General features: G+C 66.1%; 18 protein-coding genes across 21 annotated transcripts; 8 read left to right on the forward strand and 10 right to left on the reverse strand.

Moving 5' to 3' along the window:
- Window positions 1–21,447: 21,447 nt before the first annotated feature.
- On the forward strand, window positions 21,448–52,184 carry ZFPM1 (zinc finger protein, FOG family member 1). The gene is made up of 10 exons (XM_056136252.1): window positions 21,448–21,569; window positions 33,502–33,636; window positions 34,428–34,532; window positions 43,582–43,715; window positions 47,233–47,335; window positions 47,642–47,812; window positions 49,031–49,264; window positions 50,135–50,230; window positions 50,313–50,453; window positions 50,562–52,184. The coding sequence occupies exons 1-10, from the start codon at window positions 21,530–21,532 to the stop codon at window positions 52,124–52,126; spliced, it is 2,724 nt and encodes a 907-aa protein (XP_055992227.1). The 5' UTR covers window positions 21,448–21,529; the 3' UTR covers window positions 52,127–52,184.
- A 2,707-nt stretch (window positions 52,185–54,891) lies between these two features.
- ZC3H18 (zinc finger CCCH-type containing 18) lies at window positions 54,892–67,103 on the forward strand. Of its 2 annotated transcripts, XM_056135743.1 has the most exons (19): window positions 54,892–55,111; window positions 56,247–56,764; window positions 58,029–58,113; window positions 58,465–58,536; window positions 61,606–61,754; window positions 61,900–61,992; window positions 62,182–62,339; window positions 62,608–62,725; window positions 62,913–63,175; window positions 63,564–63,755; window positions 63,840–63,959; window positions 64,230–64,331; window positions 64,757–64,900; window positions 65,107–65,160; window positions 65,516–65,676; window positions 65,754–65,953; window positions 66,084–66,177; window positions 66,258–66,354; window positions 66,486–67,103. In XM_056135743.1, exons 2-19 carry the CDS (start codon window positions 56,261–56,263, stop codon window positions 66,688–66,690), a joined length of 2,811 nt encoding a protein of 936 aa, XP_055991718.1. In that variant the 5' UTR covers window positions 54,892–55,111; window positions 56,247–56,260; the 3' UTR covers window positions 66,691–67,103. The 2 variants fall into 2 exon arrangements, with proteins under 2 accessions (XP_055991718.1, XP_055991717.1); XM_056135742.1 differs by lacking the exon at window positions 58,465–58,536 and having other exon boundaries at window positions 54,893–55,111; window positions 66,486–67,102.
- A 937-nt stretch (window positions 67,104–68,040) lies between these two features.
- On the forward strand, window positions 68,041–69,258 carry IL17C (interleukin 17C). Its single transcript, XM_056136153.1, has 4 exons — window positions 68,041–68,152; window positions 68,358–68,455; window positions 68,654–68,913; window positions 68,997–69,258. The coding sequence occupies exons 1-4, from the start codon at window positions 68,041–68,043 to the stop codon at window positions 69,256–69,258; spliced, it is 732 nt and encodes a 243-aa protein (XP_055992128.1).
- A 994-nt stretch (window positions 69,259–70,252) lies between these two features.
- Window positions 70,253–73,081, reverse strand: LOC130044186 (cytochrome b-245 light chain). Its single transcript, XM_056136816.1, has 6 exons — window positions 72,978–73,081; window positions 71,585–71,654; window positions 71,408–71,482; window positions 71,248–71,331; window positions 71,065–71,146; window positions 70,253–70,478 (listed from the first exon to the last, which is right to left on the reverse strand). The coding sequence occupies exons 1-6, from the start codon at window positions 73,033–73,035 to the stop codon at window positions 70,254–70,256; spliced, it is 594 nt and encodes a 197-aa protein (XP_055992791.1). The 5' UTR covers window positions 73,036–73,081; the 3' UTR covers window position 70,253.
- A 993-nt stretch (window positions 73,082–74,074) lies between these two features.
- MVD (mevalonate diphosphate decarboxylase) lies at window positions 74,075–78,411 on the reverse strand. Its single transcript, XM_056136445.1, has 10 exons — window positions 78,320–78,411; window positions 76,458–76,528; window positions 75,993–76,107; window positions 75,779–75,919; window positions 75,361–75,560; window positions 75,117–75,191; window positions 74,828–75,046; window positions 74,498–74,613; window positions 74,305–74,413; window positions 74,075–74,203 (listed from the first exon to the last, which is right to left on the reverse strand). The coding sequence occupies exons 1-10, from the start codon at window positions 78,384–78,386 to the stop codon at window positions 74,132–74,134; spliced, it is 1,185 nt and encodes a 394-aa protein (XP_055992420.1). The 5' UTR covers window positions 78,387–78,411; the 3' UTR covers window positions 74,075–74,131.
- A 7,033-nt stretch (window positions 78,412–85,444) lies between these two features.
- RNF166 (ring finger protein 166) lies at window positions 85,445–126,322 on the reverse strand. Of its 2 annotated transcripts, XM_056135589.1 has the most exons (7): window positions 126,315–126,322; window positions 87,326–87,485; window positions 86,904–87,060; window positions 86,493–86,605; window positions 86,295–86,409; window positions 86,106–86,213; window positions 85,445–86,004 (listed from the first exon to the last, which is right to left on the reverse strand). In XM_056135589.1, exons 2-7 carry the CDS (start codon window positions 87,478–87,480, stop codon window positions 85,939–85,941), a joined length of 714 nt encoding a protein of 237 aa, XP_055991564.1. In that variant the 5' UTR covers window positions 87,481–87,485; window positions 126,315–126,322; the 3' UTR covers window positions 85,445–85,938. The 2 variants fall into 2 exon arrangements, with proteins under 2 accessions (XP_055991564.1, XP_055991565.1); XM_056135590.1 differs by lacking the exons at window positions 86,904–87,060; window positions 126,315–126,322 and having other exon boundaries at window positions 87,326–87,456.
- Window positions 87,631–90,358, forward strand: CTU2 (cytosolic thiouridylase subunit 2). The gene is made up of 14 exons (XM_056135586.1): window positions 87,631–87,732; window positions 87,820–87,894; window positions 87,978–88,056; window positions 88,144–88,203; window positions 88,299–88,359; window positions 88,512–88,621; window positions 88,693–88,952; window positions 89,020–89,155; window positions 89,225–89,356; window positions 89,439–89,530; window positions 89,604–89,695; window positions 89,769–89,895; window positions 89,981–90,047; window positions 90,115–90,358. The coding sequence occupies exons 1-14, from the start codon at window positions 87,668–87,670 to the stop codon at window positions 90,298–90,300; spliced, it is 1,542 nt and encodes a 513-aa protein (XP_055991561.1). The 5' UTR covers window positions 87,631–87,667; the 3' UTR covers window positions 90,301–90,358.
- Window positions 90,213–118,292, reverse strand: PIEZO1 (piezo type mechanosensitive ion channel component 1). Its single transcript, XM_056136154.1, has 52 exons — window positions 118,239–118,292; window positions 116,227–116,467; window positions 115,966–116,064; window positions 105,830–105,925; window positions 105,623–105,745; window positions 105,358–105,400; window positions 105,113–105,251; window positions 104,423–104,588; window positions 104,140–104,353; window positions 103,899–104,064; window positions 103,710–103,817; window positions 103,572–103,638; window positions 103,312–103,412; window positions 101,742–102,002; window positions 101,529–101,640; window positions 101,283–101,461; window positions 101,061–101,209; window positions 100,804–100,989; window positions 100,566–100,708; window positions 100,310–100,464; window positions 100,049–100,225; window positions 99,832–99,957; window positions 99,552–99,752; window positions 99,251–99,455; window positions 98,577–98,681; window positions 98,339–98,492; window positions 98,011–98,254; window positions 97,381–97,477; window positions 97,116–97,287; window positions 96,958–97,047; window positions 96,826–96,884; window positions 96,651–96,722; window positions 96,328–96,428; window positions 95,751–95,835; window positions 95,620–95,685; window positions 95,038–95,210; window positions 94,853–94,959; window positions 94,633–94,782; window positions 94,264–94,522; window positions 94,001–94,189; window positions 93,676–93,934; window positions 93,408–93,546; window positions 93,159–93,306; window positions 92,867–93,081; window positions 92,632–92,790; window positions 92,416–92,563; window positions 91,713–91,901; window positions 91,511–91,603; window positions 91,133–91,428; window positions 90,980–91,059; window positions 90,717–90,906; window positions 90,213–90,639 (listed from the first exon to the last, which is right to left on the reverse strand). The coding sequence occupies exons 1-52, from the start codon at window positions 118,290–118,292 to the stop codon at window positions 90,390–90,392; spliced, it is 7,800 nt and encodes a 2,599-aa protein (XP_055992129.1). The 3' UTR covers window positions 90,213–90,389.
- On the forward strand, window positions 125,992–128,463 carry CDT1 (chromatin licensing and DNA replication factor 1). Its single transcript, XM_056135587.1, has 9 exons — window positions 125,992–126,213; window positions 126,447–126,580; window positions 126,839–127,039; window positions 127,142–127,287; window positions 127,361–127,461; window positions 127,548–127,736; window positions 127,823–127,960; window positions 128,026–128,227; window positions 128,300–128,463. Exons 1-9 carry the CDS (start codon window positions 125,992–125,994, stop codon window positions 128,461–128,463), a joined length of 1,497 nt encoding a protein of 498 aa, XP_055991562.1.
- Window positions 128,464–128,901: 438 nt separating this feature from the next.
- APRT (adenine phosphoribosyltransferase) lies at window positions 128,902–130,139 on the reverse strand. The gene is made up of 5 exons (XM_056135592.1): window positions 130,006–130,139; window positions 129,823–129,926; window positions 129,285–129,418; window positions 129,126–129,204; window positions 128,902–129,044 (listed from the first exon to the last, which is right to left on the reverse strand). The coding sequence occupies exons 1-5, from the start codon at window positions 130,083–130,085 to the stop codon at window positions 128,902–128,904; spliced, it is 540 nt and encodes a 179-aa protein (XP_055991567.1). The 5' UTR covers window positions 130,086–130,139.
- Window positions 130,140–131,393: 1,254 nt separating this feature from the next.
- GALNS (galactosamine (N-acetyl)-6-sulfatase) lies at window positions 131,394–138,583 on the reverse strand. Its single transcript, XM_056135585.1, has 14 exons — window positions 138,430–138,583; window positions 136,907–137,030; window positions 136,746–136,820; window positions 136,528–136,630; window positions 135,089–135,232; window positions 134,358–134,424; window positions 134,157–134,284; window positions 133,939–134,078; window positions 133,720–133,823; window positions 133,048–133,184; window positions 132,819–132,921; window positions 132,456–132,577; window positions 132,175–132,292; window positions 131,394–131,866 (listed from the first exon to the last, which is right to left on the reverse strand). Exons 1-14 carry the CDS (start codon window positions 138,547–138,549, stop codon window positions 131,780–131,782), a joined length of 1,572 nt encoding a protein of 523 aa, XP_055991560.1. The 5' UTR covers window positions 138,550–138,583; the 3' UTR covers window positions 131,394–131,779.
- A 376-nt stretch (window positions 138,584–138,959) lies between these two features.
- TRAPPC2L (trafficking protein particle complex subunit 2L) lies at window positions 138,960–140,965 on the forward strand. The gene is made up of 5 exons (XM_056135593.1): window positions 138,960–139,058; window positions 139,450–139,622; window positions 140,065–140,152; window positions 140,441–140,520; window positions 140,800–140,965. Exons 1-5 carry the CDS (start codon window positions 139,026–139,028, stop codon window positions 140,843–140,845), a joined length of 420 nt encoding a protein of 139 aa, XP_055991568.1. The 5' UTR covers window positions 138,960–139,025; the 3' UTR covers window positions 140,846–140,965.
- A 999-nt stretch (window positions 140,966–141,964) lies between these two features.
- PABPN1L (PABPN1 like, cytoplasmic) lies at window positions 141,965–143,210 on the reverse strand. The gene is made up of 5 exons (XM_056136155.1): window positions 143,007–143,210; window positions 142,692–142,922; window positions 142,497–142,603; window positions 142,348–142,435; window positions 141,965–142,087 (listed from the first exon to the last, which is right to left on the reverse strand). Exons 1-5 carry the CDS (start codon window positions 143,208–143,210, stop codon window positions 141,965–141,967), a joined length of 753 nt encoding a protein of 250 aa, XP_055992130.1.
- Window positions 143,211–147,273: 4,063 nt separating this feature from the next.
- Window positions 147,274–163,091, reverse strand: CBFA2T3 (CBFA2/RUNX1 partner transcriptional co-repressor 3). The gene is made up of 12 exons (XM_056135584.1): window positions 163,028–163,091; window positions 155,266–155,385; window positions 154,734–154,811; window positions 152,448–152,686; window positions 152,280–152,369; window positions 151,186–151,367; window positions 150,096–150,316; window positions 148,725–148,810; window positions 148,290–148,485; window positions 148,124–148,192; window positions 147,848–148,038; window positions 147,274–147,631 (listed from the first exon to the last, which is right to left on the reverse strand). The coding sequence occupies exons 2-12, from the start codon at window positions 155,360–155,362 to the stop codon at window positions 147,365–147,367; spliced, it is 1,716 nt and encodes a 571-aa protein (XP_055991559.1). The 5' UTR covers window positions 155,363–155,385; window positions 163,028–163,091; the 3' UTR covers window positions 147,274–147,364.
- Window positions 163,092–187,535: 24,444 nt separating this feature from the next.
- ACSF3 (acyl-CoA synthetase family member 3) lies at window positions 187,536–197,992 on the forward strand. Its single transcript, XM_056135588.1, has 9 exons — window positions 187,536–188,201; window positions 188,351–188,506; window positions 189,030–189,184; window positions 189,394–189,539; window positions 191,481–191,593; window positions 192,807–192,933; window positions 195,230–195,364; window positions 195,611–195,722; window positions 197,217–197,992. The coding sequence occupies exons 1-9, from the start codon at window positions 187,539–187,541 to the stop codon at window positions 197,350–197,352; spliced, it is 1,743 nt and encodes a 580-aa protein (XP_055991563.1). The 5' UTR covers window positions 187,536–187,538; the 3' UTR covers window positions 197,353–197,992.
- Window positions 197,993–203,357: 5,365 nt separating this feature from the next.
- On the forward strand, window positions 203,358–211,135 carry CDH15 (cadherin 15). Its single transcript, XM_056136156.1, has 14 exons — window positions 203,358–203,399; window positions 206,271–206,429; window positions 206,508–206,663; window positions 207,050–207,194; window positions 208,175–208,335; window positions 208,411–208,539; window positions 208,678–208,863; window positions 209,067–209,320; window positions 209,469–209,611; window positions 209,685–209,921; window positions 210,054–210,293; window positions 210,389–210,525; window positions 210,670–210,837; window positions 210,934–211,135. Exons 1-14 carry the CDS (start codon window positions 203,358–203,360, stop codon window positions 211,132–211,134), a joined length of 2,358 nt encoding a protein of 785 aa, XP_055992131.1. The 3' UTR covers window position 211,135.
- Window positions 211,136–211,272: 137 nt separating this feature from the next.
- Window positions 211,273–214,325, reverse strand: SLC22A31 (solute carrier family 22 member 31). The gene is made up of 9 exons (XM_056136157.1): window positions 213,972–214,325; window positions 213,192–213,295; window positions 212,957–213,111; window positions 212,703–212,871; window positions 212,464–212,615; window positions 212,273–212,375; window positions 211,964–212,178; window positions 211,613–211,724; window positions 211,273–211,540 (listed from the first exon to the last, which is right to left on the reverse strand). The coding sequence occupies exons 1-9, from the start codon at window positions 214,323–214,325 to the stop codon at window positions 211,273–211,275; spliced, it is 1,632 nt and encodes a 543-aa protein (XP_055992132.1).
- Window positions 214,326–219,852: 5,527 nt separating this feature from the next.
- ANKRD11 (ankyrin repeat domain containing 11) lies at window positions 219,853–254,685 on the reverse strand. 2 transcript variants are annotated; one of them, XM_056135582.1, is made up of 13 exons: window positions 254,602–254,685; window positions 235,916–236,058; window positions 234,994–235,132; window positions 231,708–231,878; window positions 231,404–231,607; window positions 230,767–230,909; window positions 230,025–230,172; window positions 223,512–229,939; window positions 222,932–223,030; window positions 222,700–222,843; window positions 221,563–221,655; window positions 221,385–221,458; window positions 220,521–220,695 (listed from the first exon to the last, which is right to left on the reverse strand). In XM_056135582.1, the coding sequence occupies exons 2-13, from the start codon at window positions 236,000–236,002 to the stop codon at window positions 220,653–220,655; spliced, it is 7,773 nt and encodes a 2,590-aa protein (XP_055991557.1). In that variant the 5' UTR covers window positions 236,003–236,058; window positions 254,602–254,685; the 3' UTR covers window positions 220,521–220,652. The 2 variants fall into 2 exon arrangements, with proteins under 2 accessions (XP_055991556.1, XP_055991557.1); XM_056135581.1 differs by lacking the exon at window positions 221,385–221,458 and having other exon boundaries at window positions 219,853–220,695.
- Window positions 254,686–265,959: the final 11,274 nt, after the last annotated feature.

Genomic DNA, 265,959 nt, shown 5'->3' on the forward strand with positions numbered 1-265,959 from the left:
CCGTCCCTGCTGCCAGCTGAGGGGACGGGCGTGCCTGCAGCACTCACCCTGCACACTCACTCTCACGCTCACACCTGCCACGATTCCCCACACTCCACTCACCCTGTGCATACTCACACCTGCGCACACACATCTTGCATTCACACCCTGCAACTCACACACCCTGCACACACACACCCTGATCCTGAACACTCACCCTGCATACTCACATGCCCTGCACACACTCACACACACCCTGACCCTGCATACTCACACTCCCTGTGCACACACCCCCACACACGCACACACACCCTGACTCTGCACACACACCCTGTGCACACACATACCCTGCAACTCCACACCCTTCACACTCACCCTGCATGCACACACCCTGCACACACACCCTGCACACACACCCTGACCCTGAACACTCACACACCCTGCACACACACACTCTGCATGCACACCCATTTCCTTTCACGCTGGACACACTCAGACAAATTCACGCCTCACCGATATACCCATAATACTCAGACACACACTCCACACATTCACACTAACACGTGTCTGCACTCACACACCTGGACACAGGAGAGTGTGTCCTCACACACATGCTAACCCATGTGCAGCCTCACTTCAGCGCTCTGGCTCTGCTGGACACATTTATGCATGACCTCCCACTCACACGTGTGCCCTGTGGCCCGGGTTGGCAGCCTGTTGGCGTGCAGTCAGGGGCCCTTCTGTCCCCAGGAGCCCCACTGCAGCCAGGGGGACCTGGGTCCAGGTGTCCACAGCGTTGGTCCAGGCCTGACCCGGGGCTCAGGCTGAGTTTGGGGTCGGTCAGTGCCGCAGCCCCCAGCCCCCAGCCCCGCTAGCTCCCTGGGCGTCAGAGCCGGGGTCCCACCCCCACACCCCGCAACAACCCCCCCGCCCCCGCCAGCACCTCGCCCCAGAAGGGGCCCCCAGGCGCCCCTGCCCTGTGGCCCCTCCCCGCGTCCCCGCCGCGCGTCCCCTCCGCGCGTCCCACTTGCTCCGATGACCCGCGCACGGGCAGGCAGGGCAGGGTCCGAGGGCGCGGGCGGGGCGCGGGCGGGGCCTGGAGCGACCTGGGCGCGGGCGGGGGGCGGCCCGGGCCCTGCTGCCCGCCCAGGGCCGGCGGGCGGGGCGGGTGCGCGCCGGGCGGGCCGGGCCGGATCGCCAGCGCGGCGCGGAGGCGGAGGTGAGTCGGGACCGCCGGCCCATTCATCGCGCGGCCACGGCCGAGCGGGCCGGGACCGGGCACGGGCGGGCCGGGCCGGGCCGGGCCGGGCCGGGCCGGGCCGGGCCGGGGCGCGCGGAAGGGCCGGGGCTGCCCGCGGACCCGCCGCCTCCTGCGCGCCGGCCGCGCCTCCGAGCTGCCACGTGTCGGGCCGCGCCGGCTGCGGGAAGGGGCGTCCAGGGGCCGCTGCGGCTGATGAGAGGGCGGGACCCCTGGGCCCAGTGCCCACGCCCTGCCGGACCCCGCCCGGACCCGTGCTGGCCGCCCCGTGCCGGACCCCGTGCCCGACCCCTGAGCCGCCCGCTGCCGCTGCCGCTGCCGGGGAGGAATCCGCTCCCAGCCCCGTGCGCTGCCCCTGGGATGCCGCCGGGCAGGGCGGGAGGCCAGGGCGAGGTGAGTGACCAGAGGCTGGTGGCCGGCAGCCCCCTGCGCCCTGCGCCTGGGGGGAGGGCCTGCCGCGCGTGTCAGCTAGAGGGGGCGTTGCCCTCACCAGAACCTTCCTCCAGGGACCCCCTCACCCTCTCCCTTGAGGGTCTGGGCTTCTCCCAGGCCAAGTGGGGGCTGACAGGGGCCGCTGCAGTCGGCCTGGGGGGTCCCGCCTGCGGGGCCGGGGCAGGGCCGGATGGGGGCAGGACCCCACCCTGCAGAGGGCAGGACCCCGGCACCCCAAGGCGGCACTGCTGGCCAGTGAGCCCTGCAGGCCCCTCGTCCCCCCACCACCACCGAAGCATCGGCCACACCCTCACGCGCCCATCCCTCCCCTCCCCTGCCCCTCCCCGGGGTCCCGCTGGCCCTTGGCACCCTCCTTCCCACTGGCTCTGGGGGCTTCTGTCCCTTCACTCCCTGCACCTCTGCCGGGGGCTGGGAGAAGCCCAGGCAGCAGGGGTCACCGACAAGCCACACACCCTGCAGCCGAGCCCCGGGGCTGTGCTCCCTGCAGGCGCCACCGTGTGTGCCCGTGCCCGTGTGCCCATGTGCCCGTATGGATGCTGTGCCATGTGTCCGTGTGCCCGTGTGCCTGGGTGCCGTGTACCGTGTGGACACGGTGCCATGTGCCTGTGGGTGCTGTGCCGTGTGCCGTGTGGTGCAAGGGCGTGGTTGGGGGCAGTCAGGAGTGGATGGGGTGGGCCCACGGGGGCCCCTTTCGCGCTGGACGGCAGAGCTGGGCGGAGGCTGGGACAGCCCAGCGGCCCCTTGCCTGACCTGCCGCCCAGGACACTCCGGGTCAGAGGCTGACACTGCCCCCACCCTGCGGTCACCTCAGTCCTACCCTGGTGCTGGCTCTGGCCGCGGTGTCACCAGCCCCGGGAGCCCCTCTGGGGGGGATGGTGACCAGGAAGACCGCAGGGGCCGGGCTGTTGGGGGATGAGGCCACTGCTCAGACCCGGGTGGGTGGGCCAGCTCTGACTCCTGCTACCACATGCTGGAAGCCCATGTGGGAGCTTTGAACCCCACGCTGGGCCGTGCGCTGGACATGTGGCTTGGACAGTCGGGGTGTGACCGAGCGGGACGTCCACGGCAGCCTGATGCAGGGCAATTGGCCTGGCCGCTGCCGTTCGCTGCAGTTCGGCACGGGGGTGCTAGGTCACTGAGTCACTCGATCACCACTTGGTAGATCACCAGTTACTGGGTTGCTAGGCTAGTGGATCATTCACTGGATTACTAGATCGTGGCCTATGGGGTTGGTGGACCACGAGGTGGCCAGACTACTGGGTTGTTGGGTTGCCGTGCTGGCGGTTAAGGGGTTTCCAGACAACTGGGGTATTGGGTTGGTAGGCGCTAGGCCGGTGGGTCAGTAGGTTGATCTGATAACCTGGGCTATTGGGTTACATACAGGTTTGCTTGTTTTGTTGGGGGCCACACCTGGCAGTGCTCAGGGCTGACTCCTGGCTCTGTGCTCGGGTCACTCCTGGCATTGAACCCCGCGCCCTCCCCGCTCTCCTGTGGCTCCAGCGCGATTCCTGGGTCTCTGGCGTCTGTGATGAAGGCAGCAGAGACGATTGTGTTGGAGCCCCAGGTGGCCTCAAGGTCACAAACCCCAGCAGGCTGTGCCCTGTGGCCCGGGTGTCACTGACCCACAGCCCTGGAGAGAGCCTCAGCGTGTGGTTTCCACACGCGAGGGACCCTCCCCGCTGTAGATCTGCCTCTCCCTCCAGGAAGCCTTGCTGGCCGCCTGCCTTCCATGGGTCATCGTCTCTCACAGCCTGATCTGCTCCCTGGGCGGGTCAAACCCACTCTCCCCCTCACCCGGGCCCACCCGCGCACGGCCCTCCTGAGAGGCTGCAGGCGTCCTCAGCGTGAGCCTGGTTTCCTGTGTCCTGCGCACGCTTCAGAACCCTTCCGCCACGGTGCCCAGGTCTTCCTCCGGGACGCGTGGGCCCCTGACCTCCAAGGTTCTTGGTTCCATCTGCCTTTGCCCCTGTACCCGCGTGCCCTCATCCGCCCTGGCCCCTGGCATGCCGGGCGTGGGTGGACAGCCTCTGCAATCTCAGTAAACATCTGGCCTTGGGGCCTGGCAGGAGCTGACCTGAGGGTGCCACCCGGCTGCCAGCGCAGCCGTGGATAAATACAGCCTAGCGCTGAGCAGCACCCCCGGCGGGCTCCCAGCGGAAGGCCGGCCGCCGGCCGCTCCGCAGGGTCACCTCAGGGCCCCGGGCCGTGTCATCTGAGCTCGCGGGAACGTGTGCTGCATTTAGCTCAGGAAGCGCCAGCCCTGCTTTTCTTGGCCCCTGCACTGTCGGTGAGGGCTCAGGGACGGTCGGGGCCGGGGTCCCTCCCGTGGGGAGCCGGTCTCCAGGTCAAGTGACAGTTCAGCCCCGTCAGCCCTGTCTCTCGGTGGTCGTGGGTTTCTGGGCTGCGTGCTGCTAGAAGACACAACTGGGCCTCACGAGGGCTCTCGTCTACACCCGCCCGGAAGGAAGCAGGTGGGGCCAAAGGGGTCTGTCTACACCCGCCCTGGGAGCGACATGCTTTGCTGCCCTGAGCCCTTCAGGAAGCAGTCCTGGGCTCGGTCACCGGCGATGCCGACGGGTGTCCCTCCAGGGCCACGCGCTCCCCTTCTGAGTCACCGTGAGGCCTGCTCTGGGCTCCATCCCCTGCCCTGGACCCCAGTCCCAGCCCTTGCTGCCCCCAAGCACACGGCCTCACTGCATCTGACACGTGGCTCAGGGCAGGAGTCCAGGCGTGGGGGTCGGAGTGGGGAGGGACGGTGGGTGGAGGGTGGACAGACAGACGGACAGTGGACAGGTGGTGGGTGGATCTGGGGCCAGCAGTGCCTCAGTTTCCCCTCTATGGTGGGACCTTCTTTGCCCTCCGCTGGAGTGGCCAGTACCATTCACACGTGCTCAGATACGCAGGGCCACGTATGTGCTGCGCGCACACACATACCACTCTGCTCTCGTGCATGTGCTTGCTTCTGCTGTGCCCCTCCACATCTACACACACAACTACACAAACTCATCCGCACATCCGCAGCCACACACACGTCACACAACCACACGCATACGCAGTCAGAAGCACACAGTCACACACGCTCACTTGCGAAATACAATCACACACATATCAATCTCACACACACACGCACACGCACACACGCACGCACGCACGCACCAGCGTGTTTGGCCCTGCCGAGCACAGACGTGGCTGAGTTCTTGGGGACTGTGAGAAGCTAATTCAAAGCAGCTGGCCGGAGGCTGGCGGGGGCGGGGCGAGGCCAGCCTTCCGGGAGGAGGCCGGAGTGGGGGCAGCGGGCAGGGGTGCCAGTGCCACTCACCTGGGGCCTGGCCCAGTGCAGCGCCCCTCCCCGGCCTCCTGCAGAGACCCCGCTGGGAGCCCTCAGTCTGGGCTCTGAAGGAAAGGGGCCGGCCAGGGGCCACTGCTTCCAGAACCTTCTGGGCTGTGCTGAGATGCTTCTGGGGGCTTTTCCGAGCAAGGGAGCACACAGCCAAGGTCAGCCTGAGGCAGCGCAGGTGGTGTCCCCGTGGGCACGGGCTCTGCCACTGGACAGGTTCTTCGTCCCTGCTTCCTGCAGCTTTTTGTCACTTAAAATCAGTGTGAACACTTTGTCCTGGACGAGGCCACTGTCCTCCCCACAGGGGCCCACAGAGGTTCCGTCGTCCCCACAGGCCCATGCTGTGGGCAGGGCTGCCAGGTGGCCTCTGAGCCAGGTGTCCTGCTCGCACTGGTGACCGGCCTCTGCCTCCGTCCAGCACCGGGTCCCCGTGTGTGTCTCCTGTTTCTGGCCACTGACCCCTGAGGCCGTGGGCAGTGAGCCTGTCCCCAGGGAGGGCCCGTCCACCCCACCTGTCTTGGCCCTGGCCGTCCCCTGGGCGTTCACCCACCTCTTGTTTCAGCTCTCCTGCAGCTCTCTGCAGGCCACTGCAGACTCCCTCGTGCATTGGGAAACTGAGGCACACAGCGCTTGAATCTTCCCACACAGCTTGCGCCCGATACCCTACAGTCTCTTGAAAAAGTTGGCCGGGCCCCCTCAGCCCACCTCTGTCACAAGGACCCAACCCTCCTAGGCCACTTCCTGCGTGTTAGAAGAAAACACGAACACATGGACCCAGGGACCCAGCGCAGGGCAAAGTCACCGGAAGCCCGGCACGGAGAGGCCCCCGAAGCCCACCCGGTCATTCAGGAGCACAAAGCCAGATGTAGCTCCTGAGCACTGTGGTGGGGAGGGCTCAACACGCGTGTGCTGTGGGGAGGGCTCCCACACGCATTGTGCTATGTGGGGAGAGCTTCGACACGCATGTGCTAAGGGACACACGTGTGCTATGTGGGGAGGGCTCCGACACGCATGTGCTATGTGGGGAGAGCTTCGACACGCGTGTGCTATGCGACACGCGTGTGCTATATGGGGAGGGCTCTGATGTGACACATCCCAATGGTACCTCAGTCCGGGTCCCCGGGACAGGCAGCTCCTAGGCTGCCACCTCCTTGTACTCCCAATTTGGACCCTAGCGGGGGGTCCCCACGGTGGAGCCCGTGGGTGGGGTCCCACCTGCTTGGCCCCAGCAGCCGTGGGAGGCGGCGGTCGCTCTGGCAGGGGCGTGGCGTGGGGGGCCCGACTGGCCTCACCTGCCCGCTGCGCGGCTCTGCCCTCAGCAGGCCTCAATGGCAGCCTCTGGGCCAGAGACAGGCGGGCGCCCGGGGCTCTGCCCTGCCCCGAGCCTCCCTGCAGGTGGCAAGGACAGGCTGTCTCCCCGGCCAGGTGAGGCTGCTGTGTCCTCACCGTGGGCTGCAACACTGGGCCCGGGCTCTCCCGAGGACACCCAGTGGCCCCTGCACAGCACAGGGCCACGGGGCCGCTCGGCCCCTGCAGAGTACCCCTCCTGTTGTCCACCCAGCTAGCCAGGATCATGAGCTGGGCCGGTCCCACACAGAGCCGCCTGTCTGCCCGCTGCCCGCCCTAGCCAACCTCCCTGGTCACAGCAGGGAGCAGTCAGCAGCGGTGAGGCTTCAGAGCTCGGCGAGGGGGGGCGGTGGGCGGGAGTCAGAGTGGGAGCGGGAGCGGGTGGGTGGGTGTGAGTGAATGAGTGGGAGTGAGTGTGAGCGGGCGGGTGTGTGAGTGGGCGGGTGGGTGTGCAAGTGGGAGTGAGTGTGAGCGGGCGGGTGTGTGTGTGAGTGGGCGGGCGGGTGTGCGAGTGGGAGTGAGTGTGAGCGGGCGGGTGTGAGTGTGAGTGGGCGGGTGGGTGTGCGAGTGGGAGTGAGTGTGAGCGGGCGGGTGTGAGTGTGAGTGGGCGGGTGGGTGTGCGAGTGGGAGTGAGTGGGAGTGACTGTGAGCGGGCGGGTGTGCGTGTATGAATGACTGTAAGTGGGTGTATGAGAGTCGGGGGGTGAGTGGGAGTTGATGAGTGTGAGTGTGAATGAGTGAAAGGGTGAGTGTGAGTGTGAGAGGGACTGAGAGCCCAGGAGTGACAGATGTAGGAACAGGACGGACCAGGCGGCGGACGGGCGGGCCAGGCCCCAGGTGTGGACGCCGAGGGCCCAGACTGCAGACGCCTCTGGAGCTGCCCCTGGCCCAGGCAGCTGTGGCAGGACCCGCCAGGCCAGGCATCTGCCCCTGGAAGCCCCGGTGCTGCCCGGGCATCTGAATGGGCTTCTGCAGAGCAGGTGTGGCCGGCCTGGACCCTCCTGCATTTACCTCTGAGTCTCAGTCCTCCGTCCTGCGAAACGTCCCCGGCCCAGGGCTGCCCGCTGAGAACAGGGCCCGCAGCCGGACTGGGGGGTGGCCCACGGGGCTGTGGAGGTGCCGGCGCCTGGCACCCTGAGAAGGGACAGGCCCCCAGCCGGAGCCCTGCGCCGGCCCCGCCCGCCCGCCTTCCTGTCACTGCCGAAGACGTCTTTCCTCTGTGCGTGCGGGCGGGCGGCTTATCTCCCCCGTGGAAGGATCTCAAATATGCGCCCGATAAGGCAGACAGACACGGCTCCGGCCCCTTCCAACGCCCGCCTCCACTTTCCCCAAAGTAATTAAGATAAATGCAGCTGATAATTTTCAGCGTATTCTTAGACGCACCCTCTGGGCCGTTTCTCAGATATAATTTTACCTGCGATGGTTTATCTGGACTCAGGTAACTGATAGTTTTTAAGCAAAGCGGCAGTGTTTGAAGCCAAAGGAAAAGGGAATATTTGTGAAAGAATGTCCGAAGGGCCGGGCCGCTGCTGGAGAGGGTGTCACCTGGGCTGGACGCCCGAGGCTCGGGGCCGGCCGCACCTCTGAAGGCTGTGGCCAGCAGCCAGTGTGCCCGGCTGCCCCGAAGAGAGGCTGAACAGCTGCTTCCTGCTGGGAGAGGCCTGATGCCCTGCACTGCCCTGGCCGGCTCGCCGCCCCCAGCCCAGCACCCCCCCCCCCCGTGCCCACCGCCCTCCTGCCTGCACTAAGAGACGGCTATGCGGGCAGGGCCGGGCCAGCCTTGCGGGGCCCTGGGGAAGGGGGTGGCTGGCAGGGCAGGGCCTCCAGCGCAGGGCAGGGAGTGGCATGAGTGGCCTCCCTCCTTGTCCCCTCCGTGTCTCTGAAGTCGGGGCTTGGGGGGTGGCAGGTGACTGAGGCCCGGGTGGCAACGCCACAGCCCCAGACTGGACTGACAAAGGAGCAGGTGCCTGGTGCGGGTGACCCGAGCAGTGGCCAGGCAAGCTTCCGAGGGCCGCCGTGTTCCTGGGGTCCCCCACTTCAAAGGCCTGACTCTGAAATCTGCCCCCTGTGTGGAGCTCGGAGGCCCATGGTCTGAGAGCCAAGGGTGTGTCCCGGGCAGAGCCAGGACAGCACGGCCCAGCAGGGCAGAAGGCTCTGGCCGGGCTCCAGCCAAAGGCCCAGCACCGGGCAGGACCGACGGCCGCCAGGACACTCGCCGCCGCTTCACTGCTGTGGGCTTGGGCCGGCGGGCACCTCTCGGGGCCCAGGTTCCCGTCTGTGTCACCGCTGGACTTGCTTTGTTTTCGAATAAGTCACATGACCCATCGCTGTGGATTAGTCACTTACCAGTGCGTGCCCAGTCTCACCGTGTCAGGAGCACAAGTGCGCATCTGCGACGGGCGGGTGTGGGTGGAAAAATGAGTTCGGCGGCGGGCGGGTTCTGTGGCTGGTGGGTTGGTGGGTTCCGTGGCGGGTGGGCGTGGACAGACGGACAGCGCGTGGAAGATGCTCTGCTGAGTTTCCAGGTCCTCCTTCCAGGTCCCGTCTGTCCTCCTGGCTTTGGCCACACTGTGTGCTTGAGGGACCCGTGAAGTCTGGGGCGGCCCCTTGTCAGACCTGCTTCGGGACAGCCCGCCAGGGGCCACAGGTGAGCTCTGGGCCGTGACGGTGGCAGGGGCCAGGCCGGGCTTCTGGCCAGGAGAGGCCAGTCCAGCTTGGTGAGGGCTCTGAGGCGCCCACTTGGCGCCCCGGCACCCCCGAGACGGCTCTCGAAGGCCCCTCTGCCACCTACTGGGGTGTCGCCCCCAGCCTGAGTGGGACGCTGGGACAGAGGTGACGGGGCCTGTGGGCGCCCTGCAAGGCCTGTCCCTGGGGATGGGGCTGCAGCAGGGCCCCCAGGGCCAGGGGGTAGGCAACGTGAATGGACTGCCCCCACGGAGGGGCCACCAGGGGTCACGACAGGCCGGCAGGGGCCCCTGACGATGGTCACCTGAGTTCAGAGCCTGCGCGGCTCCCCACGCGGGCAGCCGAGCCCAGACTGACTTGACAGAACGTCCATTTTCTCTGCAGCCAGGAAACCCCTCAGGAAGCAAACGGAGCTGCCGGAGCCGTGCCCAGGTACGCGGCCGGACAGACAGCTGTCACTGTGGTGGCCGCCCACACCCACCGCGGGGGCCGTCACCGGGCAGCTCGGCCACGTGGTTCCAGCACAGGCTGCGGGGACAGGCGGGAACTCGGCCCTGCTCCCGGCCCCCTGCCGCCCCCACAGCCCCCCACTGCCCCGGCCAGCCCGCGGGCTGGATCCCAGCGGACCTGGCCCGAGCTGGGCCCTGCTGGCCACACCCACAGCAGCCTCTGAGGCCTCACTGCTGATCGTGCCTTGGGGCCAAGCGCAAGCCAAGGCCAGCTGGATGAGGGCACAGAGGAGCCCTGGGCACCGTGCTCGGGGCTGACCCACTGCCCAGCCCCTTGGGAAACTGTGGGGGCTGGATTCGGGGTCACGGCGCCCTCTGCTGGCCGGTTCTGGGACCACACCTGGCTGGGAGCTCTTCGGTCTGGGGGTTCCAGGGGGCCCCAGAGCAGAAGGGGTCTGTGCCGTGCCTGGAAGAGGCTCGGCTGCGGGAGCTCCAGGACCTTGTCCCCTGTGGCACCCCAACCCCTGCTTCTGCTCCGTGGCTCCTGGGGTTTCCTGAAGCCCCACGGTCCACCCCGTGGTCTGGACAAGCCACAGTGACCCTGGCCCAGAAGCCCCGTCCCCGGGGGGCGGGGTGGGGGGCTTCCCGGAAGGGGCTCCAGAGGGAGGCTGGGGTCACCTGAGGGGCGGAGGCGCGGCGGGGGTCAGGCTCCGGCCCTCACGCCCTGTCTGGCCCGTCCTCCCCGCCCTGCTGGGTCTCGCCTGGCCGGGACCCCTGAGCCCCTCTGCGACCACCCGCGGGCCCGGCTCAGCCCCGTGCTCACCCTGGCCCTCCTTGCAGGCTCCCCTCGGGACATGAGTGCCGGCTTCTCCGGGGCCCCTCGAAGGGCCGGCCCGCTGCCCGCTGCCCACCGCCCCCGCCGGGCCCCCGCCTCCTAGCACCCGACGGAGGGGCCATGCCTGGGGAGCAGCGCTGCTGGGGCCCCGCGTCCCCCCAGCCCCCCACCAAGAACCTCGGCCCGGCCTGCCGGACCCCTGAGGCCCGGTCAGCAGACCCGGACTGGCCCCTGCACCTGCAAGGAGCCGACCCCAGGGCCGGACCCCCACTGGGTGGGACCCCCAGGGCAGACGCCCCCCCAGCCCCTGCCGATCCCAGCTTTCAGAAGGGCTTCCCAGACCCCCCGGGCGGCTTTGCGGCCAGCGACTACGGCTCGCCGCGCTCCCCGCCCCCAAGGGCGCCCCCCAGCGGTGGCCACGGCCCCTGCACCCCCAGCTCCCGTCCAGCCCAGGCCTGGCCCCACGCGGCCACCGCCTTCCGGGTGTCCCCAGAGCCGGAGCCCTTCTCGTACCCGTTCGCGGCACCCCACGGAGCCAGCCCGAAGCCCTTCTCGGAGGGCGTGGCCGGCCGGCCGTATGCTCCAGGGGCCCCCCTGTTCGCCTCCCCTGGGACCCCCGGGGAGTGGCGGAACGAGGGGCCGGGCACGGACCCTGCCTACCCTGTGCCCGCGCCCCCACTCTGCTACCCCAGCCTCAGCAGCCCCCAGGACCTCGGCGGGGCGGACCCCGGGACTGAGGCACCTGCAGCCCCCAGCCCCTTCTCCGGGAGCAGAACCTTCCTGGAGGGGCTCCTGGGGGCCCCTCGCGGGGGGCCCGGGGAGCCCCCCAGCCCCCTGCCCCAGGGCCCGTTTCCAGGTCCCGGCTCTCTGGACTTGCCTCTGGTGTCTCCAGGGCCAGACCCCGCCAGGCTGTCCCAGCTCTGGGCGCCTGCTGCCTCCCTGTACCCCCCGGGGCCTCCCCTGGGCCCCCCCGCTGCTGCCGGGGTGGTGTTCCTGGAAGAGCAGCCCAGCCTCCCCCAGGGCCCCCCGCTGCCCTGGGCCCAGGTGCTCCCGCCCACCGGCCCTGGTACCCCGCAGGTGGGGGTGCTGAGCCCACCGCCTTTCCCCCCAGGGACCCTGGAGTGGCCAGTGGGCAGCCAGGGAGCCCTGGGCGAGAGCGGGCCTGGGGGGCAGCTGGGGGCCCTGGGAACCAGCCCCGGGCAGCCCAGCAGCTCTCCCCAGCTCAGCCCCTACTGCGGGCTGAAGGGCCTGCTCCTCGGGGCGGGGCAGCCCCAGGCGTCCCCACCAGGCCCCCCGCTGCCCCCGGAGGTGGCAGCCTCCCCCGGCAAGTCCCCCCTGCCCTCCCCAGCCGCCCCCACGGCCGGCAGCTCCTGCCCCCTGTCGCCGCCCTCGGGCAGCCCGGCCGACCCCCAATCCGAGGACAGCCAGCTCCCAGAGCGGCCGCAGGTCCCCACCTCCTTCACGCACCCCACGCACCCCCGGGGGGCTGCCCCCCAGCTCCCCGACCCCTACCAGCCCGTCCCGGCCTTCCCCGGCGCCGCGGGGGGCACCCAGGGGGCCTTCGGGGGCCTGCAGACGTGCCCCGGGGAGGCACCCTGCTCCGAGCAGCACTTCCTTGACCAGCTGGGCGTGCTGCTGACCTGCCGCCAGTGTGACCGCAACTACGGCAGTGTCGCCGCCTTCCTGGGGCACCGGCCCTTCTGCAGCCCCCCCCCAGCCCGGCCCCAGGACGCCCCCCCGCAGCTCCCGGGCTCCCCCACGCCCCCCGCCACTCCGAAAGCGCCCTCCGATGGCGTCCCCGGCCCATTCCCCCTCCCTGGGACAGGCCCGGCCCTGCTGGCCGAGGGCAAAGAGGAGACCCTGGGAGCCCCCCTCCCACCCCCCGCCGCCTTGGACTTGGACCTGGAGGACGCGGCCAAGCTGGACAGTCTCATCACGGAGGCGCTGCGTGGGCTGGAGTGCCAGGCCCACAGCCCCGAGATCGACGGCAGCTTCATCGACGTGTTCACGGACGAGGAGAGCACGGGGGCTGGCCCCCGGGAGTCCCAGGCCCCTCAGCCCACTGTGGGGAGCCCCCCCGCCGGGGGCCGGCCCCAGACCCGCTCCCGGGGGCTGGTGCCGGCAGAGGGGGGTAGGCACGGCCCCGCCGGCCAGCAGAGGCGGGGCAAGCGATTCAAGCTGCCCGTGCAGGAGCGAGGCCTGGGCGCGAGAGCGGGCCGAGGCTCCCGGGGGCCCCGCCTGAGACCCCGGGGGAAGAGCCAGGGTGAGCAGGCCCCGGGGGGTCGGGCAGGGCCCCGGAAGGTGCGGAGGAGGGCGCGGCGCCGCACCTGGGCCAAGGACTTGACCCACAAGACCGTGGGGCGGCAGCGGACCCCCGGCCGACTCTCGCCGCCGCCTGCGGCCCACCACCCAGACTCCGGGGCTGCCTCTGACGCTGACAAGCACAATGAAGGCCCATGCCCTCACCACAGCTGCCCACGGGGGCCCTGTGGCGGGGAGAGGAAGAGGCTGGACTCGAGCCCCGGGCCACAGGCAGGAGGGACGAAGCAGAGAGCCCCGGAGGAGGGGCGGCCGGAGGCCAGAGGGGGCGCCCCGGGGACAGCTGCCCCCCTGCCCCTGCTCGCCAGGGGCCCTGCAGCGTCCCCCGGGCAGCCCTGGCCTGGGCCACCCTGCACATCGGCCCCGGGGGACCCTGCCCAGAAGCCCCCAAGCCCTGAAATCGCAGGGGAGATTTCCCAGATGGGATTTCCCACCACGACAGCACCCAGAGAGACGTCGAGTACTGCAGGGCCACTCGGGAGCTCGGGATGCCCTCCTGGGCCCTGCACCGTGGCCTCTGGTCTGGGCGGTGGCCCTACTCTGGGACAGGCCTGCAACCCCTCATCGGGTCGCCCCCACCAAGGCCCGTCCAGCGACTGGACGCCCACACAGGCCAGGCACGGGCACCTGGATGGGAGTGGGGGCGCGGCTGGGGCGCCCCACATGGTGGGCACTGGCCCCGGCCTAGCGGGGTCAGCCCTGGCCCTGGGGCCTCCCTCCAGCAGCCTCCCCGGGGCCAGGCCCCCTCCTGGGTCTCCGCCCTCCCCTCCTCTGTTGGACTCGGGCTGTGCCCCAGGCCCAGGTGTCCAGAGTGAGCCCCAGCTGGACATCAGGGGGCCGGCGGCCAAGCGGGAGGGTCAACTGGAGACCAGCCCGGGGTCGCCCGGGGCCCCAGGACAGCCCAGTGAAGCTGCCTGGGCCGCCCCAGCCCCTCAGGGTTCCTCCCCCGAGGCCGGCCTCCCCTGTCCTGGGCCAGAAGCTGCCACCGCCTCCTTCATGCAAGTGACCCGGGAGAGTGTCCGAGGGAAGGGGGAGGGGACAGTGCCCCCAGGGGAGCTCCCTGCCCCGGGCCAGGCCCGAGGGCGTCGGGGCACTGGCCCCAGAAAGCCTTGCAGGCAGAGAGCAGGGCGCGTCCCCCGGGCACACAAGCCCGACACCCATCTGGCCCCTGATGTGACCTTTGGGGGTGTCAGGGCTCTGCCTCAGGGCAGGACGCCGCCAAGGACCAGCCCCCAGGACAGGCAGGCCTCCTTCTGCCCTCTCCTCCACCTCCCTGCTGTGGGCGGGGAGAGCACCCCCAGCTCTGGGGGTCCCCCACTTTCTGCCAACGCCCACAGGCTTTCAGATCTGCAGGGGAACTGTGCGGCTGGGGGCCAGGGGGGCTTCGAGGCGCAGACAGACCCCCCGGGCACAGCCTTTGCCCCTGTTCACTCTGCACAGTCGAGCCCTGCTGAGCCGATGGCCGGGGCCAGCCCCACCCAGGAAGAGCCGCCCACAGCTCCGTCAGGGGGGCCCCGGTACCTGCGTGGGGTCCAGCGTCCCCCAGCCCCCCGACAGAGGGCCCCGTGCACCCCAGAACCTCCGCAAGGCCCTCTGCTGGACAGCCCCTCCGAGAGCGAGGCCTGGGCCCGGCCAGAAGACAGGACAGCCGCCCCCACGGGGCCCCAGGAGGACAGGGGCGACCCCCCTTCTAGGGCGGTCTCCCCAGGAGTGGCCCCCGCTGTCCCCAGGAGGCTGGACACAGTCAGAGCTGCCCGCCTTGGGCCCGGGGCAGGCCAGGGCACCGCCTCAGCATCCTCGGACACGTCAGGGGCCACGCATGATGTCCCTGTCCCCGTGGCCACACTGCCCCGTGGCCCCCCAGCTCCCCAGCCCCGTGAGGACGGGGCTGCCTTCCCGTGTGAGGTCTGCTCGGCCGCCTTCCGCTCCCGGCCCGGGCTGAACCGCCACAGAGCCTGGAGACATGGGCTGTGCCGAGCACACCCCCCCCAGCTGCACGACACCCCCAGGAGGAAAAGCCACGTGCCGTCACGGAAGGAGAAACCGAGGCTGGATGCGCTGAATGCTCCAGGCCTCGCCAAGCCTGGGCGCCCAAGCAAGGGGGGCGCTGGGGCGAGACCCAGGCCCTCGGGCACACAGGCAGAGCTGGGGGCGCGGCCGGGCGGGAGGGCGCAGAGGCCCAGCGGGGAGCCCCCCGGCCTCCCTCCCGCCTCCGACACCAGCTCCTCAGGTCCACCGGCGGGGTCAGCGTGCTCGCCAGGCTGCCCCGTCCTGCCGGGGCCAGAGCCCGGAGTGCAGAGCTCACAGCCGCCAAGCAGAAGGGCCCCAGACCCGGCTGCCGAGGGGCCGGAGCCAGGGCCGGGGGTGGCCAGGCCGGGCAGCGTGGAAAGGCCTCAGGCCAAGAGGCGCAGGGGCCGGAGAGAGCCGGTGCCCAGCTATTGCAGAGACCTCTCCAGGGTACCCCAGGGACCGTCCCAGGCCCCCGGGAGCCCCCCAGAATCTCTCGGGACGTGTGGCTCTGAAGACGGGGTGCAGGAGCGTGAGGGCAGCCCTCCTGCCATCTCCAGCCCAGGCCCCAGGGCACCCGCGGGTGACGACTTGCTCCCCCTGCCCTTCCCTCCGGGCACCCTCCTGACTCGGAAGAACGCCGAAGCCTGTGGGAAGCCACAGGCCAGAATGAAGTCCTCACCCCCGCCGGAGCCCCACCCCGAGCGGGCAGGGGCCTGGGACCCAGCGACCCCCGGGAACCTGCCCACGGACCTCAGCGGCTCGGGTCCGCTCTGCCTGGATGGGCCCTTCCTGCTGGATGGCGGTGGGCCCTGGGACCCCCACCCTGGCCTGTGGGCCCAGGACCAGCCAGAGAACATCCCGGAGCTGCACCGGGTGCCGGCAGCCTGGGGAGGCCCTCTGGGGGAGACGCCCCCTTCTCCGGGCGGGGGGAGCCCCGAGCCCCCGAGCCTGGACCCGGAGCCCTTCCCCAGCCTGGTCCCCGCGGGCACCCCGGGCCTGCAGCTGCTCGGCGTCCAGCTGGGGGTGCAGGACTTGCACTTCCTGGGGTCCTGGGAGGGTGCCGCTGGCCCCCCGGTGCCCCGAGCCCAGAAGGGGGCCCACGCGCGCTCAGTCTGCCTCCCGCGCTTCCGTGGGCTGAGCTGCCCGCCCGCGCCACCGCCCACCTGCTACATGTGTGTGGAGCGCAGGTTCGGCTCGGGCGAGCTGCTGCGGGAGCACCTGCAGGAGAGGCACTCGCAGAGCCGGCCGGGGCCCTGGGCCTGTGGCATGTGCCTGCGGGAGGTGGCGGACGTCTGGGCGTACAACGCACACCTGCAGGCCCACGCCGAGAGCTTCGCCCACCTAGGACCGGCGCCGAGGGCCCCGGGCTGGGACGGCCACGGCCCTCGCTGCCTGGACGGCTGTGGGGGCCAGGCCGACGGGACCCCCGACGGGGCCTCGGGGCCGGAGCTGCCCGGCAGTGGGGGCTCCGGAGCCCTGGCCGTGGCCGCACCCGGGGGCTGCAGGGACGCCACGAGGGACTGCCACCACTGCGCCAAGCGCTTCCCCAAGCCCTTCAAGCTGCAGCGGCACCTGGCCGTGCACAGCCCCCTGCGCGTCTTCCTGTGTCCCCGCTGCCCCCGCGCCTACCTGCAGCCTGGCGTGCTGCGGGCCCACCTGGGTGCCACGCACGGGGCCTGGGCTGAGCAGGATGTGCCGCCCACAGTGCTGTTCAGCTGCGAGCTCTGCGCCGACGTGGCCTGCTCCAGCCGGCGGCCCCTGGCCTGCAGCGCCTGCAACCTCACTTTCGCCAAGAAGGACCAGCTCCGCCGGCACCTGGACAAGCACCGCCGGAGGGCGCGGCTGCCCGCCCCCCTCCGCCGCGGACGGAGGCCCGGGGCCGCCCAGCAGGACCCCCCAGGCTGCGAGGGCTCCTGGCCCGGCAAGCGGCGCAGGGTGGCCCTGCCCAGTGGGCCCCCACCACCCAGCCCGCCCCGGCCCCTGTCGCCAGGGGACGGCCGCTCCACGCCCAGAGGAGACACGTGCCCGGACCCGCCTCCAGCCTGCCTGGACGTGGCCACTCACCCCGCTGAGGAGCCCCGGAGGGCCCCCTCCGAGTCTCTGTCCACTGCCCCTGACCATGACAAAGGCAGCCGCAAGCAGTCAGGGTCCCCCCGGAGCCCCCGGGCGGAGGTGCCCCCCTGCGGCTCCTGCCCTTCTGCCCAGCAGGCAGCCCCACTCCGGCCAGGACCCAGGCGCCAGCAGACCGAGGAGAAGAGTGGGGTCAGGCCCGTGCCAGGGACAGACAGGCCGCCCGCTGCCCCCCGCCCAGGGGCTCCCTCCGCACCCCGGAAGCCAGACCCCAAGTGCCCTTCAGCTGCAAGGGGGAGCTCCGGGGGTCCGTGCCTCAAGCCTGGGGGCTGCCTGGGTGGGACCACCGCCGGCAAAGGCCCCCAGTTCCCAGCACAGCACAGGAAGGCCACAGGCAGCACCCCGCCCACAGGACTGGGTCCCCGGCACAGCAGAGACGCAGGCGGCAGCTGGCCCCAGCCGGCCAGCGGGCAGCTCCAAAGCGAGGCGGCCAGCACCCCCACCAGGGCCGACCCTGCCGGCCAGAGCCCTGCCCCAGACAGGCCCCCCGCCGAGGGCCACTCCAGGAGCCCCCCGGGGTCCGGGGAGGCTGGGAAGCGCAAGGAGAGGAGGAAGGCCCGGGGGGTCCCCTCTGTGCCCGACAAGCCCCCCCGCGCTCCCCGGAAGCAGGCCACCCCCTGCCGGGTGCTCCCTGCCAAGTCCCGGTCCGGGGCCCAGGGCGGCAGGGCCATACGGCAGGCCCCCGGGGAACCCAGGCAGCAGGCGCTGGCCAGGACCTCCCCCCACGCGGGCCCCCTGCACCGACGGCTCGAGAAAAGCTGTGGCAACTCGGTCATGGCAGCTGACAGCCCCCGCGCCTGCCGCACAGCCGAGTCCCAGAGCCGGTTGCTCAGCCAGCTCTTCGGGCCGCGGCTGAGCCGCTTCAAGATCCCTCTGAAGAAGGGGCCGTCGGCGTGAGGGGCCCACGCCCACCCCTGCCCGCCCCGTCCCCGACACAGGCGCTGGGCAGCGCTGCCGGAGCTCCCGGTGCTGTTTCATGTCGAATGTGAGCGAGGCCTGACCCGGTCCTGGTTCTGACGCCCTGCACTGAGCTGCTCCGCATGCCTCCCCACGGTGCGCCGCCAGGTTCTGCGTCCTGGGCGCGGTGGCTCTCAGGGCCGGCCACAGGCCGCCCCGGGTCTCTGGCACCAAATACATTCCCTGTTTGTGCAGAAACCTCCGTGTGGTGTCTGTGCTGCTGTGTCCACTCTGGCAGCCCTGGTCCATCTGGGACCAGCCTGGCGCTGCGGGACTCCGAGGATGGGCCTCGCCTGGCCACCAGGTGGCAGTGTCCTCCCAGTGTCCGAACCCTCGCCCGTGTGCAGACACCTCAACAACGGGGACACGCCACCTGCGTGACGCAGGCGTGTGCAACGGGAACCAGTCCCCAGAGGTCCCCGGCTGCTGAGGGCGACTCAGACGGCCCAGTGGGAGGACCTGGCCCCTCTCCCTGGGACCAGGGCGTTCACCACCGAGGGCAGAGCCCACGTGTCCATGTGGGAATGGAGGCCTCGGTGCCCACCTGTCCCTGATGGGGACCTGGGGTGGTCGGGGAGGGCAGGGGAGGCTCCCAGCCCTCTGGAAGGCTCCCGGCCCTAGTTCTGGGTGCCTGTGGCCGGGAGCGAGCCTGCACGGGGACGCCTCCCCAGCCCCTGCCCTGGCGCCCAAGGCCAGAGCCTCTGCTGCGCTTGTGGCCCCAACAGCTGTGCCCAAGGCTGCCTCCACCCCAGAGGGGCTGGCCGGCAGCCCGGGCTCAGCACGGCTCCCAAGGCCGGCGGTGTCCCGGGGGAACTTCAGGGGCCACTGCCCTCTGCCCGGGGCGTCTGTGGGGCCTCGTCGGACAGGGCCAGCTGAGCCCCCCACTGCAACAGGCTCCGAGGCTCCTCCCTCCCCCGCGCCCCCCCCCCAGCAGCCTGATTCCTCCCTCCTTTACTTTGACACCTCGATGCCGATGCGTGACCCTGCTCCACTCAGAACTCATTATCCCACTGAAACAGGAAGTTAATTACAGCCTTCAGAGCAGCGGTCAGGAGGGCCGCAGCTGCCTCCAGACCCCCGTCCTCGCCCGCCCATCCTCGGCACCACCCCCTCCCGGGAACGCCCGCTTCTCAGTGTCCTCTTTGTCCTTCAAAGTCAGATGTAAGTTTCTAGAACATTCCGTGGCTCCATGGGTCATGGCCTCACGGCCTCTATGGGGCTTTCCCCCTGGAGCAGTGCCGGGTGGCTAGGGAAGGGATGGGGGGGAGGGCGGTGAGCCTCAGAAGCTCCTGGGTCCCACTCACAGGTGGGGGTGCCTTGCTCTGATGGAGCCCGGGAAGCCCCCGGCAGCTGGGCAGGTGACGCCAAGCACATCTGCCCAGCGCAGGGGTCTCCCTGGCACTTCCAGTGCTGCCCGCTCTGCCTGCCGACCACAGGAAGTCAGGGAGGGGCAGGAGTCACCCACAGGGACAGGCCGGAACTGCCCAGGGGACAGCACTGCCTGGGCCCTGTCACCTCAGGCTGACTCCCGGAGACCCGCTCAGCGCTCGTGACCAGCAGCCCACGGGGAGAGAAGTGACCAGGCGTGCTCTGCCTGGGCATCGGCTAGTACCCTCACCCCCTCCATCAGGGAGGGCCTCCTGCAAATCCCACCTACATGCCACTTCCTCCAGGCAGTCTCCTAGTTTCTCTAGGCAGATTACAGAACCTGTCCTGAAGTCCTTACTTTGAGTGAGGGACCCCACACTATACCCCCATTATCCTGTTGCTGGTCCTGGTCAGCAAATGGGGGACCCACCTCCACCTGCCCGGCTTACGGGCATTTCGCTTTACACTCGGCTCGGCTGCCCCTGCCCAGCCGTGAAGAGCCCCCAGGAAGCCGCGTGAGCTGTGTCAGCCAGCAAACGTGGGCGACCCAAGTGACCTCCCAGACCTGGGCCCGGGCACCTGGAAGGCTGCAGCTCGCAAGGCACCCGCCAGCCCACCCACCCGCCCAGCTGGGCCAGCAGGGAGGTGTCCCTGGGCTTCCTGCTGGGGTGCCCCCTGCCCCAAGCTCTGCTCTCGGGCGATCCCCAGCAACCAGTAGCCCCCGATGTGGGGAAGGAGCAAGTCAGGAACTGCAGGACTGGGGCTGAAGCGATGGCATGTGGGCAGGGCACTGGTCTTGTGAGAGTCAATCCCCACCACCCCACCGAGGGTGACCCCTGAGCACAGAGCCAGGAGTATGTCCTGAGCATGTGGCCCCCAAAACAAAACTAACCAAAAAACCCTCAACAACAGCAACACAGATCAAATTTCTTCCAGAAACCCACTGCTGGGCCCCTGGGCTTCCCTGGGAAAGCCCTGGTGGGCCTGAAGCGTGGTCCAGTGGGCTGGACACTGGCCCACTTCTGAGGGGTCACTCGGCACGAGCGGCCAGTTACCCCCTCCTGCAGAAACGCCCCATGGGGGGAACCACGAGCCGGGGCTGATAGAGGGGAGGGGATGGGCATGCCCGCGGCCACCAGAAGCCTGGGAGATGCACTCCCGGCCAGTGGCCCTCCAGGAGGCCCAGGTCCATCAGAGGCGGCAGGGAGGACAGAGACAGGGCCCGGGCAGCAACAGGCTGTTGGGGGGGGCCCGGGAGCAGGGCCAGGGCGGGTTGGGGGTCGGGAGTAGGCCCCTCCCCCTAGCCCCCCCCCCCCAACTGAGGGCCTGGCTTGGGCATCTGGGAGGCCAGCCGGGTCCAGTGAGGCCTGCCTGGGGGCGGGGCCCAGGGGTGGGTCCAGAGGGACTCGGGTCAGGTGAGAGGCAATGCCGGGTGCGGACAGGACTGAGGCAGGGACCAGGTCGCCAGGCCTGGGGACGCAGCTGCAGGGCCCAAAGACTGGAGTGGAGGCCAGAGGTCCACAGAGGGCCGGCCCAAGAAATGAAGCCCAGTGGGCGGAGCTGCAGGGAGGGCGGGGCCAAAAGAAGGGCGGGGCCAGCTCAGAAGGAAGCGCAGCCCGGGGCGGGGCCAACGGGCGGGCGGGGCTACACGGAGAGGCGGGGCCTGAAAACCGGAAGTAAGCGCGGTCGGGGCGGGGCCAGAAGGGAGGGGCGGGGCCTGTGCCGCGGGCAGTGAGGAGCGAGCCGGGCGGGTCCGCGGTGGGCAGCGGGCCCGGCGCGGAGCAGACCCGCGGCGCGGCGAGGTACTGAGTTCGCGGCCGACGGGCCGGCGCTGGGGCCGGCGGCGCCGGCGCAGGGCGGGGCCGGGACCGACCGGCGCGGGGGCGGGGCTGTGCGCGGGGCGGGGCGGGGCCGGCACGGGCCGGCGCGCAGGGGGCGGGGCTGCGAGCGCGGGGCGGGGCTGCGAGCGCGGGGCGGGGCCTGCGCGGGGGCGGGGCCGGGGCGGGGCCGGGAGGCGCCGTGACGCGCAGGCCCCGCCCGCCCGCGCGCCCGCCGCCGCCGCCGCCGCCGCCGCCGCGAGCGCCCTCGCCGTGGCCCTCGGTGTCCGCTCCTGCTGGCCGCGCGTCCACTGGGAAACGAGCGGCGGCGGCGGCGGCGGCGGCGGCGGCGTCCGCGCGCAGCCGAGCCGGGCAGCCGGCAGCGCCCGCCCCCGCCGTCCCGCGCCCCGGGCGCCCGGCCGGGCCTCGGCCTCGGCGGCGGCGGCGGCGGCGCGCGGGCGGGCGGGCGGGGGGCGCGGGCCGGGGCGGCGGCGGACGGGGTCGGGGGCATGCGCCGCCCCGCGGCCCCGCCGCGCCCCCGCCGCCCGCCGCCGCCCGCCAGGGGCTAGAGGCGCCGCCGGAGACATGTCCAGGAGGAAGCAGAGCAACCCCCGGCAGATCAAGCGTGAGTCAAACTTTGCCCGCGCGCCCCCCGGCCGCGACCTTCGCGCCGCGCCCCCCGCGCCGCGCCCCCGCCGGCGCCCGCTCTCGGCCGGCGCGGGGGTCCCGCGGCGGGCCGGGGGCGCGGCCGCGCGGCGCCGCCCCGCCCGCCCGCCGCGCGCCCCCAGATGCTGGCGATAAGGCGGCCGATCCGGGCGCAGATAAAGTTTAAAATATTCCATTCTGCAAGTCCCGTCCTGATAAGATCGCGCTGTCGGGACGGGCTGAAATTGTGATCTTATCCGCCGGGTCGGCGCTCCCGGCCGCGGTCGCAGGGGAAGGAGGCGCGGGGAGCCGGGGCCGCCGGCCGGGCCGGGCCGCGCCGGGCCGGGCCGGGCCGGGCGCGCGCCGGGACCTGTTCGCAAACTTGGCCCGCCGCGCGCCCCCGCGCCCGCGCCACGGGGCGCAGGCGCGCGCGGAGCCGGCGGCCGGGAGCGGAGCGACCGACCCCCGCGCGGCCGGGCGACCCTGGCGCGCGGGGCCCCGGGGCGCGGCGGGCACGTGGGCGCGGCGGCGGTGCCCACCGCGGGGCCCGGCCGGGGGCGGGGCCGGCGGCGTCACCTGCCGGCGGGCGGGTGGGGGTGGCACGGGCCGGGGGTCCCCTGCGGCGGGGGCGCGGGCCGGGGGTCCCTTGCAGTGAGGGCGCGGGCCGGGGGGTCTCTCGCGGCTGGGGCGCGGGCCGGGGGTGTCCTGCGCGGGGGGCGCGGGCCGGGGTGTCCTGCGCGGGGGGCGCGGGCCGGGGTGTCCTGCGCGGGGGGCGCGGGCCGGGGGTGTCCTGCGCGGGGGGCGCGGGCCGGGGTGTCCTGCGCCGGGGGCGCGGGCCGAGGGTCCCCTGCCGCGGGGGCGCGGGCGGGCCGGGGCCTCCTGCGCGGGGCGCGGGCCCGAGGGCGGGGCGGGGGGCGCGGGCCGGGGTCCCCTGCCGCGGCCGGGGTGGGCGCGCCGCTGCCCGCGCCCGCGAGCGCCTTTTGTTCGCCCGGATCGATGTGGCGCGCGATAGCGCGGGCGATGGGCCGATAGGCGCTTCCATTTATTAACTTCAAACGCGCGAGCGGGGGCGGCCGGGCGCTCGCGCGGGGGGCGGGGGGCGCGGGGGACCCCGGCCCGCGGAGCCAGGGTCGATGCGAGCCCGATAAGGGCGCGCCGGGGCGGCCGGATGGCGATGCCGCCGCGATAAGGGGCCTTATCTCCGGCCACCAGGCCCGGCCGGTGCAGGCGACAACGGCGCGGGTCCTGGCGGGCCGTGGGCAAGTTTCATCCCGACACGCCTGGTGGCGGGGCGGGACGGTCCGGGGCTGGACCCAGCCCGGCGCCGGGGGTCGTGGCGGGGCCGCCCCCTCCCGATCGCCCCCTTTGCGAGAGTGGCCAGGGGACGGTGGGCTCTGGGCCGCGGATGGAGCGCCGGCCGAGCAGAAGGGCGGGGCTGTGCCTCAGTTTCCCGCTCTAAAGCTGGGGCGGGCGGGGGCAGGTAGAATCAGCAGCAGGGGGTCCCCTGCACACAGGGCCCACCCCCCTCACACCCCGTTTTCTCAGGCCCGGGCGCAGGCTCAGAGGTGGGCGTTTCCACACGTTCCCAGAGTTCGATTAAACAAATTTTTGGAGGTCACAGGATGACTAATTCCTGCCGAGCTTCAAAGCCACCAGCACCCGGACGCCCACCAGGGCGGCTTCCGGAGCGCAGGGCCAGGCCGGGGGGACCGGGCTCCCCTCCCCATGACGGGCCCAGCGAGCATGTCGCAGAGGGGACTCTGCCGCCTGCAGCCTCAGTTTCCCCTGGGAGAGCATGACAGCAAGGGCTGGAGCCTTGTGGCCGAGAGTTCGGCAGTGACCCTGATGCCTTGGTCCCTCCCAGCAGGGTATGCGAGAGGCTTTTCCACGTCCAGGGAGACGGGCCGGGAACCGCCTTCCCGCGCAGACCGAGCGCTCGGACTGTGCCTCACGGCCCTCCGCCAGCTTCCACTAGTGAGGCCTCAGTCGTCACGCCCAGGAAATGGGCCCCCACAGCCAGAGCCCCTTCCCGGGACACAGCTGTCTGCAGCGGCCGGGGCCCTGGGCCAGCCTGGCCGCCCCTCGTGCTCCCCGCGCCCGGGGTCAGAGGGAGCCAGTGTGGCACCAGCGCCAGGGATTTAAATGGGTCAGTTGGGGAAGAAAGGAGGGAACGTGATGCCATTAATTGTGTCCTTATCTGCTGTTTCTATGCCAACCAGACGTCCCCGGGCCTGACGGCCGTGAATAACACTGGGCCTCTCTGCCGTGGACAGGCCTCCGGGAGACCACTGCTGCTGGGGATCTCTGTCGCCCGCTGCCCCGGCCCCATTTCACAGCAGGGGAAACTGAGGCCACACTCAGGCCTGCACGCCAGGCCCAAGGTCTGGAGGGGCAGTGCCTCGGCTTCCGGCAGGGATGTCCCCCTGGGATCACTCTCTGGCCCAGACTTGGAGCCCTCTCTGTCACTTTCACCCTGGCCTCTCGGTCTAGGGTCACCTCTGCCTCCGTAGCGACCAGTCCCTCTCTTCTTGCCCCTGCAGAGTGGGCCTTCTGGAACCTTCCATCAGATTCACAAGCTCACAGTAGATGGACGTGGGCTCCGGTGGCCATTGTAAAGGCTCCAGCCTGGACCTGAGCAAGCCTCAGTTTACCCATCTGTAAAATGGGCCCCTCAGGGCCTTCCCTCTCCTTGTTCAGCTTGGTGCTTGGCGCTTCTTATCCAGGCAGAGTCCTTCCCACCTGTGGCCCTCAGCGGACCCTGTCTGAAGGCCCTGCAGGTGCCCACTCCTGGGGCCTGTGGGCGGAGCCTTCCTGGTCAGTCCCACCCAGTGACCCCGCCCCATCCCCTGGCTTCTCGATCTGCCTGGGACCCCGGGTGTGGAGCGTAGGGTCTCCCAGGTGCACTTTGCAGGTGAGGAGCTGAGGGGGACAGGAGGGGCAGCAAGGAGTCCAGCAGGCACAGGCATGGGGGGGTCCCGCAGGAGTGTGGCCACGTCACGGTGGTGCCCGTGCGTGCCCTGGGACCTCAGCCTGGCACTGCACTTTCACACGAGATCATGTCTAGCCTGGGCCCAGCGGGCCAGCCTGGACAGCCGAACGTCCTGCCAGGGACTCCCAGTGACCCCAGAGTTGTCTGTGGGGCAGAGATGCAGCTGCGTAGCCCTGACGCTCGGGCCATCTCCGAAGGCGCGTCCTTTCTGCCGCACCAGCGTTGGTGCCCGGCATTGGTGGCCAGCACTCCTGACGGCCCCTGGGCTGTCAGTGCCCCCAGGAGCAGCCTCAGGACCCCAGAAGAGGGAGAGGGCCCCCACTCCCCATCTGGGAACAGGGCAGGAAGGTGGTGTGTCCTGGAGTCAGGCCGCTAAGCCTCTGTCCCTGCGCCTGTCCTCCTTGCCCCTACGCCAGCCCCAGGCACTTGGTGGCCAGCTGGCACAGAGGGCCCCAGACCCCTGTCCATCCGCCCATCTCCCCTCCCGCAGTGCACCCACATCCAGCACCCAAGACATGCAGGGCCTGGGAGGGTGGGCGCTGCTCAGGAGCCTGGTGGACACGGGCACTTGGGCAAGCCCAGCGCAGCTCCTGTGTGGGCAGCCGTGGCCCTGGCAGGTGCGCTGCCCCAGGAAAGGGCCCCACCCATCCCACTGGCTTCCCCGGTGCCCACGACCCAGGCCAGGCTGCTCTTTGTGGGTGCAGAGTTGCCCTGCCTTGTGGAGCCTCAGTTTCCCCAAAATGGAACAGTGGTACCCTGGACAAGGAGTCCAGCCTCCAGCTTGCTGCCTGGGATGGGGGTGCCGGCGTCTGCCAAGGCACCAACCCCGTCACAGCCTGTAGCCTCAGTTTCCCTTTTCTCCATGACCCCTCTCTTGGGGTCCAGCTCAGGTACAGCAGGACAGGAAGGGGCCGGGCCGGGCCGGGCCGGGCCGGGGTGGTGTGTGCCCTGCCCCGCTATGGGCTCCACAGCTGACTGGGGGCGCCTGGCGGGCCGGGACCCTCCCGTCTGCCCTCTGCACCCCTGCTGCTGGGCCGAGAGGCCCCCTGGCTCCGTTTCCTCGGCTGTGTCCTCCTGTGCAAGTCCAGATCTGCCCATCCCGGGGCCTCTCCGGCAGGGGCCCAGGAGGTGGGTGGCCCCCGGGGCCCCACCAGGCTGCCCGGCTCCGCTGCCCGAAGCACCCCGGCCGCCTCCCGCGGGCCGGGGCGGGCGCAGGTTTCAGCCGCTGTGATAACTCGGAAAGTTGAACCGGCCCCATTACCGCGCCGAGATGGTTGGCGAGATCCGGGCCTGATAGTGGGCAGATAGGGCGTCTCCCGGAGTGGCCGGCCTCCTCGCCATTAACATTCCCCACCGCGAGCCCTCTGCCTATCTCCCTGCTCCACTCCTCCCGCAGATAAGAATGGAAATTCTGACTTCATTGCTCACTGATTAAAGTGTCTGGATTTCTCGATAATACACAGATAAATTATGTTTTTGAAAAAGAAGGTGGGGAGGGTGGGGGCCCCGGGGGCGCCTTTGGACGCCTCTGCTGGCCCTGCTGGCCCCGGCCGCTGGCCGTGAACCCAGGCCGCGGCACAGGCAGTGTCGGCCGGCCCGAGTTAGGCTGGAGGGAGGAGCCCGGCCCGCCTGGGTGGGGGTGGGGGCTCTGCCCCCCGCCGCTCCGAGCCGCTGTAGTCTGACCAGCGCCTCATCTCTGGGCCTCGGTTTCTCCGTCTGCCAAGGCCTGGGGGGAGAATGCAGCCCCCCCCCGACTGCCTAGAAGACAGAGCCCGTCAGTGGAAGGGGGCGGGGGCCGACCTGCCCACCCTCGCCCCCAGCCCCACCCACCTCCCCCGTCCCCACGCCCTGGCGCGACCCGCGTGACAGCGAGGCTGGCAGCGTCGGTCTGGATAGAGCTGCTCCTTCAGCTGCTCCGAGATCTGCGCCGATGGGGCGATTAGGGCGATTAGGGCCGCGTGCGGCTAATCCTGCAGCTGAGGGACAGGCGCCGTGGGGGAGGGGGCCGGGAGAGAGCCCTGGGCGCCTCTGACAGGGCCACATGGACAGACACATCCCTGGGCCCGGTACACCCCACGGACACGGCCCGGACAGCGCGTGGATGGAGCCCGTGTGGCTGGCGTGTGCTGGAGCGTGGTTGGTCCATGTGTGGCTGGAGCCCGTGTGGCTGGCGTGTGGATGAGTGTGGCTGGCGTGTATATGGAACCCGTGTGGATGGAGCCCGTTTCACTGGCGCGTGGATGGTGTGTGAATGGAGCCCGTGTGTCTGGCATGCGCTGGAGCGTGGTTGGTCCACGTGTGACTGGATCCCATGTGGCTGACATGCGGATGCGTGTGGATGGCGTGTATATGGAACCCGTGTTGATGGAGCCCATGTGGATGGCACGTGGCTGGTGTGTGAATGGAGCCCGTGTGACTGGCGTGTGCGGAGCATGGTTAGTCCATGTGTGGCTGGAGCTCGTGTGGCTGGCGTGTGGATGAGTGTGGCTGGCATGTATATGGAACCCGTGTGGATGGAGCCCGTGTGGATGGCACGTGGATGGAGCCCCTGTGGATGGTGTGTGAATGAATGGAGCCCGTGTGGCTGGCATGTGCTGGAGCATGGTTCGTCTATGTGTGGCTGGAGCCCATGTGGCTGGCATGTGGATGCGTGTGGATGGCATGTATATGGACACGTGTGGATGGAGCCCGTGTGGCTGGTATGCGGTAGAGTGTGGTTGGTCCATGTGTGGACGAAGCCCATGTGGCTGGCGTGTGGATGCATGTGGATGGAGTGTATATGGAAACTCTGGCTGGATGGCGTGTGGATGGAGCCCGTGTGGCTGGTATGTGGATGGCATGTATATGAAACCCGTGTGGATGGAGCCCATGTGACTGGTGTGTGGTAGAGCGTGGTTGGTCCATGTGTGGATGGAGCCCATGTGACTGGCGTGTGGATGGAGCCCATGTGGCTGGCGTGTGGATGCGTGTGGATGGCACGTATATGAAACCCATGTGGATGGAGCCCGTGTGACTGGTGTGTGGTAGAGCGTGGTTGGTGTGGATGAAGCCTGTGTGGATGGGGCCCATGTGGCTGGCGTGTGGATGCATGTGGATGGCGTGTATATGGAACCCATGTGGCTGGAGCCTGTGTGGCTGGCGTGTGGTGGAGCATGGTTGGTCCGTGTGTGGCTGGAGCCCGTGTGGAGGAGCAGCACCGACATGCAGGGCCCGTGGAGCTGTGGGAGAGGCAGCCTGACCCCAGTGGCTCTGGGTGGCCGGCCACTTGCCCAAGGCCACACAGCAGGGAGGAGCCCCCGACTGTTCCTCAGAGGCTCCTCCAGGGAGCAGCCTGGGTCTGTGGCACCCCCGGGTGCAGCCTTCTTGCCTGGTTACCTGGGGGTGCCCAGGCTCTGTTGCGGGGGGCTCCTGCCTCTTCTGCCTCGGCTGTGACCCTGGGTGACAGCAGGTGCCTTTGCCTTTGGCATTCGCTGTGGACTAAAGGGGAGTTTCCCCAGTGAGATGGGCAGGGTCCTGGGCTGGATCTACCTTGCAGACTCTTTCTGAGGCCAGCCTTGGGTGACCCCCATTTTCACCAGAGTTTGAGGGGTCCCGGGGGCAAACTCTGCTCTCCCAAACTGCAGTTTCGCATTTGTGCCTGGGACTGAGGGGTCCGAACCTCTGGGTCAGTCCCACCCTGTCCCCACCCGTCCTCCCCCAAGCCCAGCTGGGGACAGAAGCAGGGGCAGAAGTAGGTTCCAAGCTGGCTGGGACCATCCACATTGTTTCCCTGCTTTGTCTCTGACCACCCTGCTATCCAGTCTCAGAACTGACAAGGGGACCCCACCCCTGCAAGGTGGGACTCCTGGCCAGCAGCAAGTGTGGGCACAGTGAGAGAGCGTTCCCAAGCCTGTCACTCGGTGTGGGGCGTGTCCCCCCAAACCAAGCTCAACAGACACAAAGAGAGCAGCGGCCAAGGGCTGGTGGGTGGCTGCTGGCTCCCGGTCTCCTGCTCGCTCCAGCCCCTGGTGTCCTCACCTCACCACACCAGGATGCCAGGGACGAGCATGTGTGCACACACCCTAATGCACGTGGGCACGCGCTGAGCCCATGCACTGCTGCACACGCACAGGCTGATGCACAGGGCACACACCAGAACATAAAAACACACTAAAACATAGGCACATGCTAATGCACACACACCGATGCACATAGGCACGCGCTGGTCCCATGCACTGCCACACACGCACATGCTAGTGCGTGCGCGCGCACACACACACACACACACACACACACACACCCCAATGCCCAGGGCGCAAACCAACGCACACACTGATGCTCATGCAGACTCCTGCGCACACACACTCATGCACACGCACATGCACACGCTCATGCGCACATGCATGCTAATGTGACCTGCATGCTATTGCACGCGCTAAGCGCACCCCCCCACTGACGCGCACAGGTGATGCCCCTAGGTCTGAGGCAAAGCCGGGGGTGGGGGCCCCTGACGTCTGCATGGCCTCGCTCTTTCGCGGGAGCCCCAGAAGTGGCCCCGGCCCCAGGCCCTAAACCCGCCTGGGAGCGGGCTTCCCGGAGTGCCGCTGTGCGGACGCGGCTTTCCCTCGCACCACCTGCGGGCTCGGGGGAGGAGGACCGGAAAGCGCCCCCAGCCCGGCACCCCGGCACCCTCCACCGCCCCGCCCGCGCCCGGCCAGAGCCGCCCCGCCCCGCCCCGCCCCGGCCCCGCCCCGGCCCGCCAGCCAATGGGGCGCGGCATGCAAATGAGCGGCTCTGGGGGCCCGGGATTGGCCGAGCTGCGCGCGGGGCGGGGCCGGGCCTGCCGCCCGCCTGACCTCGTGCTGACCCGCGCTGGCCGCGTCCGGAGGGGGAGGTGTGTCCAGCGGACCGGCCTGGGCCTCGGCGTCCCCGGCTGTCCGAGGGGACTCCCTGGCCGCCGGCCCCGCTCTGCTCGTTCTTCTCGACCAATCCCCCCCCCCCCGCCCAAGGGTGGACACAGCCCAGCCGCTGGTCAGGGGCCGCCGAGGGAGCCTGGGCCCCAGGCTGCAAGGTGACCAAGGTGGCTGTCCACTCTCGGGCGCCCCAGACCTCGAGCTTGTGGGGGCGGGGGCTCATGTGTCTCATGCACGCGCGCTCGCACACACACAGACACACCTCGTACACACACACACCACACACACACACACACACACACACCCCTCGTCCAGGGACAGGGAGAGCCAGCCTACCCTCCCCAGAGCGCTCCTCGCACCCCTCAGCTCCTGAGCTCCCCCACCTCCCGCCATCTCCAAGCCCCTGTCCACTCTGAGGGCCCAGGGCCCACCTGGGCTCGGTCCTGCCGCCAGCCCTTTCCCCAGCCCCTTCCTGCTCGCACCCGCCCGGGCCTGTCTGTGGGCCTGGCTGCAGGTGGCCGGGCGAAGGCTGCCCGCAGCGGGCGCCTCCTCCCGCCGTGCCTGGCCGCCCGCCCCAGAGGGAGCTCCCACGCCGGGCCCTCGCCATCTGCGGCCAGCCCGGCCTTGACCCTCTGCCTGCCCCAGACGCCCGGCTGGCAATCTCCGGGGATCTGTGGGAGGCTGGAGGCCCAGAGGTGGCGCCGACTCTGAGCCGCGGAGCGGGCGAGTGGTGAGCGCGGGTGTGTGTGGCTGAAACCCTCCTCGTCCCGCTGCTTCTCCAGTCGCTTGGGCAACCGCTGAGAAGAGGCTGGGGGCTGCCTGGAGGCGGTGGACCCCCACTCTTCCTGCGCTTCCCACTCTGTGTTCCAGAACAGACCGGCACTGCCCTGATGCTCTGGGCCCCGGCCTCCCCATCCACCCTCTCTGCTGCCCACCAGACACTGTCCTGTCTTAGGGATGGACGTGGCCCTGCCAGCTCCCACCACACCCACCCCGGCTGCTGCCTCTTGGAAGCACTCCCTGACTGCCCCACCCCGAAAACCCTGGCCCAGCCTCCAGTGGTGCCTGGGGTGTTCACCCACCCCCGGACCTGCTGCCCAAGGCTGGCCTGGGCCCTCTCCACGCTGCCCGTCCTTCCACCCGTCTGTCCCCTCTCACCACGCACAGGGGACTGGACCGGACCAGACTGTTCCCGGCCTTGACTTTCGCTGAGGGGGGCCTAGTAGGCAGCCCTCAGGCACCCTCGGGTGAGCCGCCTTGTCAGCGTGTGGGCCCAGGCTGCACGGGACGCAGCCGCTGAGCCCTGGACGCGCTTGCTGGCCCCCTGTCCTCCGGGACAGTGCCCCCTGAACACTAGACGCAGAGGAACCCCGTGGGGGGGAATGTTTGGGGACCCCCCCCACGATGGTGGGTGTGGAGGAAAGTGGGCACTTTGGGGCTGATGGGCCCTTGGGGAGGTTCTGGGAGAATAGGGGTGGCGGGGACCCCCCCCCAGGGCCCTCCCACGGCAACCCAGTTTGCGGGGTGAGACGGGCCTGTCAGTGAGGGGCTCGCAGCTGTGCCCGCGCCCCCTCGGTGGATAGCAGGTGGAGCTGGACGTGGGGTCCCCCCTTGGGCAGGTCTGATAGAGCTGCTGCACCCTGGGCAGTTGCCATTCCGCCCCTTGGTCCTTTCCCCAGGCCCCCAGCTCCGAGGACGCCTGGGGTTCAGGACAGGTGGGCACCCGGGAAGCCACGCGCTGACCCTTGGCCAGAGCGGGCGCCCCTGGGGCCGGTGTCCCTGTGTGGCCAGCCCCAATGGGAAAGTCAGAATCTGTTGCTATTTTCTCTGCTATCGGGCCTTATCTGCCCACTCAGAGGCCAGCGCCCTGCCCTGATGCCCGCGGCTGCGCGGACAGCACGAGGGGACGCCAGACCCCTGCCCTGTGCTGCCAGCCACGGCTGGTCCTAGAGAGAAAGCTCCAGCCCCTCCCCTCCCCCACGCCTGCCTCAGCCGGGAGCCTGCCCTGAGGCTCGGGTGCCCCTGCACCCACGAGCGGGGTCGCCCAGGCGCCCGTCAGGTCCTGCTGCTGCCCTGGTCAGCAGCCCTCTGGGCCCTGAGAAGAACCCCAGCCCCCGTTGGGAGGGATGGAGACGGTGGTCTCCCGACCAGCGGCCCTGAGGGTGAGCCTCGGCCTGTAGTTCCGTTTGAAGCGCGCATGAAGCTGATGAAATTCTGCTATCAGCTCGGAGCCAATATGCAAACTATCTCGCCCAATCAAATAGCTATTATGTTCCATTTCCATCTGCACGTCCGGCTTAATGAGCTGAGACGTCCCTGCGCAGGCGGGCGGGTGGGCGGGCGGCCCCTCCGCTGGGGCTGTGGGCACCCTGGCCAGCGGCTCCCCTCCGGACCGGGGCTGCCACACCTGTGGGCTGGACCTGGGGTGCGGGAGCCTTGGGGGTCTCGGAAGGTCGGGAGCTGGGTGGAGCCCCCCGGAGTGGGCAGCCCTTCTCCTTGGGCCGGAGCGGAATTAGCAGCCTCAGAATAAATGAGAAGTCGCCTTTCTTCCGCTTATCGAAGTCCTCGCAGGGCTCTGCTGCTTTGTTCAGCACCCAGGGACCCGTGGGTGCTGACCTCGCTGGGTGGCCCCGCCAGAAGCCTCAGGCGGGGTGGGGGGCCCAGCAGAGTCTCTGCCCGCGGGCCTCAGCCCCCAGCCCTGAGCTGCCCCTGCCACCCCCGTGCCAGCGGCGCTGGCCCAGGGCCCAGGGCCCAGCTGCCACCTCTCAGGTCACCGCAGGTCAGGCCCCCACCTGTCCCCGGGGCACGAGTCTGACCGGTCTGGGGCGTGCCCAGCCCGCCCGAGCCCTGCGCGCGTGTGGGCGCAGAGGTTAGTGGGGAGCTGAGCTGGCCCGCGGGCGAGTGTGTGTGGTCTGGGGGTGCCCGCCCTGTAATTACCACTGAGCTGGCACAGGGGAATCCAGAGTGCAGCCTGGGAAGCCACCCGGCCTTGTGCCCGCGCCCCCCCACGCGTGCACACACCCCTACATGCTCGCACACACACGCTCACATGCCGCACACACGCACATCTACGTACTCGTGAGCACATGCATGCTCATACACACACACGTCTGTACATACACGCTCACACCCTCATACGCATGCACAGATACACACCCACGTGCTCACACATATATATACTCACGCACATACAGTCACGCACCTACATGTTCACGAAACACTTGCTCAAACATGCACGCCTGCATGCTCACACGTGTGCTCACCACATACGTGCTTCCAAACATGCATATGCCACATACACATGGATACCTACATGTTCATACACAGACCCACACATACACTCTCACGTACATGTGCACAGTTGCGCGATTGTGCACATCAGATGTAGACAGAGACACGTCCATACGCGTGTACACTCATACATACTGCATATGCACGCACATACACACATTCTCACGTATAATCACACGTACACATGCATACACACATATACGTGCTCACACACAAGAACCTTCATATACACAGATACATGTGTGATGCTTGCATAAGACACAGCTACACATCTGTGTCCACATATGTATATACATACACACATACATGCCACACATACACATGTGCAGACAACACTGCACAGATATGTACTGACTCGTGTGCATACACACCCGTATACCCGCATGCACACACACACACACGCTCCCCATGGTGGGCTGCACTCTGTCCACTTCAGCCCATCCCCCTTCCGCTACCTCCCACTGCCTGTTGGGTACTGACTCGGCACCGCTAAATGTCCTGCAGGATGGGCGGGGGTGGGTGGCACCTGTGTCCCTGATGGGGCAGGTATGGCACCTGTGTGCCTGCAGCGTGGCTTGCCTGGGCGCAGAGGGACCGTTGTCTGGGCACCGAGGCTGGGCTGGGCTGAGGCTGCCGGAAGCTGCCGGGTGCTGGGTTGGCAAGGGAGGGGCCCCACTCCCGAGCCGGGTCCCCGGGTGCCCACAGCAGGTTCGCCCCTCACGAGCACGGCTGGTCCGCAGGGTCCCCTGGAGGCACGGAGGTGGGAGAGGAGACCATGGCTGCAGACACCCCCCGGCCCGAGGGGCAGCCACCGAGCCCGAGCCCGGAGGACCCCGAGCCAGACGCCGCAGGGGAGACGGACGCTCAGGGCCCGGGTGAGTGACGGGCACCTGGGGTAGATCCCCTGATTCCTGGAGAGTGAGGCTCACAGCCCCCCGTCCCTGGAAATGGGGTGCCCTCCGTCCCCACGTCCAGCTGCGTGGAACCAGGAGGCCCCAGGGAGACCCCGGAGCCGGCTCCAGGAGGACCTCCCTGGGTGGACGCCGGGGAGCCCCCGCCCTGTCCTGCTGCAGCCCCTGGGGGTGGTGTGGCGGGTGGGGGCCGGGGGCCGAGCTGCCAGAGGGCAGCAGCCCGTCGGGGACTTTGACCCCCGCTTTCCCGCGGAGCCAGGCAGCACCTGCGGCGGGCGGGGCGATGGCGCGATAAGGCCGTATCAGCTGCGTGGTGGCTGCGCCCGCATGCCAGCCCTGCTGATTTATGGCCAAAAATAATAGGACTTTTATACCGTGTGATTGATTTATTTGATGTTAATCACGGCCCTTATCGCGAGTATTAATAATTGCGACAGTGACGTCACGGCCCTTTATGGGGGCACATCGATCTGCTCGTTATCGGCGGCCAAAGACAAACATGCCCTTTGGGCCGCGTGGGGTGCGGGGCGCCGGGGCCCCCAGCTGCCGCGCAGGAGCGGGGAGTGGACGCACGTGTCCGGGGGCCCGGCCCGCGCTGTAATCATTAACGGCGGCAGGAACGTAATGCCCACCACCGCTGAGGACGCGGGACACGGGTGTGAAAGGCCGCTGGGGCGTGGGGAGCCCCGGTCACACCAGCCGGGTGGGATGTCCGCGGCCGGAGAACTGGCCCTCACCAGTTTCCCTCCGCGCAGGTGCCGAGCCCCAGACCCCGCCCCCGGGGAGCCCTGGAGGTGCCGAGCCGGAGTCCCTGGAGCCTCGTGAGGAGCAAGAGGGCGCCCCCAGCTGGAGCGGCCCAGGTACTGCCGGCCTGCGGGGCACGGGGACTCCAGGGAGGGGTTGGCTCTGGGACCTGAGCGGAGCCAAAGAAGCAGTCCTGGTGGGCATCCCAGAGGAGGTGGGCCTCTAGGCCCGAGCTGGAGTGCACGTGGGGAGGGACCCAGGGAGAGTCTGCGGGTGCTCCTGGCTCCTCGCCACCCAGTCCCCGGCGAGGTCTTCGTGGGACATTGTCCCCCCTGCTGCTCATCCCTTCTCCTCAGCAACTTGGGGCCTGGGCCAGTGTGGTGGCTGTGGTCGTGGCCACACGGGGCCGGGAGCTCAGGACGGGGCCCGCGGCACCCCTGTGGGCCCGGCCCTGTCTCCAGGGCTCCCTGCGCAGGGGGAGGCACCCGCGGGCACGGGCGGCTCCTGCTCCGCTTGTCGGTCTCCCATCACGTGGCCTCGGCCACGCCGCGGTGCCCAGGGCTCCTGGCGGCCACGTGCACGGCCAGCACCGCCCTGCGGGTGCCATGCCTGGTGACCTCACGCGGACGCCACGCCGGCACCGTCCGCCCCGCAGCTGCCTGGGGTCACCTCTGCCTCCCTCACGGTGGACTCGGCACTTGTCCCTCCGAGTGCCCGGGTGGCAGGGCACTGCCCGGGGGGTGCCGGTATCCACAGGTGCCCCCAGGGATGTGATCAGAGCCAGGACCCTGGTGGGTGCTGGGCAGTGGGGTGTGGCCCCAGCTGGAGCGAGCACTGAACGAGAGTGCCAGCTTGTGCGACGTGCCCGTGCGGCTGGGTGACCCCGTGGAGACCTGGGCCCAGGCTGCGGGGCCACGAGTGTGGAGTCCAGCACCCTGCACTGCCCACTCCTTTCCCCGTCTCACAGACAGGTCCGGCCCCGGCACAGGGGCCCCTGCGGCCACCCGCACTGTGGTTTGGGGCTGGGGGGACCAGGGCCCCGTCAGCGCCCACAGATACCAGCTCCTGTCGGTGGGCAGCGAGGCCATCGGCCAACCGCCGCGGGCCGCCATATCAGCCCCCAGCAGGCCGCCCACTATCAGCCCGGGAAGCGGAGGCCGCCGCGGGCCCTTATCTCACCGCACGGCTGCCGTGCCCACGCTGCCCACTGACCCACAGGCAGCGGCCCTCTGCTCCGCCCCAGCCCCGCTGGTCTCAGGGGCTGTGCCTCAGTTTCCTGCAGAGTCCCCCTTAGGTGTGGTGGGCACAGTGGGGACCCCACCGGGCACTGCAAACGCCCCCTGCCCCATCCTGCATGAAGGGCAGCCCCAGGTCAGCCTGCTGTCCCCCTACTGGCCGTGGCCTCCCGGAGAGGGAACTCAGGGCGCGGACACGGGCCTGGTGGGGCGGGGCGTGGGGCGCGGCCAGTGCTGTCCAGTTTTCAGGAGCTTTGAGCTCAGCTGCGGTGGCTGCTGGGCTGGCCGGCGATCACTGCCCCCCGGTGGGTGGGCTCTGCACTGAGTCTCCAGCCCATCCCCCTCCATCCCCATCCTGCCTCCAGCCCCTGGCACTGCCCGAGCCGGGCGCCCTCCTGGACGAATGGCGAGGGCCTGAGGTCCGTGGGCAGGGAGGGGCTGACCTGGGGCCTCAGCGAGTGGGCAGTGGGCCATGGGCAGTCCTGCCAGCGTGGTGTCTCTCAGTGGCCCTGAGTGACTGCCCCAGACCCCTGGCAGGGCAGGGCGGCAGTGCCGAGGGGCAGGCAGGATCAGCAGTCTGGCTTAGAGGGGCCTTGGGGCCGGCAGGACGCTGCTCGCAGGGCAGGGACCACCGAGCCCTGAGCACTCAAGTGCGCTGGCTGGTGTCCAGGCATCTCTGTCTGCAGTGAGTGACTGGGGCCAGGCAGGTCAGCAGGAGGGCAGGTGGTCAGGGCCATGACAGCCCCTCAGGCTCCCGGGTTCTGGACCCACACGGCTGGGAGGCCGTGTGCGTGCGTGACAGACTGGGGCGGGAAGGGGGGGACCCCCTGGGGTGGCCGTGGTGGGTGGGCAGGACCTTGGCTGCCCTTGGCTGCTCCAGCCACCTGCTCGCCTCCGGGAGGGGCCAGAGAGGGCAGTCTGAGGTCATCTCGGGGGCCAGACACGGGCCCCTGTTCCTGACACCTCCGAGACCCCCAGCCCAGTCCTCGTGCCGCCGGGCCCCATGTTCCCTCCAGGCAGAGCACGGGAGCCACCCGGTCAGTCAGTCGGGGCTGAGCACGCAGAGGCCCGAGGCGTGGGCTGCGGTGGGCCTCATGGAGCTAGCCGTGGGGGGCTGGAAAGAAGTCAGGGTGCCCCGCTGCTGGCCGGGCGTGGGCCGGACCCAGGACGTGACCCGAGGCAGCTAGAAGCAGAGCTCAGAGGAGGCTGCGGCCTTGTCTTGGGGCTGACCCAGGCTCGGGGCTACTGACACCTGCCCAGCACTGCCCGCGGGCTCTGGCCAGGCCCCTCCCGGGTATCTGGCTGGGGAAGCTGAGCTGGGGGCCCGTCCTGCCTCTGACCCCCACCCTCTGACCACGCCACACCCCTCAGCATCCCACATCCACAGACGCCAGGCGGAGGACGGCCCCAGGATGCCCCTGAAGGCCGGGGCTGGAGTGTGACCACCTAGTGAGGCACGTGGGCGGCCGTGACAGAGTCCAGGTGCGGCCACGCGCCACACAAGGTCCGCGGCAGCCAGGACCGCGCCTGGCCCGGGTCCCAGCCGTCCCGGTGGCAGGAGGAGATCCAGCCTGGCCGCCTGCCCCGCAGCTGCTGACCTCAGCACCTTCCGGGCGCGGCCGTGTGGCCGGGGCGCTATCTCGGCGGCCTGCTCCACGCTTCCTCCCCGCCCTCCGCCGCTTCCTGCCCGCCTGGTCTGCGCCCACGAGCCAGCCTGCCGCGCCCACCCATCACTCACATGGCCACTCGCGTCGCTGTCCCCGGTCCCACCGCTGCTTCCCTCCCTGCCTGCCGCCGACGCAGGCGCTGGTGTTGCTGCTACGGGCTGTCCCAACGCGGGATCGTGGTGGTGCTGGGCCTGGCCACGCGCTGAGGGCTGTCCCACCCCCGCGGGGCCTCTGCCGCCCGCCGTCCTCCCTGGCCTGCTCCGGCCAATTCAGCCCATGCTGCCCTCCTGCCTGACCCCCAGGCCGGGTGGTGGCCGCCTCCGGCCCCTGCAGGGCCCCTGCCCTCCCACCCGCCCGCAGCCCCCACCTACGCGCCAGGCCCGTTTATTCCTCGTTCCTCTATCTTTGTTCGTGACTTTTGATTTCCTCACTGCGTTTTTCCATTACTGTGTTGTGGCAGTGGACACCGCTGATAAGATCGCCCCGGAGATGGGACAAAGGGGCTGCGTGGCTCGAGGGCTGGTCATATCCTGCCCACCGGGGGCTGCCTGAGGGGCGGCCCGAGGCAGGACCCTGGGGGCTCCTGTGGGAGGGGTCTCCTGGGCCCCTGCGCCTGCGGCCTGGCTGCTGTCCCGGGCTGTGGTCCGTGAGAAGCCCACGGACGCTGGTCAGTCTGTGGGTGGTTCTGCCAAGCCTCGTGCCCTGAACTCGCCACCCCAGGGCTGGCTCTTGGAACCCCAAGGCGGGAGAAACGGCTGAAGCCCAGAGTTTGGGGGGGAGCTTGGGGGTGGTGGGGCCTGGCACCGCCTCGGCTGTAGGAGCGAGCAGAGTCGTCGGGCCAAGCCCCCTCACCCGTCCTGCCTCCAGCCCCGCCATCTTCCCACGCCACCCCCGGGTGGGGACGGCTGAGCCAGCTGGGACCCACGTCAGGCTCCCTCCTCACCCCGTCCCCTGCGGGAGCCTCGGGTTGTTGGTCTGTGATGGGCCACAGCGGGAGGGGAGGGGCGGGGAAGGGGTCGAGTGTCTTTCTGGAAGGGTCTGGGTCAGCCTGGCTTGCTCAGGGCACCCCCGCCACCTGGTCCCGTCCCGGCTCCCTCCAGGCAGAGGGAACTGCGCTCGGGAAGGCAGTCCCTTGGGGGGCGCCTTGGTCCCTGCACTGGGTCTTCTGGGACCAAGGTGCCCCCCAGGCCTGCAGGTGCCCCCACACCCCCATCGGGGTGGCGTTGGGGCCCCGCCCTGCGGCTCCACCATTAGCTGGGGCCAGGGTTCAGCTGATAAAGACGGGCTGTTCTGTGTTAAAAAATCAATACTCCCGCGATGCTCCCGCGATAGGGCCGCGCGCGCAGGCACCAGCTGGCGGGTGGGGCAGCGCCTGGGGGCTGGCCTGGAGGGTCCCCCTCTGAGGGTCCCCCTGGGAGGGTGGGCGCCGCGCAGAACCAGCTGCCCCAGTTCTCAGGCTGCGGGGACGCCGGCCCCAGGAGCAGAGGCAGAAAGTCTTTAGGGGCAAATCAGGAGGCGACCCCTGAGGCCGTGGCCCTGCCCACCAGCCGGAGAGAGACGGGGAGCACGTGGCGGGGGGCACCCTGCACCCTCCTCATCCCACCCCTTGGTGACATCCCAGCCTGTGTCCTGGGCGCCAGAGCATGAAATGATGACCACAAGGTGGGCCCTCACCTCCGGTGCCGTCTGAGTCCCTACTCCCCGTGCTGTTGGGCTGTTAGGCATTCCCTGTGGGTGTTGTGCCCTGCGTCAGACACTCCGTGAGTGTTGTAGCCTGTGTCAGGCGTTCCCCGTGGGTGTTGTGCCTTGTGTCAGGCAGTCCTTGTAGGTGTTGTGCCCTGTGTCAGGCATTCCCCGTGGGTGTTGTGCGTGTGTCAGGACCTCCCTGTGGGCGTTGTGCCTGTTTCGGGCAGTCCCCGTAGACGCTATACCCTATCAGTCGCTCTGCATGGTTGCTTTGCCCTGTCAATCACACCCCCTGGGTAGCTGTGCCCTGCATCAGACATTCCTTGTGGGTGTTGTGCTCTGCGTCAGGTGTCCCCATGGGTGTTTGCCCTGTGTTAGGTGTTCTTGCGGGTGTTGTGCCCTGTCAGGCACTTCCTGTGGGCATCTGCCCTGCATCAGGCGTTTTCGTGGGTGCTTGCCCCGTGTCAGGCGTTCCTCGTGCGTGTGGTGCCCTGCGTCAGGTGTCCCCGTGGGTGTTGTGCCCTGTCAGGCACTTCCTGTGGGCGTCTGCCCTGCATCAGGGGTTTTCGTGGGTGCTTGCCCCGTGTCAGGCGTTCCTCGTGCGTGGTTCCCTGCGTCAGGTGGTCCCGTGGGTGTTGTGCCAGTGCAGGGTGCGGTCCAGCTCCCTGTATGAAGGTCCTGGCCCAGCCAGGGTGACAGCTTTGCCTCCAGCGGCCCAGCTGGCAGCGAGACACCCTGAGCCTCGCCCTCCCCGGGCAGAGCAGGGAGAATGAGCCCCCGCCCTGCCAGCTCCCCATCAGCCACAGCCCCTTGACTCTGGCCCTAGAGTCCCCTGCCCCAGGCCCTCTGGTGGGGAAGGTTCTGGCCCCTGGTCCCAGCCAGGCTGCACCAGGCACGGCCCCTTGTTTCCAGATGCGGCTTCTTCGACCCAGGGACACCGCAGTGAGCAGTGTTCCACCACTCTGGGCCTCCTGCACTGAGACCCAAGTCGCACGGACATGCCCTGAGGCATTGGGCATCTTGAAGGGTGCTGGCCGGCCTGGATGGCAGCTGGTAGCTGGGGCACACGGGCACCAGAGCCGCAGCTGGGGGCAGGGACAGCCGCTCCCGAGGTGTGTGACTGGGCGGGGAAGGGGGGCTGGTCTGTGCCAGAAGGTGGCGGAGGCCACAGGGCCCCTGGGTCTGACCTCCAGCACCACACAGTCCACGCGGTGGCGTCCCATGGCCTCCGGGTGGCAGGTGCCCCTCTGCCCACCTGCTCCACGGGGGGAGCCGAGGCCTGCCAAGGAGGGCCAGTCGGCCTCGGGATGGCCAGGCGTGAGAGGAAGGGGGAGGCAGCTGACCCTTTTGGGCGCCCAGGGAGACTTCTAGAAGCCTGCAGGGTGGGGCCCACACTGGCCCGGCTCCTCCTCCCTCCTCCTCTCCCTGTGGCTCTATCAAAGGCAAACAGCCCGATCCCGAGATAAGGCCCCGACAAAGCCACAAAGCCCAGCAGCTGGTCCTAGGAGCCGCGGGTGGGGCCGCTCAGATAAGTGGGGTGCAGTGCCGGTGGGCGCCCACAGCCAGGGGGCCACTGGCCACTCCAGATGGCCTGTTAGCAAGATGTAGGAGGGACCCCAAGTTCATGTGGGCCTGGAGACATGCCCTGTGGGCAGCGGCTGGAGGACATTGCTGGGGGCTGGGGGGAAGAGCAGCCCCCTTTATCGTGGTTGTGAAGGCGCCCTGGGCAGCCAGGAGGGTCCAGGCATCCAGGCTCTGCAAGGCAGCTACAAGGGACCAGATCACAGTGGCCCAGCAGTTCAGCCGGGAAACTGAGGCCCAGGGCAGCTGGACTCTGTCCCCTGGGTGCTGCCCACGGAGGGCCTGAGATGCGCCCTTTCCGCCCTAGAAGTGTGCAGAGGCTGAATTTCTCTGGTCCTTCCCATGTTCTTGGGGGCAAAATTGAACCCGGCGTTCATGTTTGTTCTGGAAGTAACGCGTGTGGGTTGTTTGCCAGCACAGCGCGGCCTGTCTCGGTTGGGTCTCGGCCAGGCTGAGGGCAGCCGGGGGCAGTCTCCCCTGCCCGCCGCCTTCTCCCTGACATGCGGAGCGCCCACAGGGCTGGCGGTGCCGTGGGGCGAGCACAGACACCAGCTGGGACCAGGGGCTCTGGGCTGGGTGGCATTGGCCCTTTTCCGAGCTGGACAGATGACCTGGCCAGGGTGCTGTGGCCCCGCTGCTGGGTGGGTGGGTGTGGGAGGACTGGCCTGGGGCCGCCAGGAAGGAGCACCCCCTCTTGGAAGCTCCTGACTGGCCCTCCCCAGGCCTCCAATTCTGAGCGGGAGCTGGTTGGCAGCTCTGCGTGCGGCCGTGGGCCCCAGCCGTGTGGCAGAGAGCTGACCGTTCCACAGGCCTCCGGTTCTAGAGGCTGTTTAAAATAACCGTCTCTTCCTGCGTGCCCCCCTGCTGCCAGCCCGCGCCCCTCGCTAAGCACCCCTTCTGGCATGGAGCCCACAGGCACCCCCATGGGACTCTTCTGGTTGGCCCAGGGCCTCAGTCAGTACTTGGCAGACACCCCTGTCAGGGGCTGGCGGGAACTGGGGGGACTGCATGTGGCTTCTGCGCCCACGTGGGACCCTGACAGCCACACAGACCCCGCACACATGGGGGCTCCCTGCCTGAGCACGCCGTTTTCGGGAGCCAGACTTTGGCAGTGCGTGATACCCCAAGACGTTGTTGCTGCTGGAAACGCCAGCCGCGCCCCCAGCTGGAGGTGTTACTGCCTTCCCGGACCCACGGGTGACACAAAGCAGCGGGTTGGGTGACCTCCTGAGCCAAGTGCCAGGTCCCTCCTGCCTGCAGGCCCAAGCAGCCAGCTGTGCTCAGGCCCTTCCCGGCATCTAGGGACGCCTGTGACCAGGCTTCTCTGAGGCCCCGTCCAGCGCAGGGTCCAGCACAGGGTCCCGAGGCCGGGCGCCGCCTCTCGACTCCCCTTTCCTCTTGGGACCTTGGACAGCTGCATTCCCTGCCCAGCAGGTGGGGGTGCGGTGGGCCCGCCCTCCCGGCCAGTCTGCGAGCTGCTGGCAGAGACACCGTAGAGGCAGGTCACCACGCCACGGAGCCCGCCTCTGCCCCTCTCCGCGGGCTGATAAAGGGGCGCCGGCCTCCCAGCCTGTCCTGGTCCGCTGCCACCTTATCTACCCGGGAAGACAAGGGCCCAGTGAGAACGTTCTAGCCCGGCCTCCGGGGCGTATTTACACCTTATCTCCACCATTAGCCAGGCAGTTATCTGATAATCGGCCCATTAAGGCCACAGCCTGCCCATCGGGGCTCCAGGAAGTGGGGCTTTGCATTGCTCACCGGGACCAGGCCAGGCCACGTGAGGTCTCCAAGGTCCCGGGTGCCAGGGGTGCCAGGTGACACGGCTGCTGGGAGGGCCGCCCCCCATCCTAGGCCTGGCAAAAGGTGTGGCCCGGGAGGCCCCGCCCACCTCGGCAGGGGTGTGGCCTGGGAGCCCCGCCCACATCGGCATGGGTGTGGCCTGGGAGCCCCGCCCACTGCAACAGGGGTGTGGCCCGGGAGGCCCCGCCCACCCGCCGCAAAGGGGTGTGGCCCGGGAGGCCCCGCCTCTCTTCCCGTCAGGAGGCTGGGAGGCAGGGACCGGGTGAGACTGGCCAGCAGGCCAGTGCTTCCTTGAGGCCTTCAAAAGCAAACGGGGCCCCGAGGTGGCTCTAGCAAAGCTGCCAGGTGTGAGGGGCCGGAGAGATAGTATAGCAGGTGGAACATCTTGTCTTGCACGTGGCCGACCTGGATTCCATCCTTGGCATCCCGTATGGTCCCTGAGCACCACCAGGAGTGATCCCTGAGCACAGAGCCAAGAGCAACACCCAAGCACTGTCGGGTGTGGCCCCAGGATGAACACAGCTGCTGTGTGTGAGGCCCTGGTTCCAGGCATGATGTCCCCTGAGCACTGCCAAGTGGGCCCCCCAAGAAAAACAAGACGGTCGGGAATAGCCCCACTCCGTAAGGAGCTGGCCTGCGTGCTGGGCTTTAGACCCTGCCTGGCATCAAGGCTCAGCACCCGCCCACAGCACAGCGGGCCCCCATCCCCCTGCTCCTGCGGGAGCCCCAGACATGGTGCCCTTGCGGACCGGGCTGCTTGGCTGGGCTCCGTCTCTCTGCAGACGCTTCCTGCAGAGCTGGGTCTGAGGGGCTGTTCTCGACCCCCACTGCGCCTCAGGGCACTGTGCACCCATGGGGCCCAGGGGGCTGCTCACTCCACCGAGTCAGTGACACGTGGTCCTATGGCTGCCCCCCAGTGGCCATGCCGACCTGTGGCGCCCCATGTACCCAGAAGCTTTGGCCATGTGGCCGCCAGGTCCTGACCTAAGCACAGACCCTCCCGCCTCTCCCCTGCAGCCCTCCTCCCTCCTTCTGCTCCCCCGGGACCCTCCCCTTCCCTGCCGCCTGTCTGCCCCTCGGCTCTCCCCTCCTCTCCCCTGCCACCCTCCCTGCCCACACCTTGGTTCCTCCACCCTGCCCTGCCCTGCAGCCCTGCCTGCTCTGGGACCCTCCTCACGCCTCACCTCTCCCTGCAGATGAGCTGGAGCTGGTCCTGCGGGATGGGCAGAAGTGTGTCCGGGCACGAAGCAGCCTGGCTGAGGGCCTGGCCTGGGGTCCTTTCTGCGGCAGCATTCAGAGCAAAGCCTCATCCCCTGGGCTGTCAGAACCGGTAAGGCGCGCGTGGCTTGACCCCACTTGTCCACTCACCAGCTGCTGGGCATCATTTGGCCCCCTAGCTGGGACCAGGTCTAGCCTCAGCTGCTGCAGCTTGGCGCTCGCCATCTCGGAGCTGCTGGGAGACGGGCTCCTGGGTGCGGGAACACCTGACGGCTTCCTGGAGGAGGTGGTGTGGGCCTAGGGGACACAGGAGTAAGCGGTGAGAATGAGGTGGTTTTCCACCCTGAGCACAGCTGCAGCCGAACCTCAGCTTCCTTCTGGTCCCACCCCTGTGGGCTCTGAGTGTGGGGAGTGGAGGGATCTGTCGGGGGGCACCTCTGAGCCCCTGCAGGGTGGTGGTCCCCATGGGCACACAAAGGCCCTTTCTCAGCCACAAGCCAGCGCCCGGTGAGGTGGCAAGCACCGGTGGCCCCGATCCCTGCTCCCTGCCGCAGTGCTCTTGTGCAGAGTGGAGCCGGGGCCACGCTTCTGCCACCGTGTGCAGGAACCAGTGCCCTGAGTCGGGCTCTAGTTGGATAGGACCCAAGGGTGCTGGGTGCCAGGTGCGCCCCTTACTCCGAGGGCTGGGCCGCCCCCGGCTGCTCTGAGCTTTCCCGGAGCCTCCGAGGGGGCAGGAGGGCAGATGTGGTGGGTAAACCTGGCACCGAGGGCCCTGAACCCCCCCAGGTCTTATCTCCCGCAGAGTGAAATCCTGATTAACCCTTATCTCCCCGGCAGGCGCTATCTCGCCTTGGCGCCAGTGTCCAGACACACGGCCCAGATGATTGATCCCCTGAGATACGGCCTTTCCGATACTCCGTTTATTGTCTAAATATTTCTGCTAACGTTTCAGGGCCTTATCGCTCCCCCCACACCACAAGCCCCAGATGTTCCTATCAGCAGCCCAGCTTGTCCTCCCCGCCTAGTGGAGAGCTGAGTCGGGGGCCCTGCCCTGCAGCGGGGGTGGCCACGCAGAGGGACGCCCATGACTGACGCGTGGACGGATGAGGCTGTGCAGATGGGAGACGCTTTAGACAGACGGAGTCCGAGGCCCGCGTGGTGGGCTGGTCCCGGGGTAGCTGCGGGCCCAGCCGCATGTGGGCGCTGGCCGCAGGGTTGGTCTGCAGGACTCTGGTCACCACCCCCTCTGCACTGAGGACCCCGGGCTGGAGTGTTCTCGTGGTGGGACTCATCCCCTGCACAGGCCCCTCGTTGCCCGGAGGTGCACCTTTGGCGGCCCCCCGGCATCCCCACGCTGCAGGTCAGCCTGCCTGGGGGATGGGGCAGCCCTGAGCATCAGCCCCGTGTAGGCCCCACCTCTCTGCCTCAGTTTCCCTGTCTGCAGTGCAGGACTGGGAATGCCCCCAGGGCCTGAGGCCACTCTCTGCCCTGTCTACACTCCCCAGTGCTCCAGAGACCACGAGGGGCCGGGGGAGGTGCCCTGCCCTTAGCTCCCCAGACTCCCTGGGTCCCACCCGCCCCCCTCCTCCAGGCTCCTCTCATTGCCTCCAGCCTCCAGCTCCAGTGCTCACTCCAAAGCTCAGAGACGCCGTGTTCCCGGGGCCCCGCAGGGACAGTCACCGAGAGGGGCAGAGGTGCAGGCCCAAACCCTGCTCGGCTAGCCGGGGCCCGTCCCCACCCCGGAATAGGCTCACGGAGTCAGGCTCGCAGTAGGGGTTGCAGCGGGTTCTGGAGGCCCCAGGAGCCTTCCCTGGGGAAGCAGGTGTGAGGCCCACCCAGAAGCCCGGGGCTGGCCTAGCAGTGGCCAGAGCCGTGCTGTGCTGGGGGCAGCTCACCAGGAGGCGCATGTCGGATGCTCCTGATGCCCCCCCCCCCCGTGGGAGACGCCTTTGCCCGGGGGAAGAAGGGAGAGGGGAGACGCCGGCAAGGCCTGCTGGGAGGGCCCCGGCCCAGGCCAGGGCCCAGCACCTCCCGGGAGAGAGGAGCGGCCCCCAGACGGAGCTGGGTGGACGGCGGGGACCCAACGGTTCTGCCGCGTCAGCAGAGCGGCCCGTTTTATCGCACGGAGAACACGCGGGCCGCAGAGTGATAAGCATTAAACCAGCCGGGAGGCTGTCAGTCTCGGCGTGCGGGCTTAGAAATATTGGGAGCAATAATTAGATTTCATATCGTCACGGCAGCACCACCAGGGGCCTGGCACAGCCGTCCCTCCACTCTGCTCATTAATATTCATCAGTGCTCGCCAGGCTGCCCGCTGCCAAGCTGCCGACTGCCAGCCACCAGGGCAGGGAGCACCATGGTCCTCGGCCCTCAGGCTGTGGACCCCTGTGCCCCCTGCTCCCCAAGGGAACCAGCCCCCCTGTGCTCCCCAAGGGGCCCTGTTCCCTGCTGTGCTCCCCAAGGGACCCTGTCCCCCACTGTGCTCCCCAAGGAACCCAGCCCCCCGGTGCTCCCCAAGGGACCCTGTCCCTTGCTGTGCTCCCAAAGAGACCTTGCCCCACTGTGCTCCCAAGGGACCCGGCCCACCGTGCTCCCCAAGGGACTCTGTCCCCTGCTGTGCTCCCCAAGGGACAAGGGACCCCCGCTGTGCTCCCCAAGGGACCCTGCCCCCTGCTGTGCTCCTCAAGGGACCAACCCCCCATGCTCCCCAAGGGACCCCCTGCTGTCCTCCCCAAGGGACCCAGCCCCCCAGTGCTTCCCAAGGGACCCCCCGCTGTGCTCCCCAAGGGACCCTGTCCCCTGCTGTGCTCCCCAAGGGACCCTGTCCCCTGCTGTGTTCCCCAAGGGACCCCCGCTGTGCTCCCTAAGGGACCCGGCCCCCCGTGCTCCCCAAGGGACTCTGTCCCCTGCTGTGCTCCCCAAGGACCCCCTGCTGTGCTCCCCAAGGACCCTCTGCTGTGCTCCCCAAGGGACCCAGCCCCCCATGCTCCCCAAGGGACCCCCGCTGTGCTCCCTAAGGGACCCGGCCCCCCATGCTCCCCAAGGGACTCTGTCCCCTGCTGTGCTCCCCAAGGGACCCTATCCCCTGCTGTGCTCCCCAAGGACCCCCTGCTGTGCTCCCCAAGGCCCCTCTGCTGTGCTCCCCAAGGGACCCCCCCCCCCGCTGTCTTCTTCAAAGGGACCTGGTTCACCCACTGTATTCCCCCAGGGACCCCCACCTACCCACTGGCTCCCCCTGGGAGTCAGGTCTGGAGAGAGCTGGGACTCTACCCTGCCAGGCCAGTGCAGGAGAGACATTGGCAGGAGTTGGTATGGGGGTCCCCAGCCTGCACACCTAAGTCTGTGTGTCCCCTCAGCTGCCAGAGGATAGGGACAGAGGAGGGGTCATGTCCATGCCAGACCCCAAAACCTAGGTGAAGGCGAGCAGGGGCGGAGCCACTGGGCAGCGAGTCCAGGTCTCTGCAGCTGAAAGGCTGCCCTGCAGGAGGTGGGGGACCCTCCATCCCGCCCCCCAGCAGGGTCAGGCAAAGCCACACGCTCCTGGGGGTGGGCTGTGCTGCACAGGGCCCCCTGCACCTCGTCACGGGAAGCCCCAGGCCTGCACCCGCGGACCGACCCCCTCTCTGCAGGGCCTGGTGCTGACCCAGCTGCAGGAGGACCAGGCCAGCTGGCTGCAGATGCTGCCGCGGGCGCCCAGCACCGCTGAAGCCAACGTGGAAATCCACAGGAAGGGTTGGTCCCTGCGGGCCCCAGCCCCAGCTCTGCGTGGAGAGGGTGGGGAACTGGGGTCCGCAGCCCAGAGACGCCCTGCCCGGACCCCGGGTGAATGCAGCCTGGCCCTTCTAGAGGGGGAGTCTGGGGGAGGGCGCCGGAGAGGGCAGGCGGCAGTTGCTGGCCAGTCTTGCTGGCCGAGGCTGCCCCCTGCAGGCCGCCACGGGAACAGCTGCCCCTCAGAAGCTGTTTTCAGTCCCTGGCTTGGAGGGAGGGTCCTGAGTGACTGGGAGTGGGCGGCGCCCTCACGACTCTCCTTACCCGCAGATGGGGCTCTGTGGTGCAGGCTGACCAGGCCGGTGCCGGCAGGCGGCCTGCTGCAAGTGTGCCTGGTGGCCGAGCCCAGCCCCCCCGTGAAGGCGCCCGCACACCCCGACATCCAGCTCCTGCCCCAGCAGGCTGGCATGGCCTCCATCCTCGCCACGGCAGTGGTCAACAGTGAGTGACCCCCGGGGACAAACGAGGCGGTCCCATGGCTGGAAGTGGGATCCCGGGGCAGGGCAGGGCCCCGAGCTGGCGTGCCCGGCCGCCCTGTGCCCCGTCTCCCGGCTGTGCCAACACAAGGGCCTGGCACACGGGCAGCCCTGGAGCCGTGACCCCCTTCACAGAAGCTGCCCATGTCAGGCCAAGCACTCAGCCTGGGCACAGGGCGGGCGAGACCGGGGCCAGTTAGGAAGTGGGGGAGGCCAGGTGGGGTCCCCAGGGGCTTCATGGCTCAGCGCTGAGGCCGAGGGCAGAGTCCCTCATTTGGGGTTTTTGTTTCTGAGCCACACCCAGTGTCTCTGCCCGGTGGGGCTCAGGGACCATGTGTGCTACCGTGGATTGGACTCGGGTCAGCCACGTGCACGGCGAGTGCCCTTCCCCTCTGTTGCTCTAGCTTCTGGTCACCCCAGCTCCTCATGGGGGTCAGCAGAGTCCAGAAGGGCCTGAGACCCCGCACTCCAGACCTGCTGCACACATCTGATTCTTGATTCCCGGGGCGGCTCACATGCTCACACTGCGCCTGGCTGTACCCTTGGGGTTTCTTTGTGCTGGTGACACTGTGGTGGGACAGGTCAGTGGGTCGACCTCGTTGTCACAGAGCCTCGGAACTGTGGGACCCCCAGCTCTGAACTGATCTTGAAGGTCAGAAACAAGACCACTGGCTGCCCACTGGCCAGGCACACGCAGGGAACAGGAGGCCCTGAGAGAGGAGGCTGCAGCACAGAGGTGGTCAGTGTCCAGGGAGGGAGGCCGCAGGGCCTGGAGCAGAGTCTGCAGGTTCCCGTGTGGTGGCCGGGGCCCAGGTGGAGATGCGGCCCAGTGGCCAGCACTGAGGAGGCCCTGCTGGGCACCATTTCAAAGTCCTGTGGGACTACAGGGACCAGCCCAGGATGAGCACCCCTGTCCAGTCCTCAGCCCAGGGCAGCTCCGTGGGCAGGGGCAGAGGTCCCAGGACAGCTGCTGGAAGCCGAGCCAAGAACCCAGGCGTCCCTGCAGCCTCCGTGCTCGCCGTTGGGCTCCCGGGCCTGGTCACTGCCACCCGCCTGACCCCCTCCTCCCTCCCTGCGCCCCGTCGCAGGAGAGGCCGTCCGCGGACTGAGACCCTCCCCCGGGTGCCCCGCTGCCCCTCTGCTGACGGGGGCGCCCTCAGGCTGTGCCGCTCCCCTTCCCCAGAGGACGTCTTCCCCTGCAAGGACTGCGGCATCTGGTACCGGAGCGAGCGGAACCTGCAGGCCCACCTCCTCTACTACTGCGCCAGCCGCCAGGGCGCCGGGACCCCCGCCGCAGCCGCCGCCGACGAGAAGCCCAAGGAGGCGTACCCCAACGAGCGCGTGTGCCCCTTCCCCCAGTGCCGCAAGAGCTGCCCGAGCGCCAGCTCCCTGGAGATCCACATGCGCAGCCACAGCGGTGAGGCCCCGCCCCCGGCCGCGCTGGCCCCGCCCGCCCCTGCCCGCGGTCCCGCCCATCCTGTCCTGGGAGCTCGGCCCCGCCCGCCCCGTCTTGGACTCGTGGCCCCGCCCTCGGCCCCGCCCAGCCCTGGGAGCTCGGCCCCGCCCACCCCCGCCCGCGGTCCCGCCCATCCTGTCCTGGGAGCTCGGCCCCGCCCACCCCCGCCCGCGGTCCCGCCCATCCTGTCCTGGGAGCTCGGCCCCGCCCGCCCCGTCTTGGGCTCGCGGCCCCGCCCATCCTGTCCTGGGAACTCGGCCCCGCCCACCCCGTCTTGGGCTCTCGGTCCCGCCCATCCTGTCCTGGGAGCTCGGCCCCGCCCGCCCCGTCTTGGGCTCTCGGCCCCGCCCACCCCGTCTTGGGCTCGCGGCCCCGCCCATCCTGTCCTGGGAGCTCGGCCCCGCCCGCCCCGTCTTGGGCTCTCGGCCCCGCCCACCCCGTCTTGGGCTCGCGGCCCCGCCCATCCTGTCCTGGGAACTCGGCCCCGCCCACCCCGTCTTGGGCTCTCGGCCCCGCCCATCCTGTCCTGGGAGCTCGGCCCCGCCCACCCGTGTCCGTGGTCCCGCCCATCCTGTCCTGGGAGCTCGGCCCCGCCCACCCCGTCTTGGGCTCGCGGCCCCGCCCTCAGCCCCGCCCAGCCCTGTCCTGGGAGCTCGGCCCCGCCCCGGGCCCCGCCCACCCCGCGTCCGCGGCCCCGCCCTCCCGGCCCGCCCAGTCCGGCCCGGGTGTGAGCGGCGGGTGGGGGCAGAGGCGTGGCCGCAGGGGCGGGGCGGGGCGGGGCAGGCCGCCGCCAGGGTCGCGGCCCCCCGCCTCACACGCCCCGCGTTGCAGGGGAGCGGCCCTTCGCCTGTCTCATCTGCCTGTCTGCCTTCACCACCAAGGCCAACTGCGAGCGGCACCTGCGGGTGCACACGGACACGCTGAGCGGTAGGCGGGCCGGGAGGGAGGGGCGGGCGGTGCTGCCGGGCGCGCCCTCCGGCCCGCGCAGTAACGCCGCGGCCGCCCGCAGGTGTGTGCCACAGCTGCGGCTTCATCTCCACCACGAGGGACATCCTCTACAGCCACCTGGTCACCAGCCACATGGTGTGCCAGCCGGGCGCCAAGGCCGACGCCTTCTCGCCGGGGCCCGCCGCGGCCACGCTGCCCCTCGGTGAGCCTGCGGGCGGGGGCGCGGGCTTGGTGCGGGCGGGGCGGCGCGCCCCGGGCCCCCGGCCCCCGGCCCCGCCGCCGCGGCCTGAGCGCCCCCACTCTCCTGCAGACGCACCGGCCACCTTCGCGCAGCACGCCGCCCTGCAGCACGGCGCCCGGGCCGCGGCCGACCGGGGCCTGGCGCCCACCCCGCCCCCGGGACCGGACGGGCAGGCGCGGGCGGAGGCCACCAACGGCGAGGCCCCCCAGAACGGGGGCGGCAGCGAGCCCCCCGTGGCTCCCCGGGCCATCAAGGTGGAAGCCGAGGAGCCGACGGCCGAGCCGGGGTCCCCGGCGCCTTCGCGGACCCCGTCCCCGCGCAGCCCGGGCGCCGCCCGGGTGAAGGCCGAGCTGCCCAGCCCCACGCCCGGCTCGAGCCCCGGGCCCGGCGAGCTGGGCCTGGCGGCCGGGACGCTCTTCCTGCCGCAGTTCGTGGTGGACGCGGGCGCGGCGCCCCCCGCCTCGGAGATCCTGGCCAAGATGTCCGAGCTGGTGCACAGCCGCCTGCAGGGCGCCGCGGGCGCGCCGGGCCTCTTCGCGGGGGCCCCCAAGGGCGCCACGTGCTTCGAGTGCGACATCACCTTCAACAACGTCAACAACTTCTACGTGCACAAGCGCCTGTACTGCTCGGGCCGCCGCGCGCCCGACGACGCGGCCCCGGCCCGCCGCGCGCGCGCGCCCCCCGCGCCCCCCGCGCCGCCGCCCGCCTCGCCGCCCGGGCCCGGCGCGCGCGACGACGACCCGGGCCGCGCGGCCACGCCCGAGCCCGACGCGGCGGCGCGGGGCAGCGAGGGCAGCCCGAGCCCGGGCAGCGGGGCGGACGAGGCGGACGCCGACCCCCGCCGGACGCTGTGCGAGGCCTGCAACATCCGCTTCAGCCGCCACGAGACCTACACGGTGCACAAGCGCTACTACTGCGCCTCGCGCCACGACCCGCCGCCGCGCCGGCCCGCGCCCCCCGGCGCCCCCGGCGCGCCCGCGCCCGCCGCGCCGCCGCTGCGCACGCGCCGCCGCCGCCGGCCCGGCGACCCGCCGGCGGCAGGCCCCGCCCCCGAGCCGCCCGCCTCGCCCCCGCCGCCCGCCGCCGACGGCCCCATCGACCTGAGCAAGCGGCCGCGGCGCCCGGCGCCCGAGCCGCTGCCCGCGCTGGCCGACTACCACGAGTGCACGGCCTGCCGCGTGAGCTTCCACAGCCTCGACGCCTACCTGGCGCACAAGAAGTTCGCCTGCCGCGCCGCGCCCGCGCGCCTGCGCGCCGGCGCCGAGGACGCGCCCGTCGCCTGCCCCTACTGCCCCCCGAACGGGCTGGTGCGCGGGGACCTGGTGGAGCACTTGCGCGCGGCGCACGGGCTGCGCGTGGCCGACGCCCGGGCCCCGTCGCCCGCCGCCGCCGCGCCCCGGGACAGCCCGCAGGCGGGGGCCGCCGAGCGCCGCGAGCCCGCGGCCCCGGACAGCAGCCCCCGGCCCGGCCCGCCCGCGTCCCCCGCGCACTCGGACAAGGGCGTGCAGACCCCCGTGCCCAACGGCGGCCACCGGTTCTGCCGCCTGTGCAACATCCGGTTCAGCAGCCTGTCCACCTTCATCGCGCACAAGAAGTACTACTGCTCGTCCCACGCGGCCGAGCACGTGAAGTGACCGCCGCGCGGCCCCGCGCCCAGCCTTGGCACTTAATAAAGGAGTTCCGTTTGCGGACGGCGGCCGCGCGGCTGCTTCTCGGGCCCCCGGCGTCCAGCGGCGCTGGGGCCGGGGCCGGGGGGGGGGGCACACGCGCGGCGTGTCCGCGCGTCTCGCGCCTGCAGGGCGGCTCCGGACCTTGCCTCTGCCTCCTCGAGCGAGACCCCTTCCCGCCCGGCCCCTGGGGGACGCCCTTGGGGCAGAGCCGTACAGCCAGGCCCCCGCCCCTGGGTGGTGCTGGACGCTGCCCCTCGCGGCTTCCTGCCCGCCGGTCTTCGCAGGGTGGATGAGCAGGAGGGCCCGCCTGACCTGTCCCGCACTCCGTCACTGCCTGAGGGTCCTGTCGAAGTGGCCGGGCACCAAGCTCCCATGCTCTCGAATAAAGTGCTGAAAAGTCCCGGGGTCAGGGCCCCGCGTGGCCAACCTGGCTTCAATCCCCAGGACCACTTAGGGCCCCCAAACTCTGCCAAAGGTGACCCTGAGCACCGGAGTAAGCCCTGACCACGGCCAGGCATGACCTAACCCCTCCCCCCCAAAAAAGGGAGCAGTCAGTGGCATGGAGCAAGCTCACCCCGCTCCGTGTGCAGCACTGCCAATGTCCCCAACAGTGCTCCTGAGCACAGAGCCAGGGGCACTGTGGGAAGGGCCATCGAGCCTCATGCCCGCCCCCACCCTGGACCCCTGGGACCTCGCTCCAGCTGCGGGCCCACAGCCTCTCCTGCCAGACAGCACTGGGGCAGCCTGTCCCCAGCAAGGACGCTGCAAGGGTCCTGAGCAGCCCCGGTCCTGCTCCTGGGCCCCAGCCCCAGCGCTGCAGAAGCGGTCTGCCCACCTCCTGCCTGTCCCTGGCCCCGTCACTACCTCCTTCTGCCCTGCGCCCTCCCCAAGTCGCCTTTGTGGCTGGGCTCCCCACCCCTCCCCGGCTCTGACCCAGGACACACAGGCTACTGCCCTCGGGGGAAGGAGGCCCCAGGTTCAGGACAGACACTTGGTGGGTGTGGGGGGGGCTGTGCCTGTCCCCCTCCGACGCTGGGCTCAGCTGCCCGGCACAGGACAGGAAGAGAGCTTGGCCTGGCAGGGCTTAGGACCACCTCGACAGAGGGGCAGGAGCAGAGGGGCCCCAGGGAAATTGCCCCTCCACAGCCCTCCCCTCTACACCAGCTCAGACAACCGCGGGAGCAGGGGCGTGGGGGGAGAGCAGTGTGGCTGCCAGGTCCACCGGTAGCTCAGAGCCCCCACGACGCGAGGGGGAACTCTGCCAGCTGTGCCCCCGCGATGCCCCGCCAGCCTGCAGCCCCCAGCATAGGACGGGGCGCATGGGGCTTCCCGCGGGACCCCACGCTGGGCCCTTCTCCAGGAACCACAGGGGCCTGCCTGGTCCCACTCTGCCCGATCGCTTACTGGGTCTGTCCAGCGCCCGGGGTCCTGCCCATAGCCACGTCATCTGCTTCCGGAGGTGGAGGCTTCACTTCGGGGAGCAGGGGGACCCCGACGTTAGAGGGTGCCCTGCAACTCTACGAGCAGGAGCCCCAGTGCGCTCAGCACTGCTGACCCCCCAGTAAAGCAGGGGCCCCTTGCAGACGGCCGGCCCTTCGTGGGGCTGGGCTGTGGGGGGGCGCTCAGCCTTAGTTTCCCCTGCCGGTGCCCATGAAGGGGGGGCGGGCGGGAGGTCAGAGGAAGTCGGGCAGCGGGAGTGGTAGGGGCTTGCACGTGCATGGGCCCGCGAGCCCGAGGGACGCGTCCGAGCCCACTGTGCCCCTGGCCCGCCCGGCGGTCCGGTGGGCCCCGGACCTGCGCGGGCCTGGCAGGCGCAGCTGCGGGCGGAGGAGCAGGTACTGCCCTCGGCCTCCGGAGCGCGGGGCTGCCGCGCCCCCCTGGTGGTGGCCGCAGGGACGGCACCCGCCCAGCCCGCCCGCCGCCCTGCGCTCCCACTGAAGCCGGCCGGGAGGGTGCCGGCCTCGAGGGCCAGTGATGGTGAGTGACCCGCGCCCCCGGCGGCATCGTCCGCCCGTGCTCGGGTGACAGCGGAGAGCACAGCCCCGCGGTGCTGGCAGACCCCGCGCGGGCTGCTGGACTCAGGAGGCCACAGCTGGTGGCGGTCAGGGACCACTCCTGAGCGCGAGATGGGGTGCCGGGGTGCCGGGAGCGACCCGGCCGCAGAGCCGCTGCCCCTGGACCCAGCGCCCGGAGGGAGCGGGGGTGGGGCGGCCTGACAGCTCTGGGCCCAACGCCTGGCAAGAGGGGGACCCCCAAGTAACAGCTCTGCGGGGGGTGGGCCCGAGGCTGGTGCCTGCGGGTGGCAGGGCCGGGTGCCCGTCCTCCTCCTGCCTGGGGACACGCCCTGTGGCCGGCCCACGGGCCCGCTCACTGGGCGTCACCGCCTCCTCGGTGGGTGCCGCGGCTCCGCGCCGTCCTGGCCTCGGGGCCCAAACCCGGGTTCCGCACGGGGCTTCGGGGGCCGACTCCGCCGCGCCGGGAGGGGGCCCGGCGGGCGCGCGCCGCGAGGCCTCGTCCACCTGCCGCCACGGGCGCGCGCGGGGCGCGGTCCCTCGCGCGGGGCCAGCGAGCGCCCCGGCCGCTCCCGCCCGGCGCGGCGCCGGCCACGTGACCGCGGCGCGCAGGCGCCCGGCGCGGCGGGCCGCAGCGCGGGCTCGGGGCTCCGCCCCGGGGCGGGGCCCGGCGGCGCCTGCGCAGAGGCGGCGCCGCGCGGAGGCCGGAAGGAGGCGGCGGGGGGCGGGGCGAGCGAGGGAAGCCCGCCGGCGCGGGCCGGCGGTCGCGGCCTGATGACGTCGCACAATGGCCGGCCCCCGCGGGTAGTGGAGCCCGTTTGTTCCGCCCGCGTCGCGCCCCTGGCCGGAGCCTGCGAGGAGCGGAAGGGCCGCGGCGCGTCTTCTCGGCGTCCCCCGAGCCCCGGAGCCGCGGCCTCGTCCCCGCCCTCGCGCTGAGGTAGGCGGCGCGGCCGGGCGGGAGCGCGAGCGTGGCGGGCGGCGGGCGGCGCTTCCCGCGGCGAGGCCGGCGCTCCCCTTCCGGCGCCGGCCGGGCCCGCGCCCCGCGCCCCGCGCCCCGCGCCCCGGGCCCGAGCGCCCGACGGCGGGGGGGCGCCCGGCAGCGGTTGGCGGGGCGCGGTGGGCCGGCCGGCGCGCCGCGGGGGCCTCGCCGGGGAGGGGCCGCACGGCCGCCCCGCTTCCGGGGTCTGGGCTCCTCGGGGTCCCGGCGCGGAGGCGGGGCCGGGGCGCCCCGGAGCCGCGCGTCCCGCCGGGCAGCAGGCGCGGGCCGCGCCCCTCCGCGGAGCCTCCCGGGCCCCGCCCGGCTCCCGCACCTGCAGCCGCGTGCGCCGGGAGGCGGGTCGGGGGCGCGGGCCCGAGCGACCTGTGGCGCCCGCCTGTCCGGAGGAGCCCGCGGGCTCGGGGCGGACGGGCACCCTGAGCTCGGCCCCCGCTCCGCCCCGGGGCCCCCGCCTGCCGGGCCGCGTGTGGTCGCCGTCCTCGCCCGGGGCCTGCCGTGCGGGCGGCCTGCTCGGTCCGTGCCCGCTGCTTGCGGAGCGCGCCTGCTCGCGGGTGCTGGGCACTGTGGGCGCCCGCCGGCAGCGACGCGGGTCCGAGGCTGTTCGGGCTCCGCCTGGCGCCGACTGGCGTCTTCGCCGTCGGCCTTTCTTGTCCGAGAGTGAGTTGAAAGATTCCGTCTCCAGCCTCGGCCCTGAGCACCAGACCCGCGGGACTGCGCGTCTGCCGCTCTCGCTAGTCCCGTGGGTCCGGGACCGGCCAGTGGGCGGCACAGCCTGGCCTCCGGGGGTCCTGGGTCTGCGCCCAGCGGCCCGCTGAAGACGACGGGGAGCTCAGGGCAGCGACGTGGATGCAGGGAGGCCCAGCCGCTTCATGGTAGCGCCCGGCGGCCAGCGCGTGGGAGAAGGTCTCGGCCCCACTGTGGCCGGGCTGTGGGGCTCAGGGTTCCTCGGAACTGCCCCCCAAACTCTGAAGCACGCTCAGGGGCCCCTGGAGGCCGGAGGGGCTTCTGCTCGCAGCCCTTGAGGGGGCAGGTGTCGCGGTCGGGGGCTGAGCGCTGGGCATCTTCTCTCTTTCAGAACGGTGGGCACCGATGGACGTGGCCGAGAGCCCCGACCGGGACCCGCGCTCACCAGAGGACGAGGAGGAGCAGCCGGCTCTGTCGGATGATGACATTCTGCGGGAGAGCGGGTCGGAGCAGGACGCGGATGGAGCCGGAGGGCGGGCTTCGGAGCTGGAGGAGGAGGAGGAGAGCCGCTCCGAGGAGGAGGAGCAGGAGCAGAGCGGGGGCCCCGGGAGCCCCCCGCGCGCGCAGGAGGGGGACCCCGGGGAGGAGGACCGCGCCAGCGACCTGAGGGACGAGGCCTCCTCGGTCACACGGGAGCTAGACGAGCACGAGCTGGACTATGACGAGGAGGTCCCCGAGGAGCCGGCGCCCGTGGTGCAGGAGGAGGAGGCCGAGGACAAGGGGGACAGTGCTCCCGGGGAGCAGGGCCCGGCCGCAGCCCCGGACACCGCTGAGCAGGAGCCTGCAGAGGCGGGGAAGGAGAAGAAGAAGGAGGACGACGATGGCGAGATCGACGATGGCGAGATTGACGTGAGTGTGGGGGCGGCCGCCCCAAGGGCTTGGGCACAGCTGGCTCCCAGCCAGACACCCCGCGCCATCCAGCAAGGGAAAGGAGTTGGGGGCCACCGCGTCGGGCCCATTGTCGGAGCGTGGAGGCCCCTAGGGGAGCGGCCCTCGCCTGCTTCCTCCAGACCCACGTGGGACTGCGAGCGTTCAGGTGTCGGTCCCTGAGCCCCGGCGCCCGTCGGCAGGGCCTTCTGCGGTGGGCAGCGGCTGAGGCGCCGCCGTGCTCCCCTCTGTGTGCTCTGGTCGCGGCCCCAGGGGCTGCCTTCCCAGGCACTGCTGTGCGTCCCGGTGGGCGGGGCGGATGCACGGACCGAGTTGGGTGTGCTGCCCGCTGTGGGCGCCAGGCCCCCGCGTGCTGCCCAGCTGCCCCAGAGCCCTCGGGCCCTCCTGCCACTTCAGGGCCCGTAGGGGGCTGCTCTGCCCTTTGAAGAGCTTTCCAGGACACTGACCCGGGTCTGGCCGTGTGGGGGGCACGGTGTAAGGGCAACAGCGAGGGGAGTGCTCAGGGCTCGGGGGTCCCGACCAGCCCGTGCCTGGGAGCTGCCACCCAGGTCGCCTGTGTCCTGCAGCGCTGGCCCCCGGAGACTCGGAGAGTTGCCTCCGCGCGGGCGCTTCCACGCTCCTCGTTCTGGAAGTGCTCGAGCCCTTGCTCCCTCTCTCCAAACGCGTGACTCTGGCGTGCGCCCAGTCACAGACGCACCCTGGGGGCGGGACTCGGTCCTCACTGAAATGGCACCAGTGTCTTGCCTTTCGTGTCCCCGCTCCCTCTGGGGGCTCTCAGCGGTGCCCAGGGAAGGCTGGGGGTCTGACCACCCCTGGAGGCTCTAGTCATTCAGGCCCTCCTGCCCGAGGAGTCCCTCCCGGGGACCCCTCCCGGCTCCTTGTCTGTGGCCCAGGCAGGAGGCCAGCGCTGAGCATGACTGGACAGTGACTTGAGTGTTCTCCGTCCCTGACCCCCCCTCGGCTTTAAATGCTGAGTCAGTGTGGCATCCTGAGGTGGCAGAGGGGGCCAGGCAAATAGTGCGGGGGGTGGGGGTCACCCAGCGCACCCTCGGCTCCAGGAACACTGAAGACCAGGAAGGAGAGGAGATCGGGTCGGGGGAGGAGACGGGGCGGGGGGAGAGGAGATGGCAGGAGAGCGTCAAGATTCTTGTCTCGGGGTCCTCCGGCCGTCCTGCTGAGCCGGGCACGGCCCCCTCGCCCCCTCTCAGCCCGTCCTCTGTTTCAGGATGACGACCTGGAGGAGGGGGAGGTGAAGGACCCCAGCGACAGGAAGGTGAGGCCTCGCCCCACCTGCCGCTTCTTCATGAAAGGTAACTGCAGGGGACCGGCTCCAGGCACAAGCGTCCCTCCTCCGGCCAGCCTCGGTCAGGCTGTGGTGCCGGCAGGAGCACGGACTCTGGCTTCTCTCTCTTCGATGACGAGCTCGGGGGGCCGCGAGCCCCCGGGAACGGGGCTGCCTGGGCAGTGCCAGGGCCACACTCTGCCTTGGAGATTCGTCCCCGGTGGCTGAGTCGCTGGGCAGAGGGGACAGGGGACAGTGTGAGGCTGTGTGCCCCGGCCCACAGGGGACAGCTGCGTGGGTGAGCCTGGGCCCCGGAGGTGGCAGGAAGCGGCTCTCCGGGCCAGCAGGTTCACGAGCGCTCCCTGTACTTCTCTTCCAGATGTTGGGCCACCGTTGTCCACTCTCCTCCCACCAATACCAAATTCCATCCCACTCAGAGGCCAGGTGACAGGTACCAGCACGCGCCCGCCGCTCTAGTGCCTCCAGGCCCTCCCCGGGACCTGGCACCTGGCTCCAGGCCGCAGGAAAGGGGGCTTGGAGGGCAGGGCGGGCTGGCCGAGGAAGGGGTGCTTGGGGGCTGGGGTGTGCTGGCGAGGGTCCGGCTGCTGTGGCTGCTGCCCAGCCCGGAGCCCGGATGGGGAGCGTGTGCGGTCACGCAGACCCCCAGCACACAGCCTGCCCGCGGCCGGGTCCCCCAGCAGAAACAACAGCCCCAGCTGGGCAGCCCCCGGAGGACGGGGAAGGTCTCAGGAGAGCTGGGACAGGCCCGGGGCGGGGGGTGCCAGGGTGGAAGCCCTGGAAGCCGGGGGCTTCTTGTCTGGGCAGCTTGGGCCCAGCTGCAGGACCCACTGGCTTAGGTGGAACACTTGGTGCGTCTTGCTGAGGCACCCTGGGGTGCTGCTCTCGGGGTCTTCGACTCCCCGCGGTCTGGGTGGCCTGTGGCCACAGGGTGGTACTTCGTGTCGTCACTGGTGGGCCGCGCTCTGTCCTGTGGCATCGAGCCAGCTGACTGGCCACTCTTCCCTGTGGGAAGCGCAAGTGCTTGGCAGAGCCTCAGGCCTGAACAGTATTATTTTGGGATCGGTCACGTGGGCTATACCTGACAGTGCTCCGGAGCGACCCTAGTGATGGCTCGGTTTTGGACCAGAAAAGAGAAGTCTGGGGCTGGAGACTAGAGCAACAGGCGGGACACCTTCCTTGCCCCGGGCTGACCCAGCGTTAATCCCCGACATCTCCTGTGGTCCCCCAAACAACCACCAGGAGTGGGCCCTGAGTTTAGAGCCAGGAGAAACCCCTGAGTATCGCTGGATGCAGCCACCCCACACCTCACACCCCCAGGGAAAGTTTTTCAGCTATTTCCTGCAGATACAAGTTAACCGTTGACTTTAACATCAAAGGATCAGGATACAAATGGACACAGTAGCAGGGGGGGAAGCCACCCCCAGTTACTTTGTTCCTCTGCCCCTCAGTCTCTCCTGCCTCTCTTCGACTGAGCATCCAGACCCCAGCTTGGCCAAACAGCCTGTTCTTTCCTCTAGCCTCCCGCTGTTCCTCTCTCCGCTCCTCGCCTCTCTCTCCTCCGCTCCTTACACACGCACACGTGCACACACACATGCACGCAGCTGTGTACACAGTCGGCATAAATGTGATGTGTCACACCTGGCTCAGGGCCAGCTGGTCCAAAGGCCTGGCCCGGTGTCATGCCGTGGGGTCCCGCTGCAGCCCCTGCCCTGTGGATGCGGCCCAAACACGAAGAGGTGTGTCTCAGCACGCACACGGGGCCAGCCTGCAGCCAGCCACCTCCCAAGCTCAGGGTCTGTCTCCCCCCAGTGTGTGTGCACGCCCCTGAAGGCGGCCGTGCTGTGGAAACCGGCTTCCACCTGTAGAGAGTGGGTGCCGGCGTCTTCCCCACCCCCTGCTGCAACTGTGGGGTGAGCCCAGAAGTGGGGTTACTGGGTCTGGGCTGTTCTGAGTCCCGGCCTGTGGTGCTGGCCTGGACACAGCTTCCTCCCCTCTGGCGCTCCCTGTCTTCACTGACTGGCGGTGACCAGGCCTTGCCGCTGTCATCTCCTTCACGGCAGTTTGGAAGCCCTGTCAGGGTCCCTTGGGCCGTATCTGTCTACTGACCCGGGCTCAGCTGGGCCTGCAGAGTGTCCAGGGCTGGCCACAGACCCTCTGGTAGTGCCCAGAGCAGCCAGCTGGCACTCAGCAGCACAGGACTTAGCTCCACGTGGCCACTGCCAGGCCGGTGGGTACGGGACCTGCGGGTACCATGTGGGCGAGGCGGCAGGATGCTCTCCAAGAGGGCCAGCAGCCATTCTGCTCTGTCACCCCCAGAGCATCGAGAGAGACTGGGACAGCAGGTGGCCAGGGACCAGGCAGTGCTCAGGGCTCTGTGTGACACGCTGTGTCCGTGAGTGAGAGCCTCGGCAGAGGCCTGGAGCCTGCAAGAGGAACGCGCTTCTGACCCCGTTGAAACGGTGGTGCCCGCGTGTGCCGTGGTGCTGGGGGCCTTGTCCCGGGGGCCGGCCAGGGGCCAGTGCTGCCTGCTTCTGGGGAGGGTCTCTGAACGTCGTGCGCCACCTCACAGCCGCTCGTGTGAGTGTGAGGCTCTCTGTCCCCACCTCCGGGCGCTGCCACACACACGTTCCTCAGCAGGGGCTTACCTGCGTGCCCGCCACTGCCCTGCACACAGCTGATCTGAGAGTCTGCTCTCAGCCCCACCGGGTGGGACCTACATGCCCGAGTCCTTGTTCCCTTATTGAGGGCATTCTTTTCTTTTCTTTTTTCTTTTCTTTCTTTCTGCGTCACACCCAGCAATGCTCAGGACTTACTCCTGGCGGTGCTCGAGGGACCGTATGGGATCCTGGGATTGGACCTGGGTTGGCTGTGTGCAAGGCAATCGCCGTTCCCGCTGGATTATTGCTCCGGACTGGGGGCATTCTTGTCACTCCAGCTGAGTCTTGGGGCACGTGGGGTCTGTGTGTCGTCCCCCCTTCCCCACAGTGACAGTTGCCCCGTCTCCCTGCACTCTGCCCTGGGTGTTGGGTTCTCGGCTCCCTCTGGGGTGCCGCAGCACTGGCTTCTGGTGCACGAGCATCTCATGGCTCTTCAAGCAGTGCTCGGTGCCGGCTGCCCAACCCCCACAGAGCAGGGGCTACCACGTAGGCTGTATCTGCTGGTTTGTCTCATACCCAGATACTCAGCGCCGCACTTGGTGGCATCCCTCATGGACACAGCAGCCCAGGGACAGTCTCCTTGACTTTCTCGTTGGTCTGGGGGCTGGGACATCAGGGGCTGTGTCTGAGTCGGGGGCCGTCCTGTGGTGGGTGCTGCCTCCTCGCAGACTCCTGCCCGGAAGCTGCCTCAGGTGGGTGGGGGAAGGAGGCCAGGGTCCCCCAGGGGGCAGCCATGACCGCCCGTCCCCCTTGCGCCTCTCAGAGCCTCAGGAAGGGGGCAGTTCTGGTGCTGCTGCCAACTGACCTCCTGCCTGCCCTGACCTCTGACCTTTACCCCCTAGGGAACTGCACCTGGGGCATGAACTGCCGGTTCATCCACCCCGGCGTCAACGACAAAGGCAACTATTCCCTCATCAGCAAGGCCGAGCCCTTCCCACCGAACGGCGCCCCGCCTCTGGGACCTCACCCGCTGATGCCCACCAACCCCTGGGTGCGTGGCCGCGGAGCCCTGGGCACGGGCGGGCCTGCCTCGGTCTCCCGCCGCGCTCTGGGTCTCACCCGCGAGCCTGTCCTGCGCCGCTTCCGTGGGACCCGCGCGCTCGCCGCTCTCTCAACTCTCCCTTCTCTTCCAATAGGGTGGGCCAGTGGTTGATGAGATTTTGCCTCCGCCCCCTCCAGAACCTCCGACAGAGAGTGCCTGGGAGCGAGGACTCCGGCATGCAAAGGAGGTAACGGCGGGGACCGCCGGGAGCCTCCGGGGAGAAATGGCGTGGACACGGCTCAGGGCTGAGTAGGGCGCGGGGGTCCCGCAGGGGGCTGCCCGCCCAGTCTGGAGCTGCAGACCGAGCCCCGCATTGGCTGCCCGCTCTGCGGGTCCCCGCCGGCCTCAGCGCTGCGTCCCCTCCTGCCCTTGGCAGGTCTTGAAAAAAGCCACAATCCGGAAGGAGCAGGAGCCGGATTTTGAGGAGAAGAGGCTCACGGTGACCATCGGGGAGGACGACCGAGGCTTCGACAAGGAGAACGAGGCTGTCCGCGACTGGGCCTGCCGGCTCTCGAGGGACACCCGCGACCCCGTGTGAGGCTCTCGGGCTTCCCTGAGGGGCCGGCCTCCCGCCCCCAAGCCCCCCACCCCCGGGTCCCCCCCCCTCCCAGCTCCGCGGGCCAGGCCGTGCCTCCCTGTGCTGCCTGCGCCCCTTGGGTCTGGCTGTGCTGGATCAGTGCGTCCCGTCTGGTCATCAGAGACGCCCGGTCCCCTCCGGGTCCCGTGTGCTCCTCCCACTCTGGCCAGGGCACGTGCTCCCACGGGCTTCGCTCGTCTGACCCGCCTTTTCCGGCTCTTGCAGGCTCGAGCCATACGCGGATCCCTATTACGACTACGAGGTGGAGCGGTTCTGGCGTGGCGGCCAGTACGAGAACTTCAGGGTGCAGTACACGGAGGCAGAGCCCTACCACACCTACCGGGTGAGCCGCGGGAGGGCCCAGGAGCGGTCGTGCCGGAACAGCCGTGTGTGCGTCCTGCCTGTCCCATCGCGAGGACCGGGGCCGTGGGCCCCGCCTCCCCCACCTCTGCGCCCCACCCCCCCATGCCTCCCTCCTGTGTTCTGTCGACCCCGCGGCCCGGACCCGACCCTCCCGCTTCTCTCTGAAGGAACGAGAGCGGGAACGCGAGCGAGACACCCGCCAGCGGGAGCGCGAGCGGGAACGGGAGCGCGAGCGGGAGCGGGAGCGGCGCCAGCGGGAGCGCGAGCGCGAGCGGGAGCGTGACCAGGAGCGGCAGCGGAGGAAGGAGGAGTGGGAGCGGGAGCGCGCCAAGCGGGACGGGAAGGACCGGCAGCACCGCGACCGCGACCGCGACAAGGAGCGGGAGAAGGAGAAGGAGAAGCCCAAGCCCCGCTCCCCACAGCCCCCCAGGTAGGCGCGGCCCCCCACGCCTCAGGAAGCCCACGTGCGCTCTGGGTGTGGCGGGGACCCTCCCCTCACACCTCCTGAGGCCCCCGCGCCGGGCCCCGGCCTGCTCAGTCCTTGCAGCCGCGTGCACTTCCGCTGTCACCGCGTGTATGTCGCTGAGCACGCAGGAACCCTGCTTTGGTCCTTAGATGAAGAAGGCCCGCAGGGACTCCTCCGTGGCAGCCAGCAGGCAGTGTCCACTCGGGGCAGGAGACTCCGTTCCACCCCGGACTTCATTCCCCCGCGGTGTCCAGAAGGGTCCCTTTGTCCAGGGCAGGGCCTGAGCTTGCTGGTGTGGCACAGAGCAGACCCCGAGCCCCGGCCCCACCGCCCGCCCCTGCTCTGCTTGCAGCCGCCAAGCAGAGCCACCAAAGAAGGAAGCCACATCCACGGGGCCACAGGTGAAGCGGGCGGACGAGTGGAAGGACCCCTGGCGCCGGTCCAAGTCTCCCAAGAAGAAGCTCGGGGTGTCGGTCTCCCCGAGCCGGGCACGGAGGCGTCGGAAAACCTCAGCCTCGTCGGCCTCCGCCTCCAACTCCTCCAGGTGAGGCCAAGCAAGGCCAGCCCGGGCTGGGGACGCCCTCGCGGGGCAGAGGCGGACACGGTCCCTGTCCCGGCCCTGCTGCAGGTCTTCGTCGAGGTCCTCATCCTACTCGGGCTCCGGCTCGTCCCGCTCCCGCTCCTCGTCCTACAGCTCCTACTCCAGCCGCTCCTCCCGCCGCAGCTCCTTCTCGGGCAGCCGCTCCAGGTGCGTGTCGGCCCGGGGCCTCTCCTGGCCGAGCCCTCCCGGCCGCTGTCCCCTCCGCGTGCTGTGGTCAGGGTGGCGTGTGTGGTGTGTGGACACAGCCTGGCTTCAGTCTCCCACGTGCGTGCTCAGCCCCCAGGCTCAGTGCGGGCGGGTTTGAGCAAAGTGATCTTTGGAAGTCGTTGTCCCTCAGACACCAGTGAAATTGGCCTGGTGGGGACTGAGGCCCGAGAGGGCCCCAAGTCACCACCCTTCCTGCCTCTTCACCTCTAGGTCCCGGTCCTTCTCCTCGTCCCCATCCCCGTCCCCAACGCCTTCCCCACACCGACCTGTCAGAACCAAGGGAGACCTGGCGCCCCCTCCCGGGAAAGCAGGGTAAGTGCCAGCCTGCAGGCCCAGGGTGCAGTGACCCCTCTCAGGGCCTGGGATGTGGGACCCACAGCCTTGCTGGCGAGTTTGGTTCCTTCCGGGAGAAATTGCCTGGGGTGCTGGAAATGGGGCTCTGTGGGCCCTGGCGTGCTGGGTTTTAGGGCTCCTGTGGGCCCTGGGGTGCTGGATTCTGAAGCTGGGTTTTGGGGTTCCCGTGGGAGTCGTAGTCCCAGCTCTGCCTCTTCTGAGGGCCCGAACCTGCATCCAGGCAAGGACGTGGCATCCTGGGGCGGACCGTGTGCTTGAGCACGTCTGCGCGTGTGGGCCCTGGGACCGCCACAAGAATGTGTGTGTGTGAGTGTCTGCATGAGTGTGTGCGTCCCCGGGGCTGGACACTGCTCTGAGGTCAGCATCTCTTCCGCCCCCTGCAGAGATAAGTCCGTGAAGAAACCAGCCCCGCCTCCAGCACCGCCGCAGGCCCCCAAAACCACCGCTCCTGCCCCAGAGCCCACCAAGCCCGGGGACCCTCGGGCAGCCCGGAGAAAGGAGCGGCAGGCCCGGAGCCCCCCGCGGAGGTGAGCACCAGAGCAGGGCGGCCACCCCTGGGCCAGGCATCACTAGCATAGTGTTGGGAGAGGCCGTGGACCCCGGAACATTCCGGGGGGGTGGGGGCAGTGGTGGGAGCCGAAGTGGGCGAGGCCGGAGCCTGGGCTGGCTAGCCGTGGCCGGGGCAGACCCACGGCCGGACGTGACGGGGCGAGCCTGTGCTGCTGTGTTGCAGGCGGACCATCAGCGGCAGCGGCAGTAGCTACAGCGGCTCCAGTTCCCGATCCAGGTCATTGTTCGTCCCTCCCTGCCCACAGCTCGCGGTGCTGGGGGGCTTCCGAACGGCAGCGCCCGCACTGCCAGGGGCTGGCTCTGGTCCCTGGCTGTCCCACCTGCATGTCCGGTGCCAGCTTGGACCCTCAGCACTGCCAGCGTCTCCGGGACCGCCAGCGGGACGCCATGTCCTCCCGGGGCTCCACAGTGGGCTCAGGGCACTGCCTGCCCTCCCACGTCCCGTCCGGGGGCCCCTTCCAGCCTGACTTCCTTCCCAGATCCTCTGGGGCCCTCACGCTCGCCTGAGGCCCAGGGGTGAGCTGGTCAGGGCCAGCCAGCGGCCCGGCAGCAACTGGAGCCGCTGTCTGCAGGTCCCTGAGTGTCAGCAGTGTGTCCTCGGCGTCCAGCGGCACGTCCAGCAGCAGCTCAGCGCATAGCGTGGACTCTGACGACATGTACGCAGACCTGGCCAGCCCCGTGTCCTCGGCCAGCTCGCGCTCCGCCACCGCAGCCCAGCCCAGGAAGGACAAAGGTACGGACGGGCCCTGCCAGGCTCTGAGCGGCCCTGCCACGGGGGGGCCTGCACCCACCCTGCACGTCTGTTGGCAGGGAAGTCTAAGAAGGAAGACGGGGCGAAGGAGGACAAGCGGAAACGGGACCCGTCCTCACAGGCGTCCAAGTCCTCGCGGCCAGGGGCCAGCAGCCGGCCCTCCCAGCAGCCCGCTGCCCCCCAGCACACACCCCCTGGGCAGCCCCAGCAAAGCGCCTTCGTGGCACACAAGGAGATCAAGTTGACGCTTCTGAATAAGGTGGGCCCGGAGCCCAGCCCGAGGGTGCTCCTGCCGAGACTGAGGCCCCGGGGACCCCTAGAAGGTGCCCAGCGCCATGGGCAGGGTGGGCCCATGGTGCTGCCCGGCTTCACGGCCCGCCCTGTTGCAGGCCACTGAGAAGGGGAGCAGGAAGCGCTACGAGACTTCGGACAAAGACAGGCAGAGCCCTCCTGCCAAGCGGGCCAACGTCTCCCCGGAGCGAGGTGAGCCGCGTCCCTGCAGGGGCCTCCCCCGTGTGTGACTGTGTCCCCCGGTCACCGGCACCCTTGCTCCCCTCACGCAGGCTCTCGGGACCGGAAGTCCAGCGGGAGACCCGGCTCCCCGAAGCCAGAGCGGCAGAGGGGCCAGAACTCCAAGGCCGCCCCGGCCCCGGCTGACAGGTGAGCGCGACTGGCGGGGGCAGGGCGGCGTGCCTCCAGGTCTCTGCGGGCTGGGCCCTGCCCTGCCAGCCGTGGGCACCCCCACCCTGGCCTAGACTGAGGGCTTCACCTGATGATGCCTTTGCCCCCAGGAAGCGTCAGCTGTCGCCTCAATCCAAGAGTTCCAGCAAAGTCACCAGCGTGCCCGGCAAAGCCTCGGAGGGCGGCACTGCGGCCGGCGGCCCCAAGGGTGGCAAGGCCAGCACGCTGTCGCGGCGCGAGGAGCTGCTGAAACAGCTCAAGGCCGTCGAGGACGCCATCGCGCGCAAGCGGGCCAAGATCCCCGGGAAGGTGTAGCCCCGCGCGGCTCGGAGCGGGTGAGCGCAGCCATCGGGATTTGCGATTAATGTCGTATTTGGCTGTGATTCTTTTTAAAAATTAAAAAAGACAAAAAAGTTTCTCAGCTGGAAAAGAAGCCCCAGGTGACGATGGTGCCGTGGCCGGCGGCCTGCAGCCCCCTCCGCTGCCGGACCCCGGGGCCTGCCCTGCTCGTGGCCTTGTCTGAGCCCCCAAGCGCTTCCCGAGCTCCTGGCAGCTCCTTTCCTCGCCGACCCAGGATCAAACGGATGTATATTCTTGACTCAAGTCTGATTGGGACACACTTCTTGTCTTTTACTTTAAGCATCAAATTGTTTTAGTTGATCTAAACAGGAAAAAATTGCAGGGGGGATCAAAGGCGGGGGACGCTGTGGGCGCCACGCCTCGTCTTTCCCTGAGGGTCTCCTAAATAAACTATTTTGATAAGCAGCTGCCTCTCTCGAGGGTGACGTGGGGGTGTGGGCGGAGGAAGGGCAGCGTCCGGACACCCACAGCTGTGGGACCCCGATGGGGATCCGCCGCCTCCCCGGCCTGCCCCGTGCACCTCCCAGCTGGGATCTGCACCCCCCGTGGGCAGGCACCACACCTCTGGCCTCCCCCAGCTCTGCTGCCGCTCACCTGCGCTCAGACACCCTGTGCCCAGCCCCTCTCTGGCCCTCCCTGAGGGAGGCGCAGACCCAGGGGCCCGGGCTGGGGGCCTTGCGCAGCCCTGGGAGGATCAGCCTGCTGCCCCTGCTCCTGCCACTCTCCCTGGGGGGCGGGTGTGTCTGAAGGGGCGGCCGCGTGTTTGCTTGGTGAGTGCTCCCTCTGCGATGGCCTCCCCGCCCCCACCTTTCCACTCTTGCTCAACCCAGGACATCTGCCCACAAGAATGAGACGCTGCCCTGTGGGGACCCCAACTCCAGCAGTTTCCCTGAGGATGGGCCATGCTGGGCCTGGGACAGCTGGGGACAGGGAGGGCCAGCACCGGGTCCCAGGGACCTCCATGGTGTGGCCCAGCCTGCCGGGCACCTGCTGAGCCACACCCACTGGTGGCCTCTGCCCTTTGCTCTTGGTGCTGAGGCGGTGGGTCCCAGCCTCCAGCGGGCCAGTGCTTGCTCTGGCCGAGGCCGGACCCCGCTGGGAGTGCGGGGAATAACCGCACATAGCCATGGGACTGGGGGCCTCCAGGGAGCCCCAATCTCAGGATCGGGGAGCGCCCAGCACTAGCACGGGCAGAGCAACCCACCTCCCCCCCGGTGCCACCAGACTCCCTCACGTCCCTCGCTCCGTCTTGAGTGACCAAACAGAACCCCCGTCTGCTGGAAACCCACCTGAGAGGGCGGCGGAATGGCGTCCAGAGAACGGAACCTCTGTCCACTGGGACGCCCCAGCCAGTGCCAGGGCTGCCCCCTAAGGAATCCAGCTGGCCTCAGTGGCTTGCACCCTAGGGAGGGCTCAGGTCAGAGGTCAGGCAGCCCTGCAGCTCTCTGGGCGCCGAGGAAGGGTCCCCGGGCTGGGGTGACTGACATTCCAATTCTGTGGCGGGCAAGAGAGGAAGTTGTGAGTGGACAGAGCTGACCGGGCCAGAGAAGGGACAAGCTGGGGACAGGAGGAGGAAGCCGCAGCGGGCAAGTCCCCACGACGAGGCCCCGGATTTTCCCCAGGTGTGGCCCAAGGTATAAAGGGCGCCTCCCTCCCGGGCCGGCAGGTGCGCCTGGACTCCTGCGGCCACCCCAGCTCGTGCGCTGCTGCCCCCACCATGGTGAGCCCACTCCTCGCGCCCAGGCCCAGTGGGTGTGGAGGGGCTGTCGGCTTCTGCATCCCCGCTGGACACGAGCTGACCCTGCGTCCCCGGGGCAGGACAGCCCAGCCTCCTTCACGGCCGCGCCCTGGTCCCCGCCTGTCCCTCCGGCTCGCCTGCCTCTGGCTGCTGCCCTGGCTGCCCGTCTGTCTGGCTCAGCACGGCAGCCCCCCGCTCCGGGGGACCCCGCGCTGCTACACGGCTGAGGAGCTGCCGCTTGGCCACGTGCCCCCCCACCTGCTGGCTCGAGCAGCCAGGTGGGAGCAGGCCCTGCCGGTGGCCCTGGTGTCCAGTCTGGAGGCGGTGGCCCGCCAGAAGCGGCACGAGGCAGCGGCCAGGCCCCAGTGCCCTGTGCTGCACACAGAGGGCGGCCTGGGGGACGGCGTCCACCAACGCTCCATCTCACCCTGGAGATACCGGTGAGGCTCGGGCTGGGCTCAGGGTGGGGTGCTGCCTGTGCCCGGGCTGGCCCGGGCTGACCCCGTCCCATCCGTCCCCACAGCGTGGACTCGGACGAGAGCCGACACCCGCGGAAGCTGGCCTGGGCCGAGTGTCTGTGCCGGGGCTGCCTGAGCACGCGGTCGGGCCGCGAGACGCCGGCCCTGAACTCGGTCCCGCTGCTGCAGACCCTGCCGGTGCTGCGCCGCCGGCCCTGTGCCCCGCACGCTGCGGCCGCGCCCCTGCCCGGAGCTGTGGCCTTCCACACGGAGTTCATCCAGGTGCCGGTCGGCTGCACCTGCGTGGTGCCCCGCTCGGCACCTTGAGCCAAGCTGCCCATCCGTGTGTATTTATGGCCGGGTCTGTCGTCACGGAGCTCGACGTCCCAGCGCCAGGATTTCCCTCCACAGAACAGCTGGGCTGCAAGGAAGCCTCTTCTTCCAGAACCTTCTGCTCAGGAGCCCTGCCCCTTTGTTCCCCAGAGGCCTCAGGCTGGTCCAGAGCGCCCCCAGCCCCTTCCCATCTCTGCCTGAAACAAGCTTTGGTGTTTCTGAAAGTCACCTGTGGTGCCGTGAATGTGCGCAGCTCACCACCCCCCGGAATGTGGTCCTGGAAGGGTGTACTCCCCCCACCCTCACCTGACAACCTCTGACCCCAGCCAGTCCCTGGGACAACCTGGGCCGGTCCTACTGTGCCCTTCCAGAAACATCTGCACACACACCTGTAGGTTTGCACCTGCAACCCCAGGAAGGTGCTGCCCAGGGTCAGGTCCCGCAGCTCATGGCCAGGACAGGGCAAGTGAATGACCGGCCGGCCCCAGCCCAGGAGAGATGGGGCGGGCAAGGGGCCCAGTCCCTGGGGCTCTGTGGGGCTCCTGCCCAGGGCCCGGGAGGATGTCCCATTCGCTGGGCATGCGGTGACCCTGAGGTGCCAGACCATGTGGGTGCCGCCCCGGTGCCCTGTCGCAGACCCAGCAGCCAAGCAAGATGTGGCTGAAGACAGGAAACTGGCCGAGGGGCGAGCGCAGTGGGGAGGGCACGTGTCCGCTCACACACAGGGACCTGGGGTCGCTTCCCGGCACAAATGTCCCCCAGGCCCTGCAGGAGTCACTCCTGAGTGCAGTCAGGAGTAGCCCCTGAGCACTGCTAGGTGTGGGCCAAAAGTGGCTGAGGGAGGAGCAGGCAGGCCGACCCCCCCCCCGCACCCTCCCCACCCCCAGCCCCCCCCACCCCCACCCCCACTGCGCCCCGAACCTCCGCACCCGGCCCCACTGCACCCCAGAGCAAGGGCCGCTTCTGCGCTGTTTATTGTCAGGCTCTGTTCACACCACCTCGTCGGTCACAGGCTGAGGGTTGGCCTGGGGGCCACCAGCTGCAGGGTCCTCGTGCCCCGCCTGCCCCTCTGGCTCCCCAGCTGGCTTCCTGCGGGCCTCGGCAGGGGGGCGGGGAGGGGGGTTGCTGGGCGGATGCTTGATGGTGGTCCCAGCCTGTGGCCGCGGCTTGGGCTTGGGCTCGATGGGGGTCCACTGCTCCCCGCGGGTGGCAGCCTGGGGGTGCAGAGTGGCCGGGTCACCAGGAAGCCAAGCCCCCTCCCAGGGGCCCAGTGTGGGTCACTGAGAGGTGAGGGGGTTGGCGTGGGGCCAGCGGGTGCCCAGAACTGTTGGGGACTCCGGGGTCACTCCCTGGAGTCAATTCTGAGCCCAGAAGGTGGGGGCAGTGTCCACAGGTGGGGACAGCGGAGTGCCCGAGGCCTGCAGGAGCCCAGAAGATGATTCTCACTGCCGTGGCCTACTGGGAGTGGGTGATGGGCAGGACTCGGGGAAGACCACATGGTCCAGTCCCGACATGCACTGACCCCAGGCCTGAGGCCGAGCAGAGCCAGAACAGGCCCCCAGCACCGCTGGGGACCCTTCCCCCAAACAGGACCCAAACCCCAGGAACTCAGACTGGCTATAAAGTGGGGTGGCAAGTGGCCCATGGCCAGCCGCAGGGGCAGGGCTGGGCCCAGCCCGGCCCCACATTCTCGAAGGTGCCCGGCAGCGCCCCACCCAAGCCCCTTCAGTCTGCTGGGTGAGGGCAGGGTGTGTGGCGGGCCCACCCCCCGTGGTTTCCGGAGGTGCTGGGCGCACTCACCAGCAGGTAGATGGTGCTTGCGATGAGCAGGCAGGCCGTCCCCAGGATGGTGGCCAGCAGGAAGCCCGCGGGCACCGCCAGCCTGCAGCAGAGGGAAGTGCTGGGACCAGAGGGCCCAGCCCTGGGGAGCCCCAGGCTGGCCACTCGGATCCTCAAGACTGGGCCCTGAAGGCGCCGACTCACCCCAGGTGCAGGAAGGCGCGGATGTAGTAGTTCCTGGCCAGGGGCCCCAGCAGCCTCACCAGCCTGGTGACATACTTCTGTCCACTGCGAGGGAGCAACACAGGCATGTGTGTCCCCATCCCGCGCCCGACCCCCCCACCCCACAGCCCCGGGGACTCACCACCGCTCCATGGTGGAGCCGTGCTCACGCTGCCCGCGGGGGTACTCCAGCACACACACGAGGGCACCCGCCCCACCGAGCCCGTTAAGGAAGAGCGACTCTGGCTGGGACCAACGCGCGGGGCCCGCTCCCCCCCTCCACGGCAGCGCCCCCCCCCAGCCCACGGCAGGAGGATACATGGAATACGCTCCGAAGTACCACTGTGTGAACTGCCCGACAGTGGCCACGATGCCGCCGACGATGAGGACTGTGGGCAGAGGGTCAGCAGGCACCCGGTCAGGGCAGGCCAGCCCTCGCACCCAGCCGCACGTGCCCACCTCCCCTCCCCAGCTGACTCCCTGGCTCAAGCCAGGTGTGGACCCAAGACATAGAGCCCAAAGTGAAAAAACAAAGACAGTCCGGGGCTGGAGCCAAGGTCAGGTGGCCTGAGCCCCGCCAGCGAGCCCCGAGGTCTGCCCGTGAGGCTGCAGAACCAACCAAGCAAAGAGGACGAAGTCCTGAGAGGTGAGCTTCAGATAGACTCCAACCTCACCCCCGAGGGACGGTCCAGCACCCACGGCCAGTCTGGGCTGAGAAGGCCTGGGACTGCCCGTCCCTGCTCCTCCTCCTCCCCCCCCTCCTCCCCCCCCTCCTCTGTTGCTCTTCCTCCTCCTGCTCTGCCTCCCCTGAGCTGCCCGATCCCTCCTCCCCGTGGGCTTTGCATGGGTGGGGGTCCAGGCAGTACATTCCTTTCCTCCTGGAGGGGAGGGACCCTGGAAACTTTCTAGGATCTTCCTAGAGTCAGCCAGAGGTGGTCGCCCACGGTGGCCTGGCCGCTGTGCCCAGGGGGTGTCCGCAGAATGCGCCCAAGTCACCCGCAGGAGGGGCTGCGCCGTGCCCACTAGTTCCCCTTTTCCTGAGCTCGCAGCCCCAGGGCGGGCTTCACCCCACCCCCACTCGCATCTGGGGCTCCTCTGACTTCCTGTTCTGTTCTTGCTTTCTGGGGACCTGGGGCGCAGGGCGGCTCCGAGCTGCAGATCGGGGACACACAGGGGCTCTGGGCCACCAAGAGTGGGGAGATGGATGCCCCGAGCACTTCACCCCTTCTTATCTGTTGGGCTCCGGGTCTTCGGGTCACACCTAGCGGTTCTCGGGCTGAGTCCCGTCTCTGGCCCGGGAACTTCCTGGACGTAGGTGTGGCCCTACTGGTGGCCCCACGCGGGGCAAACGGCCCCCTGTGCCCTCGGGCGCTCCCGCGGGCCCGGCCTGGCCTACGGCGGCAGGGACGGCGCCAGGCTGCCTGCCGAGGGGGTGGACAGAGGTGGGCCCCGGCGGACGGGGCGGGGGTCTGGGCCTGCGGGGTCTCTGGGCAGTTCCTGGGCTGGCAGCGCGCGCCGAGAGTGCAGGGGGATTCGGGACCCCTCCCCGGCACGCTCAGCCCCGCCGGGCCCGGCTGGACGCAGCGGACGGCGCGGGGGGCTGGCCTGCACCCCGGGCGCCGGGGCAGCGCCCGCCCCGCGCAGGGACCGCTCCGGGGACACCCGGAGATCCCCGCGAGCCGCGCCCGCCCCGCCCGCCGCTGCCCACTCACTCAGGCCGGACGCCAGCGCCTGCTCGTTGGCCCACATGGCCCACTCGATGTGCCCCATGGCGATGCGAAGGCGGCCGGAGCGATGCTGCCCGCGGGTCGCCCAGTTCCGGCGCCGCCCGGCCGCCCGCCCCGCCCCCAGACCAGGCCCCGCCCCCATCCAGACAGGCCCCGCCCACCCGTCCAGGACAGGCCCCGCCCCCTCGGCCAGGACAGGCCCCGCCCACCCGTCCAGGACAGGTCCCGCCCCCTCGGCCAGGACAGGCCCCGCCCCGCCCACCAGCCCAGGGCCCAGCCCCACCGTTCTGGTCCCGCCAATGCCACCCGTGCCCCGCCCCATCCCATCCAGTCCCGCGCGCCCTCCTCTGCTGGCCACGCCCTGACGCCCCGGGCCCCCTTTCAGGCCGCAGGACTGACAGAGGACCTCAGTGCCAGGGTGCCCGATTCCCAGAACTCCCTACCCCCACCCGGTGGCTCCCGGGACCACCCAGGGTCTGGGGTCGAGCCTGCCCAGGGGGTGGGGCCTGTCCATTTCCTCCTGCCTCTGGGCTGGGCATCCATGGAACTGAGTCCCGGTGTGGGCAGCAGGGGTGGCCTGCTCCCAGGCCCATCAGGCCAGGAGGAGTCCAGCTAGGGGTGGGGGATGCCTCCTCTTCCAGGGCCAGGAGGAGTCCAGCTAGGGGTGGACTAGAGGACCGGCCAAGAGCCCTCCTCACCGGCTCCCCAGAGGGCCTCACCCTCAGCCCCGAGTGGACAGGAGTGGCCTCCCTCGCCCAAGTGGCCCCCCTCGCCCTGTGGAGCCAGACCCCAGGAATGGGCACTGAGACAAGAACCAAAGAAGCAACCAGGGCAGCTCAGTCGTGTTTATTGCCAGTGGGAATAAACTCCCCCACAGCCCCCCCACAGCTGGTCTTCCTCCGCCCAAGGTCCTGCCAGACAGTGGTGGCCATCATGCCTCAAGCCGGGCACCCTGCAGCATGACAGAGGCTCCAAGCCTGCCTCCCCCAGGGGTCTCTGTCCCTGCAGCCACACAGAGGATCCTCACGCCACCCTTGGCCAGGCAGCCAACTTGGCCCCAGCAAGCCGGATGGGCGCCGGCCAGTCCCTGAGAAGCTCTACACATGTCAGTGGCAGCTCTGTGGCCCTCCCAGGATGGGCTACTTCGGCAGGCCGTCGGGGCCCAGGAGGTGTTCCTGGGGGTTGTCCAGCGTCTGAGGCCCGGGCCCAGCCTGTGGATAGACAGTGTGGGGCTGGGGTGCTGGGAGCCACACCGGAGCCCCAAGTCCTGTCCCCACCGGGCCATGGGGTCACCCAGCAGGTGCGGGCCTACCTGGGTGGCAATGACGTATTTGATGGCCCCAGGGCTGGGCTCCATGGCCAGCGCGGCCTTCAGGGCATCGGAGAGTGGGGCGGGAGTGACCGGCAGCCCCTTCAGAAACCTGGCAGGCAGGACCCACGTCAGGGGCGAGGCCAGAGCCGGACGGGGCCCTGCCTACCCACTCCCAGGAGGCCCCACCACGCACGGGTCCCCATTCGCCTCAGGGGGGAAACTGTGCTTCACGGCGGCCAGGAACTCCGGGACGGTGTGGTCCAGAGTGAAGATCACGGCATTGGGGCCCGCGTCGAACGAGTACGCCACCTGCAGCAGAGCCGTGAGTGCCCCGCCCCGTCCCCCGCCCGCTCCCGGCCGGGGCCACCGGCAGCACAGCTGTGAGCAACCGCCCAGCCCGGCCTCGCCCAGCCGGCACAGGTGTGAACAAGGGCTCCCGGCCTGCTCCCCCGAGGGCCGAGCCTGAGCCGAGCAAGGGGGCAGGGGGCCTGCCGGTGGCTGGTCAGACGGGGTGGGGCCGTGCCTTGGTCTGCCCGTGGTGACTGTTGAAACGGTGGACGAGCTGCATGACGCGCCTGGATGTGTCGTTGAGGTAGGAGATGGGCGGGAAGGTGTCCAGGCAGGTGGCGTGAAACTGGTTGCTGTCCTTCATGGTCAGCTGGCCGAAAGCCGGGAAGTCGCGCTCCTTCACACAGCGCACCATCTCGGCCATGCGTGCCGGCACCACCTTCTCCGCACGGAACTGCAGGCAGCAGAGGTGAGGCCCGGCTGGGGCCCGGCCGGCAGCCCCCGCCCCGCCCGGCACCACCTACCCGCAGCAGCGCGCTCGTGTCCACGCTGGTCTGCATGCCCACCGTGCTGCCCGTCTGCTTCTTCTCGGCGCTCACCTGCACACAGGGACACGCTCTGGCCACGCCAACCCTGCCACGCCACCCAGTCCCGGGCAGCTGTCAGGGAGCCGACGCTGGCGGTGTTTCTAGGAGAGTCCTCAGAGCCGGGCTGGCATCACCGCCCTCCTCCAGTCCCCACGGTCGTGCCCGTGCCCGGCGCTCTCACCACCAGGATGAGGACACGCAGTTCCGGCCAGTGGGACTCGGGGGCGACCTGCCGGGCGACGCTGTCCTTGCCATCTGCTTGCTGGCCCATCTGCCACTCCACGAAGCCGCCGTACAGGCTGCGGCAGGCGCTGCCCGAGCCACGGCGAGCCACCTCCGAGAGGTCGTCGTCCACGCCGTAGACGCGGGCCAGGGCGTACGCTGCGGGCACGGGAAGGGCCTCAGCGCCACGAAGAGCCCACGGGCTCCCCGCGACACTCCGTCTGGAGGCGTCTGGCAGGACTCCTGGCGCCGGTGTGGGGAGCGGGGCCGGCCTCCGGCTGGCCGGACATCCTGCCCGTCCCGGGGGGCACTCAGACGGCTGCACCCCGCACTCACACGGGAGCTAAGAGGCTCTGGGCAGGGTCCCGGGCACCTACCCAGGCAGGCGTAGCCGGCTGCCGAGGAGGCCAGGCCGGCCGCTGTGGGGAAGTTGTTGACGGACGCCACGTGGACCTTGTAGCTGGGAGTCAGCGGGTCCTCCCCACCGGCGCTCTTCTGCTTCTTGGCCAGGCGGCGGACTGCGGGACGAGGCCACTGGTCACGGGGGCGGAGCCTGCGGCGGGACGCGCGGCCCTCCCGAGAGACACTCACTCTCCCTGAGGCAGGCCTGCAGGCGCGGCTGGGTCACGTCCTCCTCACGGCCGTTCAGCCAGATCCGGTCCTCGGTGAAGGCCTTGCTGATGGCGGCTGTGGTGGTGGTCTTCAGCTGCAGGGCGACAGAGGCACTGAGGCGGGCCCACGTCCACAGGCCGGCCCTGCTCTCCCCGCCAGGGAGCTCGTGGCCGGTCACCACTGCCCATCCCAGAGCCCAGCCTGCGGGAGTGTGCACGTGCGACCTGGGCGTGTGTGAGTCCGGGTATAAGGACATGGGACCCAGTGCACAGGCGTGTGCACACGTGTCTGCATTCCTGTGTACGTGTGACCCAGGGTGCACATGCGTGTGGCCAGGGTGCAGGTGTCTGCCCTGGTGTTGCCGTGCAGTTACTGCGTCACGAACGGTTTCGACTGTGACCCAGCAGCCCTGGCCAGCAGCCAGCCCCCTCCCCGCCCGCTGACCTGGTCCTGGTGCAGGGTGACGCTCAGGGAGGAGTTGATGGGCAGGATCAGCTCCTCGTCACGCTTGCCCCCTGCCAGACAGAGGCACAGTGAGACCCCAGAGGGCACTGGCGCTGCGCTTCAGGGGTCTTTTTAAAACACATTTTAAACTTCATCTTCATTAAAAACTCCACGGTTCATGAAGGTGTTCGCTATCGGTCGCCTTAGGCAGCCAGTGTTCCAACACACCAGCGTGACCTCCCTCCAGCAAAGTCCCCATTCTCCTCCCTTCCCCAACCTGCCCCCTGAGGCTCACAACAAATGCAGATGTTCCACATATAACCTGTTCCGACAAAACGTTAAGGATGGCAAACAGAATGATCAGAAAACAAATCAGTGGGGCAGGAGCGACAGCACAGCGGGGAGGGCGTCTGCCTTGCACGGGGCCGACCCGGGTTCAATTCCTAGCATTCCATATGGTCCCCCGAGTACCGCCAGGAGTGATTCCTGAGTGCGTGAGCCAGGAGGAACCCCTGAGCATCACCAAATGTGACCCAAAATGTAAAAAAAAAAAGAAATCAGTAAGAGCCAATCTGTGATTGCTATGTGATTTTAACCTATGTAAATAAGGAAAATAAAACCCTTTAATACAATACAGCAAAATGATTATTCTCACATAAGGGAGTTTTTAACTCTGGAATCTAAAACATACTGCATTAAATTTTATTTTCTAATTCGATCTCATGGTAATAATCATGTCTTACCTGTCATTAAAATAAAACTTTTAAAAGAAAGTCTGTGCTGACATATTTTGGAGTTTACATGAAATAGGTAATTCACTTAGGTGGATTTTTTTCCCTCTCCACTTTCCATCAGCACTGTGGTTCACACGCAGTTCATGACTCGTTCCAGGCACCCAAAATTCCAGCACCGACGGCACCACTACGGTCACCTTTCCTCCACCGCTGCCTCCGATTTTCCCAAGCACCCCTCAAGCCTGCCCCCACATCAGGTGCTCCGGCATCTTTTTAAATGGCTCTTGAGCCAACCTGGTGGTGCTCAGGGCGTGCCCCTGGCTCTGAGCTCAGGGATCACTCTTGGTGGGCTCAGGGGAACATACGGGATCACCTGGCACCTGGCACCTGGACTGAGCCCTAGTCCCTGCACGCAAGGCAGAGCAGCCTCTGTTAGGGGCCACACCGCTGGCACTCGGGGGTCAAGGGAACATACATGGTGTCGGGGACCACACTGGGGTTGGCAGCAGGCACGCAAGCACCTTGCCCTGGGCCGTCCCTCCAGCCCCAAGGCCGTGCTCCTGCTCCGGCCCTGGCACCGTGGATGTGTTTCGGGAGCACACCCTTCCCTCCCCGACTTGTTCTCAAAAGCGAGCTGCCGGAACCACAGAAGGGCGGCGGGGAGGGCCTACGGCCAACCCGAATCGGACCCCCGGAAGCCCATGTGGTCCCGGATGCCTGCCCAGAGCGAGCCCGGAGCACTGCTGGGCGAGTCCCAACAAGGGCCTCATGACAGCACTGAGAAAGAAAAGGAAACGGAAGAGCTACCCAACGCCTGTTGTTCTGTTGGGGGTCCCAGCCAGGGCTGCTCAGGCCGACCGCGGGCTGGGAACGGGGGACCCGCCTGGTGCCACCACCACCGCCCACTCGGTCCGAGCGCCCCGCGCCGTCCGGGCCGCCCGGGGACCAGCCTGTCCCCAGCCGCGATGCGGGGAGCGGGGTGCGGGGTGCGAGAGAGGGGTGCGGGTGCGGGGTGCGGGGTGCGGGAGAGGGGTGCGGGGTGCGGCAGGCCGGGTGCGGGGTGCGGGGCGCGGGGTGCGGGTGCGGGAGCCGGGCCCGCCGGGCCGCGCGTGGCCCCGCGACACTCACAGTACTTGATGACGGCGATGTTGACGGGCGCCGTGCAGGTCACCGCGCGCAGCTGGGCCGAGGCCATGGTCGCGCCGCACTGCCCGGCCGCCCCGCGCGGCCGCCCTTGGAGGTGCGGGGCCCCGCCCCTCCGCGCCATTGGCCCGCGCGACGCGCGCCGGCCAATCAGGTTGCGCGGGCCCCGCCCACGCTCCAGCTCTCAGCCAATGAGGGGGATCGGACGATCCGGGCGGCCGACCCAGCGCCCCGCCCCGCGGCCCCGCCCCGGGCCTGGCAGTGCGCAGGCGCGGGCGGCCTGGCGGGGGCGCGCGGACGCGAGGGGGCACCGGGTGCAGCCCGGGCCCCTCCTGCCCCGCGCACCCTGCCCTGCCCCTGCCCCCAGGACGGAGTTGCGGTGAGGGGCGCGGCCCGGCCTGGGGGTCCTCCCGGACGGCCGGCACCGCCAGGCCTCGGCCCTGCAGGCATGAAGACCCAGGGTCCAGCGTTTCCCGCCCGGCGCCCACCCAGCCTCAGTCCACCTAGGGTCCCCTGGGCCCGTTGGGAGTCAGCCCTGAGGGTCGCTGGGCATGGCCCAGAAGCCGACCCAAGAGGTACATGAAAAGTTTATTTATTTATTTATTTATTTGGTTAGAATCAGGGACGCTGTCTCGTTTGCCAAGGCGTCAAAAATCAGATGGGCTGGACAGTAATGAGATTTGGAGATGACCGCTGGACCAGAGCCGGATTACCGACTGGATTCCATGGGACGGCAAAAGACCGCGCGGACACCCACCTGTGAGATGGTCAGACTTCTTCGTCAAGACCCTGAACGATGGGTTTGAGGCTCTTCGTGTTCCTAGAATGAGCAGACTCCACTGGGCTACACTAGCACGCGACAGGGATGAATGGAGACGTTACTGGTGCCCGTTCGAGCAAATCGATGAATAACAGGCTGTCAAGTGATTTTTTTGGTCACACCTGGTGATGCACAGGGGTTACTCCTGGCTTTGCACTCAGGAATCACCCCTGGCAGTGCTCAGGGGACCATATGGGATGCTGGGAATCGAACCTGGGTTGGCCGCATGCAAGGCAAACACTCTACCTGCTGTGCTATAGCTCCAGCCCCTGGTACATGAAAATTTTAAATAAATAACATTTACTTAGTTCCCCGTCTCTGTGCAAGTGTGAGGATTTTTTTTTTTTTGCTTTTTTGGGTCACACCCGGCGATGCTCAGGGGTCAAGGGTTACTCCTGGCTCTTGCACTCAGGAATTGCTCCTGGCAGTGCTCGGGGCACCATATGGGATGCTGGGAATCGAAGCTGTGTCGACCATGTTGGCTGCGTGCAAGGCAAATGCCCTACCCGCTGTGCTATCGCTCCAGCCCCCAAGTGTGAGGATTCTTACACAAGAAAGTCGCAGAGGCACCAGAACGATGGAACGGCAGGGAGGGCACTTGCCTGGCACAGGGGCAGGCCGGATTAGACCCTCGGCATCCCATAGGGTCCCCAGAGCACCGCCAGGAGCAGTCCCTGAGCACAGAGCCAGGAGTAACTCTGGAGCATTACCGGTGTGACCGGAAAAGCAAAGACACTAAAAGGTTGCAGATGGGACAAGTCGCCTCTGGGTGGAATGGAGGTCTGAGGGTGCAGATGCGGGAGGAAGCTGTTGTCCTAGTTCGGCCAGGTGCATGGTGTCCCTAGGTAATGTGTCAGGCCTCTGGGTGCTGTGGGTCGCCTGGGTTCTCTCCCCTTTGGGGAGCAGCTGGGCTGGTGTCTGCCCATGCCCTCCCCACCCCTGCCTCTGCCCCTGCCTCTCGGGGTTTATTTCCTCTTTGGGCGTCAGTCAGTTACTTCTGGGGCCGCCCCAGGTCATGCTCAGGGGCGACCTCAGGTGGGGATGTGTCCTGTCCAGGTCACTGGGGCACTGGGATCCCCCCCCAGCTGTGCGAGCCTAGGACAGCCTGCACAGGTCGGCACCAGCCCGCGGCCCCACGTCAGCGTGTGCTCAATGCCCGGGAGCTGCTGGCCACAGCTGTGTCCGTCTGCCTTGCTTGAATCCCTGCCACCTTGGGTCAGGCTGCACCCCCGCCTGGGCGCCCCCCTCCCCTGTGCTGGAGGACAAGCTCCCGAGGCTCCTGTGGGGGACGACGCCCAGGTCCTATGGCCCGGCCCCGTCTCAGGGTTCCCACTCAGGCAGGGTCATCTCTGGCACAGGACCCCGCCCCTCTGTATCCCCGTCCGGTCCCCGTGGTGCATTGCGGAATTGTCCTCTCTGGAAGGGGCCGTGGCAGCTCCTCCCTCCCCAGGTGTCGGTAGGAAGCGCTTCTGAGCCAGACTCGGGGTGGTGGAGGGACACGTCGTGCCGGGGCTTCCCGCCTCAGAACGAAGGTGCCTGCTGGGGAGAACTGCATCCCCCAAGCACACACCTGTAGCCCAGAGGGTCCCAGGGGCTGCCCCTCTCATGGGGAGGACCCCCAAGGCTGCAGGGCCCACACTGCCCATCTCTGCAGCCCCTGCCTCCAACCTGTGTCTGTGGCTGGTTCAGACTGAAGAAGAGCCTCCGTGAAAGAAGCCCTTCACCTGCACCCCAGTGCCCGCTCCTGCTCACCCTCACCCCTGCAGTGGACCCTCGCCTCCTCACCCTCACCCCTGCACCTGCGCCCTCACCTCACCTTCACCCCTACAAATGCAACTTCCACCCTCACCCCTGCACCTGCGCCCTCACCTCCTCACCCTCATCCCTGCAAATGCACCCTCCACCCTCACCCCTGCATATGTGCCCTCGCCTCCTCACCCTCACCCCTGTACCTGCACCCTCACCTCCTCACCCTCACCTGCACCTGCACCCTCACCTCCCCACCCTCACCCCTGCAAATGCACCCTCCACCCTCACCCCAGCATGTGTCGTTACCTCCTCACCCTCACCTACTCACCTTCACCCCTGCAAATGCTACCTCCACCCTCACCCCTGCATATGTGCCCTCATCCTCACCCCTGTACCTGCACCCTCACCTCCTCACCCTCACCCCTGCAAATGCACCCTCCACCCTCACCCCAGCATATGTGTCGTTACCTCCTCACCCTCGCCTACTCACCTTCACCCCTGCAAATGCTACCTCCACCCTCACCCCTGCAATATGTGCCCTCATCCTCACCCCTGTACCTGCACCCTCACCTCCTCACCCTCCTACGTCCTAACCATTTCATCCTCATGCCTACACATACACCCTCAACCCTTCAGCCTCACCCCTTCACATGCACTTTCATTCCTGCACCCTCACCTACACCCCTACTCTCCACCTTCACCCCTACCCGCCACCCTCACAACTGCATGCTCGCCCTGCTATCACCCTCTCTCTGAGCCTGTCGTCAGCCACCCTGCACAGTGTCCTGACAGAAGGGGGCAGTATTGTGGCCCTGGCCAGGCCTCTGGGTTGGCAGTACGGGCACTCAGCCGGCGGGGCCCCAGCAGGTGTGTCCTTGGGACGGTGGCACTGCCCAGGGGGCCGAGATCTGCCAGCACTAATCTTAGCGGCGCACTGGGCTCTCCGCCACAAACAAGAACAACGGGGCAGGGGCTCTTCGCAGACCCCAAGAACCCCAGAGTGGCCCGGGCAGCAGCTTCCCAGAGTCTAGCTGTGTCCTGCAAAGAGGCCCCAAGGCCACACCACACCAGGGCTCGCCAGACTGGTCTTCTCTGACCCATGACCCTGGGCCCAAAGCAGCACTGACTCCGTGCTGGGGCACAACCACTGGGCCCGGGGGGCCTGGCCCTGCTCCCCTGCCGGGAGCTGCCTGCGCTGTGCCCAGCTGAGCCCTTTCTCCCGCCCCTGCCAGCCTCCTGCCCCCAGATATAAATAAGAGCATTTTCCATGGGCTGGAGCCGAGAGACTAACACGCGGCTTTATTTTGGGGCCTGTGAGATTCCCTGCTTGAGGCGACAGGTGCTGGCCTCATTTAGCTGGCCGCACCCAGAAAGAGAGCCCACTTAGGCAGGCTTCCTGGGGCAGCTGTGGCCAGGCCGGGGGCATAGTGGGGCCCCTCCAGGTCTGGGATGGAGAGACAGTGGTGGCTAGCGCTGGGCAGCCCACCTCAGAGGCTCAGCACCCTGCAGCTTCTCTGCAGACACAGGCGAAGCCAAGGCCACCAGCGGCTGCTGGCCATGAGGCCCATGTCCTGTGAGAAAGGTGGACAGGGGCCACTGCCACAGAGGTGGGGTCCACAGTCAACGTACTGCAAAGCGGTCAGTACCCCAAGGGGCCGAGAGCCTAGAGGCCTTGGGAGGAGGCGACACCCCTGCCACGCCCCGTCCTGCCCTGGTGCCCCATGATCTGCTCATGTGTGTGACCTGCCGTGAGTGTGCATGCGCGTGGCCTGCTGCGTGCTTGTGTGACCCACCTGTGTGCGTGCGGAGGTGTCCCTGTGGCAGCCAGGGCCTGGAGAAGGCCTTGTCGCACAGGGGCACCTGCAGGGCGGTGCGTGGGGGCAGATGTGCACTCTGAGGGCACCCAGGCCGCTGTGCTCCTTGTCACAGCGTCTGCAGAGGAAGCGACGTGGGCCGTGGACTGCCAAGCCCACCAGCCAGGGGCTGGAGGGGCCCTTTTGAGCCCCGGCAGTCTGTCCATCTGAGCCCAGGGTCAGCGGCCACCTTGCGGGCGGTGGGGGTTGGCTGTCCTTGAGGTGCAGGCTGGGGATCCAGCCGGCCAGGGGGTCCGCCTGGGGCACTTCCAGGATGTCTGGCCCAGAGGGGCCCTGAGCACCATTGCTCCGGGAGACTCGGGTGATTGAGGAAGGCGACACCATCCCACACTGGGTCGCTGGGCACAGAGGAGGCCCCCTTGTCCAGGAGGAAGTGCGGCCAGCCTCCAGCAGGTGACACAGCACTCCGGGCCGTCTGGGGGGCGGGAGAGACGGTTGCTGAAGCCCCTGCCCAAGCCTGCAGACGTGGGCTCTCCCTGATGTGCCACTGGGAGGCCCCAGAGACCGGCACACCCCGTCTGGCAGCTGAGAGAGGCCCACTCCGAGGGTCCCCGTCCCATCCCTCCACGCCATCTCTGCCCCGCACGGCTGCGAGCAAACGGCAGCCGTCCTGCAGCAGGGCGACAGGCTGTGCTGGCTGGACGTGTCGCGGCGGCCAGCCCAGAACAGAGCACGACTCTTGCAAGTGGACAACCAAAGCGATAGAAGACATGTGGGGCCGGAGTGCTAGCACAGCAGGGAGGGTGTTTGCCTTCATGTGGCCGACCCAGGTTTGATCCCCGGCACCCCACACGGTCCCTGAGCACCAGCAGGAGTGATTCCTGCATGCAGAGCCAGGAACAACCCCTGAATATTGCTGAGCGTGACCCAAAATGCCAAAAAAATGCTTAAAAGTACACAGAGGACCATGACAGACACCCCCAAAGTAGACGTGTGAATGTCAATTATCACAGGACAAGAGATGCCACCAGGACGTGGAAAGGCAGGTCATAGCCCTCTGAGGCCCTCATGTCACAGACACCAGAATGATTTGAATTAAAGCAAGAAATGGCACGGTCCGGGGGCCTGCCCAGAGGCAGGGCATAGGCCCCGCACAGACCATCCTCCCCTGTGCATGCCGGCTGAGGCCTAAAGCAGTAGACAGCAAAGATGATTCCATTAGTGTGGAGAAACTCCCAGGAGGCGGACACGCGGCCGCCCCTGCTCCCTCAGCCCCCCACGGTCACCCCCACCTCCCAACAGCAGCCTGGGTGAGCTGGTGCCCTGCCGACATACAGCAGCTCAGAGCGGGCACCGGGGCGGCTCGGTGCTTCTGTGTAATACCTGCGCCACCCTGCCGTGTTGGCCTGAAGCCGGCCTCCCAGGCCAGTCCGCGCCCACCTGATCCTGAGTGCACACCAAGCCCCCTGGGTGACTCAGGGGCTCCTCTCACACCTGGAGTTGAAGGGCAGGCCCGGAGTTCCCGGGTGGCCACCTCCAGGCCCAGCGGAGGGCTGTGCCCCATCACCCCGTCCTGGCAGTCAGGTGGCGTCTGAGCAGACCAGGAGGCCCAGGCAGCTCTGCGTGCTCACATGGGACTCAAGCGTCCCTGCCCAGCGAGGATGGCAGGAGTGGGCAGTCGTCTCCTCCTGAGCTGCCCCTCCGCCAGCTGTCCTGAGGCCACCCTTCGCAGGGCAGGACAGGGCAGGGCAGGGCAGCTGCCTGGGCCCCCAGCCTCCTGCACAAGCCGAACGAGGGGTGGCCAGAAAGAGCAGTCCAGGGAATGGACGGGGCCCCCGCGAGCTGGCCGGACAGCACCTGGGGCTGGTGTCCCCTCGCCCTACCTCTCCGCGTGTCCAGCCGGGGGCTGGGGGCGCGGGGCCTGGAGTGCGTCTTCACCAGGAAGGGGCGGGGCTCGGCTCCCAGTGCTCCCCGCATCCTCCAGGTGGCCCGCGCCCTCGCCGGCAGGTGCGGCTGGGTCAGGCTCATTAGCATAGCGAGCCGGCTTGGCCAATCGGCGCCCGGCGTGGGCGGGGCGCGCCGCCGGCCACGCCCCACAGGTGCAGGCCGCCGCAGGGGTCCCCCTGGGGCCTGGGAGGGCACTGCAGGCTGTGTGGGAGCCCTCCCCAGGGCCACACTAGGGGTGCTCGGGGTCACTCCTGGCTGTGCTAGGGGAACCCCAGCCCGGTCAGCTGTGAGCTGGGCACCTGCCCACCCGCTGTCTTCTTTGGCCCAGACAGGCAGGACAGGGGGAGGGTGCTTGCCTTGCATGTGGCCAACCCAGGTTCGACCCCTAGCACCCCAGATGGCCCCCCAAAAGGAACAGATAAGAAAGGAGCCTTCTATTTAAACTCCCAGATACTAGGGCAAACTCCCAGGCTCAGCGGTGCTGGGCTCCAGGACCAGGTGCCGAACAGGCCCAGGGCCCTGGGGGGGGGGGGGGGGGGGGGGGGCGCGTTCCCTGGGAGAGCTGCGTCTGGGGCACACGGCATTCGAGGGAGGGCCCCAGAGGTGGGTTCGAGGGTCTTAAAAGCCTCAGCGATCTGGGGAGCAAGTGGGCCTGGCTCCCAAACGTGCCAAGGAGTCTCGCGGGCCTCAGGGGCGGTGGGAAGCGTGTGGTCCGGCTGTCCCCAGACCTGCCACCCAGTGCCTGCACCAGCAGGCACCACACAGAGCGGACCAGGCACAGCTGCTCAGAAACGCTTTATTTTGTTTTTTTAAAGAAGCGATACTGGATGCTGTGACCCATATGAGCTCGGAGTGGCTTTCGGGCCCCTGCCCCCGCCTGCGCCCCCGTTCGCCCGAGGGGTGGCGGCGGGGTGGGGGGCAGCCTCCTGGGCTCGGCTCAGCCACAGCGACTCAGTGGATCCTTCTTTTTAAAAATATAATTTTGTAAATGTTCCATAAAAATACTCTAAGTTCTAATCAAACACGGACAGCCGTCTCCGCCCGGAACCGGGAGACCAGGGCGCTGGCTGGCGGGAAAGTGCGAAGTGGCGAGGCCACAGGAGCCTCACGCGGGCACGGAGGACAGGCGTGAGCTGGCCCGCATCTCTGGCTGTCCCTGCGGGAGATCCCCACACCAAGCACCGAGGAGACTCAGCCCGGCGGGCGCCTCTCTCCTGCCAGGGGCTCGGACCCCTGGCTGCGCCCAACCGAGGGGCGAAGGTGGCGGTGGTCCTTCAGTTCTCCGAGAGGGACAAGGCCAGGGCGGCCTGGAAGGCGGCCTCCTCGTCGATGCTGTAGTCCTGGGGACGGGAGCGGGCGCGTCACCCCCGAGCAGCCCCGGCCAGACCCCCGGCGTGGGCCAGCCTGCGCGACCGCCCGGCAGACCGCGGGGACCACCCACCACGAAGGTGTCGTAGGAGAACTTGTGCCGGTGGAGCAGGTGCTGCAGGAAGTTGGCGCTCTTGTAGCTGGGGTCCCCCCAGGGCATGGCCGAGCAGACGGGGCACACCTGCACAGAGGGCGCAGGCTGGGACCGGGCCTGGGCTGCGGGCGCCCCGGGCAGCCGGCCTGACGCCTCCCGCCCGCTCACCACGCGGTTGGGGTCGCTGCGGTGATTGTCCACGCAGTGGCGCAGCAGCGCCTGCTGGTCCAGGTTGCGGGCGCCGCAGTAGGGGCAGGTGAAGGTGGACCTGTTGGGGACGGCGCTGGGGCGGGTGGGGGGTGAGCAGGGCCGCCGGGGCCCGCCCGCCCTGCCGGGGAAGGGCCCCGCGTCCCAGAGGGTGCCTACCTGGGGATGGGCTGGGACGTGGGCACCACGGGGGCGAACTTGGGGCAGCTGGCCATCTGCTCCTGGGTCTTGGCGCAGGAGGCTGCGTGCACCCTCATCTTGGCCAGCGCCACCTGGGAAGGGGGGCGGGCTGCAGGAGGCAGGCGGGGCAGGGGCCCGGGGCGAGCGGGCGGGCGGGCGGGCGGGGAGGGGCCGGGAGAGCAGGGGCGCGGACGGCGAGGGACGTTCTGGGAGGGTCTGCGGGGCCCCGAGCCAGCAGGGGACAGCGCGGCGGCCGACTTCTCGTCCCCGGGGCCCGGGGGGCAGCGGCGCACTAGGCCCGTCCCGTGCGCCGCGACCGACCCCAGAGCGGCGGGGAGGTGGGGGGCGCTGGCGGGGCAGGGAGGTGCCGCCCCTGTCCCCTGGGGGCACCTTTTTGTTGCAGCCCCGGCAGGGCGCCTTGTAGGCCGAGAGCTGCTTCTCCACGTGGGCAGCCTTGTCCACCTTCTTGGGGTCGAAGGGCAGGCGGCAGAGTGGGCACAGAGGGGACGTCACCTGCAGGCACGGCTGGAGGCACTCCCCGCAGAACCTGGGGGCGGGGGCACTGAGCCGCCGAGGGCCTCCGGGCCGCCCCCGGCGGGTCCACCCGAGCCCGGCTTTCCTCCGCTCGGCAGGGCCGAGGTGGGCGCCGCGACCCCCGGCTGCCCCGCCCGCGGGCGCCCGCCTCTGCCCCCAGGGGCGCCGCTGCCGCGGGGGGCGGGCCGCAGCTGCCCCGCGCCCCGCGGCGGCTCCCGGGCCGGGGGGCGGGCGGGGGGCCGTGTCCGGAGCGCCCGCCGGGGGGGGCGGCCACTCACGTGTGTCCGCAGCCGCCGATGGCCACGGGCCGGTGGTAGACCTCCAGGCAGATGGGGCAGCTGAACTGCGCCTCCAGTCCGCCGTCGCCGCCCGCGGGCCCGCCCGGCGGCGCGCGCTGCTGCGCCGAGGCCACCAGGCTGCGGAACATCGCCATCCCGGGCGCCGCCGCCGCCGCCCCGGCCCGTCCAGTCCCGGCCCGGCCCGGCCCGGCCCGGCCCGCGCGTCACGGCCGCGACGGCGCCGCGCCGACGTCACGCGCGCGCCGGCGCCGCGGTGACGTGGGGCGCGCCGGTGACGTCACGCGCGCCGCCGCCGCCGCCGCCGCCTGGGCCGCCCGCGCCATGTGCCAGGCGGGCGAGGACTACGCGGAGCCGGTGGGCGAGGGCGCGGCGCCCGCGCGGCCCGGGTAAGCGCGGGGTCCGGGCGGGGCCCGGCGGGGGCCCGGGGGCGGGCGCGGCGGGCGCGGCGAGCGCGGCTCCTGCTGTCTCGGCAGCCGCGCGCGGAGCTGCGCCAGGTGCGAGGCCGGCCGGCCGGTGGTGGCCCTGCGCGCGGGCGGCGCCTTCTGCAGGTGAGCGGGGGTCCCGGGCGGGCGGGCGGGGCCGAGGCCGCCCCACCTCCAGCCCGGCCCGGCTCACGGCGCGCCCCCCGCAGGGCCTGCTTCCGCGCCCACTACACCCACAAGTTCCGAGCTGTGCTGGGCAAGAACCGCCTCGTCTTCCCGGGAGAGAAGGTCGGCGACCCCCGCCCCGCCCGGGCGGTGTGGGGGCTCCCCGGGGCGCGCCCCGAGCGCCGCCTCCCTCCTCCTCCTCCTCCGCAGGTGCTGCTGGCGTGGTCCGGCGGGGCTTCCTCCAGCTCCCTGGTGTGGCAGGTGCTCGAGGTGCGTCCGCCGCCCGTCCCGGCGGGGCGGGCGCTCGGGGCCGGCGGGACCCTCTCCGGGCACCGACCCCGCCTCGCCCCCCGCTCTCCCCGCAGGGCCTGAGTCGGGAGTCCGCGAAGAGGCTGCGCTTCGTGCCGGGGGTGGTGTTCGTGGACGGTACGAACGAACGTGGGGTGGGTGGCTCCCGTGGGTGCTCGGCGCGGGCCGACTGCACGAGTGCGTGAAGGGTCGGACCCCCGCCCCAGGAGCGCCTGTCAACCCTCTGTGGGGGTCTCCATGGGCTCACCCCGTTTCCTGCCCGCCCACAGAGGCCGCAGCCTGTGGCCAGAGCCCGGAGGCGCGCGTGCAGACGCTAGCCCAGGTGAAGCGCTTCCTGGACGGCATCCCCTGGCCCAGCCACACCGTGGCCTTGGAAGAGGTGCGTGGCCTGTGGCTGGGCTGCCTGGGAGGTCCTGTGGCCTGTGCCTCCAGCCCTGCCTCTGCCCCCAGGTCTTCCGCCTGCCGCCGTCCGTGCTGCGACACGCGGACCAGGAGCCGCCGGGGCCACGGGAGGCGTACAAGGCGGCTGTGGACAGTTTCCTCCAGCGGCAGTGGGCTGGGGGGACTGAGGCAGGCCCCGGTGCAGCCCCCAGGGAGGAGCCCCCCGACCAGGCCAGGCTGCCCCCGGCCGCCCAGACGGAGGCCCTGTGCAGGCTGTTTGACTCGGTGGCAACGCTGACGGCCAAGGAGGAGCTTCTGCAGACGCTGCGGTGAGTCCCCAGCGTCCCCCTCCTCCCGCCCCGGGGCCTCCGCCAAGCCTGCCTGCTATCCCCACAGGACCCACCTGATCCTGCACGTGGCCCGGACCCACGGCTACTCCAAGGTGATGATGGGGGACAGCTGCACGCGCCTGGCCATACGCCTCATGACCGGCCTGGCGCTCGGCAGAGGGGCCTTCCTCGCCTGGGACACGGTAGGCGGCGGGGGCAGGCCCCCACCCCAGGCGGGCTGCGGGGCTGGGTCCTGAGTGTCCTGTCCGCAGGCCTTCTCCGACGAGCGCTATGGGGACGTGGTGGTGGTGCGGCCCCTGCGGGAGCACACGCTCAAGGAGGTGGCCTTCTACAACCGTCTCTTCGCCGTGCCCACCGTGTTCACCCCCGCCATCAGCACCAAGGTGCGTGCAGCCCCGTGTGTGTCCTGCGCTGGGTGCGGCGTGGGCCGGGCCCTCCGTAATCCCGTTTGACCCTTGGCCTCAGGCCCTGGAGAAGGGCAGCGTCCACCGGCTGGTGGAGAACTTCTTGCTGGAGCTGCAAGCGTGGTTCCCCTCCACGGTCAGCACCGTGTACCGGTGAGCGCCGGGCACTGCGGGGGAAGGGGGTCGTGCCCAGAGCCGTGATCTGTGACGCAGCCCGGGCCCCCAGGACCAGCGAGAAGCTGCTCAAGGCCCCAAAGGACGAAAGTGCTGCCCCACGCTGCCTGCTCTGCCTGTGCGCGCTGGATGTGGACCCAGCAGGTGGGCCTGGCTGGCCAGCCGGGAGGGACGGGTGGTCCTGCCCTGCCCCCGCTCATATGTCCCGCCCTTGCAGACAGTGCCACGGCCTTCGGGGCGCAGACCTTGCGTCTTTCCCAGCCACTTCCCCTCGGACCGGCCAGCTGCTCGCCGGGGATGGGCAGTGCCCAGGGCTGCTGCTGGGAGTCTGGGCCCTGTGAGAGGTGAGTGCTGCTGGGCAGGGACAGGGACCCTGCGGCCCCGCGCCGGGTGGAGGGCTCACGCCAGCCCGTCCCGTCCACTCCACAGAAGCCATGCCGGGGCCCAGCTCCTGGAGCAGCTGTGTTACAGCTGTCGGGTGACTATGAAGGACCTGGTGAGTGACCCAGAGTGAGGAGGGGTGCTGTAGGTGGTCCTCCTCTCACCTTCGCCCTCGCCCCCAGCCTTCCCTGGACCCGCTGCCGCCCTACATCCTGGCCGAGGCCCAGCTCCGGAGTCAGAAGTGTCAGTGCTCAGGGAGTCCTGTGGGGGGCCCAGCGCCTGGCCCCACCGGGCAACCCCCCTGCGGGGCCGGAGCCGCCCAGGAGACTCAGGCGCCTGTGCCGGAGCCCGCCGCAGGGGACAGCTAAAACCCACCAGGGCCGGGCCTGGGCGAGAGTGTTTATAAATAAAGTTTTTAATTAGAAAACGTTACAGTACGTGTGGGCAGGCCGGCGCCCTAGTCCCTCTCGCGCGTCCACTTGATCATGGTCTCGGGCGAGCGGTACAGGAAGATGAGCTTGGCGTAGAGCTCCTCCTCCAGCTGCAGCTCCCGCGTCTCCCGCACCAGGAAGATGTCCTGGCACAGCTTGAGGATGCGGTCCACGCAGGGCAGCTCCTCGAACATGATGGAGTGCGAGATCTCGCTGAAGAAGCCGCGCACGAACTTGCCGATCACCAGTACGATGGACACGTAGAGCCCCATGATCCTGCAGGAGCGGGCGGTGGGTGCTGGGCCCTGCCCTGCCCACGCCCCGCCTGCCTGCCCACCTGTGCCCGCACTCACCCGTAGCCCGCCAGGAAGCCGAGGCTGGGCGGGCTGACCTTGTCGCTGAAGATGACCATGGGCAGCAGGTTGCAGTGGGCCTGGCAGTCCTGCAGCTCGATGAGCCACCACTCCAGGAAGCCGGCCGCGCCCGTGCCCACGCGCTCCCTGCGCAGCTGGATGCGCACGCCCAGGTAGTCGGCCTCCTCGTCTGCGGGCACAGGAGCTTGCCTCAGCTGCGCCCCCGCCCAGCCCGCGGCCGGCCCCCTCCCCGCACAACTCACTGGGCTGCAGCTGCTTCACGGGGTTGGCTTCGGGCCCGTTGGGGGCGCGGATGTACTTGGGGAAGAGGTTGGGGATGACCCTGCGGGAGGTCGGCCACTCAGACCCAGCCCGGCCCCTCCCGGCCCTCCCGCCAGGCCACCCGCACCACTCACACAGACTGGTCCGAGGTGCCCTCGAGCAGACTGGCCAGCTGCCGCCGCGCAGTGCTGTTGGGCGCCAGCCCCAGGGTGTGCTTCTCATTGGTGTACTCCACTGAGCCCCCCTTGGCCAGGTCCCGCTGGAAGTTCCAGGTGAAGCGCAGGGTGATGTCGGCCGTCCCGTTGTCCAGCTCCCGCTTCATCTGGGCCCGGCTCGGGGGGCTGATGCGCCAGAGCGCCCCGGAGCTGCCTTCGATGTACGCGGTCACGATGTCCTCCGGGCTGTACTGGCTGATGAACTGCATGGCCAGCTGTGGGTGCGGGCGGCGGGCGGGCCTCAGTGGACGGGCCCACCCGGCGTCCCCTCCACCTGCAGCTCGGGGGTCTGCTCACCGGGTGAGGGTCGAACTGGCGGGACAGCTCGTCGTAGTCGTGCTGGGTGAAGGGCGTGATGGACGGCTGCTGGGCGCTCATGGTGAACAGGGGCTGCGGGGCGGCCACAGCGCTGGGGGCTGGCCGGGAGCTGGGGGGCCCAGCCCACCTCGCAGCCCGCCTCGCGCTCTCCCCGCCCACCTCCGGCCCCGCCCCCGCGCACCTCGTAGCCCCCCAGCTTGAGGGTGACGGTGACGTCGATGGGCTGGTTGACCACGCCCACGACGGAGCGCACCAGGGACATGAAGAGCAGCGGGAACCAGATGATGCCCACCAGGAAGACGATGATGAGGCCGCCCATGCCGTACTTGACGATCTTCTTCTTTTTCTGCCCTTTGGGCTGCGGGTATTTCTGCAGGGCACACGGGGTCAACCCTGCCCGGCTGCTCCCCGAGGTCTGAGCTCAGCGCTCGGCCCCTTAAGCGGGGCTAGACCGCGCTGCCCATCACCGTCAGGGCATCCGTGTGTGGCTCCGCTGCCCAGCACACGGGACAGCACTGAGCTCCGGCAGGCGTGGAGAAAGCTCGATTATATGCCAGTGGTCGTGTTCAGGGAGGTTACTGGCGCACAGCCCACCTGGCTCACACCCCGCTGAAGACCACACAGGGCCCCCGAGCCCACCAGCAGTGGTCCCTGAGCAGGGCAGGGAGTGGCCCCCCAACAAAGCTCAAAGCCCCAACTCGTGAGAGGCACGAGCAATGCTTGCCACCCCAGGCCACGCGCAACATGCAGAAATGAGCCCGAGACAGGGGCCAGCGTCCAGTGTGTTGAGAACGCGACCCTGAAAGACTGGCCAGGTGACGAGCCGATGCCACGGTGGCGGCAGCGTGTCCTGTGCTAGCCGTGCGGTTGGCACTGATGCCCACCTTCTCGGTCTCCCGGCTGCACTTGATGATGAAGATGTTGGCGTAGATGTCCTCCACACACATCCAGTTGGGCAGGGACAGGGTGGTGTCCGTCCACACCCAGTCCATGACAGCCCGCAGTTCCACCAGGAAGGGCACCAGCCGGAACCTGTGGGCCGGCACCATCAGGGCCCCAAGCTCCACTGGCCAGCTCCGCGCCCAGGGGGCCCCACTCACCCCTGAAAGAGGAAGAGGTTCAGGTGGTTGTACTTCTTGGTGAGGAAGTTGCCGAGGATGCGGGTGGGGTACCCGCAGCGGATCTGGTAGGCCGACAGGGCAAAGTAGATGCACTTGACGAAGTACCAGAGCTGGGCGACCGCGTTCTGGCTGAACATCCTGCGGGCGGAGGCAGAGGGCCGGTCAGGGTGGCTGGGCGGCTGGTGCCCTGCCCCCCGGCGCCTGCGCAGCCCACCTCTCGGTGACGGCGGGCAGGATGAAGAACATCCACAGGTGGATGGCCAGCACCAGGACCACCTGGAAGGCCAGCTTGCCCAGCACCGTCTTGCGCAGGTACAGGGCCCGGTCCACCACCATCGTCCCGAACTGGATGAGCAGCATGACCAGGAAGGCCTCGGGCACCTGGTCGTCCGACAGTGACGAGGTGATGTCTGTGGCCGCCGAGTGTTTCTGCGGGCGAGAGCAGGCTCAGGGGGCTGCCGGGCACCAGGCGCCGGGCCCGGCCCTCCCACCCCCACTCCACTCACCCCGAAGGCCCAGAAGCCAAAGATGATGATGATGAAGTCCACCACGTCAGCCAGGAACATGAGCGCGTACACGTCTGTGGCAGCGCGGTACTTGGTGTGCAGGACGTCCTGGAAGAACCGCCGCAGAGGCAGGTAGATGCCCTGAGCCCTGTGGGGGCGGCAGGTCAGTCGGGCGTCAGCAGGCGGCTGGTCAGCACGGGCATCCCACTGCCCTCCCGGCCCCTCGCGGCGGGACCTGGTGGGACTCACAGGGACAGGCAGCAGTGCTTCAGCCAGACCCCGGCTGCCCGCACTCGGTCCTGGGGGCGCCGTCTCTTCCCTGTCTCCGCAACCTCAGCTTCCTCCTCCTCCTCCTCCTCCTCCTCCTCCTCCTCCTCGCCCTCCATACCTGGGAGAGAGTGTCCACTGGGACTCCAGCAGGCGGGAGCCCACCGGTCCCCACCCACTCCGGGCCCTGCCCTGGACATCTAGCAAGGCCAGCAGCCCCCGGGACTCAGTGGCTGAGGAGTCTCTGTACCAGTGACAGCAGGCATCGGGGACTTTGGGCCCCCCGCCTGCTTCCTGAAGCGCAGGTGCTTCGCGTCCTGGCCGGGGGGCTCGCCCGCGGGTCCGTCCCAGGCCGCTTCCTCGGTGCTGCCCTCGATGCGGCCCTCGGCATCTTCGGGCTCCTGCTGGGACCCCAGCAGGGCCCCCAACTCAGGCTGAGCCTCCTTCCGTCCGCTGCCCCCGTCTCCTTCCTTGGCAAGTGGATCCTCGTAGTCCCAGAGCCCGTAGCACTGCGAGGACAGGGCAGTGAGGGGGGGCCTGGTGCCGGGGGGCCCGCCCGGCAGCCCGCGCCTCACCAGCAGTTGGGAGCGGTGGAAGAACAGCGCCATGAGCTGCACCAGGTCGTACTTGATGTAGCTGTCCGTCTTCTCCAGCCCCAGGATGCGAGGCGGGAAATACGGCTTGTTCTCGTACCGCCGCAGCACCGTGTGGCTGTTCCAGGGGAAGAAGCCGAACTGGAACAGGTACTTGGTGACCACAGTGACCTGCGGGGACAGCGGTCAACCTGACCCAGCTGCAGTGGCAGGGCCCCAGCCCCCGGGGGCACCCGCCAGCCCACCTCGGTGAAGACAATGGCCGTCATCCAGAAGCGCTTGCTGGGCCGCGGGATGGACAGCATGGCCCACAGGAAGATGAGCACGGGCAGGAGCAGGGACACAGCCGAGGCAGTGACCATGTGGTTGAGGATGATGATGAAGTAGCAGAGCAGCTCCGAGTGGGCGGCCACACACTGGTAGAGGGCACTCAGCAGCCGCAGCGCCCGGCCCTGCCCCTCTGAGAACCGCTCGGCCTCGTCCAGCTCGGGGAAGTGCAGGCGCCTGCAGGGGCAGTCACAGAGCGGGCTGCCCCGGGCTGCCCTGCCCACCCTGCCCGCCCCCGCCCCTCAGGGCCCCAGGCTGCTCCCCCTGCAGTGGCCATCTCCGCAAACCTGTCCAGGAGCAGCTCGCTGGCCGTGCGTGTGCGGGCCCGGGGGCCGGGCACCACCTCTTCGCTGCTGCTGCGGGTGTTGGCGCTGGAGCTCAGGGGGCTGCCCGTGACGTCAGTCAGGCTGCTCAGCGGCTCCTCGGCCCCCAGCCCACTGCGGAGAGGACGGTCACGGTGCTGCCCGGCGCCGCCACCGGCCGAAGGGCCAAGGGCGGCACACTCACCTGGACGTGGTGCTGGGCGCCTCGGGGGCTTCGGAGCGCCCGGGCGGTGGAGTGTCGGCCGCGCTCCCATACAGCCCGTCCAGCACGTCCCAGTGCACGTCCTCGCCCTGCAGGCACGCGGGGTGCTGAGGGCAGTCCCGCCCCGCTGTGACCGCCCCCACCCAGCAGCCGGCCCGCGCGCTCACCTGCTGCAGCCGCTGGGCCAGCGCGTAGCGCTCCGCGCGCAGCACGTCGCTCATGGCGCGGTGGTGGCGGGTGAAGGCCAGCAGCCAGCGCGTGAGCCCGTCCAGCAGCGCCTGGCCCAGCACCCAAAGGAACTGCACGGTGCTCAGAACCCGCTGCACCACGTGGCTGCGTCCTAGGGGCAAGCAGGCTGCAGGAGCCCCTCACCTGCGCGGCCCCGCCCAGCCGAGGCCCCGCCCCTGGCGCAGACCGCCCCGCCCACCAGACAGACCACGCCCCTGATGCGAGCGGCCCCGCCCACCGGAGACCGCCCCTGGCACGGACCGCCCCGCCCACCGGAGGCCACGCCCCTGGCACGGATCTCCCCGCCCACCAAAGGCTGACCACGCCCCTGATGCGAGCGGCCCCGCCCACCGGAGACTGCCCCTGGCACGGACCGCCCCGCCCACCAGAGGCCACGCCCCTGGCACGGATCTCCCCGCCCACCAAAGGCTGACCACGCCCCTGATACGAGCCGCCCCGCCCACTGGAGACCACGCCCCCGACGCAAGCTGTCCCGCCCACCAAAGGCCCCGCCCACGCACCTGCCACCGGCTCCTCCTCCTCCTCCTCCTCCTCCTCCTCGGGCTCCAGCTCCTGGCCAGGGAGGCCTGTAGGCACAGCTGCGCTCAGCCCCAGCCCTGCAGACCCCGCCGGGCCCCCACCGCCCACTCACCTGTGGGCAGCTGCTCAGCCTGCTCCTGCCGCCGCCGCTGCCGCAGCACGGTCTGGGCGTTGGTCATCCACGCCTGGTAGGCCATCTGCGGGGAGAGCCCGGTGAGCCGCGCCCGGTCAGCGGCGGAGGCCCCTCCAGCGCCTGTCCCCCTCCCCGTGTCCTGAGCCCCGTGGGGCAGGCGCCCCCGCAGAGCTCCCTGCCTAGTCCAGCCACACTGGACGTCAGTGCCGGGAGCCCCTCACAGCCCCGGCTGTTTCACTGCGTGTTGGGCCCCCCACACCCCCACCCTGCCGGCTGGCTCCGGGCCTGCACGTGGTGCGGGGTTGTCATACACCAACCGTGCAATGAACGAGCATCAGCTGCATACAGGCCAGTGCCTCAGCCCGTCCCCAGCAACACTGAGCACCCCAGCCAAGAGTCACCCTGAGCGTCACCCCAAGTGATGGCCCCAACCATCATCCCTGAGCGTCATCCCTGACCAACTGCCACCCACGACCACAGGCGAGGGCTGCGGCTGTGTCAGGGTCAAGGGCAGGGGTGTCCTGGCCAGCACCCAGCGCAGCCCCCCGCCGCACACCTGAAAGGCACTCTGCGTGGCCGGCCTGGCGTCCTCTGCTGGGGCCTCCTCCTCCTCCTCGCTGTCGGACTCGAACAGGAAGTAGTCCCCAGAGTGGATGACTGTGGACAGGGGTGCTCAGCACCAGCCGCCCACCCAGGAGCTCCTCAGAGGCACCCCCCCCCCCAGCAGCGCAGGGGCTGGGCGGGGCTGGCAGCACAGACGAGACCGAGCAGAGCAGCAGGAGACAGGACGGACGACGGAGGGACAGTGCCGTGTGGCCCCACCCTCCATCGCGCGGGGCTGGGGGTGGCCCCGGGGAGGAGGGCCCAGGCCTGAGGTACCTGTGGCGTGGTCCAGCCAGGGCCGCCACCACTGACCCTGTGGCGGGGAGGTGCCCCCTGGACTGTCGAGGCCTGCGGAGGGGCAGGGAGCCGTGAGGGGCGGGGAGGCACGCCACGGCGGCGACACGGCTGGCGGTGGCGGCAGCAGCGAGCTCCCCCGCTCCCCCTCGCTCACCAGGCGCCTGGCGGGGGCCCTGCCTGTGCTTCTCCTGCTTGGCTCGGATCCGCTCCATCCTGCGGAGGCATGGGGGTTGCTGAGGGCCGGGCGGCGGGCGGGGACCCCGGGTGTCCGCCGGGAGGCACCTACTGTCTCTTCAGCTGGGCCAGGGACTTCTCCTCGGCCTTGCGGTGCTGGTCGATGCTTTTGAGGTTGGCAGCGTTGTAGAGGGCGAAGCCCCTGCGGGGAGGGGACCGTGAGGCTGCGCCCGCTGCCACCGCCCGCCCCGCACACCGCCGGCGGCTCACCTGGAGGCCAGGCGGGCGCTGGCCCGGAGCTCGGCCCGGACGTGCAGGAAGTAGCGGCTGAGGAAGACGCGGCGCTGCAGCAGCAGAGACAGGAAGCACACGCTGTCCCACAGCACGCCCGCCTCCTCCACGGGCAGCACGCAGTCCTGGTCGCGGGCCCGCATGGCCTGGGCTGCGGGCAGACGGACGCGCAACCTGGGGGTCAGGGTGCAGGCGGGGGCGCAGGAGCCCTGGGCCACGCCCGCCCACTGGCCGGCCGACTCACGGTCGTAGTAGCCCTTGACCGTGCACACCAGGCTGAAGAGCTGGATGACCCAGCAGAAGCTGCTCTGCATCTGCTCCACGAACACGCAGGCCAGGAGCTGCGGGGGGGGGGGGGGGGGGGGGGGGAGGGCTCAGCAGGCCTCGGCAGGGCGGGGGCCGCGGTGGGGGCCCAGCAGGGCCTCGGGCAGGGCGGGGGCCGCGTGTGGGGGCCCAGCAGGGCCTCGGGCAGGGCGGGGGCCGCGTGTGGGGGCCCAGCGGGGCCTCGGGCAGGGCGGGGGCCGCGTGTGGGGGCCCAGCGGGGCCTCGGGCAGGGCGGGGGCCGCGTGTGGGGGCCCAGCGGGGCCTCGGGCAGGGCGGGGGGCCTTGTGTGGGGGCCCAGCGGGGCCTCGGGCAGGGCGGGGGCCGCGGTGGGGGCCCAGCAGGGCCTCGGGCAGGGCGGGGGCCGCGGTGGGGGCCCAGCGGGGCCTCGGGCAGGGCGGGGGCCGCGTGTGGGGGCCCAGCAGGGCCTCGGGCAGGGCGGGGGCCGCGGTGGGGGCTCAGCGGGGCCTTGTGCAGGGCGGGGGCCATGTGTGAGGACCCAGCAGGGCCTCGGGCAGGGCGGGGCCGCGTGTCGGGGGCCGCCGTAGCTCACCGACAGCATGTTCTTGGAGATGATGACGGTGACGTTGTACAGGATGAGGCAGTCCCACAGCACCAGGCGTGCCTGCGTCTCCTTCTGCAGCAGGGAGGTGCCGAAGAGCAGCAGGTAGAAGCACGCCAGCAGGTAGCCCAGCCCGAAGACGCTGATGCGGGTGGCGCCCGTGACGAACACCACCACCAGCACCAGCCAGAAGAGGTAGCGGAACACGGCCACCTTCAGCATGTCCAGGTAGGACCTGCCACGGCCAGGGGGCAGCGTGAGGCTGGGTGGGAGCGGCCCCTGCCCCCCCCAGCCCTGCCCTCCCGTGGCGGCCCAGCACCTGCAGTGGATGAAGTTGGGGACGGGGTTGGGCTCCCGCGGCAGAGACTCCAGGTGGTCCGTGTTGGGGCCGGCCACCCGCTGCCACTCCTCGGTGTGCTCGGCCAGGAACACCTGGCGCTGCTGGCAGGCGCAGAGCAGCAGGAGGAAGTCACCTGCAGACAGGCCACGGCACTGCGCCCGGGTCCTCGCCACGCTGGGCGCCCCCCGCCCGCCGCCACCCGAGCCGGGGGACTCACTGATGAGGTTGGTGGAGTTGGGGGCCCGGAAGAAGTCGGGCAGGTACAGCCACTTGATGAGGGCCGAGTTCATGGGGATGGCTCGGCTCCAGCGCCAGGGGTAGTCTGCAGGGGCGACACCAGCGCCCGACTGGATCTCACCCCGCCCCTGCCCCAGCCCCCGAGAACACAGCCCCACCCCCCAATGCTCGCAGCAGTGCTCACAGCCACAGCTCACACCCACGCTCAGGAGCGAACTGCCCCAGGCAGGCCTCGAGTTCATCAGAATTTTTTCTTTCTTAGCTTTTTGGGCCCCTGGTGCTGCTCAGAGACCACCCATCGCCCTGTTCTTGGCGCCCCAGTGCTACCGGGGGCATATGCAATTCGAGGGGTCAGACCTGGGGGGGCGGACCCCACACGGCCTCACTGGCCCCTCAAACTTCAGTCTTGAGCATACACTGCCCAGCCCCAGGGGCCGCATGGTGGCCAGGAAAACGTGGCAGGCACAGACAGTGCCCACACGCCATGCCCCGTGCCCCCCCACAGAGCCCGGACACCCCGCTGGGGAGAGCCGGGAGAGCGTCGGGGAGGCCCCGCCTGACCCTCAATGCGGGTGGAGGTGTCGGTAGGTGCCCCTGGCTCCAGGCACACCCAGGGCACTGCCCAGCTCTGCCAGGTGACCGCCACCCACTTACCAATGCACAGGGCGGGGGGGATGCCCAGGCACAGCAGGTATTGGTACAGCAGGAAGAGTGTCAGGAAGAGGCAGTAGCTGGGCCACAGGCGGGCGATGGCACTGCGGCACCGGCGGGTGAGGATGGCCACCAGCCAGCAGCCGTGCAGGATGACCATGAAGTTCATGCGCTGCCCGATCACGTTCACAGCCATCAGGAAGCAGATCTGGGGGCAGGGGAGGGGGCTGGTGAGACTCCTCCGCCAGGACGCGTGGACACCCCCGGCCCCTGCGGGGGCCCGCCCAGGGCTGACCCCCCTCACCTCCAGACCAAACTTGTAGAAGAAGAAGTTGACGAAGTACTTGAGGCAGCTGAGCAGATCGCGGTCCAGGTACTGGTGGGTGCCGTCCACGCACACGGCCTGGGCGGGCAGCGGGCTCTGCTGGTGCTGCCTGCGGTGGTGCTCCTGGCGCCGGTACACGATGGCCTCGAACACCAACAGCATCAGGATCTGGAGGTGGTTCTGGAGAGCGCACCGGGCTCAGCGGCCCCCACACATGACCCTGCCCGCCCGCCGGCCCGGCCCAGCTGCGCCCGCTCACCTGGATGTAGCCCAAGTTGGGGAAGCCCTTCCGCACCCCAAACCAGTTGGCGGGGTCCACGGGCGCCCGGTACAGCAGGGACTGGCCGATCTCTGCCTCCTGCAGGTTGGTGCTGTTGGCGAAGGGCTGTGGGCGGCCGGGCATCAGTGCCAGCAGGGAGGGCCAGCCAGGGCACTGTCCCCCCCCCCCCCCCGCCCTGGCCCGCAGCGCCCGGCACCTGGGTGCAGTTGCTGGAGTACTCGTGGGGGTTGACCACCCGGAGCTGGTACAGCATCTTGCAGACGATGACGATGCAGGTCCAGACGGTGGCCAGGCAGGAGGCCATGGGCCGGAAGCGGGGGTAGGGCAGCGCAAAGGCCCAGAGCAGCACCAGCAGCAGGTTCATCACCGACACCTGCGTGGGCGAGTGGGGGCTGTGGCGGGCGCGGCCTCGGCGGTCCCCGTGGCACTGGGTGGCGGCGGCAGCCGCGGCACTCACCTCCTTCAGGGCCACCCACACGGTGTACAGAGCCACCAGCTTAAAGACGTGCAGCTCCAGCAACCTCCACAGGAAACCCTGGACCCGCTGGTGCACATCCGAGAAGCGGTCAGCCAGGTCCAGCAGGCGCTCGGCCACCAGGCCCCACTTGTTGGCTGGGGCAGGGGTGGGGGTGGGTGAGCAAGAGAGACCGCCCAGGTGGGGCCTCTGCAGCCCAGGCAGCACCCACAGGCCACGTCCCCTGGGGCTGGCTCACCTTCTGCCGCCTGCGGGGGCCCCTCCGCGCTCAGGCCCTCGTCCCTGGCGGCCTGCGGGGGCCCCTCCGCGCTCAGGCCCTCGTCCCCGGCGGCCTCCTCCTCCTCCTGCAGCAGCAGTGGCGTCCTGCTCACCCCGTCCTGCCTGAGACAGGCCCCCCAAGCGTCACTTGCCACCTGCACTCCGCAGCCGGCCCGGGCACTGCTCAGGACGCTCGGCCACTGCCCCCGAGGGCGCACCTGTGAGCCCAGCGCGGCAGGTGGGCACGAGTGGGTGAGGGCGCTCGCTGCAGGTCGGTCAGCTGCATGAAGGGCCGGTGGAAGTAGTGCAGCTGCAGGATGCAGGCCAGCAGGAAGAAGCCGGGGATGAGGATGCTCGAGAAGAGCTCGGACACGCTGAACTGCTCCAGGCCCAGGTCCCCCAGCCTGCAGTGGGCAGGGCAGCGGTCAGCGAGGCCGGCCCCCCGCCCCCTCCTCGCCCCCCGCCGCGCACTCACTGCTCGTCCGTGAAGCCCGTGAGGTTGCGCCAGTAGGCGGGGAAGTCCTGGAACTGGAAGGTGTAGACGGCCGTGAGCACCAGCATGGTGTAGGCCACCACCAGCCACCAGAAGGCCTGCAGCAGCCGGCGCCACAGGCTGTAGTAGACCTGCGAGGCGGAGGGTCAGCGCGGGCGGGCGGGCGGCAGGGCCCCCCCGCCTGCCCGCCCGCCGCGCCCCCACCTGGAAGAGGGTGAGGCAGAGCAGGAAGAGGAACATGTAGACGATCTTGTAGACCACCAGGCGGCCGGCGAAGCTGACCACCACGAACATGCCGGCGCACACGTAGATCCAGTAGCGCGCGTAGAGGCCCGAGACCAGGGCGCCCAGGCTGTGGAGCAGCGTGCGGGTGTGCGGGGGCTCTGCGGGCGAGGCGGGTCAGAGCATGGGGCTTCCCACCGCGCCCCCCCCCGGCCGGCCCGCACTCACCTGGCTCGGCCACGGTCACCTCGCTGAGTGCGGCGGGCGGCCCCGCCCTCCGCAGCAGCTTCTCGGTCACGAACTGGCGCAGCAGCAGCCAGAAGGTCAGCAGGTACAGCAGCTGGGGGCAGGGGTCGCGAGGGGTCGCGAGGGGTCGCGAGGGGTCGCGAGGGCGCCGGGCCGCCCGCAGCCCCCGGGACGCACGCACGGGCCCGGACTCACCATGGCGCCCAGGTCCAGGCAGGGGTAGCGCGTGTGCTCCAGGCCCAGCTGGCGCAGGCTGACGGGGCCCAGCTGGGCGGGCAGCTCCGGCCGCAGGTCCAGGGCCCACACGTAGCGCAGCCCGCAGAGCGCCAGCCCGTAGAGCACGATGAAGGGCGAGCACAGCATGGCCAGCTGGTGGCGGCTGCGCACCGTCCAGATGGCGCAGGCCCAGAGCAGCAGCACGAAGGTCAGCCAGCTGTGGTAGGTGATGCTCCACACCTGCGGCGGCACGCCACCCGTCACACGCCGCACGCGGCGCGCCCGACCGCACGGCCCCACGGCTCACGCGGCTGCAGACGCCCGTGCAGGCGCGGCACACGCCCAGCCACGTGTCGTGCACACACACACACACACACGTGCACATCCAGGCTCACACGCACACTCACGCACACACGCCGACATGCATGCACACGTTCACATGCACACGTTCACATACACACATGCACACACATGTTCACACACGCTCAGTTCACATGCACACATGTACACACGCTCACATGCACGCACATACACATGTGTGCACACACGCTCACATGCACACACAAACACATGCGTACATGCACGCTCACATGCATACAAGTACACACATGCGCACACACACTCACATGCACACAGACATGCGCACACACGTTCACATGCACACGTTCACATACCCACACATGCTCACACACGCACGCTCGTGTACACACACATGTTCACACACTGCTCACATGTACACACTCACATGCACGCACATACATATGCGCGCACACACATGCACACACATAAACACATGCACACATGCACGCTCACATGCACACAAGTACACACATGCTCACACACGCTCACATGCACACACACTGACATGCGCACACACATGCACATGCTCACACACATACACGCTCACATGCACACACGTGCTCACTCAGCTCACATGCAGACGCACATGCACACATGCACACTCACATGCACACATACACACATGTGCACACACACAGCTCACATGCACACAAATGCGCACATGCACACACATACACATGCGCACACACGCTCACATGCACACTCACGTACACACATGTACACATACGTGCACACACGCTCAGCTCATATGCACACATGTACACACGCTCACATGCACACACATACTCACACATACGCACGCACATGCACACACATAAACACACGCACATGCACACATGCATACATACACGCACGCTCACATGCACACACGCACACTTGCATGCTCATATGCACATACATGTGCACACATGCTCAGCTCACATGCACACACGTAAACACGCACACGCGCGCACATGCACACATACACATGTGCACATATGCTCACACGCTCAGCTCACATGTACAAACGCTCACACATACGCTCACACATGCACACACAAACGCGCACACATACACGCTCACATGCACACACGTAGACACATGCTCACGCATACGCTCAAATGCGCAACTATCTTCACACGCACACACCCGCACGCACACCTCACATGCACGCAGGCTCCTGCCGGCTGACAGCTGGCAGGAGACGCACCATCATGGCGATGAGGGCGCTCACGTAGCTCTGGTCCATGATGAAGTGGCCCAAACCGTGCAGAGGGGAGGATTCTCGTGGCTCGGCCTGACTGCGGCGCCCTGAGGGGGTGGACAGCCAGCAGTCAGTCCAGGCCCGAGCTCCTGAAGGTTCGGGGCGTGGGGGGAAGCACCAGGGACCACCGCTGGGGACCGTGGCGGGGACAGCGCTGGGGCGGGAGGCCCCGCGTCCAGCAGGGGGCAGCAGAGCCCCACACTCACAGGGGCTGGGCCGCGCGGGGCTGCGGCCAGTCAGGTCGTGCACGGTGCAGTGGTCAGCTTCGGCGGCCTGCAGGCAAGAGGGGCTGAGCCGCCGGCGAGCAGGGGCGCCCAGCCCCCACTCGGGACAGGCCCACCTACCTCGGCACTGTGCTCCTTGCCCCGGGCGGCGTCGGGCTGGCCCCGGAGCCCCTGGTCCAGCTCGGTCAGCTCCACCTCCCGCGGGCGCCCACTTCTCCCGCCCTTGCCCTGCGGGACAGAGAGGGGCTGGCAGCGCTCGGGGGCGCCCTCGGGGCTTTCGCGGGAGCGCGGGGGGCCGTGGGCGCGCACCTGGCGGGGCGGAGGGCGCAGCCTGGGCAGGGTGGCCAGGGCATAGCCGAGCAGCAGCAGCACCCCGGGGCTCACGTAGACTGGCCAGTCGTGGTGGGTGTTGAGGAGCAGGGCGTGGGGGCCGGAGCAGTTGGGGGGCGCCACGATGTCCTTCAGCCCGAGCACCCTGCGGGGGAGGGGCGCGTGTGGGCGGGGCGGGGGTCTGCGGGTGGGCGGGGTCTGCGGGGTCTGTGGGTCTCACCTGGCCCAGAGGCTGGCGGGGGGCAGCAGCTGCTGGGCGAAGGCCGTCTGGTAGAGGTAGAGGCAGATGAGGTGGCCGGCGCTGAAGCAGCCCAGCGTGACGGCCAGCACGCTGAAGGCCAGCGCCCCGAGCGGGAGGTGGCAGGCCCACCAGGAGCACAGGCCCAGGAAGGCAAGGAAGTAGACGCCAGAGAGCGCTGAAGGATGCACGATGCCTGCGGGCAGGGGCGGTCAGCCAGGCGCTTGCCCGCGGGCACCTGGGGCGCCCGTCCCTGCCCGCGTACCTGCCAGTGCCAGCAGCAAGATGGCCAGGGCCCGGCCGGCGGCCACCAGCAGCCAGTGGGCTGTGACCCGGAACCGGGCGGCCAGGCGGGATTTCCGCTTGGGGGCCGGCGTGGACGCTCCTGGCGGCCCGGCTGTGCAGTGGGCATCTGCCTCCCTCTCATCCTGCTGAGAGGACGCAGGGACGGTCAGACGCCCGCCTCGCCCACCACGTGGGTCTGCTGGGCGGAGGGAGAGTCCACAGAGCCCCGCCTGGACCCCAGCGTGAACCAGAACAGAGGCTGAGTGGCCCGAGGGAGCCCCGGTCACTGCTGGCCTCTCCGTGTCCCTCTGGCCGCCCTAGCTGTCAGGCTGGTACGGCCCCCGAAGGGCCTGAGCACACTTCGGCCCATGCACACGTGTGTACACACATGTGACACGCATACACGTGTGTGCACCCCAACACCCATGGACACCCTCAGTTTGCGGCTGAAGCCTGTGTTGGCCAGTGCCTGTCCAATCGCGGTGGGTCCCCCCCGTCGTCTGCTCTGGGTTGAGCGATCAGACCCAGCCCCTCCAGGCCCCGCAGAAATGTCCCTGGACACCCAGAGGGGTTGGTCGGGACACGCCATGAACTCCTTGAGGGTGCCCATGCCCACGCTGGCCCCAGGCACCCGTCTGCATGCCCGCGCCCTCCTTCCCCAGCTCCTCACCGGCTCCCGAGGGCGCGGGCCCCGCCGGGCTGCCCGCGAGAGGCGTGCGCAAAGGCCCAGGCATACAGCCGCCACCACCAGGACGCCCAGGTCGGGACCCACCAGCCGGACAGCGTTGGGGATGTCCTTCAGGTCCAGCCTGGGGAAGGGGCTGGTGCTCGCAGAGGCCCCGGGCAGGCACCCCCACCCACCATGCGGGCCTTTGGGGGCCTCCCCGGGGCCTGCCTCTGGCTGGGCGCTCTTACCTCGTGACCCCCACGTGCCGGGAGAGACTCTCCCAGGGGCCGCCTGTGGAGAGAGGTATGAGGAGCTGGGCGTGCACACCCACGGCCCTACCTGACCGCGGGGGTGGCCACAGCCCTCCTGGACTCGGGGGCCTGAGCGTGCGGGGCCCACCCTGGGGTGACCGAGAAGGGCCGGGGCACCGCCACTGATGTGGGCCCCAGCGGCCGGCCGGGGGGGTCTCCCTGGCTCTGGGGCCCCACGCGCTGCTCCCAGCCCCCAACTCACAGCTGGGACCCAGCAGCTGGTCCAGGTGCGGCAGGACATGCAGGCAGATCTGGAAGGCCACGTGGGCTGCCAGGAAGAGGCAGCTGAAGGCCAGCAGGGCCCGGAGGAAGCGGCTGGTGTGACCTGCGGGCACAGCGGGGTGAGGCCAGCAGGCCTGTGGCCATCCCGTCCCCTTGAGGACCCCATGCGGGGCAGGCGGGGACTCACCTCGCAGGCCACGCCGCGACGGGCCGGGCACCCAGGGCAGCAGCAGCAGGAAGAGCAGGTACACCAGCGACAGTGCGTTGAAGCGGGCCAGGCAGGCTGCAGGCACGGCACAGGGTGCTGAGCTGGCCGCCCTCGCGCGCGTCCCACCCCCGCCTCACCCGACTCTTGCCCCTGCGTGTCCTGTGGCCCAGACCGGAAGCTCAGGACACGTGGACGGTGCAGGACAGGGCAGAACTGCCTCCCTGCCGCTGTGGCAGCCCACCGCCCTGTGGAAGGAGGCCCACCGAGGGGCTGGAGCCGCCGCGGAGAGGGAGGGCATGTGCCTGGCACACGGCCAGCCCAGCTCGCTCCCCGGCATCCCACTTGCTCCCCTGAGGACCATCGGAAGTGATTCCTGAGCACAGGCCCAGAAACCACCTGAGCATAGCCAGGTGCAGCCCAGGGCAAAACAAGAAAAAGGAAGAGAAGGAAGGATGAGGCCCAGTGTGTGCAGAGGAACCCAGAGGCCGGCGCAGGGCCAGTGCTGACGTCCAGGCTGCAGGCTGCCAGCGACCTCGGTGACACACTTCCTCTGACACACTGGATCCAGCTCAAGAGGCAGAAGGCATCGCGTCCCGTTTCCCAGAATTGCGCCCGGGCCTGCTCGCTCCGTGCCCTCCCCCAGCAGCCTGCCCAGTTCCCAGAGAGGACACGTCCTCCCTATGGCCACCGATGGGGCCCCCCATCACCACCCCCCGCCCCCACCCCCATCCATCCGTCCGTCTCCTGCGCACTCACCCCTCCCGATCGTCTCTCCACCCACCCATGCGCCCCTTCCTGGGCCCGGCTGTTCCCCTGCCGAGGCCCGTGTCCTGATCTGTTTGAGAAATGGGCCACGTGCACATCTGGTTCGGCCCGGAAGCCCACACTCCGCTCTGCTGTGGCCGTGTCTGGGGGCTCTAAGCTCGAGGAAGAGATATCTAGGGGGTCTGCTCCGGGCGGGGCTGGGACGGGCACATGCCTGGAAAGGCACTTCGTCTCCTGACTGGGCAGGGGAGAGGGTTTGGACCGCCAAGGACGCGTATCAGAGCAGACAAGGGGCTGGGAGACGTGTGAGCTCTCACACTGCACTGCACACCCGAGCTCGGGCCCAATCCTGGCTCCCGATGGTTCCCTAAGCGGATCCAGGCAGGTCCAGGAACCAGAACCGCAGCACAGGGCCACTCGGAGCTAAGAACCTTCCCACTATCCCTCCCTATCTGCCCCCACAAGGAGGGCAGGGGGCAGAGGCCACGGCCTGCTCACGCTGACCCCACCAGCACAGCCGGGTTTGGGGAGCAGCAGGAATTCCGAGATGGACTGAGCGGCCAGGAAGCAGCTCCAGGCTAACACCGGCCCAGGGCTGGGGAAAGGCCACCACCAGAAGGGGCCCAACTGTCCTGGGCCCCCTGCGGCCTCCCTGAGGGGCAGAGAGCAGCCTGACGGTGGCCAGTCCATCGCCATAGCAGGAAGAAGCAAGGAGGTCCACAGACACCCCCCGAGACAGGCAGGGAACAACATGCCAGCCCTTGCCCAGTGAGCACATGATCCTTCCCAGCCCCTGACCACTGGTGCGAGGCAGGGAGTGACCGCTCGGGGGCCAGCACCCCATCTGGCCACAGCACTCCTGCACTGCCTGCCAGGACAGAGGAGCCCGGGAGGGTGGGCCCGGCCTGTTCCCGCAGGACACCCCAGAGACCCCTCAGCGCCCTCCACCAAGGACCCCCACCTAGAGCTGATGGAGGAGTGGAGATGCGGCCTGTCCTTTCTGGAGGGGTGACACCCCCCCAGGGGAGAGCCCAGGAGCCTCCCAGGAAGGGTCCAGGCTCTGTGCCAGCCAACATGCTAACGTTTGCTGCCACCTGGGGCCCAGCCAGCTTGTCGGAGGGGCGGCGGCCAGCTGGGGGAGGGGGAAGGACGCCACAGAGGAAAGGGCCACCGAGTCACAGGGCCACAGGCATCAGGGCAGGGTCACACACGCACTGGGCACTGCCCCCAGCAGCCGGACAACAGCCTCTCGGCCACCAGACACAGGCCTGGCCAAGGCACGGGCCGGGGGAGCTGCCGGCAGCAGGGAGCCGGTTGTGTCCAGAGCACGGTCCCTCCCCGCCGCGAGGCCCAGCCACGCCGGGAACCCCCTTCCAGCCAGCACCCCTGGTCCTCCCACCTGCTTCCTGCCCGTGGGGTCCTGGGGTGTAGCCCGGCCACCACATTCCAGCCTCCAGCAGCCGCGGCCACATTCCTCAGGGAGGGGCGTGCTGGTCTGTGCGCAGACACAGGGACACTCCCAGAGGGACATGGGTGGGCACGGGGCAGGGCGGCCTGTCTGGGGGTCTGTGGGGTGAGCTGGTGAGCGACCCTGTGAGGAGCCGCCCCAGGCCGGCCCAGGTCTGCGGGGCCGGAGAAGCCACGTCCAGGGGCTCAGCGAGGCGTGCGTCACCTCCCAACCACGCTCCTGACTCACGCGCCTGCCCAGACCCGCCCCCAGGGTCTCCCCGAGTCTCCCCCACACGGGGGCCCCACTCCAGGCCAACGCCACGAGGCTGCGGTGCTGGCTCCAAGCCCCACCCCGTGACTCAGGCCGCCCGAGCGCCCAGGCTCTTCGTCCGTCCCGTCAGGCAGGTGAGTGCGGCCACGGCCAGGTCACAGCAGGAACGTGGCCCGGCCGCCTACTGAGGGCGGGCACCGGGTGCAAGGTCAGGCCACCGCCACCTCCGCATAGGTGAGTGGCTGGTAGGGCCCGCACGCCCACAGCCCCCGCCTGGGCACAGGCCCTGGTGAGGCGCGCAGGCCGGTGGCCCTAAAGAAGCAGAGGAGAGACGGGAAGGTGGGGGGTGGCAGGAGGAGGGGGCAAGAGCGGGCAGGGCGGGCACAGCGGCTCCAGCGGCTCTGGGGCCGGCGTGAGCAGACGCCCTGCAGGTGCACCTGCCTCAGTGTGCCCAACTGGGAAGGCCCTGGCTGGCCTTCACGTGTCCCCCTCCTTTTCTTTTTAATTTTTATTTGAGAGACATCATGAGGTATAGTTGTAGACTTACAAATTTTGTGCTTGGGTTTCAATTATACAATGATCAAACACCCATCCCTCCACCAGTGCCCATTTCGCACCACCACGGATCCCAGTATCCCTCCCACCCCCATCCCCCGTGTGCCCCTTTTTAAGCACCGGTAACTCCCCCTCCGATGACACTCAGCACACTTCCTGCCCAGCCCCCTGTACTGAGAAGACCCCACCAGCCCTGCCCAGGCAGCGATGAGGAGGGCCAAGCCGTCACACCAGCTGGACTCAGCCCCGACACGGTGGGGCCCAGGACCCCTCCTGCCTACAGCAGCCGCCCCCACCCACTCAGAGCCTCAGCAAGGGCCACGGCCAGGGCGTGGGGGGGCCAGGGGACCCTGGTCCAGTCCTGGCAAAAGGGACAAAGACCCACACGGCACCTCGCCACATCCTGTTTTGATGGAAAATGAATCTGGTTCCCAGCAGCAAAGCAAAGAGCGATTTAGGGCCAGGGCGCCACCGGGCTCAGCGCTCCAGGCAGTGATTCCTCGGACCCTCGCTTCCCCACCACAGGGCACCAGCCCAAGCCCCCAGAGCAGCAGCTCCAGGCCGGCAGCTCCCCTCCCTGCAGTCCTGGCCAGGCCCTGGGTCCTACACCTGTTTCCACACAGGGAAGATGCCCAGGGCCAGTGGCCCCTGGACCCCTTCACAACAGCCCTGCAGGGGCTGAGTGGTAGAAACCAGGTGAGGCCACATGCAGTCACACGCAGTTACACAGCCCATGTGTAGTCCCGTGCAGCATGGATGCAGCCACAGCCCCAGTCGCAGGCAGCTACATGTCACACACAGCTAGTCACATGCAGCGACAGTCGCACACAGCTACACAGTCACACACAGCTGCATAGTCACACTCAGCTACAGTCACACACAGCTAGTTGCATGCAGCTAGAGTCACATGCAGCGACAGTCACAGCTACAATCACATGCAGCTACACACAGTCCCACGCAGCTACACAGTCCCACACAGCTACAGTCCCATGCAGCGACAGTCACACAGCTACAGTCACACACAGCTACATATTCAAAGTGACAGTCACGCAGCCACAGTCACATGCAGGTAGTCACACACAGCTACAGTAGCACAAAGCTATACAGTCGCACGCAGCTACAGAGTCACACACAGCGAGTTGCACGCAGTTAGAGTCCCATGCAGCGACAGCCACACACAGCTACAACCACACGTAGCTACAGTCACACATAGTTACAGTCACACGCAGCTACAGATTATAGTCAGACGCAGCTAGAGTCACACGGCTATAGTCATAGCACCTACAGCCACACATAGCTACAGTCTTATCAGTTACACAGTCACATGCAGCTACAGTCGCACATGGCTACAGTCCCACATAGCTACAGTTACATGCAGCTACACACAGTCTCACGCAGCCACAGTCACAGGCCGCCTGACCCGAGACAGGTGGGTCCAGCCTGCAAAGCTGATGCCTAGCAGCCAGGTGTCCACAGGCAGGGCGGGGTAGGCTCAGCCCCTACTAACTGCCCGAGAGGACACTGGGACACACTGGTGTCCACACCTGTGTGCAGGGACGTGGGGCTGGCGTGGTATAGACTGTGAGCAGGAAACGAGTCCTCTGTCACACTGGGGGAGGCCACCAGTGTCAGCCACCTGGCTCTTCCCACCGCCCCGTGCCACGGCCTCCTGATGGCAGCTGGCCAGCACCTCAGCAGCCCCCCACAAGGGCATTTGAAGAACACACTGAGGGGCTCAGAGGGGTCCGAGAGGAGCAGGGCCAGAGGCAGACATTGTCCCCGCCCAGGCCTGTGTCCCCACCCCGCAGACACCAGCCCCCCAGTAGGCTCTGAGCGCCCGGGGCAGGGTTTATGCAGACGCCCAGATGTCCCCAACCTTCCATCACGCCGAACCCCACCCCACACACACATGCACATGTACTCCACACATACCCACGCACACGCACGCGCACACACACACACACACACACACACACACACACACACACACCCTGATAGCTGCTCTCTGAGCTCTGTGCTGGACCTGACTTCCTCTCGTGGTCTCTGTCCATTGGTCAGGACAGCAGGACAGCACAGGGCAACCAGTGGAGGGGCCACAAACCCCCAACTGCCCTGGGGGTCCCAAGGGCCTCAAGCCTCATCCCTGGGTCACCCAGAGCTGCTCCTGGGCTGTGGAGATTAAGGCCCAGCCCTCTGCTACCCCCACAGGACGTGTCTGCAGCCACTGATAAGGTCCTGGGCCTTGGGTGGGTGTGACCCCCGGAACGAGGAGCTGCGTGGTCTGAGACTCTCATGCCCAGCACACACACACACTCACACATGCACATGCCTCATACACAGAGTGCACACACAGGCATACACACACACTCATATCCCCCCACGCCCACATACACCTTGCAGACACAGGCTTTCACAGTCACACCTACACATGCACACATATGCACTGGCCACGCATGCTCACGTGCACTTAGACACACTACGCACACATGTCACATGCACTCATACCACACATGTGTATTTCTACACACACAGTGCACACACATGCACACAGATCATGATGCACAGTGCATGTGCTCAGACACATAGACGTATGCTCACACAGCGCATGGGTGTGCACATGAGTGTGTTTCTTATTATATAAGAAAGAAACAGAAGACCTTAGAAAATGGAAAAATACCCTGTGTTCTTGGATGGGCGGCGTGTCAACCTGAACCACCTAGAGACCCAACACGATCCCCTGCCAAACCCCAACGGTCAGTGACAGGGTTGGCGCGGAATCACAGCCCTGAAGGGCCAGAGCACACTGAGAACGGAGCCATAGGGCAGCAGCGACCACCACACCACGGCACGGGTACGGGGAAGACTCAAGAAGGGGAGAGCTGAGAGCACAGGGAAAACCCTCAGATCTACGGCCGACTGATTCTCAAGCAAGTCCCTAAAGAGCCTCTTAGGGCGGGAGCGACAGTGCGGGAGGGCGTTTGCCTTGCAAGCGGCCAACACGGGTTCAATTCCCAGCATCCCATATGGTCCCCAAGCACAGCCAGGAGTGACCCCTGAGCATTGCAGGGTGTGACCCAAAAGTCTAAAAGAAAAAAAGCCTCTTTCAACAAATGGTGTTGAGAAAGCTGGAGAACCACAGGCAAGAAAATGAAACTGAATCCGTGTCTGGCTCGATCCAAAAGTCAGTTCACAGTGGATCAATGATCTTGCATCAGGCCAGACCCACAAAGCACATCAAGAAAAACGTCGGTACAACGCTCCAAGATTTCAACCTCAAAGGTGTCTTACGGTTCTACTGGCAAAGGCAACGGGATAAAGAAACCGGACTCCATCAATTAAAAAGGTTTCTGCAGGGGCTGGAGCGATAGCACCAGCGGGTAGAGCATTTGCCTTGCACGCGGCCGACCCGGGTTCGATTCCCAGCATCCCATATGGTCCCCCGAGCACCACCAGGAGTAATTCCTGAGTGCAGAGCCAGGAGGAACCCCTATGCATTGCTGGGTGTGACCCCCCCATAAAAAATATTTAAAAAAATAAAAATGTTTCTGCATGGTGAAAGACATGTGAGCCAGAACCCCCCAGCTGAAGGGCAGAGACCACCCTCACATCAGATGAAAGATCAGTATCCAAGACACAGAAAACTCTCACAAAGTACATACATGCAGGGGCTGGAGCCATAGCACAGCAGGGAGGGCACTGGCCTAGCAAGTAGCTGACCTGGGTTCGATCCCCGGCATCCCATATGGTCCCCGGGCAGAGCCAGGAGTGACCCCTGAGCATTGCAGGGTGTGACTCAAAAGGCAAAAAAGCAAAACCAAAACAAAGCACACCCAAACCGAACCTTGGGCTGGCGTCTCCCTGCCCAGCCAGAGGAGAACCAGGTGCGAATGCGCCGGACCGAGCTCTGAGGCCACATACAAGGTGTCCGGGATCACACCTTCGGCACCAGGCGAGGGTCGAGCCCTCGAGGCCAGTCTGAGGGGCTGAGTGGGCTGTGGGACAGCCAGAGAGAGCAGGCTGTGGGGCCGAGAGCCAGGGGTCCCCCCGCCACCCCCCTCCCCACGCACGGGCCCCAGGCAGGCTTCTGCTTCAGCAGCCCTTAACCGAGCACAGGCCGAGCGAGCGGCTGCTGTGACCCCTGCCCCTCCACCCCAGTGACCCCTCCCTCCTGCTCCCCGGCTGCCCCGCCCAGTGCTGGCTCGGAGACCCCACAGGCTCCGTGCCCCTCTCTGCCTGAGCCAGGCGGGTGCGTCTCGAGAGAAGCCAGGGCACCAGGGACCAGCACTGTCGGAGGGTCTGAGATGGCCCCATGATGGACATCAGTGACCCACCGGGCCTCTCTCCACACAGGTCTTGTCCTCCGCAGTTCCCAGTCTGGGCCCTCCCATGCTGGGGTCTCCCAGGAAAGCTGGGCTGGGGCTGAGCCCTCACAACTGGGGCTGCTCCTCTGTCAGCACCAAGACTGAGGCCCGCTGGGGCCGTATGCTGGTCCCTGGGGTGCTGGACCAGCCTGGAGCAGTGCAGGGAGCTGGGCAGCCCTTCCCCTGCCACTGACCCCCCGCCAGGGCCCTGGACTGTGCAGTTTGGGACCATCCCTTCAGCAGTGTGGGGGGCCGAAGACCCCCTCCTGCAGTTTCGGGGCTCCACGGCTCCCTGCAGACCCAGGCATGCTTGGGGACCCCCAAAGGGAGAAAGCCCTGAGAGCCTCAGGCCTGAGCCGGGGTGGCTCCAAACAGATCTGGTCAGGCGGCAGGGGGCTCCCTGGGGACCCCCAGGGGCTGCTGGCTGGCAAGCACGCCTGCACAAATGACCAAGCTCGCAGGGCTCTGGACCTGCCGGGGCCAGGCCCCCCCAGAGGGCAGCAGCTGGACACAGCCCCCAAGCCCTAGCACCTCAGGCACTTCCTGTGCCAGAGCAGGGCACAGGGGGAGGGGGCGCCCCTAACAGCGGCAGACACACGTCCCCCGGTCTGTGCCTGGCAGGGTCGCACCCTCCCGGGGAGCACTGGCTGCCCGAAGCTGTCACTTCCTTGGGGACACCCCTCACCAGACTTGGAGAACGGCATGCCCTACAGAACCCCGACACACGGTGGCCACCCCGGAGCGCCCTCTGCTGCCACCCACCACCGAGGGTGGGTCTCCTTTCCAGAAATGCCACCAAAGCAGGAAGTGGTCCCTGCTGAGCCCAGTCACTTGTCCACGGCGCCTGTGCCCCCACACAGCCTCCGTGTACAGTCTGGGTCAGAGGTCAGGGGGCATGGTCTGTGAGACCGCCCGGCTCTAACCCCTTCTGGGAGATGGTGGGCAGACACAGATGGTCCCCTGAGCACCATCCAGGGAGCCCCCAGGTGAGATGTAGGAGGGGCACCCTGTGGGAAAGGGCTTTGCCATGACGGAACAGGACGGAGACAGGCTCTGGGACATTCCACGGGACAAGGCATGGCTCCCGGGCTGCCGCAGACCCTCCCCTGTCCATGACCAGCCAGCCTGGCACCGTCCAACAACGCCCCTGTATCCCCACCACAGCTGCCAGCCCCCAGCAGTCCCCACAGCTAGGCTGTAGTCTCCGGTGTCACTGCACTGCCCCTGGCAGCTGTCAGTGCCCTCCCTGGGGTTAGGGGCCACTCCCAGGACAGGGGCCCAGACGTGGCCGCCGAGGGGCGTCCAGGAGAGTGTACACAGAATCTGTTATTCCTCTCAAGCTCCGAGCTGGTGCCAGAGCGACAGCACAGAGGGGAGGGCGTTTGCCTTGCACGTGGCCAACCGGAGCTCGAACCCTGGTCCCGCAGTTGGTCCTCTGAGCACCATCAGGAGCGATCCCTAAGCAGAGCCAGAAGTCAGCCCCAAACATTGCAAGGTGTGGCTCAAAAAAAAAAAACAATCAATCCACCAAAAATAAGAAAAAGAGGAGCCCGGGACTCAGGGTTCAGGCCAGGGAGGTGCTCACTGTACATGAGGCTGACCTGTGTCCATCTCTAGGGCCCCCAGCACTTTGCTGTGGCCACAAGCCCCTCCCCCCAACAAGGGAAGCTCCTTCCCAGCCGGTGGAGGACACGTCTGTGCAGTCTGACCCCCGAAGCCCTCCCGGAGTCCTCCCCGTGCTGGGTCTCCTTCCTGTCCGGGTGCCTCTAGGGTTTGCCCCGCCCTCACCCGACAGGGACCCCAGGTGACGTGGGGAGGGGCAGGTGAGGCCGGTCTGGGCTGTGCCTGCCCTCGGCTGTCTCCTGGGCTCTGGCCACAGGCTGACTCAGGCCCTCACGCCTCAATGGTCTCATTGATTCTTGCCCGAAACCATCCCTGTGCGCCACCTTCTCCTACCAAGCAGCCAGTGTGGGGCCAAGGGCCGCTGCTGGCCCGTGTCCCTTGGAGGGCCCGTCCTGTGGGACTGGCGCTGCCCACAGCTGGCGCAGGGCAGCCCGGATGGTTCCAGGGCTCTGCAGAAGCTCCTGACAAAAACACCCCTGCACCGGGCAGAGTCTGCCATGTTCCGTGATGCGCTCCGGGGGCGGCCTGAGCTCATGGCACGGTGGGGCCCGTGGCACAGGTCCAGGGTGCGTCCTGGCCAGCAGTGGGGGCTGAGCTCCGCCGCTCAGGCCGAGGCCTGGGGGTGCCCTCCCGGCCGGGCAGAAGCTGGTGGCCCCCAGCAGACGCGCAGGACCTGGCGCTCCCGCGGTCCCGGGACCCAGCAGGAAGCCAGCGCAGGGGCAGGGCAGGGAGGAACCAAATTATTTTTTCCAGCGCGCTGGCCGGAGTCGGCCTGGGGTGCGGACGGGAGGGGACGGGAAGGGGAAGAGGGGCCGGGAGGGCCCGGCGCGAGCGAGCAGGCTCCAGATTAAACGGCGGGGCAGGAAGCCGGCCTGCGCCGCCAGATTGGCCAGGAAGTTATGGTGCAAGTTTGCGCTTCTTTCTCCTCGCTCGCGGGGCGGCCCCGGAGGGACGGGGCGAGCGGCCCCTCGGCGGCGCCGCCTTCCCGAGCCCGCGGCCCCGCGCCGCGCCCCCGCCGGCCCGCCCGCCCCCGGCGCCCGCCCCGCGCTCCGCGCTCCGGAATGCGGGCCCGGGGCGCGCGCCCCACTCACCGGCCAGGAGCGCCGAGGGCAGCAGTGACCAGTACAGGCCGGCGGCCAGCACGTGCGGCTCCATGCCCGGCGCGGGCGCCGCGGGCCGGGGGCGGCCGGCTAGGGGGCGGCGCGGGCGGCGCGGGGCGGGCGCGCCATGGCGCACCGGGCGGTCTCGGCACGTGCGCGCGGGCCGGGCGCTCGGCGGCTGGGACGGACGCGGCCGCCTCCCGCCGCGCCCGCCGCCTTTATAGGCCGCGCCCCGCCCGCCTCCCGGCCCGCCTCCGCGCTTCCCCCGACGGCCCGGCGCGCCCCGCGCGGCCGCCCCGCGCGCGCCCCGCGCCCCCGCCGCCCCCGCGCGCCGCGCGCCGCGCGAGCGACCCCCGGGCGCCCGCGCCCCGCTCGCCGCGGCCCCTCGGGACCGGCCCCCGCGCCGCAGCCCGGCCCCGGCCCCGGCCCGCGTGGGCGGCTCCAGCCACGCGGCCGCGCCAACCCTGCCCTGGCCACTCCGCCCGCGCGGGACCTGAGTCACCAGGCCGAGGAGGAGGTGGGCTCCGGAGGAGAGGGCCAGCGTGGGCGCCGAGCACCGGAGTAGGGGCGCCGTGGGCACCGCCCTCACGCCTGGGCCAGAAGCCCCCGCGCGCACTTTCGTGGACATCTGGGCCTGCCTGGGCCTCTCGCCCCTCCGCTGCTGGCTCCATCCGTTGGCCCTGGACTTTCTCTAGCCCTCCCTCCTGAGGGTCCCGCCCAAGGCCAGCACCTGGGGCTCAGGGGGCCGGTGGTAACCCAACCTCTGGAGTTGCAGGGCCTGGGGAGCTTCCATGGGGGACCCAGGCGGAGGTGGGCTGTGAGGTGACCCCAGACCCGGGACCCGCTGTTCCCTCGGCCAGCTTTCTGTTGCAGTGCTCATGGGGACAGCTGGGAGCCCCTAGCACAGGCGGGCCCAGCCCGGACCGTCCCCTGCGAGGATCTGAGGCAGGAGGAAACCGAGAAGCACCCTGTTTGGGGGAAAGGTGTGCCCGGTAGGACTGTGGGTGGGCCTGGGCTAACTAGGCGGGAAGTGATACAGAGTAACCTGCTGGCCTCCCGCTGGCTTGGAGATACAAGATTTCCAGGGAAAGTGACACACCCCCACACCGGAAGTTCTCACTGGGAGTGCAACAGAGAACCCCCAGATGCTTTTTCATGCTGCCGAGATGCTCACGCCGCCCTTTGATTTTGCTCGGCACAAGCATGTGTCACCTATTCACAAAACAAATGAAAGGGAGCCCTCAGGGGTACTCCGATGACTTCCCACCCGGCCTGCGAGCTGCTCACCCCCTTCCCAGCAGTCCCAGCCCCCCCCCCCCGCACCTGTCCCAAGTCCAGTCATTGTGGCCACCGCCTCTGTTCCCCAACTATTGGAGTGGAATGGGGAGCAGCAGCCGCCAGCCCTTTGGGGGCAGGAGGGGGCAGAGTGAGCTTGGAGGGGCTGTCTCTGTCTCTACAGAGAAAACTTGGTGCTGGGGGCAGAGGCTTAGCGGGGCAGCACCTGCCCGCCAGGTGTGACTCCAGTGCTGCAGTGCTGCCCCTGCACTGCAAATGCACCAACCAAGCCTACAGGGCGATGAGATGAATCCCAGGTGGGCAAACTGCTCAGGCATGCCAGGATGCAGCCAGAGGGCACCTTGCACGTGAGCCAGTGGGCACAGGGGGAGACGCAGTGGGCCCCTGCAAGATCCCCCCCACCAGAACCTGGGGAGAGGCAAAGTCAGCACAGAAGCCATCACGCTCCCTGGGGTGCGGGAGGGAGCGGGGAGTTGTTACTTAATGGGTGTAGGGTTTCTGTTGGGATGATGAAAAAGTTCTGGAAATAGACAGTGGGCTGGTTACACAACAGCGTGAAAGTACTTAGCGCCACCGAGTCGTGCACTTAACACAGTTACGACTGTAATGGTGGCTGTGGCACTGCGGCCCCCCAGGACTGACTGGGCTCAGTGCCCACGGTCGGGCAGGCACAGGGTGCCGTCCTGCCACCCCATCCACCGTCCATTCCCGTCCATCTGTCCATCTGCCCACCACCATCCAGCTGTCCATCTCTGTCCATCTGTCCACCCTCCACCCAGGGCCTCTTGCCCTCAAGCTGGTCTTATTTCCCCTGACATGCCCTCAGGTGCCAACCCTCCTGGCGTGAAGCCGACGCAGTGAGGAAGCCCCGTCCCTGTCCCTGCGTCTCTGTCGTAGCACCAGGGTTCCCGGAAGGCGCCGTTTCTCCTCCTTTCCTCCTGGCTACCAGGAAGGTGGGTGCTCCTCACCTTCTGTCCTGAGGCCTCCGTGTCCGGCTGGCCGGCCAGTGAGTCCTGTGCCATGTTCCCTTGTATGATTTTCTCACGTGGCCCCATTGGAACATCCTGGAGGCGATGGGGCCTACCCCCAACATTGAGAACCACCGCCCCGCCCCTCCCATGCGCGCAAGCCCCGCCCACAGCCATGACCCCGCCCACAGGTGCGGCCCCGCCCACCTGCTCCCCGTCCCTGCCACAGCCCAAGCCACCCCGCAGGTGTCCAGCCCCCTGCCCCCCCCAGGAGCCCCTACAGCTTGAGGGGGCCGATGCCTCTAAGCAGGCACCGCCCCGTCCCTGCTGGGCTCCCACCTCCCTAGGCAAACGCGTGCCTCGGCCCACACCCTGATTTCGGATCCTGACCGGTCCCTCGCCTTCCTCTCACGCAAGGGGCAGTCCTGGTGGCCGCCGCCACTTCCGGGCGGGGCCGTGATTCCATGTGGGCAGGCGCCCGGGCGTGAGCACCTCCGAGTGACCCCCGGCCACAGGGCCGGACCAGCACCGGCACGCTAGTGCGGCCCAAACCCAAATCAGCAGAAGGAGCAGCAGCGATAGGACAGTGGGAAGGAAGGACCCGCTGAGTGGACGCTGGCACCACCCCGCCTGCAGTGGCCATGCCCGAGCCTATCCCCAGCAAGGCCAGGCATGGGCCCGGCTGGGTGGCCACAGGCAGGATTCTCCTGGGGTGGCTGTGGGCTGGGCTGTCCTGGGGTGGCTGTGGGCTGGGCTGTCCTAGGGTGGCCGTGAGCTGGGCTGTCCTGGGCTGTCCGTGGGCTGGGCTGTCCATGGGCTAGGCTGTCCTGGGGTGGCCGTGAGCTGGGCTGTCCTGGGGTGGCCGTGGGCTGGGCTGTCCTGGGGTGTCCGTGGGCTGGGCTGTCCTGGGGTGTCCGTGGGTTGGGCTATCCTGGGGTGTCCGTGGGCTGGGCTGTCCTGGGTGTCCGTGGGCTGGGCTGTCTGTGGGCTGGGCTGTCCTGGGGTGTCCGTGGGGTGTCCATGGGCTGGGCTGGCCGTGGGCTGGACTGTCCTGGGGTGGCCATGGTCTGGGCTGTCCATGGGATGGGCTGTCCTAGGCTGAGCTGTCCGTGGGGTGTCCATGGGCTGGGCTGTCCTGGGGTGGCCGTGGGCTGGGCTGTACTGGGCTGTCCGTGGACTGGGCTGTCCTGGGTGGCCGTGGGCTGGGCTGTCCATGGGATGGGCTGTCCTAGGCTGAACTGTCCGTGGGGTGTCCATGGGCTGGGCTGTCCTGGGGTGGCCGTGGGCTGGGCTGTACCGGGCTGTCCGTGGACTGGGCTGTCCTGGGTGGCCGTGGGCTGGGCTGTCCGTGGGCTAGGCTGTCCTGGGGTGTCTGTGGGCTGGGCTGTCTGTGGGCTGGGCTGTCCTGGGGTGTCCGTGGGCTGGGCTGGCCGTGGGCTGGGCTGTCCTGGGGTGGCCATGGTCTGGGCTGTCCATGGGATGGGCTGTCCTAGGCTGAGCTGACCATGGGGTGTCCGTGGGCTGGGCTGTCCTGGGGTGTCCGTGGGCTGGGCTGTCCTGGGGTGTCCGTGGGCTGGGCTGTCCTGGGGTGGCCATGGTCTGGGCTGTGCATGGGATGGGTTGTCCTAGGCTGAGCTGACCATGGGGTGTCCGTGGACTGGGCTATCCTGGGGTGGCCTTGCTGGGCTGTCCTGGGGTTTCTGTGGGCTGGGCTGTCCGTGGGCTGGGCTGTCCAGGGGTGTCCGTGGGCTGCGTTTTCTATGGGCTGGGCTGTCCTGGGCTGTTTGTGGGTTGGGCTGTCCTCGGGTGGCCATGGGCTGGACTGTCCGTGGGCTTGGCTGTCCTGGGGTGTCCTAGGTTGGGCTTTCCTGGGGTTGCCGTGCCCTCACTGCGCAGGGGCGTCCAACTGCAGGCCACCTGGAGCCCGGGTGAGGCCTGGAGGCACCTCTAATGCCTCGGAGAGAGGGGACAGTGACTGGGTGTCGCAGGGACAAGGGTAGGTGGCTAGCGCTTCAGGTGTGTGGGCTCCGGCCACGCCCTTCGGCCCCCCAGCCCCGCCCTGCAGTGGGGCGCCGGGCCAGGCCACGTGACTGCCGGTCGGCTCTACAGCCCGCCTCTGTGATTGACAGCTGTGTGGGCGTGACCTACCGTACCGCGCTGGTGGATCCTCCTTCCTGTCTTCCTGTTTCTGAGCACCTAGTGGGGCGCGGCTTGCGGGCACGACCCCACCCTCAGTCCTGCACCGCGGGCCTAAGCGCTGGCACAACCCGTATGCCTGGCCCTGCCCTGTCCCTCCCTGCCCTGCCCTGCTCTGCCCTGTCCCTCCCTGTCCATCCCTGCCCTATTCCTTCCTGCCCAGCCCTGCCCAGTCCCTCCCTGCCCTGCCCTGCCCTGTCCCTCCCTGCCCAGCCCTGCCCTGTCCCTCCCTGTCCTGCCCTGCCCAGCCCTGCCCTGTCCCTCCCTGCCCAGCCCTGCCCTGTCCCTTCCTGCCCAGCCCTGTCCCTCCCTGCCCTGCCCTGTCCCTCCCTGCCCTGCCCTGTCCCTCCCTGCTCTGCCCTGCCCAGCCCTGCCCTTCCCTCCCTGCCCTGTCCCTCCCTGCCTTGCTCTGTCCCCCCTGCCCTGCCCTGTCCTTTCCTTCTCCTGCCTGCCCATAGCCTGGGTCCAGTCAGTGAAGGGAACTGGACTCACCCTCATATTTAGTTAATCTTAAACTTTGTTCTGTTACAGGAAAACTCCCAAGTATACTCAGTGCACTGTTATATGGACGCACAGGTTCTCAGCTGTGAATTTCATGAATTCTGATTCATCTCCATTTGCACAAAACGCCATGCTCAAAATTGCGCACTGTTCTTCCAAACCGAGGTAAAAACATACCACAGAGCAGTGCCACCAGGGCCACTCCTGGCTCTGCACTTGTGACCTGGGGGTCACTCCTGGCAGTGCTTGGGGACCGTGCGTATCGGGGTCAGAACCTGAGCCGTCTGTGACGCCCCCCAGAGCAAAGGACTGGGGGAGGGTGGGCGTCAGGTAGCTCAGGGAGTTCACGCTGAGCACTGGACAACATTACGTATGTACGTTCATACACTTCAACAGGTAGAAGGCGTGTATTTGGGGGGTACTCCTGGCTCTGTGCTCAGAAGTGCCCCCTGGTGATGCCTTAGGACCACGTGTAGACCAGAGGTGAGCCCTGGGTGGGCAACGAAGGGCATTGACCCCTGTGCCTTAACAAGGTCGGAAGAGTGAGCACTGGGCGCAGGGGATGCCCGGAGCTGCCACAGTGGTCCCCCTGAGCACAGCGCACAGGCCCCAGGGGTCCACGTGAGGTTCAGTACGGACACCCCAGAGCCCTCTGCCCAGTGCTGCTGTCCTGTCACCCGGTGGCTTTCCAGCCTGCACGGCCCTGGCGGTTTCATGCTAGACCCCAGGTGTCGATGGGATGGGCGCAGAGAAGATGCCTTGCCCTCTTGCAGCGCCTCCCACCGGCCTCCATGCCTGGGGAAACTGAGTCCAAGGAAGAGACGCCCAGGCCCGCGTACAGTGATAGATCACGAGGCTGTCAGGCAGGAGACAGGAGTGGGGTGGGGTGGGCTGGGCTGAGGCCTAGCTCCTTCTGTGAAGGCTTTGGGCAGACCCGGCACAGGCCCGGCAGACCTGGCAGACCCGGCAGAGACCCAGCGTAGGCCTGTACAGGCCCAGCACCCATCATCCACCCCCTGAAAAGCTCCCTCCCAGCAGCAGCACCCAAGGGGACGCAGAGGCTGCTTCACTGTCAATCCCTGGCACCCGGCAGCTCTTAAGGACAAACAGAGGAGGCACAGTGAGGTGGGGGGGGTGCAGAGCCGGCTGTGTGTGTGGACATGGGGTGCTGAGTGTGGGCCACCTGGAGGGAAGCACACCCTGAGGCCCACACCCAGCCCACCTGCTGCAAGGTGACTGTGCTCACTCTGACCGCAGATAGCACCAGGACAGAGGGAGCCTCTCCTGGGCACAGGCACAGACTGACAGAGGTGAGACCGAAGGGAGGAGACCCAACACAACTGGAGCCCAAACTCTTCGTTTGTTCAGTGTGTGTGGTCAGTGACAGTGATGGTGATGATGATGGTGGGAGTGATGGTGACGCCCACTGTGCTGACGTTGGTGCTGATGGTGATGACGCTGGTGCAGACGGTGGTGCTGATGGTGACGTTGGTGCTGATGCTGACTTTGGTGATGTTGGTGCTGATGCTGGTGCTAAGGTGCTGATGAAGTTGGTGCTGATGCTGGTACTGCTGCTGGTGGTGGTGGTGATGGGGATTGCCTTACCTCACAGAGAGTATTTTTCTGTGTGATGAGAATATTTAGCCTCTAGGATATAGTAGGTGATCTCTTAGCAGCTTTTATGAAGGTGTCCTTGTATCTGGACAGCAGGTGAGTGCATATAGATGTGACTGTCCTCACACAGACAGTGTAGACACACAGGTGCCCTCACGTTCACCAGTGACGTGGCTCATACGGGCAGTGTAGACCCAGCTGCTGTCACGTTCACCAGTGGCACGGCAAATGTGCGTGGTGTAGACACAGATGCCCTCACCTCCTTCAGTTCTGCAGGCTCTGACGCAGCATACACAGGCAGTGTGGACACAGCCGTCCTCACGTACAGCTGAGATCAGATCTCCAGCGCCTTCTCATCTTCCGCTGGCGTGCGGCGGTCCAGGCACCTGGCCGTGGCCTAGAGCCACTGCCTGTTTTGGTCTGTGTCCAGACCCGTAAGAAGTGCAGAGGCCCCAAGGGCTTTTGCTGATGGGGGTTTGCATCTGTTGATATTTACCATGTTAGGAATTAAAACTCAGCCTGGAAAACCCTCCCGCGCTGTGTCATTGCTTCTGTTTAGGCCCACGGCTGCCCCAGGCTCCGGGCTCAGTCCCGGTCATGCTGGGGACCGTATAGGCACTGGGATCCGAGCGGGTGGGCTGCCTGAGGGCCAGTGCTTCCCCCTCCCCCTCCCCGCTCCCCCCTGCCCCCGGGCTGTCCTTACCAGCTCCCTGAATGGGCAGTGGCACCTATTCCTTCGGCCCGCCCATCCACACGATGCTGGACCTAGGAAGTAATAAAATAAAAATAAAAGGCCCTCCCGTTGATCGTCGATTTGCTCGAGCGGGCCCAGTAACGTCTCCATTGGAGACTTTGTTGTTACTGTGTCTGGCATATCGAATACTCTCGGTAGCTTGCCGGGCTCTCCGAGAGGGGCGGAGGAATCGAACTCGGGTCGGCCATGTTGGCCGCTTGTAAGGCGACCGCCTTACCCGCTGTGCTATCGCTCCAGCCCTAGGAAGTAAAAATCTAATTTTGGGGGGTGGCTGGGCTGGAACTCGAGGCCCTCCTGGCTCTGTGCTCAGGAGAGACTCCTAGTGGGGCTCTGAGGACCAGATGGCCCTGGGCATTGAGCCGGGGCTGGGCAGACACAAGGCCAGTGCCTTACCCTGAATGCCTCCACAGACCAAGATCTAATTTCGTTGTGAACCTAAAACTCACTGCCTGCTTCCCCCCACATTAATTATTTCCATGAATACCACATGGCTTAATTCATTTATTTTTATTTAAACAACTTCTATTTTTGGCTTTTGGCACCACACCCAGATGTGCTCTGGACTACTCCTGGCTGTGCTTGGGGATCCCGCCTGATGGTGCTCCGGGGACCATATAGGGTGCTGGAGGTTGAACCCAGCGCTGCCATGCTCAAGACAAATGCCCTACACTCTGTACTATCGCTCCAGCCCCAACCCATTCGTTTAACATTTCTTTTATTTTATTTTGGGGGCCCTACCCAGCAACGCCCAGGGGCTCCTCCCGGGTTTGCCCTTAAGAACTACTCCTAGCGGTGCCTGGGGGGTGGAATGCCGGGATCCAACCTGGGTGGGCTGCCTGCAAGGCAGAGAGAACAGCAGCTAGGGTGCTTACCTTGCAAGGCTGGATCCCTGGCATCCATAGGACCCCCCAAGCACTGCAGGAGTAATTCCTGCCAGGAGTGATTCCTGAGTGCAGAGCCGGGAATAAGCCCTGAGCACTGCCAGGTGTGGCCCCAAACCCAAAACAAACAAACAAAACTTGTGAGGTAAAAACCAGAGAAATGAGTTTGAGTTAAAATTCAGGAAATGAAATTACAGCTTTTATCAGATGTTGAGAAATATGGAAATGAAGCAAAGAACAGAAACCTGGCCCATGAAGCTGAGGGTTGTCACAGGTGCAGGGGTCAGGGGGAGCCACCCCCAGACCACAGAAGCACCCCCACCGCCCATCCACACCCCCCCACACACCCCCCGTGCCACACAGGGAGCAGCCCCTGAGCACTGCTAGGAGTGGTCCAAAAATCAAGTAGGAAAAAAACTACAAAAATAAGTCAACTTTTGAAACATTACAAGGAACAGCAGAGACAGCCTGTCTGCTGGGGCCGCAGTCAGTGTAGCAGGGAGGGTGCCTGCCTTGGGCGTAGCCAACCCTGATCCGATCTCATACCACATGGCCCCTGAGCCAGGACTGATCCCTGAACACAGAGCCAGGAATAAGCCCTGAGCACCGCTGGGCATGGGCTGTACCCCAACCCCCACAAAAAAATAACAAAGCTGGTCTGGTTTTAAGTATATATTTACACATTTAGTAGTTTCGTAGCTGAAGGATGTGCTTTGCACAGGCCTAGCACAGGCGGCCTCAGTCGCCTCACAATCCGCTGAGAACCTGTCACCCGCTGTTTAAAATCTGGAGGGCTTGGGGCTGGAGCGGCAGCACAGCGGGTAGGGCGTTTGCCTTGCACGCGGCCAGGCTGGGTTCGATTCCCAGCATCCCATATGGTACCCTGAGCACCGCCAGGAGTAACTCCTGAGTGCAGAGCCAGGAGTAACCCCTGAGCATCGCCAGGTGTGACCCAAGAAGCAATGAAAATCTGGAGGGCTGGTGGCCGGAGCCGCCGCACAGTAGGGAGGTTGTCTGCCTGGCATTGATCGCCTGCGTCCCATGTGGTCCCCCGGCCAGCCAGGAATAACTCCCGAGTACAGAGCCAGGTGTGGCCCCCCAAATAAAACAAAAACGTAAAAATAAAATCTAAGCCTGGAGAGACAGGGCGGTGGGCCGAGGGTCAGCCTGGCACACCAGCGGCCCGGGTTCAATCCCTGGCAGCACTCAAGGGCGCGCCCCGAGCACCGGGGCCTGGCCCGGAACGGAGGCCCGTGGGTGCCGGGAGCAAGAGCAGCGCCCGCACCCCGGGGCCCGTGCGCCCCGGGGGGCCCGCGGGTGCCAGGCGCGGGAGAGCGCGGCCCTGCAGTGCTGGGGCTCAGTCCGCCGCCCTCCCGGCGCGTCCACTGGGCCTCGCGGGCAGCGCCAGGACCCGGGACCGGCCCGGCCACATTCCTCCGGGAGGGCAGGGCCGGGGCTGGCCAGGGCGGCCTCCGCGCCGGGCCGGAGCGCCGGGACCCGGGCTCCTCGCGCTCCCGGGCGGCCCCAGAGAACCGCCAGCCGCCTCGGGGAAGCGAAGCCCGCGGCCGGCCCCGGCGGCCCCGCTGACCGGCGGGCGGCCGCGCGGCCCCGGAGGCGGCCCGGGGGGCGGGGCGAGCGCGGGCGCAGGCGCGGGGCGGGGCGGGCCGGCTGCGCGCGAAAGTCGGCGGGAACCGCGCCGCGTCCGCGCTCCCTTCCTTCCTTCCTTCCGGCGAGCCCGCCCGGCCCCGCGCGCCCGCCCCGCGCCCGGACCCGCGCCCCCCTGCACCGCGCCCCGCGCCGCCTCCCCATGGCGCAGCGCCGCCTCACCGACTTCTACGCGCGCCGGCGCCCCGCGCCCCCGGGCTCCGCCGTCCCGCGCGCCAAGCCGGCCTGGCGCACGCCGAGCCCCGCCAAGTTGGCGCCCCGCAGCCCGGGCAGCAGCCGCAAGCGCGCGCGCCCGCCCGCCGAGCCCACGCGCGACGACCCCGCGCCGCCCGCGCGCAGGAGGCTGCGGCTGCCGGCCGCCGAGGTGAGCGCGCGGCGCGGCGGGGGGCGCGGGGACGCCGGGGGGCGCGGGCCCGGTCGTCACGCGGGGCTCCCGCAGGTCCCAGAGCACGGCCCCCCGGACGCGCCCGGCCCGCCGCAGCGCCCGGCCCCCCGCGGGAAGCCCGAGAGAGCCGCGCCCGAGAGCCAGGTGAGGCGGCGGCGGGCCCGGCGGGCCGCGGGGCGGGGGACGGCCCGCTGACACGCCCCTGCCCGCAGGCCCCGGCCCCGGGCCCCGCCGAGCTCCAGCGGTGCCTGCAGCGGGCCCGGGAGCTGGGCGCCCGGGCCCGGCAGCTGACGGCCCACACCGACGATGAGGACAGACGGCCAGTTCCGGAGGCCGAGGAGTCACGGTGAGCTGGACAGGGGGTGGGCGGGCTCGGGCTCAGCAGCGTGGACGGCCAGCGTGTCTGCCCGTGCTCCAGAGCTGCCTGGGGCCGGTGGCCTCTGTATCCGGCTCTCGGGCTTGTCCTGTGGCCCCTTACAGCCCAGGCCACCGCGAGCTGGGTCAAGCCGGTGTCCAGTGTTGTGGATAGTGCCGGTTTGTGGCCAGAGGCCCTCCCTGCCCCAGAGCTGGGGGCGTCTTCCCTCAAGGCTGTCTCTCCCGGCAGCAGCCAGCTGGCCGTGCCCGCCTACCAGCGCTTCCATGCCCTCGCCCAGCCGGGCCCCCCGGGCCTGGTGCTGCCATACAAGTACCAGGTGCTGGCTGAGATGTTCCGCAGCGTGGACACGATCGTGGGCATGCTGCACAGCCGGGCCGAGACCGCCACCTTTGCCAAGGTCCAGCGTGGCGTGCAGGACGTGCTGAGCAAGTGAGCCGGGGGCCTGCAGAGCTCGTGGCTGTCGGGGGCGCCGAGTGCTCCTGCTGCCCTGACACCCCCCCCCCCCCCCCCCCCCCCCCCCCGGTCTCGCAGACGCTTCGAGGAGCACAACCTGGGCCAGATCAAGACCGTGTACCCCGCCGGCTACCACTTTCGTCAGGAGCGTGGCGTCCCCACCTTCAGGGACGGCGTGAAGAAGTCCACCTACCAGCTCACCATCGAGCCACTGCTGGAGCCCGGTGAGTGGGGCCTCCCCGGCCAGCAGTGCAGGCCCCTGCCCGGCCCGAAGGACTCAGTCTGACTTTCCCGCAGAGGAGGGGGCCGCGGCCCCCCGGCTCACGGCCTCACGCCTCCTGCAGCGGCGCCAGCTTTTCAGCCGCAATCTGGTGCAGCGGGTCCGGGAGCACCACCGGGTGAGTCTAGAGCGGGACTGGCACCCGGGTACACCTGCTCGGGGGCCCGCGGGGGCCGTCCAGGTCACCAGTCTCCCTTGCCACAGGCCTTCCTGGCCTCGCTGGACCCCCCGATGGTGGTGCCCGAGGAGCAGCTGACGTGCTGGCACCCCCGCTTTGATGTGGACGGGGTCCCCGACATCGAACCTGCAGAGCTGCCCCAGCCGCCCCAGGCAGAGAAGCCGGCCACCGCCCAGGAGGTGCTGGCACGGGCCTGCAGCCTGCTGTCACCCAGGGTGAGAGGGGCCACCGTGGTGGGCACACGGGTGTCTGGGCAGAGGGAGCTGAAGTCGGAGCCCCTGACACCTCAACCCTTGCCCAGATGGAGCGGGCCCTGACGGCCCTGGCCCAGCGCACAGCCCAGGCCGACAGCCCTGCGCCCCCCAGCCTCCCGCCGCCGGCCTCCCCGCCCACCACGCCCACCGCCCTCAAGGGGGTGCCTCAGGCCCTGCTGGAGCGGGTGAGTGTTGGGGGCAGCGGGTCTGGTGCTGGCTGCTGCGGGCGCTCACGGCTGCCACCCCACAGGTCCGGGCCAAGGAGGCGCAGAGGCAGCTGGCGCAGATGACACGGAGCCCGGAGCAGGAACAGCGGCTGGGGCGGCTGGAGCGGCTGCCCGAGATGGCCCGGCTGTTGCGCAGCGTCTTTGTAGCTGAGCGCAAGCCAGCACTGGCTATGGACGTGGCCTGTGCCCGGATGGTGGGCAGCTACCGCTCAGCCATGAGCCCTGGTACGTCCGGCCCTCCTGGGCTCAGCCTGGGCACTCCCTGCGCTCGGCGCCTCACCCGCCTTCTCTCTGCAGAGGAGATGGAGCGGCACCTGCGCCTTCTCGCCGAGCTGCTGCCCGACTGGCTGAGCCTGCACCGCGTCCGCTCCGACACCTACGTCAGGGTGGACAAGGCGGCCGACCTGGCCGGCCTCGCTGCCCGGCTGGAGCGCCTGGCACGTGCTGAGGCAGCACTGTGACGTCAGCACAGGCTCTGGACCCAGCTGTGAGCGGACGATCCCACGCCAGGGGGAGGGGCACGCTGGCCAAAGGAGGCCGGCCTGCCCGCCTGCAACGTGTGCAATTAAAGTGCTTAAACTGGTGGCATCGCTGCTTGGGGACTGGGGGTCCAGGTGGGCCCTGCGGGGCGGGCGGGGCACAGGCGCCGGCCCTCCAGAGGCCAGTCTCATTCCCCTAGCCGCAGGCATGTGCCTGCCACCCGGTCAGCTAGACAGGAGACAGCACTCTAGCAAATGAACCATTTATTCCGTCTGGGTCCCCGACTGGACCTGCAGCCCGGGGCTGGGCACTTCCTGAGCCCCAGGCGGCCCAAGCCTGACCCCAGACCAAAGTTCCAAGCAGGCAGCCAGCGCCCCCTGGTGGCCGGCGGGGCCCCAGGCTGTCAGCAGGAGGGGTGGTCACTCGAACTGCAGGAGGGAGAAGAAAGGCACGCTGCCCAGCTTCTCCCGGCCCTTCAGCGAGGTCAGCTCCACCAGGCTCACGCACTCCAGCACCTCGGCCCGCAGCAGGCTCAGCAGCTCACAGGCGGCGCGCATGGTCCCTGCGGGGACGGCAGTGTGAGGCCCGGCTCCAGGCAGGGAGGGAGTGTGGGCTGGCCACCCGGGGCTCACGGGGGCCTCACCGCCAGTGGCGAGCAGGTCGTCCACGACCACCACCTTCTGCCCCGGCTCCAACGTGTCCTTCTGGATTTCCAGTTCAGCCTGCAGAAGGGGGGCGGGTGGCGGCGTGGGCTCCCGGGTCGGCCTCCTTGGCTCTGCCACGCGGCGCCCCTCGGACTCACCTTCCCGTACTCCAGAGCGTAGGAGACGGACACGGTGGGGCCCGGGAGCTTGCCCCGCTTCCGGATGAGCACGCAGCCCAGGCCCAGCTCCTGGGCCAGGGAGGGGCCAAACAGGAAGCCGCGGGAGTCCAGGCCTGTGGGAGGCAGCCCGCCGGGACGTGAGCTCTTCCCGCCCAAAGGCCACGGGCGCCTGTCTCCTGCAGGACAGCCAGGCCCTGACCAGGCTCCAGGGCGTCAGTCCGCGGCGCGTGGTCTGCGGCTTGCTGGCCGCGCTAGGACGCCGGCGCGGGCCGGACACGCCCAGGGCAAGGCCGAGGACGTGCCTCGACCCAGACGTGGGGCCCCGGGGGCGAAGGTCCCGGTCCGCGCCGCTGTCCCCTGGTCCACGTGGGCCGTCGCAGGCAGTCCGGCGTCAGCGCTCCGCGTCCCCGGCCCCCCAGCGCGCCCCGGCAGGGCGGGGGCGCCACCTGCGGCCTCCGCGTGCCCGGCCCCGGGACCCCGGGACCCCGGGACCCCGCGCCCGCGCGGCCCCACTTGCCCGCGATGTAGTCGATGCGGCCGTGGCTCCTGCGCAGGTGCCGCGCCAGCAGGAGGATGGCGGCGCGGAAGGAGTCGGGGTCCTTGAGCAGGGGCGAGATGTCCCTGCAGGCAAGCACAGGCCCGTGACCCAGCCGCGGGGGGCCGCGCCCCGCGGGGCCCGCGCCCGCCGCCCGCGCCGCACCTGAACATCACGCCCGGGATGGGGAAGTCGGGGAAGCTGCGGATGCGCCGCGCCACCAGCTGCAGCTCGGGGTCCGCCATGGCGAGTCCGCGCGCGTCCGCGGGCGAGCGGGGCGGCGGCGGCGCGCCTGCGCGGGGCGGGGCCGAGCCGGGAGGGGGCGGGGCCCAGCCAGGAAGCGGGCGGAGCACAGTCAGGAAGAGGGCGGAGCGGAACGGAGGGGCGGGGCGCAGCCAGGAAGAGGGCGGGGCACAGTCAGAAAGCGGGCGTGACAGAGCTGGGGGCGGAGCCCAGCCAGGAAGAGGGCGGGGCACAGTCAGGAAACGGGCTGGGCAGAACTGAGGGGCGGGGCCCAGCCAGGAAACGGGCGGAGCCCAGCCAGGAAGAGGGCGGGGCAGAACTGAGGGGCGGGGCCCAGTCAGGAAGAGGGCGGGGCATAAATGAGGGCGGGGGGGCAATCAGGAAGAGGGCGGGGCCAGACACTCCGTTCTTCCTACTGTACCAAGACGCGTTCCTTCTGGTTTTTGAGCATTTAAAAAAACCAGTGGAGGTGGGAGGAGCCCGAGGTGCGAGTCAGTGTTCATAAGATCCAGTCTACTGCGTGTTCGCAGGCGGGACCAGACGACGTGGGGAAATCCTCGTGCGGTGTCATGGTTTTGGCCAGGCGGGGGGAACACTAAGTAAGTTCTGTGGGCATCTTTGAGCGCGACCCCAGGGCCTCCCTTTCCCCCCTACACCTCTGTTTCTTCCTGGAGGGGCTGGGCTGAGCCCCTGGTGTTTGGTTGCATAAGCGTGCGCTTTGCAGGGCAGACACGGTAATGAGCCGTCCCGGGTAAGAGCTAGGTGGACAGGGTGCGGGCCACCCAGAGTTTGTGCCTGGCTCCTGATCAGCCATACTGGGAGGTGGAGGGCTGGTGCTTGGGCCACCCCCTGTCTGAGGAAGGGCAGCGACCCGTATCAGCCATGAGGTCGTGTCTCCAGCCCACACCCAGTATAATCTCGAGTGCTTGCTCTGCGTGTGAAGCCCTGGGTTCCATCCCCCAGGCCTGGAGAATATCTCTGAGGGTGAGCAGAGCACATGCACAACTTGCAGGAGACCCGGGTTCAATCCCTGATATCCCGTCCCCCACCCACTGCTGGGTGTGGCTCAACTCCCCCAACCAAAAGAACGATTTTTAAATAAAACACTAGCTGGAGAGACAGGACAGCTGGCAGGTTGTTTGCCTTGCACCGGGCCAACCTGGGTCTGATCCCTGGGACTCTGCATGCTTCCTTGAGCACTGTCAGGAATGATTCCTGAGCAGAGCCAGGAGTGAGCCCTAAGTAGTCCCTGTTCTGGCCCCCAAGCAAACAAAAACAGAGACACCAGAGTTAAAATGTCTGTACTTTTTCCCTAGAACTTCCTTCAAATTCCAGAAGTCTCACAACATGGGCCTGAGCCCAGAGATCTTGCAGGGCCTGGTGGTGGTTGAGGGTGTGCAACATCTCCCGGTGCTGGAGGTTGGAGCCTCTGAAGGCGTTGCTGGCACTGCGGCATCTCCTCTGCCTCCTGGGGGAGCAGAGGCTGCTGAGTGCCAGTCCTGCCTCCTCCTTCACTCTCGCAAGAAGACTCCGTAGAGGTCACTGCCCAGGGGACCTGGGGGCAGCCCAGGGGCTACTGCAGGGCAAAGAGGCCAGGGCAGCCTGGAGGCGAGGAGCAGCTGTGGCGGCACCATCTCCGGTCACGGGCAGCACAGACGGCGCTGGCTTTCCCGTCTGGCCAGAGTTCACGCTGTGGCTAGTGGGCCCAGGAGCACTTCTCAAGGGCGGACTCAGGAGGCGTCAGGCACTTCCCCAGCTTCTCACAGCCTGGGGGCGCCCAGTTCTGGGGGTGAAAATTCAGAGCAAGTGGTCACCCTACTAGGCTCTCCACGTGTGCAGAAGCGCGCAGTGGCCCGGGTGGGCGGGGCCGGAAGAGGCGCGTTTGGTGGGCGGGGCCGAGAGGGTGTTGGTGGGCGGGGCAGATTTGGCGGGCGGGCTGGAAGAGGTGGAGCCACGGGAGGGGAGGGGAGGGGAGGGGCTGGGAGCACACTGGCCGGGTGAGCCAAGCCCTTCTCCTGGGGCCAGTGCCGGCCAGTAGGCCGGTGCCCTTCTGGGGCCAGCTCAGGCCCCGCCCCAGGCCTCTGCACTCACCATGGCCGCGCGGTCACACACGTTGAGCTGGGGCTGTCCTGGGACCAGCGTGTCCAGGTGCTGTTGCACGAGCGGGCGGAACCTGCCCAGGGCGGCCTGGTACTCTGCGCTCCTGAAGCTGCAGGATGGCCACTGTCATCCAGGTGGCACTGGCCCTGACCGGGCAGGGGAGCGGACGCTGGGTGGGGGAGCCCCGGGTCTCCCACAGGACAATGCTGCTGCTGGACAGCTTGGGGTGGGCACCAGGACCTGGACACCTTGAGGGGCGTGGTCGGGCTCACCTGAGGGGGAACCTCTCCCCCGGGTCACGGCCCAGGTGGAAGATCAGGGGCAGCTCCGTGTGGTCCTGCTGCGTGTGCGTGGTCACGCCCGACACATTCTGCCCTGGGCAGAAGTCGATGCCCTGAGGGGGGCAGAGGCTGAGCTGTCCACCCCTCTCACTACCCTGAGGGGCGGAGGACAGGCAGGGGCAGAGGCCCAGAATCTGCTGAGTGGGGGTGGGCAGAGCTGACCTGGCCTGGCCAACACAGTTCCTTCCCAATCAAGCGGGTGGGGGTGGAGACCCACCGTCTACTCCCCGTCCAGCTGCACCGACCCCTGCTGGGAATGTCGGGCACTGTCCAGGCCCGACCCAAGCAGCTCACCTGCCTAAACTCCTCCCAGGAGTTGGTCCAGGTCCAGAAGTGCGCCTTGTACTGGCCCATGGTGACGGCCATCAGTGTGTTGCCACGGTAATAGAAGATGGGCCTGTGTACGGGGAGGGGTCTCAGGAACAGGAGACCCCAGCAGGGCCAGCACATGGTTCTGTGGGAAGGGGGCGCTGAGGTCTCCCCCACCCCTGCAGCAGGAGGGACGGGGGAGGAGCCAGCACACCTGTCGGTCAGCTGGCCATGCAGCAGGGCCGGGAGCAGGTCCAGACCATCGATGTGCCGGTCAGTGGGCGGCTGCAGGCCCGCAAGGGACAGGCTGGTGGTGAAAAGGTCCATGATGGTGCCCAGCTGGTGGCTCACCTGTAGGGAAGCAGGGGCATGCTGAGGGCCACAGGGACAGTCTGACCCAGACACACCCACACGAGGGCCACAGGGTGTGAAGGGGTCGCAGAGGCGTCATCCTGACCCAGCAGGCAGGGACACGTGGGCTCTCATCAGGGAGAGAGCCCTGGGGTGCATGGACCGGGTCGACCCTCAGCCCCTCCACTCTAGGCCATGGGGACAGCACCTCTAGGAGGCAGGGGCCCTGGGACCCCGACTTTCACCTAGTAGAGGGTTCCAGGGGCCAGCAGCGGACTGCCAGTGACAACACCACCCTCCGAGCTCTGTGGGGGGCCGCCTGGAGTTGCGACAGACAGTGCCCCGCCTGGGGTTTCCAAGGCCTGAACCCAGGGGCCATCCCGTGTGGGGGACCAGGACCCAGTCAGGGTGGCAGCCCTCCCCCCGGGTCCCTGTCTGGCCCCCACCCCACCAGACAGCAGGGGGCATCAGAGCAGGACAGCCCCACCTGGCCCCCGTGGGCTGTGAGTGGCAGGAAGGGGCCTCCCCGACCCACCTTGCCCGCGGGGATATGGCCGGGCCACCAGGCGACGGCGGGCTCCCGCATCCCGCCCTCGAAGGTCGTCTGCTTCCCGCACAGGAAGGGCCCGTTGCTGCCTCCTGGGGGAAGAGTCGCTGGCTCAGGCCACCGCAGTCCCCCAGTCCCGCGGTCAGGAGAGGATGGCCCTGCGGGGTGTCCCTGTGGGCAGCGCCAGTGCCCGGGCTGCAGACCCGCCTTGTCTGGGCGCAGACACCAGAGCAGCGCCGTTGTCGGAGGTGAAGAAGACGAAGGTGCTCTGTGCGAGGCCCAGGTCCCGCAGCAGCTGGAGGACCTGCCCCACGCTGTCGTCGATCTCCCGGACTGCGTCCCCATACCTGCGGCACAGACCTGCATGGGGCCCTGGGCCTGGCCCGCTGCCCGGCAGCCCTGGCCTCGGTGCTGCCCGTTCTCACCTTCCACGCTGGCTGGTGCCCAGGAAGGGCCGGGAGGCGTACACGGGGGCGTGCGTGGCGTCCACCGCCCAGTAGAGGAAGAAGGGCTGCGGGGAGGCCTGCTGCCTCTTGATGAAGTCCAGGGCTTCCTGGCGAGAAGACACACTCTCGTAGGCCCCCCAGGGCCCCCCAGGCTGCCCCAGACCCCCCAGTCCCCCTCACCTGCAGGTATATCTGAGTGAGGTTAGATTCGCCAGTCTTCAGGTCGATGGGAAATTCCTCATAAAACCTGGAAACGGGGGCCAGAGCCATAGTTCAGCGGGGAGGGCGTCTGCCTGGCACGCAGCTGACCAGGGCTCAACCCCCGGCATCCCAGAAGGTCCCCTGAGCACAGCCAGGAGTGATTCCTGAGTTCAGGGCCAGAAGTAACCCTGGGCATTGCTGGGTGTGGACCCCAAAACAAAAACGAAACAACACCTAGAAACAAGACTGGGGAGAGGACGGGGAACGCCTCCGCCAGGCACAGGGCTGACTCCAGTGTGATGATCCATCCCAGCATAACAGTCCCTCCCCGAGGAGTGATCCCTGAGCACGGCCAGGAGGAATCCCAGAACAGAGCCCGGGGTGATCCATGAGCAGAACCAGATGAGGCTCACAAGCCAAAACCAGCCCCCTGAGATCAAGGTGGCAGCAGAGAGAAAGCGGTGAGAACCAGAGGAGGCCAGCTCCGACCTCAAACCCTTGGGCTTCCTTTGTGCACAGCGCTGGGACAGGTCTGTCCGACGGGGGCACTGGCCGGGGGGCTGTGCTACAGGGTGCCAGGGAGAGAAGGTTCTGGAGCAGAGGGCTGTGGGAGCACGGACAGCTGGTGCCTGCAACGTGACCCTGGCTCCTGGCACGTGGCTGCTGCTCTGGGCCCGCCCTCCTAGCCTGCTCCCTGCAGGCGACGTTACCTGCCGACCATTTCCCAGTCCCTGTACACAGGGAGGTTGGGCCGAGCCCTGTTGTCGTAGGGTCCGAAGTGGCAGTTGGGGGATCCGAACCACTCGTCAAAGCCGTGCTTCAGCGGGTGGAACTGTGGCCTGTGGCCCAGGTGCCTGGAACAGAAACCCAAGGCGGGTTGCCCCGAGGCGCCCGACCATGTGTCCATGGCATGACCGCGAGCGCACCAACCTGGGCTCACAACCTGGCATGGGGGCTTGCCGAGGCCGCGGCCACAGAAACCACAAGGTGCAGAGGGCATGTGGCACAGAGCGTGGCTGAAGCTGAGGAGGGGGTGAAGAAGGTTGTCAGGACTCTGCCAGGTGGCATCTGTCAGCTGTTTCACCCCTGCCGACCCCTCTGCCCAGTGCTCTGGCTGTGCGGGCCCAGGAGGGAGTGGGTGTCCAGACGGACTCACGGTGCGGCTGGGCCGGGACAGGGCACCGGCAGAGCACAGGATTGGCCCAGGCCACCCCACAGCCAGGCACTCTCTTTACAGGTCTGTGCCTGGCTGGGGTCCCCACCCCCTTCCCACAGCAGTGCCCGGTGGGGTCCTCACATCCACAGAATGAGAACAGTCCTGTCCAGTGGGGCCAGCAGTCCTGGGCACAGGCCGGCTCAGACCCTGGCACCGCAGGTGAGCAGCTCTGCTCAGACACTGTGCTCGGGGACAGCACGGGATGTCCCTGGGGGCCAAGACAACCCCAAGTCACCGTGTCTCTGCTGGGTTTGTGGTCCGGGAGCCGTGGGGAGACTGGCTGGGCCTGGGAGAGCCATGCTGGCCAGCACCTGCAGCTGGGCCTTGTTTTTCCAGAGGATTCCAGAAAATTCTGCTGTGATGTGGTCAGGGCCTCTGCTCAGACCACTACCCACAGCTCCGAGAGGGGCCTCTGTGCGGCCTGGACTCTGTGAGCCATGGCACATGGCGTGGCCTGCCAGCTGTGTTCCGAGCACTGTCCCCACCTGCTGTCACGTGAACAGGCCGACTCCAAGGCCTGTCATGGCCCCGAGACACCACCGTGCACTGGACCCAGAGCCAGCCCTGGCAGCCTGCTCCTGGCGAGGTGAGGCTGGGGAGACCCCACCCCTTGTGCCAGGGTCCACGGCAGGTAAGCTGGCACCAATGGGACCCAGAGTGACCCCTCCAGGCTGTGGCCGGGCAGGACAGTTCTCAGCTCTCCAAAGTGGGGTGCCTCCTCCGAGCACCCCCTGGGGAGCAGGAAGAGTCCCCAAGAGCCATGACGGGCACCGGGCTCGAGGCTCCCTGGGAGCACCCCCTTCACGGGGTCCATGTGGGAACTCAGCAGCCGTGGCCGCACAGCCCTGTCACGCGGGTGGGTACCTGGGTGACTGGGGAGGACGAGGGAGGGCGGAGCACGAGCCCACCCATCGGGCAGGCCTGGCCACTCACCACTTGCCCACGATCTTGGTGACGTAGCCGGCACCTCTGAGAAGCTCCGGCAGGAGATGCTCCGAGTCAGGGATGCCCCCCACAACCTCCTGGGGCGTGTAGGCTGGAAGGGAAGGCATGGAACACCCTGTTCCCCTCGGCAGGCGGCACCAAGGGTCTCTCCGTGGCACCTCCGGCCCCTGTGGACAGCAGCATGGTGGCTGGTCCCAGGACCCTACCATTTCTGGCGTGGCCGTTGGTGGTGTAGAAGCCGTTGCGGATGGGCAGACGCCCTGTGAGCAGGGCCGCGCGGGCTGCGGGAGAGGAGAGGCTCCAGGTGGGGGCAGGCGGGGGGCCTCCGCAGGGGAGGGGTCCCTCTGCCCTCGGGCGCGGCACTCACAGGGGGAGCAGAGGGGGTTGGCCGTGTAGAAGTTCGGGAAGAGCATGCCCTCCGCGGCCATCCGGTCCAAATTCGGAGTCTCTCTGGAAGGTTCTCCATACACCCCCAGGTCGCCCCAGCCCATCTGCAGATGAGAGCAGGTGGGGGAGTGCAAGGCACCCCCCAGGCCCCCCAGAGTGTGGGGCTGCAGATCCAGGAGGACCCACGGAGGCTGTCACAGGCCCGAGGCCGGGCGGAGAGCCAGGTGGGCGCTGAAGGGGGTGCCGCCAGGGAGCCTCGAGCCCAGGTGCCCTGGACTGCCCACAGACTGGGCACTCAAAGGGGCCCCAGGTCCTGTGCCATGTCTGAGAATGCAGGGTCAGAGGCTCACAGGGGACAGGCTAGGACGAGCCCCCTAAATCTCCCACACAGACCCCCACCGCCGCAGCCCTGACCTCCTTCCTTCCTGCGGTTCTCAGCCTGGGCGGGGCACCTCCCCCTTGCTGCTGACTTGGGGTGCATGCCGGAAGCCCGCCACCGAGGGGCAGGCTGGGAGGGCCTCCTGGGTGCCCCCTAGCTGAGACGCACATGCACCTAAATCTAAATTGCACGTGTCGAATCTCCCCCAGACCCCACCGCAAGGCAGAATGGCAAGTCACGCCTGATGGGGTGGGGCCCATACTGGCTGCATGCCAGGGCCCCAGAAATACGGGCATCACCCGTGTCAGTGCAGACCCAGCAACAGGTGGAAAAGGGACGGTGGGGGCAGCTGCTTTGATGACCCTAATACACACACACCTTCGTCACACGGGTGTGATCAATAGTGCAATTACCCTAGTACACCCCATGCTTCTTTACACTAATTCAATCATACCTTAATTATCCTAATATTCTCCTGACATTCGTCACAGTAACATAACCCAAACCTTAATCACCCCAATAGACCTCCTACCTTAATTATCCTAATACACTCGGGACATTAGTCACAGTAAAAGAACCAAAACCTTAATTACCCCAATAGACGTCCCACCTTAATTATCCGAACACACTCTATACCTTAACTGTCCTAACACAGGCCACCCCTAGGTCACCCTAGTGGGCCCCAGCTAAGGAGCCCCCGGGGCCCTGGCATCAGTGCAGCCCCCTGCCAGCAGAGCCCGGGAGGCGGCAGAGCCCAGCACCAGCCCCTCGCAGCCCCGCCTCAGGCTCCGCGTGCTGGCTCCTGTCGGCCCTGGGGTGCTGGGGACCGAGTGCAGCAGGCCCGGGGTCCCGCCCGGGGCCAGCCAGAGACCTCGCCCACTCAGGCCCGGGCTGGGCGCCAGCTCTGTCCCCTCGGGCCCTCCCGGCCGCCGCTGCCCGCTCCGCTGGCCTTTGGGGGCTCTCGGGCTCAGCGCGGCGCCGCGGGGAGCGTGGCTGTCCCTGCCCACGCGGGAGGGCTGCTCCAGGCTGATCCCGAGCCCGGCGGGCGTGGGACCCCGTGGGGCAGCCTCCGGCGGACGGCCCGGGAGTGGGGGTCCCGCGAGGGCCCGGCGGCGCCAACTCACGTCGTCCATGAGCAGGAGCAGAATGTTGGGGGCCCGCGGGGCGCCCGCCGCCCTCGGCTCGCGGCTCAGCAGCGGCAGCAGCAGCAGCAGCCGCCACCTCGCTCCCGCCGCCGCCGCCATGGCCCCACGCGGGCCCGGGACCCGCGCCACCGAGCCGCCACGGGACCCTCTGCGGGGCCGGCCGAGGGACGGGAGGGGCGGGGCGAGGCCGGGTGCGTGACGGGAGGGGCGGGGCGAGGCCGGGTGAGTGACGGGAGGGGCGGGGCGAGGCCGGGTGAGTGACGGGAGGGGCGGGGCGAGGCCGGCTGAGTGACGGGAGGGGCGGGGCGAGGCCGGGTGAGTGACGGGAGGGGCGGGGCGAGGCCGGGTGCGTGACGGGAGGGGCGGGGCGAGGCCGGCTGAGTGACGGGAGGGGCGGGGCGAGGCCGGCTGAGTGACGGGAGGGGCGGGGCGAGGCCGGGTGAGTGACGGGAGGGGCGGGGCGAGGCCGGCTGAGTGACGGCGGGTGGAACCAGCCCTCCTAGCGCCGGGCGGGGCGGGGCCCGGCGGGTCCCGTGACCGAGGGCGAGTCACGTGACGCGGCCCTGCGGGCCAAGATGGCGGTATGCGTGGCGGTGATCGCTAAGGAGGTGCGTAGGGCGGAGGCAGCTCCCGCGGACTGCCGCCTGCTGACCCCTGCCGGGCGGGGGCACCGGAAGAGCAGCAGGGGTGGGGCGGCCCCCTCCAGCTCCGCCCAGCACCTGGTGGCCGGGTGTCCCCTCCTTCCCGCAGGCTCCGCTTTGGGTCCTGGCGTCCTAGCTGTTCCCTGCTTGCCCGGCGCAGCGGGCCGCGTTTCCTCGGCACCGCTGAGAGCCTCTGCCCGGGAACCCACCCGTTACCTCCGGGGCCCACATTCCCCGGGGGGCCATTTCCGGGCCGAGACTGAGCCGAGCCGCGGGCCGGCCCGCTAATGGGCAGCCGCCTGCCCGCACTCCACCGCGGTGCTCGGGGGACGGTGCTCACCTGGCCCCTCTCTCGCAGAACTACCCGCTGTACATCCGCAGTGTCCCCACGGAGAGCGAACTCAAGTTCCACTACATGGTGCACACGTCGCTGGACGTGGTGGACGAGAAGGTCTCGGCCATGGGCAAGGCCCTGGTGGATCAGCGGGAGCTGTACCTGGGCCTGCTGTACCCCACAGAGGACTATAAGGTGTATCCTTTCCCGGGGCTCCCATCTCTGGGTTCCTCTGAGGTGGGGAGGCGTTTCCGAGCTCATTTGCAAGGAAGGTCACCGTGAGGGCTTCCAGCATGCCAGGAACAGGGCAGCCCGAGGAGCCACGGACTTACTCTTTCCTTCATAGTGACTTGGAGTGTGTGGAGTGCAGACATGCCTTCAGTGGAGTAGTTCAGGGAGAGGTTCCCTGACGCAGCCTTAGCTGTGTGGCTGCCTCGCCGGGATGTGCCTCTGGGAACTTTTGCAGTTAGACCGACAGGGTCTGGGAAGGTGGACTCCCAGTTTAGTCAGGGTCGAGTGCAGCTCCGTAGCTGGGAGGTTCCTCGTGCCCCTGCACCCAGGCATGGCTGCCACCAGCTCCGCGTGCTGAATCCCACATGGCGTCTCCTGTCAGAGGTGTGTTTCCTGACAGACATACAGGTACGGCTACGTCACCAACTCCAAGGTGAAGTTCGTCATGGTGGTGGATTCCTCCAACACGGCCCTGCGGGACAACGAGATCCGCAGCGTGAGCACATGCAGCATGCAGGCGTGTGTGTTCTGTGCTTGCCTGGGCGCATGTGTGAATGTGCCTGAACATGTGTGTGCATGCCTAAGCATGTGTGCATACCTGAACATGTGTGTGCCTGAGTGTGTGTGCCACAGCGTCTGTACATGCCAGTGTGTGCATGACTGAGCTTGTGTGTGCCTGAATGTATGTGTATGCCTGAGTGTGTGCGCGTACCAGAGCGCGTGCGTGTGTGTGTGTGCGTGTGTGTGTATGCCTGAGTGAGAACCGTGCTGCCTTTCGTTGCAGATGTTCCGGAAACTGCACAACTCCTACACAGACGTGATGTGCAATCCCTTCTACAACCCAGGCGACCGCATCCAGTCCAGGTGGGCCCTGTGCTCCCCAGCTCCCTGCCCTCCTAACTTAGAGGCCATCTGTCGGTCACGAGGGGACGGCTGTGCCCCCACAGCAGGCTCTGCAGTGGCTGCAGCACCCCAACATCCCTGGAAGTGGGTGCGGTGAGGACCCCCACGTGCCCTCTCTCAGCCGAGATGCTGTGTAGTCCCCCGGCTCCTGGGGCCCAGGTGCACAGCAGGAGGCTTCTCCCCGGGGGGCTGACACTCCCTGTGGGTACGGCCTGACGGGGCTTGGCCGCTGTCCTGCAGGGCCTTTGACAGCACGGTGGCAGCTATGATGACCCAGGTGTGCTGAGGGACGGCGCCACCACCTCAGGAGCGGCCGGTCTGTCCCTGCGGTACCCACGTCCTGTTCCGCCCCTGTGCCCTGGGGCCACCAACTAAAGTGTGTGTGTGCGTTCAGTGTGCTGTCTGCTCTGCTGCGTCGGCCAGGCTGGGGCCGACATACGGAGGCCCAACCCCTGCTCAAATGGTGTCCGGCACCCAGTGCTGGCGGGAGCCCGGGACCCTCAGGTGCATCTGCGCCTCCCCTGCCTCAGTGCAACTGGGCCGTGAGCTCTGGTGGCCGTGGGCAGTGTGGCTGCGAGGTGGGCAGGTGGCAGCAGGAGGAGGGAAATGGGGGGCTCTTCCTGCACTAGACCCCCCAAGCACGGACCTACCCCGCCCTCGCGCCCAACGTCCTGGAGGCCCCCTCAGCTGCACGTGGCCTTACCGGGCCTTCAGACCATGACTGTGTCTCCCACTGTGTCCTGTGGAGCCTGTCGGCCTGGTCGTTCCTCCTGCCCTGTGTCCTCTCAGCACCCCCCAGGAGCCCGCTGACCATGATGGAAGACTGAGGGCCACGTACCCCACTCCCGCCTGCAGGGCGCCTGGGCAGCTGTGGGCCCACCCCCAGACCCCCTCCTGGTGCTGGCTGTGCAGCCCTCCCGGCCTGGCGTGGCTCCCCCACAGGGCCACGGGCCATGTCCGGCCCTGAGAGACACTGGCCGTGGGTGGCTTTAAAAGAATATTCTCGTTTATTAGTTCATGCTCCGTGTTAAGATGCGCATTCTTTCTTTGTGTTAAAATGTCTGGCCCCGTCCAGTCCTTGCCGCACAGCGCCAAGCCACCCCACCGCGTCCCACGTCGTCACCGCTTCTTCCCCGAGCCCCTCCAGGGAAGAACGGGCCAGTTTTGCACACTGCCCGTCCCTGGTGGCTGGCCGGCCCTCGACTCCGGACAGGAATGCTGCCCCAGGCTGTGGCTAGCGCGGCGGGCACCACGGGAGGGCCCTCCTCCGGGTTCTGCAAGGGAGAGGCAGCGGGTCCTGACCAGCACCCAAGGACGGGAGGCCCAGAGGGTGGAACCAGGCGAGCACTTGACGCCAGCGGGTCCCCCATTTCAGCGTGGCAGTGGGCAGGCACCCCCGGGCTGCTCACCGGCTCCACCGCTGTGGTCTGAAGCAGGAGGAGGCCCCGCCCCTGGGCCCCCGGCATCTCTGCAGGCCCCCTCGGTCAGTGGAGCTGATCCCTGGGATGTTTGTCCTTTTGGGCAGCACCTGGAGCCATAGGCGGGTTAGCCCTCAGCCCTTTGTTCTCCCCCAGACCACCAGCCTGAGCTGGGGCAGCCCCCAGGGCAGGGTCACTTCCCCAAGGAAGCCTTCCCGGGCTTACCTGTTGAGGTTCACAGACCCCAGAGCCTGGGATTCCCCAGGCATCACCCTGTACCCAAGCTCCTTCGTCTTCTGGCAGCACCTGTGACGCCCAAGCCGCGATGCCCCCCCAGAGCGGCCTGGAGCAAGCTGCACCCCTCACGTACCTTGAGGATGCGGCCTCTGAAGACGCTGCAGTCCAGCCCCTGGGCGGCCCGCACGGAGCTCTCGCTGGCAAACTCTATGTAGGCGTAACTGCAGGGGTGTGAGGCCCCGGTACTCCCTCGGCTCCAGCCCGCCCCAAGCCCCTACTGACCCCTTGGGGTGTCCGGAGAACTTGTCGCACAGGATGGTGACGCGGTGGATGTCCCCGCAGTGGGTGAAGTGGGCCCCCAGCTCCAGAGCCGAGCCCCCGTAGTCCACCTGTGGGGACCACCACGGCGGTTCCTGCAGGCCACGCCGGGGGGCGCTCCCGCCGGCGTCCCCCGCCCCACCTGCTCCCTTCACTCACGTTGCCCACGTAGACAGATCTGTGGTCAGCTGCCACCGCCGTGGGGCTCCGTGGACAGGACCACCCTTCAGGGGGGATGCAGGGCTCCCGAGACCCTGGCACTGGGGGCCGCCTGGCTGGGCGCTGACCTGTCCCTGGGGCCCACGTATCCTCGTTGCCTGCCAGGCCCTGTGTGCTGACCTCCATAGCCCGCTCCATGGCCCACCGTGTTCGCCTCATGGCCTCCAGCTCCTGAGGGACACGCACACGCGTGTGCAGGCAGCCCTCACCTCTCGCAGGCAGGCTGCCGCCCTCTGCCTCCCCTCTGCAGACTACCTGGGTGGGCGCTGGGCACTCGGCTGGGTCCTCCCCCTCCCAGACAGACAGCAGGACCTCAGCCTCGTCCTCTCCACACACACCCGCGGGGGTCACCTCAGCTCTGCCCCAGGCACCCCAGCCCTGGGCCGCAGGGTCCGAGGAGGCCCGCTGCAGCCAGTCCTCGGAGGGCGGGGGGAACAGAGAGCTGCTGAGAGGCCACATGGCGGGCGGCGAGAGCAGCTCTCAGCTCCGGGCGGGGCTGGAAGCCTCACCTGTCTGCCCGGGATTTTCAACCCTCGCGCCCGTGCCAGCTGCTCCCACTCAGGGCGGGGCAGGCCCAGCTGGGCTGAGCTCCCGGCCTTGCAGCCGCTGCTCCTCTTCCCCCACCAGAACGCGCCAGGCAGAAACGGGTGGGTCCTCCCCTGCAGTGTCCCCGAGATCTGGCCACAGGGCTGACCTGGGATGGCCCCCGGGACTCAGGTCCTTCTGGGGGCCACACCCCCTGCCCAGTGTCACACAGTAGGGGCAGGCCCGGCCAGAGGATTTGGTCATGAGCAAGGCCTCCAGGTGTGCAAGGCAGGCAGAGTGGCTTCCTGGAGGAGGTGGTATTAGCACTACCCCTAAGGACTGGTCAGGCAGAACTGATGGGACTGGCCACTAGAGTCAAGGAGCTGAGTCTTTTTATTATTATTATTATTTTTATTAGTGAAACACCATGAGGTACAGTTGTGGACTTACAGATTTTTGTGCCTGGGTTTCAGTTATACAATGATCGAGTACCCATCCCTCCACCAGTGCTCATTCTCCACCAACACGGATCCCAGTATCCCTCCCACCCTCCATCCCCCCATCCCACCCTGCTTCTGTGGCAGGGTATTCCCTTTTGTTCTCTCTCCTTTTGGGTGTTGTGGTTTGCAAAAGAGGCAATGGGTGACAATCATGTTTGGTCTAGTCTACTTTCAGCATGCTTCTCCCATCCTGGGAGGATCCTCCCAACACCCTTTATTTGGTGCAGGAGCTAAGTCTTAAACCAAGGGAAGGGTCAGAGGCCCTGGGGCTGGTCCAGGAGATGGGGGGTGTCGGTAGCCTTCATCTCTTCTGCCCTTACTCCCCCCACCTTCCTGCTTCCGGTGGGCCTCACCTAATACAGCACTGGAGCCCTGCCCTGGCTCTGAGGAAGACCTGAAGGCTGGCCTGTGGGCACGGCCCCTGTGCACGCTGCTTCTCTATTGGTTGCTCAAGCCTAACCCTTTGTGGACCCCCACGCATGTCCTGGGGCCCCCCGCGAGTATCACAGATCCCTGAGCATGTCCCAGTCCCCTGGAGCGTATCCTGGGGCCCCAGCACATGTCCCAGGACCCCCATGTGTCCCAGGGTCCCCTGAGTGTCCCAGCCCCCACCCCGAGCATGTCTCAGGACCCCAAGCGTGTCTCAGGGTCCCCCACATGTCCCATCTCCCCTGAGCGTGTCCCAGGCCCCCCGCCTGTGTCCTGGGGCCCGCGAGCATGTCCGTGGCCTCCAGTGAGTGCTCAGCATCTCCAGACCTGACCCAGGGTGAGGACTGCTTCATTGCAGTTGCAGTGGACGCTGGAGTCGACCTGCAGCTGGGCCACTGCCCACAGGTGGGGCACCTTCCCTCCTATTCCCCTCCTTTGCCCGCCCCCCCCCCCCCCCCCCCCACGGAGGGAAGGCCCTTGGGGCTGCCCTCCTCTCTGGTGGAGGCGCCTCCCTGGGCCATCCCAGGCTGCCAGCGCAGGTCGCCTGCATGTGCATGTGCCTGGCTCCAGGGGGCGCCGTGGCTCCTGTAGCGCTGACCTTGGCCCGGGCTCCTACTGGGCCGCGTCCATGTCAGCGCAGAGGATGGGGCTCCCCAAGGCCAGTGGCATAGCGGGTGGCATCCTCGGGGCACGGGAATGGTCTCGGCACCTCGGGCCTCTGGCCTGGCCCTGTGGGTGCGTCCAAGTTGTCCAGCCTCCTGGCGCTGGGCAGTGGAAAAAGCGGGTTCAAGGCTCGCCCACTGCCATGAGGTTGTGCCAGCTGCCACAGGTGCGTTCGGGGGGACACGCCGTGCTCCAAGGGGCCAAGAGTTAATGCCCTGGGCCTGGGGGAGTCAGGGCCGAGCTCTCGACAGGCAAGGGGCTGGGGCGCTGCCAAGACCAGGCGTCACCCCCTCACACCCCAAGGGCGCGCTCCGGGGCCAGGACCCGCCTGGATCTGTCACGCGACTCCAGGGCTGGATGCGGGCATGTGGTGCGGAGGGTCCAACGCAGAGTCTGCGGAGGACACCGTGGGGGCGCGCGGTGTGGACCACCCGGGCAAGGGCCCAACGCCTCCTGCAGCCTCTTTCTGGGAGGAAGCGTGAAGGGGGAAGGGGGGGCTGTCCAAGGGCCTGAGCCGCAGTGCAGTGGGCAGGGCGTTTGCCTGGCTCGCGGCCAGCCCAGGGTAGATCCTGGGCACCCATATGGTCCCCCGAACACGCAGGGAGTGATTCTGAGCACAGATGGGTGTGCCCACCCTCCCCACCCCACCTCCACAGCGCACGCAGGTGCCTGGAGCCCTCCCCGGGTCCACAGGTCCCGCCCGGCCCGTGAACCCCGCCCCTCGCCCGCAGGCCTCGCCCCTGCACGGACCCCGCCCCTCGCCCGCAGGCCCCGTCCCTCCTCGAACCCCGCCCCAAACCAGACCCCTCGCCCACAAGTCCCGCCCCTGTCGTCCCACCGCCGCCCTACACACACCCCAGCAGCCGGGCTGCATCCCCACTGGGCGGGCTGGGGACCCACACGGGAGAGCCCGGTCGTGCAGGCGACCCCACACCTCCTGGGGCGCTGCTCCCTGGGCGAACCAAACGCTCCTTCGTGCGCAGTTTCCCTCATCTTTATTATGCTTTGAACTTAGCAACCGTCGCTTTTTGCCGTCGTGATCAAGAATTCATCATTTGGACCTGGGCAAGGGTTATATACATTCACATTAACGTCCTAGGGACTTCCCGCCTCTGTGGACCAGAACCTCCAGTAGCTGATCCTCCAGCATCGCACCGGGCCCGGGCCCCCCCTGAGTCCAGGTGACCGACCGCGGCCGGGTCTCTCTTCTTCGTCTTTCCGGAGTGGCCGCGCGTGGAGCGGGCCCAGGGCAAGGCGAGAATGGGGCTCTCCCTGGGAACGCGCCGAGGGGCAGGCGGCTGCAGGGCGCTGAACTCCTGTGGTTTGCCTTTTTCTGCAAAAGTGGGGCCGGCAGAGCTGCCAATGCGAGGGGCTGCGGCGGGCGGGGGCGTGGAGGAGGTAGAGGTGAAGCCGCGGGGCAGGAGGGGCAGGGCCCGGGCTGCCCCAGCGGGAAACTGTCCAAGATCCACCCAGGATGCCCCAGTTGTGTGCAGAGTACTGGCTGCTGTCTGGGAAGGACACACGAGCCCTTGCTTCATGAGTGGACGAAGGAAACGTTGTGTCAAGTCACTGAGGCAGGCCTGCTGCGTGCACACACACAGACGGGAGACCGTGCACACGCCACGCACACTCGGGACATGCACACGGGACACGCCAAGTGCCTTGGACACGCTCACAGGACACACACAACATACGCACTCAGGACACTCTCACAGGACACTCACATGTGCCACGCGCACTCGGAACATGCACAGGGGACACTCACACATGCCACGCTCACTGAAACTTGCACACAGGACACCCATGCCACGCACACTTGGGACTGCATTCATCAGGGACGTAGACGTGGAGGGCCCGGGGAGGGCAGGGGGCTTGGATAGGTAGCCGTGGTCTTCCAAGTGGGTTTGCTCTGGGGATTTCCCTGGGGGCAGAGGTGTGTTTGGTGTCCTTGGCTGGCTAGCTGGTAAGGTAGTTTACAGGTCTGCTTCCTTTGCTTTAAAAAAACAACAACAAACTTTTCTACTTAAAGCCAGAGTTCAACATTTGAGGGGGGAAATCTTGAAACAAAAAACGTTTCTTGAATTGGAAATGGAAGCTTTTTTTCACAGTCCTTCTGGCCCCGTGCACCTGGAGCACCTTTGGTGACACGTGGCTCAGAACTCCAACTATAAAATGTTTTTCTTTTGCCCATTTTAATTAGGGAGGAGAGCCACCTCCGCCCCGCCCCAGAGTAGCTCATCTGCCAACCCCGGCCCCACTTCTTCATGGAAGGTTCAGGCCACGGGACAGTTAGACCTGCACTGTGGCTGAAAGCACGGACCGGGAGGGCTGGCCGGGAGCAGAGGCTGGACAGCTGAGCGCGTTTCTGCCAGTTCTGGATTTCCGTAGGAGACACAGCAGCAGCAGCAGCAGCAGCAGCAGCGACTCGGACGTTGGGCCCCAGGGCCACTGTGTCCTCTGGGGGCCGGGCCGCGGGCGCACAGACTGGCCTGACCGTCAGTGGGGCGCAGCGTCCAGCGAGCTGGGCGAGCCGGGGCCAGCAGGCTCCGCGGAGCCGGCCTGGCGGGGGCTGGCGGCGGCGGCGGCGGCCTCGGGCGGGCCGGGCGCTGGCCCGGGCGCGGTGGCCGCGGGGCCCTGCACGCCCTGGCCGCACACGTGGTGGTGCCGCTCCCAGTCCCGGTGCTGGCAGAAGGCGCCGCAGTACCGCGCCGCGTTGCAGCCGCTGCAGGTCTCGCTGGCCCTGCGCCCGCAGTTCCAGCAGCTCTAGACGGGAGAGGAGCAGTCAGGGTGGAGCCCCGGGGTCCAGCCTGCCGCGGTCACGCCTCGGGCAGCCAGGGGTCGCGGAAAGCCCCGCACTCCGCGGCTGCGCCGCTCCGGCCCCCTCCCCCGCAAGGTGCCCGTTTGCCCCCGGGGCCGGGGCCGGTGGGAGTACTGCCCCGTCCCCGTCTGCGCGGACACCCGGGCTCCCCGGGTTCCCACCTCGCTGGAGTCCTCCTGCTGGCTGGCGGCGGCCAGCGCGTCCTCCGAGGCCTGCCTGCGCGCCGCGGCCAGCGCCCGCTCCATCCTGGCGCGCTCGGTGCTGATGAGCTCGTGCGCCTTGCGCTCGGCGTCCGACACGGCCTTCTGCAGCTCGGACATGGCCTGGCGCTTCACCGCGTTCACCGCCTCCTCTGCGGGGAAGCGGCGGTGGGCAGCTGCGCGCCGTGGGCCCCGCAGGGCAAGGACCCCGCCCGCGCAGCCCGCCCGCCCGCTCACCAGCCTTCCTCCAGATCTCCTCGGGCATGCAGCTGGGGAGTCCCCGCGGCAGCAGGTCCCGGGCGGCGTCTGAAAGGGCCGGGCCACCGTCACCCTCTGCCCCGCCACCTCCCTCCAGGTGGCAGGCGCTGCGGGGGTCCGGGTGGGCCTCGTCCTTGCCCCGCACCTGGCTGAGACCCCCCCACGCCCACGGAGCTGCCGAGGGGCCGGGTGGGGGGCGGGGGGCCCTTCTTGGGGTCCTCGGAGGCGTTGTAGCGCCGAACCCAGCGGTTGAGCTCCTCCCGGTCGGCTTCCTGGCAGCGGCGCAGGACGGTCAGCGACCGCCGCGTCTTCTCGGCCATGTCCATGATGCAGTTCAGGAGCTGGGGGTGGTGGGAGTGGGTGGGTGGGCACGGCCGGCGTGTGCTGCCCAGCGCAGGCGGACCCACCGCGCAAAGTGCCAGAGCCCAACTCAAGCTACCATCTGCTGCGATGCTCCGCAGAGCTGACCGGAAATGGCCAGGCAGGCTGGGGGAGGTGGGCCCAGAAACACCCCGCCCCGCCCTAGCTCGTCCAAGCCACGGGTTAGCCTCAGTGCCCTTCGCCCAGACTGGACACTCACGTTGTTGAGGTGCTTCCATTCCTCGGCCCACTCTCGCTCCGTGAGCCTGTGGTCAATCACCTCCTCTGGTCGCGCCCCATGCACCCCTGGAAGGGCAGGTGGACATTTCAGGCCCGGCCCGTATCCTCAGTCCCTGCCCTTCCCTCAAACCACGCCCACAGTTCAGGCCCGGCCCACTGCTAAGTCCCGCCCACTCGTCAAGCCACGCCCACTGATAGGCCCGCCCATACAACAAGCCACCCACTGCACCGGCCCCGCCCACATGCCAAGCCCCGCCCACTGCTAAGTCCCACCCACACATCAAGCCACGCCTGCTGCCAGGACCCGCCCATACAAGGCCACCCACCGTGCTGGCCACGCCCACAAAACAAGCCACGCCCATGTACCAGGCCCCGCCCATGCTTCTGACCAGACCAACACCCCAAACACCCCAGTCCCGTGCTCTCGCTCTGAGCTCCCCTTTGTCCCTGCGCCCCCAGCCGGACTGTGGCCGTGCCCACGCGGGAGGATGGAGGGTGACGAAGGATACCCGGCACCAGGCCTCTTGCCTAGTGCCCTGTAGTGTAAAACCAGCTGGAACCAGCTAGCCCTGGCCTGACCTCTGCCCTTTCCTGACCTTGGTCCAGCCAGGGTCCCCCTGCTCAGCCCCCACCAACCCCGAGGTCAGATGTCCCTGCACCGCCCCCACACCCTGGTGTGCTGCTCCTGGTTAGACTCGCTCAGGCCCCGGTGAGGGAGGGCAGTGTGGGCCCCACCCAGCCTGCACGGTTGGAGGGGGCTGCCTAACTCCTCCATGGCCGGAACCCTCTTCCCAAGGGATGGAGAAGGCAGGCGGGCATGGACCACTGGTGTCCATGCACGCGGGGAAGCTGAACTCAGACCCATGGGAGCCCTGGGGGACAGCACGGCAGTCCCCCGCTCAGCCCCGCCAAGCCACCACCCCACACCCCCGCCAAGCCACCACCCCACACTTGGACTGGACCCTGTACAGGTGCTCATGAGAGCTCACTGTCCCTCAGAGTCCAGGCCTCGGGCCTGCAAGTGTCCACTTGTCCCGGGGTCTTACTGCAGAGGGCTCACAGCTCCTCTCACACCTCCTCTCCCTCTCCCCTTCTCCCTCCAGGAAGACAGGCCCCACAGCCGAGAGCTGTGTGTCCAACTCCGTCCCACTCCGCTGGGCATCCTGGAGCCCTGGCCTGGCCGTCCCCAGGCTGTGGCTGGAAGGGCGGCTCCCCAGGCCCTGTATGCTCAGGGACCCTGGGGACCTTCTGGGCACCACTTCCGCAACCTGCCCCCTGGATGCTCCCTGAGTTGTGCTCCCACGGTGCTCCCGCAGGCAGGCTCTGTGCTCCCGCAGGCAGAGGCACTCACCCACATGCCGATAGTGCTCACGCAGCTCTCTGGGGTCCGGGTGGCCGTAGGGGTTGCGGAAGTGGTGGGCCATGGCCATGTCCTCCAGGCAGTAGTGGGGAGGGGGCGTGGGGTGTGGCCCGTCGCTGGGGCTGCAGCGCTGTGCAGGGCTCAGCGTGCAGGGCCGTTTGCTGAGCGGGTCGGGGTCTGGGGCGTCTCGGTCGCAGCCGTTCTCTTTGGTCCTAGTCCGAGAAGCAGTGAGGTCAGGGGCTGGCCCAGCTCGAGCCACGGACACGGGTCCAGGGAGTGGGTTAGGGTGCCAATGGAGGGAGGGGGCATGAGCCACAAGGCTCAGGCCCTCGGTAGGCCCCCACCTGAGGCTCAGCAAGCTGCCTCTGCCCAGTGTGGGCTCCTGGGGCCTGGAGGCCTTTTGCTGAGGGCCACAAAGGGTGCCCAGCTTCCACGGGCCAACTGGGCCTTGCATGCAGCTGGACAGGCACCTCAGCCAGGCACTAGCCAGCTGCTGCTCTGAGCCATGGCCCCACGGAAGGACGGTGACACTGTGGGACCTCTGGCCCTGCTCCCACCCTGGTCGGCCCAAACCTGGCCAGCAGGGGTCCTGTGTGGGCAGTTGCCTCTGCAGCCTGTGGGCCTGGCAAGGGCTGGGACCGGAACACCTTCCTAGGGACGGCAGCCAGAGAGATGGTGCAATGGGCAGGGGTCTTGCCTTGTGTGCGACTGACCCAGGTTCCGTTCCCAAGCACCGCCAGGAGTGATTCCTGAGCACAGAGTCAGGAGTGAGTGACCCCTGAGCATTGCTGGGTATGACCCAAAAAGCAAAAAAAAAAAAAACCAAACAAACAAAAAAACAAAACAAAGAAATGAAAAGCAAGACCTTCCTGGGGAATTGCAGGCTGAGTACTTGCAGGGCAGGAGGGGTTCTGGGGTACGGTGGGGCTCTGGGCCATGACAGGATTTTGAGAGATAATGAGGTTCTCGGGGCACAGGGGCCTGGCAGGTAAGGCAGGTTCCTGGGGTGCCATGAGGATCTGGGCCTATTCCTGGGTACGGCAGATTCTCGGGGAGCGGCGGCGTGGGGGAGCAGGCACACCTGTCTGGCGTCCTGCGCTTGCCATTCTCATGGGCGTCCAGCAGGAGGTCAGAGTCGGGCGGGGAGGAGGCCGCGTCGGCGTCCAACAGCAGGTGGTCGTGCTGGGCCAGGTACTGGGCGGGCGTCTGCTTGGCCAGGCGGGCACAGTGGGCCAGCTCGTGCTGCAGCTCGGGGAGACTGGCCTGCGGGGAAGGGGCTGCTCTGGGCATGCCACGCACCCCAGGAATGGCCGGTGATGCCCTTGTGTCGCCCACTGCCCACTGCCACTCAGGCCGCTGGCCGGTCTGCCTGGCCCTGCAGCTGCGTGGGAGGGTCACAGCTGCTGGGCTGCAGGCAGGGGCCTCCAAAGCCACCACAGGTGCGTACGCCCCTGCCTGCCCACGGCCAGTGCATTTCTGGGTTGCCCGCACGGGGCCTGCCATTGTTTGGGGAACTGAGCACGGGCCAGCCACCATCTGTGGGGCGCAGGAGGGGCAGGAACCGTGAGCGAAAGTCCCTCTCGCCTTCCACTGGCCACCGCACGGGGCGGCAGGCACCGCAGTGGAGGGCGTGAGACACCTGGAGTCCTGGCCAGCTGGGAGCACCCCCGGGTTCTGGAGAGGGCCCAGCCCGCAGAGGGAGCGAGACCCGGGGCGCCTTGTGGTGGGGACACCCGCCCACAGAGTGGGCAGAGACCCAAGGCTGGGCTTACCCTCCTGTCTGGCTGGTGGGGCTGGCCGCGAGAGCCCTGGGCCCCAACACCGTGCCAGCTGCAGGGGAGCCCAGGGCACTGGCCCCTACAGGAGTCGGGGGCCTGCCGGGGCCCACTGAAGGGGTGATGTCCACGTCCCCCGTGTCCTGTGTCCAACACAGCCGGGACTCGCAGTTTTGCTTCTCTGCCCTCTGACCCCTGCCCCGTCTCCCTGGGCAGACTGCCCCGAGGCGGCCCTCCTGGCTGCTGTAGGCCCCAGACCCTGCCGCCCGGGCGCAGTGGCCGCTGCTCCAGACCGGAGGCTCCGGCCTCGGGGCTGAGGCTTGCCAGTGGCCTGGAGTCGGCAGGGCCCTGCCCTGGCTGGCCGGCCGCTGGCGGGTCCGGGGGCACGGGAGCTGCTCACCTTCAGGAAGGGGATGACGAACGGGCGCAGGGGGAAGTTGGTGGCCTCCTGCAGCCGGGAGTGGAAGTCCTCGATGGTCAGCGTGGAGTTCTGGGGGGGCACGCGGTCAGGCCAAGGCGCTGCCTGCCAGCCCCCCACGCCCCCGCCCGCCCGCCCGCCCCCACTCACCACGAGCCCCAGCACCAGGGACCGCACGCGCGCCCCGATCTCGGGGGAGATGTCGCGGCCGAACTGCTGCAGCGTGGTGAGGAAGCGCTTGAGCTTGCCCAGCTGCCGGGCGCCGCAGGCGGGGGGCAGGTGCTGTGGGCACAGCATGGCGGTGGACGAGGCGGCCGGCCTGCTGCTGACCCCATTGGGCGTGGCTGGGGCCCCACTCAGGACTGTGGGCGAGTGGCCACCGTTCATCACTGCAGAGAGACGGTGGGCGGGCGTGAGAGCCACACGACCCCCAGGACACTGCGCTGACCGTCCCTGCCCAGAGGGGCAGGTCCGCCCTCCCGGACCCGGCTCTGCTCTGTGCAGTGAGGCCAGGCCCGCCACACTGTGGGCCGCAGGGTCCCCCAAAGGCCAGGAAGCCCCTCCCCAGGAGTCCAGAGAAGTGTCCAGAGGCACTGCCCACGGAGGACGGGGCCCGGGAGCCCGTGCTGTCTGTGGATCGCTGAGGCCCAGGAGAAGAGCTGGTCAGGACCCCGCGCCACCTCCCTGCCCCCAGTGCCCCTGCCCTGACTCCCACCTCAGGACTGATCTGGGACTGCAGCACCCTGGGGTCACCCCAGGCTCAGACAGCCCCACACCCCTGTGGTCAGTGAACAGCCTTAAAGCCCGGCTCTTCCCAGCTGCAGACGCTCCTGGGCCTGGGGAGGTAGGAGGGACAGTGGGGTACAGCCCCAGCCCCTCAGCCTGGCAGCACCAGCAAGTGGCCACGGAACCCTATAGGCCTGAGCTCCTCCTGCCAGCAACACTGACTACCCGACCCCTGCAGAGACAGCCAGGGGCCCTCCAGAGGCCGGCATGGTCAGGGCTGGCTCTGGATCCCCTGGGTCCCTCTCGCCCCGTCTGGGCGGTGAGCAGCTGCTGCTGAGTGACCGGGCGCAGTGGCCAGACAACCTCAGTGACCGGCTTGACGCTTGTGGCCATGGTGGGCACCTGCCCCTGGCATACAGCCCCTCTGTGTTCTGGGAGCAGGACCCACACAGAGGCGCTGGGCTGAACAGAGCCAGCTCCTGGGCCCAGCACGCCACTGTCCACATGTGGCCTGGGCACAGGGCATCGGGCGTGAGAGTCCACTGAGGGCAGCAGCTGTCCGGGAGGGAGGGACCCAGGGTGGGCACACGATGTTCACGGGCAGGCCCAGCCACGGTCCTTCTGAGGACACAGACCCACAGGCGCCGGCCCCTCAGTTCTGAGCCCCTGAACTTGCAGGCCCACAGTGGCCCGTCTGGGAACCCCCACTGTGGACCCCCACGCAGCCTGTCCTGCTCTGGGACCCCACGCAGTCCCCCACCCTGGGACCCCCACTCAGCCCATCCTGCTCTGGGACCCCCACACAGCCCCTCCTGCTCTGGGACACCCAAGCAGTCCTTCCTGCTCTGGGATCCCCACTCAGCCCTCCACCCCACCCTGGGACTCCCACGCAGCCCCTCCTGCTCTGGGACCCCCACGCAGTCTTTCCTGCTCTGGGACCCCCACGCAGGCCCCCACCCTGGGACCTCCACGCAGCCCGTCCTGCTCTGGGACCCCACGCAGCCCCCCACCCTGGGACCCCCACGTAGCATATCCTGCTCTGGGACCCCCACACAGCCCCCCACCCTGGGACCCCCACGCAGTCCCCCACCCTGGGACCCTCACTCAGCCCCTCCGGCTCTGGGACCCCCATGCAGTCCTTCCTGCTCTGGGACCCCACGCAGCCCCCCACCCTGGGACCCCCACACAGCCCATCTTGCTCTGGGACCCCCACTCAGCCCATCCTGCTCTGGGACCCCCATGCAGCCGCCACCCTGGGACCCCCACAGCACCCAATGCTGAGGGTCTGTCTGCACGGGAGCCCCGACCCTTGCCCCCCAGTGTCCGGAGGCCCCATGCCTGCACCCAGGCACACAGATCAGGGCATGTGTCCCCCATGTGCAGGGCTCGTGGGCGCAGGGGTCTGACCGTGGCCACATCTCCGCTTGTGCCCCTGGCCTGAGCACCCCAGGGAGCCCTTACCCGCCGCTCGGTCCACCCGTGCAGCCTCGGCGCTTGTCACAGAGACTCCGAAAATAGCCCTGGCCACAGGGCCTTCGCGCCCAGAACAGGTGTGTTACTAAGTTAGACCACACACGTGTCCCGCCGAGGCAGGGGACACGCCAGCCCTGGGGCTGGGCCGAGGGACCCAGCCGCCCCCCCCCCCCCCAGCCCTGACCAAGCAGCCAGAGCATGGGTGGGGAAACTGAGGCCACGGGGGGCTGTACTCACAGAGGCAGACCATGGACCACTTCAGGCAGCCGTGCAGACGGCCGGGCGGCAGTGGCAAGGCGGGCCCGTCATCGGGATCTGCAGGACAGAGGGAGAGGGGTCAGCAGGAGCGAGGGGCCCAGCCCCCGGCCCCGGCTCTGCTGAGCAGGGGCCAGAACACAGGGTTTCAAGGGCCTCGGGCCAAGGCCTCTTTCCAGCAGGGTGTGGGGCCACTGCTGCCCACCCAGGGCTGGACGCTGAAGGACAGCTCTGGAAGGACGTGCAGGACGGGACTGCCCGGTGAGAACAGTCTGGGGAGCCCCTGGTTGCCCCCACACCGTGCCCCCCCATGAACTCGGGCTGCAGCCCAGGGCCAGTGCCCGGTCAGCCTGTCCCAGGGAAGCCTCCCAGAGGGACACCCAGGAGGGCAGTGGGACGCAGGGACCCAGACGGGAGCCTCACATCTGCCCTCGGTGCCTCCACGGAGGGTCGGTGCCGGGAACCCAGCCCCCTGCGCCCGGCTCTGAGACCTGGAACCAGCCACTGTACTCACTGGGTTGAGGTGTGGAGGGCGCCTGTCTTATGGCCCCGTGGGTCGAAGAGGGTGTGGCCCGGGGCTGCGTCCTCAGCTCGGCGGGTGAGTCTGGCATGGCTGCAGCCTCGTCCGGTCAGGCTGCAGGGATGCAGGCAGGAGTGAGGTGGGCCAAGCATGCCCACGTCCACGTGCCGCGGCCGTGTGCTCAGGTGGTGGCCAGGACACAGGCCTTCCTCCCCCCGGCTCCCAGCAGCCCCAGAACCGAGTGTGTCCCAAGTCCAGGAAGGAGACCGGGCCACCAGGGCACAGGGCAGGCCGCGTGTGGGTGTCCCAGGGAGGGCACGGCACCAGCCGTGGGGCGTGGCCAGTGCCACCCTCCTGCCGAGCAAGTCCCAGGCCAGCCCAGGTACGGTCACTCTTGGGCCGAGGCAGGCCCCCACCTGCCCCCAGACATGGCTCTGAGACCCCGGCTGGCTGACCAGCAGGACCCCGTCCTGGGCGGGCCCGACGGCTCCGTCCCAACGCAGCGGCCAGGCCCCTGTCTTCAGCGTGAGGATCGATGGCCCCCCAAGCCTTCAGCACTGGGATTTGGGGGGCTCGGCTGCCAAGGTGGGTGGGGTCTCTGCCCCGTGAGCTACCAGCAGACCCCACTGCCCTGAGTGGGCTGCCCCACAGGCGGGAGGGGGTGGGGACCCGGGGCCGGGCTCTGCAGACACCTGCTGTCCCCCAGCTGCAAGCGCCACCCCCCCCCCCCGTCCCCTGGCACTCGCCGCCTGTCAGGGTGATGGCTGGGCACACGTGTGCCGCAGCTGTGCCTGGGACACGCGGGAGCTCAGGCCCCGGGGCCCCGCCAGCCCTTCATGGGACAGGGCTGGGGCAGGGGCCCGCCCCAGGGGTGCCAGCCAGCGGGCAGGGGTCAGGGGCTCGGGGACATGCCCTCCGCCTTGCTGCCCCTGGGGGCCCGGGAGAGCTGACCTGGGCAGCAGCTGCCTGGGCCCGGCCATGTCTCCAAGACCAGCAAGCATCACAGGCGGAGGGGCAGGGGCCGCAGCAGAGGGGCCCCTCGGACTGCACCGGCTTGTCTGTGAGGGCTGGGGGTGGGGCAGGCCCTGGGGAGGGGCCACCCCCGAGTCCTCGTGTGTCTCTGCAGCCCTGGGAGCAGGGGCCAGGCAGGCCCGTCTCCCATGTTGGCCACCTGCCCTGCCCGGCCCCTCCCATCCCCCACCCCTGCTGCCCACTGCCCCCGGGCGCCAGGTGTCCCAGACTGACCCAGGCCCCCGACAGAGGAAGCTGCCAGCCCAGCTAGAGCCGGGGAGAGCGTGGAGGGTCCGGCCCACCCACCCCTGTCCACAGTGCAGCTGCCCTCCAGAACACTCTGCAGGGCTGCTACTCGCAGCCTGGGCTCGTCCTCCTGCCCTCTCTGCTGCCCCCGTGACCCCACGGCCGGGGAGGGGCCAGGAGATGCATGTGAGCACGCCCCGCTCTGGGCACTGGGCAGTGTGGTCTCAGACCCCAGCGGCGCCCCTGTCTCCGCCCCCTGGCGCCGTCCCATCGCGATTCTCTCACTGTTGAAGTGTCCCCACGGGCATCAGCCCTGAGCTCTGCGGGGAAGCTCCCAGCAAGACCGTGGGCTGCGAGCTGGCCTCGTGTGGGGTCAGACACCACGCGGCCGAGGAGGCGTGTGTGCACGGCTGCCGTGTAGCCGGGCCTGAGGCTGCTACGTGCGTGCATGCAAGTGTGTATGTGTGTGTGTGTGCTGATGCACATGTATGTGTACTGCCACTCTTGTGCTTGTGTTACACATTGTGCATACATGCGTGTGCGCACACGTGTGTGCATATGCTGTAAGTGCGTGTGTATGCGTGATTGTGTGTGGTTCACTGTGCACGTGTGTGCATGCTTTGCCAAGTGCCTCTTTCGCCCTCCTGCGCTAGCACAAGGTCCAGGGGCCAAGGTGTTTGCAGACAAGTGTCCAGGGCTCGGAGGGCTGGAGCGATGCCAGCTTGTCCCCCACGGACACCAGAGACGCCCTGTCGCTGACCCCGACTCCCATGAGGCAGCTCCCGCATCCTCTGCCCCTGGGGGCACTGCTGGGGGCACCGTCACCCCAGGACACACGTCTGAAGGCAGCTGGGGTGGGGGCGGCCAGGGGTACTCAGCTGCTGCCGCACGCCGAGCCCACGCCCAGACGTGCCCCTCAGGGCACCCTCTGCCGTGGGTCCCCGAGGGAACGCTCCCCTCGGGTGCAGGGGGCCCCTCACGCTGGGGGCCGCCAGTCGGGCACAGGGGGTGGGCTCCCCGCAGACCCTGCACTCAGCCCTCGGGTTCAGGAGGGTTCCAGAGGCTGCGTGCCACTGTTTATGTAAACAGGTAAATTGTTCCCTGCCTCAATTACAAACATCTGCCACATGAACGAATGCCAATTAGCTCATCCTGCTTTTAATTACTTCGTTAATCACACCCAGCAGCCGGGAGGGGCCAGGCAAGGGCCTCAGCCCTCCCCCGCTGGCAAGGGCCCGGACCCACTGCTTCCGGGTGTGAGGTAGGTGGTGGCATGGTGCCAGCTGGGGTTCCCTGGCAGGCGCGTCCCTCCCTTATTCCCCATCACCAAACGGCTACCCCGGCCCCAGCTGCTCCTGGACGAGGAAGGTCTTCAGGGTGGAGGTGGTAAAGCCCCTAACTGGTGAGCTGAGCCCCCAGCCCCACCCCAGCCTCCTCTCCTCCCACAGCCCCACTCCCCACCGCCCCTCCCCCCTTGTGGTCCCCGCAATCCCAGCACGTTCCCCGCCCCCGTCCCACCCACAGCACAGCCCACGGGCAGGCCAGGTGGGCATCGGGCTGCTCCCAGCAAGTCTGAGCCCTGAGGCACAGCTGGTCAGGGTGCGAGCGTGCACAGGCGGGAGGGGCACAGCCCTGGATGCTAGCAGGCCCCGATCCGGGCTGGCCCCTGGGGCGGCGTGAGGCGTCCCCTGGACAGGCTGCCGCCCCTGCCAGGCTGTGTCCTGCGCCCGGTGCCTCTGGAGTCCCCCAGCCAGGGACTGCCACTGCGCTGCCTGTGACCAGCCAGTGTCCTGGCGGGCCGTGTGCAGCTCTCTGAGGGGCAGGAAAGACACAGGTTGGGAGGTGCCACTGGCCAGGTGCAGAGAAGCGTAGGCAGGTGGGCCGGGCCATGTGGGGGAGGACGCCTCTGTGCACAGGAGCTGGTAGGGGACAGCAGGTACAGGGCACCTGAGCCGCCAGGGAGCAAGAGGGGGAGTGGCGGGGTGGGGGGTTTGGGTCCCCCCAGGTGAGGGGTGGGGGCCGCCCCACATGAGTGAGTTGCAGGTGGTACTGATGTCCCCCAGAGCTTCGTGGCCCCACCGCGTGCTTCTCTGGACCCAGAGTCGCTTCGCTCAGGACCGAGAGCACCGCAGGGGGAGCACCGAGGCAGAGAGCTGCTGAGCAGCGCGGCTCGCTGGGCAAGCCCAGGCCGCGGTGTCACACCCGCACCTCCAGCTCCCGCACCCCGGTCCCGCCTGCAGCCTCGCAGGCCCTGGGGTCGCAGGCCTCCTTGGGCGGGGGCCAGGCTGTGGAGCTGTGCCCCCCGCCCCCACCCAGCCCAGCCGTCTCCGTCCTCGGCCCTGGTGCATCAGCGGCTGTGGAACACTGTCCCCGCTTGGGGCCACTCACCCAGGTGTCCCCCGGTCCACAGCTGGGCCACAGGGCTCGGGGCCTGGGTGTCAGGAGGGTCTCTCGCCCCCGCAGCCCCTGTCTGTGTCCCTGTTGGTGTGCCCTCATGGTCCCCAACGCCCCCACCTGTCCGTCGCTGGGCTGGGCTGGGCCTGGGCTCCCCAGCCCGTCCCTCCCAGGGAGGAACAGACCCTGCCCCTGTCTAGTGTCCCTTGTCCCTGAGCAGCTGCCCGAGGCCCATGGGTAGGGCAGGAACGGGTGCTCACGGGTGCATCCAGGGCGCCACCGCGGCTCACCGTGGGCAAGGCTGCTGTCCACTTGGTCACATGTGGCGCCCTGGCTCCCGCCTGTCCTGGAACATCGCCCAAACCCAGGACCCCACCCGCTGCCCCTGGGGAGTGGGGACCCAAGGAGCTTCACAGAAACATCCGGAACATGATCAGACGGCGAAGCAGTGGGGGAGGGGCGGACGTGAGGGAGAGGAGTGTCCAGAGCAGCCCCTGGGTGGCCGGCCACAGCAGCTCTGCTGGACAGTCCAGAGATGGACAGTGACGAGGCTGCAGGGCTGCGACTGGGGGGCGGAAAGTTCTGGAACAGACGGCGGCAGTGGGCACACACGTGACCTGCACCAAGGGTGAGCAAGACAAGGCGGCAGGCCCCATTCCACGAGGGTCTGGAGGCCCAAGGGCCACGTGGGCACCAACCTCAGGGAATGACAGCGGACACCCTGAGGGAGAGTGCATGGAGAGGGCCTTGCACGCAGCCCACCCAGGCTCCACCCCCACATCCTATAGGGTCCTTTGAGCACCCGCCAGGAGTGGCCCCCGCACATCCCTGCTGTGACCCCAAAAGTCAACAAAACAAACCCAAAAACAACTGTCGGCGAAGCCAGACAGTTGCGGAATCTCAGCCCTAGGGGCCACTGAGCCTGGGGCACCCACGGCGAGGAGAGCAAGGGTGGACAGAGGGCCCCAGCAGGAGGGACACGGGGTCCCAGACGGGAGCCACAGAGGGGGAATGGCATCTGGGCATCCATGGAGAGTGTGGCCACGCGTGTCCTGCAGGGTCTGGGCTGCGTCCTGCCCTGCCAGCCGGTGGTGGGCACGGGGACAGTGACAGGCCTGCCGACTTCACACATGCTGGGCTCAGAGGGGAGTGGGAGGGGCGCTGCCCACAGTCCAATTCCCTGTGACTGTCCACAGGTCCCTGCTAGCCACAGCACATGGACGTTCTGCTGGTTCTGAGAACTGGCCAGAGGCCACAGGACGGCCCCAGCCATGGCTCCACTGGGCCTGTCCGTCCCCGCTGCCCGCTGCTGGACGTGCCTGGGCCCCAGCACTGTCCTGCGTCTCTCGTCCTCCTCAGGGACGAGCCAGTGGCCTGAGAAACTGTCAGCTCACGGCGCAGTGTCCGCTGGCCTGGCTGAGCAGCAGGACGCCTCCACGCCCATTCTGCCAGATGCTCCTCCGGGGGATCCCCAGGGCAGGCTCAGGGTACCTCTGGAGACCCTCTCACACGCCCCTTCCCCTACCTGCCAGGCTTCCCTGCCCAAGCATGGGGGGTGTTTGGAGCCACCGCCGCTGAGCCAGAGATGAGCACTGGCGGTGGGCTGGGCCATCCCTCGGGCCAAGCGCGGCTGTTTTCCCTTCAACTCCAGAAGCACAAAAGGCCCAATCACTGCTCTGTAGCTGCAGATGGGGCAGAGGCAAACACACACAGAAGCACACGCACACACACGCACACGCACACACACACACACACACGCACACATATGCACACATATGCCACTGACCCCCGCCTGCTCCCCCGCCTGCACCAGACCCCGCGGCCAGTGTGCTTCCTGACTGAGGCACAGCCCAGAGGGGCTTGTCCCGTCCATCCTGGGCTTGTCCCACACTGCCCACTGCTACTCCGGGGGGGCAGGGGTGGGAGGGGGAGTCCCAGCACGAGCTCCGTGGGAGTTGGGGTCCCAACACGGAAACCCGGGGAGCAGGACCCGGCAGGCTGCCTCAGGGGGTCCCTCTGTGCTGCCCCCCCAGGTCTGCATGGGCCTCCAGGACAGTGCTGGGCCTTGTCCCCCTCTGGACACTCAGCCTTGGGGTCCCCACAGGAGACAGTAAGGGACACGTGCAGAGGACAGGTGCTGAGGCCGGGGACTGCACGAGGACAGACTGACCCAGCTGTGCCCCAGCCTGGCCTCCAGAGGCCCATATCTGAGCAGCATGGCCCCAGGTGGTCGAGGACATGGCTCCCTCAGAAAAGTCCCTTGGTCCCCACAGAGCCAGGTGAGGTGGGTGGGGTCTGCGGGCTCCCAGGGTCGGTGTGGTGGTGGTGTGGGCGGCAGGGGCCTGGCTGGCCCAGCAGCACACGTGGGGAGGTCAGTCTCTGTGGGGACCAAAGGGTCAGGCCAGTGTGAGGGCAGGTGAGCACTGGGGACCAAGTCTGGCAGCTCTCCATGCCCAGGGTGTGGCTCTGAGTACATGCACACACACGTGCACTTGGCTGCACACAGGGACACACATGAACACACACAGTGGGCACACAAACACAATACACATGCACACATGTAGGGACTGTGCAGACATGGACACATGCACACACACGTGGACACATGCAGACATGAACATGGGCACACGGCACACATGTGTGGATGTCAGACATATGCACACACAGACACATTCACATGAAAACAGTCATACACACATATGGGCACATACACACATGTGGACATCACACATGCAGATGTGGACACAAGCGCAGATGTACACACATGTATGAACACACACGCACTCACGTGTGGAGCATGCACATACAGGCACATACATGCACATATGCATGGACACACATGCACACAGACAAGGCACACATATGCACACACGTGGACACACACGCATGGATGTATGCACACACAGACATAGGTATACACATGCACACATGTGTGGACGCTTACACACACAGTCACTTCTTCCCCTGACTGCAGTGAGAATTCGAATTGATTGAACAGGACAGGTGCCCCGCTCTGCCCCGGGGGTCTGCTCAAAGGATCCTGGAGAGGGGACACCGGGAGAGCCCCAGGACACGTGGCCCCCTGCTGGATACATCTCTCCTCGATCAGTGCCCATGGTGGCACATTCCTCGTGGAGGAAGGGAAATTAATTTCTTCCAGTCAGGCAGAAAGGAAAGTACGTGAACCAAATCAGAGCGGGTGGGGACTAGGTTATGCGGGTAACCGGGGGACAGGGAAGGGGTCCTGACCACAGGTCAGTGGGTGGCCGGAGGCAGCCCAAGGCATCCGTCCCTGGCCCCCAGGCCACCAGCCCTGCTCAGCCCGAGTGGCACAGAAGCCAGGCTGGGGGCAGTGCCAGGGTCCACCAGGACCCTCGCAGTGCAGCTCCTGTCCCACGGCCCAGCCACGCTTTCTTGCGACGGCAGATAGGAGCGGTCACCACCCCCCTGCCCGCGGAGCGCAGGCTGGGGGCACGGTGCCAGCCCTCCCAGCGTGCCCAGGCTCCGGGCAGCCTGCCCGCCCACAGGTGAGGACCAGCCCAGTCTCCCCGAGTCCGAGCGTGGGAACTTCCTCCAGCCCCGCAACAACTTGTGAGCTCAGCCAGGCCCCACACCGGACGCATCCTTTGTCCCCAGCCAACCCCGTCCGCGGGGTGGACGCTCTGGTGTGCAGGAAGCCCACACCCAGTGGGGCATCATGAGGCGCGTCCTGGCCGCGCGGTCGGCGGCCACCCAGACCCGGGCCAGCGGCCACGGCCGGGAGGCGGGACCGGCAGAGTCCAGCCCACGCCCGGCCTCACCGCGGCCGCGCAGACGGGGCTCCCCGGCCCCCCGCGGCACCTGCCCGGCGGCGGCCAGAGCGGCAGGACCCCCGGGTGGGGCCCGGGCCCTCCCGCCGCTGTTCACCCCGGCCGCCCCGCCCGGGGCTCCTGCAGGACTTCGCCCGAGCCCCCGGCGGCGGGAAGAGGGGCGGGGGGAGCCGCTGGACCCGCCCCCGCCCCCCGCGGCCCCTGGGGGGCCTCAGTCCGGCGAGTCCGGCGAGTCCGGCCCGGCCACCCGCGCGGGTCCCGCGCGCCGCAACTTCGCGGGCGGGGGCGGCACTTACGCTCCGGCGGCGGCTCCGTCCGTCCCGGCGGGAACAAAGCGCGCGGGGCCGCCGTCGCCCGCGCCCGCCGCCCGCCGCCTCCGCGTCGGCTCGGCCCGCCCGGCCCGCCCGGCCCGCCCGGCCCGGCCCGGCCCGGCCCGGCCCGGCCCGCGCGCCGCCACCTGCGCCCCGCGCGGCCTCGCTCCGCCCCGGGCGCGGGCAGGGGAGCGGCGCGGCGGGCGCGGGGCTGCGCGCGGCCGGCAGGGGGCGCCGGCGGCCGGCCGGACACCTGCGGGGGCCGGGAGGTCCCTCGCCCGGGACACCTGGGGGCACCAACTTGTCCCCGTGCCCAGACACCTGGGGGCGGCCCGCGCCCGGACACCTGGGGCCAGTCCGAGCCCCGACACCTGGGGCCGGCCCGCGGCCCGACACCTGGGGGCCTGGGGCCACCGGCAGCGTCCCCGTGCTGCCGGGAGCGTGTCCCCTTGGCTGGTCTGGACCCCTCCAGCCCCAGCCGGCCAGGGACACGGGGCGTTTGGGGTGGACTCGGGCCTCCCTGCCCTCCTAGGTCCACCCCAGGGCACTGGCAGGGTCAGGGGCAGCTGCACCCTTTCTCAGGCTGCAGGGGCCTGGCAGCAGCCCCTCCCCAGCCGACCTACAGAGCTGTGACCAGCGTGGCAGGCCTGGGGATCCGGCGGTGGCATAAAGAGCCCTGCCTGAGTGCCGTCCCCTTGGCATGGTCTGGGAGCCCAGCAGTGAGCCCACCCCCACACTCCTCCCAGCACTCAGGGAGGCCCTGTCCCACCTGCTCAGACCCCAGGTTTTGGGGGTTGGGGGTTGGGGTGAGGCCCAGGCCTGGCTGGGACTCAGAGCAGGAAGCTAGTTTCCAGGGCCACATGTGATACATTCAGGAAGCTACAGTTTCCAGAGCCAGTGTGATACATTTGCATGAGAATGGTTCTAAAGCCACAGGCCACCAATGCCACCAGCCATCTGGACACAGAGTCCACCCAAGCATGCTGAGCCAAGACTCAGAAGGCCTGGAAGCTTCAGGCCAGACAGTTCATTGGCGGGTGGGGTCAAGAGCGAGGGCACAGAGTCAGGACAGCCCAGCGAGGGGTCCCAGAGCCCAGAGGGGAAAGGCGCCCCCTGAGGAGAATGAGCCAAGGACAGAGCAGAGAAAGAACAGGGCCCCAGCAAGAGGACACTCAGGTCAGCTACCAAGCACTCAGCGGACACGGCCCCAGCACAGACCCCCAGATACGGGGCCTGGGGGGTCCCGGCCCTCTCGTGGGCCCCCAGGTATGCGTACTCGGTGGCCCACACCTGGAGACAGAGACAGACCCTGAGTCTGTCGCGAGGGGCCCACGTGTGCCCCAGCAGAAGCCTGCCAGGCAGGGTGGGTGAAGGCTCCTGCTGACGTCAGCCCTCCCCCCAAGCGCTCCATGCAAGTGAGCACCTCAGGGTGTCTGCGGGGCGTGAGGCTGGCCAGCCCCTGCCACACGCACCGCTTGCCTCTCACCCCTGACCTCTCACCTCTCACCTCTCAGGGGAGCACCTTCTCCAGATCCAGCGTCAGCTCTCGCTCGTCCTCATCAGGACGTGGCTGTGCCGTGTGATGGGCATGTCGTTGGACACGCGTGGCCGAAGCCGAGGCTGTGGGCCTCCCGTGGACACGACTTCATGACCCCACCACTGGCGGACTCCGGGGGCTCTCGGGAGCTGGTCCCGGTCTCGTTCCTGCCACAGTCAGAGGCAGAGCACGGTGGCCCAGCCATGCCTGCAGCCGTCACGCTGTGTTTGCTGGGGGAGTCCCAGGGGGAACCGCTTGCCGGACTGTCTGGGTCCAGGCATGGGGCCTGCGGGATCCAGCATGGACGCAGGGGCTCCTTGCTGCCCCCACCGACCTCCAAAGGCTGTGGGAGCTGCCCAGAGCTACGCTGGGCCCTTGGTTCTAAAATCAAGTTTTCGGGGGCTGGAGCAATAGCACAAAAGGTAGGGCATTTGCCTTGCATGCGGCAGACCAGGGTTCGATTCCCAGCATCCCATATGGTCCCCTGAGCACTGCCAGGGGTAATTCCTGAGTGCAGAACCAGGAGTAACCCCTGTGCATCGCCAGGTGTGACCCAAAAAGAAAAAAAAAGAAAAAAATCATAAAATCAAGTTTTCCCCCATCCTGCGCTTTTAGCCTTAGGCTCGCGGCAGCCTCAGGGGATTTGCAGGCCAGGGCCAGCACCCTGGGATGCATGGTGCCTGGCTGGTTATCCTGCGGTGCCCTGGAGGGCAGTTCCATGGCGCAGTGGAGGGGTCACGGCGCCCTGACTGCACAGCTGCCCCAAGACCTGGGTTCCCCACGAAGGGCAGCTGGGGGCCCCCACCCTAGCCCTGGGCGCAGCCCCCACACAGCCTGTGGGATGACCTGAAATAGCCTGGAGAAGCCGAGAGCGCAGCAGAAGTTGGGGCTCTGCGGCCCGGGAATGGGGAAGCTGGTGAAGGAAGGAGAAGTGAGGCCCAGGTGTGCCGGGACCCACGGGCCGGCCCTCACCCGCACACTCCCAGGAGTCCAGCTGGCAGAGGTGAAGTTGTGTGGGCAGCGGGAGCGCGGGCAGGCGGCCCCTGGCTGGCCCCTGGGAGCTGCCAGCGCCCACTGGGGCCCTCAGACCCCTCCTCTCGCCCTGGAGCTCTCTGCTCCGCTCCAGAAGCAGGAAGCATCCCTGACCACCTCTCGCTGCTGCCCCCGGGAAGCTCGGGCAGACTCTGCCCTGGGGCTCACAGGCCAGGCCAGGACATAGTCCTTACAGAAGCCCCTCCCTTGCCCCCCACGACATGGAAAGGGTACGCCCCTCTCCAGGACCATGGGGCTCAGAAACCCTCACGTCCCCCGAGTCACTGGGGCTAGGCTCAGCCCCTCGGGCATGTGGACCCAAGGGGACCCACAGCTGCAGGGCTCAAAGCAGCCACCTGAACCCCAGATTCTCCCAGAGCCAGGAACAGGCCCACACAACCACCTGGGGCGGGGATCCCCAAGGATAACCATTTTGGGGGGCCTCCTGGCGATTCCCAGCCCACTGATGGGGCCCCATATTCGGGGTCCTGGATGTGATGTGGGGACGGAGCCCAGAACTACTGCCCAGACGGCAGTTGTCCACTGCACGAGAGGTGGGCACAGAGGCCTCTCTGGGCACCCTGACACTCACTCCTGGCAGGAGGCCGAGGCCGGCCAGAGACCCAGGCTAGCTCCCAGCTGTGGCCTCAGAGCCATCCAGCCCAGCTGTGGCTCAGCCGAGAGGGGAAGCCGCAGAGGTGTCACCTGCTTGGGGACACGGCAATGGCGTTTGTGCCCTTGGCCTCACACTCTCTCACCATTGGTGTCCTACGTCAGGGCTTGGGCTGGACTGGCAGCCGTGGCTGGGGTGACCACCCACCCTCGTCCCCCAGGTGGGACCCACATGCCCATTTCCCAGGGAGGAGCAGAGGCCCTGGGCAGGCTGGCAGGGAGGCGGGAGGGGGGGAGAGGGGGGCTGGGCACTGCCCTTGCTGCCCTCACAGGCGTCAGGAAACACCTGGCAGTTTCGGTTCGACAGGAAGCGGCTGCTCCCAGCCCCCAGCTGCGCCCTTCTGCCAGACAGCGGTGTGTGTGTGTGTGTGTGTGTGTGTGTGTGTGTGTGTGCGTGTGCATGTGTGTGCGTGTGTGCATGTCCACATGTGTGTATGTGTTGTGCATGTATGTATGTGCATGTGTGTATGCGTGTGTACATGCGTGTGTGTGCATGCGTGTGTGCTTGTGTGTGCACGTGTGTGTTTGTGTGTATGTGTGTATGTGTGTGCTTGTGTGTATGTGTGTATGTGTGTGCTTGTGTGTATGTGTGTGTGTGTGCGTGTGTCACAGACAAGGGGCCCTGGACATGAGCTTTGTCACCTGCCTGCCACTGTCCAGGAGGGGGTGCACCCCTGAGCCCAGTGGGTCTGTGGCCTTTGGGCTTTTTGTTGGTAAGGAAACCTGGGGTCAGATCCTGGGGCTATGGAGAAGCCCCAAGTGCCCAGGGAGGAGCACAGACTTAGCCGCGCTCCTGTGCTGGGGTAGATGGTGGGCCCCAGGGGAAATGGATCATGGGGGCAGGCCAAGGGGGGCCCACCTCTCCCCAGACCTGTGGCCTGGGCCCTGGCGGCCCAGAGAAGGGGTTGTCCCCACAGCCCCTCTCTGCTTAGTGCCCAGCCAGGAGTGGACACACGAGGTCAGGCCACCCTCATGCTGCAGCCCCAGCTTTCCCGCCGTCTGGGATCGCTCCTGATTGAGGCCTCACACATGGCCAGCCCTGAAGCCGGACAAGGCAGCGGTGGCCACTGCGGAGGGGGCTGTGCAGCTCACCAGGGTGTCCAGAGCCCTGCTGACCCACACAGATCTCTGCCTCGGGTCCGTGGCCTCGACACCTCAGGCTGCGTGACCTCACCAGTCGGACCCCTCCCTGCCCTCTCCCCAGGCCCGCGTGCAAAGGGACAGCCAGGGGTCCTGGGGCCCCCTGCAGCCAGAGCTCCCTGCTGGCCCCACCCCAGGCGCCCTCTGAGCCCCTCCCGGTGACCAGGGTCCCGCAGGAGCCAGACTCGGTGCTGTGCGGTCCCGTCGGTGTGCACGGCTTCCCGGGACTAGTGCTCCAGCCCGGAGGAGGCTGTGCTCTCGTCCCCACATCACCTACACAGGACAGTGCATAGGGGGCAGAGCCTGAGGTCAGGGCGATCCCGGAAGTGAAAGTGTGAGGGGGCCACCACCCGCTGGCCAACCTGAGGCCACAGGACACGTGGAGAAGTGAAAGTCGCCTCCACCCACACCACTTCCTCCAGGAAGCCACCCAGATAGGCCTTGTTCCCGGGGCCAGGTCCCACCCACTCCTCCAGCTTCTGACGGTGGGGTGGGAGCCACGTCTGCTCCTGGTGGTCTCCACAGTCCCCCTCCTCCCGAATCACTCCCCTCAGAGGAGGGCCTGCTGTCCCCATTCCCGATGGCCATAGAGCTGTCCACGCCCTGGATGCCACACTGCCTGCCAGCCCTGGGGTCTCAGCGAGGCAGGGCCAAGGCAGGTCGGGTGGGGTCTGCCCTGCTGAGCTGTGTCCCAGGTCAGTGACCACCAGAGCCGGCCCCAGCCCCTCAGCTCTCGAGGGAGACGAGGCCTTCGGGTGGCCGACCCCACCCTGTGAACCTGTATGTGAAGACGTGTGGCCGGCCTGTGGGAGGCCTGGCAGCTGCGCCCCTGACCCTGGCGAGACCCCGCACCCCTGCCTGGACGCTGGAACAGATGGGGAGGGCGCCTGCTGGGCGCCTGGGTGGGCCTGAGGCCAGCTGCGTCCATCTCCACGGCTGCCCTGCAGTGTCCCCCCGACCCCCAGACCAAGCGGGTTCCTGCGGCTGGGTGTGACCACGTGTGGACCCCTACTGGGGTACAGAGCCAGCTCCCTGCAGAGGGCTGGACCTGCCTACGGTTCCCGGCCATGCCTCAGAGAGGTCCCTGGGCGGCCTGGGCCTCCCCTGGGGCCAGGTCACTCCCTGCCTGGCCACACCGAGGTCCAGCCCCTGCACACCGGACACGGCACGGCCCTGCCCCCCAGAGGAGGCCCAGGGCCTGGACCGCAGCCGGCGTGGGGGTGGAGCCCCCGGGAGCCCCCCAGTGCCGGGGCAGGAGTGTCCCACAGCCCTGGGCACTCTCTGAACCCCGCCTCTGAGCTGCACACATGGCAGCAGGGGCTGTGGAAGATTCCAGAGCTGCCCCAGCCCTGGGTCAGGCCCCTCTGCACAGCCTTCAAGGACCTGGAGAAGGGTCTGTGCCGGGAGGGGGACCTGGCCTCAGGCCAATCTAACCTGACGCCTGACCTCTGACCTCCAACCCTTGGGCTCTCGGCCCCTTAGAACTGACTCCTCAGGACAAGGCCCTGAGTCCAGAACCACCAAAAAGGCCCTGCCCTCAGGTCTCAGCTTCCTGGGGCCCCCTGGGACCCTCCCGGCAGTGACCGTCCTGCTCCAGCGTCTGGGCTTACCTGCTGCACCTCCCGGGACTCTAAGATGCGGGCGGTGGCTGGACACAGGGCACTCCCTCCCGGACGCACTGGCGGGGCGGTGGTCCTGCAGGGGGACCCTGCGGCCAGGAGCCGGCCGGGGGCAGGGGCAGGTCCCCCCCGGGGCACCCGAGGGCCTCTGGGAGCCGGTGCAGGGACCCTGCAGCTCTGCGGCCCGACGGCCTGGGCAAGGGGCAGGCAGGCACATGTGACGGTGGCCGCGGGGGAGGTCCCGACGGCCTGCAGGGCGAGGCAGCCAGCTGTGACACCGTGATAGTGTGTCGGGGAGCGCAGAGCGGCGGCACAGCTGCGCCCCGAGCCCCCAACAGGAACCATCTGTGCCCCGGCCGGCCTGCCTGGCCTGGCCATTCCGGTCTGAATTTCCGACAACTTCCCCTCCTGGAGCCGTCCCCAGAGTCCCTGCCGCCTCCCAAACGGGCGGGAAGGGGGTGTTGGCCCCCCCAGCGCCCCGCCAGCCCTGGAGCCTGGCCCGGGCCCCTCCAGCTTCCCAGACCCCTAAGTGACCACAGACCCCCTGTGCTGGGGGTCGCAGACCCAGCTGGAGGATTTCTGGGTTTGGGGTCCCAGGAGAGCAGCACTTGGCCCTGCCAGCCCAGGTGGCTCCTGGGGGGAAGACAGCCGCAGGGGACACGGCTCGCCCTGGCAGCACCAGTGGACACTTGGCACTGGGTTGTGGTGTGTGCTGACCAGCAGCTCCGAGCCTTGTCCCGCTGTGTCTCTGGGACCCTGAGCCCCTCGTGCTGTTCTGCGGGGGGCCGCTCCTGAGCACTGGTGTCTGAGCACCCTGTGCCTCCTGCTCCCTGGGCTCCTGAACTGGGACTTGGGTCCACTGATGAGTCGGTGTGGTGGCCCTCCATGTAAGGACAGCAGCCCACGTCCTCAGCACTGCTGGGCTCCGTCCAGGATGGAGGCCCGCCCTGCCGTGCCCCGCCGTGATTCGACTGCCTCTTCCTCCCGTCCCACAGGGACAGGGACAGGGCGGGGGGGAGTGGAGGCCCCCAGGGGCCCACCCAGCTCAGGTACCTGCAGGACCCCAGACCGGTACCCCTGAGGCCAGCAGAGCTGGGCCGAGGCCGAGCCCCCCAGTCCAGGGTGGCTGTGGGGACCCTGGCCGCTCCCACTCCCGCCGGGCAGTTAAGCTCCCTGGGAAGCGGACGTTGGCTGCGGCTTTCAGCACCGCTGGCCCGAGAGATAAGTCATCGAGGAAGTGGCTGCAGCTGGGGGTGGGGCCCGCAGGGGCCCTGCGGGGGCTTCAGGAGGTCAGGGGTCAGCGGGGGCTGCTGCAGGAAGGTGGGGCGGTTCAGGGGGCGCGGGGGGCTTTGGGGAGCTGTGAAGAGGGCCCTGGCCGCTGAGCCCGGCTGAGTGCTCCAAGTCCCTCTCCCTCTGGAGATTTGCTGGCGTCCCCCAGGCGTGTTGGCCAGCCTCTGGGCCCAGGGCCCTGAATCTGTGTGGCTCCACAGCTCCCCACAGGTGATCCCCAGGGAAGTGGTTGGCGCAGGTGACGCTGTCACATAGGACGCTGCTGGAGATGAGGAGAGAGAACACCAGACAGCACCTGTGGCCAGCAAGCAGGACGGGAAGACGGGGACCGGGGGGACTGTGCAGGAGAGGGCACCAAGTGGACGTGGGCATAATGATTCCGCCACATCCCCTGACACACAGAAGCCTACACCACTGGGTGTGTGGTGGGTGGTGGGTGAACAGACGGATGGCGGGTGGATGGGGTTTGTTCAACATATTATTTTGTTTTCTTTTGTTTTGTTCACATTTTTAGTCACACCCGGCGATGCACAGGGGCTAGTCCTGGCTCACGCACTCAGAAATTACTCCTAGCAGTGCTCAGGGGAACATATGGGATGCTGGGCTTGCAAGGCAAATGCCCTACGTGCTGTGCTATCGCTCCAGCCCTGTTCAACACATTATTAGTGGAAACTTCTCTGCAAGTCTCATTCAAGCCTCTCATGGGAGATCAGACCCCTGTCCGGGCACCTCAGTCAGAAGTCTCAGGAAGAAGAGATCTGGTCCCCCCCACCCCGAAAACCATATGGGCAGCTCCGGTGCGCTGAGCCAGACATCCCCGGACATGGCAGACTCTGGTCCTGTCCTGGCTGAGGAGTGGCTGGTGGTGGGCGGCAGCTGCTCTGTGCTAGGGCTCCATCAGGACCCGTGTCCTCACTGCCCTCCAAGCCCAGGGGCCCGTAGGCTGCTCAGAGTGCAGAGCGAATCCCCTCACTGGAGACCCTTCACAGACCGGAGGGGTGTGGGTGGAGAGGGCGGAGATCACACCCACATTGCCTTGGAGAGAGCCGGAGGTGGGGGGTTCGAGCGGCAGACCCCACTGCGATTAGGACTCTTCTCCAAGCCTTGGTCCCCAGCCAGGGCACCGGGCACCTGTGTGGGGACGGTCTGAGGTTTGTTGACAGAGGAACCAGAAGTGAGATGTGGCCCTACCACCTGGCGGTCTGTCCCTGGGGGGGGTGGCACCCCACAGGCTCTGGGCCAGCCCCACCCCTGCTGGGCTCCCGGGTGGCCCCCTCGCGGCAGCCCCGAGCCTAAGGGGGTCTCAGACCCTGGTCTGCCCCCAGCTCCAGCTCGGCTCCACAGCAGAGCCCAAGGCTGTGATGACCCCCGGTCCCGCCACGTGGGCCTGGCTGCTTGTCCAGCGCTGCCAGTGGCCAACTCCACACCGGTCCGTGGGGTCTCAGCCGTCTCAGGCGGAGAGCGGAGGCGCGGGGTCCAGCAGAGCCATCCTGAGGGCCCAGCAGGGCTGGCACGAGGGCTGAGCCCAGGTGCAGGGCTTCATGGTGGAGGCAGACCCTTGGCTCTGCAAGTGCAGAGGGGACACGGTCTGCACCCACCCACCCTGTGAGCCAATGGACACATCCCCTGGCCGGAAGCAGGTCCCCTCAGTGCACAGGAACCCAGCTGGGCTGCTTTGGTCAGGGGACCCAGGGCCCCGTGCAGAGGGAGGGGGTCACTGCACTGTCTCCAGGGAGAGGTCCTGCCCTGCCCTGCAGAGGACTGTCTAGTCCGCTTGATGGGGGCTTGTACGCATGAAGAGATCTAGAACCTCCCTGCTCCAGGGCCCTGTGGCTGGTGGGGAAGGGAGGAGGGAGGGAGGGGCGGAGGGAATGAGGGAGGAGGGAGGGGGGAGGGAGGGCAGAAAGGAGAGAAGGGAGGGGCAGGGGAGGTTGGAGGGGAAGAGGAGGGAGGGGAGAAGGTGATGGAGGGGGAGGGAGGAAGGACCTCCAGGCCCCACATAAGGAAGGTGGTGACAGGGTTTGCTTCTGTGTCTGGGAGCGCGAGCGATAGCATGTGCCTGAGTGTACACACACATACATGTAGACTTGTGTGCATATACACGCGTGCACACATGTCTACATGTATGCATGATACACATGCATATGCCCCATGTGTGCATTTGGTACACATGTGTCTGCGTGTGTGTACGTGTGTGCATCAGTATACATGTATGTGCACATGACACATACGTGTGTCATCTGTGTGTGTCAATCTCTTCTCTTCAGAGTCCGTGTCCTCACACCCCACCCTGAGTCACTCGTGCTGACCCCTTTGGCACCTACAGGTGGGCGGGGCAAGGCCGCACTGCCCAGGGGCTGTGTCCAGGTTCGAGGCCCCGCTCAGGCAGACCCCCGGGTTCTCGTCCAGGCCCTGTCCTCCTGCACGGCCTTCTCTGGGTCCCCCCTCACGCAGACTTGGCGAGGGCTTGAGGGAGAACAGGGGCTGGGGCCTCGGCCTCTACCCTCGGGCCTGTCCCCTGCAGATGTGGCACCACTGTCCACCCCCAGCCTGCCCAGACCAAGCCCAGAGAGTGGCGCTGTCCCCAGCCGGGCGGCCCAGCCTGCCCTCTGTGCAGCAACCCCATCCTGGACATCCTGAGCAGCCAGGATTCAGCACCTCGAAGACCACAGAGGGGCCAGAAGGGGGCCAAGGCTCCCCACCCCCTCCCATAGACTCAGCTGACCTCCTGGGGACCCTCTTCCTGGGCCAGAAACTCTTGGGGGCCAGGGCCCTGCACAGGAGCAGCTGAGCCAGCGGGCCTGTGGAGGTCTCAGTGGCTATTGGCTGAAGGGTGAGGGGGCCCATAGCCCACCCCGCACAGGGCGCATGGGCCAGCTCTGGCAGACCCAGGCCACTTGCCGCCCCCATGCCTGGTCCCCCAGAAAGTGCCCAAACACTCTGAGGCCATCCTGGGGAGGGGGGCACTTTCCTGGCCAGCCAAGGGGGGACTCTGGTTCCTGGGGCTGGAGGCAGCGAGGGGGCAGGTCCAGGTGGGCACACAGAGACCTTGGCAGGGGCCTGCCAGGGCACCAGCCTCCCCCACCCCCGCTCTCACACCAGGCCCTGCCCTAGTCACCATCTCCAGAGCCAGGAGGGGCACATGGAGGAGGGTGGTCCCACAGCTGGACATGGAGTCACTACATGCAGAAAGTTGCCTGGGGAGTGGCCGCAGGCACCAGCCGGGCCTACTCAAGGGCCTCTCAGCTTCTTTCCCTCTGACCAGGAGCCAAGCCCCTCCACTCACAGCCAGCCCAGATGCTGACTCTGAGTCTGCCCGCATGGGGCCAGGGCAGAGGCCAGCCCGCCCTCGAGGACACGGGCCCTGGCCTCCCTGCCATGCGTGGGCTGCTGGCCTCCGAGCCAGAATTCTCGTCCCACATACAGCGAAACAGGCTGCGGGCAGAAGCATGGGCCTCGCCCCCAGAGCCACGGGGACCCTGAGCAGGACTGGCACTGCATGGCCAGACAGAGAGTGGCCAGGGCAGCCCTCAGCCCCTACACCCCTGAGTGAGTAAATGCAACGGACATGGCAGTCAGGCCCCTGCCTCAGAGGCTGGTCGGAAGAGCGAGTGGCAACGCTGGCGGGGTCGAGGGGGAGCGTCTGTGCAGACGCTGTCCCCATCTACCCCCTGGCACATCAGGGACAAGGTCAGCCTGGCCGAAGAGCTCCCCACTGGCTCATCAGGTGGGCCCACGACCCCAGGTCCTCACAAGGGTAGGCCAACACCTGTCTCGAGTCCCTCTGGAGTCCACACTCTTGGCCAGTCCTGGTCCCACTTCAGACACCCCTTGTCGGGGGCTGGCCATGGGGAGGGGCGGAGGCCCAGGGCCCCGAGGCCTGACTGGGGGCTGTGGCCTCACAGCACACAGGCCCCGGCTCAGCCTTGGGCCCCAAAGCAAGCCTGGCCCTGGACGGCGGGGCTGGCTGGGATCCCCTGCAGAACCTGGCCCTGGACGGCCCAGGGTGGACTCAAGGGGGCCCTGGGGAGCTGCCCTGTGTTCTGGGGTCGTCCGGCCAGTGACTCAGCTCTCAGAGGTGTCCTCTCAGAGATGAGATGGTGACCATGTCCCTTTAGTGGAATTTCTGGGCGTCTGTCCCCAAGGCGAGCTGCCCCTCAGCCTGGGGTCAGTGTTTCTCCAGTCCTCACCCCTCCTGGGCTTGTCCCCCATCAGTGGGATCGTGGCACAGAAGCGGGTGCAGTCCCCAGAGCAGTTGGCCAGTGGCCGCGGGGCCTGCTGCCCCCTGGCCGGGCGTCCACATGTCAGTCATCGGCTCCTGCAGGCCCCGGTGTGGGACACACCCCCACGTGGTTTCTGGCTGCTGGAACCAGCGGCCATGGAGCTCACAGCATCGTCCCAGGCCGCCCAGGAGGCTTCTTCCTGCCTTCCGGTATTGGCGGCTGGTGGCACCTGAGCCCACCTTCCCAGTTCCTGCGACCCCAGGCCTAGGTCAGCCGGGTGCAGTCCCGGCCCCGCCTCTGGGCTCCCTGTCCCACAGGTGACTGCATGGATAACCACTCGGAACTCCCACTTCCTCCTGTGGCTGCGAGATAACCCTCGTCCCCAGCACGGGCCACTGCTGAGGCCGGACCAGGGTCCTTCCTTGGTCCCTGCCTGGCCCGCAGAGGGGAGTCAGGCCTGGGAGAGGAAGGGCCGGGCAGGGTCAGCGGGAAGAGGCAAGGCTGCCTGCCAGAGGCTGGAAAATACTCCCTGAAAGGCATTAAACCAAGTAAATAAAAGAGATAAAAATGGAAATATGCAGCAGCAATTTCTCTGCTGATTACAGAGCTGAGCGGGCACAGCTGCAGATAAGGGCCTGCGCCTGTGGCTGCCTGATAAGGACCGTCCCCCACGGCCCTCCTGACCATCAATCTCCGCCAGGCCCGCAGGGTGTCCTGCCATCCCCTAGAGCCTGGGAGTGATGGCAGCATCGTGCCGAGTGCGTGGAAGCAGCCACGTTCTGAGACGGAGGGCACGGTGGTGGACGGTGTAGACGGCCGAGCCGGGCCCTGTGGACAGCAGCACCAGGGGCCTCAGGGCCGCTGTGATTGGGGGCAGCGACGGGAGGAGGGCCCCCTGCTGCAATCTCGCCCGCCAGCCAGCCCCACCCTTGCTGGCTGCTGGCAGGGGCCGGTCTCCTGCCCAGCTCCCCCTGCAGGGCGGGGAGCCTCACTGCACCCCAGGCTCTGTCCCCGGGAGGGTCGCTCTGCGGGCTGACGGGATGAAATACACACATAGGAGGCCTGCTGACCGCCGGGCGGGCCAGCCTTCCTGGCCCCTGCTCCAGACTGCCTCCTCCCTAAGCTATAGGCCTGGCTATGCTCCAGCCGAGCCCCCGCGCAGACCACCGACTGCCACCTTGGGCAGGATCTAATGCCCGAGATTCAGAGGGCGAGTCTCCAGGGATGCAGGGGGTCCCTCAAGTCGCCTCCCCTCATGGACCTTGCCCTCAAGGCCGGCCCTGCCCTTCCCGGCCAGGCCCCGCCCCTCTCAGCCTGGCCCCGCCCCTCACCTGCCTCCCCGCTTTCTATCTGGTCCCTCCTCAGCCCGGCCACGCCCCTCAGTCTAGCCCCGCCCCTCAGTCTGTTCCCATGCTTTTTTTTTTCTTTTTGGGTCACACCCGACGATGCTCAGGGGTTACTCCTGGCTTTGCACTCAGGAATCACTCCTGGCGGTGCTCGGGGGACCAAATGGGATGCTGGGAATCGAACTCGGGTCGGCCGCGTGCAAGGCAAACGCCCTACCCGCTGTGCTATTGCTCCAGCCCTGTAGCAATGTAGGAGTATTGCTATTTATTCAACCGTTGACTAGGCTGATTGAATTGGGCATGAACTCCACCTTACTTTTTTTTTTACTTTTTATAAATTTGTTTATTGAATCACGATGAGAGCAGTTACAAAGCTTTTGGGTTTAAGTCTCGGTCATACATACAATGACGAAACACCTGTCCCTTCACTAGTGCCCATTTTCCATCACCAAAAACTTCAGTGTACCCCCCATTCCACACCCTCCCCCTACCTGTGGGGCAGATGATTTCCACATTACTCTCTCTCTACTTTGATTACATTCAATATTTCGACACCAGACCCATCATTATTATTTGGGATTTTACTCCAACACTCAGATCTGCCGAAAAGGCAACCGTAGACAATTTGTTTTCTATTGCTGATTATGATCTTATGAATAACACATGTAGTGGCCACGTGATTTTGGGATTCCGAAATTTTAACAATTAAATCTGGAGGATTTCTGCCAATACCTGCTGGGTTCAGAGATTTGTTCCTGAGTCTCTGGGATCATGGCCCTTAAGCAGCTTGATCAGAAGCCAGAGAGGCGGTTCGTGGGCGGTGACTCGGGGGCTCGTTGGGGTGGGGAGCAAAGGGCCAGCTCCACTCCCATCCCGTGAGGCCCCTCCTGTCTGGTCACTGCGGGCCCAAACCTGGTCCCAGTCCAGTGCCCAAACCTCTTGACCTGGTTACAACCCCTCATCTTAGCCCTGCCCTCTCAGCTGGCCCCGCCCCTCAGCCTGCCCCGCCTTCTTGACCTGGCCCTGCCCCTCAGCCGGTCCCCATGCCCTTGGCCTGGTCCCGCCCCCTCATCTTAGCCCCGCCCCTCATCCTGGCTCCGCCCCACACCCTGCCCCGCCCCTCCTCTCTCCACCGAGCCCCGCCCCCTCAGCCTGGCCCCGCCCTCAGCCTGGCCCTGGCCTGCCCAGTTTCTGTCCCCTCCGCTCCTGGCCTGCCCCTTCCCCTTCCCCTCGCACGGGCCTCGCTCGGAGGGCCACAGGGCTGTGCTGACTGGCCCAGAGTGAAGGCGTCAGGCGGCGGGCGGGCAGGAGCCCCGCAGGCACGAGCCCAGTGCCTGGACCTGGGCCATCCATCATGGCCAGACCCCTGCAACAGGCGCTGGCCAGTAAGTGGGGAGACGCCAGGGACGGGCGGATCCTACCCTCCCTGGCCGGCAGTTGTGGCCGCTGCATAGCTGGGGAGGCACCTCTGAGCCGTGCTGTGGGAGCCTGAGGAGGAGCTCGGTCACTCTAGGCCAGGAGGGGGCATTTCTATGCCCGAGTCCCCGAGCTTGGGGAGGAAGCCCCTGCAAACATGGACCCTGTGACTGCAGGCTGGTCACTGGGCCCCCATTCCCAGTGGCACTCTGGAGCACTGCCGGAGCCCCGAGGGGTCCCCCTGAGCCCTGAGGCCCCCTGAGCCCTGAGGCCCCCCTGAGCCCTGAGGCCCCGCACATGCGGCTGGAGAGCTAGGGTGTGTGGGGGCAGCCCCGTCCCTGAGCCCCGTGTTCGCGTCTGCGAGGGACGCTTGTACCATGCTCCTGCCCAATGGAATGCCCACATGGCTGCAACCGGACTGCAGAGGACGAGGGTGAGACGGGAGAAAGCCAGGCCACAGAGACCACAAGAGGGATAAGGAGGAAGGAAGTCGGGGTGCGGGGCGTAGAGACAGAGACAGAAACAGAGAGAGACAGAGGCAGAGAGACAGAGACAGAGAGACAGAGAGAGAGAAGGGGAGATTGGTGTGAACCGTGAAGAAGGGGAGGGGAAATGAGCTGTTAGCTGCTGATCCGGCGGCTGAGAGGCCCTGGGCGCCCGCTACGAGCAGAACACGACAAAACACGAATTCCAGCCGCGAGGGGCTGTGGACGGGCTTCCTAATCACGCGTTCCTGTCTGCAGAGGGGCTGTGGAGCGGCCACTGCAGGAGTGACGCCTCCCCACCTGAGAGAGAAGAGGGTGCTCTGGGGCGGGCTCGGGGGGCTGCTGTGGTGGTGGCCATGGTCCTCTGCGGTGCCAGTGGCTGCCCGCATGTCCACTTCACCCCCTTGCAAGCCCAACAAGCCCAGCTGGCCTGAGGCAGCCGCCGGGGTGGGCACATCCCAGGGGCACAAGAGCACTCCTGGCTCCGAGCACAGTGCCCTCTGCAGTGTGGCACCTGTGCCCATGCCATCTGCTGTGGCTGGTGGGGACGGTGGAGGGATGAGGTGACTGGTGTCGGCCCTGGTCTCAACAGAGAACTGCATCAGGGCTGGAGCCACCGCTTCAGCGTCCGGAGTGCGGTCCTTGCGCCCTTTCTGCCCCACGTCCCACAGCGGGGTGGCTGTGGGCGTGAGTGGGGGTGAGTGCGGGTGTGAATGGGAGTGTGGGTGGCTGGGTGGGTATGGGCGTGAGTGGGGGCGAGTGCGGGTGTGACTGTATGGGAGTGTGTATGTGTGATGTCCCTAGCAGGCTGTTGGCAGCGGGGACTGTGCCCGGGACGAAGGAAGCGTGGCGTGGGAGTGTGGCATCAGCCCCCACCCTGCCAGGGGTGGATACATCCTTCACAGAGTTGTGACGTGAAGCCCTCCGTGCCCTGCATCTGGAACCTGCCCTGTGGGTGAGGGAATGCACAGTGCGGCTATTGGCAGAGCTCGGATGGACACAGCACGGAGACAACCATGGACATGGGCACGACACGGACACACCAAGCCTGCTGGGCAGTTCCCCTTGGGAGGGTGGCCAGGAGAGCGAGACAGGGCTGTGCACTCCCAGGGCCGCCAGTGGGACGTCTGGATGTCCTCACCCCTGCGGCATGGGAAGTGGAGAGAGCCACCGGACGGTGAAGCACAGACACCCGCTGCGGGTCAGTCCAGCCGGCGTGGCAGTGTCCAGTACTGGACGCGGTGTCTGCCGTGCTGGCTCTGCAGTGGCATCGTGGGTTGCCTCGTGTTCTGACACGTGCACTTCCTCACAGGTGTGGGCGGGAGATGGGTTCCTCCTTCTGACCGCGTCTGCAGTGTGGCCACAGGCAGCTGGACAGGTGCCCCCGCCCCTCCCACTCCAGCAGCTGCTGAGTTCATGAGGCTCAGAGTACCCACCTGGAGAGACAGCACCCGTGAGAATGGGGGTGGGGGGCCACACGAGGTGAGGAGGCCCCTGCCCCCACACGCCCAGCTCCGCGGGGAGGCCTGGCTAGGGCTCCTGGGGTCCAGCAGGGGACCCAGAGCTGCCGGGTAGGGGCTTTTCCTCGCAGGGCCCTGGGTTCCCGCCGAGGTCTAGAGACGGGGACGGCAGGCCGACAGGCGGGGCCATCAGTGTCCAGCAGGGCCCAGAGATCCAGACAGACGCCCCCGCGTCCAGGGCGCCCAGGCTGGGCCCGGGCGCACATGTGTGTCCACTGCTCAGGAGCTGGTGGGAGAAACAGCCCCGAAGGCAGAGCCTGCGGCTGGACGGCAGCTGAGCAGCTGGGCCTGCCGTGAACAGTGAGCCACCCCAGGGCTCACCCGGCTGCCAGGGGACTTTGTCAGGGCCTGGGCAGGAAGGACCAGGAGATGCTGGGTGAGCTGCCCGTGTTCCCTGAGGGGCCAGGAGGCAGCTGGGTGCAGACACAGCCGAGAGCAGGCTGGACACGAGGGATGCAGACTGGCGTGGTCAGCCATGCGGTGGGCAGCGCTCACCTGCACGTGCGCCTCGCCAGACGTTCACGCAAGCCCAGTGCTCGCCCCAAGGGTCTCTGCAGGGACCACTCCCCCCAGGTGCTTCTCCCCACGTCCCTGCCATGCCCTCACATACTCAGACATGCCAGCACATGTGTGCGTGCAGCAATAAACACACTAGCAGGGCTCATGTGGAAGCAACTGTGCTCATGCCCTGTGCACACACACCCTGCACACAAGGGGGCTGACATGGTCACACATGTCCCACACACACACAAGCTGACACGGTATACACACTCCCTGGGTATAGTGTGCTGACATGGTGCACACATGACCTGCACACTTGCGTGTTGACACAGTGCACACACTCCCTGGGCACACATGTGCTAACACGTTGCATACATGCTCTGCACACATGTGGGCTGACACAGGCACACACGCCCTGGGCACATGTGTGCTGACACAGTGCACACACACACACACACCCTGCACCCGCATGTGCTGACACAGTGCACACACGCCCTGCACACACGCATGCTGACGTGACAGGTTCATGCCTGCATTCCCTGCATGTGCTCCTTTTCACACCCTTACACACGGCCCCTGCGCTCACCCAGGCTGCCTGTGGCCCCCCACGCTGACTTCCCAGCTGTCTGACTCCTGAGGACAGCAGTCTTGAGGGGGACCCTGCAGCAGGTGGAAGCAGGAGGGGTGCACCAGGTGACACCTTCCCACATACCTTTACTGCACCAGCACCCCCAGCAGGGACGAGCAGAACCAAGGCTTGGGCCCTGGGGTGCAGTGAGAGGCCTAGCACAGGGGCGGGGGAGGCAGAGACTGCGGGTGCCACGCAAACTCGGGCATGGCACTGCTTGGCTGGTGCTTCCGCCAGCCTGCTCCTCTGTACCCACTGGCCTCGTCCTCTCCTCCCCCCCTTGCCGTCCTCCCCCCACTCCCCTCCCTCCCTCCTTTATCTCTCTCCTCCTTCCCGACTCCCTCTCTCCAAAGGCGGTGGGAATGAAAGATCTTCTCCCGGAGATAATTATTGAAAAGTTCAGCGCAGACAGCGGTGCCGGGCCTGGGAGGACATCAGCATGCACGCACACAGCTTGGCTTTGCAGCAGATGTTGGCATAATTAGAGAGGAGAAAATTATGAAATTAATTTGTGGTTCAATGTAAATTTCAGCGGTGGGGGGCTGGGCGCAGGCACACACCCACGCCGCAGCCACGCGCGCTCCTAGCTGCCGGGGTTTGCCACTGAGAGCCAGGCGAGCGGAAGACTCCCTCTCAGAGAGGGCAGGAGCCGGGCACGGGGCGGACGTCCAGCCGGCCGGGAGTCCAGCTCAGCCCCTTCACGTCGGGGCTGACGGCCCCCCAGAGCCGGGTGCCACCTAGCCTCCATGCACTGTGCCTCTGAGCAGACGGCCTGTGCCCGGGCGAGGGGGCAGGCAGGGCGGCAGGCTGGGGTCCGGCTGGGGCCCAGGCCACGCGGGCCTTGTTCTGTGTGGTGCTGGCAGCCACAGCAAAGCAGCCCTGGGAGTGATGAGGCGGGGCCCAGAGGGAGGAGGGACAATGGGCCGCCCCGCCCTGCGGATCCTACCCTGCTCAGCTCCCTGGGACAGCCTGCACCCCCTCCCCTCTGCCGCCCACTCCAACTCGGCCTCAATTTCCCCAGCTGGAGGAGGGTCTTCACGTGCCCCTGGAGCCAGGACGCAGAGAAGACGCGAGGAGCCTGCATGGCCGCACGGCCGAGGACACACACGTCTGAGGGTCTGCCCGCACACATGGTCTCCTGGTCAGGCTGAGAGAGGCCGCCTACCCATCGGCCGGCCTGCCTGTCCTTTGTCCATCTGTCCTCCACCTGCCTGTCCGTCTGGCAGTCTGTGCCCCGCATCCCCGCCTGCTGCTCCCTTGTTCAGACCCCACCAATATTCTGACATTTGTGAACATCACGTACCCGGCAAGAAGTAATTTACTTAGAAGAAATTAAAAGTTCATTTTAATTGAGCGCACACTGCAGTATGCAAATGAGCCCATTATGCACAGCCAGACAAAGCGAGAGTCAGCGCTTAACCCCGCACGTGCCAGACCCGTGTGCACCCGCGGGCGGCATCCCCGTGCCGCCTGCACCCCTGGGAGGACGGCACAGAGGTGCTCCCGGCCTGGAGAGGCCCTCCGAGCCAACCCGAGTTTCCTGACGCCAGGCTGCTCAGCCCTGACCCCCGCTGGGCTCCCTCCCTCCGCGGGGACTGGGGGTTTCCTCCCTGGGGGGCTGGTCCTGCGTGGATGGGGGCAGCTGTGGGCAGCAGCAGGGCCTGTGCCAGTGGGTCAGGAGGGGCTGTGGACGGGCACTCAGGAAACCGAGCCAGAGAACCAGCCGGGAGAAAGGTGTCCCCCTGTGCAGCAGACGGGTCCCCCTGCCTGACCCTGCCCCCCACGAGGCTCCGAGTCTCTGCTGAGCTCCTGACAGCTCTGTGCCCGCTCAGCACTGGGGCTGCCCATGGCGCCTCACCCTGTGGCTAGGACAGTGGCCGTCGCCCACCCTGGTGCTGGGGGGAGTGCAGCGTCCTTGCAGGAGCTGTAGGTGGTGCCTGAGGGGCCCAGACCCTCGAGCTGCTGGGCTGGGCAGCTCTCACAGGCACAGGACACGCCCAGGGGCCACCAGGCTCTGCCCCAGGCCTGAGACAGTCCCCAGGTCTGGACCCCCGAGCTGTGTGGTGGTGAACAGCGCCTGTGGCGAGCAGGAAAGGGTAAAGGGAGCGGCAGGGTAAACCCCCACTCCCAGGCTAAATCAATATGCAAATTCTCAGCCTGAACAGGCTCCAGCAGCGGGAGGGCTACAGGCCCACACTCAGAGCTCAGAGCTCGCAGCTGCAGCCCCCGGGCAGGGAGGGAGGGAGGGAGGCCCCGCTGCCCAGCCCTGCACAGAGGCGGGAGCCCCTCCCAAGCGTGTCTGCAGAGGGGGCGGGCAGGCCCCTTCCCCCACGGCAGGCCTGCCTGCCCACCACACCCCAGAAAGACAGAGGCACCTTGAGCCTGCCTCAGTTTCCCCATCTGCACAGGGGGACTGAGAAGCCGGGGGGGGGGTCCCCGAGGCTGTTCCAGCATCAGCCTCAGAGGAGTGACCAGAGCCACCCTCCTGGGCAATGTCCACAATGCTTCCCTCCATCTCCACAGCGCCCCCACCCTGCACCCTGCACCCTGCACCCTGAGCTCTTCAGCCTCTGCCCTACAAGGAGCAGCCAGGTTTCCTGGGGAAGGAGAGAGGGGTCTGGGGCTACTTGGCAACTCGTTGGGTTCCGCGACCAGGAAGTTACAGCTTTGCTACCACTAAGGGTGAGGGCCATGGTCAGGACACCAGGGACAGCCTGTGGGGAAGGCCTGGCCATGGGGACGCGAGGCCATGGGCGGTCAGTGGGTGGCACTCTCCCCAGCTCCAGTCCCACAGCAGACCGGGGCGTGCAGGCGGGCCCTGCCCCGCCCGGGGCCCAGCCCACCCTCTGCCCAAGCAGACCCTGACCTATAGTTCCGGCCACTCTGTGAACGGGGGATTGACCCTCAAAGGCTGAGGGGAGGAGGCCCCTCGGGTGTGACTGGAGTCCCCTGACAGCCCCCATGCGGGACTAGGGTCCCTTCTTGGGTCCCCTGCTCACCCCACAGGAATCCAAGACAGGCTCCAGGGGCTCGGAGGGAGCTGGGCTGGGAGACACCTGGGGGTCCCTCTGGCTCCAGCAGCTGCTGTGGGGTGCTGGGGCCCGCCACTGGAGACCAGGCCAGGGAGACCCCCGGGAGGCCCTGCCCACCTCGTCCTGAGCTCCCAGGGCTGCGCTCCCTGTTCATGCGGGTGCCGAGGGGGCTGTTCCTGTGAGCGGCGTCTGCGAGTGGAGGGGCGCCTCTGCCCGCCCCCCACCACCACGCTGCTCTCCTGCCAGAGGCACCAGGAAGCTGCACTGTGAGCCCTCTGCTGAATCTCCCAGGGCCGGGGCTGTGAGGGCCCTCCCTCGCCCCTCCTGGGTGCAGACTGCCCAGCACGGAGGCCGTGCTGCAGGCCGGGACCCACTGCCCCTCGGACCAGCCCATGGTTACTCACTGGGTTGTGTGGGCAACAGGGTGGGGGGGGCAAGACTGGACCAAACACAAGGCAGGGTGGTCATGACGCCACGGTGAGCACAGGAGCTGGCTGGGGTCACTCTGGGCTCTGGGCAGGCCGCGTGTCTTTGGGGTGTGGGGGCAGACCAGAGCATCGTGGGCCTCCAGGAGGGGATGTGGCTTGCCTGCCCTGGGGGGCCATCCTGAGCTACTCAACTCACAGAGAGCCCAGTGCCTTCCCTGGCCCCCAGACTCAGCCTGTGTCCTGGCCCTTGCAAACACTCATCACTGCCCTGCAGAGCCTGCCAGCACACAAGTGCCCAGTCCTCCACCCTGCGCCAGGGGCCTCCGCGGCCCCTGATCCAAGCCTACACCACAGGCTGAGCTCAGTGTGTGGCCAGTGTCCCCTGCTTGCGCCTGGCCGCCATCTCACCCACAGCTCTCCCACCCAGGCTCCTGTCCTGGGGGGTCCACTGGTCTCCCCGTAGTTGGCCGGCCCTTGGCAGCTGGCTTCTTGGCAGGCTGCAGAGCTCCCCTGTGAGGGCCTGTTGGCGGGGTCCACCATGCCAGGCTGCGGGTGGCCCGCAGATGGGCAGGTGGAGGGAGGGGCATGGAGAAGCTTCTCATGCCCTGTGGGCCTGCCCCGCCGGCCCTCCAAGCCCCACCTGAGTCCCCGGCTGGCCAAGAGGCTGGTCTGGACATGGACGGTCGCCCCTGGGTAGAGGGCAGACGCCCCTGCAAACTCAAGACACACTAGCAGCTAGACCAGGGTACACGGCCCGCAGGTGGCCTCAGGGTGAGGAGGGCCATGCTGACGCTGGTCCCCGCCCCACTGGCAGCCCCACGGTGCCTACCTGCGCCCCCCATGCCCGCTTGGCTGGTCCTCGTGGCTTTGTTGCCAAGTGGTGGCCACTCCAGGCCCCTGCGTGTTCGCCTGAGTCTGCCGGTGCACCAGCTGGCAGAAACACAGCCTCCTCCCGCGCACCTCGCCCTCTCCTCTTCCTGCCGTCCCCACGCGGCGGTGCCAGCTTGGAGTTGGCACGGACAGAGCTGCTCACAGCACAGCCGGCATGCTTTTGTCTTGGAGACCGGCGTGTCGCACACGCACGCACACGCCAAGCCCCCGCCCCATGGCCATGCAGTCTGTCTGCCAGGAGAGCCCAGGCCGGCCCACGTGCGGGCCCGCTGCCCGCGTGCCTCCAAGTGCCCACCCCAACTCTCTCCACTGTCCAGCCAGGCTACCAAGCTAGGGGGCACCCACTGCCTGCAGTCCCCTGGGGCCGTGGTGACAGGCAGCGTCTCTGGGTCATGCGTCTGCCTTCCCGGGACTGTTGAGCTGCCGGTGGCCACCGAGGGGACCCCAGCCCGGTGAGCTCGGCCAGAGCAGATGCCTCTCGCGTGCGCGGTGCTGGTCTGCAGGACTCCCGCAGGGCGCTGGACGAATCCCTCGGGGATGCCTGCCAACGAGGGCCGGGAAGCCGATGGCTCCCTCCCGAGGGTGGGCCCCTAGGACCCAGGAGGACCCGGGAAGGGTTCCCAGGGTGTCAGCTCGGGGCAGGGGTGGCGGCCCCTGGCAGGGCCTCCGGACCGCGGCTCTGAGCCCCCAGGCCCCGGCCCTGCCGCCCTGCGCTTCCCGGCTCCGGCTGAGCGCCCGGGGGGCGTCGGAACAGGGGGCCAGAGTCCAGGACAGGTGGCCCCGGCCGGTGTTCCGCCTGTGTCCAGGCAGCTCCCAGCCTCCTGGCTCCGCCTCCGCTCGAGGCTGTCGGGACCCTCGGGAGCGGCCCGCAGGGCTCCGGCCTCCATCCACGCTGCCCCCGCCCGCGTGAAGGGGCGCGGGGTCCGGCCGGTCGGGCCGGGCCGGCCGCGCTGCCCGGGGGACACTGCCGGGCCAGCTGCCCGCACCGCCGCCCAGCCGTCCCCTCCGGCCTCCGGGCCCGCGCGCCCCCTCACCCGCGCCCAGGGCCGGGTCTAGGACGGGTCCGACCTCCGCCTCTGCTCCCGGAACCCGCGCGCCGCGCCCTGGCCGTGGGCACGGACGGACAGACGGACGGACGGGGGACGGGGCGGGGCCGCACTTCCGCTTCCGGCCGGGCGGAGCCGCGGAGGCGCGAGGTGAGCCGGAGCCCGGACCCCGTCCCGAGTGACCGCCCCGCGTGTCCCGTCCCGAGTGACCGCCCCGCGTGTCCCGTCCCGAGTGACCGCCCCGCGTGTCCCGTCCCGAGTGCCCAGCCTGCGTGTTCCCTCCCGAGTGACCGCCCCGCGTGTCCCCTCCCGAGTGACCGCCCCGCGTGTCCCGTCCCGAGTGACCGCCCCGCGTGTCCCGTCCCGAGTGACCGCCCCGCGTGTCCCGTCCCGAGTGACCGCCCCGCTTGTCCCCGTCCCGAGTGACCGCCCCGCGTGTCCCGTCCCGAGTGACCGCCCCGCGTGTCCCCTCCCGAGTGACCGCCCCGCGTGTCCCGTCCCGAGTGACCGCCCCGCGTGTCCCGTCCCGAGTGACCGCCCCGCGTGTCCCGTCCCGAGTGACCGCCCCGCGTGTCCCGTCCCGAGTGACCGCCCCGCGTGTCCCCTCCCGAGTGACCGCCCCGCGTGTCCCGTCCCGAGTGACCGCCCCGCGTGTCCCCTCCCGAGTGACCGCCCCGCGTGTCCCCTCCCGAGTGCCCAGCCTGCGTGTTCCCTCCCGAGTGACCGCCCAGCGTGTCCCCTCCCGAGTGACCGCCCCGCGTGTCCCCTCCCGAGTGACCGCCCCGCGTGTCCCGTCCCGAGTGACCGCCCCGCGTGTCCCCTCCCAAGTGACCGCCCCGCGTGTCCCCTCCCGAGGGCCCAGCCTGCGTGTTCCCTCCCGAGTGACCGCCCTTCGTCGTCCCTCTGCCCGCTGAGGCTGTGCACGGGGGAGTCGCTGGGCCTGGGACTGCTGGCGGGGGCAGATGGAGCAGATCTTGTCGCTCGCCGGCCCTGGGAGCTGCCCTGTGTCCCGCCACGCCCAGCTGTGTCCACTGCCCTGACCCAGTGTGGGAGTCGGGGGAGGGAGGCCTCCAGGCAGAGTGGTCAGGGAGGGGGCTCGGGGCCTGCCCAGGTGGGTCGTGACCCCCAGCCTGGCCCCCGCAGCCCCGGGCCTCTCCATGCTGGTGGGGCGGGAGGGAAGCCGTGTCCCCTGCTGCCACCCTCAGAGCCTCGCCCTGGCACTGAGTTTTCATGGCTGCCTCTTGGCTTTTCCTCTGGGGTTCGCTGTTTCCACCTCGGTGTGTCCCTGAACTCACCTATCCTGTCCTTGGTGGCTGCACACCCCGCTGTGCGGGGCTGTCCCAACCGCCCAGGAGTGACCGGGCAGTGCTAGGGTCAGCTGGAGACCGGCATCAGAGTCCTGCACGGCCCTCCCATCCTGAGCTCCGTAAGCTCCAAATCTCGTAAGGAGTCTCCTGCGATTAAAAGGTGGCCTGGACACTACGTTCCAGCAAGGGGCCTTCCTGCTAGCACTGACCGGAGCGGGCCTCATTCTGCTTCTGTGTTTGGGTCACCCCAGCAATGCTCGGGACCCTGCGGGGTGCTGCGTGCAAGGCCCGCGCCCTCCTCTGACTGTCCGAGAGTCTGGGCCTGCTGGGCTCTGGGCTAACGGGCCTCCTCCTCTCTCCCCAGGTCAGCAGCACTGTCCGCCATGCCACCCCGCCTGCTTGTGGCCTTTGGGCGCCGGCCCTGGGCTCTGGCTGCCTGCCCGCCAGCTCCCTGGAGGCCCCAGGGAAGCCGTGCTTTGCACTGGGCCGCCCCGCCCGACCGCAGTGCCCCCGTGTTCACCCGTGCCCTGGCCTTCGGGGACCGACTGGCCCTGGTGGACCAGCACGGCCGACACACCTACCGCGACCTGTACCTGCGCAGCCTGCGCCTGGCCCGGGAGCTGTGCGCGCTGCGCGGCTGCACCAGCGGGGACCTGGGTGAGGAGCGCGTCTCCTTCCTGTGCGCCAACGATGCCTCCTATGTGGTGGCCCAGTGGGCCACGTGGATGAGCGGGGCCGTGGCCGTGCCACTCTGCAGGAAGCACCCGCCAGCCGAGTTGGAGTACTTCATCCAGGACTCCCGCAGCGCGCTGGTTCTCGCGGGCCCCGGCTTTGAGCCTCTGCTGCGCCCCGTGGCCCAGAAGCTGGACGTCCCGCTCCTGCCCCTCCCACCCACTGAAGGCGACCACCCCTCGGCAGAGTCGGGTGACAACGAGGTGCTGCCGGAGCGGGACTGGCGGGACCGGGGCGCCATGATCATCTACACCAGCGGGACCACGGGGAGGCCCAAGGGCGTCCTGAGCACCCACCACAACATCAGGGCCGTGGTGAGGCCCTGGGGGGGCTGTCGCTGGGACGTGGGTGGGCGGGGCCTGCTGCGGGGAGAATCCTGCATCCCCTGCCTGGCCTGCATCCCCGACATCCCCCCCCCCCCCCCCCCGTGTCCCCCGAGGGCTGAAGCTGTGCATGTCCGCAGGTTACAGGGCTGGTGCGGGCCTGGGCATGGAGCAAGGATGATGTGATTCTGCACGTGCTCCCACTGCACCACGTCCATGGCGTGATCAACAAGCTGCTCTGTCCGCTCTGGGTGGGTGCCACCTGCGTGATGCTGCCCGAATTCAGCCCTCAGCAGGTGAGCGCTGCCCCACCCCAGCCCCGACCAGGGCCCGTCCTGCCTCCCCAGCGGGCAGCAGGCCCCGCACACCTCTGGCTCTGTGTGGGCAGCCCGTCTCAGGAGCCGTTCCCTGGCAGGGGACGAGAATGGTCACACCTGGCAACTGACCTTAGTGGCTTTGAGTGTCCGTAGAGTTGACCTTAGGGGAGTGTGTGCTCTGAGGGTGTTGGAGTGGGGGTGTGGGACCCCGTCAGCCCCCTGTCCTGTGCTCACTAGGCAGTGAGCAGGTCCCGGAGTACAGGCCAAGGTGGGGGCACTGCTGGGGAGAGCGGGTCATGGGCCACCCTCTGCAGGTGGGCTCTCGCCGTGGGGGTGGGGTGCCCTGACTGCAGAAGGCCAGTGCACGCGCTGCTCCTCAGGCCCGGCCCAGTGTCCGCTTGGCTTCCTCCTGCAGAGAGGGCCTGGCCTGCCCAGGTGCCCCCCCTCTGGGCACCCGCGCCCCAGCCCTGCTTGCCTGCTTCCACCTTTGCCTCTGCTCCAGGTTTGGGAAAAGTTCCTGAGCTGCGAGAGCCCCCGCGTGAATGTGTTCATGGCTGTGCCCACCATCTACGCCAAGCTCATGGAGTACTATGACAAGCACTTCACCCAGCCTCACGTCCGGGACTTTGTGCGCGCTGTCTGTGAGGAGAAGATCCGGTGAGGGAATGCACCGTGGCCCCGAGCTGCTGCGTCCTGCGGCGCCCCCCGGCTCCCCCCAGCCCTGGGGCCACGCTCTCCCACGTGCGGGTCCACCATCTGTGCGTGCTGAGGTGGTCCCGCTCCCCCACCTCTGCTCTCACCTGCCCGCCTCCTTCCTGCCCACTGGGCTGTGCTCGCCGTGCTAGTCGCCGCTGTCCTGCGGGCAGGTTGATGGTGTCGGGCTCGGCCGCCCTGCCCGTGCCGGTGCTGGAGAGGTGGCAGCGCATCACCGGCCACACGCTGCTGGAGCGGTATGGCATGACGGAGATCGGCATGGCTCTGTCCAACCCCCTGCACGCCACTCGTCTGCCAGGTACACCCAGCGCCCACCACGGGGCCGGCGCAGACTCGGGGGCCAGGTGCAGAGCTGCACCCCCACGCCAGCACCACCAGACTCAGGCTCTGGGGGGAAGCCCCGTCTGGCGTGGCCCCCTGCCACCTTGCCTGTCCTGGGTCCTTGTCCCCTTTCCACGCGGACAGAGGGCTGCGCTCAGGAACCTGACATGGCCCCCTGAGTACTGCCGTTGTCTCTGTGCCTGGCTCTGCAGACCCTAGTGGCACCGACTCACAGCCTGGCACTGAATCTCCCGCCCCATGATAAGGATCTGGAGCGCCCGGTGCCCCCTGAGCTGTGGGTCAGGCAGTAAAGGCAGGTGCTCTGTGCCCTCCCTCTGTCCTGTAAACCAGGGACCTTCTGGAAGCTGTGGGTGTCTTAGCGGACACCTGGGCATGTGGCTGCAGAGTCCCCAAGGCCCAGGCCGGCAGCCTTCCTGTAGGCCTCACCATCCCCTTACTGAGCGTGCGGTTCATTCCTTTCAGGGCCAGGTCAGAGCCCGGGTCACCGAACTGGCCGTGTCCTCTCTCAGGGGCAGCAGAACTGTTGCCTTACTAGTGCTGCTGTCACGAGTGTCATTTCTCTGGGGGACGTAGGAGGGCACAGTCTGGCAGGTGGGGTGTGGGAACTTTCTCCTGAGCAGTTGACGTGAATCTGGCCAAGCACCCGGTATGTCTACTCCTGCGCGGCCAGCACCCGTCCCTTTGTCCCCGGCTGGCTTCTCATGCCATCTGGCCTGTGTGGGGCTTTGCTCTGGGAAGTGTGAAAACCTGTGACCTTTATCCCAGCATGTGGCTGACTTTTGTCCATCCTGAATTCTTCTGTGGCTTATCCTCGGGGTCCACGCTGGGAGTGTCTGTCTGAGGCTGGCCCGTGAGGTGAGGCTGAGTGTCTCTGCTCTCTGCTCTGTTGAGCTGAGATGGGGGGCTCCCACACGCCCACTGTGTCTCACGCTGCCTGCAGTGACTGGAACCCCCCATTTGAGCTTGGGACTGAGCTCTGTGTATGTGGGTGGTGCTGGAGTCCGACTCTTGGCCTCTCCTGCCCCCAATCCCTGAGCTTTGCAGCTGTGAGGTGCGTGTCCTAGCATCTCGTGAGGAGAGTGCTCCTCCATGGGCTGCCCTGGAGTCCTGGTCACTCATGGCCCTAACTGCAGGGCTGGTCCTGATACCGGGATCAAGCATGAAGACACTGTAGGTAGTGAGATGATACTTTTCTCTGCACTGACCCAGGCCAGAGCGTGACTCTCAGCCTCTGCATGGGGTGTAGGTGGTGGGGTCCCACCCATGCCTGGGCGGTAGAATGGGTGCCGCAGCTAGTGTGGGGCTGGCTGTGGAGAGAATTCAGGGTGCCCATGCACGGGGGCACTGGCCAGAGTGCGCGGGTAGCTGTGGCTTCCACAGCACCGTCACTGAGAGGTAACAGCAGCCCAGCCTGGAGACAGAGGGTCCAGGTGGGGCAGGAGCCAGGAAGACGCTTGGTCAGACGCTTGTCATCCCCTTTGCTCTGGGCAAGCCCAGGGTGGGGACATCCCTGAGCGGCCTGAGACCCTCCCACAGAGTGGGCTGCGCGGGGCCCCGTGAGAACAGCAGCTGCAGGAAGGAAGCACTTCTGGGTCTCCCCTGTCACAGCAGGCAGCAGGCCACACTCACTCTCTGAGCTGGGAGGGCAGGGACAGGGTCCCGGGCTGAGACTCAAAACAGGAGCAGGTAGTTTCAGCTGCACAGCGGGGCTGGGGTGTGTCCAGGGCAACTGGGGGACAGCAGGGCCTGTGCTGCATCCTTTGGGACAGGAAGAGATGGCCCTGCACCAGCCACCAGCTGCGGCCCTTGGTGCTCTCAGCTGTTTCCTCAGGACTGCTCCCTGCAGTCCCGTCCTGCGCCGTCCGGTGACTGCCTGACCCTCTTCCCACCCCTGCAGGCTCAGTGGGCACCCCGCTGCCCGGTGTCCAGGTGCGCATCGTCTCCGAGAGCCCCCAGCAGGACAGCAGCCAGTACGTGCTGCATGCGGAGGGGAGTGAAGAGGGCACTCAGGTGAGCCAGACCCCCACGGGGTCCCCCCTGTATCCCCGGAGCAGGTGTGGGAGCAAAGGCGTCTGCCGCAGCCCTGCTGTGCCTCATGGAGGGGTGAGGCTCCAGCTCTCTTGGGGGGCTGGCCTGCAGGGGTCTCGCCCATGGAGCCCTCCTGTGCCACAGTGGCAGAACGGGGCCATCCGCTCCCATCTCACTGTGCTCCCCTCTTGTCGGGGCTTCCTCAGCCCCTGGCTCATTGAGCACCGGAGGAGAACCCCAAGCCTCCAGCCTGCCCATTCCCGTTAGGAAGCATCTGGGAGTAGCTGTTGCGCACCTGACCAGGCCCTGCTCTCAGAGGCAGCAAGGGGGTCACTCCCACTGCCTCACTTGGCTTTGCCCTGGGCTCCAGGGCTGCTCTCCATGGCCACACTCCGTGTTTCCCACATGGCCAACTGGTGTCTCGAGCACTGTGGACTTTGTCCCTCTGCTGGTGGCCATGTGGCCCTGGGTGCTCCTGGTTCATGTAGACAGACATGGCCTGTGTGCTGTGTACAGGCCTCAGATGCTGGCTGTGGTGGTCAGAGCTGCTGGGCGCTGCCCTGGGCACCCCCACACAGCATGCCACCTGGCTGTGTCTGCGGCAATGTGTCCTGCATGTGCACTGTCTGTATCTGTATCCATGTGTCAGTGTCTGTGTATCTGTCTGGCTGTCATGGTGACCCAGCCTGGGATTCACACACTACCTGTGTACCCCCCGCCCCCGCCTCCCCTCTTCCCTCACCGCCTCCACGTGGTCTCCGCCACCCTGGTCTCCGCTCAGATGCTGTTTCTCAGCAGTGTGCTCCCTGCTGGCTTGGACTCAGGCTGACCCACACTGGCCTCTTGACTTGGGTGTGTGGGAGCTGTGTGTCCCTGCCCAGAAACTGCTGGGCCGCCCAGACTGGTCTCCGTTGGCAGCTGCAGCCCCCCATGCTTACCTGGCTTTGTCTTCACTTTTGTATGAAAAACAAGTGACTCAGGGCCTGTGGGGCCTGCAGTGAAGGCTTGGTCAGTGGTGACCTCACCCCGTCTGTCCCTCCTTGGGAGCTGGTGACAGCATATCAGTGGGCCCCCAGGACCCAGTGGGACACTCCTTCCACAGACTAGTGGACCCTCTCTGGGATTTCAGGGTGGGTGGGGTGTGGTATCGGGGCACACTTGGGGTGCAGGCGTGGATCACCGCCCCCTTGTCCAGGTACTGCCCGGCTTCGCAGAGAAGGAGGGGGAGCTCCTGGTCCGAGGCCCATCTGTGTTCCGAGAGTACTGGGACAGACCCGCCGAGACGAGGAGTGCCTTCACCCCAGATGGCTGGTTTAAGACAGGTGGGAGCCCCACGCCTGGACCCTGCTCCCCACAGGAGGGGCCCTGCTGCCTGTGGTCTCAGAGGAGGTTTGAGTGAAGTCCCCCGGGATTGGGCCTGAGGGCAGGTGTCCCAGTCTGCCGCTGGCCACCTTATTTAATCATGAAGGGCCCACGGATATCTGTCTCATATGCCCTGGGCAGAAAGCACAGTTTCGGCCTCTGACTCTCCAGGGACCTGGGGCAACGTGGTGATAGCCGGCCAGGCCTTTATAAGGCTCTGCCCATGCACACCACGTTGCATGGCCCCGTCGGCCTGGCTGACTCATGACCCCTTTTTATGCTTGATTCAGAGATCTGCATAGCACAAGCACAAGACAGAGTTGAGGTCCAGTTGGGAGCTGGGCTTAGCGGCCACCAACAGGGCCCCCACTCAGAATGAATATCTTTGTAGCGTGCATTAATCGTGGTGGAGAGGTGTCTTTAGAAGACGATTCTGAAATTTCGTTTAATTTTGTTATAATATGTGCAAACAGGAAGCAGTGTTGAGTTTAATTGGCTCTCTGGGGGAAGGTCTGGTCACAGGCCATTAGCAGCCAGGAGCTCCTGCAGAATTCTGTTGGCGCAGACTTAACCCTTCCTCGGCCAGCCCCCATGTCATGCAAGGCCATAGGAGCAGCCCAGCTCCTGCGTACAGCACAGCAGAGAGGTCAGTTGCTTCCTGTTCCTGGGAGGCGCTCCCCATCCCCACAACAGCTAGTGCATGGCCCGAGCATGGCCTGCTTGGCCCCAACACCTGAGCTGCCGGTACATGGACACGGCTTAGTCTGCCTGTGGCCCTATGTAATGCTGAGACCACAAAGAGGGGATGTGGACAGGCACCAGGACGCAGAACAGCCAGCCAGAGACGAGCCTCCAGTCAGCGTGTTGGAGAGTCCTAGTACCGAGTCAGACATCTGTTTGTGCTGCTGTCTCGGGATGCAGTGGGGGGCAGGGACCCCGGGCCAGAATCGGTGCCTTGTTATGAAGTGAGATGGTGGGCAAGCATTGCCAAGAAGGCCCCCCCTGCCTGGCCTGGGTCTACATGGGAACCGGGCCCCAGGGAAGGAAACCTGGAAGAACCAAGAGCAGGCCAGGGGCAGGCAGGAAGCCCCCTTGGGTGACATCTGTGCAGATCCTCTGAGAAGGCAGCAGTAGGAGATGGGTGAGGGGTGTCAGGACACATGTGTGCAGGCAAGAGTGACATGTACGTCCTGGCAAGCAGGAAGACTGTGACACAGAGACCCCTGGAACAGGCTCTCAGCTCCCAGAGGCCTGTGGCTATGGACACACTGGGATCTCTTGGCAGGCTGTGGCCTCACTCTATAGCAGGAAGTGACGGACACAGTGCAGATGTGGCCTGAGGGCAGCACAAGGGCGTGGGGACCCCAGCGCTCATTCCAGCAGAGCCTGGTGCACTGGTGGGACACCGTGGCAGCTCCAGGCACCGGTGCCCAGCCCAGAGCAGGCCCTGGCCCAGGGAGAGCTGGGGCAGGCTCCCTGGGCTTGCAGGTGCTGCTCTCACCAGCCTGTGCGCGTAGCCGTGCTGTCCCCCAGCCCACCTGCCCAGCGCAGTGACTCCATCCGATGCAGTTCCCATGCAAGGGTCTGACTGTGCATCTACTCACCTGTGTATGCTGCCATGGACACACATGCACACACTCCTGAGAACTCACGCCCCCCAAACTGCACATGCAGACACCGTCACAGTGCACACACCAGCACATGAACATAAACAGGCCCTGACACCCTGCGTGCTCCCCTGCAGTCTCTCTCTCACTCGACCTCTGTGTGTGTGGGGGGGTGCATTTTTTCATTTTCTTTTCATTTTTTTGGGCCACACCCTATGGACTTACTCCTGGCTGTGCACTCTTGGCGGTACTCAGAGTACCAAATGGGATGATAGGGATCGAACCCAGGTCACCTGTGTGCAAGGAAAATATCGTACATGCTGTGCTACTGCTCTGGTCCCAAGGGTGTGAAGTTCTTTCCCGGGGACTCCCCAGAGACTGAGCCTGGGTGTTGGGGCCAGACCCCCACATGGACCCAACAGAAACAGCTTGTGTGTGTGTGCGGGGCGGGGTGGCCAGGAGGCCTCATAGTCTCAAGTGTGTCTGTGGGACAGCAGGGCTGTCCCCATCCCCACCTTTCCCAGTGACCGCCTGAGTCCCTGCTGGGATGTAGGAATACAGGCATCTGGGCCTGCTGGAGTAGTTCTGCCCGCCACGTCCCTGGCAGGGTCACTCTGGGCAGGGCCTCCTGTGACAGAGCCTGTTGCAGGTGACACAGCCGTGTTCAAGGACGGCGCCTACTGGATCCGGGGCCGCACATCTGTGGACATTATCAAGAGTGGGGGCTACAAGATCAGCGCCCTGGAGGTGGAGCGCGTCCTGCTCGGGCACCCCAGCATCACAGGTGAGTCCCTGACTCCAGGGCCGCTGCTTGAAACCTGCCTGTACCTCCCATACTCAGTCTCTAGTCCTTCACACTGCCCGGCTGTACCTCATGGGGAGCCTTACCATGCCCACCCAGAGCTGGTCCTGATCTTAGTGGACAGTGCTACATGTGCTCAGGCCACGGTGGAACGTACCCAGAACAGTACCAGGGACACCCCCACTCTGGCCTCTGTCCTCACAGCAACCCGATCTCTCTTCTTCCCAGATGTGGCTGTGATCGGCGTCCCTGACATGACATGGGGCCAGCGGGTGACTGCGGTGGTCACCCTGCAGGATGGACACTCCCTCTCCCACCAGGAGCTCAAGGCGTGGGCACGGTGAGGGCTCAGCAGTGGGTATGTGGGCATGGAGAGGGCTGTGCAGTAGACATGGAGATGGACATGGAGGTTCTGGCAGTATGGCGAGTCAAGGCCTGGGGGCTCCCTAGGAACTGTTGGAGCTGGTGCTGCTGGCCCCTGGGTCAGCGCTGGGTGTAGCTGTCAGGGGCTTCAGTGGTGTCCCTGGAAAGGGCCATTAGAGTCTGCTGGACATTCCGCTGTGCTGCACACCTGGTGGAGCCCAGCAGACAAGGGAGCAAGCCCTCCGTACCCAGAGCAGGTATTGACCTACTCTGTCGAAGGCTATGCCACACTGGCTACCCAGGGCCACCCTGGGTCAGGTTCCCAAGTGCCAGCAGTGGCCAGTCCCCAGGCAGACCTGAGCCTCACTCGAAGGCCAGACAGGACAAGATCCCCGTGGCAGCTTTTAGAGATACCCCAGATTCTCTTAGCCTCTGCGGGTGTCTCCTGCCTCTGGTGCTTCGTGCTGAGCTGTAAGGGCAACACCCGTGTCGTGAGGCAGAGCATCTGGGCGCCAGGACCTGCTCCGCCAGCAGGTGGCTGTGCTGATGGAGCACTGGCGTGGCCTGTGCCGTGGCCCCCCAGGGTCCCCTGCCCATCCTTGCCCTCACACAAGGCCAACTCGTGGCTCCTTGCTCTGGGGCTCCGGCTGCCTCTGGGAAGGTGCCCAGTCTGTGTCCTGCTGGCTGCCTTCCTGGGTGGAGATGGGGGGGGCCGTGCCCCCACAGAGGCTTTGTCAGGACTGTGGTCCCTTTGCTGCCCTGAAAAGGCCTTGTGGTGATGGGGCCACTGCATCTCCCCTCAGTGCCTGGAGATCACTATCCATTGGGTGGGAGTTGAGGGGCCTTAAAGTCGGCACTGGCTGGACAGATTGCGGGGTCCCTGAATGGGCCCACTGGGGGTCCACCAACACCAGTTTCCACTTCCTCAAAGGGCCCCTTCTTGGACGCGGCAAGGCCCTTGCACTGTGGCCCCCTGACTCTGTACCTCCTGGTCCACCAGGGGCTCCAGAGGCAGTGGTAGCTGCCGACCTCCCCCAAGACAGAACCCTCAGGGCTCCACCTGGGGCAGGACCTGGCCTCACTCCCCAGAGGGCCCCCTGTGCCAGATGGTGTGTGTGGGTGGGGGGGGGGTTTGAGCTCAGGTGGGCGAGGTCAGGCTACAGACTCCTCTTCATTTTGTGGGCCCTCGGCCTGTAGGCTTCTTGGCCACGCTTCCGGAGCCCTGTCCCTTCTGGGCCCCATCTTGCCCTGCAGTGGAGAGTGGAGCAGTGGGTGGGGCCACCATGCAGGGCGAAGGACCTGGAGCTGGGGCCGGGGGCCCGGGTAGCTGCACCCAGCGTCCTCCTACTCATGGCTGTGAGCGTGTCCAGCAACCGCCAGGCTTCCCCGCATGCCCTTGGGCCGCTGCTGGGTATAGCCACCCCGAGGATACTGGCTCCAGGCTCACTGGTTCGTTTGCTCGTCTCCGCAGAGATAGTCTCGCCCCGTACGCTGTGCCCTCTGAGCTGCTGCTGGTCGGAGAGCTCCCGCGCAACCAGATGGGGAAGGTGAACAAGAAGGACCTGCTGCGGCATTTCTACCCTGGCCAGCAGGCCCCTGGCCCGTGAGGGAGCCTCCCGTGCCTGCGTCCCCAAGCCCGCAGATGGCCTGCGGGTCTCCCGTGGGCACTATCCAGGGCCGCACCTCTCCCCAGGAAGGCATGCGAGAGCCCAGCGTGGTTTCTGCTGCAGTGGGACCCCAGCCCCCCAGACTGCGACTCCAGCACCCCCACCCTGCTGCTGCCCCTGTGCCCAGCGCAGAGTCGGGAGCTTCTGCAGTGCAGGGAGTAGCCGTCACCTCCAGTCTGGTTTCTCTCACCTACTGTTCTATGAACAAGCAGCCAGAGGTGGGAGCCCAGGGAACACACATGCAAGGGCTCAGCCTGGGTGTGGTCTGGGGAACCCAGCTGTGCTGAGGGGCAGCTGCCACAGGGAAACTCTGCTTGGCATTGTGGCACTGCCTCTACCCACTGGACAGTTGGCTCGTGTGGAGCCTGTCCCCAGAGTGTGCCTGCTGCTAGCCTTGTGCTGTTAGTCGGCCAAGGACATGCGAGTCACAACCACGCTGCCCCTGCTCACACACGTCTCATGGAGCTGCAGCTCCAGTAAGCAGGCAGGGGCCAAGGAGGGTGCTTATGTGGTCAGGCACATGCCCAACATGATTGAGCCCCCGGTTTGACCCCACACTCCATGGGAGCACCAGGACAGTTAAAATACAACTTTATAAAGGCTAGCTGGATGCTGTCTCCTCATTGGCCTTGTCTGACCACCGGCTTAGGGATAGTTCCCAAGGACTGCCAGGACCTTCCGCCTTGTCTGGAGATGTGGTCTGCACCCACGGTCTTCTCCCTGAGGGCTCTGCCCTTGCTGGGCAGCTCATGCTACTGCAGGGGCCTGGCCTGAGAGCCCTTAGCCCTGTGTAGCCAGGATCTTCCAGGGCTCCAGGAGCATCGAGGACTTGGAGATGTCGAAAGGTAGGGCAGGGAGGCCCAGGCTCGTGAGGGCTGCTCGGGGCTTCACAGAGGTCACCTGCAAGCAGTGCTCCTCCCGCCACTCCCCTGCCCGTATCTCAGGCCAGCGGGCGCCCAGACGTCCTCTGCCACCCTCAGGACAGACCTTCGTGGCCAGCCCAGGTGCCAGGTCAGCTGTTCACAGTGTGAGCCCCAGCAGTCAGTGTCCTGGCAGCACTCCCGAAGCCCTTTGTCTGCATCACCTCTGGAGTTAGCCCTGCCGGGTGAGGTATGGAAGACGGGGTGGGAGCTCCCAGATGCACCGCCCTCACAGGCAGGGCTGCACAGGCTGACCCCTGCCATCTTGAGTGTCCTGGGCTGAGTGAGCAGCAGAGGGAAGCCGAGCCTCCTGCCAGCCCCTGCCCCTGCCCCGGGTCCACTGCTGAGCCCAGCCAGGAGCAGGCCGCAGGGCTCGGGCATGGCCAGTTCCCATGGGAGGGGAGGGGGTACTGGCCAGGATCATCAATTCTGACATCCCAGCCACACTGATGTGGTACGAGCCCTGCGTACCACACCGCCCCCACCACATTTTTCCTGCCCCGCCCCCCAGTCTGATTCCTTGTGTGCCCTCACAGCCCCGCACCAGCCTGCCAGGGCTCTTAAACTCAGCCACTGATGGGCTATGCTGCAGCCCCGCCCATCACCTCAGAGGCTCCGCCCCATCGCCTCACAGGCCCCGCCCCATCGCCTCACAGGCCCCGCCCCATCGCCTCACAGGCCCCGCCCCATCACCTCACAGGCGCCCCCCACCTCAGAGGCCCTCTCCATCACCTCACAGGCCCCGCCCCAATACCTCAGAGGCCCAGCCCATCATCTCACAGGCCCCGCCCCACCACCTCATAGGCCCCGCCCCATCACCTCAAGGCCCTGCCCATCACCTCACAGGCCCCGCCCCATCACCTCACAGGACCCCCCCATCATCTCACAGGCCCCGCCCCATCACCTCACAGGACCCCCCCCACATCATCTCACAGGCCCCACCCCATTACCTCACAGGTCCTCCCCATCACCTCACAGGCTTTCCCGCACATTACCTCACAGGACCCGCCCCACCACCTCATAGGCCCCTCCCCATCACCTCACAGGCCCCGCCCCATCGCCTCACAGGCCCCGCCCCATCACCTCACAGGCGCCCCCCACCTCAGAGGCCCTCTCCATCACCTCACAGGCCCCGCCCCAATACCTCACAGGCCCAGCCCATCATCTCACAGGCCCCGCCCCATCACCTCGCAGACCCGCCCCATCACTTCACAGGCCCCTCCCCATCACCTCACAGGCCCCGCCCCACCACCTCATAGGCCCCGCCCCATCACCTCAAGGCCCCGCCCATCACCTCACAGGCCCCGCCCCATCACCTCACAGGACCCCCCCATCATCTCACAGGCCCCGCCCCATCACCTCACAGGACCCCCCCACATCATCTCACAGGCCCCACCCCATTACCTCACAGGTCCTCCCCATCACCTCACAGGCTTTCCCGCACATTACCTCACAGGACCCGTCCCACCACCTCATAGGCCCCTCCCCATCACCTCACAGGCCCCGCCCATCACCTCACAGGCCTTCCCGAACATCACTCACAGGCCCCTCCCCATCACCTCACAGGCCCCAGCCCATCACTTCACAGGCCCCAGCCCATCACTTCACAGGCCCCTCCCCATCACCTCCTAGGCCCCGCCCATCACCTCCTAGGCCCCGCCCATCACCTCACAGGCCCCTCCCATCACCTCACAGGCCCCTCCCCACCACCTCACCGGCCCCGCCCCATCACCTCACAGGCACCACCCACCTCAGAGGCGCTCTCCATCACCTCACAAGCCCCACCCCATCACTCACAGGCCCCTCCCCACCACCTCACAGGCCCCGCCCCATCACCTCACAGGACCCCCCCACATCATCTCACAGGCCCCACCCCATTACCTCACAGGTCCTCCCCATCACCTCACAGGCTTTCCCGCCCATCACCTCACAGGCCTTCCCGAACATCACTCACAGGCCCCTCCCCATCACCTCACAGGCCCCTCCCCACCACCTCACAGGCCCCTCCCCATCATCTCACAGGCCCCAGCCCATCACTTCACAGGCCCCTCCCCACCACCTCACAGGCCCCTCCCCATCATCTCACAGGCCCCAGCCCATCACCTCACAGGCCCCTCCCCACCACCTCACAGGCCCCGCCCCATCACCTCACAGGCACCACCCACCTCAGAGGCGCTCTCCATCACCTCACAAGCCCCGCCCCATCACTCACAGGCCCCTCCCCACCACCTCACAGGCCCCGCCCCATCACCTCACAGGCCCCGCCTCACCCTCACAGGCTTCTCCCATCCCATCCCCCATCATCTTACTGTAGCGACCCCAGAGCCTGCGCGGCAGCCTGGAGCAATGAGGCCGGAGCGGTGAGGGAGCACTCAGGTGCACTGCACTGGTCTCTGCAGTAGCCCCACCCACCCTAGCCCTATTACGTCCTCGGGCTCACACCTGGCACAGCGCCTCCTCATGGGCGGCCGTGCTCGGTCTAGAGGGAGCAGCTGGAGTCCCTGCCGTGGGAGGCGGCAGCAGGCAGCGGCCTGGGCGGGCGGCTCCAGGGCGGGGGCGGGGCCTCGGTGGGCGGGGCCTCGGTGGGCGGGGCTCTGAGCGAGGCTCGGGGCGGGGCCTCTGGGCGGGGGCGGGGCCTGGTTGCTGGACCCTGGTGGCTTCCGGGCGGCGGCTGCGAGGCAGGAGTGGGTGGTGGCCCCCTTCAGCGTGCATTTCCACCAGGGTCGCCCTGCGACGCCCTTCCTGCCGCCCACCTTCCCACCTGGGCCCCGAAGGCAGAGAGGAGAGACCGAGGTGACCTGTGAGATGGGTGGTGGCCGCAGGAGGCCCCCCGTGCTGGGCGCAAGGAGAGGCGGCGAGACCCCAGAGCCCGCGCCCCGCCCCCCGGATCCTGTGCTGGAGCGAGGCGAACTGCACGGGGGGTGGAGACCCCCACCCCGCGGTGAACTGCCAGCCCTCCCCCGCAGCAGGACGGAGGGGCTGACCCCGCGCAGGGCGTGGCCCCCACTGGGAGGGTCAGCACCCGCTGGGGGCCGTCCGTGCCCACAGCCACGGGCGACCTGGCCCTCCAATCGCCCCCCGCCTCAGGGCGCGCCGCCTGCCCCCGGGTGTCCTCCAGAGACCCCCGGTGGGCACCGTGGAGTGGACAAGCACCAGGCGCCCCCTGGGGTCCTACCACACCCTCTGTCCTCAGGCCCACGGCGGGTCCCACGCAGGGCCCTCAGCGGCCGCGAGCAGGCCACGTCCTGTGCGGGAGCAGGTCACTGCCTGGACAGGAGGGATGACGGCGAGGTGGGGGCAAGGCGGGACGGGCAACGGGGTCCTCGGTGGGGCGGCCTGAGCCCCTGGCCCCGCCGGCTCCTCTCCCCGCTCTCCCACCTCCTCTCTTCCCTCCCTCCTCTCCCCCCGCCCCGCCCCCATTCCGACGCTTCTCTCCCCCTCCCCCGCCCCCTTCTCCCTGTCCCTTTTGTCCCTCCCTCTCGTCCCCTCCATCCTCTCCTCTCGTCCCTCTACCCTGCAGCCGCACTGCCCCCTGCTGGCCACACTCCCGGCCTTACTGCGCAAAGGCCCCGAGCGAGCGCGTCCAGGCTCCCGCAGCCCAGGCCAAGGTCCTCCCCTGGCAGCCCGCCAGGACACGCCACGCATGGGGCCACCCTGCCCTCCTCGCATAGGCTCGTCTGCACCCTCACGTCCTTTCCTCCCGGTGTGGAAGGGCTGCACCTCAGTGTCTCTTCTACAGGGCCAGAGTGGGAGGGAACATAGGGTTCCCCAGCCCATCAGGAGGGACCCCCGGTGCAGAGCCAGGAGGAACCCCTAAGCACCACCAGGTGTGGCCCCAAGAGGAAGCACACCGACAAAAAGGAGTTTCCCTCGGACTGTCGGGGGCAGCCGGCCGAGAGCTGAGGGGATCTCAGTAGGGAGACATGGGGAGGGGCACAGGCTCCCTCTGGGCGCTGGGGGAGGGCCTGAAGCTGCTCCAGGACACTGCCCGCCTATGTGACTCCACCTCAGGGGGCTTGGGCGGCCTGTGGGGCCGCCACTGCAAATAGCGAGGGCCAGACACGGCCCTGTGGAGCCGGCCCCCGCCTACAGCCCCATCCACACAAGCCAGGACGAGGGAACAGATGGCCCTGCCCCTGCTGAGCCGGGCAATCTGGGGCTCCCGCAGGGCCCATCCCAGGGCTGCCTCCCCACCCACCTGTCCATGCTGGGCTGGGCAGGGAGCACCAGGAAGGCATGCCCATACATGCACATGCATGCTCATGTGCTCACACACTTTTACATACATGCTCTCCCACACATGCACACGCATGCTTATGTGCCCCACACAGGTACACACCAGTCCTCACACACATCACACGCATGCACATGCATGCCCATGTGCCCATACACTCTCACACACATGCACACAAGCTCTCACACACATGAACATGCCCTCACACAGGCTCACCATGGCTCTAATAGTCTTGCTCACATGTGACTTCACATGTGCGTACATAGTCACACGTGTTCTTATGTGCACATGCTCAGTGCTCTCACACATTTACACACGCTCACACGTCCTCACAAATGCTCTCGCAGGCACACATGCTCCCACAGTGTTCACACATGCTCCCCACACAGGCATGTTGGCATCTGCCTGGAGAGGAGCTAGGGGTGAGGCCGCACTCTGACCTGGCCCTGCCTGTGGGGAGGGCACTGGAGGGGTCTCCACCGGGCACATGGCAGTGAGTCCTGGCACGATGGAGGCCGCGCAGGAGAGCGACCCACAGGCCAAGTGGACACAGGCCTGGTGGAACCGGACTGCAGCCCTGCGCTCTGCCCGCCCCGCTCACAACAGCGCCCGCCAGGCCCCTCCCCCACCACGCCCCGCCCGGACACCAGCTGCACCTGTCACTCTGCCCCTTCCCGCGCAGGACCACACTTGCGCTGTCACTCAGCCTGCGCCCCGCCCCCCACACGTGCTGTCACTCAGCGGGCGCCCTGGTCATCGCGTGGGACACTGCCCGCTGATCCTGCTGGCCCATGGATCCGGCGCTGCTCTTCGTGCTGGGGTTGCTGGCCCAGGTAAGACCCCCCCACCCCCTCCCCCGGCGCCTCCCAGGACCCTGGCTGGCTTGGAGACCTGAGAACACCCTGGGGCCAGCACTGGGAGGGCAGACATGCTGGGAGTTCCTGGGGAAAGGCGGCTGCCCGGACCAACAACAGGAACCCAGCCGGGCCGAGGAGGGCAGGCCCCCCCTCCACAGCGACACCCTGGCCCAGGGTGGGCTTCGTCAGAGCTGGGGTTCGTCCAGCTCGTGTGAAGGACCGGCACAGCCAGCTGCTGCCTCCTCCAGGATGGCCGGGGGTCCCATGGGCAGACTGTCCCCTGCCCCATGGTTCACGTAGGGACCATGTCCTGCCCTGGGCTTCTGGCAATGGTCTCAGCAAGGCCATTCTAGACACTGGGGACGGGACCCCGCAGCAGATGCCCCTGACCCTTGCCCCAGCCCTCACGTCTGTGACTCCACAGCTCCGCTTTCTGGCTGGCTCAGGGGGGACTGTGTGGCCCGAAGCCCTGCCTGGACACGGGCAGCCTGGCTAGACCCCAAGCTCTCAGCCAGGAAGGTTGCTAGCCCGAGCAGCTGGGCGCCCTTCCCTAGGGACACAGATGGTGCTGGGGTCCACCCCATAGGAGAGGCACAGCAAGGAGGTGGTTTCAGGCTTCAGGGCCCCCTGAAGCGCAGCAGCTGGGGGCACTGCTTGGGGTGCGGCCCAGCCTGCATTCCCGCCGCGCCTCTGCCCCTGCCTCCAGGAATGTGGCTGGCCTGGGCGCCAACCCTCCCCCGGGGGGGCCCAGCCTGAGACGCTCTTGCTCTGACCTGTCCCCCAGTCGCAGACCCCACACCCCAGCCTTCTCTTGGGTCCTAGGTCAGATTCGTTGTCCCCTAAAGACAGCCCAGCCCACGCACCCCAGCTTTGGCAGGGTCCCATCACCCCTTATCCTCCCGACACACAGGCACCCTGACTGCCCCCCCCACCGGGAGCCCCATCTGCCCCTAGGTGGCCGCTACCTGCCACCAGAGGAAGCCCCCACCTGTCCTCTGTGTGCCCCCACCGCTCAGCTGCCTTTCCAGAGTTGGGGCGCCTCCTGCAAGCGCTCAGGGGTCCCTGACACTCAGCTCTGTTGCCCCCCAGGCTGGCCCCTCCTCTTGGTGCCTCTGTTGGAGAAGCTGTAGTGCCCCTCCCAGGTCCCCCAGGGCCCAGTGGGCAGCCCAGAGTCACGGGGAGTGGTGGTAAAAGGGGGGGTCTGGGAGCAGTTGGATTTAGTCAGTGGGGCTGGGAGAAAATCTTGAGCCCCAGAGCGAGTTAGGGCTGAGGTCCAACTTAGGCCCTTGAACCCTGAGGCCAGTGGGCAGCATCTCCTCGGTCTTACCCGGCCACAGGAGGTGACCACTGCCATGGACGGACTTCCTGACAGAGAAGTACCCGGAAGGTCGTCTGGGCAGGGCCTGGGGAGTTGGTCAAGTCTTGTCCTGCTCCCAGCTTGGGCCAAGGCTAGAGACCCCGGGAACCGGGGGCTACCCCCGCAAGGGGCAGTGACTGGGTATCTGTAGGCTTCCAGACCCTGTGCTCAAGGCCTAGTGCCACTCTGAGCAATGGGCTTTGCGGGTGCTGGGTGCAGAGCACTGCTGAGGGCTACTCCTCTCAGCTTCCCTGGCCTGGCCTATCGCCCGTCATCACCCATCAGCTGCCCATGCAGTGTAGGTCCCAGAACTGTAGTTCATGCACGTGCGCACGTGTGTATGTGTGAGTGTGTGCATGTGTGTATGCAAGTGTGCATGTACATGTATATGTGCTTCGAGAGCATGTGACTGTGTACATGTCTATATGTGTGCACATATGTGACTGTGCATGTGTGACTGCTCATATGTGACTGCATGAGTATGTGTGTGTATCTGAATGCGTATGAATGAATGTGTGTGACTAAATGCATGTGCATGTGTGTTTGCAAATATATGTGACTGTGTATGGGAGTGTGAATGTGTGTGACTGTATATATGTGCATATGTGTATGTGAATGTGTGACTGTGTGTGTGACTGTATGAGCCCGTGAGTATGTGATTGAGTGTGCGACTGTGTGTGACTCTGAGGATGTATGTGTGTGTTAGTATGTGCTATGTGTGACTGTGTGTGTGGCTGTGTGACCCCGCGAGTATGTGATGGTGTGTGTGACTGTGTGGATGTGCATGTTAGTATGTGACTATGTGTGTGACTGAGTGCATGTGTGAGTGTGCGTGTCTGGACTGCCTCTAGACAGGCCCAGCTGCTCACTTCCAGAACAGTTCCCTGACCCTGAGGCCAAGCAGCCCACTGCTCTCTGACTGGGTGGGACGTGAATTCCTCCTTCAGGGATGCCCCCCAGCAGGCTGGCCCCTGAGCACTGCTGACAGGTGTGAGGGCACAGTTGTCTCTGCAGAGAGGCTCTGCTGGGCTCAGTTTCAAGGCTTGCCCCGTGGGGCGAGCAGAGCCGGCTGGGGGCACTTCCTACCCTGAGGCCCCCCCAGGGGCCCAGACACACTTTCCCTGTGGAGGGGGTCTGGGATTCCCCAGGGACACCAGACTCTCCCTGCACCCCCACCCCCTGCTGGGGACCCGGGTGGCCCTGTCCTGTGGTGGGGTGAGGAGTTGCCAGGCACGTAGGGACCCTCCTCTGACCTCAGTAGGCTCCCAGGGATTCTGCCCCTAACCACACGGACCCCAGGTTCTGCCTCGACGATGCTCACCCTGGAATTCAGCTCCTATCCAGGGTCCAGCTGCTCCCGGCTGCCCTGCATGTTTGGGCAGAGAACTGCCTCTGGGTAGTGAGTCCCGCCCTCTGGCCCTGCTGCCTGGCCCCTGGAGAGGCTGCACATGGGGGGAGGTGGGCGTCAGTGCGGTGTGTGTCTCCAGCAGGGCCTGGGCCTGTCGTGGGGGACGCCTGGACCGGGCGGACCCAGCACCCTGTACCCCTGGCGCCGCGCACCCGCGCACGGCCGCGCGCGCAGGGCCTGGGTCATCCCACCCATCAGCGTCTCGGAGAACCACAAGCGCCTGCCCTACCCCCTGGTGCAGGTGAGGCGGCCGGCGGGGGGCGGGGCAGGGCTGCGGGAGCCGCTCGGGACACGCCCAGACCCTCCTGCTGCCCCGCAGATCAAGTCGGACAAGCAGCCCCTGGGCGGCGTCATCTACAGCATCCAGGGGCCCGGCGTGGACGAGGAGCCGCGCGGCGTGTTCTCCATCGACAAGTTCTCGGGGCGGGTCTTCCTGAACGCTGTGCTAGACCGGGAACTGACGGACCGCTTCAGGGTGCGCCGCCCCGGGGCGGGCGAGGGTCGGCAGGGCGCCCGCGGCCCCGCCCCTCCTGGGAGGGGCCCGACGCCCGCGGCCCCGCCCCTCCTGGGAGGGGCCCGACGCCCGCGGCCCCGCCCTCCTGGGAGGGGCCCGACGCCCGGCTCCGCCCCGCCCCTCCTGGGCGGGGCCTGCCGCCAGAGGCTCCGCCCCTCCGGGCGGGGCCTGAGTCGTGCAGTCAGAAGCTCCCTGGGTTCGGTCTCCCCACACCTCGTGGGGCCTGTCCCTGCTCCCTCCCCTAGTGAGCGGTTCCCGCGGTGAGCCTGTGCCGGTCGGCCCCTTGGCGCACCCTGCTGGTGGCCGCTGTGCTTGGGTCGGTGCCAGCTCTGTCCCTGCTCTGGTAGCTCCGGGCCTTCGCTCTGGACCTGGGGGGCTCCGCCCTGGAAGACCCCACGGACCTGGAGATCGTGGTTGTGGATCAGAATGACAACCGGCCAGTCTTCCGCCAGCAGGTGTTCACAGGACGCGTGCTGGAGGGCGCCGTGCCCGGTGAGCAGGCCGACAGACCCCGGGGCCCCTGTCTCTGTCTCAAGGAGAAGGTGTGGGTGCCTGAAAGCCCTCCGTGCATCAGTGTCTGTGGCCAGGGGCTGGACTGAGGGCCTTTCTACTGGACCGTGCTGAAGTGTCTTCCCCTAGCACTGGGGGGGCCAGCGCCGGAGATGGGCTGGGGGAGGGTGCCCCCTGCTGCAGTCTCCCTGGCCTTTGCTACTTGGCCCGCAGACTCCACATGAGCAGCAGGATGGTTTTTCTTCTCACAGAGGGCCTTGGGGGTCCCAGTGTAGGGCTCCCCTCACTCCTTGGCTGTGCCGTGAGGCGGGTGTGCCAGGAATCCACAGCAGAGCCTGGCGTTCTCTGAGGGGGGCCTGTCCCTACTCCTTGCTGTGTCCACCACGTGTTCCACCCCTTGCTGCTGCTGGTCTGGGGAGTGGCCTCTGGGCCAGCAGGTGGCCCGGCCACCCCACGCCAGCAGCAGTGAGGCACAGAGGTGCTGCCCCTTCCTGCTCCCTATGGCTCCTGTCACTCTATGGGCCTCGAGGCTCTGAGGACCCAGGCGTGGCCACTGACAGTTCAGATCTTTCAGTTGGCAGGGTGGCAGGTGTGCATGTGTGTGTTCTAAATGTGCACGTGTGTGTTGTGTGGAAACAGGTGTGCATGTGCAGTATGTTGTACACATGTGTGCATGCCATGTGTGCACACACTGGGTGCACTGCTGTGCGTGTGTATGGTGCTCTGGTATACAAGTGGGGTGTGTGTACTTTAGGTGGGTGTGGTGGTATGTACACACACTATGTGTACACATGTACATGTGCTGCACACTGCACCGCTATGCTCTCTGCATCTGTGTGTGTGTGTGTGTGTGTGTGCAAACCATCTAAGTCCAGGCGAAGCTTTGGGCAACATGTCTGCTCAGGACGCAGCTGAGACGGGGCGTCTCTCATGGGCATCACCCACGTGCCTGTCCTTCACAGGCACCTACGTGACCAGGGCTGAGGCCACGGATGCCGACGACCCCGAGACAGACAACGCAGCGCTTCGTTACTCCATCCTGGAGCAGGGGGCGGCTGCGCTCTTCAGCATCGATGGAGTCTCAGGGGAGATCCGCACTGTGCAAGTGGGCCTGGACCGCGAGGTGAGGCCCCTCACACACACGCCAGAGCCCTCCTCGGAGAGACCACCCACCTGACGCGGTGTCCCGTGCCCCCAGGGGGTCGCCGTGTACAACCTGACCCTTCAGGTGGCAGACATGTCTGGGGACGGCCTCACGGCCACCGCCTCAGCCATCATAACCCTCGAGGACATCAACGACAACGCTCCCAGCTTCACCCGGGATGAGGTACCGCCCAGTTCTGCTCCCGGAGGCGGGCCATGTGAACAGGGTGCAGCACAGATGGCAGTGTGGGAGGGAAGGGCCTCCCGGAGCCTGGGGGTACCTCTGGCTGGCACTGGCACACCGCTCCACCCCACCCCTTAGTTCTCCATGCAGGCCACTGAGGCCGTGAGCGGTGTGGACTTGGGGCGGCTGGAGGTGGAGGACAAGGACCTGCCTGGCTCCCCCAACTGGGCCGCCACATTCACCATCCTGGAGGGGGACCCAGATGGGCAGTTCAGCATCCGCACGGACCCCAAAACCAATGAGGGCGTGCTGTCTGTGGTGAAGGTGAGTCCCCCGCCTGGCTGCTGGGACCCTGAGTGCCACTAGCACAGGGGCTGAGCTGCAGGACCCGCCCACCTGTCACCCACGCAAGGGTCCCATCCTCCCCGGCTAAGAGAAGACAGGGTGCAGGCGGGAGCTGCAGGGGCCCCCCGAGGACCCTCCGCACCCGCTGTTTCTGCACGTGGGTCTCGCAATTCTCCCCACAGCCCCTGGACTATGAGAGCTGCGAGCACCACCACCTCAAAATTGGGGTGCAGAACGAGGTCCCCCTGCAGGCAGCCACGCCCAGGGCTGAACGGGGCGAGGCCAGGGTGAGCGTGCGTGTGCAGGATGTGAACGAGCCTCCGGTGTTCCAAGAAAACCCGCTGCGGACCAGCCTGGCCGAGGGGGCAGCCCCAGGGACGCCCGTGACCATCTTCTCTGCCCAAGACCCTGATACACACCAGCTGCAGAGGCTCCGGTAGGTCCTGGGGGCCCGTGGGGACCCTCCAGCCGCCTCCCGAGGGCTCTGGGGACACGGACCGCTTGCATGTGTACGGTTGTTCATGTGAGACCACAACCCCGAGAGCCCTGCCCAGGCTGGGCACCGGTAACCTCCCTGCCCACAGCTACACCAAAGACTATGACCCCGAGGACTGGCTGCAGGTGGACGGGGCCACCGGCCGTATCCAGACGCAGAGAGAGCTCAGCCCACACTCGCCCTTCCTGCAGGGCGGGTGGTACAGAGCTATCATCCTGGTGGAGGACGATGGTCAGTGCTGTGGCCAGGCGGGGGGCTGGGGGGGTGTCTGAGAGCACGGGGTCAACCCACCTCTCTCCAACAGCTTCTCCTCCCAGTACAGCCACGGGGACCCTATCCATCGAGATTCTGGAGGTCAATGACCATGCCCCTGAGCTGGCCCCCGCAGGAGGGAGTCTGTGCAGCACCCCTGACCTGGGCTCTGGCCTCCTCCTGGGGGCCGTGGACGAGGACATGCCTCCCCATGGGGCCCCCTTCCACTTCCAGCTGAATCCCAGGGTGCCAGGGCTGGCCCAGAACTGGACCCTTCGCCAGATCAATAGTAAGCTTCCCAGCCTAGGTTCCCGAGCGTGGCACAGGGTGGAGTGCGGCGCGGACTCCAGGACAGTCTTGGAGCAGATGGGGAAACTGAGGCTCAGTCCCGCTGCTCAGTGAGTACCCCCACCCCCTGCAGTGAGCCACGCCCGCCTGCAGCTCCGGCACCGGGTCCAGGAGGGGCTGCACCCGCTCAGCCTGCTGCTCCGGGACTCGGGACAGCCCCCGCTGCAGCGCGAGCAGAGCCTGAACGTGAGCGTGTGTCGCTGTGGCCAGGACGGCACCTGCCTGCCCGGGGCCGCGGCGCTGCGAGCCGGCGCTGCGGGGGTCAGCGTGGCCGCCCTGGTGGCGGTGCTGGCCAGTCTCGTCCTGCTGCTCCGTGAGTGGCCAAGCCCTCCCGCCGCCCCCCCCCGCCCCCTCCGGGTGCCCCGTGCCGTGGCGCGGCCGCACCCACGTTCCCCTCCATGTGCCTAGTGCTCGCCCTGCTCGCCGCCCTTCTGGTGCGCGCCCGGCAGCGCTCGTGGGAGAAGGTGCCCCCGAGTGGGCCGAGGGACGACCTTCGCGACAACATCCTCAACTACGATGAGCAGGGAGGCGGGGAGGAGGACCAGGTGAGCCGTCCCCACCCCCGCACCTCGGGGGGGCTGGCCGCTGGCCGGGCCGCTCCTGCCCCAGAGAGCCCCACCCGGCCCGGCCACTTTCTCGGGAGGAAATGCCCGCGCTGTGACCCCCACTCAGTCCCTCTCGGGCCCCAGGACGCCTACGACATGGACCAGCTGCGCCACCCGGCCGGACTCCCGGCCCCGTGCGCGCGGCTAGGGCGGGCGCCGCTGCGCAGGGATGCGCCCTTGGGCCGCGGGGGTCCCCAGTCCGCCCGCGCGCTGCCCTCGGACCCCGGGGACATCGAGGAGTTCATCAGCGATGTAAGTGCCGCGGGCGCGCCCCTGATCCCCCCCCCCCCGCCCCGCCTGCGCGCCCCAGCCCGGCCCGCGCGCCCCCGCTGAGCCGCGCCCCCGCAGGGCCTGCAAGCGGCCGACGCCGACCCCAGCGTGCCCCCCTACGACACGGCGCTCATCTACGACTACGAGGGCGACGGCTCGGTGGCCGGCACACTGAGCTCGCTCCTGTCCAGCCTGGGGGACGAGGACCAGGACTACAGCTGCCTGCGGGACTGGGGGCCCCGCTTCGCGCGCCTGGCCGATCTGTACGGCCCCCTGTGAGCCCGCGGACCCTCCCCGGAGCAATAAAACGTTTCGGCGCGCACGTGTCTCGTGGTGCGCTCGTACGCGCGTGCGGCCGTCGCAGGTCGCGGTCGGGCGGCGCCAGGGACAGTCCAGGCGGGGCGCGTCGCACAGGCTTTAATTGTGGCCGCGCGGCGCGGGCAGCAGCGGCAGCGGCAGGTCCCCGCGCCGGGGCCGGCGCAGGCGGTCGGCGTCGGGCAGCGAGTGCGGCAGCGCGCGGCCGCGGCTCTCGGGCAGCAGCAGGACCAGGAGCAGTGCCAGCACCGCGAAGGCGGCGAACAGCACGTGGAGCAGGAAGAAGCCGCCGCGGCCCTGCGCGTCGGCCAGCGGCGCGGCCGCGCGGCCCAGGAAGCCGGCGCCCAGCACCAGGCCCAGCCCCGCGCCCCTGCGGGAGGGAGAGCAAGGCGGTGGGCGCGCGCCGGCACCCCCTGCCGCCGCGCGCCGGGCAGGCACTCACCTGAGCACGGTGGGCAGCACCTCTGCGGCCAGGAGGCAGTTGAGGGCCCACAGGGCCTGCGCGGCCAGGAGCCCCAGGGCAGAGAGCAGCAGCGCCGTCCAGCGAGGCAGGTCTGGGGGGATAAGCAGCCGGGCTCCCACAGTGCCTCGCGTGCCTGGGGACCCTCCACCGCGGCCGTCCTCCGCGCTCCTGGGCCGGGTTCGGAGGACCCCAGCACCCTGCTTGGGGCCAGCCTGGGGCTCCTGCCAGCTCCCGCTCCGGTGGTGGGCCAGTGCCTGTGGCCACCCCCAGCTCCGCCGGGCCTGGCCCCTGGCCGCATGGCGGGACATGACCCGCCCCCACGGTACTCACACTGGACCCCAGCGAGGAGCAGCAGGGAGGCCAGGCCCGTGGCCAAGGTGCTGAGCAGCAGCAGTGGCCGTCTGCCCCAGCGGTCAGCTGTCAGCAGCAGCAGGAGCGTAGCCGCCGTGTCCAGACCAGCGGTCAGGAAGAACGGCAGGTAGAAGGCCTGTGATGATGGAGTCAGGCCGTGCAGGAAGCTGGCACGGACGCCCCCAGCGATCAGCCTGCAGGGAGGGGAGAGCCAGGTCCAGCCAAGCCTCCAGGTGAGGGGAGGTGGGCCCGGCCACGCGCTCCCGCCCTTCTCGCTGCCCTCCTCACGAACTGAAGGCCAGGATGAGGCCGTTCCTCCAGGCCACGCGGGTGTGGCGCAGCTCCAGGAAACAGTGGTGCCGGGGGGCCCCTGCGGACGGCAGGTCCAGGTCTGCACCCAGACAGGACGCGGCCGTGAGGGAGAGCCACGCCTTGTGACCCCTACTCCACCTGCCATCTGGTGGGAACAGGATCACTACCAGTGGCCAGGGAGCTCTCCTCCTCCTCCTCCGAGCTGTCCTCCAGATCCACCCCACTGGCTTCTGCCAAACGCCGAAGGATCTTCCTGGCCCGGGCCAGCTGCCCTGTGGCCAGCAGCCAGCATGCAGACTCCGGGAACAGATCCGGGAACCTGAGGGCAGGCCCGGGTGGTGACCTGGGTGGTGACCGGGGGACTGTGGTGAGGCGCCCCCTGACCAGGTCCCGGACTCACACTCACCCCCAGAACAGCAGCAGGAGGCCCATGACCAGGGCGTTGAAGGCCTGCAGGAGACGCCAGTCTTGGGCCAGCAGCGCCAGGCCTGGCAACAGCAGGACACCGGCCACCAGGAAGAGGTGGGCACCCATGGTGAAGGCCAGGCGGTGGGGGGCGTCACACAGCTCCAGGCCTGTGCAGAAAGCACTGAGCGGGCACTGACCCACCAGGGTGTCCACCCCCTCCTGAGCAGGCGCCCCCAGCCTCCAGGCACTCACGAGCCACGTAGAGGGCGAGGGAGACGCCTGCCAGCGAGCTCCCGTGGAGAAGGCGCAGGACCAGCAGGGCGAGGAAGCTGCCGGCCAGGGCCTCCACGGCCCCCAGGCCTGCCGCCCCCAGCAGGGAGCCCACAAACACAGCCCGGCGGCCAAATCTGCGGGCAGCACAGGACAGCAGCATGGTCAGGGCCGCGGGCGGCGGGCCACATGCTGTCCTGCCCAGTGTGCTGCTCACCGGTCACAGGCTGCGCCCAGGACGACGCAGCCCAGCACCCAGCCCAGGAGGTGACTCGCGTGCTGCAGGGGCACCTTCCAGGCATCCTCACACACGAGGTTCCACTGTGGATGGAGGACAGGAGGCTGCAGGGCACCCCGGCTCTCTGCCACAGGCCGGAGGGACCCGTGTCCTGGCAGCTGCTCCCGGGACAGTGCTCTCCCAGCTTCCCCTCAGGTCCAGGCAAGGCTGGGGGGATGGTCCAAATTTCCCCACTGGTTCGTAGCTGCCTCGGTTTCCCCTGCGGGCCACAGCCCAGGGCCTCCCGGCCTGCTCATTTCAATGGGTCCGGGAACAGGCAGCTCCTGGCCAATCCCCCTCACAGCCCGGCTTCCCACCCCCATCTAAAGAGCCCTTGGGGGCCTGCAGTGATGAAATGGGCAGGGGGGCGGGGTGGAGAGGCCCAACAGGTCCTGCCAGGAATGTGGCAACTCTCTTTCCTCACCCTCACGCCCCCGGAAAGTGGAAAGCGGGGGCGGGTGTGGGGCAGAGGTGCTGGCCAAGGCGGCTCGGGAGGGCGGGGACCCCAGCTGGCACAGGCCCTCCCTGGCTGAGCGCGGAGACCCGAGGCCCAACTCTGCGCCCGCCCGCAGCAGCGTCCAGCCCACCACCTTCCCCGGCCGCGGACAGCGCGGCCGCCGGGCTGGCGACCTACTCGGGCGCGGGCTGAACCCGGCGGCGGGCCCGTCAGCAGACCAGGGCCCAGGGCGGGGTCTCCAGGGGCTGGGCCGGGGGTCCCACCTGGGTCACGGGGCTGCTCAGCAGGCCGGCGGCGGGCAGCGCGTAGTGCCAGCCCCGGGTGCAGGGGCGCGTGCCGTTGGGGTAGTGCAGGAGCAGGCAGGGGCTCGGGCCGCCGCCGGGGGCCAGGCGCGGCACGCTGGCGTCCAGCAGCGCGGGCCCGCGCAGGGCGCGCAGGGCGGGCGGCAGCAGCGCGGGGTCCGGCCGGCAGTGATGCGGGGGCAGCGCGTAGAGCAGCGGCTCCGAGCCCAGCGCCAGCCCCAGCGCCACGCACGGCAGCCACGACGCGGCCGCCAGCAGGCGCCGGGCCCGGCCGAAGCCGCCCGCCGCGCGGAGCAGCCGCCCCTCGCCCTCCATCCGCGCCTCTGAGCCGCGGGGCGCCTGCGGGGGCGGGGCCCGCGGGAGGGGCGGGGCCTGGAGGGATGGGCGGGGTCGAGGGGCGGGGCCGGGCGGGGTCTGCTGCGGGGCGGGGCTACGGGCGGGGCCTGAAGGGCGGGACCGGGCGGGGCCTGCAGGGCGTGGGCGGATCCGGGGCGGGGCCTTCAGGGCGTGGGCGGAGCCGGGGCGGGGCCTGCAGGGCGCGGGCGGAGCCGGGGCGGGGCCTTCAGGGCGCGGGCGGAGCCAGGGCGGGGCCTGCAGGGTGCGGGCGGAGCCGGGGCGGGGCCTGCAGGGCGGAGCGGGACCTGGGCGGGATGGGCGGCGGGGCCGGGCCGGGCCAGGCGGGGCCTTCAGGGCTAAGGCGGGGCCTGCGGGGCGGGGCCTGCGGGGCGGGGGCGGGGCTCGGGCGCGGCCTCGAACTCGAGGGCAGAGGGGTCGGCAAGGCATTGATTGGGCCCGTGCGGGCAGCCTACAGGGACAAACCCGAGGTGGGCGTTGGGGCGGGCTCCAGGGCCAGGGGGCGCAAGGCGGCTCTGCACAGGTGAAGGGCAGGGCCGCGGAGGAAACCTGAGGGGCGGGTCGGTCCTGGGCGCTCGTCAGCGGCTGCGGGAGGGGCTCGCGCCGCGGCCCGGCGGCAGAGGACTGGCGGCCCGGCTGCGTCCACCGCGCGTGACCGGCCGGCGTCCTCGAGTGGGGCGGCGCGCCGGGTCGGGGCCGGGCGAGGGGGCGGGGCTCCGAGGTGTGGGGGCGTGGTCCCGCGGGTGGGCGGGGCCTGGCCTCGCGGTGGGCGGGGCTTCCCGGGGCGGGGCCTGTGGCCGCGAGAGGCCGGGCGTCCCCGCGCGGGCCGTGGCCGAGGGGCTTTCCGGGAGGCGCGGCGCAGGGCGTGGTCTCCGGTGCTCCCGAGGCTGCTGGCCGGGCCCGAGGCTCCACGTCCGAGCGCTCTCGGGGCGGACCCGCGGGGCCCTACTGCCACCTGGCGGCTGGGGGTGCGTGAGCGGCCAATGGTGCGGCTCAGGCGTCCGCCCGGCAACCCTGTCGCACACGGGCCCAGCGCCCGAGCGTGGACAGTAGCGAGGGCAGCCCTGGCAGCGCGCTCTTCCGCGCTCAGGAGGGGCGGATCCTCGTGATTTTCCCCAGGAAACTTCCTCTCCTCGGCGGTCAGGGCCTGCTGACCCCTGGCTCTGGGCCACTCCCAGCACGCAGCAGGTCCACTCGTTTTCCGCTTTCGTGTCCTCGGTGAGGAGGGGCGGGCCCTGCGCGGTGCCTGTTTGGGCTGTGTCCACCCGTTTTGCTTTGCGAAGCTGCTGTGCCGGCGCAACGCTTCTCTCGCACGCAAGGCGAAATGCTCCACCGCCAAGCCACACTACCCTGCGTTCCCTTCAGTACTTGGACATTTCTTGAGTTTGGGCATCGCTATTTGCTGGGGCCAGAGCCAAAGCGCAGCGGAGAGGGCGTTTGCCTTGCACGCGGCTGACCCGGATCGGAGCCTCAGCGACCCATACGGTCTCCCGAGCACTACCAGTGTAACCCTGAGCACGGCTGGGTGTGGCCCCCCGACAAAGCGAAACTAAACAAAATCATTTGTTTGAAAAGTTGGTGACGTTGGTGGAACACAAAAACCCGAAACATTTTATGGCACCACCACCTTTTTTTTTATCAAGTTTCAGAGCATTATTATGGGTGGAAAAAGCTTGGCAATATCAACTCTCTCGACTACGCCCCTTCTCCCCCAACCTAGACCACCTAGGCCCCTGTGGCATACTGTCAGCTTCTTCCTCTTAGCATGACAATTTTCGCAAGATCCAGGGCCTCATTCCTTTTTGTGGCTGAGTGAAATCCCATTGTTCATGTATGTCAACTCTGGTCCATTTGTTGACAGTTTTGGGTATGTTCACTTTAGGCATAAATGAGATTACTATTGCTATAAATATGTGCATGTATTTTAAGTCCCTATTTTAATTTCATTCGAGAGTTCACTTTAAAATTTAAAAATCCGGGGCTGGAGAGATAGCACAGCAGGTAGGGCGTTTGCCTTGCACGTGGCCAACCCGAGTTCGATTCCCAGCATCCCATATGGTCCCCTGAGCACCGCCAGGAAGTAACTCCTGAGTGCAGAACCAGGAGTAACCCCTGTGCATCGCTAGGTGTGACCCAAAAAGCAAAAAAAATTTAAAAATCCATGGGGTTGGAGTGATAGTACAGAGGGTAAGGCGCTTGCCCTCCACTCATCGAACCAGAGGTTCCATCCAGAGCATCCCATACCGTCCCCTGACTCTACCAGGAAATTCCTGAGTGCAGAGATAAGAATAACCCCTGAGCACCACCGGGTGTGTGTCTCAGGAACCGAACCAAAAGCCAGCACATCTAAAGTGAGTTTATTTGGGAGAACTGAAAGGGTTGCAGCTGGAAGGCATGGGCACAGGTGGAAGTTGGAGGTGGTACTGATGCTTCTGTAAGGAAGGGCAGGTGGTGCTGGGAGCCCTTGGAGGACAGCGGTGGTGTCAGCAGCTGGACAGGTGGTCTCAGCACAACCAGGCCCGCATGTCTCAGCTGCTCTCTGTGGCACGCTCCTGCTTCCCATGTCTCCTCCACTGTGGCCCATGCTTCCTCCCCTACTCCCCCTGCAACTCTGAAGGGGATTCTGGCGACTTTTTCTGTTCTCACTGTGGCCTGTGTCCCAGCTGCATCCTGTGAGCGGATTCTGCAGCTGCCATTTCATTGTTTTCCAGTGGAATATCTTGGTTTTTCTGGTAAATTATGCCATCTGCAAAGTGATTTTTTTTCTTTTTTCTTTTTGGGTCACACCCAGTGATGCTCAGGGGTTACTCCTGGGTCTGCGCTCAGGAATTACTCCTGGTGGTGCTCAGGGGACCATATGGGATGCTGGGAATCAAACCCGGGTGGGCTGCATGCAAGGCAAACTCCCTATCCACTGTGCTATCGCTCCAGCTCCCTGCAAAGTGATGGTTTTACCTATTTCTTGCTGCTGTGACAGTTCTGGCTGAGACCTCAGTGTCACAGGGACTGTAGGACCACACTTGGGAACCATGCAGCTCTGGTCCAAATCTGGGTCGGAAGCATTGTAGGCATGCACCCAAACTGCTGTACTTCTCATCCCTTACCCCGCTGATACTTTTAGAATTTATTATTGCTGGTTTGGGGGTCACACCCAGTGTTGTTTAGAGGCCACTCCTGGCTCTGTGCTAGGGGGTTGTTTCTGGGAATACTCAGGGGTGACAAACTCAGGTCGGCACGAAAACTTGTGTTCAGTTTGGGGAGCTCTTTCCAGCACTCCATTTTTTGCTTTGTTTTGGGGTTTTGGATCTACAACTTAAGATGCTCAGGGACTATTCTTGACTCTCAAGAGTGACCCTTGGTGGTGCTCAGTGACCATATGTGGTGCTGGGTATTGGAACCAGGGCTGCAGCTGTACAAAGCAAGTACCTAATCTACGTTTTTATTCTTAAGAAGTTGACACTTTCCATAGAAGCATTTTCTATGCAAAAAGATTTTTTTGCATTTCCTGCCCACCTTGCCTCTCCCAACCAGTGCATTCCCCGCCTACAGAACGTCCCTGCCCACTGCCCACTCCTGGAACTCTTAGCCCTCCAAGTCTGGACCAGCACTTGAAGTCAAGTCCCCCAACTGTCCTGGCAATTCCATGTTCATCTGCTTTTTCTTCATCCCAGTGCTGAATGATGTCCAGTGTTTTCATGTGGATCTGTGAGCCAGACGTGTCTAGACCTTTTTTGCCCATTTTTGGTTTTTTGCTGATTTTATTATTTAATTTTTGTTGTTTTGGTGCTCAGAGCTTACTCCTGGTTGGGGTGGCAGGGCAGGGGGTGTCCCTCAGAGTGCCTCCTTCTGGCACCAGGTGGCTGTTCCCTTGACCTGTCGGGGGTGGGGAGGGAACATGGGCATAAGGAGACTGCGTGTGGAGTTGGGTTCTATCAGAGGTTTAGGACTGGGGGCCCTGAGAGACTCACAGGAGAGGGTCCTGACTACGTGGTTCTGTAGGGCTCGATTCAGGTATGGGCGGTAGGACTGGGGGCAGCTGGGAGGGCTCCAATCCTCTTGCTGGCCTAGTTGGATGTGTGCCAGATTTCAACATGTCCAACATGTCCATGTCATTATTATATAAAGGAGATATAATAATGTCCTTTCACCACCTGTGTGACAGGCCAGTGCTCCATGGAGATACGCCCACTGGGGGTGGCGGGCACAGGGCAGGGAGCAAGCATGAGTCCCTACGGTCAGGATTCCAGTGTCATGTGAGCGAGCCTGCACAGCCTTCCGTGTCTGCCAGGCCCGAAGCTTTCCTGCGGGGTGCTGTTCTTCCTGGTGGCAACAGCCCTCCATGTGCCACCCCTCAGGCTGGCTGTGGTTCCCTTGGCAGTGGCTGATCTTTGTTCACAGCGAGGTTGCGTGGTGACTTTGGGAGTGTCTTCTTGCACCCTGCTTTCCAGGGACACGGAGAAACAGCTTCCATGTCTTTATTGTTCTGGGTTTGGCCACTCCCGGACTCTGCTCAGGGATCACTCCTGGTGGGGTTCAGAGGACCACGTGTGCTGCTAGGGATCGAACAAGTGCCTCAATCCCTGGGCCATGTCTCTCCTGCTTCTCCACGATGCCTTTAGAACCATCTGGGCCATGTGGTGCCGACGGTGAGGGTGCTCGAGCAGTCTGGAGCCCTCCATACAGTGTGTGCCCCCTTTCCTGTTCTGCACCCAGGAACGGGGGCCTGAGGGAGCAATGCTTGTCTTGAACCCTTGAAGGTTGCCTCAGGTGACCCCACCTCAGCTTGGCTGAGCCTGGGCCCGAATCTTTGCAGGAGGACTCACGCTGAAGTCACTAGGTGGTCCTGGGATTTGCTCTGGGGCTCAGGTGGATGCAGCAGTGCCCCAAACCAGCACTCACCAGGAAGACCCAGCCGAGCGAACTGGACAGCTCCTATGTGGTGCCAGGTGGGGCTATCTTTTTTTTTTTTTATTTTTGGGTCACACCCGGCTCTGCACTCAGGAATTACTCCTGGCGGTGCTTGGGGGACCAGACGGGATGCTGGGGATTGAACCCGGGCCAGCTGTGGGCAAGGCAAACTCCCTACCCGCTGTGCTATAGCTCCAGCCCCAAGCTGGGCCTATCTTATTATGCCAACATCGTCAGGGAGGCAACAGGTGTGGGGGGCACAGAGTGTGTGTGTGTGACAGACATGGCGGAGGGGAACTGGCCTCAGACCCCCTGTCCAGACATCCTGGCACCCTGAACAGCTGCCCAACAGAACCTGCTCAGCTTATGCTCCCAGCATCTATCTCCTCCTCCCCGTGGGCGCCCCCCACTGGCTGCTTCTCACGTGTTCCCAGAAGAGGAAAATGCTGACCACCTTCCTGCTGTCCAGGCGCTGTGCTGCCTGGGGTGCAGCGCCCCGTGCCTGGAGGACACAGAGGATGGGTCTGTAGGGGAGAGGCGGGAGTCCCAGTTGGCAGGGGCCCAGGAGGGCACAGAGAGAGAGCATGTAATTAATTTATTTATTTCTTTACACATAACTGAAGTGATGTTACAGTACATAAGTTATTTACAACTGTGCAGTAATGTGTTGCAAAATAAATTATCTAGAAGGCAGCAAAAGTACATTGTGAATGTGTATAAAACTGTACAGCGTTTACGGGTATACTTTTTATATGATTATTGGCTCCGTAGTGTTTCAAGTTATGTTCTCAGAAAGAGAAACAAAATGCCCAAGATTAAAGGAAAATATACAAACCACGTGGATTTGACTCCGTTAAAAACGCCACCGGAGAGCCTGGCTCAGTCCCTGTGGCGGGGCGGGGAGGCAGCCCAGCCAGGCCCTGCTCCCTAGGGCGTGGCTCAGCGTCCAGCCCTGGTCTGAGGCTGCGGCCCAGCGCACTCCCGGCCCTCCAACCTGCTGGGGGCGGCTGCGAGGGGGCAGGTGCCCGGATTTCATTTCCTCTAGTGGATCAGAATGGAACAGGAGGTCGTGGGAAGGGTCTCGTCTGCAGCTCCTGAGTCGCTGGCGCGCTGGCCGGGAGCAGGCCCCGGGCCGCCGAGCACCTGCTCTCCACTCTCCACGCAGCCTGGGGCATGCGGCAGCAGCGCCGAGTGGGCGCGTGGCCCTGGCCTGTGTCCTGTGGCGAGGGGCGCTGGGTCAGGCTGGCAGCAGCACGAAGTCGTCGTTGACGTCAACCATGGGCACGTAGAAGGACGGCACCTCGTTCACACACAGGGACTTGTGCCCGGCGGGGTCCAGCTCCTGCACCTTGAGCTGCCACTCCATCCTCTGCACGGCGTTCAGGGCCGCCGCCTCGTGCTGCTGCCGCATGAGGAGGCAGGTCTGCGGGGAGATGGACCCGGGTGAGAGCGTGTCCACCCTCCGGGGGCAGCACCGTCTCCTGGCCCTGCTCTTCCTCCCCACGTCTCTGTCTCTGTCTCTGCGAGGGACGCCGGGGGACACAGAGCTGCCAGGGAGCACGGCGGACGGCAGAGGCGTAAGTCCTGGGGCTGCGCTCAGGGCGCAAGAGTTCCCCGAGCGCCCGGACATACACGGAGAGGGAAGACGGCAGAAGTGATGACTGCGCCCCTCCCGCGGGCCTGGGCTTACCTGACGGTGGCCTTCAGTCATGGCACCGCACCCGCCCACGGGCCCTGCTCCCTCTGACCGACAGAGGTCACGCGACTGGCGTGTCGGGCACCCGAGTCCCCCTAGCCTGGCTGCTCACAGGAGCCTTCCAGACACAGGAGACGGCGCCCGCCCCTTCGCAGAGGCTTGCATCTAATTCCGAGGCGTTCCTGCAGGACAGTCCCCTTTGCACTGTGCTGTTGTTCCTTCCGTGTCTAACTGCTCAGCTAAGCCTGACATTCCACGCGGACGTCTGCCTCTGAGTCTGTCTGAGCCGAGGCTACAGCCCCCGGTGGCGGGCTGGTCTGGGCACCGAGCCGGCCTGGCTGCGTCCCCGCTACTCTGCCCCACCCTCTGGCTGCCCTCTCTGCACGTGCGGAGCAGCGGTGATGGGGTGCTGTGACCTGTGAGGAGGTCTCAGGGCGGGGTCCCACAGAGGTCTGACCGCCAGCTGCTGACAGGAGCTGCTCCCGCACACCTGGACAGGAGGGAAGACACTCTAAGGAGGCAACATGGGGTGGGCAGGAGGCCACGGCTCCCTGCGGCTCCGTGTCTGGTGCTGGGCCGGCCCAGGGCACTCACCTTCATGCGGTCATACTTGTCGTCCACGTCCTGCAGCCACGAGATGAACTGGCGGGCATTGAAGCGGTCGCGCACGGACTTGTTCTCATCGCCCTGTCCAAGAAGCAGCGGGCGGCGGTGAGACGGGCAGCCCGAGGGCTCAGACTCTCCCGCCACGTGCCATGAACACGCTGCCTTGCTGGGCTGCCTGGGGGAGGCACATGGCCCACACTGGGCACCGCCAGGAAGTGTGTTCGCTGAGGGGGTGGGGGTGAGGGGACACTGATGCCTTCACGCTCAGGAAGGCTGGTCACGTGTCCACTTGGAGTTCATGATTAAGAGTGAGAGCAAGGTGAGTCTTGTCTCGTGGAGGCGTCTGAGAGGCGCGAGGGGGCTGTGCTGAGTCTCCACGCCATGGGAATGGCGGCCAGCAGTGCTGGGCAGGGACGGAGCACACATCGCTGCTGCTATGCCGGGTGCCCCCCCCCACCCAGGTGGCCGGCAGCCACCACACTGCCAGGGCCTGAGCCCAAAGTCCATGCCACATGCAGCTAAGGGCTGCCCTTGGGCAGAAAACGTTTCCAAAGGCTCCGTCTGTGAAGGGCTCATTCGGTCCCCAAGCGTTTCGCTTTTTAGTTTGCTGACAAATGTTTCATGTTAGAGAAAAGTTCCTCATGTGGACGGGGATTGGTAAGTCAGACTCTGAGACTGCGCAGATGGGATGCAGAACCTTCGGGCACTGGGAAAGCTGCCCACTGTGTACATACCCTTGGCCAGAGCAGCCAGGACAGCTCTAGGTGAGGACCCGAGCCCCAGGCAGACAGGTGGAATGCGGTGCAGGAGGAGGGAGGGCGAGAGCCTGAGGCTGTGCAGCACAGGGGCCTCCCCTGCGAGTGTCAGGCTCGGTGTCTGCAGGCTGCAGCCCCTGGGCCGGGTTACGGACCACTCGTGTCCCCCCCCCCGCCCCCCCAGCCCCATGTTCACTGACTGCAGGAGGGCAAGGCTGTGCGGAAGTGCAGGGCCACAGCTGACCCAGGGCTGAGTTGGAGTGGAGGCCCTGCAGACAGTCTCGCCCACAGGGCCATGGGTGCCCGCAGCTGGAGGTGGGAGGGGCTAGGCGGAGCCTTCACCTGCTGGCAGGGAGGGCTGGGCACCCACCTGGCTCTCCAGAGGCATGTTATACACCTCTGAGTCCAGCAGCATGGTGCAGGCGCTGAAGGGCACCGCCTGGTTGGCGATGGTCCTCGCTGCCCGGCAGTGCACGCGAAGAATCTCCTGCTCGCACGAGACGATGAGCTTCTCCTGGAGGAGGGGAGCCAGTGAGGGCGAGAAGCACGGCTGGCCCGGCCCACTGCCCGCCCGCCCACTGGCCCTGCCTGCTAGCCCTTACCCGCTCGATGCTGTGCTGTAGCCTCAGCTTCCCCCTCACGGCCTCCTGCTGCTTGAACAGCTCCTTCAGGGGCTCCGCCAGGGAGGGCGGGGGCGCGATCTGCAGCCACAGGGAGAGATGAGGTCTGACAGCTGCCCCACCCCGGGGCCAGCCACACTGGAGGAGCTGTGGCATGTCCCCTACGTCCTCCGGGAGCTGGCTTCACATTCACGGCCCCGGATACTAATGACCCAGAGGACAATGCCCCCAAGTCGTTGGGAGTGCACCCCCCTGGCCCCCAGCCCCTTCCGGGCGGCAGGAGGCCTGTGTCCTGCTGGAAACTGTGGAAGACACATGGCTGCCGCCCCCGCCCCCCCGTGAGGCTGTCCTGGCCCTGTGGCCCCTCCCTAGCCCACCCGCCGGGCACCCCTGCGCAGGCGGCCTTGTCGGCTTAATGGACAGGAGGGCTCAGGTGAGTGCGGGTTTCTCCGGGCTGGGCGGACACCAGGCCTGCAGACACAGGGTCCCGGGCCCCGGGCCCCGCAGCCAGCGTGGGAGGGACGAGAGGAGGAGGAGCACGGGCGGCAGGCCCCGCACTCACCACAGGGATGTGCAGCTTGCTGAGCGGCTTGCCGTCCAGGAGGTAGGAGCCCGTGTAGGTGACGTACTCGGCGTAGCACTGCGGCGCCTGCGGGGAGATGTAGCACAGGATCTTGCGCTTCTCCTCGATCTTCTTCCGGATCTGCAAGTACTCGAAGTACGGGTTGGCCCTGTCGCTGTGGTAGGGCTCGATGGCATCCAGCTTGATGGCGTCCACGATGGCGGCCAGCGTCTGCTGGATCACCTCCCGCGTCTGGCGCGTGCCCGTGGGCAGTGGCGGCGGCAGCGGCTGTCCGGAGCGCTGCAGGCGGCGCTTGCGCGGGTGCTGCGCCTGGCCCTCGTCCTCCTCCAGGCAGCGGCCCTTGGTGCGGGGGGCGGGGGCGGCCTCCTTCTCAGAAGGGGGCGAGCTCTGTTTGCTCTGGCTGGCCAGCATCTGGGCCCGGGTGCGCGTCATGCGCTGGGGGACGTCGTCCACGCGGGGGGCCTTTGGGGCTTCGGCTGCGGGTTTGGGTTCAGGTTCTGCAGCCTCGGGCGGGGTGCCACCTGGGGGTCCCTCCGATCCCGCCCCGCCAAGCGGCTGAGCCCCATCCGCCGCGTCCTCAGAGGCCTCAAGGGCGCAGTGGGACACAGCCAACGGCTCGTGGCCCTCGGCAGCGTCCTCCTCGGCTCGTCCTGTGGGACATGGCTCAGCCACAGAGGCTTCGGCCTCCTCGGGGACACCCCCCTCGCACCTGGGCCCCGCCTCCCCCAGGCCCTCCTGCTCCGTGTCCGCCGCTGGCCCCTGGGAAGCCTCGGGCTCGGGGCTCAGCCGGGCAGCCACCTGCTCAGGCGGCAGGGGGAGGGGACCCTCCGAGGCAGCCTCAGCACCGCTCCCCGGCACAGGTGCCCCGGCAGGCGCGCCTTCTGGGGGGACGAGGGGGCTCCCCTCCACAGGGTCCGTCTCGACGTCAGAGACGTCTTTAGTCTGAAGAGGGAGCTCGGGCAGGGAGAAGGGTCCCAGGTCCAAGTCATCCTCCGAGTTGGCGAAAGCGTCAGACCAGGAGACAGGCTCCACCTGGCCAAGGGCAGCCAGCCTGTGCCCGTTTTCCAGAAAGTTCTTCTCCAGAGCCCCCAGAGCCCCCACCTGCGCCACAGCAGTCACACAGGAGGGTTCTGGGGGGCCCTCGGAGGGCGTCTCGGGCAGCGCCTTACAGTTACTGAAGAAGGAGTCCAGGCTGGCGGGCGGGGGAAAGGGCGTGGGCTCCTCGGTGGGGGGCAGGCCCGCAGGCACTGCAGACGCCGCCTCGTCCTTGCTGCCCTGGAGCCCTGGCTCGGCGACGGCCAGAGGGTAGGAGATGGGGGAGGTGGGGTACGGGGTCTCCGGGGCCCCGAAGGGCCCCGAGGCGGCAGGGTGAAGGGAGTCGGGGGGACAGAAAGGTTTTGGGGACTCTGGGAACCTCTGGGGTGATTTCAGCAGGAGCTCAGGCCCCACAGGCCAGGGGCTGGGGCTCTCTGCAGGGTCCCCCAGCAGGCTGGAGGCCAGGGCCTGCTCGGAGGCAGCCGGGTGCGCCCACTCCACGGGCTCTTCTGTGATGACGGCGGTGAAGGGGCCCTCGTCCAAGGGCTCCAGGTAGCTGGGCTCCGGGGGGATGATTGCTGCAGTGGCCTGCTGGTCCTCCGTGGCGTCCGGAGGGATCCCCAGATCGGGGGGGAGGGTCCCCTCCATGGAAGGGGCCGAGAGTGTGTCTCTGTGAGGAGGGGGGGACTTTGCCTGCAAGGTGGCGTAGGCACCCTCTGGAGAGGGGGCCAGTGTGGCCACGGCTGCGGGCGGGCAGTGCAGAGCGTCCGCTTTGGGGGAGGGGATACCGTAGTCAGGGGAGTAGTAGCCCGGAGACAGGCAGGAGAATTTGTCTGTGGGGCCCGGGGGTGCAGGGGCCTTTTCCTCCAGGGGCTGCCCTGCCGAGTCGTAGCTGGACACGAGGGGCACGCTCTGCTGCCGAAACAGCTTGTCCCCAACACTGAACTCCTCCTCCGGGGTCCTCCGGATATCCACGGAGGCCGAGCGGTACAGGTTCGTGCACAGGGGCCTCGTGAGGGTCTGGCCTGGGGTCTCTGCGATGCCGCTGGCTGCCACAGAGAACCTGTCGAGGAAGGACGGGGAGCCGGTGCTGGCGGACGTGCTGGAGGCGGGCGGGGGGTCCGTGCAGTCGAACAGGAGGTCGGGGTAGTCGTCCGTGCTGCAGGAGGGGGTCCGTGGCGTGTGCATGGCCTCCTCGTAGCTGGGGCCAGACAGCACCGAGGCTGGGGTGGGGACCCCCGTGGGCCGGCTCTGGTCGGGCCTGGGGGAGGCGGGCAGGGCCTCTTTCCCGTGTGGCCCTGCCAGCCAGTCCCGAGCATCAGGGGCAGCGGGAGGGCCGGGGTGGGGCCTGTGCTCGGCAGCTGGGAGTCCTGGCTCCTTGGGTTTCCTTTCCTTGGCCGCTGCGGGGTCTGGCCCTGGGGGTGGCTTCTTGGCGGGGACGTCCACGCTCTTCCTGCGAGCATCCTCGGTGGGCTTCGTGCGCTCCTTGAGCTTGGGGTCCCCGGACCTGTGCCGCATCTTCTCCATCTGCTTCATCCGCTCCTTGTGCCGCTTGTGCCGCTCCTCGATCTCCAGGTCCTTCTGGGACAGCATCCGCTCGAAGCTGGTCATCATCAGGTCCCCATCACCCAACAGCTTCTCCCGGGGCCGTGCGTCCTTCCGGCCCTGCTCCCGGCATGGCGGCAGTCGCTCGCCGCCGTTGCTCATCTTGGCCGGGTCCCCTTTGTCCTTGTCAGGGTTCTCTCGGGGCCTCTCCTTCAGCTTGCTCTCGTCCTTGGCCCTGAAGGCACTGGCAGGGCCCTCTTTGTCCCTGGCTGCAGGCTTGGGCTCGTCCTTGTGGTGCCTCGGGAGCACGTCACCGTGCCGGTCCCGGTGCCTGTCCTTCTCGTCCCTCCACTTCTCCCGGTGTCGCTCCCTCCGCTTCTTCTCCTTCAGGAGGCCGATGGCGCTGGACCCGAACGGCTTCAGCTCCTTCTCGATCTTCTTGGCAGCCTCTCTCTCTGCATCGCTTTTCTCTTTCTTCTCGGCGGAGAACAGTTCAATGGTCTTCTCCAACTCGTCGTCGATGTCGGCCTTGGTGCCGTAGGCCAGGCCAAACGCCTCTGCCTCTAGGAAGTCCTTCTCGTACTGACCCGAGTCCTTGCGGCTGCCGAGCTCCTTGCAGTCCTCGGCCCTGTCCCGCTTCTCGGCCTTCTCCTTCTTGGCCCTCTCTCGGTCGTGGCTCTTCTTGGAGGACGACGACGAGTGTCGCAGGCGCTCCTTCTCCTTGGCCTTCTCTTCCGGTGGCTCTGGAAAGGCCACGTCCAGGAGGACGCTGAGCGCCGGGTCCTGCGCGCGGTCCAGGAAGCTGTCGGAGGAGAGCTCGCTGGCCTTGTCGTTGGGGTCCTCCCGGTACTCGTGCAGCGCCGCCTCCTCCAGCTTCTCCAGCAGGCTGCGCTCCGGCTCGGCCCCGCGGGGCGCCCTGCGCTCTCCTCGGCAGTGGTCCCTGTCGGGCCGCTCCCGGTGCCGGCTCTTGGCCTTGTCGTCGGCACTGGCCTTCCTCTCTGCCTTCTCGGGGGGCTTCGGCCTGCTCCGCTTCTCCTGCGCGCAGTCTGCGGAAGCGCGCTCCTTGCGCTCCTTGTACTTGTCCACGCACTCTCGGTCCTTCCTCTCCTTGTGCTTCTCGAAGCCTTTCTCCTTCCTGTCCTTACCGGCCTCCGCAGCGCCCTTGTCCTTCCTCTTCTCTCGGAGCTCTTTCTCCTTCTGTCGGTCTGTGTGCTGCCGGTCAGCAGAGCCCTTCCGGTGCCGGTCTGCGGGGGCCGGCTCCCGCGCGTCCTCCCGCTCGGGCCCCTCGCCAGCCCCCAAGTACTCGTCTCGGTCGTCCTCGCTCTCGTCGGTGAAGATGTCGGCGATGTACCAGCTTTTCTCTTTCCCTTTCTTCTCATCTTTTTTCTCGGAGAAGTCATCAGAGAGGGCTCCTGGAAATACCTTCTCCTTTTTCTCTTTCCCCTGGTCCAGAGAAGCTTTCCTCTCTTTGTCTTTGCTGTGGGGGTCTTTATGCTTCTCTTTAGTGTCCTTTTTCTCTTTAAAACACTTGTCATATTCTTTGTCCTTCTGACATTTCTCAAGTACCAATTTCTCGCTTTTGTCTTTGTCACTAGACTTGTCTTTGTACTTCTCCAATTTTGTCTTCTCCTTCTTCTCTTTCTCTCTGCCAGGATGGTGCCTCTCCCAGGGCTCCAGGCTCTTGCTGAAGTCGCAGTCGGGCCTGTCCTTGAAGGTGCCGTCGGGGCCCAGCTCCTTCAGGTCCTCGTCAGCCTTGGACCGGCCGTCCTTGCGCTCCCTGGCACCTTCGGGCAGCTCCTTCCTGTCCCTGCAGGTCTCGCGCCCGCCCTCGGCACACTCCCTCCTCTTGCGGTCCTTCTCGGAGAGGTAGCTGGGGACACTGCCCTTGTGCTTCTCGGCAGGCTCCCTCCTCTTCTCGCAGCTCCTATCGAGGTAGTCCCGCTCCTTTCTCCGGAGCAGGCCGTCTCGGTCGGCCCGGCGCTCTGGAGGTTCACGCCGGTCGCGGGCCCGCGCCTCACGCCGCTTCTCTTTGCTGCCTTCCTTCACAGTCTCCAGGATCAGTCTGGCCACAGACTCGCTCTTGATGTCCCGGTAATCCGTCACAGGGGAGTCCCAGCTGTCGTCCCCCTTGAAGTCGAACGATGAGTCGGACAGGTCGGAGAACCAGCGCTCCTGCTGGTCGTCGGAGAGGCTGAATTTGGTGTCTTCGCTCTCCAGGAACGGCGCTTTGTTACAGTACTCGTCAAAGGCAGCGTCTTCCCGGCAGACTTTTTCTTTCTTGAGTTTCTCTTTGTCTTCTTTGAAGGCCTTCTCCTTCTCTTTCAGAATTCTGTCCTCTTTGAAGTCGTTCTTCTTCTCTAGCTTGGACGGTCTGTCTTTGGACTTTTTCTTCCTCTCCTCTTTGTACAAGCGGAGCTTTTCCTCCTTGGGAGACTTCTCCTTCACGGCTTTCTCCTTCTCAGCTTTGCTGGGCCGCTCCTTGTCTTCGCGGAAGGACCGGCTTAGGTCTCGGATTCTCTTGAGGGACTTTTCGTCCTTGGAGGCCTTGAGCAGCTCGTCCTTAAAGAACCACTCTTTCTCTTCTGGCTTCATTCTGCTCAGCTTCTCTTCCTTCTTGAAGTGGTCCCGCTCGTGCTTTGATGCCCTGAGCTTGCTCTCGGTGGGGATGTCGGGGTCCAGGAGCAGGCCCTTCTCTGGCCTCGGCCGGGTGTCCTCGTGCTCGTAGGTGAGGCTTCGCAGTCTGAGCTCTTGGCTGGCCGAGCTCAGCCCTTTCTCCTTGCTTTTGCGTTTGTGTTTCATCTTGTGTTTCTTCACGATCTTCCCTTCCTTGTCCAGCTTGGGGATGGCACCGTCGGCGCTGGTGTGGGAGGCACCACGCTTCTCGGCCAGGGTGGTGCCCTGCAGGCTGGGCCTCTTTCTGTGCTCCGGTTTCTTCCTCACGGGCTTCAGCGACTCCACACTGGAGCCGTCAGAGGAGGAGTCAGACTCGCTGGTCAGCCGGGTGCGTGTGGAGTCCGAGAGGGAGCTGACCTCTGACCAAGCGGGAGAAGAGACGGCTTTCCAGTTGTCCGTCCGCCAGTGCTTGGCGTGTGGTTCCGAGTGGCTGGGGTTATGCTTCTGGGTGGCGGAGCTGCCATGGGAGGAGGTGGAGGAGGCAGAGAGGGAACTGAACAGGGCAGGGTCCTTCAGCACCAGGGGGGAGCCCTTGAGGCAGCCCGAGCTGCCCACCGAGTCCCCGTCATCGTCATCGTCACCGGAATCCGAGGACTCGCTCTCGGACTCAGAGGAACAGAATTTGTCGTTTCTCTTCCCAAACCGGACTTCTTTGCTTTTTGTTTCTTTCTTCCGCTTCTTCTTCACTTTATTCTTCTCCTTCTGAGGCTTGGAGTTGGAAGGTTCCCTGGCTTTGTTACTAGGCAGCATTGTGTGTGCAGAGAGTCTGAGCTTTTCTCCTGCCCCCACAGTGACGCCGACCTCCTCCTCGTCGGACGTGTCTGATAAGATGCGATGCGCGGCTTTCTTTGGTGCGATCGTGCTGTTCTTGGTGTAACTTTTCACTTCCATTTTGGGTATGGAAATGAAACTATTGGATTTCGTTTCTTTCCTGTAGTCCTTTTTCAGTAAGTGCTTGTCGTCCACTGGAGGCACGCGGTCCTGCTCATCATCCTCGTCGAACTCATACTCATCCTTGACAGGGGCTGTGGCTTTCTGGGGCTCCGGGTTCTTGCCCTTGTGCTTGAGGCCCTTCTCAAACTCAGAGTCCGTGTTGTTGCCGTCCACTGAGCTGGATGGTGCGAAGGACGGGGCATCATCCTCCTCGGAGCTCTCTGTGGGGACAGAGACATGTGTCAGAGGTAGGTGAGGGATGGCATCACGGGGTCTGGAGTGGGCCTGGCAGGCCGCCACACTCACCTGTGGAGCTCTCCTCGCTGGACGTGTAGGTCCCTTTGCCCAGAAGGAGGTTGACCATAGTTGGGGAGCTGGCCACTTTCAGGGGTGTCTCGCCCTTCCGGTTACTCTGCTGAGGGTTCCCACCATAGCGCAGCAACAGCTTGACTACCTGCACAACGGCAACAGGTACATCGGAACATTCTAGAAACAACCCTCATGTGCTGAGCCGATAGCACCCTGGGGGCAGAGCAGCGCACCACAAGGAGCAGCTCCAAGGAGCCACTGTGGTGGGGACAGTGTGTCCGAGAGCAGGCACTGTCAGAGAAGGAGCATGCGGCCCTGTCCCATCTTACACTGGTAGGGTGGCTGTGTGGCAGCCTTGTCCTGTCCGAGAGAGGATCACCTGCAGAACCTCTGCTAGACCAATCGAACTCACCCCCCTCTCCAGCGAAGGTCACCGCTCCTGCAGTCACCCGTGCTGTCACTCACTCCTGGCCTGTATAGAGCAGGACCCTGGTCCCCATGTCCCTTGATGCCCTCGAATGATGCACTTTTCCCCATGAAACCACAGCCCGGACCCTGGCCTCTGTTTCTCAGAACCTGAGCTCTCACTGTGGGTCACGAGAACACAGAGCTCCGGATCTACCTGCCCAGGGATGTCCAGGTGCTGGGGCTGACCCAGCAGGCCGGGAAACCTTTCAAGGATTCAGCCTGGCCTCTAGCTTGAGTGTGTCAGGACAGGGTCCTGTGCACCCAGGCCCACCTTGTAGTGGCCGTTGTTGGCAGCATCGTGCAGCGGCGTGTCGTCATCCAGCCCTTTGGTGTTCACCTCGGCGCCCGCGGCCAGCAGCTGCTTCGCCACATCATAGTAGCCCCGGTTACACGCCTCGTGCAGTGCTGTCCAGCCTGGAAGGAGACACTTGGGCTCTGTCACCTACTCCCTAGGGGGCACCCCAGTCCAGGGAGTTGCCCTGGGGCCCTGCGCTGTCCCCAAGGGCACGGCAGTGTGCGCTGGTATGGCACCTCTGCCCATAGCCCAGGAGCCTCCCACGCTGCAAACAGGCGGAAGCGGGCAGAGTGCCGTGTGGTGGGGACAGGTGATACCACCTGGGGCTCAGAGCATCACAGACACAGGACACGCACCACAGACCAAACGGGAGGCCCAAGTCTCAGTGTTCTGGACAATTTCTACGAGGGAACACGGCACTTCCTAAGAAGGAGCGAAATCCAGCTCGGGCCAGAACAGAAGCCTCAGAGCCATGGAAGGACCTGAGAGCCTGTCCACCTCACGTCTCCGCTCCACTTGGCGAGCCCAGGCCCGGTGCCTGTGTCCCTCAGAAGGTGGCAGCACCACTCCCAGGCCTGCGGGCGTGAGGGAAGGGTCTGGCTCGGAGGCTCACCAGCAAAGTCCTTGACGTTGACGTCCGCGCCCTCGCTGATGAGCTCCTTGATGCGCCGCGCGTCTCCCCGGATGGCGGCTCGGTGCAGCCGTGTCTCTCCTCGCTCGTTTCTCTTGTTCACTTTGTCTTTGGTTTTTGAGGCGGAGTTGGGGGTCCCCTTCTGACACACTGTTGCCTGGGAAGGGTGCTTTGGTGTCGTGTCGACTGCGGTCGGAAGGAGACGGGCGTCACCCTGGGGACTGGACCTCTGGAGGAGGAGCCCCACCCATAGGAAGGTGCGAGCAGCCGTCCCACCCCACCTCACCTGGGCTGTTGGCCGACTCCTCGGCCGTCATCTGCATGAGCAGCGCCACCTGCTGGCGCTCGGAGAGGGGGTAGCCGGCACGGATCCCAGACAGCCCCATGCCGAAGAGCAGTCCGGCCTTGCGGGTGACGGGCTCCTTCTTGACCCGCTTCCTCTCAGGGCCCTGCTTCTCTGCATGGCAGGGAGAAAGGGAGGGCGGGTTTGTGCTCCAGGTCCCAAGAAAGTCCTTCCAGCTCCCAGCGTCTGTGGGAGTCCCAGCACCCCTCTTCCAGAGAGCTGAGACTGTCCAGTGCCCTTGGGCTGAGCTGGGCCCACAACCATGCTCCATTCCAGGGGGCCCCAGACTGTTCCGTGCCCACAGGACCCTGGCTGGCACAGGACAGGTATCCAGTAGGGCGTGTCTGATTCGTGCCTCCATGGCAGGACCATACCTGTCTTCTGGCTTCTAGGGGCCTTCACTGCAGGCCGTGGCGCTTCGGGGAGCGACCCGGCCTTGCGGTGCCACGGCAGGGACTGGGCTGGAGGCATCTAGAGGCATCAACACAGAGCACCAACGAGACATGGCCAGTGGCTTGCTGGTCACTCCTGCTCAGCCCTGTCCAGCACAGCTGGCCTCAAGCAGAAGGAACTCAGGAGGCTGAGTCAGGCAGGGGACTCAAAGTGCGGGGTGCAGGCTGAGCTCTATCCCAGCACTGCCAGGAGTGATCCCGGAGCACAGCACGGGGTCACTCTCCAAACCAAACCAAAAACAAAAAAGTAAATAAGCTGTGAGGGTTACAGGCTCCCCTGGCTTCCCCTGACCCCAGAACAGGGGACTAAGCCGACTTCCTCTGCCTCTGCATCAGTGCCCTGTGAACCCCTTGTATCCTGGACAGAGCTTAGCAATTTGGGGGTCTCTGAGGTCACAGGTGTCTCGCACAGGTTGAGCAGCAGGGGCCTGCTTTCACTCAGCACACCAGAAGCCCTCGAGTAGGGTCCTTGACACATGCACAGCTGCCCCTATGTCCCTGCTCTCGTGCATTTTCTGGGAATGGGCATTTCCTTCGACCATATCTTGGCTGCTCCAGAACCAAGCCTGGGAAGAGAGGAGAATGTTGGCCCTGTATTTCAAGGGACCGCTGCACACTGCCTACACCGGCAGCACCTCTCAGGACATGCCCCAGCCCACCTCATCTCCCTTGGGCTTGTACCTCCCACAAATGTGCCAACATTTCCTTTATACAACAAAGGGCAGTATGGCAAGAAACCAGGGCCTCCCATCCATGCTCTCCCAAGAGGGTGAGCCTCTGATCCAAGCCACACACCCTAGAAGTGGGCAGAGGCCTACCCAGAGCCGAGCCCAGCCCACTCTGCATGCACACTCTGTCTACAAAGCAGGATGCGTCCCCTCAGCAGTGCCCTAATCACTGATCATGTCCTAGTGAGAGTCGCCCTTGGGCCTCCAGTAGGAGTTCCAGCAGGAAGAAGTACTGTGTGCCCTGGGGTTTCCCTGTGCCCCGACCTTCCCAGCGCCCCGCCAGTGGTCAGGTCAGCTGGGTGCCCCAGGGAACCCCACGACGAATGCTCCCTGCAGAGGCCGGAGCATGAGCACCAGGCACAGCATCTGCCCTCTCCCTGGCCACGCACCCGGGCACTTCCCGCCTAAATGGAACCTGATTTCCAAAGCTGGTCATTCCCCGGGCTCGGCAGCGCCCAGACTGGGGGTCTCCGTGCGCTACCTGCCCAGAGACCAGAGTGATGCTGCCTAGAGTGGCGGACCCAGCGCAGCCTCCGGGCAGCAGCTCTGCAAATCCTGCCCACCCTGTCTGCTACCCACTGCCTAGGGCCCAATCAGAAGTCGGATCCTGCCCACCCCATCCGTTACCCAATCAGAAGCCGGATCCCGCCCACCCCCATCCGTTATCCAATCAGAAGCCGGATCCCGCCCACCCTGCTATGACCCAATCAGAAACACAACCAGAGGTTGATGAGCCCTGGCAGTCTGGTCAGGCCGCGGGTGTGGCTGCCGTACCTCTCTGGAAGCTTCTCTTTGGGTGGAGAACAAGTGGCAGCAGGGAGGCCTGGGGGGTGGGGCGGGGGTGGCGGTCCAGACCTCAACCCAGCAGGCCTGCGTCCTTTCTTTCATGTCCCTGGGGAACCAGTTGGCAATGCCCCCACGCAGACTGGTGCTGCCTACAGAAGCAGCTGCCGAAAGCCAGGAAAGGCTCCTGGAGCTCTGCTGCTGCCCCCTCCTGCTCCCAGACCAGAGTCCAGCTCGCTGGCCCCCTGGCCCTGCTGCTCATCCCAAGAGGCAGGCACCTTCTCGTCCTGGCACTCTGTCAGCGCACCCTGCCATCTGCACCCGAGCTGGCGCCCAGGCACCCTCCAGCTGCTTGACGTATGTCCACAGAGCCACATGCTGGTCTGGACGCCTGGGTGACTTCGGTGGACAAGACCTGCTGAGTTTTGAGTGCTTCAGCAGGAAATGGCCTCTGCTGCCCTGTTCCCATGCCCGAGGCCCCGCAGTGCTCCCCTCTGCAGCTTATTACTGATCACCAGGGTCCAAGTCTGGCAGGGGACACTTCGGGGTGGTCAGGACCCTATCCAGAGGCAGGAGGTATGTGTGTCTCCAAGCCTAAGGGTTCTCTTGTGGGGACAGGCCCCAGTCAAGCTGCCCCATGGCCCATGCTCTGTCACACTGGCGCATGGCCAGGCCGTCATGCAGACCCTCTGCTGACAAGTGCTGGTGTGGGGGGCTGGCCGCACGCCTGGCAGTACACACGTGAGCTCTCCCAACACACAGGAGCGGGCAGTGCAGTCCAGCCCAGCTCCGCGGGTGCTGTCTCTCTGTGGGAACTCTGCTGGCTGGCTGCTCCTGCCCACACCAGCTCAGGGTCTGTGTCTTTCCTTCTGTGAACTCATTCTCTGGAAGGGGGCCTCTGCCCCTCACTCTGAGGCAGCCCATGTCGGTGTCCCCACAGGGAGCCGGAGGAGTGGGAGAAACATCAGAGCATCAGGTCCCTTCCAAGAGCACCCAGCTGCTCAAGGTCACCTGACCCCTCACTCAGGACACAGGGGGCTGCAGCATGTGCTGCTGCTCCTGACAGAGCATGTCTCTCCTCCGACAGGAGACACAGATGTGTCTGACGGAGCAGGGAGCTTGAGGCTGGACACATCGGATATGTGGGGGTGGGGGAGCATTTCCGCTCTGAAATGGACCCTTCTGAGGGCTTTGGATCTCTGATTTTAGGGGATCAGGGGGCAATGCTGCAGGGCTGTACCCCTCCAACGGTCCCTGTGCGGGTACCTGTGTCCGAGTCCTTCTGCTCCCCATTGGCGCCCACGCTGAAGGGCAGCTTCCGCTTGGTTGTGCGCTCTCTCACTTCCTTTCCACCATCACTGCGATCCAGCTTTGGGGTCTTGGTCAGAGAAACTTTATCTTTATCCTGGAACAGAAAAGGCCACCTTCATGTTTCCTCTTCAGGTGAGACAGTGGCAGCTGTGCGTGCTCACGCCTGCCCCTCACAGGAGGAGACGGATTGTGGCCCACCAGCCTGTGTCACCTTTGCGTCTGCACAGGCCTGAGACATCAGGGGGCCTCCCAGGGATACATGGGCGCTGGGCCATTTCCTGCAGCCCCGACCACCATGCGGGAACAAGAGTGGGGTTTCTCCGATCCGTGCCACACCCCAGCCACATGTCTGCCCTCAGGCGTTCTCGCTCTAAACCGTGAAGCATGAAATATGGACAGCTGGCCACATGCTCTCGAAAGACCAGGCTGGAGCCCCAGCAGGCAGGCAGGGCTGCACCTTCCCCCTGCATGTCTGGTATAGTCACACACTGGCGGGAAAGGGCCTGGAGTCAGAGACGAGGCAGGTGAGGAGTCAAGTGGTGAATTCACTGGGAAGGGAGTTAGGGCCACACTTGGCAGTGCCCCAGGACTGAACCCAAATACATTGGGTCCGAGAGCACTGCATACACATACACACACACACACACCTACACACACACTGGGTCTGACTGAACCACACACGCTGGGTCCAAGTGAGCTCTACACACCCCACCCCCAGTTCTGACTGAGCCACACACACACACACACACACACACACACACACACACACATGATCTGAATGAGCTCCACCCAGTGGGTCCGGTGAACTTCACACACATACACAGAGGGTGGGCCCCAATAACAGAACGCCCCCTCCATACGTGGGGCACAGACCTACCTTTCTCCCCGTCTGCTTCTCCACCATGTCGTTGCTGAGGGGACACTCTTCTTGCTGTGACGTTCTAGAACACCCTCCCTTGGGCATTGTTCTGCTCCTCACTCACTCTTCATTCACTCGGCCACAGCGTCATCCTCACCCGTCTGCGGGGCAGAGCAGAGGGTCAGTACTGTCAGCTCTGCCAGCCCGGTGACGTGGCCAGCAGGGAGTCAGGAGCACCCCCCAGCAAGCGTCCAGCTGCAGGATGCCACACATCCACCGCCGCATGCTGCAGGGAGCCAGCACTATCTCCTGATTCTCAGACGACATCGGGAACCACGCAGAGACAGAGGGCCAAGCCAGCACGTGTCTACCCGGACCACTAAGCAAGCCCAGGAGCGGTGGACCAACCCTGTACCCCTGCACAGCCCGTGAGACCGTGCAGCTCCAGGATACCCCACCCATGCGGGGCCCCTCACTCCACAGAGCCCTGGGACACGTTGACGGAGACCCCCTCGCTTGGCCCCTGTCTAGGACTGAGAGGATCACTCCCCCACGCTTGTGCGGCCACCAGCCATGGCCATGACCCCTGTTGGCTCTGGGAGAGAAGGAAGCACAGGGCTCCCAGAGCCCTCAACAACCTGTCAAGGCGTACAAACTGCGGGCCTCTGGCCACTGCCCCTGACTTACCCCCGCTCTGAGGACACGCACACCAGGTGGATGCCAGCTCACTCCCTGAACAGATAGCCTTCCTGGGCCTGCTGTGGTCACACTACCTTCCTCTTTAGTCCTCTCCGAGCCTAGAACATTCTCCAGAACAGCAGCAACTCCCACAAGGCAAGCCACTCACTGGCGCGTGTCTGAAAGAGCATGGTGCAGAGGTGCCCGGGGTCTGCGCCCAACCCAGGAGCTACTGTGAGATTTGCACAGCACTGACACCACACGTGAGGTGCCTGGAGAGAAGGTGCTGGGGTCATGCTGCAGACCTGCCCTGTGCAGGCACAGAGGTGCATGGGCCCTGCGCCCCCATGGCATGACCTTTCCTGGTCACACCGGATGTGCTGGTGGACTCTAGACGCGCAGAAGCTGGGTGGCAGGAGTGGCCCCACATGACATCTCCAGAGGGCATACCCTCAGGCTTCCAGCCAGACACCTTCAGGGACAAGCCAGTAGCAGGGATCAGGGTCTGTGGGATATTCTCACTTGGACATGGCAGAACCAAGAGTCCAGGCCCTCCCAGCACATGACTGCGAGGAGGAGGTGCAGTGGAGGGACAGCAGAGAGCACTTGCCCAAGGAAGCATCGAAGAACGCACAGGGTGGTGTGAGGACCACCAGAGCAGCGCCAGACACCACCCAGGCTCCAGCCAAGAGAGGGAGAGCAGTTGGACCCATCAGTTGGACCCATCAGAGTCACAGTTCCCAGAACCAGCCCACGTGCCAAGGCAGCCGAGTGTACAACTAGCAGCACAGCCACGAGTACACAACACCACAGCTGAGCCTGCGTTGACACCATAGCCAAGTGAACGAGCACCATAGTTGAGCGTCTGAGCGCCATAGTTGAGCCTGCATGACACCAGTCGAGCATCTGAGCAACCCAGCTGAGCGTACAAGAACCACAGCCGAGTGCGTGTGACACGATAGCTGTGCGCCTCAGCCGAGCGTGACACCACAGCTGGGTGTGTACGCACTACAGCTGGAACAGTGCAGGTACATCTCAGAGAAGAGGGGAAGATTCAAGCAGACACACAGAAACGAGAACATTTGCTTCTGAGAACCGGTGCAGAAGTCTGCCCTGGTACCAACAACCTCCCAAACAAGATTCCTTCAGGGACACGGCCCACTCTTAGGGCTGAGGCCTGGCCAGGGAGGCCAAGCTAGAGGGATCAGGGTCTCAGCAATGCTGACACCTGAGCACCTGTGGTTCCACCCACACAGCACACTGTACCCCGAGACCACTGAGGTGATGGTTCCAAGGAAATCAGCTCCATGTGGAAACTGCACGCTTCAATCATACTGCCAGGGGCTGGAGAGGTAGCACAGGGCTAAGGCAATTCCTTGTGAACAGCTGGACTGGGTTTGATCCCAGGCACCCCACAGGGTCCATGAGATCTACTGCAAGGGATCCCTCTCACAGACAGTCAGTATGTTGGAAAGGCAGAGGCAGCATGTGGGTTGGCGCCCATCCGGCCTGGACCTTGGAAGTCAACGCCTGGTACCCTGCCACTGATGGCCGGAGGTCTGTCCAGAGCAGCCCTAAGCACATAGGGTGTGGCCAAATATGCAGGGGGCGGGTGGACGGTGCAGGGGGAGAAGAGGGAAGTGGCTGACAAGACCCAGCATATGCTGCGCCCAGCAGGTGACCATGGCCCAGAAAGGGGCTGCTTGGTTCTGCTCAATTGGCGCTGAGCAGCGATCACAGGAGCCTTTGCAGACCTCCCACCACATGCAGGGAGCCTGCCTCTGGGGCGTGTGGCTGGGTAACTCCACCACCCTTTGCCCCGGGTGCTGTGCAAACCCCAACAGACCGACAAACAGAGCCACAGCCAGAACAGAAAGGAGACACCGCCGCTGGCAAGGCTCACAGGGCCACCAGGGGGCGCTCTCACCCCCCAACACAGAGCCTGGAGAGGGAGGACAAGGGGTTGCACTTACACTGCCTCTCCCTGGGCTGGTCCCCGAGACCCCGGGAGGAGTAGGGATGCTGCCTGCCCACAGCAGGAGGGGCTCTGGTGTGAGAGGACATGGGGCTGAGCACTTGCTGTGGAGAATGTGAGCAGGCACCCTTGGACTGAGTGGGGAGGCGTGCACCCCAGTCCCCAGGAGACAGGCAGATGTGCAGCCTCAGACGCCTTGTCTGGAACCAAGCCCTCGCCTTGGGGTTCAGGAGCCCACAGCCGACCCCGCACAGGAGGCAGGTCCACTGGTCAAGCACCCCAGGGCTGGCGGTCACATGCATTTCTCAAACCGAGAACCAGGGAAAAATCCTCCTCTCATCAGCTGACACTGATCCCCGCTCACACTTTCCAAAGACACATTAACAATGGACTAGATGTGGTTGAAAGCAACAATGGCCTCTGATAGGGGCGTGTACAGGAGACAGGGACTTGGCATCCAGGGCACCAGGGCTGCTCCCCAGCACCACTAAGGAGTGACTTGAGTACCAGCGGGTGTGCCCCCACCCCCGGAACCATAGATGAAAGAGGAGAGGGGAGAGGAGAGGACAGGAGGGGATGGCCAGTCCAGCCAGCTCTGCGAGCCACAGGCCTGGAGAGAGGAACAAGCCCACAATGCCTGGCAGGGGACACATCTCCCAGCACAGCTTGAGCTGGTCCTGGACACAGCCACCTGAGGTGATGTGCTCATGAGCTCGGCTCAAACCTAGGACACATGCCAGCCACCGTCTGCAGATGCGCCTATGTGTGCGACCTGCCCATGACATGGCGTGAGGGGGCAGAGCGCCCACCTGAAACCTGAGACCCTGTGGGCCTTCACTGAAAGGCATGGTCAGCCACGCTTCTGTGCTGGGCACAGCCCTCCCAGTCCCACCCCCACATTTGAGGCCCAGAATAGCTCTAAGGCTGGGCTGTGCAATGCTGCAGAGGAAGGAACTCCGCTCTCCATTCTCTGTGGGTTCCAGAGCACAAGCACCCCAGGGCTGGCGGACACACACATCGAACCACGAACTAGGGGAATGAATGACTTTCCCCGGGCCTTGAAACTGATCCCCTCTGCCCACACAAGACACAGGCTCTCCCGGCTGTGTCTCCCTGGGATCACTCTATCCCCAACACACCCAACTGCGGTGACCCCTGTGCTGGGCCTCTCCAGGGTGCCTCCACCCAAGACACGCACCCTGGATTCGTTCCTGTCCTGCAGGTCCACGCCAGGGGACTGGGTGCCCATATCCCTGTCTTCCGCGAGGACTACTGCCCGTGACGGTGGTCGCAGCCTGCTCTCTCGACCCACCGCCCTGTACAGGCTCCTACGCACAAGACAAGAGTGAGGCCTGAGCACCGGCAGGTGTGGCCTCCAAATTAAACTAAATAGAAAGGTCCTGCTCCTAGGATCGTCCCTGGGGGTGTAGCCGGGAAGTGCTGATGGGACCCTGGCTGGTGTCAACCTTCTAAGCCCCTTGTGGAGTCCAGCCCTGGTCTGTGCCCACACATGCACACCGCACAGGAGGCTACTGTGGGCTGGGCCAAGGGCTCTGGGAGGCGGAGCGGAGGAAGAGGAGGAGCCGGGAGCACAAGCAGCTTCCAGAGGCAGGAAGCAGGTCACAACAGGGCCAGCTCAATGTGCGAACTACAAGGCCCGGAGGCAAGCAAAGGTGCGGAGAGAAAGCCTGGAGCGGCTCCCTGCTGGCACCAGGACCAGTGTGAGGGCCTGAGCATAACCCCAGGCCTCAAGCGCCCTGAGGCCATCTCCAAGGACAGGAACAAGCCAACATCAGCATTCAGGAAGCAGGGAAGGAACTCCCTCATGGACACGAGCTTCCCTTGGGCTCCGCTGTCTCTGCTGGCCTGCAGGAAGCTGGCCGCCTGGCCCATGCACCGCCTCCCACAGGCTACCCTGGTGAGCAAGTAGGTCTGGGGCGCCTGGAGTCCACAGCAACCCATGGTGTTGTCCAGGCGGTGCCCCACTGCTTAGGGCAGAGTCTGTCCTAGGTAGCAGAAGGTGCCAGGATGCGCCCCAACTGTGCCCAGGTGTCCCCCACACCCACAGCAGAGGCGTGCCCATGGACCCTCTGAAGGTTCCAAGTGCACAGAGGAGGGTGAGACATGGTGTCCCAAACACACAGAATTCGATCTACTTGATGTGCTGGGCTTGCTTTGGGGAACCACAAGCAGCAGTGCTCAGGACTCACTCCCGGCTCTGCATTCAGTCACTCCTGGTGGTGCCGGGGGGGGGAGGGGGTCAGAGTTGGCCGCAAGCAAGGCAAGTGCCAACTCGCTGTCCTGACCATCCAGCCTATGCTTTGGGAATTACTTTCAACTCAAAACCCCACACAATGCATTGGAATGAGAGTACAGCAGGCAGGGCACTCGCCTTGCACATGGCGACCCAAGTTCGAGCCCCAGTATCCCGTATGGTCCCCCGAGCAAGGAATGATCCCTGAGTGGAGAGCCAGGAGAAGCCCCCCAGCACGGCTGGGTATGGCTCCCAGACCAACACCAAACAAAAAGAAATAAAACCCCATTTGGAGGAATGGTATAGTAGGGAGGGCATCTGTTTTGCATACAGCTGACCCGGGTTCAATCCCCGCATCCCATATGGTCCCCTGAGCATGGCGAGGAGCAATTCCTGAGTGCAGAGCCAGGAATAACCCCTGAGCATCACTGGTATGACCCCCCCCAAAAGAAAAAGGCCAACCCCTCCCCAAAACCCCACACTGCTGAGGCCTCTTGGGAGACCCAAGTGCTCTCTGACATGTCCATGGGAGACCAAGGAAGTATACAGACCCAGGCTCCTGTCCCCACACTCTTTCCCTTCCTGCCTCCCTGGTCACTGGGCAAGGTGCTCAGGCTCTGCTCCTGGGGACACTGCAGCCTCACAGAAGCAGCCGGCAGCACCTCTGGCCCGGCAGAGGCAGGTGGGGCGGTCTTGGAGCCCACTGTGCCTCATCCCACACCAGGGCCTGAGGCTTGCTGGCGGCCCTCTGCAGAGTTCGCCTCTGTTCGCCCAGACTACCGGACCCACAGGGTCTGCGACGAGCCAGGAGTTACGGGAGAGGAGCATCAGAACAGCACTCGGTGAGAGGCCAGGGACCGGGGGCCTGTCCTCTCAGCGAAAGCTCCAAAGTTGCAGCAGGGAACACGGGAAGGGAGGCTGCGGGTGGACCCACCTTCAGGGCCCCGAGACCGACTCGGCACCTGGCTTCACAGCCCAGGCGGGCACTGACAGGCAGGAAGTCCCAAGAGAAGAGGGTGGGAGGTGGGCAGCAGGTCTGAGCCTGGGAGAGGCTCCACCCTGACAGGCCCCGCGAAAACCGAGCCACGGAAGACAGGCCACTTCATCTTGGGGGAGCAGCTGCGTGACAGGCCCTGGAAGCAGTGATGAGACGTCATGCGAGCGTGGCTGAGAGTGGGAGACCAAGCCCTTGCGTGTACTGTGACCAACAGTGTGACGAGAGGGAGAAGAGAGGAAAACACAGGCCGGAAGCAGCCTGCACACGGCACACACCCTGAAACGGGGCTGATCCCAGCTCCCACTCTTCTGCAAGCTAAGGAACCCCCCACCCCAGGCAGTGAGTGAGGCAAGCTGCAGGGTCCAGTGCAGAAAGACAAGAAGCAAAGACTGAGTGTGAGAGTGTGTGTGTGGCGTTCTTAGCACAGGGCCAAGGCACTTGCCTCACACACAGCAAGTTCCAACCCTGGCACTGCACAGGCTCTCGTGAGTAAGCCCTGAGCACTGCTGGGCGTGCACTCCCCAATCAAAACTAAACAAAAACAAACCAAGGAAAAAAACGTGAAACGGTGCAGAATGTAAAGGGAAAAGCAGAACTGTATGTACTCACATCTGATATTCAGAACACTCTATGCAATCTAGATTTTATTTAAAACAGAACAAGTAAAGCTAGAGTCTTGGGGTTGGTTCCAGCAAGTGGGCTTACACTGCATGCAGGAGCATCAGGCAAGAAAATTCAAGAGTATGTCTGTCCACCAGAGTTGGGAGAGGGGGTCACTGTCAGAGTCGAGGTATGCCCCATGGCAGAGCAGCTGCTGCACATGTCCCAGGTCCCCTGGGACCTACCTGTGTTCCATCCTCAGGATCGCATCATCTTGGTCCAGTGTCACCAGGAGTGGACCAGAGGTCCCTGTGCACTGCTTGGAACCACCCTTCAATGAATTCTATCCGTGTACATTACAACCAACAACAGAATGTGACACCTCAGTCCACGCCCAGGCAGAGTTCAAGGGGCCCAGGGGTCCTCCTAGCAATACTCAGGAGGGGCAGGGATTAGGGAAGGGGTCACAGGGCGCTGGAGATCAGAAAAAATGCATGGTGCACGCTGTTCACTTCCTGCTCAGGAAACGGGAACCATGCAAGAGCACCTCAGACGGAATTAAAACAAGAACACACACGTGTTTTCATGCAGAACCTCAGAAACCTGGGCACAGGCTGGACACGGAGCCGAGCCTCCAGCCCCCTCCTTCAGGCTTAGCTCCAAGGCTACTTGGCCCCTTGAGAGCCCAGAGCACCAGGCAGTCTGCCTGGGCCTGGAGTCCAACAGGAGGGTGCTTGCCTCACACAGGGCCAGCCTGGGTTTGATTCCCGGCATGTCATATGATTCCAGGAGAGATCCAACTGGTGGACCCCAAAACAAAAACACCCAACGCTCTTCACATGCTGCTCTGCTACTTTGGGAGCCAAGGAGGGTAGGTGGAAGGAAAGGGATTGAGAATGCTCATCTGCATACTTGGCTGCGCTGGCCAGGGCAAGGTGCAGCCGCTGATGGCAGCCACTGCCCCCTGCCCCAGGGCTAGGCAACCCCCACAGCACTACCCAGGGAGCCCCTGAGACATGCCCAGCAGTGCCATGGTGCTGGAGGCCTCATGCTGCCTCAGGAACCCAGAGACCGAGTGCCACACGCTTAGCCAGGCTGCTCCGAGTGCCCGCCACCTCCCCTTGCCCTGGGGCCTGGGGATGCAGCAGCCAAGCCCATACTCATGGGCAGGATGGAGCCCTGTGGAAGGAGCTCCCAGGAGCCAAGAACAGGCTGCTCCTTTTTTTTGCCCTTTGGGTCACACCCAGCGATGCTCAGGGGTTGCTCCTGGCTCTGCACTCGAGAATCGCTCCTGGCGGTGCTTGGGGGACCCTATGGGATGCTGGAAATCAAAGCCGGGTCAGCCGCGTGCAAGGCCAACGCCCTACCCGCTGTGCTATTGCTCCAGCCCCAAGAACAGGCTGCTCTTGACAGGCTAATAGACATTGGATGCGATGTCAGGTGTGTGCAAGGAACTCTTCAGACTCAGTCCTTGAATACTGAATCTTTAGCAGGAAAGGCTCAGAGACCATTTCTGTGGCAAGTGTGCCTGCATCCTAGACATGACGCGAGGCTGCAGAGACCTGGGACTCTCATATTTGGGGGCTGTGGCTCACTGCACCAAGGGCAAAGGGTCTGGTCTGGACACGCCCAAGGGTGCTGCCCTGGCTCCTACCACAGGGTGTAGGCTCAGCCATGTAGATGGCGCTGGGCGGGGCAGGGGTACCCCAAAACTCCACGAACCCTTTCTTTCTCTAGTCTTGCTCCTTCCCAGCCTCCATCTCCCCCATACCGGACTGGGCAGGCTGGTCAGGGGCTCCTGGGGAAGTCGTGCTGGCCCCAACAGCACACTCCACACCACAGCCACCAGCCCACATGGGTGAGCGTCCCTAAGACATCAGCCAAGGTCAGCACAGAGGCTCTGCAAGGCCATGCCCTGCAAGAGGTGCTCTGCTCTCAGCACCCAGAGACCCACTGAGAGCAGAACCTGATGGAAGAGAGCCGGTGCTGGTGCAGCCCTGGACCACCAGGAACGGTTACAGACACTGCACGGTTCTGCCCGGGGAGACCCTTCCTTTGCCAGACAAGCCTGAACCTGGCCTCTGTCTCCAGCAAGGTGGCAGGACATGGCTGACCTGTGCAGGCTGGCATGTGGCAGTGAACAGACCCATCTCCAGGGCCAAAAGCAACTATGACACGTGCCGCGTGTGTTGGCTGTGCTGCGAGATGCCCCCGCCAGTTGCTCGTGTTAACAATACTGACACAGAAAGCATACTCCAAGATCTTGCCCAAGCTCCAGGGGGAAGGGAAACCTCTCCCCACCCCATGCCTTCTGTGGGTGACAGCTCTGGCAGCCCCGGGCACATCAGGCACAGCTACTGCTAACATGGGTCGGACCCTTGGAGGGTGGTCTGGAGTGGGCACTGCTGCATGGACCCCAGAAGGGCAGCTTCCTTATGCACAAACAAGGCTGGAGAGATAAGGCAGCAGGGAGGGCACTGGCCTTGCATGCGGCCAACACAGATTCAATTCCCCGCACCCCATACCGCCCCCCAAACCCAGCCAAAAATCTCTAAGTGCAGGTGCAGGACAAAGTCCTGAGCACAAAGCCAAAAACAAAAAGCTCACTCGTTTGTGAGCAAGCACCAGAGACTTTTCAGTCACGGTTGACCTGTGAAGGAAGCTACTGGAGCAGGCACCTATGAGGGTAACACACTCATACGAGAGAGAGAGAGAGAGAGAGAGAGAGAGAGAGAGAGAGAGAGAGAGAGAGAGAGAGGAGAGAGGGAAAGAGAGAGAAGAGGGGGAGGGGGAGGAGAGAGGAAAGAGGGGGGAGAGGAGAGAGGAAAGGGAAGAGAGACAGAGAGGAGAGGGAGAGAGAAAACAACTGCCTTTGAGCTCAGAAGGAAGCCCAGAGCCTGTGGGCAGACTACAGGACCCATGGCCTCACCTTCCTGCTGGCCTGCAGAGCTGGGGTACAGGAAGGCTTCTGGCGAGAGGTGGCCTCCAGCAGCTCTTTTTCAAGAGAAATCCAATTTCACGGCAATCCAACCACCTCACCACTGCTGCAGCACCCCGCAGACAGGCCAGAGAGTGAGGGTGCCCAAGTCCCGGGTCCACATGGGAGCGGAGGCCCGCCAGGTCCCACAGCACTGCCCCGCTGGGGGAAGTGGGTGTGACTCCGGCAAAAGGCCCAGGAATCCCCATCAGAGCAGGGACTTGAAGCAGACAAAGCAAAGCCTGGGACGCACTGCCCCGATCACCAGTCCAGTCCTTTCTAGCTCTGGTCTGCCAGTCTGAGGGCACAGGCCCATGCCCAGGCACCCTGCCCCTACCTCCTAGTGTGGGGCAGGCCCCAGACCAGAGGCCAGACGGCACTTGTGTGTGATCAGCAGAGCCACTCAGGAAAGCAGCAGGTCAGCCTGGCAAGCCCTGGACTCGGGCGCCGGGGGTGGGGGGAGAGGAAAGCCCTTCCCGTGCCACCACAGACCCCTTTGTCCCCAGGAACTTCTGGGGCCCAGGACTGCTCTTTCTTTTCTGGCAGATTCTGTGCTTCCCTCCCACTGAGCCAGACCTAGCCAGGTTTGGAAAGTGACCCGTCCCATCCCCTCCCATCCTGTGGGGGTCCCAGGGGTTGCCAGGAGACTCAGCAGCACAAAGCAAAGTGGGGCCTGGCTGCAAGCACTTCTCTAGGGAGCAGAGTCGTTTCCTACCCAGACTTCCCAAGTCCCAATGAGGAGATCTACTAGCAGAGACAGCAGGAAAATTTGGGGAAAATACCACCAATGAGAGATGAAATCTGTCGAGAGCTTCTTTGCTGGGCATTCTCCCCCTCCCCAGTGGCCTCTGGACCGGCTGTGCTACGCACGGTTCCTCCTAGAAGCCCTCCGCCACCTCACCCCCCCCCGGCTCCCAGAAAGGGCCCCCTCGATCTCCATGTGAGGGCTTTCTGAAGGCATGGAATGGGCAGCAGGCCCAGGTCAGGGCTGCTCAGCACCCCGGAAGCTCTTTTCAGAACAAGTCAGGGTCTACAGGAAGGCCGCTGGTGCCCCGATCCACAAAGCGCCCAACAAGGGGACACTCAGGTCTCAGGACCACTGGAGGGCACCGGCCAGCTCTGTCCAGGAGGTGGGGAGGGACAAGGGAGCATCTAAGGGAGCACAAGGGAGACACGGAACCCATGAGCAGCAGGCAGCAAGCAGAACTCTCAGGCAGGTGGAGAAATTCGGGAGAAATTCGACTGTGTGCAAATTTCTCTGGTCTCTCTGGTCCTCTCTCTCTGGTCCCAGACCAAATTTGTGATGTACTGTCCACACTGACAGACACCGAGGCTCAGCCCCTGGGGAAGGGCAGCTCTGCCCGGGACAAGCTCTTAAACTGAGCAGCGCCTTTGTCTGGGAGGCCCCTGGGAGAACAGGGCTGCCGGGGCACTTGTCCACTAGAGCACCAACGAATCCGACGCAGAACAGAGTTGAGCTCAGAGTCGGTGAGAAAACGAGCAGCACCCAACCAGCCGCACCCATGGCCCTGGGTCCTGTCTAGTGAAATGGGCCTCAGGATGCAACAGGAACTGCGAACTGACTCTTCGGAGTCACTTTGAAAATAGAAAAGGGGGAAAAAATTTAGAAAGAGAAAACATCCTGTAGAACTTAACATTTCACAGTTTCTAACCCTCATTTCTCAAAAACACACACCTTCATCTTTATTCACCAAACACTCTATTTTCTGCATCTCCAAACTGCTCAAGCTTCAATTCAGCTCCAAAAATACAGATGAGTAGAGATAAGACTCCTCCTTCCCACCAAGAAATCTACTGTGAAGACGGTATTTCTGGCGCTCCAGTTGCAGAGCGAGGGTGCCATTTTTAACTCCTTTCCTCGCAGTCCGTCAGGGTCTGCGCCTGCAGGTGCCCGAGCAGCCTGCTGATTCCCCTACACCCTGGGCTGTAAACGGTCTCTGCCGGGAGGGGGTGGCGAGGCGAGGACGCTCACTGGGCGGGGGCTGCCGACTCCCCAGGATGGACCAGGGCTACAGCGGGAGCCTCTTGGCAGCGCAGAGTCTGGGAGGAGAGAACGCTGTCTGGCGAGGCAGCGAGTGCACGGGAACAAGGGCTCTGCTCTGCGCCCAGACACGGATGCATGCCGGGCGGCACCCTGCGTCCGCCTGTCCTCTGGAGCTTCCTCAGAGCGAGGGGAGCGCCCCTGAGCCGCCGCTGAGTACAGGCACCAAGTCCCAGTCTGGGCGACACGGTGGGGCGGCCAGGGGCTCCACACAGCCCTGCTCCCTTTCTGCCTCCCGAAGCCCCAGAACTTACTCCCCTTCCTCCTTTCCCTTGAGCCGCACCCAGCAGCACCGGGGAGCCCTACAGGGTGCCAGGGATCACACTCAGGTCAGTTGCGTGCAAGGCAGGTGCCCTCCTGCTCTCCCGTCTCTGCCCAGAATGCACACCCTTTGCAAGCAAAGGTCCTGACGCCGGCAGGCAGATGGGAGGGTCGAGGGTCCTGCCTGCCCCTCTACCTGGGGCCCCACACAGCTGCCAGGCACGTGCCATCTGGGTCTGATGTCCCCCAGAGCCTCGGGTGAGGGCTAGAGCACGCCAGGCGGCGGGGGCTCCACCGCAGGCCCCCGTCACGCTCCAGCTCCCACACATGCTCAGCTAGCCAGAAAGCCACTGAGAGGGTTCCTAAGGAGCACCCCAGGTGAGCAGCCAGCACAATCCCGTTTGTCCTCGCCTCCTGACTACAGCTGCAGGGACTTGGTCTACCCGCCCCCCCGCCCGAAAAACTCACTCAGCACCCTTGGAAACCCACCTTCCGGACGGGCACACAGAAGGTGTCCCCAGAGGATGCCAGGTCCATACTCCTCTGGACAGGCCCCGGGGCAGCAGAGACCACTGAAGGACTGAAGGAGCTAGTTAGGACATTTGGCTTAAGTGCCTGGAGGGGCAAGAGGAGGACTTTCCATCAGCAGATTCCAAGGAGACATCCCCAGGGGTCTTCAGCCAAGGAGTCCCGATGACACGTCCTGCCTTGAGACTTCCTTTCTGACAACATGGCCTGTTTAAATGCTCGCAGGCACCTCAAGCTTCCTCAGACACAGATCTCCCAGTGGCCACCAGTGAAATCAGTGACACATCAGTGCCCCTGGGTGCCCCCGGCCCCCTAAGCGCCGCCAAGGGCATCAGGGCAGCTCAGGAGGAGGCTGTCCCTGTCCCTCACCAGGCCACTTCCTGCTCTTCTCACAGGACCAAAGGCCTTCTGCCACCTGGAACCACGTTCCTATGACCTCAGCCATCAGGTGAGACAGTTGTGTGGACAAAGATCAACTAGGTCATAAATAGGGAGGGTCCACAAAAGGAAAATGATTAACTTGGGATGTAAGTTGAAAGGTAACAGAAACCAAAACAGTGGGTCCCAGTCTTGGGAGGGACAGGGTCTGGCCGCCCCCGACATCATCGGGGCCTCAGAGAGTACGAGCAGACCTGAGCTCGAGTGAAGGGCTGGCTCCTTTCTGGTCCCCACCCTGTGCCCTGCCCCGGGTGCCTGCAGTGATGGCTGCACCATGTGGCACCTGTGTGCCCTCGGGGACTGGCTCCTGCAGCAACACTCTGGCCCCAGCTCCGGTGTCTCTGCTTCTCCTCCAGAGCCCCCTCCAAGCAGTGGGTCTAGAACATGCTTCTGAGGGACAGCACTGCCCCGGCGCCCACCTCCTGTGCCAGGACAGGGCACGTGGGGACAGGACGCGTTGGCCTAAGGGGCCTGGGTAAGTGCCGCTCTCAGAGGTGGAGGGGAAGAGGGCGGGGTGACGTGCCCAGGAGCACCGCCCTGCTCACTTGCAGGCAGCCACTTGCTCTGAGGCCACGTGGTAACTCAGACAGTCTCCAAGGGACCCAGAAGGAGCCAACATCCAGAACACAATATCCGTCTGGCTGGATCTCAACTTGCACGACAAGCAAACCAGGAGAAAGAGTCAGGAGGCAGGTAGGTGGGGAGGGGGTTAAAAGAAGGGGAAGCAAAGAGTCTCCTCACAAAAGGCCGCGGCAGATCTGAAAAGATCCCAGCACAGCAGGTAGGGCACCTGCCCTGCACATGGCTGACCAGAGTTCAATCCCCGAGCACAGAGTCAGAAGAAATCCTAAGCACTGAGAAAGGGCCCGGGACATAGAGGAAGGAACCTTCTCCTTCCCCGTGTGGGTCTGAGGGCAGGACACACAGGTGTGCTTCTCTCACCCCAAACCAACCAACATTCAGGGGTTACTCCTGGCCCTGTGCCCAGGGAACCGTATGGGGTGCCAGGACTGAACCCAGGTCAGCCATGTGCACGGCAGGCAAGCACCTAACCCACTCTGCTCTCTCTCCCACTTCAAAATACTCTTTGAACACTGATACATATTCAAGTGGTGGGATTACGCATGGTTTTTATTTTCCTTTTGAAATCTAACTTTGCTGACAAAGTGTTGTTTGCCGGACTGTCTCCACACTCCCTCCCTCCCCACAAAAAATTCTGAGATCCACCCAGGAGGTGAGTGTGGCCTTCTCTGGGAGCTGGTCTCTGCAGACACTGGTGAAGCCATGACCACGGACTGGAGCTGCCATAAGGATCCATGTCCTGTGAGATGTGGGGTCCACAATCAATGTACTGCAAAGCGGCCAGTAAGTACCCCAAGGGGCTGAGAGCTTAGAGGCCTTGGGAGGTGCTGCCCTGGTGCCCCAGGCCAGTAGAGGGATGCCCAGAAGCCACCATGGTCTGTTCTCAGACAGCCTCAGTTGTGTCTCCCTCTGAAACTCAGCTCCACGGCTCCCACCAGCAGGAGAGATCAGTTACACACAGAGCCCTGGCTCAGACATGTGGGTTATCTGGAAGAGGTCCACTCTCATGCTCCTCTGAACTGCTGGCTGGGGGGCTGCTGCAGGTCACACTGTCCCCTGCTGCCCCAGTCTCCCTGTGCCCACCTTCTGGCGCCCAGACACCCGCTGGGGAGAGCTCACAACAGGCAGCTGAGATATCCTGGGCAGAGCGTGGGCTCACGGCACACAGAAGGCTGCTGATGGCAGTGAAGAGGATCAACACTGGTCACCCAGTACTGGCTCAGAGGCCACTGAGAGCAGCGATGTGTGAGGACAGACGAGGACAGGAGAGACTCTGTAGGGACTCCCAGGAAGGCGCAGTACAGGCCCTGGCCAGAGGTGGCCTCTTCCCTCACAGCTGTCCCTGGGCACAGGAGCCCAGAGGGTTCCATCACGGCCAGCCTCCGAGCCCTGTCCAGAGAAGGTGAGCAGGTCACAGGGCAAGGGTGCAGTCATGCCACCCAGGAACCGAGAGCTGAGATCTTTCCCACCTGAGATGGTCTCAGGGCCACCTCCGAGAGCGGGTCTCAGGGGCTGAACAAAATTTGGTCCAGGGGGCTGGAGAGACAGTACAGTGGGCAGAGCATTTGCCTTGTAATAGGCCGATCGGTGTGATTCCGCAAACCCCATATGGCCCCCCAAAACCCCCAGCAGTACAGATCCCTGAGTACAGATCCAGGAGTAAGCCAAGTGGCCCAAAACAAAATAAATAAAATCTGGTTACATCTGAACCGGCATCTCATTGTTGCATTTCCAACTGCAACTGGCCTGGGAAGGGCCACGAAGGAGCTATGGCCATGTGGACACAGTGCTCAGCACTCTGGCGCCAAGAAAGCCGTGCCAGCAGAACCAAGGGGTCAGCACAGATGAGAGTGGCCAAGAAGGGCATCAGTCAGGCAAGGAGCGAGGTGGAGGCCACATGCTGCTCTGCTTCTGCCCTGGGCCACCAGACCCAGGCTGCACTGCCCACCACGCCCTGCCGTGAGCAGAGGCATCAGAGAAGAGGGGCTCCAGAGCAGAGCCCCATGGCCCCATCCCCACCCTCCTGTTCTCATGCCCGCTGCCAGACACAGTGCCCCATCCAGTGGAGCTTGTGCCCACTCCAGCACACTTCAGACACCACAGGATAACAGCTGGCACCTGTCCCTGGCCAGGCCTCCACCAGAGCACTGGCTGACTCACAGGCCACCTGCAGCCAACTCTGGGACGCGCTACAGACGCCCAGGCAGGATGCAGGGGAGGCTGTTTTAGCAGACATCTCAGCTGGGGGCCTCATGGGGCATGGACAGAGTGTCTCTCTGTCCATGTCTGTCTGTCTCTCTCTCCAAGTGCTGGCCCTGCCCCCCCAGGCCACAACAGCACCTGAGAAGGAAGGGGACTGAAGTGTGTCCATGATCCAGTCAGGAGGCACAGGCATCTGTGGTAAACAAGAGAAGTGGGTGACAGCGGGGCCTGGACTTGCCAGCAGTCCACAGGCCTGTCTCAGGGCGGCTGGACTCTACCCAGCCCCCACCGGGCCCCTGCAAAACAGGGCCACGTGGGCTGCTGCCTTCCCCTGGCTTGGACCTCATCCTACCCAGACCCTCAGGGCTGCCTCACCGACCTTCGCAGCTCGTGGGGCTGCGAGAACCATGGGAAAACAAAAGGACTTCTGGGGCAAGTACTAGAATATGGCCAGCAGTTTTGGTATAATAATAAAAAAAAAACACATGAACCTAAAAGACAACTAACATTCCATGTATAGCTGCAGGGACTCTACCCAAGAATCACCTCTAGAACGGAAAAATCATTACACTCCTAAGTTCAGTAAATCATATTGGAATAAGCTATTGCATATTTCTTCGACAATGAGGTAAAATGTGCTGTTACCTATTTTTGTCTATTAAGAGCTTTCTGTTAAAAAGGCAAACGAACTGGCATTAGGACTTGAAAGCTCCATACAACCTGCAACTCCAGGGCCTTCCCACTGTCTGCCTCTGGATCTCGGGGCCTGCAGAAGCTGCTGCAGACAGGCTGAAGTCACCTCACCACTCTTAGGGTGGAGGGGAGAAGAACTAGAGAGAAAGGGTGTGTGTGGGGGGCCCGATTCTTTCACTCACCTCCACCTGCTGTTTGCTCAGCCTGAGCACCCCACGCTGGGAGGAGCCTCAGCAGAGGCAGCCCCAGGTAGCTCAGGGTGGCGCCTGCAGATGACTGGGCACAGGAACCAGAGCAGCACTCACCCCCCGGGGAGCAAATGCAGCCTGGTTTTCCCTTTCTTCCCTTCAGCTCCATACCTGAAATGGGGCTAAGCATAGCCAGCGGCTGGGGAGACCTGAGCCTGGGCCCCAGGTCCACTTCCAGGTGTTGGGGGCCCCTGAGCAGGCCAGGCAGCCCCCAGGACATGGGCACAGCTGCTCCGTTCACTTCCTGCTGCTCCCTGTTCCCATCAGGAGGCAAGACAACGAGCGGTGACACAACTAGAGCCAGATGAGCCCAGATCACTCAGAAATCGGACTGGGACATCAGACCAACAGTTCCTCCCTCACCCTAAGCAGTGACAACGAGCACTTACTGATCAGCGACGTGAGGAACAAGGGAAACAGAGAACCTGAAACTCTATTCTCTTTCCATGGAGGGCTCTCGGCAAGTCATCCCTGCCTGGCCATGATCCTGACCCTATCCACCTCTGGGCAATGGTCACTGCTTGTGGCCATCAGGAAGGCCATGTCCAACCCCGAAGTTGTCGGTGGCAGAACTGACTCCTCATGATCCAAACCTGTCAGTGCTCCAGCTGAGGCCCCATCTCCTGAGGTCACAGCAGGGGAGGCCTTGTGCTCACATACAGCTCACCCAGGCTCCATCCACAGAGCTCCACCAGGAGTGAGCCCGGAGCACCAATGGGTGCTGACCCCCATGCCCTCCCCCCGGGAAGAAAAAAACAGATCCAGTTCTCAGCCCACCCACACTAGCAACAAAGAGCTTGAAGAACTCAAGTCATTCTCCTCAGGGACACACCTGGCTGTGGTGGTGGCCAAAGGATGCAGCCACCCCCTTCCCTGGAGGCAACGAATCAAGATCAAGTTTCCAAAGGAGGTCAGAGCACAGCCCCCGGGGGGGGGGGGGGGGGGGGCGGGTAGCGGGGTAGCGGATGGGGTCTGGCTGCTCTCTGTCCCCACCTGTAAGGACAAACGTATCCAATCAACTGGTTCTACCCCTCACCCTGGGAGGCAGGCCGAAGGGAAACCCTTGGGTCACAGTGTCCACCTTCCAGCCAGGCTGCTCTGAGAGGACAGAGGCAGTTGAGACTTCTTTCCACCCAGCCTTGCCCTCGCATCCAGGTCTGCAGGAAAATGAGCATGGACACCTGGTGGCAGGAACGGGGCGAACTTAGATCAAGAGCTTTCTTCCCAGGGGATCAAAGACAGTGAGGTGGGTGCTTGCCTGGCATGTGGCGGACCTGAATTCAATTCCCAGAACCATAGAATCCCCTGAGCACAGAGCCACAAGTAAGCCCTGAGTACCACTAGGTGTGGCCCAAAGCAGTTTTTTAAAAAGCTGCTCCCAACACACACACACACACACACACACACACACACACACACACACACAATATTTGCCTGACTGCACATACTATTCTAGAATAGCCCAGATCTGCCTGTCTGTGTATACACAGAACCAGTGTCAGCCTGGCTGTGCACATAGAGAACCGGAGTCTGCCCTACTGTACACACACACAGAACCAGCCTGGGTCTGTCCAATAGTGCACACACAGAACCAGCCCACATCTGCCGGCCGGTGCCGGCCGGTGCACACACAGAACCAGCCCATATCTGCTCGACAGTAAACACACTGAATTAGCCATGCACCACCTCAAACTGGCCAGCCTGACACTGAGATGACACCGAGATGACACTATCCAAGAGTCGCGCGTGTCGCCCAGAGACTTGCATCAAGAAGCCATGTCCCCACCGTCTCAAATGACCAGGAATCTCAGGGGACAAGGAATCAGGCCCGAGCAGAGGCATCTCTTCCTCCACTGACCACCGGCCTGGCTCCAACTTTGGGGAGCGCTAAGGCCTCTCAGCAGCACCCTGCTGCCAGACCAGGGTGACTCGCCTGAGAAACACCCTTGGTGGAGCACAAAGCACAGCACCCTCGAGGCAGGACCCAGAGAGTGGGGGCAGGCAGAAGCCACGGAAAGGACCCTGAAGAGAGCCCCCTACCCATTCCCCCATACTCCAGGCAGCAGCTCCCAATGCCAGGCCCCAGTGAAGCCACGTCGGGACAGAACCACACTCAGGTCTCAGTCCAAGAAAGGCAACTGGCAGGGGGAACATCACTCCGATGCTCATGTCACACCCCACCAAAGGGACAGAAAAAGTCCAGACTCACCGATTCCATAGCTGAAAGTCGAGGCTGACGACAACCCAATTAAATCCAAAAGGTGTGGCCGGACCGGACGCTGCTGAGGAGCCCTGCGAAAGGGAAAGAGATTAGTTTGTGCAGACTCTATGCTCTCCCCCTCCTCTGTCCCGCTCCCCTGGGGACCCCCAACCCTCCCTGTCTCCCTTCCCTGGAGACTCCAAACTCTCCCCTGGAGATCCCTCGCCCAGAGGCCCCCAGATGCTCCCTGTACCCCTCCCCTGAGATGACCAGCACAATTTCCAGCTTCGCCTTCAGGCCAGGTCACTCCAGACAAGTAAGCAGGTGTCTCAGGCTTTGGTCCAGCTGACCTGGGGTTGCAAGGGAGCTCTGAGATGCCCCCCACCCCCACCCCCTGCTGCAGGCATGACAGCAGACCTTCGGTGACTGCTCCCTCTCTTGGCACCGTTCTAGACTCCCTCTCACATAGGGAAATCTAAACTCTCCCTTTGGCTCACAAAGACAGTCTGCACGGAACGGGCTGGCTTCCTCCCTGCAGGCACAGCCACTCAGCACCACTGGAACAACCAGGAGCACCGAGCCAAGAATGATCCCTAAACCAAGCGATAGCACAGCTGGAGGGTACTCGCCTTGCATGCGGTCGACCAGGGTTCTAGCCCCAGCACTCTACAGGGTCCCCTGAACACTACCAGGAGTAATATGACGGCCACCACTACCCATCCTGACCCTTTCTAGGAACAGGACAGCCCCCCCCACACACTTCAGCTGGGGGTGTCAGTGCCCAAAGACTGGATGGAGAACCCAAAAGTCAGCATGTCTCCCAGTCAACAACAGGACAGAGCAGCCAAGGAAACGGCTCCTCCTCGGCCTGCACACACAGTGGACCTGTGGGCCCCGACCATGTGCCAGAAGCCGTGGGGGTGAGGGCAGGTGACTGGACCTTTCCCCTGGCAGAAATAGAACACACATTAGAGTCCTCCCTGTGAGTGCTCTCTCGGTGCACAGCCCCTGACCCTTGCCATCATGGGACAATACAAGTCCTCCAGGAGCTGGGCTAATACATCTCTCACACTTGAAGTCCTGATCACAGACCACCAAGGCCTCCAGGGGCAGCAAACACTAGTACAACTCAGCACACAGCAAGCGTTGTCTCTGATGACCTGCAATGACCAAGAGACAATACATGGCTCCAGGCCCACCACTGGCCACAGTGAGCTAAAAAGGGCCATTTCTAACAAGAGCAGAAGAAATGAAATGTTGAGAAGACGCTTACTCAGGTGAACCCACCTGATGCTGAGAAACAGCCACGTTCTGTTGAAGCAGCCAGGCCCCAGGAAGAAGTGTCCCGTGTGCGTCTCAGGCCCTTGGACAGTCTCCCGCTAACACCCCAATCGCTGCAAGTGACCTCCACGCAGGATGGAAGTGTGGGGAAGGTTTGCTCTAACTACTGGCCTAGAAAGACCTGAGACACCTAACAGTTGCGCATTGGCTGTTTGTACCCAACAATGTTCTGATTTTTCCTAAGTATGAGGGTGGAGATGGACACAGAAGACCCAGAAAGGAACATGCGGATGACAAATACTCACATTCATGGTCTCACAAAAATGGGATTAGAGCTGTTGATCCCTAGCATCACCTGCGTTTTAAAAGTTTAAGATTCCTCAAAACCCATCCAAATACCACCTCCTTTCAAATGGGCACAATGAGGCCAGAGAGATGGTACAGAAGCAGGGCCCAGATCAGAGTTCAATCCCTGACACCACATGGGGTCCCCTGCAGCCTGTCCAGAGTGATCCCTGAGCACCACCAGATATGGCCCCAAAACAAAACAGAACCACACTCCATCAAAATGCACCACCCTTCCCCAAGCTGCAGAGCCAAGTGTGCTCTGCTCCACTCTCCAGAGACCTGCACCTGTATGTGCATGTGTGTGTAGGATGTGGGGTGCGAGTGCGTGAGTGCAGGGGACGTGCGCGCGCACACACACACACGTAGCATTCAACTCCATGGTTTTGGCGTATGCATCTCCATGAAAAACACTTAGGCAAAGCCATCCTGGTGCACGTCACTGACGAAAGGACGTGTCTAAAACCAAGCACAGCTCTCACGTACTCTGAGACCATCTGCCAACTCCTGAAAACCGCCCATCAGAACAGCACAAGCTCTGCCCATTCCTCCCAGAAGCCAGCACAGGCCTCAGGCCCTGCTTCGTTTGGAGAGGGGCATCCCGGCAGCCTGTGGAGCCAGGGGTCATCAAGCCTGGGCCCGTGCGTTGCCTCCCGTGAGCCTGTGCATCTCTGAGTGGGTAAGCCCTCCCTGGCGGAAGTGCTGCAAGGACCCTTAGAGTCATGGGCCCCTGGGACGTGGAGAGAGCACCCTGCTTTCCCGACTCTGACTAGGTGTGTTTCCACTTCCCGTCATGGGGAAGGCTTTTCTTGTCACCCGCACCACTCATGCTCAGGGGTGTCTGCTCCTATTGGCTCTCCCTCCACGCGGCCCACCCTGACGGAGATATACCCACCAGTTCCCGGGGTATAACAGGGGCTCCATGTAGACCCTGGCCCCTCTGCATACTGCCCAGTAGGAGCCCCACCTGCTGGCCTACAGCAGCCCGGGCAGCAGGAAGTCCCCCGAAGCAGCCAGACCCTTGTGTGGGAGGGTCTGGGTCCCTGCAGCGTGAGAGTGTGTGCATGAACGTTTCTTTGTTGTGCGAGCGGTACAGCCCGAGTGCTCACTCGTCAGGGGCAGGCCCAGCACTGTCTCTCCCCTCCGGTCTCACCTCCCAGTGCTGAGAAGCGCCCTGCTCACAGCTTCCGCGAGGTCTGGCTGATCGACGAGCCCCGGCTGAAGACGGGGGAACAGAGGCTGTCCCTGGAAACCCCATCTCGCCCTCAGGTGAGCTCCAGCCCACCTGCAGAGCACCATCTCCACCCTCCACGGCCTGTCAGTTCCCCGTGCACAACGAGGGACTGTGCCAGCACCCTCCTGAGTCCCAACACTGTCACAAGGTCACAAAGCAGACAGAGAGCTTGGGGGTGGGGGTGCACAGACAGCGGGACAGGTTTGCATTCGTCACATACTGGGCCTGGGCCCCACATGTCCCGTGGCTGATCCCTCAGCTGGATGGGCCTGCAAGGAGCAGACACCTCATCCTGAAGGACAGTGGGGACAGGGCTCAAATGGTCAGGCACCTACTTCCATCCATGCCACATGGTCCCCTGAGCACCACCGGATGTGCCCAAAGCTCCTCCCCAAAGACAAGAAAAGTGGGTGGAGGTGGGGGTGGAGGAGGATGAGGCTGGCTGGCAATGACAAGAGGTCGCTCGGGTGGCTGGGGATCCAAGCGACTGCGGACATCAGAACCCACTCAGGAGCACTGCTGGAACACGGGCCCCAAGTGTACTCAAAGGTTTTCTTAAGGAAAGAAAAGCAGAGTGGGTTGAAGAGCAATACCAGGTTCCCTGAACACCACTGGGTTAGGCCCCCAAAACAGGGAGGGAGGGAGGAAGGGAAGGACAAAAGCGAGGGAGGGAGGAGGGAGAGGGAAGGGGAAGGGGAGTTTACCCTTACATGCTTGTTTCCTCTACATGAATATACATGAATAAAACTCTTATTCAATGCCTTGCGTGTGGCCTGTCCAATCCCAGGCACAACTTATAACCCCAAGCCAGGAGTCACTCCCGAGGACAGAGCCAGAGCAACCCTGAACACCAGTCACCCAGAATCAACCGATGCTGGCATGAGAGACCCACCCTACAGCCCAGGTGAGCAGCTGTCCACAATGTCCATGGAGATGACAGGGGAGAGCCAGAGTGAAGTGTGTGTGTGTGTGTGTGTGTGTGTGTGTGTGTGTGTGTGTGTGTGTGTGAGAGAGAGAGAGAGAGACAGAGAGACAGAGACACAGACTGTGTGTGTGTATGATGGCAGTGTGTAGGTGTGTGAATGTGTCTGTGTCGTGTGTGTATACAACTGTGCTGCGAGTGTATGTATATGATGTATATGAGTGTATCAGTGTGTGTGCATATGCACAGTGTCCAGAGGCAGGGCTGGACATCTGATCACATGTGAGCAGACGACAGGCACCAACAATGCTACCAGGCCCACTTCTCAGCAGTCAAACGGGAGTGTGGCGGTAACTCAAAAGTCATCAGTTGGAGCTGGAGCAATAGCACAGCGGGGAGGGCGTTTGCCTTGCACGCAGCCAACCAGGGTTCGATTCCCAGTATCCCATATGGCCCCCTGAGCACTGCCAGGGGTAATTCCTGAGTGCAGAGCCAGGAGGAACCCCTGTGCATTGCCGGGTGTGACCCAAAAACAAACAAACAAACAAACAAACAAAAAGGCAATTGTAGGCACAATCCTAAGGAAACTCTCGCCTTGACTCCTCGTTCAAGCCCCACTCCTCTTGGTGGACAGAAGGGGTTTTGGTCTGACACATAACATTCAGATATAAATAAACTTATGTATGAAGATAAAGGTAAAAAAGGTAAAGGCCCTCCGTTGATCATCGATTTGCTCGAGCGGGCCCAGTAACGTCTCCATTGGAGACTTTGTTGTTACTGTGTCTGGCATATCGAATACATCACGGGGAGCTTGCCAGGGCTCTGCCGTGCGGGCGAGATACTCTCGGTAGCTTGCCAGGCTCTCCGAGAGGGACAGAGGAATCGAACTCGGGTCGGCCATGTTGGCTGCGTGCAAGGCAAACGCCCTACCGCTGTGCTATCGCTCCAGCTCTTTGACTTCTAGGAAGATGCCATGAGCTGTGCCCTGGGGCTGGAAACTGCTTCTCCGTACACTGGAGAAAAGCAGGGAGATGGGGATGTGGCAAGCTGACACACGGGTGGGCAGGGGCAGGGGCTATGGGATCTTGTTACAGACACGAGACTTCTACCTGGTCCCTTCACAGCTCCCTGGATACTCCAAACCGACCCCCATGAACGTCCTTCCAGTCTTCACTCCTGGGTCAGGTACAAGCACACACTGACAGCAGAGTACAGAGGGGGCCTGCTCCAGACAGCCAGTCTCCAGGGGACCAGGCCCCCCCTCCGCCCCGGCACAGGTCTGTGACACAGGTCATGGAAGCAGGTACTCTGTGGCTGTGTGCTGTGAAGTCAGAGACTCCAAAGGGCCTTGTGGCCCCTGGGCTCTTTCTCCAGCACACTCCCTCCTCTCTCAGCTCTGGCCTTCAGGGGCAGAGAGGGGCTCCTACAAATAGCGTCCTCCAGAGTACAGTGTGATCTTTTAAACCAAGAGGCCTTGGGGCCAGAGAGAAACTACAGTGCGGAAGGGACTGGCCTTCCAAGTGACCGACCCCAGTTCAATGTCAGGCACCACAGAGGTCCCCCAAACCCACCAGGAGTGATCCGAGAATTCAGAGCCAGGACGAAGCCCTGAGCATGATCAAGTAACCCAAAATAAAACAAACAAGACGCTTCTGTCGGGCTATGGATGTAAAAGTGTGTGAGTGTGTGTCTCAGGGAGAAGGAGGGAACTACTTGAAACCAGAAAAACCTGATTCCACGTCAAGCACAAATGAAGGTTCCAGTCCACCCAAAGTGCTCACGGCAAAGGCTGCCCAGCCACTCCTCTGTGGCTAAGTGTTGTACCCACAGAAGCTGGTCCTCCAGAGTAGAAAAGGAATCTTCAGGAGTCCATAAACAGAAACACTCAAAGGAAGTGTGTGGGGAGCACACATGCATGCGTGTTGAGCAAGTTTTGTTCTGAATAGAAACTGCCCATAGGGCCACGCGATGGCTTCAAGGCCCTGAGTGCACACCCAACCTTCATGAGGCCTCAGACTCCATCTCCTGAACCCCAGCCCGCTGTCAACACACACCCACACTGCTGGGCGTGGCCATGTGGTGCAAGTACTGGATCGTGCAGCGCCAGGGAGAAGATGGGGTCCAACATTTCTACTGGAGAAGGGAAAATAAGGAGAGAGAATGCAAAAGCAAGTTCTCTACACCAGGTATGAACTAAGACCCTCTGGGATATCCTGAAATATCCAGCTGAATTTTCACTCTGAAAGACGAAGAAACTCAAAATAGGCTTTACTACGTTTAAGAACTTGCAAATCCAAAGGCAGAATGTATTCCATTATCCAATAACAAATGCCAAGCCAAAAAATTATTTTAAGAATCTGGGTCAGGGGCCAGAGAGATAGTACAGCCAGTAGAGCGCTTGCCTTACATGTGGCTGACTCAGGTTTGATCCATATGGATCCCCAGAGGCCACTCCTGAGTGCAGGGCCAGGAGTAAGCCCCTGAGCACTGGTGGGTGTGGCCCCCAAACAGAAAAAAATAAATTAAAATAACTGGCAGAAAGGGAGCAGAGTGAAAGTGTAGCAGGTAAGGTGAGCCTTCCTTGCTTGTAGCTGACCTGGGTTCAACTCCCAGCATCCCATATGGTCCCTGAGCACTGCTAAGAGTGATTCCTGAGAGGCTGGAGCACTAGCACATCAGGTAGGGTATTTGCCTTGCACTTGGCCCACCCAGGTTCGATTTCCAGAATCCCATATGGTCCCCCAAGCACTGCCAGGAGTAACCCCTGTGCATCGCCGGGTGTGGCGAAAAAGAAAAGGGGGGAAAAAAGAGTGATTCCTAAGTCAGTAACCCCTGAGCATTGTCAGGTGTGGCCCCAAAACAAAAACATTAAAAATTTATTAAAAAATTGGCAGAGATATTCGATCATTGCATAACTGAAACCCAAGCACAAAAATTTGTAAATCTACAACTGTACCTCATGGTGTTTCACTAATAAAAATCTTAAAAGCCAGCAAAAAAGGGGGCCAGCGAGACAGCACCACGTACGGCGCTTGACTTGTGAGCATCAGATCCTGGTCTGATCCCCAGCAGGACGCAGGATCCCCACCAGAAGTGACCCCTGAGCACAACAGGTTTGGCCCCCAAACCAAAAATTAAATGAAGATAAAAGATAAAATGAGAGCACACGTGTGAGAAACCTTCCCAGGCCCAGATTGCCATAAGGCCTAGGGTTCTTCAGCTCCAGTCTCAGGCAAGGGCTGCCTCCCCTCACTCCATAAAGCTATCCTGAGGGGCTGGAGCGATAGCACAGCGGGTAGGGCATTTGCCTTGCACACAGCAGACCCAGGTTCGATTCCCAGCATCCCACATGGTCCCCTGAGCACCACCGGAGTAATTCCTGAGTGCAGAGCCAGGAGTAACCCCTGTGCATCACCAGATGTGACTTGAAAAGCAAATAAACAAATAAATAAAGCTATTCTGAAATCAGCCATGTTCTCAGCCACTTTCACCCTCTCAAGTGATAATTAACACCAAATTAAAAGCCTTTAAGTTAAAAAATTCCTTGCATTGGAAGCAAAAACCAGACCATCAAAATACACTTTTAAAAGTACAGACCAGGGACTGGCTCAAAGGCACAAGCAGTTACCAAGGAAACATGAATCCCAGAACCAGGTGAGGCCAGCCAGCACCCCCACCGGGAACACGCCTGCCCTCCACTGCTAGAACGCACTCATGCAGCACCATGTGCAGCTCTGACGCGGTGTCAAAGGTACACAATGAGCCAAGTCTCAGCCCCAGCACAAAATGCGGTGAGGGGGATAGAGAAGACTGAGGGCACAGAGGGAGGATGACACCCAGGGAAGCACCAGGATGGACCAGCTGGACAAGTCTGGGCTTCCCTCAATGCACACGGTGGGCTTGGGGATCAAACACACAGCTCCCACTGGACCCACAGCACAGGGTCCTCACCCCAGACACTCATGCCTGCACCCTGAACAGTGGGAGGTGATGGTCCCACTAAAGGCTGACAATGGGCCTACTTTCAACCCAGCACACACACACTCATATACACCTTCACACACGCACACTCACTCCATTCTGTTAGCTAGAGCTCTATCCAGGTGCCAGGGACTGACCAAGGCTTCTGGCAAAGTCCTGACCACCTGACCAGCATGTAACACGGGTCGGTGTTTCTCGACCTTTTCCCCAGCACAATCCCCTGCTGATCTGGTCCTTCCCCTGACTCGACTACTGGCTAACTCCCTCACCTTGTGATGTGACCCCATATGGTTTTCATCTTATGGCCCTGGTTAGGAGATGCGCTCTACTCCTTTTTTGTTTTTTAACTTGGGGGAAGGGGTCCCACACCCAGCTGTGCTCAGGGCTTACTCATGGCTCTGCACTCAGGACCATTCCTGGTGGGGCTCAGGGGACCACGTGGAGTGCCCGGGACTGAACCCAGGCTGGCCACAGGCAAGGCCAGCATGCACGACCGCCCCCACCTCTGCTGTGTTATGCTCCCCCTTCCACTTTAGAAACCCTCCCCCCCTTTTTTTTGCTTTTTTGGGTCATACCCGGCAATGCACTGGGGTTACTCCTGGCTCTGCGCTCAGGAATTACCTCTGGCGGTGCTCAGGGGACCATATAGGATGCTGGGAACTGAACCCGGGTCGGCCGCGTGCAAGGCAAACGCCCTACCCGCTGTGCTATTGCTCCAGCCCCAGAAAACCCTTTTTTGAGGTGCAATCCCTACCCAGTAACACTCCAGAAACCCCCCTCATAAATCCGCCTGATCACAACACTCTCTTGACTCTCCCTTCTCCACAGCACTCTGCTCAGATGAGCTGAGTCAAGAAAACACTGCAACACACCCCGTCTGCCTCTCTCAACTCTTACAGACCCTGGCTCCCATCAGTGCTGCTTCTCACCGCACTGGACTGACGTCACACACCGACAACTCATTTCCAAGCCAGACCATGTGGCTTCGGGAGGGGCTGAAGCCTTACAAGGCAAAGCTCAGACCTGTTTAAACCCTCCACCGCTACCCACCAGAGCTCCAGCTTCTAGAAATGCCACCACACGGTCACTGGGCGATCCCACAGCAGGCAGCTCCCGCGGCATGCCCTCCCAGCCCCGCTCTGCCCTCCTCTGCCTCTCTCAGGACAAGGACAAGTTCGTCTCGCAGAACTACGAATGTGTGGATGTGCGCTCTCTGAAATAAGCCTTGTTCACGTTCAGTCAGCAAACACCAACCATCCTGGGCTCCAGGGAGTGATGGAAAGGAAAAGGGGGTAGGGGGAAGGAGAGAGAAAAAGAAGGAAGGAGGGGAAGAGGGAAAGGAGGGGAAGCGGCGAGGGAGCGGACAGGGAAAGGAGGAAGGAGAGGAAGAAAGGGAGGGGAGAGCAAGGCATCCTCCCCAGTTCCACTCTGCCGCACTTGGCGAGTCTCCCCACGCGTGGAGAGGGGATGAGTGTGCGCCCCGCCCGCTGCACGTGGAGAGAGCACTTGAAGCAATGCCCTACCCACCACAGGCTGCCAGACCTGCTGGCCTTCTTGACCCGCCTGTGCAGGCGGGAGACGGATTCAGGAGACTCTGCAGCTACAAACAAGGATACCTGCTCGCCTTTTACATGGAGAAAGACAGAAAAACAAGATGCTGCACGGGGAAAAAAGGCAGATTTTAGTGGGGTGAGAAGTGAGCCAGAAGAAATGACTGTGGAGTGTGCCCCCTTCCTGCAGCGGGCTGGGCAGAGTGGGTGCAGGAGGGACCTTCCAGCCTACCAGCGCTGGGTCAATTCAACTCTGAAACCAGTCGCTAACTCATTTCTACTGAGGCCGGGAGTCCAGTCATTTCATGCTCTGACATAAGAGAGCAGCAAAGCTCACAACCATACAGTCCTGTGACGCTTCCCATTTCCCAAGGGAGCAGCGACGCTGACAGTCACTCCACATTCACGGAACAGTGAGAAGGGTGGACCAGGTGTAGGTCAGAACAGAGTCCTCACCATCCAGTGTGAGGTCCTGGGTTCAATCCCCAAGCACTGGGCCAAGGTCACTCTCAAACATGACCGGGTGTGTCCCCAAACCAAGAACAAAAACAAATCAGCAAAAGATTCTATCAGGAAGAAAAAGGCTCACGCCCAGAGTGTGTTCCAGTTATTCTTCCCTGAATCACCTCATTGCTGTCATTTTCTGATTTTTAAGAGGTTGGGACCCAGTCAGGGGCTATCTGATGCAGTGCTGGGGGTCTGAACCCCAGGCCCCTGACAAGCAGAGCAAAGCACAGCGTAACGCAAGCCCTCTGAGTCATTTCCTGTCCCCTCGAATTCTAACTTGGGATGGATACACAGGGAACTGCAGCAATTTCTCGTGCCTCAGGGAAGGCTGAGCATAGGAATATCCTATCAGCGAATCCCTGGGAAAGCAGAGTGGTGCCAACTCCAGAGGGAAGGACCAGTCCTGCCCTCTGGTCCATCCCATACCTGCCCTACATCTGCCATTTGAGCCCAGAGCAAGGGAAGAGGAAGCAAGCCGGGGGCTCACGAGCACAGCAAACCAGCCCCTGGGTTTCTCAGCGTGCGAGGCTCCCTGCAGAAAGACTGGGAGGCAGCGGGGAGGGGGAGGAGCTGAGGGACTTGAGGACTGAGGCAGATGCTGTTGGGTCACCCCTTGACAGCAAGCCCAGCTCCAGGAGGCAGTCTGCTGCAGCGCCATGCAGAAATCCCTCATAAAGTCAGGCCATGGCTGCCACACACACACACACACACACACACACACACACACACACACACAGGGTTGCTGCCCTGCCACCTGCCACAAGTCTGCTGCATGGCCGCTTATGCCCATGGACTAACCTCTCGCTGAGGCCCTGCCCACAATCCATCCACCCTGCCCCATCGGGTCATTGCCTAGCTCACTCCAAAGTGCTCAAGAGGCTGTCCCAGGCTCAGAGTCCCTTTCTGGGGACCTTTCAAGCTTCCCACTAATGCTGCGACATCCCAGTCAGGACTCCATGCAGGAGACAGATGTGGGGATGGCTCGTGTGCCTGGGCAGTGCTGCCTTGCTGCAGGAGGCCCAGTCTGATCCGGGCACCAATCTCCCACGCTGTTCTGGCACTGGTGCCACAGCTAAGGTGAATGCCCCTCTTGCAACTACCGGGAGAGGAAGGGGGCGTGAGCACCTCAGCCAAGTGCCTGACACCCTGGCCATCACAGCAATCAGCCCCAATCCCCAGGGGCAGGAGCAAGGGTGGTTAGGACCAGGGCTGCTTTTGCCCACAACTATCTACTTCCTGCCAGAGTTCAGACCCATCAGGCAAGTTGACCTCCTGCCCGTAGATTCAAAATCAAACAAGCCAGGGCCAGACTGAGTTGGGACCTGGCTTGTAAGAGGCCCTTGTATTGCAGAAGATAGACAGAAGGTCAGCGAAATCCACCCTGATGTCTCAGTTCAAGGGAAGATGTCTGAGGCTCGAAAGAGCACCGGAAATATGGCACAATCCTCAGGTTTCAATCCTCAGCACTGCATGGGATCCTGAGCTTTGCCAGGAGTCACTCCTGAGCACTTCAGGTCTGGCCTCCAACCCTTTTCTTAAAAAGAAAA

Source organism: Sorex fumeus, unplaced genomic scaffold (assembly GCF_029834395.1).
Source record: "Sorex fumeus unplaced genomic scaffold, SorFum_2.1 ptg000122l, whole genome shotgun sequence".
Classification (NCBI taxonomy): Eukaryota; Metazoa; Chordata; class Mammalia; order Eulipotyphla; family Soricidae; genus Sorex; species Sorex fumeus.

Excerpts from the sequence above, each read along its gene's own strand:
- CBFA2T3 (XM_056135584.1), bottom strand. The coding sequence starts at position 155,362 with ATGCCAGACTCACCCGCCGAGCTGAGGACGCAGCCCCGGGCCACACCC. Across the intron at positions 151,368-152,279 it reads TCGTCATCCCCTTCCTGAAG|GCCAGTCTCCCCGAGCTGCA; the intron begins GTGAGCAGCTCC and ends CCTTCCCCGCAG. Across the intron at positions 150,317-151,185 it reads AAGCGCAGGACGCCAGACAG|GACCAAAGAGAACGGCTGCG; the intron begins GTGTGCCTGCTC and ends TTCTCGGACTAG.
- APRT (XM_056135592.1), bottom strand. The coding sequence starts at position 130,085 with ATGGCGGACCCCGAGCTGCAGCTGGTGGCGCGGCGCATCCGCAGCTTC. Across the intron at positions 129,927-130,005 it reads ATCCCGGGCGTGATGTTCAG|GGACATCTCGCCCCTGCTCA; the intron begins GTGCGGCGCGGG and ends GCTTGCCTGCAG. Across the intron at positions 129,045-129,125 it reads CGACCTGCTCGCCACTGGCG|GGACCATGCGCGCCGCCTGT; the intron begins GTGAGGCCCCCG and ends CCGTCCCCGCAG.
- ANKRD11 (XM_056135581.1), bottom strand. The coding sequence starts at position 236,002 with ATGCCCAAGGGAGGGTGTTCTAGAACGTCACAGCAAGAAGAGTGTCCC. Across the intron at positions 231,608-231,707 it reads GGAGTCGGCCAACAGCCCAG|TCGACACGACACCAAAGCAC; the intron begins GTGAGGTGGGGT and ends TTCCGACCGCAG. Across the intron at positions 230,173-230,766 it reads CCAACAACGGCCACTACAAG|GTAGTCAAGCTGTTGCTGCG; the intron begins GTGGGCCTGGGT and ends GCCGTTGTGCAG.
- RNF166 (XM_056135589.1), bottom strand. The coding sequence starts at position 87,480 with ATGGCGATGTTCCGCAGCCTGGTGGCCTCGGCGCAGCAGCGCGCGCCG. Across the intron at positions 86,606-86,903 it reads GCCGGGGCTGCAACAAAAAG|GTGGCGCTGGCCAAGATGAG; the intron begins GTGCCCCCAGGG and ends CCCCCTTCCCAG. Across the intron at positions 86,214-86,294 it reads GCAGCGACCCCAACCGCGTG|GTGTGCCCCGTCTGCTCGGC; the intron begins GTGAGCGGGCGG and ends CCCTCTGTGCAG.
- MVD (XM_056136445.1), bottom strand. The coding sequence starts at position 78,386 with ATGGCCTCGGCCCAGCTGCGCGCGGTGACCTGCACGGCGCCCGTCAAC. Across the intron at positions 75,192-75,360 it reads TGCGTGTCCTCATCCTGGTG|GTGAGCGCCGAGAAGAAGCA; the intron begins GTGAGAGCGCCG and ends CCCTGTGTGCAG. Across the intron at positions 74,204-74,304 it reads AATACGTCATTGCCACCCAG|GCTGGGCCCGGGCCTCAGAC; the intron begins GTAGGCCCGCAC and ends GTCTATCCACAG.
- PIEZO1 (XM_056136154.1), bottom strand. The coding sequence starts at position 118,292 with ATGGCACAGGACTCACTGGCCGGCCAGCCGGACACGGAGGCCTCAGGA. Across the intron at positions 100,226-100,309 it reads TGTGGGTGGCCCTGAAGGAG|GTGTCGGTGATGAACCTGCT; the intron begins GTGAGTGCCGCG and ends TCGCCCACGCAG. Across the intron at positions 94,523-94,632 it reads AGCGAGCTGCTCCTGGACAG|GCGCCTGCACTTCCCCGAGC; the intron begins GTTTGCGGAGAT and ends CTGCCCCTGCAG.
- GALNS (XM_056135585.1), bottom strand. The coding sequence starts at position 138,549 with ATGGCGGCGGCGGCGGGAGCGAGGTGGCGGCTGCTGCTGCTGCTGCCG. Across the intron at positions 134,425-135,088 it reads GACTGGGAAATGGTCGGCAG|GTTTTATGAGGAATTTCCCA; the intron begins GTAACGTCGCCT and ends CCCCGTTTCCAG. Across the intron at positions 134,285-134,357 it reads TCACTCAGATATACCTGCAG|GAAGCCCTGGACTTCATCAA; the intron begins GTGAGGGGGACT and ends TCTTCTCGCCAG.
- CTU2 (XM_056135586.1), top strand. The coding sequence starts at position 87,668 with ATGTGCCAGGCGGGCGAGGACTACGCGGAGCCGGTGGGCGAGGGCGCG. Across the intron at positions 88,057-88,143 it reads TCGTCTTCCCGGGAGAGAAG|GTGCTGCTGGCGTGGTCCGG; the intron begins GTCGGCGACCCC and ends CCTCCTCCGCAG. Across the intron at positions 88,953-89,019 it reads GAGCTTCTGCAGACGCTGCG|GACCCACCTGATCCTGCACG; the intron begins GTGAGTCCCCAG and ends CTATCCCCACAG.
- SLC22A31 (XM_056136157.1), bottom strand. The coding sequence starts at position 214,325 with ATGGAGGGCGAGGGGCGGCTGCTCCGCGCGGCGGGCGGCTTCGGCCGG. Across the intron at positions 212,616-212,702 it reads CTCCTGCTGCTGTTCTGGGG|GTTCCCGGATCTGTTCCCGG; the intron begins GTGAGTGTGAGT and ends GCCTGCCCTCAG. Across the intron at positions 212,179-212,272 it reads CTCATCCTGGCCTTCAGTTC|GCTGATCGCTGGGGGCGTCC; the intron begins GTGAGGAGGGCA and ends CCCTCCCTGCAG.
- PABPN1L (XM_056136155.1), bottom strand. The coding sequence starts at position 143,210 with ATGTGGCCTCTCAGCAGCTCTCTGTTCCCCCCGCCCTCCGAGGACTGG. Across the intron at positions 142,604-142,691 it reads GATCTGTCTACGTGGGCAAC|GTGGACTACGGGGGCTCGGC; the intron begins GTGAGTGAAGGG and ends TGGTCCCCACAG. Across the intron at positions 142,436-142,496 it reads TTCTCCGGACACCCCAAGGG|TTACGCCTACATAGAGTTTG; the intron begins GTCAGTAGGGGC and ends ACACCCCTGCAG.
- CDH15 (XM_056136156.1), top strand. The coding sequence starts at position 203,358 with ATGGATCCGGCGCTGCTCTTCGTGCTGGGGTTGCTGGCCCAG. Across the intron at positions 208,540-208,677 it reads CCAGCTTCACCCGGGATGAG|TTCTCCATGCAGGCCACTGA; the intron begins GTACCGCCCAGT and ends CCCACCCCTTAG. Across the intron at positions 210,294-210,388 it reads CAGTCTCGTCCTGCTGCTCC|TGCTCGCCCTGCTCGCCGCC; the intron begins GTGAGTGGCCAA and ends CCATGTGCCTAG.
- ZC3H18 (XM_056135743.1), top strand. The coding sequence starts at position 56,261 with ATGGACGTGGCCGAGAGCCCCGACCGGGACCCGCGCTCACCAGAGGAC. Across the intron at positions 64,901-65,106 it reads GCCCGGAGCCCCCCGCGGAG|GCGGACCATCAGCGGCAGCG; the intron begins GTGAGCACCAGA and ends GCTGTGTTGCAG. Across the intron at positions 65,161-65,515 it reads GGCTCCAGTTCCCGATCCAG|GTCCCTGAGTGTCAGCAGTG; the intron begins GTCATTGTTCGT and ends CGCTGTCTGCAG.
- LOC130044186 (XM_056136816.1), bottom strand. The coding sequence starts at position 73,035 with ATGGGGCACATCGAGTGGGCCATGTGGGCCAACGAGCAGGCGCTGGCG. Across the intron at positions 71,655-72,977 it reads GGCGCTGGCGTCCGGCCTGA|TCCTCATCGTCGGCGGCATC; the intron begins GTGAGTGGGCAG and ends CTCTGCCCACAG. Across the intron at positions 70,479-71,064 it reads CAAGCACCATCTACCTGCTG|GCTGCCACCCGCGGGGAGCA; the intron begins GTGAGTGCGCCC and ends CTGCACCCCCAG.
- IL17C (XM_056136153.1), top strand. The coding sequence starts at position 68,041 with ATGGCGTCCAGAGAACGGAACCTCTGTCCACTGGGACGCCCCAGCCAG. Across the intron at positions 68,153-68,357 it reads GCACCCTAGGGAGGGCTCAG|GTGTGGCCCAAGGTATAAAG; the intron begins GTCAGAGGTCAG and ends GATTTTCCCCAG. Across the intron at positions 68,456-68,653 it reads GCGCTGCTGCCCCCACCATG|CACGGCAGCCCCCCGCTCCG; the intron begins GTGAGCCCACTC and ends TGTCTGGCTCAG.
- TRAPPC2L (XM_056135593.1), top strand. The coding sequence starts at position 139,026 with ATGGCGGTATGCGTGGCGGTGATCGCTAAGGAG. Across the intron at positions 140,153-140,440 it reads GGGACAACGAGATCCGCAGC|ATGTTCCGGAAACTGCACAA; the intron begins GTGAGCACATGC and ends CTTTCGTTGCAG. Across the intron at positions 140,521-140,799 it reads GGCGACCGCATCCAGTCCAG|GGCCTTTGACAGCACGGTGG; the intron begins GTGGGCCCTGTG and ends GCTGTCCTGCAG.
- ACSF3 (XM_056135588.1), top strand. The coding sequence starts at position 187,539 with ATGCCACCCCGCCTGCTTGTGGCCTTTGGGCGCCGGCCCTGGGCTCTG. Across the intron at positions 189,540-191,480 it reads GCACGCCACTCGTCTGCCAG|GCTCAGTGGGCACCCCGCTG; the intron begins GTACACCCAGCG and ends CCACCCCTGCAG. Across the intron at positions 195,723-197,216 it reads GAGCTCAAGGCGTGGGCACG|AGATAGTCTCGCCCCGTACG; the intron begins GTGAGGGCTCAG and ends TCGTCTCCGCAG.
- CDT1 (XM_056135587.1), top strand. The coding sequence starts at position 125,992 with ATGGCGCAGCGCCGCCTCACCGACTTCTACGCGCGCCGGCGCCCCGCG. Across the intron at positions 127,040-127,141 it reads GTGCAGGACGTGCTGAGCAA|ACGCTTCGAGGAGCACAACC; the intron begins GTGAGCCGGGGG and ends CCGGTCTCGCAG. Across the intron at positions 127,462-127,547 it reads GGGTCCGGGAGCACCACCGG|GCCTTCCTGGCCTCGCTGGA; the intron begins GTGAGTCTAGAG and ends CCCTTGCCACAG.
- ZFPM1 (XM_056136252.1), top strand. The coding sequence starts at position 21,530 with ATGTCCAGGAGGAAGCAGAGCAACCCCCGGCAGATCAAGC. Across the intron at positions 33,637-34,427 it reads GACGGACGCTCAGGGCCCGG|GTGCCGAGCCCCAGACCCCG; the intron begins GTGAGTGACGGG and ends CCCTCCGCGCAG. Across the intron at positions 49,265-50,134 it reads CCACATGCGCAGCCACAGCG|GGGAGCGGCCCTTCGCCTGT; the intron begins GTGAGGCCCCGC and ends CCCGCGTTGCAG.